The 236,451-nt window shown below is 41.3% G+C and overlaps 1 protein-coding gene across 3 annotated transcripts; it reads right to left on the bottom strand.

Moving 5' to 3' along the window:
- Positions 1–3,768: 3,768 nt before the first annotated feature.
- Positions 3,769–217,923, bottom strand: NR3C2 (nuclear receptor subfamily 3 group C member 2). 3 transcript variants are annotated; one of them, XM_037396421.1, is made up of 9 exons: positions 217,813–217,923; positions 211,186–212,947; positions 99,042–99,181; positions 63,353–63,469; positions 42,239–42,577; positions 41,680–41,824; positions 21,487–21,617; positions 17,788–17,945; positions 3,769–7,487 (listed from the first exon to the last, which is right to left on the bottom strand). In XM_037396421.1, exons 2-9 carry the CDS (start codon positions 212,943–212,945, stop codon positions 7,332–7,334), a joined length of 2,946 nt encoding a protein of 981 aa, XP_037252318.1. In that variant the 5' UTR covers positions 212,946–212,947; positions 217,813–217,923; the 3' UTR covers positions 3,769–7,331. The 3 variants fall into 3 exon arrangements, with proteins under 3 accessions (XP_037252318.1, XP_037252308.1, XP_037252327.1); XM_037396411.1 differs by lacking the exon at positions 217,813–217,923 and having other exon boundaries at positions 211,186–213,874; XM_037396430.1 differs by lacking the exon at positions 17,788–17,945 and having other exon boundaries at positions 7,375–7,487.
- Positions 217,924–236,451: the final 18,528 nt, after the last annotated feature.

The raw sequence follows: 236,451 nt of genomic DNA, 5'->3' as shown, positions 1-236,451 counted from the left end.
TTCATTAATCTTTGTATTTTTCTCTCCTTCAAGTACAACTGTCTGGGAGGCAGTGGAGAGGATGCAGGAAAATATGATGGGGTGACATGCTAATACAGGCTTACGTACTTGTTACACTGGACTGTATGGATTTTGAGGCATTTAGTGCAGATAGTTATACTTAGCTTGCAAGTTGTTCTAATGTGATTACTAAACCAGTTAATGGTTAATGCTGCCTTAAGGTTGGGATGGCTTTTTTCGCCCTTAAGATTTAACTCCGTACCATTATTTTGTTCTTTTGCCCAGACTGCATAGCCCATTGGAGTATGCACAAATGATTTCCAGATGGAGCAGTGGTGGGCCAAGTCAGCACAGCTCTCCAGCGCTAAACCTCATAGCTTGGAGGAGTTTCACTTGGTGTATTCTCATGGTACTTGAGCAGCGACTCTCTGCCATACAGCTTTCAGGCAATTCTTGTCTTGGCAGAGTGGCTATGGCTGTAAGTGGCTACAAGCACTAAAGATGACTTGGAATTCTGTGAAGGAGATCAAGTGTTTTAATTTGCTCCTTGACTCAGTATTAAGGAAATAGTTGCACTAGTATATACAGCAACAGATCGCAGGTTTCCTCGCTCAGATCTGTTCACATGGCACAGCGCTGTTCTGGCTGGGTATCATGTCACCTGGGCCCATAGCTCTATCAGCTCATTTTTTGTGGCCTTAAATAGTCATTCTGGAGGCAGGGTGGTGTTTGTGTGGCCAGACTTGGTTTTCATGGCTACCAGTTGGTGGTCAATGTTGAAAGATGAGGGAGAATGTAAATCTTTGCTATTAGCTTAGTAGGTGTGGCAGCTAGGTATGCTGGCTTGTCAGATAGTGAAGCTGTGATAACTTGAAGCTTACAAGCTTTGTAAGTCACTTACATTTGTTTTGTTGTTTTAAACGTGCGGTGCATGTTTGATCTTGTTCTGGCTGCTGTCTTGCAAAATTCTGGATGTATTTCTCAGCTCTAGCTCTGTGGCTTGGTTTGGGGTTTTTTCCTTTTAACACGGTTGTTTAAAAAGGTGGATATATAAAGAAGGAATAAAAAGACCTAGTGTCTCTTCCAATCCCGTCCTGTGACCCCATTTGCCTTTAGGTGAGATGTTTTGAGACTCCTGTTACTCCTGGAGCTACGCAGAACCCAAACAAGAAAAAAACTTTCCTACTGAGAAGTGATGCACTGAACAGAGGCAATACTAATCCAAACTTTCTCACGTCCTAGATGTTGTCTGAAGGCAGCGGTGTGAGCTGAGCCAGATCAGATTTGGCTTTCAGGCTAACCACGCTGCCTCTTAAAGAATTTAGTTGTGGTAACTGCTACCCACCACACGGGTTTCCACATCAGCCTGGTCACACTAATGCCGAGTACAGACTTGTACAGATGAGTAGCCATGGCACATCACATTCTGCATCCTCACTGCTGAGCAGCATTGTACACGATGCCCTCATACTGACTGTTTGGAAGTAAAGATTAAAGGATGCTAAAAATTAAAAATCATATAAAGTCAGGCCCCTTTCCCATCCTTTGAGATTGTTTTTTTTTCCTGAAGCTGGGTCTTAGGGCATTCCTCTTGTCAGTCTTCTGTGGCTTGGTAGATTTGGGAAGAGCAGAGTAACACAGTGTTAACTTGAGGCAGGGAGGACAGGGAATCGGTTGGGGAGAAAGCCTCAAAGAGGAGGGATCTTCTCTTTTGGTCTGGCAGCAGGAGTGGTCATTCTCCCTGGGTCTGGCCTGACTCCATCCTCTCGTCGGCGACTACTCTCGTGTCACGGCTGTGGGTACAGGTTCAGCTTAATGCTCAAGTTGGGTTTCTCCTCCCTTGCCGTGTGCTGGCTGCTGTGCACGGGGGAAGGTACTCGTCAGTTTTCAAAAGCTGAGACTCCTGGTAGTGAATGCATGACACAAGCTGAAAATTAAGAGGGGGTGAATCAGGAGAAAAACCTACCCATTTTGGTCTTTTTATGCAAAATGGTATTTGCCTTGCCATTGCTGGGGGGGCCAGAGATTGAATCTCTCCCCCTGGGGAATTAAGGTTGAATGTGTGTTTGCTGAATAATTAATGGAAAAGCTGAGACTCCTGACTAGCTGGGCTCAGTAGGACTTTACAGTCTGTGTTAGTCACTGGGTAGTGCGCAGCTCTGTGCCTTGGCTGGGCAGCGTTTTCACTCCGCTGGGGGTTTTCAGGCTGCTGAATGTTGTTAATCATTGTCCCAGCTGATCCTCATGACAGATGTCCTTCTGATGCCCAGTCTTTCATCGGGAGTGAAAGAAAAATCTCATTGCCTGATTTATGTGCCCTCTAATGAAAATAAGTTCCTGCCGCGTTGCTTACAGCTTTTGCTAGCTGAGCCTCTGGAATTGCATCACAGAAAAGACTCGGGGAGAAACTTGCTTTTCTCAGTGCTCTCTTCTTTGGTTTCTTTGTCTTAACACATTTCACAATTCTTACCTGGTTTGCTATTATGTAGGCTGTAAATGCACCGGTGCTAAACATGGTTTAATGGAAAGTCTTCACTTGGAGTTTCACCTTTTATGCTGAATGTGCCTTGGACATAGTTTTCTACATCAGAGTTCCACAGCGTGCCCTCATCTGTGCTTGCAGTAGCTACAGGTAAGCACCAAATTTCATCCTACTGACATCTACAATTGAAGTGTTGTCTTAAAAACCTTATGGTTTTTAAATATTTTTTAACATTTTACCTAGCAAAATCTTTGAAAGGGCATTTTTTTCACTCCTTTCTTAGTAAACTCCCAGTCTCTGTAGATACCTGAAAGCAAGCGGTGTCCCAGCTTGAGGTCAGATTACAAGTTTTGTTATGTTTTCAAGTAACAATCGCGTTTTCTTATTTCTAGAACAGCATATGACCGATACATCTGCTTGTAAACATATGGAAAATTCTTCTTAAACATTGCTGATCCCCTACTATTCTTTCCTTCTGACAACTCAGCAAACAGAAGGCAGGTGCAAGGATTTTTGGCAAGAAAAAGTTTGTGTAACTTGTTATTAAAAACCCACAATGCAATTAAATTGTCTTACAGCACAGACCTTAGCAGTGAATTTTTGAGACCGCACGGCAGAACAAACCAGGACAGCAAGAGTTTTATTTCCCCTTCTAACTCTCTTACTATAATTATAATTGGAAAAGACCTGACCCTGAGAAGGCAGTTTGATTTAGTCACTGGGGAAACTGTGTGTATATATAAAATAGTGAATCCCTGTTTCCATGAGAGAAATTCTAACTCTGGTCAATGGGTGCAGCAGCTCTAGGTTAAGGAGGAACTGGCAGCCAGCCGGCTCTGGCTGCTGGGTTTGTTTCTTTGAGCGGGATGGAGCTTGTGCGTGTAACGGTGTCAGCGCGTCATTTGGCAAGTGCCGTTATCCAGGTTAAGTGAACCAAATTCCTTAGGGTTGGGCATTCCTTATTCTCCAGCGTAAGTAGCTGCTCGCTGGCTGAAGGCATCATATGTGCTGCGTCATCCAGATTCATAGAGCTCGATGAAACCAAATTTCTAGATGTATGATGAAAGATGTTATATTACGTTGTTAGTTACTTTGTTACTGAATACCATTTCTAGATGAGCAGAAACTTGCCTTGAAGTGTATCACTACACCAGTACCTATCTGAGATTAAAATGCAAGAAATACTTGCAATCAAACCAGTTTAATTCATGTATATTTGTACAATTTGTATAAAAAAAGGAAAAAAAAAAAGGAAAAAGAAAAATAGGTACTTGCAGACATTAACATAAAGACCAAACAATATTTTCTATTTATTTAAAAAGCTTTAAACATACAGAAGCAAACCCCTAATTATAAATGCATAATTATGCATAGATTTTACTGTTTACACCATACTGCTGGCTGCTTTTATTTTTCATCCAGGAATCTATTTAAACTCCAAGAATTCTTAAACATTCCTCTGAGCTTCCTGGCCTCAGAACTGCTGTCTATCTTATCAAGTCATTGACCTCCAGCTGAAAACATTGCTCTAAAAAAAGAAAAAGTCAAATCTTTAATAAACAATTAAAAGTGCATTAACTGTAGAATTGTTTAATTTCATAAATGTTTAAACAAGTCAGTGAAAAACACCACCCTGTGAATTAGCTTTTTGCATTATTGATTGTAAAGTATCTTTTTAATAAGATTTTGATATTGCAAACTTTAGTCTTTCCTATTTTGTGCAACTGTTCAGTCACACGATGCGTAGTATTCCTGAAATACCCACTGCAGTACATTAACACTATTTTACATTTTTAACTGTGTATACAATGCTCTTGCTGTATATCCCTGTTCCTTCTTACAACAAAATAATTTAGCTCAATGAACAGAAGCCCACTTCTAAAAGGTGTTTTATAGTTTGTCTTGTATTTTGCAGGAGACAAATGCCTATTTCATTCTAAACAAATTCAAAAGAATGTAATGTCCCGGTAGCTAAAAACTAGGGTTGGTTTTTATTTTTGGTTGTTGGGTTGTGGGTTTTTTTTGTTTTGTTTTTTTTCTTTCCGTACACAGGTTTAGATAAAAAAAGTGATGGCTATTCTGCTTAAGTGTCCTTGATAAGAGAATACTGCCTCTTACAACATCTATATCCAATTCTATTACTTCAATGATCTCTAGCAAAAAATAATAATCAATGAATGGTTTCATAAACAACAGGTGATTAAAGTAAAGGATTTATTATAATCTGCTTACAGTTGTTTGCAAAGACAGACATACGTTTTTGCATAAAGATATAAATTGCTTTTTAAAACTAATTTAGTGTGTTTAATTATATGAAGTTTCTGTGAATTATGAATTGTACCAAACCAAGATTAAAAGTAATAAGGTACAAAAATAGGAGCAAACAGACAACAATTTGGACTGGGACAGGCATTTAACAGTGAAGTGTAGAATATGGCTTTGCTATTTTAATCAAGCAAAGTTACTCTGAGACAGAAAAGGAGGCAGTAACTTTGTTAATATAAAAAGCCGCTGCAGACTGTATTCACCCAGAACCTGGCTTTGAAATATTCTATTTTAGACTTTTTTTTTTTTTTTAAAAAAAAAGAGTAAATGAAAAGATGGATGTATGACTGTGTCTTTACTGTAAACAACCAGTCTGCATGCTGTGTATCTCGCGTTGGAAGTTTGGCTTTCATATTGCTGTGCAGGTCAGTATTTAAAGATCTGCCTATGAATTAGACTTCCAAAATGCAAATAATATATGTATGTATATATTTATATATAGAAAAACCTCTCTGAATACAGTCTTTACAGATTACCCATTGCATAAGGCAGGTGTCATTTAAAAAGACAAGTAGCACTGACTGTCTTTGGTGCACCAAAGTGCACCTCAAAATTTGGACTCGGAAAGGGTGTAGAATTCTCAATTCGACCACCATTTAAAAGAAATGCTACATTCTGACCGGCCAAGGGACAAACTAGAGCTCAAAAATACCAGTGGCACCCAGAGAGAACACTATAGATTAGGACTCTGAAAAACTATTCTATTTAAACATGAACATATGGTAGCAACAGTTGAGCCTTAGAAAAGTTCACCTGTCCTCTATTCTACCCCAAAATTTTGCATTTGCTTTATGAATTGTGAAATAGTGAAAGTCACCTCAAAAAATTTTTTCGTTGCAGTCTTACTCTAGAGAAATCGTTTTTGAGACAAAATCAGACCGAGTTGAACTTGTAGTGTGAGCATTTGTCTTCTCAGATCTATTTTGATTATTACAAAAATGCTTACAAAGTTACATACGGTTTTGGTTTATCACTAAAAATTCTACTCGGCTAATCTGCCCTTATCAGTACCTGACCATCCCTCTCACCAGTACGAATCTGTTCAATGTACTTACTATAATGATCTGCATGTTCCCTTCATCATAATCAGAAATCGCTCTCCCCCATCTGAAATAATAATCTGACCTTTTAAGTTGTTTTATGTGTCCAGTAGTCAAAGGAAAAACAAACAATCTGGGAACCCTTAATTAAAAAAAAAATAAAATCATTCAACATCTTACTCACCCCTGTTCCCCTGAGAGAGAAAAGGAATAGAGGGCAAGAACTCACTATATCATTAAGCTGGCAAAAGCTCTGGAGAGACCGTAATTTGTCTTGTTAAATGAAACCTATGTAAAGTGGCAAACACAACAGAGTGTAGTTTCCTACAGAAATATGAAGCAGGATTTCTAAGATGTGCTCAAGTCACATACACTTGCAAGCGAGACAAAAGGGAGAAAAATAGAGAGGAAAATAGAAAGGCTTAAATACAACTGAAAAGGTTAAGTGTGGTTATTTACAACAGATACTGTAGGATGGTAAATTAGATATGATGCTAAAAAAGGCACAGCTTTCCCTTTCTTAAATACACTGTAAACGGTTCATTATGCATGCAGAACATTTCACTTTACAAAAAAATTACCTTGTTTGTTTAGACAAAGATAGTACTTAAATAGTCTCCAGCAAAATAGAGTTCTTTCAAAAATACTTTCCCATTCATCCTATTAACCATTAAAGATTTTTTTTGTCTCATTTACAAAAGTTCCTTACACCTTATTTCAGGTCCTTCACAATTTATACATACAGCAATGTACAGTACAGCAAAAGACTGCAAAAAATTATTTGTAAAGCCAGCACAATAGATACTATAAATTGATACCAGGGCATTTGTTTTCACATCTTATCCTTCTTAATTAAATAGTAAATGGACACTTAACACAGTGTATAGCATCTGTGATGGGATAACATGGGATAACAAATGCCACAGGTGGGGATAACAGAGTATTCCACACCAAATGTTCTGTTATTACTTTACACGTTAGGGTTTGTGTGTGTGTGTGTGTGTGTGTATATGTGTGTATATATAGGTTTTGTTTGTTTTTTTACAAGAAAAGAATATTAATGCCCCATATTGACTTTACGTTTTATGTGCAAACCAAGGGTAAGCTTTAAAAAGTTCTCATTAGTTCTCGAACCCTTTTAAAACAAGCAAACAATACCAGAAACTACATGGCATATTTAAAACTCCATCTGTTAAAATATCAAAATCAAAGAGTTATTGACTAGATATGGCTTTTCATCCAGAGGAACAGGAACACTTTCTAAGTGTTTAGGGTTATGGGGTAATTTCCAAACATCTAGGTCTTGCCAAATCCAAGTCAACCGCTTTTCATTCCCCAAACCCTTCGTATGATTTTTAGACTATTCAGAGATTGCTGAACAAGTGTAAATAGCATGTTTAAAATATGGTTTCTTGGGTCCTTCATGGGTGTGGAATAACACAGGGAAACTTAAGGCAAAGTTCTTCCATTTAAGACATTTTCTATCACTTCCTGTGAAAGTACAGGGGCTTGGCATTCCCAGATTCCACCTTTGGTAGCTGGTCACTGATGATTTCCACCAGCATGGCTGGAAACTCTACTTTCAGTGCCTGAGACTCTCGGAAGGTGTAGAAGCAGAATTCCAATAAGTCACTAACAAGCTGAAATACAGAAAGAAGCACTTTTTAGGAAAAACACAAGAGAATTTTGCATGCAAATGACAGCTTATTGATAACGGATTATTACCAAGAAATTGCACCTTACTTTGACTCGGGAGCCCATTTGCAGGGGTGAGAAAGCAAACAAAAGAACTCAAATCCCAAAGTGCTACTTAGCTCGTTAAAAGCCAGTTAACTAGAAAACAAGAAGATACCACAGGTTTGATTTTTCAGCGCAACTGCACTTTTCATTTCACTAACAGGCAACTGGGCCACCATGAAAACTCATAGATACTCCACGTCTATGCAAATAAAGCCGCCTGCGCAGAGGGAAAAGATCAGCCATAAACTATCGTATCTCTACATTTCAGCTGGATGCGTGTTCATTAAATCAGATTATTTGGTTAACTTCCAGTCCACCCTCCAGGGGCCGCAACCTACAACTGCCAGAGCAGCTCATGTTTTTAGCTCAGCAACATGAATGCTGTGTCACACTGCAGCGTTTCAGGTTTTATAGCATCGCAGTCCATATGGAATTGTTCGTCTGGTAACGCATTTCTATATAAATTAATTTTTTAACACATACTTTTTTTCTGCTTACTACTCATTGAACTATAGAGACAACATTTAGGGTATTATTTCTTTTTGAAAAAAACCCCGACAAACACAAAACCAACAAAACCCCAAAACTTAAGTGCTCTGTTTTTGTAGTGGTGGCTAACAGCACGCTTTTGCTTTCTCTCACTGGATTAAGCGTAACGCTGAGAATTTTAAAGGTGAAATTTTCTAATTAGCTCTTAAATGACACAAAAGGAAGCCCTGCTCTGTAACACTGCAAGTACCGAGTTACCTGTTAGCGTGGGACCACCTCCACTAGCAGAACAAAGCTGCCCCTTACACTGCGCCGTGGCGCTCCTTTGGCTTCCTCTGGCTGCCAGAGGTTTTCACAGGTGAAACCATTAGCACCGTTCTCCCAAACGGCCCCTGACAGCCGTTGTGTCATCCTAGCAACGGTGGTCGCCGGCTGGAACGGGGACGCGAGCTGAAGTACTAAACGGCGTACAGGTACCACGAGCTTTTTGGTGTGTGGAAAAAACCCCCATGTGTCTTCAAAGCACCAATAAATGTAGTCTGACGCCTTCTACCTTGTCTCAAGTTGTGGTGTTCTCATTTGTCAGTTACAGAGCTTCATCCTGGTCTGCATGTTATAGGACTACAAGAATTCACATGAATTTTGGCTATTGAGCATTTTAATTTGTTTTGCCTCGTGTTCTGTGCTGTTTTCTCCACACAGAGTTGCAAACTGCAGCTTATCTTTGCTATAAAACAACACGCCATTAGAGCAAGAGAACTGTGGAAACAAAACAACCTCTTCCAGCATCACTGTTTGTTCAATTAATTCTATTTTAACAATAAAAAACACGGCAAAGCAATCTTTGGGTCTCAACCTACACGCATGCAGGCTTTTGCTGGGTTAGTTTTACACAGTACTTTGGTACCATCGAGCCATATTGTTCATGGCTTTTAGTCACAAGTGAATATTATTTCAAAACAAGGTTTTTTGGTTGCTGTGATCTAAATGCATCCCCCCTAACGCCTTTCTGTATGTTGGACCCTTTGCAATCTTTAAGGAAAAACACCAGTCAGTCAAGAGGCAAGTCAGCTTCTGAGGCACCCACGAGTGAAAGTGCATCTAGGTTTCAGTTAGTATATGAATCTCCATTGCAGTTTGCCAAATTACTGTATTGTACAACTGAAGAAAAACTAGAGCCTCTGCCATTTAAAAATTCAAGTTATGCACAGCTTAATTTTGGTGCCTTACGTCCTTGCAAAGGGCTTAAGCCATTTCTGCCTCTGTAGTTTATCAAACACAAGTTAGTCGTTTCAATTCTTGGTGTGTAGAGTTGCACTCTGCAGGAAAGCCCCTGTTTAGAGCAAATAAAAGTGGATTTCTGGAAGGCAGAAAAGGAAATAAAACAAAAAAATACAGGCACCAACAGACTACTGTCCTGTTGCGCTATGCCTTATTACTTATTTCCAGGACTTTCACAGCTGTTCTTGCAAACGTACAGCAAGTTATGAAGAACACAGAGAAGTGCTGAGATCACCTGAACGCATGACTTTCTGCTATTGAGCACTACGCGGGTCTGCTGCTGCTTAGTTCATTCCCGATGATCTGGCATGTCATGAAGCAATGCTAATTAAACAAACGGATGCATGCTAAATAAGTAGCATAGACATAATTTGGTTTTCAAGGGAAAAAACCGCTGCTGTTCAAAGGCTTACTCTACCCATTAGGAGGTTGTTTCTGCATATACCGTGTGCCAAAAACATTCCAGATGTAACACAAAACCAAACTGAGTGAAGGAAACCGTCTCTTGGTATAATGACCGCTACCTCCTCCCCGCCTGCGTCACCAAACGCCAGCACCTAAGCAAACCGAGCCCTGCACCCTGACACAACCTTGGTAACGACATGACGAATGTGCTGCTTTTCATAGGCTCCAACGTGAGTAGTTTCACATCACTGAGTGTAACTGAGGCAGCTGGGATCACCTCTGCTGCTGCCAGCCATCCACGCTGTGCCGATGGCTCACCGCCTGTGCGGTCCCAGCCAATCCCTGCCTCACCACACTCATGCAAAGCCTCTGAATGCAGTGAGATGGGCATCACAGAAAAGCCTATGTGGAAACTATTAGTTCTGCTTTTTTAGCAAGCTTTTAGTAGTGTCAGGTACTTATGTATGTCTGCTAAATAGGCGTACAAAAGGGGAAATGAAAAATGGTAACATTCATGGAGAAAGCATCGTCGATTCTATACAATAAATGACTTGACTGAGCGCTCCAGCGGGTGATCATGGATACTACCCTAACATGGCACACTATGAGTCTCACCACAGAGGACAACGGTTAAGTTTACACAGCAAGTTAAAATACCTAGAACCCACTATCAGGTGATACCTGGGTTCGCAGACTTAAGAATAATATATATTCCATACCTATTCAGTCTTTTGTTCCTCTCTTTTTTTCAGCTATCAACTTTAACATACTTGACAATAATCAACTGCTTTAAGAAAAAGGGAGCATTAGGAAGCATGTCACAAGGCGCGTGGGACTGCGGTCAGGATCTTTTTAATGGTGACCTTATATGCTGCCTGGCTTTTGGGGTTGGGGAAGTATTTCTAGCACAAATTTCAAACAGAGAGGAATGAATGTGGGAGAATCGAAGGCCAACTCAGAGGTACTAAAATGTAAACAATACGATAAGGTCAGCTAGAGAAGGCTGCAAGACCACGAACGGTGCTCTCATCTGCAGGCGCGTTCCCGTACATTTTGAAAGGTACCATTGCCCCTGGCCACCCAGCAGCCTCGGCATGAAGGTGCACTGAAGGGATGAAGAATTCACATTCCACACGCAATGTTCATTTTGAAATCTGAGTACCTGCCTCTGCATCCCAAGCACCACTCGTCTGATAGAGCTTTGATTTAGAACAGGTAAGTACTGAAGCCAGTCTTTTGCTTTAAAAGAGAAGATCCCTTCTTCAGTAAGGAAACGAAAAAGGTTGCTTTCTTTCGTAACACACAAGGGCTGCCATTGCAGCCACAGTGACCGGTACACCGGAGGTTACACGTGAGGTAATGCAAACTAGCCAGCACCTCCAAACTGGGCTTATGAATGCTCTAGATCAAACAGGCTTCTGATTGTTCTTCAAAGGCTTGTAAAATCCCTGTGCCCTAAGAACTCTCGACTACATTTTACCTGACTGCTTTTACCCTCTGCTTCTGGTGGAAGTGGAAATGCTGACACCTCCTCCAGTACAGCAGCGTGAAAGGCAACTCTAATTAAGCAGCGTTAATGAAAGCACCACTGTTTCCACAAGCGGTGCAACAGTGACTAGAAACGTATTTACTTTTACAGTCTCCGATTATTTCAGCTACTGAAGCTGGCTTCCGAAGAGTTACAGCTTAGCACCGCACCGACAGTAAAGGCCACAACTCAGCCCATTCCCATTTCCTCGGGATGCAACGAGGATATTGTTCTTACCCTTTTAGTAGGTGGTCGGTTCAAGTCTTTTTGGAGCTGGCAGTAAACCCCGGCTCGGTACCTTCGGCAGCGCTGCAGGCCTCCCTCTGCACGCAGGGCGATCGGGGCAGTGCCGGGGGCCGGAGCTCAGCTACCGCCCGCTCCCAGCCGGCAGCGCCGGGCTCGGCCCACCTGGCTGCCGGGGATCTCCCAGGATGGCGACTGCAGGTCAGGACTGCCACGTCCGTGTCACCCAGCCTGCTGTACGACATGACAGCTCTTCTGCCGGCAAGCGGATCAGCTGTTAGCTGTAACGCTTCACCACTTCAGTCATTAATTATGAAGCTTTCTCTCATCACTATCCTGCAGAGTCTGCTGCCTTTAAACATTTTCAAGGCTACACCGGTCTTTGTAATGCCGGGATTTTTACTTAATCAATCTTTGCATTTGTATGCTGCATTAAGCACCTCTGAGAAATAGGAGTATTAATTAAACATCATTTTCTGTTATTAGGGTGGGGGTTTCCATAAAATGGACTTTTTCACCCATATTGTTCTTCATAATTAAAAAAATGAAGCCTTTAATGAAGTCCCTGAAGTTAATACAGTAACAGTGACCTTCGAGCACTTGCAGAATTTTTAAAGCAAAAAGAATTTATTTTAGTTTGGCAATCTCATCGTGCCCTCGTATTTCCAGAAACCGTAAGAGCTGTCTGATTTGCAAGGGTGCACATCTCTGTGCTCAGTTAGTTTTCTGACTCCAGAAAGCCCACAGTCACTTCTCTATCAAGAGCATCTTTGTGATTAAGCCTACTGATACAGCAATTAAGACAGCAGGAGGGTAACAACACAATGCTGAGTAATTTCTTCCTATTATTAGCTACAGCTATTACTGTCAGAAACCTCAGTGTTCTCATACAAAAATGACACTCCAAAAACTTTTCTCTGTCCCTTTCAGGAATGGGCGTCTGCCTGTTCCCTACACAACACAGCGCAGGTGTCTGCTGGGAGGAGGCAACCTTGCAGCTCTACGCGATGCAACTGCGCGGCCTTGGTGACTACCTGCCCCGAGCCAGGCTCCCTGGAAAGACAAGCTGCTGCCCATCAGCTGAGCAGCGACGTTCTGCCTCTTGCTTTCAAAACCTGCATGTTTCAAACCACACAGGAGTCAGGAGCCTGCGGCTCTGCTCAGGTAAGAAGCAGCAGCTGAGGCCAGCCAGCCTCCTTGCCCGGGGCAGCAGAGTCCTGGGTGAGTCTGGGATTATTGCAGCCTCCTGCTTTTCCCCCTTCACGCAGTGCATACAAAGCTCCTGTTTCACAACTGGTAAGGTTAAGGAAAACCATTGCCAACCACGTCTTGATTATTCCCTAACCACTGTACTCCCCCTTTTGCTCCCGGTTCTACGAAAATTCCATGATGTAAATTATTTATTACTCTGAGGGCTCAGAATGTAGATTATTCCCCCCTAGGATGGCTCACAAGCTGATTCTCAGGGGTACAGATGTCACTTGGTGCCACAGTGTTTAATTCCTAGCTGCTTATGAAATCCTGAACTCTAACCAAAGAGTAAAACCTACCACAAACACAGGGGAAACAAGGTAAGACCAAGGGATGAAGCCTCTGATTACACCTATGCAGTGTTATTTACCTCATGCTAGCGACGAGTAAAATTCCTATGAAATACATATGGATTAGGCACTAACAGTATCTGACCACAGCGAACGTGGAACCTAGTTCTGCCCAGACAGGTGCATTTATCTGATGTCGGCACTGCACTCCTATCACCAGGTTTTCTTCATAAACATGCGCATATTGAAACCACAGCACTTGACACTTGGACATGACATGGAGGAACCTCAGTTGAACTCATTTTGCACGCCCGGAGGGTGCATGCAAATGCACAGTATCACGCATCACGAAGCATCCTCAGCCCTTGGCCAGGGTCAGTTTTGAGCCGAGACTCCCTTGCTCTTCTGTTGACTTCTAGCGGGCTTTGCCCTACTCCAACAGCTACTTATTAACGTGAAGGAGAAGAGATCCAACCACCACAGACCGAGCAAGACAACTCAGGGAGCTGCGAATCGATTTCTCACTCGACAGATGCACATTAGCTGCTGTGACACACACCCACGCACACGCTTACATCACTGCTGCTTCCGCAGGGGCCACGCCGGGAGCAGGGACTGGATCTAGCTGCTGAGTAAACAGAAAATGCCTACTCTGAGAATTCAGGCACTGGGCTCCAGACAGCTCCCGAGCTATGGGACACAACTTTGGCAGATCAGCAGCGGGAGTAAGTGCACCCAAAGGTGCTGGCAACAGCTGAGGGGCTCATCTGCAGCTTCGTATTTGCGGGATTAAGCACCTGCAGAGGCGCATCTGCATCCACCGCAGCGTGCCTTGCAAACCTGCCCCGCGAGGATCTGTGCCCTTCCTCCCACTGTCTGCTTTGTCAGTGAGTGCAATCCTGGCACTCTCAGCCTATGGAAAGATCCACCTCAGCTATAAAGTATTCCCTTCAGGAACCATAAAAAATTAATTATTCAGCAGCATGAGCCTTAAAGAATTTATTTTTGTTTGGCAGAAAATATCAACAAGCAAATGACAGTGCACTGCTCTGCCTTGCCAAGCCAAGGGGAAGGTTCACATTAGGGTTTAATGTCATGGCACCGAAACAAAAGCCCTCAACTCAAAATCTGTTTAGGATCAGCCAGATTGAAACCAAATTCAGCTTTTGTTCTGCAAACCGCCTAACCATACACCACACTCTCTGTATGAAATGAGGCTTGCCATGCAAGACACAACCCCTCCTGCCAAAGCCAACAGGAGATGCTGAGGAGGATCCAAATGAAGATTTTGATACCATGTGTGGTACATCTGTTTGCAATGTTCCGGCATGCCGTTTCTCTGATCACATAGTACACTTCACCTACGCCCAAGCGCTGCATGTGCATCTCTCCCTGAAATGCCCACGGCCATTCACGGGCACAAGCCCGGAAACCTGTGTGTCCTGGATAGCGTAGCAAGGACAACCCACCTCTCTATGGTTCTCAACGTGTAACACCGCTTCATGAACCGATGCGCGCAGGCCAGCCACAACAGTAGAAATACAATCCCTCCAAGGAGGGAATACATTGCTGCCCTCAGCGCTCCCAGAAGATACCCACACTGGCGTCCATCCACACAAGCAAGGCTGAGCCACAGCACAACAGCAAGTCAACAGCAACAACCTACTCCTCCCTGTCATCTTGTGCCGAGGGAGAGGACGGGTGCACAGTGCAACCAGACGGATGCTGCCAGCCAGCGCCTGCTGTAGCAGCAGCCGCTACTTCCATGCAGCATCACGCAAAGAAAGCATTTCGGTGCATGGCAGCACTCATGCGAACTGCTCAGCCGCCTGCAGGCATGCTCCTAAAGCTGAGCACAGGTGTGCGCATACACGTGCGTGAAACCATGTTTATCTTGTCTGCTTGGGATGGGTTTCGATCTCTTATTTTTCTGTTCTGCTTTTGGTGCTTTGAGGCTTTATGGATCGTTAAATAAAGCTGCTGATTTTTTCAAATATTTAAGTGCCTACCTGGCTGCCTTGAAAATTTCTTTTTTCCTCACCTCGGCACTTTTCTACCTGCACATATGTTCCGTGCGTGGATGAATGATTTAGTATACTGAGCACTGTAAAACCATCTTGTTTGGGGTTTTTTCTTCCTCACGTTATGTAAGCCAAGAAAACTGTAATTTGATATTCTCGTGCCCTTTATTTCGCATAGTCCTCAGAAAGACTACTTAGAAATGAGGTCGATGAAAACAAGTGTGAAGGTGCAAAGAAGCAGTATTTTTTTTATTGTTTATCGCTACACTCAGGTAAAACGAACTCCACAAATGATGAGATGCATTTGCTTTGCTCTGATGGAAAAGCTGGAGGCAGCAGAAGAGCTGAATAAGCACAAATTCTGCACCAGTCCCTCTGGGCTTGCGCTGCAAATGCCAATGCTGTGGCTACAGCAGCATGTAAACACGGGGCCTCAGCTCCAGCTAGACTGCTCAGCACCAAATGTATTCTGATCCTCTAAAATTGTAATGGAGTTAAATTCAAAATACATAGGTGACAGCTGAAAAAGTGCTCCTCCTATACTAAGGAATCAAGCAGAAAATTTGCATTTACATTGACAGAACGGAGAAATTCTGCACCAACAGGCAGTGGGGGAGAGAAGAGCAATTCTCACTTCTCATTAATAACATCACCACTCTAAATTTATTACAATGGATTTTGAAAACAAAAAAGCAAAAAATCAGTTTTAAAGAAAAAAAAAAATAAACAAGTGCCTTTGTTGAACAAGTTTCCAATACCATCTCTGAAAGGAAGCACTGTTGTGCAGACAACTGGCCTTTTTAACGGAGAATGCTGACAATGGGACTTTCTTTAAAAAGTCCTTTGTAAGAAAGTGCTCTATTAAAGCAAAAGTCATGTAAAAATAGCTTAATTAAAAATTAAATAAAATGCGAGAGCAGTCTGCTTCCTCTGGTTAGTTCAGCTCCCAATGGTTAACGCTGTGTTTCGGAAAATGTCTGTAGGACATGGTAGCATTCTCAGTAAGTGCGAGTCTGTCATCCAGTTACCTTAACCACACAAACACAGCCATTTAAATAACAAATCATAGGCACTGCCTATTCTGAAGAGGATTAGAGAACTCCATAAACGCAGGGGGTTTGTTATGCTGCCCCGAGGTTCAGATGTGAATAACTCGCAAATGATTTTACGACCCGCCCCCTTTCTTTCCACTAAAACACTACAACTTCCTTTGCTGGCACCGAGCAAGTGAAACCCGATCGCTGAAGAATGAGCTATTACTGCAGTACTAATAATACTCTCCCTGCCTCCCACTAAGACTTGCAATGTTTTAATGAACAACAGAACAATATTTGAAAAATAGTTCCATATGTACGTTCTGTAAACAGACCTCAGGCTCTTCTACAGATTTGACCTGAAGTGCACTGTACTGTACTGTCTCTACAGAACGGAAATTTAAGTTGAGCACAAAGAAGTACATTTATATGCAGGCTCCGAAAGCAAGCGCTGGAGGTTCTTCATGCAGTGAAGTTACTCCCCTGCCCACCCAGGATGGAGTATGACAGTTTTCTCCTTTGCTGCAGTTTTAGTGGGAGGTGATCAGCGTGTGCTGCTGGGCTTCAGCCTCTGCTCACGGGACCCCTCCTCTCCTGGGCCCAAATGTGACTAATGGGTGCTCTTGTCGGTCCCAAGCATCGCCCATCGCTTGCTGCACCGTGATGCAGCTTCAGAGAGGACAAGGGGCTGGTGCCCGGGGCACGGGGGAAAACCCCTCAGCTCGAGGAGATCGTTACAGCTCAGTCACTGGCTTCCTCTGTGAGGACTCCGGGCTCCGTTATGGAGAGTGTGGAGATCCACCCCCACTGCTGCTCAAAGCAGCTGGACAGGTCAGTCTCTGCACTTAACCATGTTACTGGCTAAAACCAGGTCGCTCCCATCTCAGCATCTCAACATTACGGATACCCCCTCTGAAAACACAAGCTCGTTGCGTGCACTAGGCACCTGCCACAAGCCTACAGAGTCACTCTGGGCTGAGCCACCAACAGCCTGGGTGTTTTGGGACTGAACTTTTGGTTTCCCATGTCATTCATCATGCATGTAAAACAAATACCTTGCACTGGAGTAAGACAGTGTGGTTCTAGAAAGAACCTAACAATACGGCAAATCTTGTATTTGAAAAGCTCAAGTAAACTTTCTGACACCCAAGATAGCTCCAAGGTCTTAATACATCTTTTAAAGTCATCATTACTACAACCCCAGCTGTAAAAGATCACCAAATTAATTCAACATTTAGTAACGCAACAGGCACGCTAGATGCCCAACACACGAATCCAGCACCTCTCACTGAGAAGCGACTCACGGGATGCTCTGCATGGTGCACTTGTGCTGTGCCTCACTTCAGGTCACAGCTAACACCACTTCTGAAGAGCCTCTGACCCCACCAATAGCTCTACTGACCTGAAGTGAAACACTGGAGGAACACAGTGCCATCTAACATAGGAGAAGGTAGCAGGACCCAGCCCTTAATAACATATTTTCTTATTTTACTTGGCAGTTGTCCTTAAATTCATCTAGCAACTTCTCTCAGATGTTCCTTTAAAAAGAATTTCATTTTTTTCCTCCCTGTTAGTTAACACAATTAAAGACTAGTAGTTTACCTTAATGGAGAGATTTTTGCTTAACTTGTCTGCACTCCCTGAGGAGTTATACTTACATCATGCATGGAGTCAAGAAGTTTAGTCAGTTGGTAGAATCTCTGCCAGCTTTGCCCAGAGTTACTTGGACATTTAGTTACCATCTTCTTTAGTTCTTTAATGTAATTTGCCCTCATTTCTTCAAATGCAGCTTGGCTTTTGAGACCATCCTTGGGAACTGTCATTGAAAAGACAGTCTTACATTAATATTAACTGTATTGCTTATTTTTTTGATGTGCATACTTAAAAAGTTACACTAGTTAATGGATGAAAGAATTAAACTTCTAGCAAAGTCCATAATTTTACAGACATTGGTAAGCAATCAACAACATCATACAGATTTTCAAGTGATTCAAGCATCCTCTCCAGATCTGTGATTGCAGAAGTTGTGGCAGAGGACAAGATAACATCTCAGAAATACGACACATGCTAACCTCATGCTGAAACTGTTTTTAATACAACTTAACAAAAAAAAAAAAAAAAAGGCAGATGGATCAAGGGAATTTTTTTTAGAAGTTGAAAAGATGATTTATCGTTCCTGAATGATTCTCCACACTTGCCAGAGAAGGGGAAGGTACAGAATTACAGCTGTTATGTGCAGAAATGCTAGACCAAGCGACACGTTTTTATGCCATCACATAACATCTAAAATGTCTTTGAACATTAGTAAGCATCTGCGTAACACCTAGAACAAACAGAGACATTATTCTGCATGAAACAGACTATTTTCCAAACAGGCATCCTGACCCAGTGTTTGACCACGACATACAGTTGCAATTATTTCTAGTGCCCTACCAAATCTCCCATCTGCCACAGGGATCGTTTCACGAATGGGCTGAAAGCGGAGTTTTCTGATAGTTTTTACTGGGACTGGTATCAGCAAGGCTAATTACAAAAGCAAATACCCTGTTCCTTTACACACTGCAAGTGCCCTTGCACTCCAGCAGGTTCTGCCCCAAATAGGAATGGCTTATAGGGTCAGATCTCTAGGAAAACCCCAAAGAGGTTATTAACAACATTACACAAAATGTTCCGGTGTTTCAATACCTGGATCAGTTGAATACTGCTTAACCACCAAATATTTTTCTGCTCTGCATCTTTAAAATGCTATTCCTCAGAAGGAAAATAAAATACTACACTGTACAGGAGTGAGTTTATTTTCTAAGCAAGCCAGAAAGCTATGCCAGAGTAAGCTAAATGGGAAGTTACTTATTAAAAAAGGAAAGAAAAAAACCAGGCAATCTTCCAATTTAGCTCACCCTGACTTAACATCTTCACAAAAATTGTTTTGTTCATCCATTCCCTTTCTCTTTGCCTGGGAACTACCTTCTATCCCACTGAAATCACATCATAAGCATGTAACAACCACCCAAATGGCTCCAGAGTAGAAGCTTTAAGAAAAAGCACCAGTATCTTCTCTGACCAGTATCTACTACAGCAATTTAGCAACGGAAGACAAGGAGGAGCTCTACTACTACATGCACAGCAAGGACTGTTATCAAGTGCTGGAAGGGGGCACAAGGAGAAATCTTTAGAAAAAGCCTAGGAAATGGCTCACCAACCTGCCTAACACTCAGTAAATATTATACAGTTATATTAGATAAATGCAATCTTTGATTTTTGAATTCTAGATGCCAAATCTCTCAGTCAGCTGACAGACAGAAGAAACTGTGTGGAACAGATGTACAAATTCAGTTCAAGCTGAATGAATATAGAGACACCAATCAAGATGAGCAAAGCCATCAGAGCATACTGTGGCCCTTGCACAAAAGACATGGGATTACAGTTCCTTTAATATTTACAGGCCTGTATTCCTACATGCTACTTAAAGGCTGTCAGAGCCACTCTTTCTTCATCTACTGCTAGGTATTTTACTGTTCTGTCTGAAAATTATTATACCATCACCCCAGCCAGATTTTTAAGAAAGAAAGAAAGACCACAAATAAAGAGAACTCAAGCAAAACATGAAATTTTGGAGGTTTGCCCAGTGTTTCTGATTTTACTTATTAAATGCTGCAATGCTTTTGGCAAACTCCCAAAATCTATGGTCTGTGGAAAGCAAGAAAACAATTGAGTTGTAATGTGTGGTTTCTTCCACATGTAAATGGAGTGAAACTTCCTTGATGTGGTCATCATGAAAGTTTCAGAATAACTTGTACTCTGCACATCACACGATTCAATAAAAAAATTTAAGTGGAAACAAACCTGAAGTTTTCTGTCATAAGGTTGTATCAAAGCGCAATCATTCAAAACCAGGGCTGCCACCCTTCTACATGACACTTTCTGGGTTTTATCACTACCTTCATTTCCATTTCTCTCTCCTCTCTCCCTCTCCCATAAATACCCTGATTCTCCCCAAACAAACTATTTTTAGTAGGCTTTCTAGTGACCGTTGTGTGTGTTTCAAAGGGACCCGGCTAGCTGAAGTTAATCGGCCAGGCTGATCTCGCCTAACAGATTCTCACAATAAGTCATTAGTTAACACTCTCAAGAGGGCACAATAATAAACACCCAGTTTAAAGAAATTCTGCTGTGTTTTTAGAATGCCCTTCGGCTCTTTTTCTAAAGATTCTCCTCTTTAGGGCTGATTAAAAAATAGCAGCGCCAGATCTCCAATCCAGACACTCTCTCGAGAACCTTTTGGGAGCTAGACCCCACCCCAAGCACATCCATGTTAAGCACTACTAGCTGCTTCTGGAAAGACCATGAGTGACCACTTTCAAAAAAATCCCATTTACCCCCTGCGGGGCTACCCCAGAGCATAGCAGCTCTCCACAGTCCCAGTTTCACCAGCAGACCATGTCCCCAAGCCCTTGGGTGAGTGGGACCTAGTGGTCAGACCCTGTGGGCTGGGATACAAAGCGCTCCCCAACCGGTGCTGTCTCTCCCCACGCCAGGGAACTGGAACAGCTTCAACGGGAGGGAAGGAGACCATCGAGGCCAAAAAACTTCCAGCCCCAGGAGTTTTCTGTTAACAGATGGGAGATGCTCTGTGCAGCACGAGCCCAGGCAGCCCCCGGCCCCAGCAGCCTCGGGTGTGCATCCTGCTGCCGACAGCTTGCAAGCGAAAGCCAGAATAAACGCAGCAGCAATTGTACTGGAATGGGAGTTTTGCAGTCTTTTCAGTAAGATAACATCAAGAGATCTACTAATTACTGCACAGTGCTCTAACAAACACCAAGATGTAATTTTGTATCTTAAGAAAAATCAAAGCATGACCCTCGAGAGAAAAATAAAGCATGCTAAACTTTCAGAGACCTGTGAAAGGGCTTACCATTCTCAATTCACTTGGCATTGGAAAACCGCACATTTAGCAGTACAGGCAACGTACATCTTTTGATCTTGAAGGTGACATCAAGTCACCCAAACCTGTGGCTTTGAGTGCTGAGTGGGGATTTCTCCCCAGTCCCCACAACTGTTGTGCTTCCTTGGCACGCCTGGCCAACTCGAGGGGTTCCCGTAGAGAGGGGGGGGGCAAAGCCCCTTGTCCAGCCACTCCTGTCCTTCCAATGCCCATGACACATTCAAACTGCAAAGACACTTCCCGTGCAAATGAGGAGTGAGATCTGCAGATAAAACCTAAGACATAAAACCAGCCTTATTCCTGTGGCCTTGCTGGAAACAGTTTGGCTCTTTTGTCACATCAGTTAAAATCACTGCACCTCTTTGTGAACTGGAATATTTTCAAGTATTCCCATATAACCGTGAATCTAACTTACCTGTGCTTAACAGCAGCAAAACTTTCATTATAGTGTACTCCTCAAAGCTAAGCTGCAAGCGAACAAACTGCAGACTGATCTGGTGCATCCCCTGGCACAGTTCAAACATAGCAGACTGGCGCATCCGTTCCCTGCGAAGAGAAAGAAACAAAATCCAGAGGATAAATTCAGGAGAGCACCAACATGCATGGGGCAGCCCACACACGAGAAAAGCAAGGTGTGACCTGGAAACAGAACACTGATCGTGCAGAGGTCGTAAGACACGCTGCAGCTGCAAAGTTCAGGTTCAGTAAGGAAGCTGGGGACTTCAGAGATGAAGCTGGAGCCCTGCCTGGTCCCTGTGCTCCTGGTCTGGCAGAAAAACTCACTGCCTGAGAGCTCTGGGGGACCTGGGCATCACCTTGCTCAACTCATACACCATCCTCAATGGATGGCTGAGTTCACTTCGCTATTGGCAGACCACAGGCAGCATTAACAACCACCCGCCCTAAAAGGAATAGAAACAAATGCAATCTGATTTTTATACACTGACAATGTTAATGAACTGGTAAAAATGTTTTAAATTGTGTTTGAATTGTCAGCATTTGTTCAGCTCTGCCCTGGACTGATGGCAATGAGCCTGCTGAAGGGGTCAGAACTGGTGCAATAGGGAACCTACACCCATTGCACGCATGTTTGAGATCATACGTCCCCCATCAGCTGATGTACAGGCAGAAACAAGTTTCAGAAGTGTCTGGTGCAAAGATGAGCTGGGGGAAAGGACAGCCAAGGAGGACTGAGAGCCTCACACCTGCAGCCTGCACCACGCTGCATGCCCTGGCCCCAGCCCAGCGGCCTCCAAGGCTGCCAGCAGCCATGGGCAACAGGAAAACCCATGGCAAAAAGCTCCGCTGCCCACTGCACACGGTCGAGTCCACAAGCCAGCAGGGCCCTGGGATCAGGGATTTCTGACATGCCAGCAGACATCTTGACTCTTCTCATCCTGAACAACACAGTCCCGAAAAAATACAGCTGGCAGGTTTGGAAAATGGGGAAGTGGGTTAACAAAAATAAAATAAAATAAAATGCATGACTTCATGTTACTGTGTTTATGTCTACAGAGGAGTCTGAAGTTAAGAAGCAATTGGGATGACCACTGCCTCAGCCAGCAGCACTCGGGCATCCTTCACAAGTAACCTCCATTTCAAAATCTCTGATCACTGCTTTTCCTGAAAATCCAACAGGTCTAGCTCCACAGATGAAAGTGTAGGAACAACAAAGAGAAATGATTTTCCAGTCACTGAAGTTCTTGTTAATATGCTACACTGGACTTCCCACAGGGAATTCTTAGTCTAACTGTTGCAATGCTGTCTTACTTATACACCAAAATATTCAGAAATTCTGTCTGTTTTTTCCAGAAATAATAATCTAATATTATGTGGGATAGAGGAGTATATAATAAAACTATCTCGTTCATTAATACAGATTTTTGCCTGTTACATCGTAAAATAATGATACATGACTTGTATCTAATTTACTCTTCTTTTTCTTTAAATATACTTTGAAATATTTAGCTTCAGATCCTATCTCTCTTCTTTGAGGCAATGCCAGGCTAAGCTATCCTGCACAAGTTTCAGGCAGCATTAGTTAGGATTTTGATATACTTCTAAAGCAGCTATCCCAAACCACGATAGCTACAGCATAGAGCCACTGAGAATTGCCCGTCTCGTTTTGAAACTATATGTGGGTATTTAGACAAGGCGCTATAATTGTTTCGCGACCGCTACTTTTTTTTTTAATTGCTCAACAATAATTGTCTATATTTCTTCAAACATTTTTTCACGTAATTGGGGAATTGGATGAAGTTCAGCTAATTATTTTAACCAAGCAACTGCCTTTTCAAATATACAAATTGGCTGGTGAAAGAGAAGAATCATACTGTGTGCAAACAAAGACTGACGTAATTTTCCTGGTGTTTTATTTCACTACCGCCAGAGCAGATTTTATTTTCCTCCTTAATACTAATAAAGCAGACTCCCCATTGTTATATGGGCTCTGCACTTTTCCCCCACTCCACCCTCTTCTCAAGACTAAGAACTTCCAGCTTTTTTTTTTTTTTTTTTAATTTAATAGTGGTAGTAATGCCATGTTTGTTTATTTTTATTATGCATAATGGACTGCAGGGAAGAAAAGAAATAGAAGAAAACAGTTCTTGAATGCTTTTGGACAGTGACTGAAATACCACTCAGCCCTCTGTTTGAGAAGAGCAGCCTCTGCTGCTGGATGCACACCGGCCCGGTCGTGTGCTTCAGAGGACTCACAGATGCCACTTGCACACTCAACGCTGGTCATGTACTATGAACACACACAAAGTAACCCTGAGTAACTGGGATCGGGTGAAACAGAAAAGGACGTTCAGAATTAGAAGACGTCAGATACACGCAAACAGGCATTTCTGAAGCTGCTGTGCCCTGGAGTCCCACTCCAGCCCCGGGTCTGCCCAAGGCTGGTGGCCACCGTCCAGGGCTTGGGGCCAACCCAGCACCTTGGACCTCTCCTGGTGTCCGGACGTGCCCTTAGCATGGACGACTGAGTGTGCCAGGGATGGGGACTCCTTCACATTTGGCCACTGCATGACTCACCTGACCCCCCTCTGGGGACATCACCCTAAACCAGCCCGAGCTCCTCCTGCCTGATGGGCTGCTATTGCCCAGAGGCTGAACAGCTGCAGGCACCTCTGAGCCGACCCAGAGCCAGCTGGGGAAAAAGACCCTGAAAGACTCCAGCGTGATCTCCCTCCCACTGCTCCTGCTCCCCTCCCTCTTCCCAAAATTACCAAATCCAGGTCTGGGACACAGATAACGGTGGTTCCTAACTGACCTTTGCCAGGAGGCTCAGAGGGATACGTACTGAAGTTGAAAGGCAAATGATTAATAAAGGACATTTGTATTTTTTAAAAAAACCCAACATTTTAAATATATCTCAGACTGCTAATGACTAGCAAGATTCAAAACAAAACCAGTCTATTATAATCAATTTTACTTTCGCAGGACACATCCTCAGAACACAAAGCAGCTGCCACCATCCCACCATCCCTGCCTGTGTCTGACCTCCACAGACGCGAGAAGTGGCAGACCTTTCATCCCATACCACAAGCCACACAGCAAATAAAACATTTTGAGGTTTTGTCTCAGGTTTCTTATGCTTTCACTAAACACTGTGGCAAAACACACTCTGTGACAGCTAACCTAGAAGCACCCTGACTCAAACCCCTTTTTTCTTTTTCTTTCACTTTTTGTGACATTTTCCTTTTCCTCTCTTATGTTTTTCTTTGATTTTTTTTGCTTTTATGTGATTGCCTAAATAGAAGAATATTAGTAAATGTCAAGGGTTTTTTTTGTTGGATTTTTTCCCTGTCTTTTAAATATTTAATCTTTTCTCTACTTACAAATATTGATCTCTAGTTTACGCTCAAGGAAAACCTGATGGCATTCTTTGTAGTGAGATAAAACTGTACACAGAACTAGTCACCATGTAGTTTATTTAACATACAGCAAACCTGTTATTTCAAATCGGTCTCCCTCCTAAAAAATCAGTTCAGTTGATTTTTTACTTATTTACAAATTATTACTATCTACAAATCATGTTAGTTAATTCATGGCCGTATTTAATGTAAGATAAGTATTTTGTGGGACTTTACAGTATTCAACTTTGCATTTGATTTTTAACCCACACAGTGTAAAATAAGAGCGTACAGAGCTTTTGGAAAATTCATATGCTGACATTGCAGCTATCCCAACACCATGAGAGTAACGCCAAAATAAAGCAACAGAAATGGCTCATGCATTAAAAAAGATGGGGCACACAGAAATTAGGGCGTATCAACGTAACATGAACAAAGTTATTTCTTCCTTACCAAATGTCTCATAAATAACATCAAGTCATCACAAATGCCATTACCACCATGGGGAAAAATTAAAACAAACTTCTATGTTGCCTTCCCTCCCTGCCTTTTGTTGGGTTTTTTTGTTGGTTCTTTTTTTAAGAGAAAGAAAAAAAACCAAAGGCAAAAACCAACCAACCCAAACCAGTTCTACTTTTGACACAGCATATAAACTTTTCAAGATGGAAAATAGAGCATGTGAAGATATGGAATGTATCTTTATGGGGACATTTAAGAATGTAAGTACATTTCAGTAATAAAAGGCGTGGAGCTAAAGCTCTGAATCCGCTGTGTGGATATGCATTCAAAAGTGGTGTCATTAGCTCAGTTTAGCTTAATCCTCCTTCATAATAATACGCTTTAAACTTTACACCTTAAGTTAATCCATCTTAAGTTCCCCGAGTGTCTCCTTACAGGCTTAATTTAATGCCCAGCTCACATTCTGCCTGACCTTTCCGCAGGCGCGACGCTGCGGGCAGGCAGGGCGGCCGCAGCAGCCCATTCCCCCAGCTCTACCCGGTTTCCATCTGCTCCTGCAAAACCTCTTTGGCCATGGGTACCTTGCGTTAACTGGTCACCGAGTTGCTCCCCACATCCCCAGTGCACCTGAACTGCTGCTCCTTTCCCCTCGTTTCCCCTGGGAGGAAGATGAGGTGGGTACCTCTGCTGGCAAAGCCCTCCAAGGCAGCTCACCTGCCTCGCTGGGAAGAGGAGTTTTGTTTCTGCTGTTGGGTTTCCTTCAATGAACCGCAGCAAACATGTTCCTAGTTGAGAGACTCCCTGCTGCTTTCCCTGAGTTCATCTTCTCTTTCTCCCCACTTGATCTGGGATCTCCCCCTAAGTCCATGCAATCTGTGTCCTCACCTCTCCCATCTCTGCTACCCTTATTCTCAAAGTGATTCCAGATCTCCTACCTTCCTTCCATGGGCACACTGCACAGAGACCAGCTCAGCCTGTTTCATCCTCCGCACCCACCCACGGAGAGCTGCATACACCGGTGGGAGAGTGGCAAACCAGCCCAGCTCCTCCTGCTCCCTGGAAGTAGTTGTTCTTTTATACAGGGACAAGCAACGAGGCAAATGGCTTGAGCACCCAGCCGAAACGGGACTGACATCCCAAATCACCGAGGGATGAGCCACCCAACTACAACAGAGATGCAGGATTTGAGCAGTCACATCTGTTTAAGACAAGGCATCCTAAATACTAAACCAGTCATATCTTTCATTAATACCCTTACATGACCTCCACAGAAACCAAACAGCCACAGCAAAAATTGTGAAACTACAGGCACGCTGTACAGAAACAACTTGTTATGAATAAGTAACTTATAATTTATGAAGTCATCATAAAGTCTAGTATCATACATCTCCTTCCCAAGGATGGAAACTGCAACTCAACTGACCGTAACAGAGGAGGAACCCATGCATCAAGGAATATTCACTCACAGGTGAAACTGGGCCCTAAACCAAGGCTGATATCGTGCTTTATTTACTTTCTCATGGATACTATTCAAATTCACAGCACAAGATGTCTTCCTAAACTAGACAGGGAAGCGAAGAAAGGGAAAGCTGTGGTGGGTGTTTTGAAGTTTTGTCAGTACCCAAGTGGCTTGCTGATAATCCCAGAAAAAACTGGGCAAAGGCATCCCCTTTCACAGCACCTCAGAGGAACAAACGTGCAGCTGACTTAGTCCCTTGGCCTCTACAGCTCAGAAAAGATTCCGGAGAAGATCAAGCAACACTTGTAGCAAAAGTCTGATGTCAAAGATAATTCTTTGTGTGTCTTGATTTTATAGTTTTTTCCTCTATATGAACTGTTTCCAATTTTATAACCAAGAGATTTTCCTTTGCTAGACTAAAACCTGTATCCATTTGAAGCCTCTCCATCACTTAGTTATTTCAGGGAAATTCAGAAAGCACATTACACTTTGATAAAACCAAAACATAAACAAACAAAAAAATGCAACCCAAAAAGAAAACCTGCCGAAGGCCTGAAGGTCAAAACCTATTTGGAAGCCTCAGAAAGCAAGGTATACTTCCCACCATGCCAGAAGGGGTCAGTTTGAACCTGACAGAGAGGAGTGAAACATCATCAGATGCCTTCAGGCAAGCTGAGGACAAAGGGGAGGGAAAAGACCAGGAACACGGGATCACAAAGACCCTTGCTCATCTGCTCAAACCATCTAATCAAAAAAGCCCTTGGCCTGAATTACCTTACCTGCCTTTAGGAGGGGTTCACTTGCCTGGAAAAAAGTTTTGAGGTTCTTGGGGAAAGAAAAAAAAACACCCCCACAATTACTGTAACAACACTTTTTCTTGAGGGAGTATTCTACTTCAACAGCTCCATCATGAAGGACAGTGGGAACAGAATGATGCCACCTAGCACAAAACCAGACCTCTTCTTCCATGCAAAGGGGCAATCGCTGCACTACTTTGTGTGCAGCAGCACTGGGAAACACTGTGCATCATCCTGCTCAGTGGACCATACCCAGACACCTGTTTCCCATCTTGAAGCCATTATAAACACAACCAAAGTCAGCAGTACTGGAGCAGCATCATTAAGTTATTGCACTGATCAAAATCCAAGCCAAAATACATGCAGAATTCAGGCAAAATTCAATTATGACTTTTCATTCAGCACTTACTTCTTATTCAGCACTTTCTAATCTCTGCTCACTCTGCAAGCCACAGCAGAAAGAGACAAGAACATACTCCCTTCAACACACTGCCTTCAACTTGTAAAGCTTTACAGCTATCTTCCAGGAAGGAAAAAAATACCTGTTGCCTTGTATCAGTGACAAATATGGGCACTCAATCTTGTTGAAATTAATGGCAGTTTTGTCACCAGTTTCTACTGGAGAGAAATATGGGTTGTGCCCATCTTCCCTTTAACTTGTCAGTAAGCCAGCAGAAATAAATACCCCATCTTTGGCTGCACCAGCGACGACCTCCTCCTGATAAGGCAGCAGATGCTCTCCATAAGCAGTAAGGGATAGAGAATTCAACTATTACCCTGCAGCTGGTTAAACTGCCATGGATAAACACAGGCTGGGAATCAGATGTTAGCCTAGATGAATTAGGGAAGTGTTAGCCTAGAGGTAGCATAAAGGTAGACGGCCACAGATGACCACCCTGCTGCATACACAAGCGATGGTAGATCCCAGCCAGGTTACAACATCACAGCCCCTGGCTGCCTGCTCTATCGAACTGCTGGAGAACACTGTCCTTGTACCAGGACCAGAAAAAAACCCAACCCAACCCAAAACCAAAGTGCCATTGCCTCAGCCCCCAGTGACTGTCTGACGACAGCGAGTCTTAAGCATACTCCTACATTCCCAGGCTGTTTGGGCTGATGCCACTGAAGTGCCTGATGCCCGTGTACAGGCTCCTTCACGCAGAAGCAGGCATGTCTCTTAAAGCAAAGCTTCAAGACCTGGCACCAAATGTCACCTCAGCTCCTGTTGCCCCCAAATCCCTCTGCCCTGTCCTACCTGACTTCAGCCACTACTGGCAGTCAGCACTTCTGCTCTACCTAGAAGGTGGAGAGTAAAAAACCCACCTGTGCCCTATTAATCGGACACAGCCGTAAGGTTTTGGCACTACTTTCTACTTTGAAAGTAAGGAGGTTTTATGGCAAGATCCTCCTGCAGCATCAGGGAATTGGCTTGAAGGTCCTGGAGATGCCTCCTGCCACTGTGTTCCTACAGGAATCTGACATGCAACAGGAGAAAGCTGCTCCCTCCAAGAAAGCAGAGTATGCAAAAAAGATTTCCTGCTCTAGAAGTTGCTGAAAGAGAAGTACTTCAGTAATTACTTCCCCCCACCAGCCTTGCTACAAGAACATGCAAACCTCCTGTTACCAAAGTAAAACATTTAACCCCACAAACTTCCCTCCAGGTGACTGGGATGCTGCAGACTGATGGGTGCACAGCTGGGAGCACTGGCACTACAGCAATAACCTTGATAGAAGAAGTTGCCAAGCCCAGGACAAAACAGCAGTTGGACTGAGAACTACCAATGCTGAACACTGATAATCAAACAAAGAAGATCATTTCAAATTCAAATACATTTACAGACATAGCTGATATTTTGTGGGCTTTTGCCACCCAGGCATATAAAATTGGTGATTTTTACACTGAACTTAAAGAAGTCAGTTCTGAAAATTAGTTTTACGCCAAGAAAGTCCTCCCTGGTGATCCCAGAGAATACAATCCCAGGTAACTGATAGTAAGAAATTTAGAGCTGCTTTAATGTTTCAGCTAAGGGTCCTCCTGTTACATGGCTATTGACAAAGGAACTAGCAACAGCTCGTGGATAATGATTGCAAAGGAGAGTTTCAGCTCTCCATCAGTAACAGCGAACTTGTGCTAAAATCCAACTTAATAATCACCCAGTTACGTAACTGTAAAATCCCAAGCACATCAATAGCAAAAAACCCCCAAGTATCTGCTGAAATTAACAGTTAATTATGCAGTTAGTAGAATGCTGATACCAAATACTCTCTTTTGGTTTGCATTGGCATTCCAAAAGAGACAAATCACAGTTTAAATGAGAAAATATGTAATCATGCCTTTACTGAAATGCTTTTTCAATACCACATTCAATAATAAGTGATGATAATGTACACATGACAATAAATACTCTTCTGAAGCTCATCAGAGAAAGGTATCAACCACCAGAAAAGGTGGCCATTAGGTATCATTTCATACATTCACTATGCCAGGGCTCATTGTCACTTGCAGTGGTTCATCAGCAAAATTACTGCTATATTCCACATGCAGCAGCAATTCTCCTCTTGTGCCAACAATGCCTCAGAAATCAAGACTTTGCTCACGCTGTCATGCAAAGCCTGGCATTTTCTGGATGTCAGCTGAGGTTTGCCTTCCTCTCATACCAGTTTAGAAAAACTACTTCCTAATTTTTAGTTATATTTAACTCTATAGGGGAAGTAGCGAAAGGAAGCACCATGCATGTGAAAGGCATTTGGAGATTCCACCAAACAGCAGATCAAAGCAGCACCACGTTCAGACAGACACTTGAAAGGAAAAAACCTCCTTCTCTATCCTAGCCCTTCCTGCCAAGGAACTTGGAGAAGTGAAAAGACACCCTCCCAAAATGCTTGTGGATGTCCCACAGACATGCTGAGCCAATACTAAGAGAGCATAATTGTGCCAAGTTAAATGTATAATCACTGGGCAAGTCTTCATGCTAAAGTCATAAAAACTAACAGTCAAACCCTTTCAAACACATCACAAACTGGAAACGTCCCAGACCATCCACTGGGCCAACAGATGATCAAGATGAAAAAGACGTGTTTGAGAAACATCAGGCCACAGCAGGAAAGTTATCTTTGCATCAGTGTTCTCCATAAAAGGAGTCCAGGAAGGCTCTGCATCGGTCTCCCTTTTCAGTAAGCAACTGTAAGAACTAGCTTCAGATTAAAGTGTGAGTGGAAGAGGGCTTAGAAAGACGGGGGGGGGGGGGGGGGGGGGGGGGCGGGGGGACGGGACGACGACGGATGGAGATGGACAATCCACGAAAAAACAGTAAAATGAATAGTAATAAATCACCAAGACCAGATGGCATTCATCCACGAGCTGTAAAGTAACTTAAATATGGAACTGCTGAACTACTAACTATACTGTTCAGCTTACTGGTTACATTGCCCTTATAAAAGGCATGGAAGGTGACAAACGTGACTGATTTCTCAAAGTGGGTCTGGGAATGGGGAGGGAGCACTCAAGAGACCAGAAGCTAGTAAGTCTCATTTCTGACCAAAACAATTGAAAGAGGAGCATTAACAGATAAATATACTATAAGGGAAGAAAGCCAGCGTAGCTTTTGCAGACAGAGGTCGTGTTTCATGAATCTGTAAGCGTTCTGACGAGAGCACAAGGATGTTCTGGTTGATAGAGGCAACGTCTGTACGATGGAAACACTTCGCACGTGCCCGGTCTACCTGCATCCCATGGCCATATGGGGTGAGACCGAAGCAAACACCAGCCCTCTCCTCCTCCTCCCCTCTGCCCTGGTTTCCCCACCAAGGAAACTGGGGCACTCAGCTTGGGTACGGGCTCTAATACTGTCTGTCGGTGTGCCAGCATGGGTAATTACTGGTCTAGGACCTCCTCCACACTGAGCTTTGCATCAGGAGGTATGTGGGGATGCAATCATGGCAAAGTTCGGTTTTCAAGCTATTAAAAAGATCTCCTGAAAGTTCTTAAAGAGAGCTTAGGGAGGAGGAGGGCTCTTCATGGATTATTAGCAGCTTAAAAATAGGAGACCAAGGGCAATAATAAATGGACATCTCTCAGAAGTAATGGAGGTTAGCAGGGAAGTCTCACAGAGCTCTGCACTTGGGCTTGGGCTGAAAACTGTACTCATACATCATCCAAAAAAAAAATCAGACCTATGGAAGTGACAGAGCTTGCTGATGACTCCAGACAATGAAATCCAGGGCTGCCTGTGAAGAGCTTCTGAAAAACCTCGCAGTACTGTGTGACTGGCTGACAAAACGGAAGGTGAAAATCACTAATTGCAAGACAATGCAGACAGTATAATCATCTTCAACCCTACATACAAAATAACTGACTCTAAATTAACAAATATCACACAACAAAGAGACTTAAGTGTAACTTGGAACACATTTTGGAGACTTCTGTCTTTCGAACATGCTCACTCATTGTCTGCTAATGGTCTAAAAAAGCAAAGAGTGAGACAAGATGAGTCAAGAGCAAACCAGAAATTGTTATTTTGCTACTGCATAAATCCACTGTGCTCTGAACATGGCGTGTCAGTCCAGTCTCCTCCCAGAATTTTTAGAAGAGGCTAACAAAAGCACTGAGGGAGGGCATGAGGATGGCCATGGGTGGCAAACAACTGATACACAAGGGGAGATTAAATCCACTAGCTGATTCTTCAGCTGATAGAAGAAACTTTGGGACTTGATAGAGATCTGTAAGTGATAAATGGCATCCACAGGATGAAAAAGAATATATCCACTATTACTACAAACACAAGAATGAAGTGGCACTCCATTAAATTATCAGCTATCTGCTTTAGAAACATCTCCAACAAACAAATATGCATAATTAAATTGCAGAAGCGACTGCCACAGAACATTTTAGATGTCAAGATTATAAATGTGTTGGAAAAGGTATTAGGCAAATTCACAGAAGAAAGATACAGAAGGGTTATTAAGCAGAACTGTCTGAATGCAATCTCCCGTTCAGAAAGCACCTAAATCACTGACTGCTGGAACAGGCAAATGAAAAAGTATCATTTTACCCTTGTCCTGATCTCTTGCTTTCTTTTCAACTGGCCAGTTTTAAAGGATGAAAAACTGTGCTAGACGGAGCTTTCTCCTGACAAGTGTTCACATTCTTACAGATCTCCTAAAAACTACTTTATCTCCTCTTTTCCTGTACAGTTTCAGTTTCAACTAAAACACCCTAGAAATTAAAGAAGTGTTTTCAAAGGCATTAAAAGGCAAAGCCTTTAGAAATTTATGCAAAGAAGTCAAATCTATTGCTTTGCCCGACCACTGACCTGTTTACAAAAATGCAAAGTAAGACTTGGAAAATCTAGTGGAAGCATATTATATTTATTACGTACAGGTATGACAGTAATTCTTCAAAATTTCCTTCTGTGCCTGCACTGTTTTAGGGTTGGTATCTAACAGAATCCTTCCATATACTTTTCTAGATGGGAACTGAGCTGCACTTTATGAAAAAGTAAATAACAGTAACAATGTATCTTAGAAATTTACTGATAAAGACATCCACTTCTCATTGCGCTGACAGTTTAGATTGTATGCATGCAGTACTCCCCTACAAAATAATATATGTAAGCTAAAATCAAGCAGGGAGGAATATCAAGGAGTGCCTGCTGACCTTTTAACAAGATCAGTGACCACACACTTGATTTATTAGCAAAGAACGAACCCCAACAACTCCTATCAACAATCATTGTGGCAATACCAAGATGAAAATGTACCTAAATTTAGACACTACAGGATTAACAGATTGAAAAAGAAACCAAACGGTTAACAGGCATCATCCTGAAAAATGTAAATGGGGAAAAAGTAATCTTGTGAACAATAAAAGAAGTTACTTACTGGCTTTACAGATGATCTAAGTAATCATCCTCCCGCCCCGAGGTATATAAGGTTAAAAAAAAATAAATCTGCTGTTCTTAAAGATTCAGCTTATTTTATCACGTTTATCTTCCTGCTGTTACCATAGAAATCAGAATACCAGGAAGACTTACAGGCTTCAGCACCAAAAGGGCACAGAGTCAGATGTATCCTTGCACTGGCTTATGCACCAAATCCTAATGGCCCCAGCTTCTACAAGTATGAGAGGATATTAGGAACGTAATGCAAAGACAACGAACATGGTATTTACTAATAAAATACACATAATCAATAAATGCAGATTTTAAATAAAATCTTAGCTATTCAACTGAGCTATGTCTTGATTAATTTTATTTTACAACTTTCCTCAATGTTACAAAATCCTTTGTCCATTCACATCCCATGACATTATTAGCACAGAAACATCACAGAAATCCCCATGTACTGAAGCTGTTTCCCCCGCCTCTCTCTACCTCGTTTGCTCTACATCAACTTTCTCATTTGAAAAATGCATTCTCTATTTTTCCTCTATTGCTAATATCAACCTCTGACTGCTTTTACATTTTGTAACTTCACGCTTGGGGCAACTGCCAATGACACAGCATGAAAGATCCTGTCAATACTACATTTTTATTTCACTGAAATTTGTCTTCCACTTTAAAGGAAGGATTTATATTACTTTGCAGTTATCTTTGTTAATTTGTTAAACTACATTACATACATAGTATTATTGGGTAACTTAAAAATATCTGCAGTTGATGATTGAATTTTATAATGAAAAAGCCATCCATACTGCACTACAAACTAGAAAAGTGGCCAGTAGTGTCATAATTGCCCCAAATGGCAATAATGAAAGGACAGCCACTTCTTAGTTCAAAATCCATAGCCTGAAGCTTTGCCTTATTAGTCAAAAGCATCAACCAATATGTCAATTGGTATATTCTGCTCTTAATGTTTTCTCCATAATATTCAGTAAACTGCAGCCTCCACTGAAATGTTTTTACCGTAAAGACTGAGCTGTATATGAAGTAATACAGTAACTTCAGAGATGGAAAAAAGACGTTGCCAATTGAAACACTTGAGAAAACTGGCCCTAGTTTTACATTAGATTTTTCAAGTTCACTTTAATAATTCTGGGTACCTCACACAATATATAGTGCTGTTTTTATCAGGCAAACTCTCAAGTCTTTGACTAGAGTAAAAATCTCTGTAAAAAGCCAATGACAGAAGAAAGTACAACGGCCAAGAAATTCAGAACCTGCACATTTATGTACCTATGATTTATTCTTTATGCTGCAGATGCTGCCAGGAGGATCTGGGGAACTACAGGCTGGTCAGTCTGACCTCAATGCCAGGGAAGGTTACAGAGCAGATCATCCCGAGCACCATCACACGGCAAGTACAGGACAACCAGGTGATCAGGCCCAGCCAGGTGTTTATGAAAGACAGGTTCTGCTTGACTAACCTGATCTCTTTCTATGACAAGGTGACCTGCTTAGTGGATGAGGGAAAGGCTGTGGATGCTGCCTACCTAGACTAAAGCCTTTGACACCATCTCCCACAGCATCTCCTGGGGAAACCGGCTGCTCGCGGCCTGTACGTGTGCGCTCTGGGCTGGGTAAAAGGCTGGCTGGCTGGCCGAGCCCAAAGGGGGGTGGGGAATGGAGCCACATCCAGCTGGCGGCCGGGCACACGTGGTGTTCCCCAGGGCTCAGCGCTGGGGCCGGTCCTGGTTCGTGTGATCTGGGTCTGTGATCTGGGCGAGGGGATCGAGTGCACCCCCAGCGAGTCTGCAGCCAACACCCGGCTGGGCAGGGGTGCTGATCTGCTGGAGGGCAGGAGGCTCTGCAGAGGGGTCTGGGCAGGCTGGATCCACGGGCCCAGGCCACTTGTATGAGGTTCCACAAGGCCGAGTGCCGGGTCCTGCCCTGGGGTCACACCGGCCCCACGCAGCGCTCCAGGCCGGGGCAGAGCGGCTGGGAAGTGCCTGGGGGGAAAGGGCCTGGGGGTGCTGGTGGGCAGCCGGCTGGGCATGAGCCAGCACCGTGCCCAGGTGGCCAGGAGGGCCAGCAGCATCCCGGCTTGTGTCAGCAACAGCGTGGCCAGCGGGACCAGGGCAGTGACCGTCCCCCTGCACTGGGCACGGGTGAGGCCGCCCCTGGAATCCTGTGTTCAGGTTTGGGCCCCTCGCTGCAGGAGGGACACTGAGGGGCTGGAGCGTGTCCAGAGACGGGCAGCGGGGCTGGGGAAGGGGCTGGGGCACAAGTGTTGTGAGGGGCGGCTGAGGGAGCCGGGGTGTTTAGCCTGGAGAAAAGGAGCCTGGGGGGGCTTATCGCTCTCTGCGACTGCCTGACAGGAGGCTGTAGGCGGGTGGGGGTCGGTCTCTTCTCCCAAGTAACAAGTGACAGGACAAGAAGAAACAGCCTCAAGCTTCACCAGAGGAGGTTGAGATTGGATATTGGACAAAATTTCTTCACCAAAAGGGTTGTCAAACATTGGAACAGGCTGCCCAGGGATGCAGTTGAGTCACCGCCCCTGGAGGTATTTAAAAGGCACTTAGGGACATGGTTTAGTGGTGGACTTGGCAGTGCTCGGTTAACAGTTGGACCTGATGATCTTAAAGGTCTTTTCCAGCCTAAATGATTCTATGGTTCTATGACAAACCAAGAAAAATCAACGAGGCAAGGAAATACACAGCATGTTAATCATTTGGTGCATCCACAAAATACTGTTGAAATACTGATGCTGTACTTTAATGTAATAAAGTTTCTCAACATGGTCTCTCAGCATTACTGAACGCTTTCAGTATCCCACATCATTGCTATTTTACAGCTAGGTAAGTCTGGAACGGTAAATAATTTGGATAATTTTCCTAAAAATAGTACACAATTTTGAAATTTGAGTCTCTTCATAAGTCCCCAAGGATTTAGAAGTCTACACAGGGACCATGTAAAACCTAAAATTGAAAGAAAAATTTAGATCTGCAGGGGAACCCCAGCATCAGGGTGTCCCTTTGGTTTCTTTACACCAGCAGAAACCAACATGTGCCAAAAAGGCTTGACTTAATATTTGCCAGCAATGCCATCAGCAGGGGGTTTGCCCTATGGAGAGATGAAAAACTACCATCCCTCATCCTTAAAGGAAGGGATGGATAAGTAGGACAGACTGTCGTGAGGGATGCAGTTTCTGGCCTCCAGCTGGGAGGAAGATATGTGCTGGGCGTACAAGCCATGGCCCTGAAAGACAGACCATGTCCCACCACTCCCACTGGTTTCCCATGTCAGGGGAGCAAGGATCCCTGTCTGCACCATGTCTTGGCTCCTGCCGGGTTTCTGTTGGCAATGCTGCACTCATAAATGCTTTCTATCCCTTCCTGAGTCTCTGAAAGGTTGCCAGCTGATGCCCTCAATTGTATGGGTGGAAGCAGATACCTGGGAAGTTGCCACCACTAGCCAGCAGGACAGCAACTGCCTGAGCCTGTTGCAGAAATGTGAGCAAGGAGCATTCCTTGCCTTCCTCTGGGACTTAGGCATCTGACTTCTGCACTGCAAACACAAACTCCCACTATTGAAAGATTCAGATTATCACATTTCTCCTAGGTCCTAAACTGCCACGTCACCTCTTATAAAAAATGGGGACTCTTCCTTCTAAAGGACACAGCCAGACAGAAAGTCATTTTGGCTATTAGTTCAATGATTCATTCACCTAGTAAAGGAGAGACCAAGGGGATTTGTAACTAACTTCCCTACCTTCCAGGACCACATCTTAAAAATCAAGTTTTAGGCTATTCCCTGTAGCAAACAGCTCATTTTGCACAGTTTCAGACAGAATCCCTGAAAATAAGCTGGCATTAGAGAACACTGTATTTTGCTACTTCCCTTGCTTTGTTCTTGCACCCATTCCAAGCAGCACCACTCAGTCTCCTGCTTTCAACTGTGTATAATTTTACCAATTTAATGCTCTGGACTTACATTGTCCATACATATGCCTGCCTCAGGTTGAATTAGATTAGAAAATTTCAGCTAAAGTCTTTGGTGAAGTCTTAAGAGAAATTTTCTCTCTTCCTCAAGTTAAATAACAGCCATTTTTTTTTCTGTGGGGTTTCTGTTACTTTGCAGTAGGAACCTGAAATGTCTCAGAGCCTGCGTCTTGAATCAGGGATAGTCTTTTGCCATGTTTTAAGAAAATCTTCCCTGTTAATATGTCTCTTGTTCTCCCAAATCCCTAGATCCATTCAAGGTAAGGCTTCCTTGCCAGCAACAAATGAAGCAAAAATCCAACAGTCTCTCACTACATAATCCTGTATCATCCCAACAATTCATCCAACCTGATCGATACAAAAAGGAAGGAATCACACTGGAAAAATATTATGGGATAACAATAACTTTAAGGTTTGGTTATGGATACAGTCTTCAAAGCACGTACCCAAACATCTCAAACTATGATTTCACAAACCACCTCAATTTTGGAGTTTTCCAACTTCTCGGATTTGAGCTTGCAGCCTTAAGAACATTATTGCAACATCTTTTCAGTGTTATTACATATGCAACAGTCATCCTTTAAAAGTGTTTACCTGCAACAGGAATTATGTGGTGTCACATACAAGACGGTCTTTTAAAAGATTTACTGTGGATTAAAACTAAAGCAATATATACAGAGTACTAGTTTTGATTACAACCACTACGCTACAGAAGAAATGGATTAAAAAAATCCACACATACAGTAACTTACACAAACACAATATAAAATACACTGGTCTATTTTATGTCTCTTTTCAGGCTGTTTTCAGGTATTTCTGTAACCGGCTGGGCAGCCATTTTCTTATCCACCAGTTCATATCTTCACATTTACTTAAGCCAAATTAAAGCAATGGAATATATGCATGATCCATAAAGACAAACAGTACACTTAATTAGATACGTAGCATGAATAAATGAAGGCGAACAAATATTTCCAGCCTTCCATAAGCCTAACAGGAAATCAAACCACGTATTAGTAGGGAGGCATTTCACACTGTATTTATACAATCAAAGGTACATTTAACAGCTATTAACAACAGAGACCCTCATTTGTTATTCACTTTGTTTACAGGCCTTCAGAATAAGAAAGAAAACAAGATCATGTATCATGGCCTTCCAGAAACATAACAACTTCCTTTTATTCACAGCAGTTAAGAGTAAACGGAAAATTCATTTAATGTAAAACAAAGCAAGAAAATTTTGCTAATGCCAACCTCTACTTTCACTATTTTAAAACTATTCGTTGAAGAAAATGCTGAACCCTCTGGGCACCAGGGTCCTTCCTCATTACTTCTTACAGAGAGATGGGAAATGACCTCTCCAGAAACAATATAAAGAAATATCAAGAAAATCTTGGACAGGTGGTAACAGGAACATAACTCTCTCAAGCCAGCAGAAGGAAAAGTCATTTTAAAGCACCTCCCTAAGACCTGCATGTCTTAGGACTCCATATTTAGGACTAATACATGTTCTAAAATGCCAAGGGTAGTAAAACACTCCAAAAGTTGCACCTAGTGAAGCTTAGGGAGGTCTGATAAACCGCATGGCACAGAAATGAAGGCCCATGTTTATAACTACACACCATATTTCCAAGTCCATGGTACTCAGAAAGTAAAGGTAAGACTAGCCTTCAGTAATTCCAGATCAATAATTCAAAGGAATGTATTTTCAAAAGCAGGGATATAAACTGTTTTGTGCTTATCTGAATGCTTTCTACACTGAACTGTACTGGCTGACTTGTAGAATTCCAGTAATTCACCTCTGACCTTACGTCAAAATTGGGAAAAGCACTGCATCTCTTGAACTTGGAATCACAAAATAATGTAGCTTTGGAGGGACCTCTGGAGGTCTTAAGTCACCCCCCCCTGCTCGCAGCAGGGGTGATGTCAAAGTTGAAGCAGGCTGCTCGGGCTTTGCCTAGTCAAGGCTTGGACACCTTCAGAGACTCCAGGGTCTCTCTGGGTACATGCTCTGCTATTTCACCATCTCCTCATGACATTTCTTCTCCTGATCCCCAGGAGGCAGTTTGTTGTTCCAGAATTGTGATTGCAGCCTCTCATCCTCCCACTGCGCATCTCCATTAAGAGTCTGACTCCACCTTTTCTGCAACTCATCAGGAAACTGAAGGCTGCAGTTAAATCCCCTCTGCACCCAGCACGGTATTCCCCTGCCTGCACAAGCCCAGCTCCCTTGCTGTCCCAGAGAGTCCCTGACCACCTTAGACAACCTCTACAGGGCTCTCTGCAGTTTCTCAAAAAATTTCCTGTGCTGAGGAGCCCAAAACTCAGACTTCAAATGTAGTCTCACAACTACCACCCTGGGCGGAAATGTGAGAAACTGGGAACAAATGTCTCCCACAATTCCAATCGAGTATGAAACACAAGCGAAGTGAGAAACCCCCTTTCATTCCAGAGATGTGTCCATCACTGTTCTGAAATAAGCACTGAACTCCTACCCATTTACCTCCAAGGAAATTGCTTGCTTTGATTAGCTACTTCAAAAGCCCCTGTTCCGCATCTCACAGCTCAACACAGCTTGTATTAATTCATTTTTCTTCTCTTTAGAAACACCTGCCTTCTGCTACCTTTGATAGCTCTACAATGAGTACATTGTTAAATATGTAGATGACCAGACCCCCATATTACTTACGTATTTGATTTTGTATGTTATTATTTCGTACTCCATGACACTGCACTCCTTTTCCCAACCAGATTCCAGCTCAACCTCAGTATAATTCTGCAGGCACCTACCTTCAAGGCTTGCAGCATAAAACTCACAAAATGATCTCAACTTCTGGAAGCTGCTTCTAGCTACTGTATCAAGAATGCTAGCAATGCACATACACTTTTATTTGCAAGTGGGATTGATTTCCCGGTCCAATAAATTTTGACCCCTCGACTGACTTTCTTCAGATGAGGGGAAGCTGCTTCTCTGTTTGAGCTTTTAGTCTGCATTTCCCCAGGAGAACTAAACTCTTCAAAGTTCACATTTTCACTTAGCTTTAGCTACAGATACCTTTTCTGTGATGATCCTCTGATGTCCAAGTCACAGTGGAGGTGCTTTTGACAAGAAAATGGCTGACACTACATTTTCAACCAGTGAATCACCAATTCCTCCTCTTAGGTAAAAAAAACCCACCCACCCCCCACCCCACCCCCCCTCCAAACCAAACAATTCTACTTTGATATTGCTCACTGCTTTGGAACCAATCTCATATGCATTAATTATTTAGGAATTCCTAAATCAAAGAAAGACTATTAAGATGGACAGTGAAAAAGCGTCTTCTCCAAGAAAAACATTTCAGAATGCTTCAGGAGACTAAGTGGTTATTTTTTGTTCATTCTTTTCCTGTTTTTGTTTTTCTTCAAGAGCATCCATATCCTATTGATTATGTCTCATTTTTTACCTCTAGAAAAAACACACTAAACCTTCTGGGACAAGCATATCATGTGACCCCAGCTTGACTACCTGTGTATTTGCTTAAATTTTGACTTTACTGTCTCAGAATAAACACTAGGCAAATGGAACAGAAATTAAATTACACTCATCAAAAGCAAAGCACTAAAACACAAACTTAAAATATGAAGGAACACACATATTCAGAAGAAATAGTTCCTTGGTTGATCCTTCTTTTCATCTGAATGCATCATAAAAGAAGTTATGTTTCATTACTGAAAAAACATTTTGGCTTCTTTCATGGTTGCAAAGAAGGGTAATTAAGACTGTCAAGAAAACACATTGAACAGCTGTATATTGTTCACAAAGGCACCATTATATGACTGCTCTGAAAAAAACTGGCAATTTAAACATTCACATTTCCTAGAAGTTGGGTATTTTTCCCAGCTCCAGTAGATACCAAAACATGTTTTTTTCTATAAGTCTTGGTCAAGTATTAGCCAAATTTCAAACCAGCAGAATGGTCCTAGTTTGAGAACACATCCACATACATAAGGAGAAGTGGATGGCACTACCAAAGCCTCGCCAATTGAAAACAAGAATTTAAGCTACTTTTTAAGCTGGAATTAGCTGAAATTTTCTTAGACTGCAGGTATGCCTAAAAACCAAAGACACAGTAATCCTTCCAGCCTGAACTGAAAAGGACCATTAAGGAATACTTACTCATCGAAGATCAGGTCTGGAGCAAAATAGAGGAACTGACTGTTTGTATGTTTGTATGATCTCCAACTCAAGGCAAACGATGACAGACACATCCATGAATACTGAATTAAAGTGATTTGGTCCTCGAGAGGCAAGTTTCTAAATCCTAGAGATCAAACCAGAAAATAATGATGAACTACACTGTGCTCTACAAGGGTTGGCCAAACCAGTGCTGAATATATTGCTCATTATTTTTCTAGTATTAATGAACAACGCTCCCACAAAGTATATTTCTGAAAACACAAAACCATAATTTTTCATTCCAGTGACAAAACATGTTTTCTTCTAAAGAGGCTATTATTCAGAATGAAAGCTTTTAAAATATTGATCACACACATACGAAACAAACATTACATAAATCAAAAAAGCCAATGATCTTCTCTCAGATGTTCATCTCACACTCCCCTGTGAAGGTTTTCAACACGGCCCACAGATTAAACATGCAATTTGTCAAGCAAATAGTTCATTAAGCTAAAATAAAGAGTGAGGAGAAATTTCACCAAATGCCTTGTGGTCGTACCTGGAAGTATCTTTGCCCACTTCACCACCTGAATCATCTGCTTGCCGGCCAAGCGGTTTAAGGTGGAAAGCAGGTACTCTGCTGTGTCTGGCTTCGAACTGTCATACCCTGCATACACAATCTCCGGTTCAATGCTTTCAAGGATCTTAACAGGAGAGGGTGTAAGTGCTGGTGAGATAGCAGACATGTGAGGGACAAGTGCTGTGTTTACAGAGGGCTCAGTCATGGGCGCGATGTACGTCGTCCCTTCCTCGGGGCTCTGGGGTGGTGGCTGCTGTCGCTGCTGTGGCTGCTCCTCGTGCATCCCTTTCAATTTCCCCAACTTTTTGGACTTCCGGGCTGTGAAGATGAGCAGCACAAGAACTGAGTTAGTACAGAAAGCCAGTGTAACCCTGGCTTTACAGAAAACGGAAGCAGAAATATCATCTCAAACTTCTCAAGTGAAATAGATGCAGGACCTTAAGAAATACCCCATTGCCTGCAGCGTCATTACTCTGCAAAGAGGACCAGAAGACACATATAAGCTTATACTTATTGCTCTACTGGCTATTTTTGTGAGTGACACAATGTCCAGTATCTGTCTCCATACAGACCTGCGTAAAACATCCTAGTTACTGTGGTTGGTGCCGATTAAACATTTTAGAATTTTGTAGTTTTGTAGCTTAAATGAATCATTTATCACCTACAAGCCTGCAATTCACATTCTCCATTTCATTTGGTGACCAAAAGAAATCTCCCTGGCAATGCCTAAATTAGCACACCCGGAGCCCTCCTAAGCTTTTGCATCCTACTACCCACCCTGGCTGCGACTCAGCTTGAAGAAATACAGTCAATCAATTTTGAACAGCCTAAGCTAGTCAAATCCCTTTGCTTTTGCCGCTTTGATACTTCCCATAAGAGTTGTGTCCCCTTCTCTTGAGTAGTTCTGAGAAGTAACACTAAAATATTTACCCAGTTAAAGAAAAAAATACCAAGTCTTGTGTAACACCTTTCTCACTACTATCAACATTTCTCTTATTATCTGCCTTCCCTTTTCTTTTTTTCTTCAGTGCTACCCTCCCTCCTTTTCTTTACTAAGTTACTTAGAGGACAGCAACGCTAGTGCGCCTCCACTCTGCAGAGATGCCAGCCATTCTCTGTGGGCTGTCTTCCCAACTTTGCCATGTGAAGCACAGATATGGAAGCAGGCACAAACCCCTGCTCACACCCCAGCAAAATGATCTCATACTGTGAGGAAAGAATGGGAAATAAAAAGCAAGATAATTAAATTACAAAAACACACATAAGAAAGCCAAACCAAAAGCCCGTCACCCCACTTTTAGTGACAGGAAAACCTAACTAAAATAATCTTTAAAATCAGTAAATAATGAACTAATTTATATGTTTGCAGCTCTTTCAGAGTAACTTCTCTCAGATATAGTCTTTCTTATCTAGCTGTACACAGCTAAAATCCTTGTCTTGAATTTTATTCTCCTGTTTCGTGATTATTGCAACATCCCTTTTACCGGCATCAGTAATTATGAGTCTGTCTCTCTCCTACTTAGAATACTACTGCAAACACCATTCTTAGTCCGTGTCCTGTCCCAAGTCTATCTCCTCAAGGTTTTTCCCCTGTCATCAATTACCCACCCCATGCCCCCCCCCCCCAACCTTTCCTTAAATATAGTGCCTTTTCTGCAGTTTCAGGATCCTTTCTGGCCCATCTCGATCTCAGCCCTCTTCTCTTCTCCATTATTGCAACATTCATTTCCACTGTAGCTCAGCACGCCATGCCACTGCCTCCTGGGAAGTTTTCAACACGTGCTCTATGTGCTGTTTCCCACTCCTCCTACCATGGGTGCAGAAAACTCCCCACAAAGATCCACAGAACTACCTCATTACTCTTCTAAAAACTCCTTAAACCACACGTTTTAAGAAAACCCTCCTCAACGGCAGAGCTGCTGCTGCCCTGAGACCGCTGCTGACGATAGCAGCCATTAGTGTTTTACTGCTTCCTTGAAAGTGGGGCTGCCTGCCCAGAGCCGGCGGCTGCGCCTGAGCTCAGTGCCTGTGAGGCAGGATACTGACACCCAGGGTCCAGGACAATGCACGCCCAAGCGCAACAATAGCCTGTTGTTTTCAACACTTCCTTGCTGGGACAGTACCTTGAACTCTGAGGAGCTGGCTCATCCCAAGATCCAAAAGAAAAGCTTATTTGTTAGGGTAAACATGGGACATTGCTATAGAAAACAGGGATGTTACCGTTCAGACGCAAGATCTTAAAGGCGCCAAGCCAAACAGCTGCACCTTGACTATCATCTTCCAAACCTGAATACAACTCATTACTACTGCCACACGGATCGCACCAAGCCATTAAGCGCAAAATCCAAACACCAGTTTGGTGGTGTTTCCATCACACAATGAAAGGAGGATCTTCCTGGCTGATTCTAGCATTAACGTCACTCAGGAGATCTACAAACAACTTCAGAGATCCTTCTGTAATTTGCACCACTTTTCTTTCGGAGAGCTGGAAAGCATTTCATTAATTCACCTGCAGCATGTATGTCTGCTTTCAACAATTACTTAATTTCTCTGTGCCTGCAAACATCAGAACAAGTCAGGTGGGTTGATTTTTTTAGTAAAAGGGTTAGATATTCAAATAAAAATGTGCCAGATCTAATAAAATTTAGTTTCAAGTTCTACTGTTCAACTATCCACATATACTTAAAAACTTCCTAATTACCTGAAGTATTAGCACAGATTACACAGGGAAACACCGGAATCGCTGTGATTTGAGGTTATAAGGAAAACACAAGACAAGTATCTGTCAGGAAAGGTTTCACCGCAGCTGATTCTGTCTCAAGAGACAGGACAGACTAGAAGACCCTTATAAAAGTCCCTTCCAACCCTATTTCTTACTTTTCTATTACAAAACTCTTAAAAAAGCTCATTCAAACAATGAAGAACAACTGAAGGTTTTTTCATTCTCCGGTGCATCAAGTTACACCGATGCAGACATCCATTCTTCCAGATGTAATTTCCGTTCCTAGTACCCAGAAAGCCATTTTACAAAGGAGCAGCTGATCAGACATTTTGTTAAACAAGCTTTTTCCTCACTCTGCAGAATAAAATGGAGGGAGTTACAGGCAAAGCAGACAACACCAATAAATTTAATTCTGAAAAGTAAGTGAAAATGCTGCTGTTACCCGTTTGGTGCAGTCACATCTACATGACGATGTCCTAGTGAAATCACCGTGAGCATTAAATATAGTTAGCATTTATCTTAGAAAGGCAAAGCTGAACTTACACATTTTTCAAGAAAATAAATCCCAAAAGCAAAGCAAGGATGGCCAAGTTCAGCAGAATAATTGATGATGAATTAACAGAGCTACTGGCCACTGAAGAGTTTAAAAATAAGCCTGAAAGACTGGATAAAGATTAGTGTTTGCTGTTATTATTCATTAAGTTTTATCAGGCACTATTTTTTTTCCTGTTATCAAAGTAGGAGTGAAAGTGAAGAACTTCACATCTTTCATGTCTGCAGAGGCAAAACCCCAAGCATTCACACCATAAGCACACCACAATAAGAAATGTATTGGTTTACCTACTCCATCAAGTAGCTAGCAACACAGATAACTGATTACATATTTATTAAGACATAATTTTGTATCTTCCCTTTTCTACGAGTTTTTCATTAAAAGAAAAAAGAATTATACATTCTTCCATGTATAATACTGGCATAAAAATGTGTTTTAGTTTCATTTTCTTCCATTATAATGCCTTTAAAATGAAGCTGAGAAAAACATTACTGCTTGACAGTCATGTTTACAGTGAAGAAAACTGTATTTTTCATTGGGCTTCATGCCAGTGCTGTAGCTCAACTGGTTTGGTAACTCCCACAGAAACCAACAACTAAAGATTAAACACAAACTCTGAGCAGTATGCACTCCGATCCGGTCTTTTGAAGCTGCGTTTCACATTTGCTCTCTAACTGCAATACCAACCATAAAACCAACAAAGCCACCTCTGAATCTGCGGGTAAAAGCCATGTTCATCAGGACGGCCGCACGGAAACAGCCAAGAAGCAGCAGGCTCTCCACGCAGACCAAGGGGTGGGGCGTGCACGGGGCGTTTCACGTCGCAAAGCTGAAGTCTGAAGCCTGTTTGGGGTTGGGACAAGACTTGTATCCAAATGGCTGCACGGCCAGTGACTGCATATTATCTCTAATTGCAGGACTTCTTGCCCCTCCCCTGTTAAGCGTTATTGCAGCCAGGTTATTGTATTATAATCCCTGTATTTTTAAATCACCTGAGATAGACTAAGAGTTGAAGAAAAAGAAACAATGGTGAAAGCCACACTGCAGATATACCTAAGGTTAACACCTCAAATATCTGACATGACTTTTGTTGAGTAAGTATTTTACAAGGTCTTGTTATGTTGCAATAAAAATAATTAAAAATAAGATGAAGCATCTGAAAAGGCATATAAAGTTGGACTTTAAAAAGGCACATCCAGCAGACCTCCTCTGTAGCTCTAACAATAAATTACAGTATAACAGAGGAATAAACAAGCTACAAGTCTGACCACAAAGAGCAGTCCCCATTCCTCTGGAAGCAACAGGCACAGTTTTACCCAGACTTAGTATGAGCAGGCCTGTGTCCAACATTTCAAAGAAAAACCTGCAAATTCTGCAAAACCACGCGTTATTCCACATGCTTGGAAGACCTAAACGAAAGGAGCCCATGGACACCAATGCCAGCCCCACCTGCCTAGAAAGGGATGGTGGCATTGCTGCAGAGACACTAAGGAAGGCTGAGATGCCATATTAAAAGCAGTTTAGCACAGCCTTGAGCACCATTAAGACTGTACTGTTAAGCACTGTAAAGCAAATCAGGACCTTTCCCCTGCTTACCACAGCCTCAGCCTTATGATCTAGCAGAAAGACGGGACTCAATCATTTGAAAACAGCTGTTGGCAGGAGACTGGAGTGAATTCAGATGTGGACAACTGGTTCTTTAGTACTGGCCCTTCATCTCTAAGACTCCCGTCACAAAGCTGAAATGGGGAGGCCTGTGATTTCAGGATTGGGAGTTTTTGTGCTACCTGGAAAACAGAATAAGCTTCTGGTCATCTGCAACACTGAATGCTACTTTAGGTCAAATATCAGGATATTAACTGGATGTGACCCTATCGTACATTGTCTTCTGAGTAAGGTGAAAATCAGCTACAAATCTATGGCATTCCCAGTTTTTAAAGGTTAACTTTGAAGTTTTAGGGTAGTTACCAGGCAGGTAAACTACTATACACCCTTTAAAAAAATACCATAGCAAACTTACACATTCTATACAAGGTGGGTCTAGAGGGAGCTAACCTATACTCCCTTTGTCCCCAGGGGATATACACAAATTAAGTTATAGACTCCACACAGCCACGCACCTAATAACTATTTTTCATAGGCTCAAAAATAATAATTTTCATCATCATCATTGTTAAAAAAATGGGATCCAAAAAATGTCAAAGTGCTATCAACAGTAGGTAAAAGAACACATAAATATTATGATTTCACTCAGGAGCGTTATAACAGGGTAATATCTTGTTTGCAGAATTGTATCCATGCTCAAATTTAGCAAATGAGCTATCTAAAATGCTCTGCAAATTCATGCTAGCATCCAGTGCTCTAAAGCGAAATCTGAAGTTTAGAAAATTATCTATAGTTCTAGACAGAGTGAATTACAAGACTTGCAATGGTAATCCCCTACAATCAGGTGGTTTTGGTTGTTTTTAAAAAAGATGATATTCACAGCTTGTTTTGCTACCTATCAAAAACCAATTATTATTTGCATAGCTAAAGACATGATACAGATGACTATGGGCTTTATTTATCTCCAAGGTAAAACTCTGCCAGAGCCAGCACCAAACTGATCCTGACCCAACTGATCTTTATTCTATCCATGTTGCAGAACAACTTTGAATCAGTAAGTGATTACCAAAAGCACATTATAGGAACATATGCTACCTGTAGCGTAAAGCAGAGAACATCAGCAGAAGGAAAAGGAAACCAAAACGGACCCAGCACAGAACACAGAAAGAGATGGAGGTTTAAAAAAAGAGGTAAAGGATAAGAGAAAGTGGCAATATGAGTAAGTACATGTAAAAGACAAAGGGAGAAAAAAAATCATAATATGCACATCTAACAGGGTATAATTTGGGATTATTTCAAAGTACGTACAGTACTACCAGTGATCTAGGCAGTCTGAGGGCAGACAATACGCTGCAAAACAAAAGCACTCCAACCACCTTTACCTGCGCTGGCTCTGTACACCATGCCAGTGTACACCTGCATTTCAAGCACGTGAGCTGGTCCATCCAGGTCCCAACCTCACTACTTGAGCTCTGCGCCAGAGCTACAAACACCACTTCCTTCCCAACCTCAGCAGCTGTCTGCTTTCTGCCCTCCGCCCCACGCCAAATGCTTGAGGGCTTTCCTGCACACCCCTCTGCTGCTGCCTGCCTCTCCTCTCCAAAAGCAACCTATGGCACCTTGCTGCACCAGAGTCACCAAAGGCTCAAGCTGTCCATGCTCTCCTCGATGCAGCCGTAACAGCCTTTGGGTAGACTCTCCTCTGAGCTCTTACCAAGCATACACACCTGGTTGCTTGATTCCACCTCGGTACAGATAAACGCTCCATCAAAATGCCACTTTTTCTTCCTCTGAATCTTTTCGTCACGTTTGCCTGGTGCCTTTGCCTCACTTACTTCAGTGAGCTGACATCTGTTCTCATTAGCTATTTTACTGCTACCACAAATAGTGTTTCCCTTCCCCAAATCTGTTGTATCTTGACATACATGAAAATTGTGAGCTTGGTACAGACATTTTTTCACGTAAGTGTCTAGCACAATGGGTATGAGATTTTGCTGAGAAATTTCTAGATAATAATACAGACATTATATATATATATAATATATATATACACACACACACATGCAAATGCATGGAATAAAGTGAAAAGCAGTAACGCAAACAAGATCTTATAGCATCATCCCATCCCCTCTACAAAGTGCATTCAGGCATGCACCCTCTATTCTTAAGGGAACAAAGAAGGGAATAACCAAGATGAGATGCTAAAGCTTCCATAAATCAACGACCCGCTTTGAGAAGTGAACTACTGCTTTTCAGGCAGAGTTGTGGTAGCTAAAGAACCTCTAAATGTGAGCCTGAGTGTTACCCCATGCATAAGAGGAAGGGCCAGGAACAGATCTGGGAGACACACAGACAAGCGGATGAGTCACTGGTTTGACAAGACAGACCAAGGGAAGGAAGCGAATGAAAAGCATGGGGACAGGTTGTACAGGGGATGTAAAAGGAGAGTGCAAGATTACTTTATCATGTAAGACACACCACCAGAAGGACTTTACTATTGCAAAGTAGTGGCCTTCCAAGGGTGAATTCTGCAGTGGCATTTGGTATATGCTGAAGGGACCAAGTAGTTTGTCTAAATATACACAGAAAGGAAGACTGCAGCTGGTGAGGAAGAAAGTAAAGGTCCTGCTTTCACACAGCAAAATAAATTTTAAAATCTGTTTCTGACAACTGTGACCTAGAGGAGATAGAAAGTGACAAAAAAATGGTATCACTTGCTGTGAGCCTGAGGAATCAGTACAGTTTAATTAACAAAGCAATGAAAAGCTCCTAATTTCTTATCCTCCACCAGCAGAAGCAAGCTTTTACTGGAGAATAAGCTCCAAGCCAGTGATTGAATTCAGTAGAATGAAACGGTAGGCATGACTGAAATAATGACAGTTTGGCACTGCCAAAATCATTCACAACTGCTTACTAATTAATAGGTAACACTTTAATCTGACAGGATTGGACAGCTTAAAGACAAGGAATAAACACGCATGAAGTCTGATCTATGGGTATGTCACATTTTATTTGCCTTTGGTCAGACCCTGCAAAGATCCCGGCACATCCATAAATGTAACTCTTGTTCTTGGTTCACATTCATTTTTTATATTTATACCAAAAAGGGAGACACAGCACACATGAAAGAAAGGGCTTCGAATGCACGTTTTACCTATATAATTGTACACTATTTTCATTGTGTTCATGTGAACATATTTTGGTTCTTTATTCTAGTTGGATTTAAGCTACTAATAACACTGACTGTAACAAGGTAAATATTCCCTGCTTATTACTTTGCTTACTTATACAACAATTTCTGAAGTGTTTGCATTTTGTTTTGTTTGGAACAGATTTTAATATACTATGCAGTGCAATGCTGCTCCAGCACGGCACTATAAAGGACAGAAACAATATATGTGAACGCAGTTTATCTTCTTGCTTTGAGCAGGATCAACTATACTTTGCCCAACCCAGTATGTTATTTATCTCCAATAAAGGAAATTCTGAAATATCCCCCATCTTCCTCCAACATCTAACCACTGAGTTTTTCCCCAATATCTCCAATGTCACATCATTTTTTCTTGCAGTAAAGTTGATTTCTCTTCATCATTCCCCCAGTGGCCATAAAGAAAAACTTATCATTCCCATCCCCTCTTTCACACTACTTTTTGTATTGAAAGGCTGGTATCGTGGCCGCCTTAATACATTTCTCTCTTCTACACTAAAATAAATTGAGTTTCTTCAGCTGTTCCTTACAGATTTATGTTTCTTTCTAAGCTTATTATCCTTGTTCTTCCTTGGGCAGTCTCTAGCCTGTATACACCTTTCTTCAGGCACACAATATGAAATTTCAGGAAGGAAGATTCAGTTTAGATGTTAAGGAAAGCTTTATAAATGTAAAGGTCTGTGAAAAACTAGAATAGGTAATCAAGGGACAGAGCAGAGACTTCCACACTGGAGATTGTCAAGAAGAGAGATGTATCTATCGGGAAGGACACAGACACCACTAATCCTACCAACCACCAAAGGAACATAGATGACAATTTCATAAGCTTGCCCCATCTCCACCACCCTGACCAGCAGTGTTGAAAACCAGACACAACCATCAGGCCCGCACTTGCCAGCTCTGACAAGAACATAATAATGCCCAAGTATCAAACCACTCTTTCCTAGTTTTGCAGCAATTTTACATCGCTGACTCTGTATTTAACATACAATCATCATGCAACCATGCTTCTTCACTGCAGCCTCTATAAACAGCTGCTCTCAGGTATTTTGCTCTCGTACACTTCAACTTGCACTTCTAACCCTCTGCACTTTACCGAAAATGCCATCGGGTTGGTTTAAGACACTAGAACTGAAGATGCTTTTGAATTCTGATTCAGGAGAATTTCTACATCTGTAGATTTACATATTTACTTTCTACTTTATTATGCAAGTAATTAGTAAAACTGCAGAGCCAGAACTGACCCTCAACAGGACCCTACTTCTGATGTCCTTCCAGTATGACAGCAAACTACTTATTTAAAGTAATTACGTGACCACTTAGTGAGAAATCTTATGATGTTTTAATGAGAATTCTGCATCTCCTTCTGATCATACTTATGGCTATACATACAGACTGCTGAAATACAAACACCTACAGGGAGGTGGCACCTCATGACAGCACTTGCACACATCTCATGGAACAAACACTGTTCCTCTGCAGTGCGCTGGCTTTTGCATGCAGGATTCAGGACTGTGCATCCATAGCCACGGAGATCTACTCACAGGGATGGCCTTTGTAGCAAAGATAAAAGAAGCAGCCTTGCAAAGACAGCACAGAAGCCATCACAGTTGCCTCAGAAAAACTAAGGTGAAAGCCCAGATCAGATCTTGCATATTTTGAGGTCTGACTCAATGATAAAGCTCAGGCTACCTACTTGTCTGATGAGTGGGACAATGACATCCACAGCAATCAAGAGGGGAAGACACTGGGGAGTGTTTGGGTAAGAAACAGAGGGCATTAATCCCTTTTTAACCCGTGCCGACCTTCAGGCTACACATTCGTGAAGAGATAGCGGACGAAAGTGACAAAAAAAAAGCTGAGTTCCAATGTGCGTTCTACAGGAATATTTAGGTTGTCAGGGAAAATGTCTAACACATTTGCTTGTTTCGCAGCAATCTTCAAAGTGATAATTAATTGAAAAATAACAGTTTCATAGGGGTACTCCTCCCCGTGTGGGAACAACTTTTACCAAATGCCAATTAGTAGTTTCCTGTTAAAATCAAATCAAGCTGGTTTTGATAAAGCTTTTTAATGAGAAATGGCTAAAGTATGAAAATTTCCCCCCCACATATTTCATATAAAATCCCAAACTGACATAATACAGTCTCACAGCTAACATTTTTGGTATATAAAACTCCCTCTTGTACTTCTGCATTAATTTCAAAAGAAATGTATTTACTAAATATTGAAATCATGCAATAAACAAAGCCTTAAAAAAACTGACAAAAGAAAATTATGATGTTGATGAAAGCCAATCTTAATCAGCCCCTTTCAGATGCTCCCAAAACTCATATTATACTGATTATTTATTCATTCTTCAAACGTATGGCAAATTCAATGATTCTGGAGCTAAGCATTGTCTACTAAATGCATCAGTAGTTCTGACTATTCATCAAATAGATTTAAAGATTAGCAGTAAAATACCAACAATGAATACGAAGAGTAGGTCACCTACAATTGCAGTATTTGTCATCTACAACTCTAAGACATCTGCAGCAATGAAACATCAGCAGCTTGAACTGCTAACATTGGTAATAATTTGGTTAAAAACAAAGTTGGGGAAACTTTGGAGAACAGATTTTGAAATCTTCCACTGTACCAGACTGAATGCTCTTGGCTATGAACACTGGTTTCTGTCTTGTGCCAAGCGACAACCTTCTTCCCAAGACATCCATTCTCATCCAACCTTCTGCAGGCATTCCTCATCCAAGTCTTTTCTCTTGCTTTTATTTGGGTTGATACCCAATGCTAAGTCTGTTCCATAATTTATGCGCCCTTCACCCTGTTCACAACACTAAGGCAACTCGATTGCCCCCCATACAGTCCTGCAGGCATTTACTGCATGTGAGATTTCCCCTTCGTATTTACACTGGAGACACAGGTACTCAACAAGCTTTTCAAATTTTTTTCAAAAGCACAAATAAGCAAACTGCTGCAGCACCTCTCATCCCCTATCTTGAGTGCTCACACTTCCACTCCATGCTAAAGTGTGTGCCATGCTTTAAATGCCTCAATTTTGCTCTTGTACTACTATTACTAGAACACAGCTTGCTGCACTACCCTCTGCAGTCTTTCTGGCTACGCTGTAACACACTGCATTCCCACTTGTATTTTTCCCCAAGTAACAAAAATTTTGAGATACCTTGTCTTCTCATCTGTACCATTTCCATAACCCCAGTTTTTATCAACTCACACTTCTCTCAAATGACCTTATTTCTAATATGTTCAGTGGTGCTGTCTGTCCTTCATCTTCTAGAAATCATCCACCCTGCTTCCCGGAACAGCAACACTATCTGTGAAATACAAGCTGGCTGTTTATCTTCTGCAGTCATCTCAGACATATTTTTCACCATCCAGTTCATGGTTAGTAATTAAAAGAGAAAAAGAGAAGACTATAACCATGTTAATCTCCTGCTTTACAAACCACCCTGAACATTAGTGAAACACCCTGTAGTGATATTAACCACTTTTCCACGGAAAATGCAACTCTGCAGTACTACCCATAGGTATAATCTGACTCATGAAGCGGAGCACCTCTTTGTGACTGATAGCATGGCAAGTTTCGAAATTGTCCTGAACTTGAAGTAGTTGTGCATGAAATGCTGGTAATGCCTAAGAGTGGCACATGTCTCTCTAAGGTGTCTAAATGACATGCCTAAGTGTGCTGGGTTCCTGTGCAGACAGAACCAAAAGCCACACACGAGCTTCTTCAGCTCTTTCTTTCCAGTACGGTAACTGCACGGTTTTGAGAGCAGGAGAGTTGCCCCACATCAGTATCTTCTCTACTTCCCTACTGACAAATCCCCTTACAGTCCAGTTGGGGTGGATGGGTCTTGTGAGCTCAGGTTCTACAGTCTTCCTCCCCTTGCACCTTCTGTGGGGATATTAAGCAGGGAAGATTATGTCCATTACTAAAACATTAGTGTTGGGGGAAAATGGGAAAACTGATGGCAGGGAACCACAAAAGCACACAAATGACCAGCAATTTGCAGGAAGATCTGTGGTACAGGGTGGCTCAGGGGTGCTCCAACTGGTGCCTTCACCTTGCCTTCCTCTTTGTTGAACACCATCTTCTTGCCTGTTGTGTACTTCTAAGGTTTAAACTTGCTCAATGTTTCCTTCATAACCTGCTGTGTGTTATTCTTTCCACTAACATCAAATTCAAAGCCCGCTTTCTGAGCTAGGTATCCCTTCCACTTCTCCAACTTAGTGTAGCAAAACACAGATACTAAAAATGGAAATGCATGCACTTGGGGATCGGTGGCGGAAAAAGCAGGAAACCAGATTAAGAACAAAATGCAAGTTACTAAAGTAATTCTGAAGCAAAGTACATATGAGAGGACAAGGGGAAAGAACAACCAACCGATTCACGTGCTAAGACACAATCTGTGATTGAATAAATTTTCCTAGTGACATTACTGGATTAAACCACAGCTCCAGAGTCAATTTAAAACCTGCGAAGTGGCAAAGTAGCAGACAATCAAAAAAGCAACACGATGTCAGAAGAACGAACACTACTTACATAGTCTTAGCATCACTGCTGCTTCAAAACATACTGTCACACAGAGGACAGAGATACAGAATAGCTCATTCAATGAAGGTCAGTGATGTCAAAATCTCAAAAGTCTTTCTGCACATGGAAATAACATTTTAACTTTTTTTTATTAATTTGCATACAAATTATCTAGTTTAACTCCACTTAATATGAATTATAGTCTCGAACAGACCTGGGACAGTCACATGATCCATCCTCTTGCTCAGACCAGAGGCAACTGTACCCTCATCACTTCTGACAAATGTTTGTCTTCAATGATCGTTAAGACACACAATGACAAGACTCCATATCTTCCCAAGACCATCTATTTGAGAGCTTTACTGGCCTTCCTGTAACAGATACTTTTCCATTTCCTCACTTGCATCTTCCTTGCTGCTCATTACTTCTCGTCCCACTTTTCACAGACGTGGAAAACAAATCACCTCCTTTTTCGCTTTACCAGTGCTTGCTGTTAAAGCAACACTTGCCTCTGTCTTCAACTTTCCCTCCAGCCTTTTTTGGGACTAAACTATACCAAGTAATTAAATGTCCCCACCAGTCAAGTTTTAAAGACATCTGATCACTCTCATTACTCTGCTCCAGACTCTTCTGAATTGGTCCACAACACACTTGCAGGCAACTAACCAGTGTTTTAACAAAAAACACTACTGAGCATAGTGAGCCCACACTACTTTGTCCAAGGCTGTGTCAGGCATGGCAAGTTAAATCTTCACACCCCCTTATGCAGGTGGAAACTTGGTGAAGCAACGGCCCAGTGGAAGCTAAAATTACAAGTTTCTCCTGCTCTTACAGCTTCTTGCAGTGATGGGGAAGTGAGTAATGGAAACGCACCACCACAGACCACAGCAGGGAGGTTTCAGCAGGTCTTTGGTAATAACCAGCAGCTCTGGAAAGAGGAATGGGAGACACAGGCATGCTTTCATAGCAGGGACTACTGCTTTACTGTGGGGAAGAGTAAAAAGGATTTGGACTTAGAGCACTATGAAAGGAGGTATCATAATTTGGTGATTTAGGAAAAAAACAAAAAGCACCAAGAGCTGTATGCAATGCATTTCAGAAATGCCAAAGCATACTGGTCTGCTCCAGCACGATGAGACAAAGCAATGAACAGAGGTGTCATGGGCTTGCTTGCTTTTATGCATCTGTCTGAGCAACAAAGATAAACACCAATTCATTTCAGGATCCTCAGGAAAACAGGTTGTTAAATCTACATGTCCTACATGACATAGAAGTAGTGTACCAGTGCACAGGGAAAAAAGGGGGGCTCAGCCTTGGTCCTGGGGACTTAGGAGGCCACAACTTTATCTACCCTGGGAGCATCCTGGAGGTGAAAGCTGGAGCCCTGACAAGACAGAAAAGCTTAAAAACTCACTGGGACTGCACAGGGGATCCATGCAAGCCAGCCAGTGAATGCCTGGCAGAAGGCATCCAAGCAAGAGCCACTGCTGTGTATCAGTCAGACTGCCTAAGAGCAGCAAAAGGACAGAGATTTTTTTGCACCTGTTCTAGGAGGACCTAAACCTTCCTCTCAGAAAGCTGTGATCGCCCCTGTCCATTTTGCGTATCGAACCAAAGCAAGACACCACATATAGAATATGAACTGCTCAGGAAAGAGCAACCTCTGAGCCTGTACAGCAAGCACTGCATACTGCTGAAATCAGACAAAAGCGCACAGAGCCTGCATGCACAGTGCTGCCACGTGACATGAGGCAGGCTGGGACACGTACTCCCAGCAGGAGCCCAGAAAAGTTGCAGCTCCTTTGCGAGGCTGGCAACCAAGGTTTTATGCTGTGAATGGTATGATGGAGAGTCCAGTAGATAACACAGGGAAGTCTGTAGTTCAGCAGACCCGTGCCAAAAGCCCGAAAGGCTGCTCCTGGAGGAAAGACAAACGTTGCTGGCAGCTGGGTGCTCATCAGAAGGCAGAGCTGAAACCAGCAAAACTTGAAAAAACAGAGGACTGAGAACATGAACCTGATTAGGAGTTTGATCAAGGATTGCTGGATGCGAGCTGTGTGCTTTTGGACTACTGCAGTGTCTTCTTGATCTGCCTTCACATATGAAATAAAATCATCAGCAAAATGCAAATTACAAGGACACACTTTCAATACTGCTTTTTAATTGATGTCCGAGAGATTACACTGACATTACCAGCCTTCTTCAAAATTCTGCATTTTTAATCATCATTCCCAAATAGTTTCTGAATAGTTGTGGCAAGTGACTGTTCTGGTAATTATCTACAATATTCTTGACGATGGTCCACGCTGAAAGGTTAGAGGGACACATCGAGAGCAGGGCAAGAGCAGTATCTCGTAGCATGGAGGAAGGAAGGCGCAAAAGTAGGAAAAGTTCATTGCTCGATTAACTGGCTCCTACAAGATCCAAAACAGCAGGACTGATTTTTATTTTTTTTTAATATATATATTCACAAGGCATGGCGTAGTGGTGCAGCAACAGCAGCGCCTTAAGAAAAACTGACCCTTACACAGGCAGAAGGATGTCCTCTTCTGAAGAGTCACTCACACGGACTCCATGCAGCAACAGGAATTTCCCTGCTGATCTCTCTTAGAAGTACACCCACAAGACCTAACAAAATCACAGCATAAGGTAGCATGGTTGCAGGCTACCTCTTAAGGTTACATTACTCATTTGGGCTCAATACACTGTACGTGCAAATGAAAGTAGGAAAATCAGTGCTTCACTGCTAAGAGAAAGCATGGATTTTAACATAATCTCTTAACTTGATGGATTTCTACCTAACACAAATGTTATCTCAAATCATCACACCTAGAAAAATACAAATGTTCTTTGAAACAATACTAATGATAACCTAGACACTGGCCGGTACCATAACTAAGCTGTCCAGCTAAAATGTGAGAAAAATTGACAATATGAGGTTTTGCTTCACAAAACCCACAAACAATTTTAATATACTGCTGTATAATGGTAAAAGTCTCTTGGAAGAGCTGACACAAACCTAGCTGAATGATCAAGTTAAAAAAAAAAAATGACCACATTCCCTCAGAAGAAAATGCTACATAATAAACGCAAATAAAAATGCAATTAAAGTTAATGGGCATTTCAAAATACTTTGCAGTTAAAGTTTAAATGAAAAATAAAAGTTAACCATATATGTACTTAAAATTGCTTCAATTTGTTACACTTAGGGTTGTTTTTTTTCCTTTCAAATTTATGAAACCTTGGTTAGTTAGAAAGTTGGTAGAATTTTTTGAAGAAAATAAAGAGGAAAATTTTTGCTGTATATAAGTTTTTCTTTGTTTTCAGTTTTCTAATACTCGTGGGTTTTTTCCTCTTCCTTTTCTCCTTACTGCTTTTTCTTAAAAAGATAGGAACAATAACGATATAAACCACATAAGCTTCAGTAACTGAAAATAATACCACATTTTTAAATCCCTAGTAGTATGAGTTATTAAACAGAAAATGGAAAGCTGGGCAAAAAGGTGAAGTACTGTATCTTATTACCGATTCTCTCATTTAATCTATTTTTCAGATTATTGAAATATTTTGATGTATAAAAAATAAGGATATCTGCAAGTGAAGACTACAAATTACACACAGCGTCTTGTGCATGAAGTGCCTTACATATGTAAATGTATGCAAACCCAAGACTCGCATTTCACAGGCAGTTTCTGCAGACAGAGTGACGAACTATGCAATTTGCAAGGTGAAATCTATTTTATTTCCCTTTGACACCTAAAGGGTACCTTCAGCAAGCTGTTTCTCACTATTGTGGGAGACCAGTACTGGTAAGTCTTGTCAGTATTTTACACGGGAGGAGACGCAGGAAAGGGCTGCAGTCCTACATGGTACAGACCCCTCAACACTTTTTTGTCCCCTAAGCATGTAGGGCACATCACATGGCAGAAGAGGGATCTTCTTCAATCACGCAGCAGAAGAGGGAGGGATGCCTGGTCACTAGGCCACATCAGAGTGGCAAGGACTCACCTGCCAATGAAAGGGGGGGTGTAGGTCCCCTCAAGTCACATCATATAAAACATTTCGCTTCTCCAGGCTTCAGCGCAGAGCATGGCAAACAGCAGGAGTGAAAACAGGGGGCTCTGTGCTCCCCTGGTTGCAACACAGCATCCCAGGCGCTGCTGTGCGAGCCACTGGATGCTGCTGCCTTGCTCATTCAGCTGGTGGTGGCATAAGAAACCATGCTGAGCACCAGTGTGGGACTGGGGGCTCTCACCACACACCCACACCCCCCCCGCCAGGTGCTGCCATGGGGACAGACATGATTAAGAAACAGCAGCATGAGGTGGGAGTCAAATGAAAATGTCTTCTGCAGAAGTGAGAGACTCAACAAATCTGATCACAGCGTATGCTGGAAGAAACTTCACAATTCATGGAGTCATTCTCGTCCATAATTAACTGAAAATTAATTACAGAATCTCAAAAAGAGCATAAACTAAAAATGGGCCAGCATACCTTCATAGTGCAGTTGCTCACTCTGAATCTCTTCCAATAATTAAGTCTCACATATGTCACTGGAGTTTAAAAAAACCCAACAAAACAACAAACAAACAATGATTCCCAAAAATGTTTGGGGAGTCCTACTTGTCGAAGGGATATGTCTGTCTGCAGTGTACACACATACTCTCTAGAAATGAGGAAGATCAATTAACATGGCGTTTGGCAACTTCAGCTTTGCAGAAATTACAGGTTGCAGGTGCTTTTTATAAAATCAAAACAAAAACTGAGACAAGAACATAATTAGGTAAATTATTTGCTGACTTGATGAATAATTTTCTAAAGATTATTAGAGGAGCTTGGAAAAGGCTTCAATTTTTCAACAAACAAAAGGAGAAGATAAACAATAAAACTGCCAAATTAATTTGGTTGAGCATTCATGAAAAGGTGTATTTTGTATCACTGAATTATACATATTACACAAAAAGCGCTTAAGGTTCTTAAAGCATGGCATGCTGCCATACATCAAAATATTTTTTTTTGAAAAAACATGTTAGCATACCGAGAAGTAGAAACTATGCCATCAAAACAAACCTGTAAAACTCTGACACAATAAACAAAAGAGAGAACATTTTAAAATTACTGAGAAAGAATATAATCAAAAGTAAAAAACCCAACAAAAACCAACACCAAAGAAAAAAGATCAGTAGAATAATTAGAGATTGTTCAAAAATGTGCTGCAGGAAACATGGAAGCTCTCTTTCTGATTTCCAGTTTTCCACTACAGAGATTAGTATCTTCAGTAACAGTAGGAAGGGAATCACAAACTTTCAAATTACAAAATTTGCTTTATAAACCACCTACTGCAGTAACTGGGAAGAGCTGGGTGGCAGCTTGGGACCTTTCATTCTCATCTACAGACAAGGAAAGCTGCAAAGGAGAGTCAAGTTCTTTTCCGACCCATGGAGACAGGACCTTGTTCCCTAAAGCAATACTTCTTCTAGATCAACTGGAGGGGTTTTTTTAAAATTCTTATTTTTAATTAAAAGATAAAACATAATTATGTACAAGTGGAAAGAAATGTCCATGACTTCAGCAACTTGCACACATTTCAGACCTTGAGCTATGCTTATGACCCTTTTGCCTATCATCTTACTCTATTTCTCATGAACCAAACACATAGGCATCTCTGACACAGTTTGGGTTTTGTGTTTACCTTTACTTCCATTTGGAGGGCAAGAGTTTAGATTAGATCTACTGCACAAAGAGCACAGCACTGTGCAGTGTGACTCAGCTATAGACAGTACTATGCTGCAAACAGGACTTAATTGCATTTATAAATCCATTTTCCTCCAGCTCTTTACTGATCACACTGCCTAAGAAAATACTTGCACATTTTGCCTGTAAGTCCAAATTAGAAACAGGTAAGAGTCCATTTTTATCAGAGTAATGTATATTCTTGGCAAAACTAGGCTCACCACATGAAACTGTAAGCTGTGATGTATCTTCATAATATGAACATACTCAAGCGTGTTCAAGCTAATTATGAAAAAATGTTATTTAATAACAAACCTTGGAAATTTAAATGAAGAGAAAATTACTGGTTTCAAATACGCATTAAGACCTCTTCTTTCCATTTCCACCTCCCTCTTTGTGATGATCTTCACTGTATCAGAAACCCCCTGCAACAGCACACGGAAGCTCCCAAAATTAAGTCTGAGATGCTGTGCTGCTCCACTGTAGACGCCCAATGGAAAGCTCTCCACTGGGGAAGAAAGTGGCCTAAGGAACAGAAGGCCATAAGCTACCAGTATTTCCTGCCAGACAGGGGCTCGCTCAAAGGCTGAAAGGTCCATCGGCATAAGGTGGCAGCCCTTGGGGCCCTTGAAACAGTAACACTGTCTCTGGGCTGCAGGCACTTTACATCTCTCTGGCAGTCCTCCCCTCTGCCTCCAACCAGGCCCTTCTCTCCAGGACCATGCAGAGGGCACCGCATCACACTGACATCCAGAGCCGTGCCCCTACTATACCTCATTCATGGCAGTGATGAAGGACCTGCTTGTGCTAATTTAGCTCCTTTATGTGGCATAAAGGGATCAAATCAGGAATGAGAATTTCACCTTAGTTTCTCTACATGAAGAAAATCACCAAAACAGTTAAACAGCAAAGCTCAACCGCACGCCAGCTGTACACTGCACAGGCAGACTTGGCCTTCTAGGTCATTAAATGCAGATCACTAATTATAATTTCCAGCAGAATACCAAGCTCCAGCACAAGGGAAGATTTTTCAATGCATTCCTCATTTACAGTGTTCCAGCTAGTAAAAAAAAAAAAAAAAAAAAAAAAAAAAAGCAAGCAACACCCTCAAGCAAAGCCTACCCCCTCCCTTGCTTTTTGCAGAGGACACTGTGTGATCACGTCCTTTGAAACACACCAGGAAATCACAGTGATGAACTCATGACACTGCAGACAAAGTGTCATGTGTTGCTGATTCAAAAGGTTATCAAGTCGGATGGCAGCCCTGTATTTTGTTAGAGCGCTAAGCACCCGCGCCTGCCCAGGAAGGCAGGCTTGCAGGAGCTCTGCTGGTACCACACAGGGCATGGCAACGGAGGATGCCCTGCACTGGCTGCTAGCAGGCTGCAGCAAAATTTACAGCACTCCACAGAGATGGGCTTCCTGCTCCACATATGTTTTCAGCATCATTTTTTGGGAAGAAGGAGCTACTACCATAGAGCTCTTGTTTCATCAAACAAAGGTGCTTTTCTGCTTTCCTTGGTAGATTCAACAGTGCAGGTCAAAATCAAGGGAAAGCCATCAGCCCATAGCATGCCACAATCTGGCCCCGTTTTCCTTTGGGAAGCAGAAACAATGGTCCCAGGGGGCAACGCAGCACCTCAAAATTAGGAAAGGGGTTGAAAGAGGCTTAACAGGGCTAGTCATCAAAAAAAAAGTAAGGAATGGCTTGCTTGAGTGTTTCTGCCAGGGGACAAGCCAGAAAAAGAGAGTCTGGGAGGTAGAAAAAGGTACTAGGCAGCAGGCAGAACCCAGGATTTTCCATACAACCTATGAAAGACAAGCAGCTAAATCTGTCTGTAGAACTAAACTAAGCTACTAGGAGAACAGGTCCAGGAGGATAAAAAGCAAATTGTAAGATAGGACACAATTTGAAGGAATTCATGTGACTGTGTCAAGTTTTCTGGAACTGTGGAAACACTCCATGGGAAGGGTCACTCTGCATCGAAGGGAAGGACCTGCAGCAGTATCCACACCCTCGTTCACAAACAACAAAATAAACCTAAGAGTGGTGAGAAAAAGTGGTTTGTAATACAATTTGCTCAGGTGATGACTTGAAACAAGATGCCCAACCGAGGCACAGCCAGAATTGTGTAGACATTGCAATGGAAGAATTAAAACAATGAAAAAACTATTATATGTTTTTCTGTCATACTGTTTTCAAAGTAACTTTGATAATTATTAAGGAAAGGTTTTGTCTTTTTGTGATTGGTACATGAACAATGGAGGAACAACATCAAAATTACTGCATATCCAACCAGTTGCAGAAATAAATCAATATAAACGTAGAATAAGCAACCAAAGAGTTGAGAGGTCTCACTATGTGTGAATTTGCTTTCATGATGGTGTAAAATGTTTTTTGCTATTTAAGAGAATGCTCATCACCAAAAAAAAAGCATGCAATACTTGAAACCCTAACACTTTCAGCTGTATGAAATTCCACTAAAATTACTGTCATCATAAAACACCCACTTTTCGTTTTTTGAGCCATAAAATACATATCTCTAAAACCTGATTTAGAATGACAATAGAGTTTATTAGCTATTAAGCACTTATTCAGTATAATTCCACCTTAAACTTTTGAGATTATGCAGCTGCCAGAACTATAAAAAGGGTGCACATTTCCAATGTTTTTGCCTAATCAAATTAAGAGACCAAACTATTAATATTCTGCTTACCTCCTAAATTCATTCCAGCTTGCAGACATTTCTGTAATCGACAGGCTGGGCAGTTCTTCCTCCGAATCTTATCAATTATGCAGTCATTCCTTCCCGCACACAGGTAATTGTGCTGTCCTGAATGAACCAAAACCAAAATGCATTATTAGAGGATGTATTTACATAATTCCAATTTGCTCTTCTCTGTCGTTTTGAAGTCGTTTTGAGCTTCTTATTAATGCAGACATTCCCAATCTCATTCTCTAGCCTTTCCAATAATCTTGTACTATGAGCATCTCTTCTGTTTAATTTGAGAAAGAGTTTCGGTGCATCACCCAAGAGAGAGAGCTCATTACTTCTTTTTAAGCAGGATTGGAATTTTTCTTTTTGCGACAAACAAACGATTGGTTTGAGCTTTTTCAAATCTACTTATACATGCCTCATCACAGAGCAGCCTGACAAGTCTTAGTTTTGGTAAGAAACAGAGGGCCACTCTCATGCTAAAGAAGTTCACAACCTAAAGCAGAAAAACAAAGTACAGGTTAACTTTCTCAATATACCCCACCCTCTGCGACCAGTTCAGAGTGCTCGATTTCCGATTTACTCAGTTACCTTCTATATAGCAGAAGGTTTCTGAAGGGTTTACCAACACAGGCTTGAATCACAACTGTATTATTTCAGTTCTATAAAGCCCCACAGAAGCACTCCCGAGGAGACAGCAGGTATTTAACACACAACATTCAGCAGAAGGGAAATACATGGCAACCAGGGAAATAGGCTGGCATTTAACAACTTGGAGACTCAAAAGGCATTTTGCTTTGTGGGAAGAACATAGGTTGAGCAAACACACACAGTGTATCAGACAAGGGCACTATCACGTGGACTTTTCAAAGCAAGGTACTTGAATCTGATGTAGAAAAATAAAGGAAGCCACGAGGGGGGTGGTGCAGCATGACAGAAGATTATTTTAGCTGCCTTGATCCAGAGGTGGCACATGGACATCTGGGATGAGCAGAACAAATGGTTTACAGCAGACGTGACAAAAAGCAATGCAGAGGGTTTCCAGAGGAAGGAAGAAAGGAGAGGACAAAGCACACAGTACAACAGACTGTAAGGCAAGCTGCAGGATTTGCGAGCACGCACAAGAAAACAGTCTTGTGTAAAACACAGCAGCGTGCTGTAGGCTTACGTAGTGGATGCTGTAAGAACTACTGAGCCTCAGGGACAGGCATTTTGGACATAAGGTAAGAAACTCGTAACTCCTAGTTCCTAACCAAGATGTCTGAAATGCAAGGTAGAGGGGTAAAAATTCAGATTGCCAACGCAGTACCACAAACCAGCAACTAAGCAGAGAGACTCCTAAACACATAACGAACGAAGCAGGCGAGATGTGCAGAAACCCAAGAGTTGTACAAATAACACTGACGCCAATGACTGAAGCAGGCACCAGCCACGGGTGGGGAGAGGAAGCCTGGGCAGGGCTCAGAAGTAGGGCTGCACTGAAATGCGCAGGAGGTTGACGTGTGCAGGGAGTGGGAGCAAAGATGCAGGCTTGATAAGGGGACAGAGCTGCTGTAGGACAAGAGGTATAAAATACGTTTGCCAAGATATTTTCCACAATAAACACATGCTTCCTAAGGGAAAGACAAACAGAATATTCACAGGACACTGGAGACCTGGCTTCTGGTTTGTTCTCTGTCAGGAATTTGCCTTAGAACTTCAGGTAAGCCATTTTCTATCTCTGCATCTGAAATCCCTTCACCCTTAACCAACGTTCAGACTGAACTGAAATTTGGGCTGTTTCCTGTATCTCTTCACCGAACATCTCACACAAAGAAAACCCATCTTCTTTGAGTAAGCAGTGTTACTCTAATATCACTCTCATTTAAGTAAGGTACTGTAATACCACAAAGGTATCATCATATAGATAATGCTTTAGATGTTTAAACAACAAGCAGATGGGCAAACAAGGGTTTTTATTAAGGGACCTTACCTAGCACTGCGACACAGATGAAAAATAGTAAAACTCAGGCAAAATAATTCATGAATATGAGCTCATGAAGTTACATCAGGCATAAAATCAAGTTGTATGACATAGTGACAGCACTAGTATCTATCAGCTGGTCTTTAAGTAGGCCTGCTAAACAACAAAAAGATAAAATTCTCAGCTAATCACAAAATGAAAACCTGCTTATCACACAATGTTTATTTTATGTCATATATATATAAACCAGATACACATGAGAAATATCAATTTAATCCCCATTTACATTTTTCCTCTGTACTGACTTGAGCACATCTCCTAAAGAAATATCATGCAGATAGCATGAAAATAAAATTAAAGTAGAAAACAAAAGTGTTTAAAATAATGATATAAAGATGGTTTATATGCCCTTACAAATACTGGTATACTATCTTTTTGTGGGGCAAGGGGAAAAATGGTTATTTTCTGCTAGGAATGCAAGTATGATTGCTCAGTGCTCACACAACGTCCTTTGTACATCACAGAGTACTGCAATACCATTTTTAGGCTTCCACAGGCGGGTGCAGGCTATTAATATGACAAGTCAGCTCTAACGCTGCAAAATGAACCCCGCTGCAGAACTACCCTAAAGGCGGTTTGTTCTACGAAATTTTACACCTGTTAAGTTAACATTTTTCACTACTGCTTTCAAAAGCTAATGGGTTTACTAGAAAGAGGTTAACGTTTATGTATTCCAGGATAATTACTTGGGTCACATTCTTAAATATTGTGGAAATGTTTATTTGATTCAATCACTATCACACTGTGACTTCCTAAGAAATATTCCCACAACAGCAGAAGACTTCCGCAAGTCACCCTTCAGATGGTTTAGATAGCCTGCAATTATTACTTTCTGAACTACCTACTCTAGACCATATAATTTCAGAAAACATAACAGCGAATATTCATCAATTTTTGAATCATGCATCTCTGAATACTAATGTACGGTACAAAATCTGTAAGCAGTTTTTCGAGTAAGCAAGGCAAAAGTCCTTCCAAAAAGCAAATGTCTTGTATTTTTTTTTTTTATTTTCTAAAAAAAATAAAATAATGACAGTTATCTTAAAGCTTACATTAATGGAAGCAACTTGAAAACCATTAAAACACAGACTGGATCAGCATTCAGGCAAAGCCTCTATGTAGAGTGCAGCTATGAAATAATAACAAACAGGGTTTCAGTTTAAAGTTTATCATCTATGGTAAAAGAAATGCCTTCAGAGTTCCATGCAATCAAATATGGTACCTTTCAAATAAAAGCAATTTTGTCAAATAAGTTAGTAAAGCAAAGACACTCATAATGAATCAGTATGTTCCATTTGTGTAGCATGAGCCTTGTTCATGCCCCTCAACTTCAGAATCAAAACAAAAATCTACACATCTGAAATTGTTGCAGCTTTCAAGACCTCCAGGGCTCTTCAGGATCTCAACAAGGTGAGGGAGACAGTCCTGCAAAGAGGCTGATGTTTTTGTGGTGCTAGCTCTCCAACTCCTTCAAGACCCCTATTGATCTGCTTGCGTAGTTTGTGTTTAGCTTAATCCAGCTGTTCCTTTTATCCGGTTTAATCACCCACAAGTGGGCTGGAAAGCAACAGAGTAGATATTGAATTCTCATCCCCCATGTGCTAAATGCGTTAAGATGAAAGTAATTTTTACATATGCCACCATTAAGTTCACTTATACGAGCTAATTTCTGCTCCATCTAAAATACAGAGTTACAAAAGATGCCAGGAAAACTTCCTGATCAAAATAAATAGTTAATAGGTACTACACAGTTACACACTAAGAAACAGAGATCTGTCCTATTCACAGCAGAGCCAGAGGAATATTTGAGTTTGCACTTTCCAGGTGCACTTTTCCAGCGACACAATTGTCGCTACTTACCACAGAGTGACACATCCAAATGTACGCACAAAAATACATCAATATTTCCAACTCTCTCACCTGCAAAAATTCTTTAATTCTCTGCTTTTATAGGCTTACAAAAGAAAATAAACCCAAAGTATTAATGAAATTCAATCTTCCCTCTTTCGACATTTTCTTGAACAAGCCAAATTCAGGAGTAAAGGAGGGGAGAAAACAAGCTGTTCTTATTTGGCCTATGATTTACTGCCAAAATGAGGCTGTAGCAGCAGTTGTGCCTTTCCCCATTTTAGAACTCCAGCACAATGATTGAGCCACTGGTCCCAAAAACTGCCTCGCTAAGATGAGCTCATGTGCAGAGCACTGCTACACTCTTCAAGGGGCCATGACACTTCCAGACATGTAAGGCTGCAATAGGAATGGGGTATAGATATTTGTCAGTAATATTTCTGTTACTGTCTAAGGCAAAATTAGAAGATTACAGAAATTTGTGAGATATTCCACGTTTTATCTTCCTTCTAAAAATTATTTTTTCTCCCCAGTTTTTGAAGTCTAAGTCAGGAACTGCAAATCATTAATGAGCCTTCTACATTTCTGCTGTCTTGTTAAAATAGCAACTACTATGATCAAATGTTAAATTTTGTAAGAAAAAAAAAAAAAAAGCAGCATAATGCTGGAAGAGGATCCAAAGACTGTTTAATTCAAGCCCACTCATGGAAGCATGACAAGACTAGCTTAACAGTTCAGGGAGGTTGTATATTATTTTTTCTTTCTCTAAATTTGTCTTAAAACCTTCTGAGGAAAGGTATTCTGCCACTTCCCTATAAGCCACGTGATTAGGCTAGTGATTAGCCAGCCTTGAAGCTGTGGTTTTCCCTTTGCATTTAATCCAAACAGGAGTATTTTGCAACTGAGATGAGATGTTAGCACTCCCCCTAAGACATACAGAGCAATAGATCACCACCTTCTTACAGCAATCTCATGGCTATCGAAAGATCTTTGTTTGCCATCTCTGCTAGACTAAACAAATCCAGTGCTCTCAATCTTTCCTCATAGGTCATGTTTTCTAAATCTGTTGTCATTCCTCTTACTCTCTTTCCAGCTTCTTTCATAAAAACAGAGTGCCTGAAAACAGGTGCATTTTTCTTGCTGAGTTTCACCATCACTAAGGCCACTAAAATGGTTACTTCCCACATCTTGCACACAACAGCTCTGCTAATGCAATGCTGCACCAGATCTGGCTTTTGGCAATGGCATTAGGTTGTTGATTCACGCTCGCTTGCATGCCACTAATGCCCAGCTCCTCTCCTGTGGCACTGTTGCTTTCCACATATTCTTTTCTGCTTTTACCTGGGCAGTCAACTCTCTTTTTTCCCTCTGCTAGAGCTCTACGCCCACTGCTACATACCCTGGGAAAGGTAAGGGAAAAGTCTAAAAGCCATTCTGGGTACAGTATCTGAAACTGGAGTGTGCTTTAGGTCCCAAGACAAAGACATGATTGAGGAAGCCTAGCAAAAGGACAGGAAAGTGAGAAAACAGGAGTGGCAGGTAAAGACCCAACAAAGCAGAAGTTTGAAAAAACCTCAACTTATAAAATAGCCTCTCACTGAAGCACATCAAAACACATGTAAAATGCTCAAAATTTCCTTCTTCCTCCATAATGAGAATTAATACTTTGACTCACAAAATCGCAGGCAAAGTTGTCTTCTCCCTGCAGGCTGCCAGAACAGCCAAGCCTTCTTCCAGGGTTTGAAAGGAGCTCTGCCTTGCAGGTCTGTACGTTGAAACCAGGATCCCTTTTGCAGCTTTCTGGGCTGGACTAAGGGCTTAGATTTCTCCATATTTCCCAAGCACGAAGATTACCTCCATGATGACAATGATACATGTAAAAAAGCCTTACAGCTTGGCACCTGCTTGAGCAAGCATGTGTAAGTGTTAAACACTATGACCTGGGCATCCTTAATGCAGGGGACTCCACTAAAGTTCCTCTTGCTGCTCCTATCAGCATTTATCAGCATAACCACCCATTTTACTGAAGTTGCTCCAGATAACAGTAGTGAACGAGGGGGAGAAAAAAAACCAAACATCTGGGTTGAATGGCTGTAATTCTACATTAAGTTTCCCTCAATTTCAGAAATGTTATTTACTGCTCAACTCTGTCCTTTTCCTTTACCCACCAGCCTGTCAGACTGCACAAAAGCCAGCCCCTGCAACTCCTCTGACCTGGGCTACAGACCTTCCCTGCTGTAGGAAAGAGAAAGAAAACATGCTGCAGAATATCATCACGATTTTCTAAGGGAAGCCTCTTACCTCAAGATTATCTGGTCAGCAAACAGAACCTCGTTTTTTCTGCTTTCTGGTATAGCCCTAATGAAGGGCTTTGCGTCCTACAGCAAGAAATCACATCATCTGCCCATCCTAACCTCTCATTTGTGCTCACTGAGCTATGTGGTATGTTCCTTTCATCCAGCACCAAAACCTTCACAGGTTTTGTGAAATTGATGTTATCTCTGTAATCTACATTGTTATCTCTGTAATCCACATAAGCTCTTTTAATTGATAAAAATAATAATAATAATAAAAATACTCCTTTTAATGGCCAGTGTATAAATAAAATTACTGCTAAGACTTGTCACAATGATTTTCCACATACAGAAAAGGATTTCTGTTTGACACGAGTTGTATCATACTATCAAGAAACAAACAGCATATACCCGAGGCTTTTATTTCACCATCTGCAGCTGATAGGTACTCTCAAATAAATCAGCACGGTAAGTACAACGATGAATCTCTTTCCAAATTTCAGTTTTCACAAAGCCTCTATTTCTTTCAGTTAAAAAAAAAAAGGAAAATGCCTGCTATTTAATGGAAATCAGAACAGCATTTTCATTTAAAAGGTCCATTTGCTACACAGTTGAGGGCGCTTTTTTTTTTTTTGGTAGCAGTTGACAACTGCCCAGCAACAGCAGCCTATGTTTGCAGTCACTATTTTAGGCTACGTCACATGTCAATTACATAACCTTGTTTTACTGCTCTTGAACTGATTCGAACAACCTGGGAAACAGATTAGGGCAGTCCCTCCCAGCTGGCCATCCGCATGCGACCGCAGGACCCGTTCCCCCTGCTGCAGCTCCCAGGGCTGCAGCCACAGCAAGTCCCGCTCTCCCCAACTAGTTACTTATTGCTAGACCCGAGACATGTGATAATTAACTTCCTCAGCTCTGTTTAAACCAGTCCAGTCTGACTATGGTAAACCTGGTTCCTCACACTGAGATTTATATGTAATGCAGAATAAGCTTATAAATGCCACAGACAAGGTACAGAACTTAGATATGAATATTGCCCCTTCACTTTATATACAAACCCCAAGCACTCTCTATTTTAGATACTGAATCTCCGGGTTTCCTAAAATTCAGTCTGACTTCAGTATCTAGCTCCCTTTTTATTCCACAGCTTCATTAATCTGCCTGCATCATTCCCAGACAACACGCTTTTCAGCTGCAAAGGCTGTATCTGACAACTGCTGAAGCCAACAATATTGATCTATTAACATTATTATAGCGCGTGCTTATAACATAGGTATAGTCCAAATCCTCTGAAGCGAGAATATAGAGCTTTTCCTCCTTCATGATAAATTAAGAGGGTTAATTAAAATTTGTTTTGATTTTGGCAAATTCTTCGCCACATCTGGGATATTTCCTGCTTGCTTCTCATTCTCAATTACCTTCTGCTACTTCTAGATCCAGGACATCTTTCAGTGTCTTTACCCTTTTATATTACTGGATTAATTTACCTACCATTTTTATGATATTTTGGTAAGCCTCCTTACTTTCTACTCCCCCCTCCTTTTTCTTCAATAAAATTTATTTTCTAACCTTCTCCTTTATCTGCTTTCATCTTCAGCCTTTCATTCCTCTCCTGTTCCACAAATGTTTCTTCAGTCTTTTCATTTACCTTCTAAATATACTATTTCCTCCATTCAGCCAGTAATAGGTGATTCATAGGGCACATTTACACTGCAGTCAAAGGTATAGCTACAGTTCGTTTTGCATACCCAAGCAAAGTATATTAAAACTACTTGGGACACAGAAAAAAAAACCAGTCTCCACAGCATCATTTTCTGCAGGGTCTAAAAAACCCAGTTAGGGCTCTTTTAAAAGCACGGGTGCATCGGTTGGTGCTCAGATAGCAAGTATAGTCTACGAACTTCTGCAACACAGTATTCTTCGAAATTTTCTATGTGCTTTGAACCTTGTGTTTAACTGTTATTTAATGTTATAATTAAACACTGTTGACAAAAATATTCTAAAATCCAGTGTGTTGGCCTGTGATCACCTGATCTTCTTCCTCTGTCTAATCTGAAATATGCTACTGATTCTTACTTGGCATCCCAAAGAAAGAGCTGCAGGTTATCCTTAGGTGGTGATTACGTCATGAACAATGACTTAATGCTCTGCACATTAACTACCGCACACGGTTTCTCCCAGAAAGCCAAAGTCTGAAAGCACAGATGAACTACCAGTGCTTCCTCCAACAGTGACTGCAGACACAAAGCTGATTCCCCTTTTTTCCTGGGGGAGGGAGCAGGGAGGGCTGTGTCCCCTGATGCTTTATATAAGTAAGTTTTCAAATTGCCACACTGTTACGCACTCCCTATGCGCATCTGAAAGCACAGACCCCAGAGCTGTGCCAATTTTGACATGGAGACTCTTTCCTGCTCCTTCACCTTCCCACAAAACTCGCTTTCACACTGGGCTGGGACCATGTTAACAAAAATAATTGGTATGGTCTGGTGATCCTGGCAAAGGAGACGAGAAGTTATAAAAATGGTTCTCACTCACTATTTTAAGCAGACTGAAAGGGCACCGATGAGAGGGATCAAGGAGAGAGAGGAAATTTGGCAAGGAAGCATGGGATGTTGCCCAAAAGAGGCTACTATTTTCTGCAGGAGAAACCATCCAGCAGGGATGAAACCTGTTAACAACAGCGAGACAAGTGAGCAAGAAAATACATGTAAATATCTCGTATTTGAGGTACATGTGTGCGTTTTCTTCTGCCATGCTTAAAACATGCTGCAGCATTTTGAAAGCCTCTCCAAGTGTGTGCCTGGTACTCCAGCTGTCCCATTATCCACAGGGGCTGAGCCACCAACACAAGATATGCCCCAAACTGGTACCAAAACCATGCCCAGTGCTCTCACCGTTATCTCCACAGAAGAGACAGAGTGCATACCAACCAACCACACCAACAGGTGGTCACGCAGAAGAGCTGAGGCCTCCTCAAATCCAGAGGAGCTAAGCAAGCTTTCAGTTCAGCATGTTGGAAGTCTAAACACGGCCACATGACTTATTATGCAGTAATTCCCTTTTATGTGGTCAAAGAAGTGCTGAATGATACTAGACAACACAGAAGAGGAATAAGAAAAGTATGTTATCTGCAAAGCATTTCTGATTCAGTGCAATCACACAGCATTGGAAATCTGCTTAGGAAGAAAGGCAAGGAAAAAATATCTGCAGACACCAAAATAATCCTATTATCGAGCTAAATAATTTTGTTTCTGTTTTGAAATTAGTTTTCAGTTCAACTGCTTTTAATTTTAGATTATAATGGATAGAGTAATACAAAGAGTGAGAATTGGAGCTTTAGAGGATGTTGTTTTGACAAAATCACACTTCCAATATTTTACAGTATTTCCTTTCAACTGCAAGTTTCCAAATTTTCATTTTGGTTTAAATTTTAACTGAAGACTGATTTTGAAGTCTCTAGACGCTATTATCTGCAAAGTAGTACATATGATAGGTTTATAAGAGATCATATTGCATGCATGATGTCTACTTCTGCTTTCCCATGCTAAAAATCTGATAAGGCATTCTTGACATACTACAAATTTCATTGCACTTTAATGGAAAATTTCAATGTACAAGAAATGGCCTAGAAAGACTGGAAAGCCTTTTTAAAAAGCATCATGCAAAAATCTTAAACTGGAACCAAAATGCCCTGCAATTTTTGCTAATAAAAGTGGTAAACTGCTCTGTTACCTTTACATACATGATGTAGTATCCTGCTTTACAATTAGCTCACTGTTGCAACTGGATTTCAGGAAGTACACAGTGTAAAATACAATTTGTGTGAAATACCAAGTTCATTTAAGGGAATGTTTAAGAGGGTGTGTGTTGGGGGTCTTCTGGAATGTGGAGAACTAATTGGTAATGTAAGGATTTCTAGCTGACTCTATGGGCTCCCTAAGCCTTGCTCCTTCACTGAATACTCTTCTGAAAATACTCACTTCCGTAAAAATATACGTAAGCATATATAGGGCTGAAGCCTGTTACACTCTAGTCACCATTTCAAACCACTTATTACTCTGCCCCACTATCCTACTGATACATTCAGGCATGTATCAAACTGTCATTGTAGTAATCATATGGAACAGGTGAACTACAAGCTAATTTCTATTCTCATAGGACAGAGAGAAAAATCAAGGTATATTGCATTAATTCTGTGTTTTGCAACTCCATTTTATAATTTGCAATTCTGGGCCAACTCCTTCAACGAGATGCATGCTATTTATATAAGTTATAACTAAAAAAATAGCCAGTTTGTTTCACAAACTTTTCCCAGCTCTTGATCTCAGTGAAAATGTTGTTCAACTTTTTTTTTTTTTAATTAAAAAAGTAGCTACCCTTTGGTTTTTGCAAACATTTGGAAGTTCAAGTCTTCTACGCTCTTGCATTTAGCATGCTCAGCAGATCATAAATTTTATTCTGTGTGAATGACACATTATCTTCAAAGCATATTTTTCTCTTGCAATTTTCATGTACAGTTTACTACAGCTCAGACTGGAAATATGCTAAATTCATAATAATGAATATTATTATGAATAATATCAACAATTTGTAATATTGGCAGCACATACGTTGACAAGTATTTTCCTCTGGAACCCTGGTCAGTAATAATTTTCTTTTAAAAGCTGCAAGCAATACCATCACAACAGAGACTTTTAGCAGAATCTCTTGAGATCCCAAACACAGAAATGTTGACCAAAGTAATATTAGATGCTCACCAAAGTGAACTTAAAGTTTTCTGCATGTTTGCTAGCTTCTTTAAAAGGAGTTTGTTTCACCCTTTGAAATATGTACATCTGCCTATTTATTTTCTGCATTTTTCTCTCCATTCTCTGTTATTCCAGGTGATTCTGAAGAACCAGTCAAAAGAAAGAGGATGAGGGGAATAGCAGAAGACTTTATGATTATAATGAAATTTCACAGTACGTTCACTGTTGAAATACTGTAACAATCTAAAACAAGAAGTGTAAATTAAGTAACAGAAAGGGTATTACACCAATGATGATAGCTATGTTCATCTTTAAAGGGATGAGAGGGTCTTTCCAAGCACCCCCTTGAAGCAGGTGCAGAATTTCCAGGCTGCAGAGCCACGGGTCTCAGCCTTCTCCACCTCTGGAATTCAGGTCAGCTCTGTCCACAGTCCTTCACAAACCCCTGAACATGACAGGGCAACCCTCCCGCACCCCTGAAAACAGCTACTTCACCCTTTGCTTACTTGTCCAGCCTCACAGAGCAGCAAAACCACTGAAGAATCAAAGCTCCATCTAAACATCCCAAATTTTATTGGAGATCATCTTGAAAGTGACACTTCTATGGCCTCCTTCATGCCAGGCTGCAGCACTGGCACCAGGATTACCTCAAAGCAAGAGCAAGGTTTGCCTTTCACTGACAGCTGTCACACTGGGCACCAGACCCACGCCTTCATTACTGCATCGTTTTATTAGAAACTGCAATTTGCTTTGCCACAGAACTAAAGTAGTGATTTTTTTACACTGGAATCTTCCTAGGTCTTGAACAACTAAAGCCGTGTATGACTCAGTCTGCACCCAGCATTTTCAACATCTAGGAAGTTAGCACTGGGAGTTAAAAATAAAAAGAAAAGGTAATCTTCTAAAGCACAGCATTTTTTTCAGACACATAACTCATATGCCAGAGTGAGATCTTGAAGGGATCAGGCCTTTCCTTCATTACAAAGGAATGGATATTTAGGTAAAAACTCATATGCCAAATTTCAGCCAAAATTGTGGTGGCCACTGAAAACAAAACTGAAAAAAAGAGACATAGGACAAGAGAAAAAAGTTATCTAGGGGCATAAATATATGACCAAGGCATAAATAGAATTATTCCATTCTACTTTCAAAGATCATTTTACCTAATCAATAGAATTGCTGTTTCAAAATTTGTTTTGCTCAGTGAAAACTAAGAGACAATTAGTATATAATTTATATTCAGAATTCACCCCTAGATTAGGGTAACTGCTCCTTCATGGTATGTTATCCTCACCACTTGCATTCAATACTTTTAAGAAAAGCAAAACAAAACCCTCAGTCTATTCATATGTAACTTCATAAGGCGCATGTTTGAACACAGATTTGTTTACAATTCTAATTCAATTTTCATAATTAAAATTCTGGTAGTATGAAGCAGATTGAATTAATTTTAGTTTCCTGCAAGTAGCTATTTAATATAAAGTCATGTGAACTGAAATGTCATTGCTTACAAGAACTGTATGAACGGTATGAAAATCCTTTGGGTTAACCTTCATAAAATACAGCAATTTTCTCATTAAAGTGACAGAAGGTAGCCATTGCCAATGCTCAGTCTTTTCAGCACCAGCTATCAGATCTAAAGCTTGCAGGAGAGGTCATTGAGGCAAATGGATGATTGAGGGTGATGGTCACTTAGTGTAAAGCCACTGTATGAGCTTAACCTCAGTTTCATGTGGCTGACAAAGTATTTTTGTATTCTGTAAATGGTGGGTTTCACTACTGGCATCAAAATCAATTGTTTTATCTTTGAAAAATGATAGTGACTGAAAGCAACAGTCCACTTGTCTGAAACGTGTTTTGTAAGTAAAAGTGATAAAATTTGAATCAAGAAAACTGAAATTTTATTAAGGTCACTAACATTAGAAACCTGATCTGCCTTCTACTTATGCCAGATTTCAGTGTGATGTCGTGCACCCCAATTTATAATTATAGTGGATAATCCAGTCCTATGCTTTTCCTAAGACATCCCAGATTCCTAGCTCTGTTTTGCCTTCTTCAGAAGTAACTTTGAAACTGCTAGGCACCAGCATGAAAAGCCTCCCTGAAAATGTACACTCATGTCTGAAAACGCACAAAGAAAAGATCAAAATGAAAATTAAAAGCAGATGCGCTTTATGTACTAAAAGGTTTTTCTACTTCGATAAGTGGATTATAATGAAGTGTGGCACCATGTTTCATACAATTTATTAATCCCATCCCACTTATTTACACTCTAAAGCAGCATAACGATTTCAAAGTTGGATCACAGCCAAAACTCACACAGAGAAATAATTAAGAAGTTATGTGGAAAGATTGGTCATTGTTGAGTTTCAGGGGTTTTCTAAAGAGACAGGTTGACTTTTAGTTAACCAGAAGACCAAAGATGAAGTACTTGTAACACAAGACCAAGTGCAGAAGTGAACTAATTTTTGAAAGGGAATAGATGCTATGAAAAGATAACCAGAGCTTGACTTGCCCTGCCATTACAACCCTTCTAAGCCTGGAGAAGCTGGCACAGAAAACTTCTCTAAGCTACTGCTGATGCAACCAGGGAAACTACATTTTTTCCAGACAGCACCTATCCCCTGGTCTTGAGGTTACCAATCAAGCTACATAACTCGGCAAAAAAATGATAAGAGAATAAAACAAAATATTGCTGAAGCTCGGAAGGCATGAGTTTCAGGAGGACAAAGAAAAGCTGGAAAGCAGAGCATGTAGGTCATGGTGGGGAGAGTGTTATGGCCAGGTAATGCCTCTGCAAAGCTTCTCCAGCCTCTGAAAGAGGGCATTCTGTCCCCACAGGCTTTCTTGAATGGCTTGAAGGTCCACACTTGCTCCTGCAGTAGTGTTTTTGGCAAGGCAAAGCTGAAACTAGTCCAAGGGTAAAAAGCCATTTATACCTGTACAAAGCAAGCAGAAGACTCTGCAGGGTTGGAATGACAATGCTTTACCTCTATTTTACCCAAGTTTAGATGTCTACACCAAATAAAATGGGAAATCAGACTGTAAGTGTAAAAAAGTGCTGGTTGGCAGTTTCCTCCTGGGTACAGCATACTCCTTCTGCCTCTAGGAGCACCCTCACCTCTTGTATTTCCAAGGTAATAGTCCCTGAAAATGTTGAGCCACTCAGCAGATCAGGAATACTTTAAATGGTGAAGTACAGAGATACGGAAATACTGTTGGAGATACACTCATGCAGGAAATGTATTTTATTTAGTCACTGATGCACAGCGCCCAGTTCATTTTATCCACTACATTTCTCATCCACTAACCTCTCTCTCCTTCTATTCCTCACCTGAAAAAATGGTTTATACAGTAAGCAAGAAGTCTAGAATGCTGTTCATTGTTATTATTTGGCAAGATTTACTTGATGAGAAGACCCTATACCAATTTTGCCATTAAGACTTTCTACAGTAAACTCCTACTGAGGATAAGCCACTGCCAAACACAGTCAGTTTATCACACTGGGAAGATCAGAGTATCAGAGGGACTACTGCTTATTTTCATCTTTTCATTGGAAGCAGGAAGAAAGAAGGAAGAGTTGTCAGTGTAAGTGTGGATAGAAAAATAATACAAAAGGCTGTACAGAAATTAGAAGCAAAGACAGGAAACAAGCAATAAAATTGCAGTTCGAAAAATGCTACTGCATGTACCAAGGGAGTAATCCAAAATAAAAGAGTTAACCACAGAGCAAAACCAAAGCAAAATTTGGGAAGCATCAATGTTGAAAGACACTTAGGAATAAGAGGATAATCTAGATGTAGGAAGCAATGCGGCAGAGGAGAACTAAGCACCAATAACACCTCTGGCTCCTTCTGCAGGAGCATTACACGGTGGAGCTGGCTGGCATGGCAGTGCTCTCTTTATGCATTTCTTCTGCAGCCACACCTGGAATATTGTATGCAGTTCAGGCACTTCATTACTGGAAGATATAAACAAACTGGAGGAAGTCCAGAGAAGTGGAACGGAAATGATTAGAAGCCGGAGGGAGTGATTTACCAAGAAAATTTAAAGTAGCCCTTTACCCGCCTGTAACTTCTCTGATAATTACAGACGGGAAATGATAACAGCCTAGTTCAAGTCTCCAGTCACGTGCCTTAAAAGCCCTTTTGCCTTGGGCACTTAAGCATGTGCCTAGTTTTAAGAAAAAAGAGCACATAAAGATTTTGACCTGATGAAGAGAATAAGATTAAGTAAGGAAAAAAATTTAGGCTACATACCAGTGAAATCCTCCCGGGAATGAATTGTGACTAACTGAGCTACCATAGAACATGGAGATTGTATTGCCTGAAATTTCACATTTTATTGCTGATAATGGAAAGAGTTATTCACATATGAAGTTTATTTTCCATGAGACAACTGGACTATTCAATATAAAAACCGCTACCCACGTACACAAGTCTTTGCCACAAACATATAGCACCAAGTTACCTTGCCCAGGTAAAGAGACCTGACAAGCAAACATTTTTACCCCGGACTGTGTAAGCCTGGTGGAACAGTTCTGAAAAACAACAAATGATATCCCAGCAGGGAAGTAACTGGATTCTCCTAGCTCCTCATGCACCAGCATTGCTGGGAGGTGATTTTTAGGAAAGTAGCATTTTATGTAACTGTTGAGCAGTCAGCAGAGCTCTACTGAAATACACTTTAAAAGTCATGTAGAGACAGCCAGAGTGTGATCTAGGGAATGGGTGACTACCACTCACATAGGTTTTGCATGCAGTCTAGAACCTACCCACCCCCCTCCATCCACCTCCCCCAACCCCACCCCCCACCCCCCTCCCAAAAAAAAGAAAAAGAAAAAAGTAGCAAAGTCCAGCTGCAGGCAGCCTGCAAAACAGCTTGCAGGGATATAGCTTGCTATATAATCACAAAACAACATTCCAAGCCAACAGCCATGTCTGAGCACATAGGATTCCCAAATCCCTCTACTGATAGACAAAGCCTCTGAGAAAAGTTATCTTAAAGGTAACCAAGTGCCCCCACCCCAACCCCGTTCACCTAGCTTGTGCTGAAAATCATTTCTTGGTGCTCCAAATAAGGAAAGCCCATAGTTCCACACTGGAGAAATACCCTGGTCAGATTTTTAGCTCACAAATGGGAAAAAAACCCAAAACATACAGAAGGGGGAGACCTGGAACAAGACAGAAGTCTGCAGCATTTACTGGAAAGTCAACATTTATCACTAAAATTACGTTGGATATGCATATCTTAATAGCATGCTAGCCTAGGCTTTTGTTTATATAAGTAATGCAAGCTTTATGTTGTAATTTCTGCAATATTTTTATAATTCAACATTTACCTGCAACCTACACTTAGATTTATGAGAATGAGATAAGAACTGGCACAAAGCCAACAAGTCTCAGCTTCAATGCATCAGTGCCTTGATTTTATATTACAATTTTTAATGAACTTTCCGCAGTACAGTTCTAAAGGTTTGGCAGAAGGTAAAATGACTGCATGGTTGATCACTGCTTTCACTGCTTACAAGGTGGTATCTATAGGCCTCAGAGTCCTACTCCAAGGACTTTTCCCCCCCCCTTTCTTTGTATAGTACATGCCAAATTGAATCTGAAAATTAGATGAAATCTGTCAAAAACCAGATTATCACCAGTAGATCTTGTAGGACTACATATAGTTAAGGTTGCCTGACACTTTTCATTTTAAGACCTCGTTTTCTGTTGCTGGTAACTTTACCACACATTAGCAGTTAGGGCAGTTAGGGCTGAAATTTTCCATGTTGGATGTCTGCCTCAGGCTGAATTTTATATTGCAAGTATAAGAATGTATCAGCTAGAAATACTAAGCGTAGTGCAAAGTAAGCTCGTGAATAAGGGTAGGGAGAAACATGTTGGTTTTCCCCTGTGTTACATTTTTCACAGACATATTTGAGAAGCTCAAGAGCCTTCACACTTTCAGACAGACCCTTTGAAGCATCACTGCTCTGATACCACAGATGTGCCTTTTGCCATCTCATACATTATCACTTAAAATTATAACGGATCACAGTATAAAACACTGAAAAGTTGCAGTTTGTACGTGATAAGATTTACAAAGGTTTTGGTGGAGGTTGCCTGCCAACCTCCAAAGTTCCCTTCTGCAAAGAGCATGGACCAGGGTGGAGGGTCTGAGCTGAGCTTGTACTCCACCCATCTCTTACACATGCTTTGGCATGGGGACTCCATGCAGAAAATCCCCATCACACTCTCAGGACACGGTAAGAGAAAAGCTTGGAGGGAAGAGGAACAAAGCACAGGTTGTGAGAGCAAACAGAACCACCAGGGGCTTAATGAGGAGTTCTGGGAAGGCAGCAGACTTGGAAGGAGAAAGGCTCCCAAAAAAAAGCAGTGGAAGGAGGAAGGAGATGTAGGCAGTGGGATACTGGAGAAGCTGGGGAAGAAGGCAGTGCAGAAGCTGATGACTAAAGCAGAGAAGAAAAGGTCCAGAGGTGAGTGCTGGCCAGAAGCAGAAGGGGCACGGGGTGCAAATGGGTGGTAACTGGCTAAATAGAAGCAGCTGAGAACAGAATTATTTAGGGGCAGGAAGTCAAGACAGAATCTATCTCTACACATTAGGGCTGAATGCAGGAAACGGAAGTCAATGCCCCTAGAAGATGGCACAACCACCTTTACAGGGGAAACTGAAACCAAAAGAGAGTAAGGCCAGAAATATTAAAAGTGTCTACTAATGCATTGAGCCTGACTGTCACTCCCCCAACTCGGTTCTTCTGAGCGTTCAGCATTTTTGAGACAGACTGCTTTCCAAGGAGGCTCACAACCCCCTGGTTGGGGTACTGGTCTCCAAGTGAGGCAGTGGCTGCCAGCGAGGCAGCTGGAGCCGCGTGCCAGTGCTCCCCTTTCTGCTGCACACAACTCCAGCTCTGCCCACAGAATTTCCCACCCCCTGGGGCCTCATTTGCTGAGCCTGTCTCAGGGGGTGAGCCCAAAGCAGGCCTGGTACCACCTCTGCTGCTCTCTGTAGGCATGGGGAAAACAGCTGGTAGCAGCCACAGAAAGTTACAGATGCAAGGAAGAGCCCAAGGAACACTGTTTGGCCCCCAGGTTACTTCTATCAGACAGCTACATGGCCTGACAGTGGTCCACCAGGTGCTGCACCAAGGGATGGATGACCCACATGCATCACTTCTCCCCCTTTAGCCTGCATGATCCTGAGAACAAGACATTAACAGCAGCTCCACAGCATCTGATGTGCTGAGCTGGTACACAAGAGACTGCAGAATCTCCCTCATAACCTGGAGTTCAGCTTCAGGAGTTCAAGTAAGTATTTACCTTAGAAAATTATGACAACATTGGCTTTTAATTTATGTTCTCTGCTTTTCTAAAACTGTGTAGGAAGAGGAAATAGAGCTTTAAAGTCCTAACCACTAAGCAGAGCAGCTCTGGAGGAGCAGGATCTATGCTCCCACGCCTCCTGTGCAGTCCAACCTCCCACCACAGCTCTGCCTAGCGGGCAGAAACAAGAACACCCTACAGCTGATGGGAGGTGGGGCATATGCTGTCTGTCCCCCCTCAGCGCACTCCGCCCAGCCCGTTCAGGCAGAGGAGTAACTCCTGCCCATCTTGCCACAGGTGCCCACTGGCCGGTGAGGCCACCCACCACGGCAGCAGCTAGCATGATGCCCCATGTACATGAAGCTTGCACAAACTAAAACCAGCAGTAAAACTACAAAGTTGAGGAAAAAAAAATAATTGAAAGTGTCCTTCAGCATCAGTTTGTGAACCAGTTTCATCAAAACCTGTAACTATGGCAAACTGTGGCGGTTTCTGTATCCGCACACAGAAATTCAACTATGACACTTGGAAGGGACATGGATTACTGAACCATCATATAAATGTTTGTGCTGGGGAGCTCCAGTGCTGCATCCACCTATTACATTATGGCTGTAACTACACACTCCTAAAACAGACAGACTGCTAAATCGAACAATGTTTTCCCGCACATACGATTACATCGACTTTAATTAGTTAACTGGTTCAGTGGTTTTGATTGTTTCGATTGGGTAAACACGTGACATGGATTGATCTATAATTAAGATGAACTTTAAAGATAAGTGTTCATGTTTAAGTGGTGGAGTGGACACATTTGTTGCTGCCCCAGGATGAAGGAGTAGAAGTACAAGTTGGAAAAGATCGTCTCTTTGCTCAGTCAGTGATTGCTGACCTCTGTTTTTCATTATTACAAGGAAGTGGTCAGTTAACCCTCATCATTAAGCAGTAAAGCGTGACAGAGAGTGCTGATTAATGTGCTGCTCACAAATACGGTCAGGCACGAGGAGAAACCCACGGCGGGTTTCTGGCAGTTTTAAATGGCCATTAGTTATAGTTGTGCAAAATGAAATTAACCCAACTAATCAAGCACTGAGAATCCATGGTTCTGCTGAGGGTCAAGGGTTCCCAGGAAACAAAAGGTACAGTATGCTTACATACCACACACACACACACAAAAAATAATCCTGACAGGCTGATTAATGAAAATTAATACATACAATAAATTTGACCAAATAGTGAATAAACATAATACCTGCACTGCACATATTAACTGAGAAGTAGTCCACAAAGAAATAAAGGGAAGCAACAGACTGATTTCAGCTGTCACCAAATTAACAAGCGGTCTTACTAAAACGTGCTACAGAATAGCTGTGCACTAGACCCCTGTCCCCAACGCCCTTTCTGACTGCCCTCCTCTGCAGGCTCGTTTGCTATTTTAGCCCTTTCTAGACTTAGCCACACGACCCCCATCCCTGTCCCTTAGGATGAATTCTGGCAGCGCCTGGATTGTCATACGTATTCCTCATGTTCTCAAATGGGTTTGCTGTTTGTAAACCCTTCTATCAGACCCAGAATGCTGAGGAAGCACAGAGAGCAAACAGTAAAAGCAGAGGAATACACAAGCTAAACATACACACAAGCACCAGCCAGCTCATTCCGTGACAGACAGGATGGGCCTGAGCACCAAGAGCTTTTCTGAGCAACTTTTTCTCTCACTTTAAATGTAATGTTCCTTTATTAGCCTTGGTAAGATGTCCCACTTAAGACATTACCCTCCATGGCTGGAACAGGAGGAATGTTTTTACCGTGGCTGGCTCTGTGATGCTTTCTGGATGCCAGAGGCCCTTCTCCCCTCTCTTTTCTAAACACTTGTTTCTGACTTCAGATGGAATCTTAATTTGTCCCACATCTGAACGGAAATAGTTTAATAATTTCCCTCACTTCTTCAGTTGAGAGTCTTCATTTTAAGTGAAGCCTCCAAGAAATTCACATGCATACTGATCTTGGTTTACATAATCCATACAACACACATGCATATGGATTTTGGAGTACCCTCACCTGCATTATATAGCAATACTTTAGATCTGTCTTTGCCTGCTGAACCTAAGTGGGCACCTTTGCTTGTAGAAGTGCACATAGCATTTCCTACTTTTTTTCCTTGGTGGCTTATTGTTCTTGCATTGTCAGCTTGTTATTGAAGACTTCAAGGACACAAAGAATGGTGACAGTAACAAGGCCTTTTTCCCACTCTTAGTGGAATGGTAATAGAAAATATAGTAAAATGTGAGAATGGCAATAGAAAGGGCTGAAATTGCCTGACTGCAACACAGGCAGTTCCATCTGACTGTGAGGAAGAATTTCTGTACTTTGATGGTGACAGAACACAGGAGTAGGCCGCCCAGAGAGGTCATGGAGTCTCCTTCTCTGGCGACATTTAAAACCCACCTGAATGCAGCTCTGTGCAACCTGCTCTAGAAGAACCTGCTTTAGCAAGGTGGTTGGACTAGATGGTCCCTTCCAACCCTGAACAGTCTGTGATTCTGTGAATTTAAAGTCAGAAAGATGATACTGTCCTTCAACTCTCTATTTCTGGAACATTTTCTAACTCTATGGAAAAAGGGATGCTCAAGTAAGCAAATTTACCCAAGTACTGTCCAAAAACCCTCTGCTGTTCAACCTTGTTCTGTATTATCATAGAACTCCTTGAACGTGTACTAATACATACAATTTTGCTTGTGCTTTTATGTCCTTCACTTTCTCATAAGCTTTCCATGAATTATCTTCCATTATTAAACAGTCAGTGAAAGATCTCATTCTTGTCATATTTCCTCTTCTTACTTTTAAATGAATAATTAACACGGAATAACTGGTAGCTATTCTTTCTAAACATCTTACATGGAAGTGGATTCCTTCACAAAATAGAAGTGAAACAAGAAAAGATGCAGCTCGGTGTGACCACTGTATCCAAATGCCAGCGTTATTTTCCAATACCCTAATTTATTTTATAAACCTGTACGCAGTGCTGCTGTACTAAAATATACACATATCTACTGTACTTGACAGACTGCCTGCTGCCCTACATTCAGCAGAGTACCTGCATGATGACACTGCAGAAGTATGAGAACATGAAATATCACTTTTAGTTCTCAAGGCTCTATAAACCACTTGAATATCTAGAGTTCAACTGCCTGGTTGTGTGCACCTTGCACATGAAGTCATTAACAGCCACCCTCCCCCCAAACAAATGAATGTACAAGCTGCTAAGTTTCATTCTACAATATGGTGCTGTCACTGTAGGAATACCATCTTCCCCTTATTACTAAAAAGAGTGCAAGTAAAAGACATAATTTTTAGATAGGTTAGTGCCTTTTCATTCCTTCTTTTTTTTTTAATTTTATGAATAGTTTAGTATGCCAGTGCACACAACCTAACTTATTGTTATTTTTTTTCCCAATAGTCCATCATTATCATTCTGTTGCACCAGAGAAAATTAGCACCTATCACTTACATAATTTCAAGCAGTATTGTTAAGAGCGGAATTTGCATGCATGGTATGGTGTATAGGCTAACACAAGTCCATTTGCTAAGTCCACGTGGTAAAATGGATGAATAATTGAATGCTTAGCTCTAAATATATAATTATTCTTAGAAAAAAAGTAAGAGCACAAGTCTGTGAAAATACATATAATACCCATCTACAGCTAAATACCCTAGACAAAAAATACCCTTTCAGAAGTGGAATAATACAGTTAGATTCCTAAAATGTTTATCGAAAACTTGCATAAATGCTCAAGTTTTGAAAGTACAGGACTACTGCACTTCTTCCCCACAGGCATTAGCTTTGAATCAAAAACATTGTCCCAGCCTAAGGAAGAAAAGGCTTAGCAGAATACTTGTGCAGAGCATGCAAAAGGTCTGTAAACTTTCAAACTTAAACCAGTTTAAATTGTTCCTGTTAAGAAAAAGTTACAGCTCAGTTGTTCTGATCTGTTCCCACACACAGTATCATACAGTCTCTCCCTAAGAAAGTAACATTACCTTTTTTAATATCATCCATCACCCTGCTCTGTAATAAGCATTGCTGTTCTGACGTTACAAGAACTGTTTGCCATATGTCTACTTCCAATACACAATCACATTAGTTACTTCTCTACACGTAACAAATGAGGGAGTGAGCTTTGCAACAGTAAGTACAAAACATCAAGTCCAGTCCTTTTCTGTATTGAGTGCAACATAAACCAATTTCCAGATGAAGTAAAATAAATAGGTGTGTACAAATGAGAAAACTATGCTCTATTTCTTAAGTCTGGTAGTAGCCTGAATGCAGATATGCCATGAACAGGAAATGAGTGGAGAAAATTCCACTGTTCTGGATACACTTTTCAGCAAGAATCAACAAGGATTAAAGACAATGAGACAAGAAGTATAAATCTGATACAGCTGCATTAAAGCTGATAGCAATGACACCATTTCTGGTAAAAGTGTGAAACATTAAATTACAAGAATTCAAAATACTCTATCAGAGTGGTCAGTAACACACAAACAACAACGCCTTTTGTTGGCATCTTGCATGAACAGTACAAAACTTTCAAAGAAACCAAACTATCTTCTAAACACCAATGTTACACTGTTTTTCTGTTTTATGAGTATCACATTGTGTTTTAAAAATCACGCATCTGTCTTTCTATTGCAGAGGCTATTTCCATTTTGGTATTTTTCTCACCCTGTGCCTTAGAAGTCAGCTTACATTCTAAATCTCTAGAATAAATTTCTGAAGTATAACCTTTCCACATTTATTTTGAAGCATTTATTTAGTCCTTCTTCAGGTCTTGTTTTCCAGGTGAGAGGCATTGAGTAGTTTCAATAAACTTAAAAACCTACTGTCTTGAACAGTAATTCCATTACTGCTCATCGTATGTACCACTAAAGAAAACCTGCGGATAGATCTTTTTAAATACTATTATTTATTAAATGAGGAAAAAAAAATACCTGTTGGGAAGCCTGGGAGTCAATCTTGAAAGGCAGAGTATCATTCAGACTTGACAGAGCTTTTAAGTCTGTCTTTCCCATTTGCAACCACATATTAACTAGCAGCGTGACTCAGCGGGAGATCTTCATTAGATCCAGGCAGAAGCCCAAGCTCCTCTAGCCTTAACCAGGCTCTCAGAGGGTAACTCTTGGCTGTTTTTCTCCTGCATTCATTCACTTCCTTTTGTCTGAGCTATTTACTTTTCAAGTAACAGATTGCAAAACCCATCAATGTAAAGCAAAGCAATTTGATGGAGCAAAAAATGTCAGGGATATTTTCTAGATGAGAATCAACTAAATCAAAAGCAGATCATTTTGCTTTGAAAAGCAACAGTAGAGGGACAAGTCTGGAGCAAAAAAGACAACCCTGGGAGGAGGATGATCAAGTTAGGAAGCATATAACAAATGGTATCATGGCTACACCCACAAGCACTGAGGTAGCTGACTCACATCACTGAGAGAAAGGTAATGGTAATGGAATGAGGCTCCTGAGGACTAAAAGGACGCAGGTGACACTTCTGTCTTCAAGAAAAGCAAGAATACTTTTTTTTTCCCCCATGGTGAGGATGGTCGAACAGGTTGCTCTATGAGTAGTCTTCTGAGATACTCAAACCCCACCTGGACACAATGACAATTCTCTGTGCAGGAGGGTTGAACTAGATAAATCTCCAAAGGTCTCTTCCAACTTCAGCAATTCTGTGATATATGATAATGCTTTCTCATTCGGACAAAGTTAATCCACACAAAATTGTGCTCTTTTCATAAACCTATGTACATTAGCAAAGCCTTTTATAGTCCTGAAGGCACAAAGTGATTAAGGCATACCTTCCATAGCAAAGAAACACTATACCCAGTATTAGATGAAGTTTTACACAAGGAAACTTGAAACAAAACAGGAACAAAAGTATAGCTTCTAAAAAGAAAAACTGTACTAAATATCTGCAGCGTATTTAGAAGAGACGGTAAATGAACCACATTGTAATAATACATTTCTGTCACATGTACAGAAAACTTATACAAGTGTATAGGTTCCAACTGAAATATTAAACATGTTGGGATGTACTGTGTGAACAAAGGTAAGGAAGGATGAACTTGAAGAACCGTAACGTAAACCCCCTCTAATGAAAGTATCAGTATGTACTAGAGAAGCTAGATTACAATCTCCCCAAATTTACTTCAGTCAAATGGTTTAGGCACAGCTCCGAAGACTTTGAGGCACCTTGTCACTATTTTGCTGCAAGTAGCTTTCCTAGGAAGCACCACCACCATCAGTATCTGGCATGTGAACCACCACCTAGGAACCTTGCTCTGTTTGCCATCACTGAACAGGTAAGAACCCTCAGACTCCCCTGCACCTCAAAACCTGAATAATTATCCTCACAACCAATATATAGAAGTCTTTACATTATGTTTTACTTCTACACCCTTGGTCCCACCTTGCCCAGACCTCTAGATTACCCTGGGGACAATGCTGATGATGATTTAGGATGAATCAGGACCACCAAGTCAAAAGGACTTGTCCTTGGAGTCCACATTTACATGCTACCAAAACCACAGTACATAAAGGATTATGGAGATTTAAAGAAAAAAGAAAAGAGGAGAGAGAAAGTCAATGCCTGAGGCAGATGAATGGTGCCCTGGAGAACTGGAGTGCATCTCTTTTGCCATGGACTTACTCTATAATAATAAGCAAGAAAAATCACTAATTATCCTCCTTGTTTCCTGAACATTCAACTTAAGATCCACAGTCTGATTTGCAGTGCTTTAAGTGATCATAGCTGCAAGTAAAATCAATGGGAACTGCACTTTGAACATATTAAGTGCTATAAAACGCCAAGTACTTCTGCCCTCTGAGGTCCTAAATATCATAAATCATGAACCCCAAATCAGTGGGTATGCCTGAGCCTAATCTGTGTCTTAACTCCCCAGCTGTAAAAGAGGGGTAATAACCACTCATCTTATCTTGTATTGCAGGATAATTTAAACAATATTAGTGAAGCACTTTGATATGATAGTGATGAGCACCACAGAAAAGCTCTGCAAGAAATGAGTAATTATGTATTCTGAGCAAGGGATGAACAGTAATCAGCAGTGAAGGCACAGAACTATACACTAAGCAATGAGAAGAATCCAAGATATTGAATAGCTGCTCATTAATTGAATGTTACCCAATCTGTTCAATGAACGAGGCAGAGGTCTAATGGAAAAAGTTGTAAGTGATTGTGTAATTAAGGCAGAATTAGAAATCATTACATGTGGTATAGATTAACAAAGTCCAAGCAGGCCACTAACATTCATTACTTTTATATTTAGTTGTGATTTTGCAAACTTCATTTTTTTTCTTCCCAACATATTTTTAACATATCAAACTGAAAAAACCCCAAGCAGCTCAACCCCCCTGACAACCACTGCTATACCTAATGTAAGAACCCATCAGGAGCAGAAAGGAGCAGGAAAGGACATCATAATCTCAAGCGGCCCTGACACTCCAAACTCTGAAACAGGAGAAGAAAGGGTCTGTCCTGCTGCGCGCGAACAAGATCGGGACATCAGCAAAATTTTGCTGTGCAGGAACCACAGCATACACGAATCCCAAGCACGTGCTCTCAGCTGCTGCGTGCAGAACCTAAAGACAGACTTTAGGCTTCAGCTACACCTACATCACACAGCTGCAGGTGATGCACACACTACAGAGAAAGCTCACATACTGGCCACTCCAACAGCTGCCCAAGCCTCTGCACCCATTCTGCAGCAAATACGGAGCTCCCTGTTACTACGTCAGCAGTTCCTGGCAGCCCTTCACCTGACACCACAGGAGACTGAGCAGAAACCTGCTTGTTTCTGCTTGCTCTTAGTGTAGACAAGGTGCATAAAAAAGCCCCACACCATCACTCTTGAAATAGGTGGGAACAGAATAACTGAACCACATTCCCATTCGTTGGGCAAATCAGACACGAGAGATGGCACCAAAAAATTTTATAGGTTAAACCCAGGTAATAGTTCTATCTTTACAGAATTTCCTCTCCTTAAATAATAAAGAACTGTGGGATTCACAGTTGACCACGAGCCATTATTGTTTCTAAGAAACCTGACAAATCCGCCTCAGTCTAAGTCTAGACTTCAAACCGAACACAGGCACTCACTCCCAACCTTCAACAACCTAAAACTGTGCTGCAAAAAAAGGCTGAAATCCTGGCTTCTTTTAAGGCAACGGGAGATTTGCCATTACCTTTTCCCACTCTATTTATATCTGAGATGCTAGCAGATGCCTTGTTCCCTCTGTCTATAACAGACAGATCTGTATGTACATTTTATCTCATTTTTTTTGTCTGGAGACTGTTTTCCCACCCTCTTATTTAAAATGGGATTAGGAAGTACAAAAAGATGATTTGTTTCTGGCTTTATGTATTTATATATTTATTTTGAGCTTTTATCTATTTAGGATTTCTTTCAGCCACGAGACTGCAAAATTCCCTATCTCTAACATCGTTTCACTGAAGGCACCTTGCAGGATTATCCCCTTCTGGCTCTTAAGTAGTTAACCTGAGACTGGAAGAGCCTTTTCAGGCTCTAAAAATTTTCTGAACCTTGAGCATTGTTGAAAAGAAGTGCTATTTGCTACTAAAAGTTAAAACTATAACATTGCTTCGATGGGCTTCCAAGGCTGGTAGATAACAGCATTTTATGAAGTGGTATCTCTTAAAAAGCAGTACCACAGCTGTGAGAAGCTAAAGCATCTGACTACGGATGTTTACGATACTTTATATGCTTTATGCTATATGATGTGGAAGGTCTTGTATATATATTTATGTCCAATTGCAAGCTCCAATTTGAATATGTTTATTCACGCTTTAGTTATCCATTTGCAGTTGTATTGTGTTAAGCATTAAAAAAACCCACACCCAGCAACACAGTGTCCAAGAAGCCAGACCAATTATACTCCAGTGACAGGAATTCTCAGTAGCTGGGCTCTCACCTGACGGGATTACTAGAAAACATAACCAAGCATGAGGTCACCTGATGGGGTCTGGGAGTACCTGCAAAGGCTTAGCTGGATAGGATGGAGGTATTTCAAAAGGACTTCACTCTTCTGAGCTTTTTTCTGAACTCAAAATGAGAAAAGTCATTGTAGGACACAGACATTCATCTGCTACCACAAATACAAAACAACTCTGCCTCATGCAAGAACTGAGCACTTTTCATTGATTTTTAAAAACTGAAGTCTTGTATCCCTGTGAAGATCTGGTCATGCACCATCGTTACAGGTGGAATATCCTAGAACTGTATTAGTTAGTTCATCCTCTCTTTTAGTACTGCTACTTCCTTCAGTTTTGGAGTCAGATGAACTCTCAATTCCTACCAGGATGCACTATTAACCAAAAGAGATCTCTTTGGCTTATCATTTACTATCACAGATAACCAAATTGTTTAATACATCCATTACTTCTCTTACACTCCATTTCAAAGCAGGTACTTAAGTCCTTCTGACTCCTTTCAGGAAAGTGCTCCTGAAAGTCCCTCTTTTTGGTGGTTTGCAGCCTTCTCAAAATATCAAACTAATATAACTTTTACCCATTTGCTCTTATTTCAGCACAGTTCTAAGTTCAAAATAAACTCTCCTCCGTCTCAGTTGTCTATTCCTCAACTGTGAAATATTTATAGACAGCAATCATGTCCCAACTCAGACTCTTCTTGGGTAAGCTAAAAAAAGCTAAAAGCATTTAGTCACCTGACATAAGATACATTTTTATTTCCCACATCATTTCAGGAGCTCTCCTCATGTGTTTACCTGAGTCCGAATCAAGTCTCAATCTGTCTTTAACATGCTGGTGACCAGAAGTATGCACAATACTCCACATAAGCATGCCCAACATCATTTGTACCATGATGGTATGAATGCTTCCCCTGTTTGCTTGAAATACCTGATGCTTCTGTACACACTGATTTTGCATAACTACGTTACACAAGTGGCTCAGCCATCTTGGATCTATTAACTAAAAGATGAATTTCACAGCAAGCGCCCTGTCTACCTTCCCTATGTGGCATACGGGAAAAAATCCATTCCTTTTTAAGAAAAGATAGTTGAAGTATTCAAGAAAACACTAGACTAATGGCTGTGACATTTGAACTTTCATTAGCCAGAATGTTTGTGGCTACCTTAAATCAGCATGCATTCACAGGGCCACCCCACCTCTATGAAGACTCTGATCTACTGGAAAGTTACCCTGTGATGTGTTAAAAAAGAAGACAACTGAAAAAAAAAAAAATACTGCAACTCAGTTCCCTGTCACATCATAGTAAGAATGCCAAAAATTTCCCTTACAAGGATGTAGAAGGTAAGCACGTGAAAGCCTGTGTTGATGCTGGAATTTGTGTCAATGGAAGGTTGTTACCCAAGATAAACTAACCTTACTACTGCATGTATGTTCCATTTACTGCATATTTTGCTTGTGCAGGCTGGCTATCACATAATGAATGTTATTATTTTATAGATGAAGCAGTCTAGAAATTAGTATTCAGAAAACAAAGAATGAAAGACAAACAGAAGAGTGGAGGAGAATAGTTGTACACAGACCTCCCAGCTTATACGGTAAATAACAGTTACAATCAAAAAAACTGTGAATGCTGGAAAGTCCTGGGGAGGTAAGAAATTATTAATGCTTCTGGAAAGGCATGGATGTGGATTTTTTTCAAATTATTTTCTTGGCCATTAACCAACGTTTGGTGCTTTGTGGCACTGCAGCTGTTAAACTCCCCTATTCTTTGCCTGTTTTAAAACGAAGACACTCTATCACCTAGATGGTTCCCAAACCTACCCCCTCCTTTCTGAAACACAAACACAATATGCTTGCTCTATTAGCATTGCCATCCACGTTTAACAGCATTTATTCTTGAGCATCAGTTGGAGTTTCTCATGCAGCCCACATATTCCAAGAAGCCATAAGGAAAGCTCTTAGTCCCATTCTACCTCTCCCCAGCTTTAAGATACTCAACTGCAATACATGCTTCATCCTTTATTAATCTTTTTTTTTTTTTTTTTTTGTGTCACTTCTTGTTGCTTATTTCTCTCCCCCTTTCCCCTTTTTAGGGTCCCAGTGCAAATCTTTCTAGCTCCTTCCTCCTACCAGCCTCCTGAACTCTAAGGTCCTAGTAACTAAAGCCAACCAGGAGCAGGAACAAAGACTTCATTTCACTAAGCAACACTGCCTGCCGGAGCAAAACCCAGGAAAAGTCCTTTTTATTTCTATGAAAGCATGGAAGGCTGGTGGCAGCTTCAAACCTACGATGACTTAATTATTTAAATTTTATTTTACACCTATTAACCATAGCATATCAAGTATGAGTAGCAGCTGCTACATGAATTTGACCATCTCACTTGCCCTCGGCAGATCACCCATCTGCTTGCTCTTCACCTAGTATTTCTGTTTGATAGGTTGTAAAACAGATTCTTGCAACAGGTCAGGAACAGAGTCAACTTCAAATCCCACATAGAAATTTCTATGAAAACATATGGACATCTATACTGAGTGATGTCGAATTTAGAGAGGCCACTGACCTTATGAAAGTGGATAAAAGGAAAATTGCAGCCTGTGATGGAAAAACACTGACTCCATTACAGTGAATGAACAGAAGAGTGGAGAGCAAAGAACTGTATGTATAATTAATTCTAGTAATACAGACCTACAAAATTCATGGCTGCACACACTGCAAAATGGTGTGGAAAAAGCCCTTCTATAATGTATCCATTTCAGCTTCTACAGCATTAAAAAAAATTGCTTCTTTAAATGATCAATAAGGTAAACTTTCCTGTTCACCAGCAGTGTTTTATAAAAATATAAGTTATGCTAATGAGACAAATTATTCAAGAGCTACGTACTCCAGCATTTAAATTCTCATACCTTGGTATTTTTTTCGCCTCAATTCAAATGAAAAAGTCTAGGAAGCACGCACAGAGGCTTTAGTTTTTCTTTATTTTCTAGTGGGGTCTAGAGCCTTGGGAAGTTCTTGCACTTGCACTCATAGGAAGATTACCTGTTTCTGAAAAAAACATGTTATGCATAATGTATCACCTTCCCTCTTGTGTGGCCTTCTAGAAGCAGAGCCTATAGAGTACTTTCACAAAACCAAAAAATTATCGCTGGGATATTATGCATCTGGCCCACTGCTAAAGAGATGCACAGTGCCTTGCAATCCCTCATGTAAAGATGAGTCTCTAGAAGGCTGTTGCCTCCCTTTGGTTATGGTAAAAATACTGGCCTTGGTGCTGGGCAAGGCGGACTGGGAGTTACGCCAGGTGACTGGTGGGTTGGACCCTCAATCTCGCAGCCCAGGTTGTTCTGTTCCTGTGTTTTCATTGCAGCCTGGCACAAACATGAAGAATGGTAGTTCTTTTCCATAACCCTGTATTTGAGGCAACCTTGGTTCCCACCGCTGTGCCAAGTCCCTGCAGATTGCTATACAAGAAGTTTCATGCCTTCCACTATTGAAGCGAAGTCTTGGACAGCCTGCTGTTCAACCACACAGCAGAGGCAGGATTCCTTTATTACTAGGCTGCTTGCTGAGGTGCACAGCACATTTACTATGTCCAGGAGGCCATCAGATTAGACTTTGAACAATTTCCTTCAGCCAAATTTCTCCCTACTTCAAATAGGCATACAGCAAATGTTCAGGTGAAAAAGAAACGCAACCCTAGAAATGTCTTTTACTGTGACTGTGTTTCTACATCAGAGGTGAAAAGAGATCTATGTTTCTGACTTAAAATAGCAGAACCAGCTTTAAGGCAAACCTCTTGGAGTGGAAATCAACAGCAAAATCTGAAATGTATTGAACATCACGTCTTTGTATTTAAAAAAAAAAGCAAGCTTCCCTATAATTAGTATGATATAATTTTTTAATTCTTCAAGTAGCCAAAAATCTCCCAGCAAAATAACTGGAAGACGATGGTCCTTTTTGCTGTAGTCTTTAGTACTATCTGGAGATGAAAAAATACCTTCCTTTTTTCTTACCTTCACGCCAAAGAAAGAATGAAAGATTAACTTTAGCAACTTAAGAAGTGGTAATAGATTTTGATTTAGGACAGATTACCTCATACTTGTCTGGAACTTAAACAAACGAAGACTAAAAACACAGAGCATACGCAAGAACAGCTGTGATTTCTGACTTCAAGCCTGTTACTCTCCTTAGAGAAAACTGGTTCAGTCGAAAAAGAGAAGACAAGACTGGCCAGGTGCTTTAGGTTCCCTCACAGTATAGTGTATTTTCAGCATATGACTCTATTAATGATCATAAATTAAAGTTTAAATAACTTCATGATTAGTCATATCCATAATTTAGAAAAGCATACGCTGTAGTTATCCTAGGTAAAAATGTATTATAAATACAAATGTCTTAGCTTTTGCCGTGACACCATTTATCGACACTTTTATGGTTAAAAGATTTTAGTGTTTGCAAGGCAGATCAAATTTATATTAATGACACAATCACATTTCTTCATACCAGACTCCTGTTCATCAAGTCAGTCAGCAAGAAGTTCATGCTTACTTGATATCAAAATTTTGCACTTCAATAATTTACATCCCTGTAATGAATTCCATCTGAAATTACTTTTGAAATTTCACCAATAAACCCATTTTAATACTTTTTTTGGTCTACAGTTCTCCCTCTCATAAATTCATTAGACATTTCCTGCAAGTCCCCGATCTAAGATTCACTGGGTATACAATTACCAGATATATAATTCAAAATACAAGCTTTAGTCTCTTTTATTGTTGTATACTTTTTAAATTTCAATGCAGTTTTTCTTTTCTGTTAAAATACCTCTGTTTTATGACATTTCAGAGGAGCACAAAAGAATTAGCACTCAAAAGCTGTTCAAGGCCGGCTGACAATGTTAGCAATTTAGGCAAGACCCAAAGAGCTGGATGGTGTGCAGTGGCCCCTCTCTCCAAATCCCCCTTCTCTCTGCTGCCATGCTTTTGGACACAATTTGTCTCCCCACTTCATAGAATGCTTTGGGTTGGTAGGGACCCTTAAAGGCCATCTAGCCCAACTTCCCCCTTCAACTAGATCACTCGCTCTTTTCCTTCCATTTGCACAGTTGCTCTCTCACATGATTGCCATCCCACCATATCTTTTGAAAGACTATCAGTATGTAACTTTTAAAATTAAATAAAACATTAATTTAATCAGTAGAAACTAATGACCAGAAGTGTCTTTCCCTTGAAGGAGAAGAGTTGCTCCATTCAAAGACAGCACAAACTGAAACACAGGAAGGTCTGCCTGAACACCGGGAAGCACTTTTTTACTCTGAGGATGACCAACCGCTGGCAGAGGTTGCCCAGAAAGGTTGTGAAGTCTCCATCCTTTGAGATATTCAAAAGCCATCTGGACATAGTCCTGGGCAACTGGATCTAAGTGGCTCTGCTTGAGCAGGGGGGGTTGGACCAGATGACCTCCAGAAGTTTCTTCCAACCTCAACCATTCTCATGGCTCTCTGAAAACAGCACCCACTGTAGCCACTGTATTTAATAACAATTGGAAGAGGAAGCTATTTTTGAAAGAACATAATTTCTCATACCACTTTCTACTGAAGAACATTTAGCGAATCAAGTAAGAAGTGTGTGTGTGTGTGTGTGTGTGTGTGAGATAAAGTGTGTAAAATACAACTGGAAAAATATTAATACATCTTTAAGAAGTCTATACTCATAATTTCAGAGAAATGGTGAATGAAACTTGAAGGACTTCTATTAATTTACTACAATCTTTTAGAGAGGGAACAATTAATTTTTACTCAAATACATTACCCACCATATTTATATATTCCCCAGAAAGTTGTTTTTATGTTCACAGAGAGTGTTTTACTATTTTCTTTCTAATAGAGACAAGACTGCAAATACTTAAGTGACGAACACAACTTTAGCTCAGAGCTGAGACAGGTTATGACCAGTATCTACATTTAAGGTAGTTCTTCCATTTTATTTTTTATTTATATCATGCACAGAACTACCATAGTTTTAAGAACATCCTCATGAACATATGATACAGATTAATTGCTACAAATACTTCATTTAAAATAGGAAACCTCAGAATGGGGTGTTTTATTGAGCATATACCCAACTGAAAAGTTTATGCCAACTCCAGAAAAACATTTAGTTATTACATGATTACCTACACAAACTTTTATTCAGATGGATAGTTTCAGCATGTTTGCAGCCAAAATGTATATTCTGGTTTTGCTATGTCCTTCTGTGGCTAATACTCTACAATGTATTTTTATGCATATATACACACACACAAATATATACATATATAAATACATAAAAACTGAAAAGCGCAAGCCAAATGTCAGTGTTTGCACGACAGCAATGCTACTGGTAGCATCAAGAGCTCAGTCACGTGCATACCAAGCAAAAGTCTATAGACAGTGTTCACATACCACTGGTAGGAACATGTATGTCAATGCAGTAATTCTAAAAAATATCTTTTAAGATAAAACTACTATCTTCAATTTTTAGGGATGACAGGGTGGTTTTGTCTTTCCTTTCTTGAGGGTTTTTTTGCTTAACTTATACACATTCAGTAATTACTAATAACTTCTAGCTACATTTTAAAAATGTATTTCTATGCCTGATTACAGAGTAATCAACTCCTAGTAATTTTGGCTTCTGAAGCTTGGAAACGTAGTCTTGATACTTTGTTAACTCCTCAAGGGAATCCCTGGTAATTTTTCAAAAAAATTCTGTAAAGCTGGATAAGGGTATCCATCAGATTATGTCAGAAAGCATATCAAAAGAGAGGGGCATGGTAAACGCAGATACACAGTACCTTGAAATTACAGTGATTGAAGACTGGGAAGGAAGCTTTCCTGGAAGGCAGGACAGTAGGGAGACAACAAAAGGTGCTGTTACTTCACACAGTATGTGCAGGTGTATGCAAAACCTCCCCATGACCACCACAACAAAAAAAATCCTTACGGTTCAGAGGCCAACTTAGACATGGATGTCTGAAGACCCATCCATGATGTGGCATGGATATACGTGGAGGACATAATTCAGTGAAAATAAGTAAGGTTTTCCAGTTCATGTACTACATTAAGTGACTAAAAACTCAAGGAAGAAGTTAGGGAATGAAGACATCAAGGTCAGCTATTGCACAACAGTAACAGAAAATGCTTTTAGAAGGGGGAAACCTCTTCCGTGTCCTTGTAACTTTGCAAAGTCCATTTCAATTAGATTAACACTTTTGATGATAGATAGATAAATAGATTGATAGATATTACATGAGGTCTTGACTTCAATGATGCATAAGCCCTCCGGGTCTATTTAACAGAGAGCTAAATCCTTATTGCCATCAGCAGCAGATTTAATAATCACAGAAGAAATTAATCACATCACACACTACCTCACTCTTCACAGTGCACATGCTGGACACCATATTAAGAGCCTACTTTCTTCCTTCTAGGTTTTTCTTCATGGAAATAAATAAGTAGGTATCGCCTGCTTCATCAGTGGTTGTAAGAACATCCACTCATCAGCGAAGGCTTCAAAAAACCTATACAGTAGTTATATCCTTTGATTGTCATTAACTTATTCTTTATCAGGTATTAAAAACTTATTTTTTATCACTCGAAAAAGTTGCTGACAAATACTGTAAAGGTCAAACGTTTTCTTTCACCCTAACAACCCAAGTCATGGAGAGGCAACGTTGACCTGAGGTCCTGTAGCACTCCGAGTGATCCTACCTTCTTTCTATTGAGATGCCCAGGAAAGACTAGCTATACCATAATTAACATAGAATACTGAGATGTCAGCAAAACACTCCTGTGATGATAAAGCTATCAAAATATAGTCATCATGAAAGTCCTAGACCTTAATGAAGAAAATTATCTCTAAGTAAAGCACCATGATCAATTCCTGCTTCCTCACCAACTTCTCTGTTGGTGAAAGACGAAGCAGAGTTGAAAGCCTTGGAGGTACCCACAGAGAGATAACTGACCTGAGTCAATTGTACTGTCATATAAGGCTGCCAAAACACAACAAGACAAACTTATTCATCCTCCAGTACAGGAGAAGCAGGAGTATGTTTACATCTAATGTATCTGTGTCCATTAAAAATTACAAAAAAATACTTGGAGTGTGGAGAAAAAATGTGACTGAGCAGTGGCATGAAGCAAAAGAAAGCATGCTTTAGAAGGTGTACAATGCAAAACACCTTGGCATATTCTACATAAATTATACCACACATAACTGAAGTTCATTCAAATTTTATTATTTTTTACCCAGAATAACGCCACAGAACAGAAAACACATAGGAAAACCTACATGTGCACCTGTGTGTATATATATATTTCTATTTAAAAAACCCCAAACGCACACGTATTTTGCCTTTTCTTTTTTAACGATTTTTGTGTTTTCTTACCTTCTACTGCTCTCTTGAAGAAAACTTTACAGCTGCCACATGTAACCACCCCGTAATGACATCCAGATGCCTCATCTCCGCACACCAAACACACTTTGGAAGGTCTTGAAGATCCAGTTGATACACTTCTCAATGAAGAGCTGGAGTTAAAAAAAAAAAAACAACAAAACAAAACAAAACAAAAAAAAAAACAAAACAACAAAAACAAACCAAACAAAATAGCTATGAATATTTCAAATCACACTGGCCATAATGCAAAATTCAATTAAGAATTTATAACAGGTATATTGCTCAAGGCACCTAACAATTAAGAAACCACAACCCTTTCTGGCAGTGCCTGGCTGAATACATGAATTGTTTTAATTAGTAAGTGCAATATTTTTATTGTTTGTTTTAAACCACCCATAATATATCAATGTTAATGTGAGAAGTTACCACAAGGGCAGTGGAATTTATTGGTAGCAGATGATTACAACTGAAAATAAACAACAAACAGACCACTCTGGACCGACCAGATAGCTATAAATTTTGTTTCTGTTTATTTGTTTGTTTCAAGCTTTTAAAGCTAAGTAATACCTCTAATAAAGCCACTAAGACCATTTTATGAAGTAGTGCAGAAAAGTGGCATGCACTCTCCTGTCCACATTCCTGCTTACCACTACAGTGGTCCTTAAGCTTATAGCTAATATTTCTGTAATTTAACAGCTTGCTTCTGAAGTAGTTTTGAAGCCTTTTTACATTCTGCCAGTGCAGAAGACCCTTCCATGTGACTGTAGGTGCCAGAGAAGCAGTACCAGAAGTTCAGAAACCATTCTGAAATTTTGCAGGCTGACGCACCTTGCAAACCCAGATTCAGACATCCACTGCCTTCTTAAAAGACAGGGCATTTCTGTTGCTGGGTCTTTTTAAACCATAGCTCTCAGAAAGTATCTTTAGGTAGTATTTTCCACTGGCAACTCTAAAAGAGCGCTCTTCAAAAACAAGTCACGTTTCATGATGCAGTGAGTCTCCTCCCTTCCTTCTTCCCTCGGGAACTGGAAATGCCACTCTAATGTAATCGGCACGCTCAGAGAAATGTGCCAGATACTGAAGGAGATGAAAGATTTGGATCCCTCCCACACCTCCGGCGGGCTGGGGAGAGTCTTTCCTTCCACACAGCCTCTCTTCTCCAGGTAAACGTGACCTCTTGCATTTCTTCACACCTTATCTCTCTGAATGCTGCCAAACAACTACAAAAACAACCCCCAAAGACTTTACACTTATGGTGAAATAATTTGATAGTTCAAATTGCAGGTCACAGGCTATTTTTCGGTCAGTCATTGGGAAACTAATTTCACAGGTAGTTTTAATTCAAACAAGAAAACCAGCCTGCTTCAGAAATTTCAAGTATGCACCCTTTGCCTTTTACCAATTTTCTGTCTTCCTTTAAAGAGGTATACAGAGGCTAAGTGATTTATCCAGGGGCACAGCACATTTGTCACTCCAGATCAAGGACTGCAACTCTCCTGGCCTGCAGCTTTGCTGTAACATCAAATCTAAATGTCTTTTTAAATGACAGCATTCAGATGCTAATCAAAATGTTCCAAATAGTATTCCTGCTCTTGTCTGCTCGTTAGTCTGTTAGATTTACTAGTTTTAGTCCTCGTGCTATTTATACTTTCATTACATAATATCACGCTACTTGATAATTGCTAGGTGATGGCATTAGCTCATCTGTTAGAGAGACAAAGAAAAGCCTCACCAAATCTATGTTAAAGTTCTGTGTCCTCAAGTGACAGTCCTACCTATGTACATTGCATTAATCTACCCCTAAGGAAAGGTACCTTCTCCAGGATGTGCCAAGACTGTGCTGGTATTTAGGTCTGCGTTTGGATTTGTTTAGGCAATGAATATGACTTCCCTCTAGCACATTTCGTACTGCATGAAAAACGTTAAGCCTTTCATTAAACAAAATTTTTTAAAAGGTGTCTGTTTTCTAGAGAAAATGTCAATAACCTGGAAAACTAACTCCTTGAAATTTTTTGTTCTTTTTTTTTTTTTTTCATGGCAAATGATGGTATTTTGTCTGAGAAGGGAAACGTTTCAATTCTGACATACCACCAAAATGTCTTGGGGCATTTGTAATTTTGATGCTGCATGTTCCTGATTCTTCATAAAACTGGCAAAAATTTTCCTAGTCTTTCTACCCTGAAAAATACAGTTTTTCTTTTCAATATCAAAAAAAGGTAGTTCTGTTAGAGAGCTCCTCCTGTTGAGAAATGGTGGTTTCCAGGGTACCACAGCAGTGTGCGTGTTTTATTATTTACATATTTACATATATATACACTCATATACATACACCTCCTATTTATACCTACTGTCATATATACAAGCATATATTATTATTAGTTGAAAATAAACTGTCATGTAGGATTTGCTGAATGTGGGAGAGCCTTTTTTTAGATACAAGTTTAGACAAGATATGAAATTCCACTTAAACACAATTATTGGGTAAAAAAGGCCAGTGAAGACACATTGAGACACCAGTTGATCGACGATTATTAAATGCCTACCTAAGACATAATCTATAGCATATTTTATACAGTGCTTCTCTAAAGAAAGGGCTTGAATATAGCTGAAAGGTGAAGGTACTGCTTGAACACAAAGCATGGATTCAACTACTCAGCCACAGCATCTCAGGTGGAAACCTGATGTTCTGGAAAAAAATCTAATTAGATCCCATACATTCTTTTAACCAGTTTAAAAGTGGAATAGGTTAAAACACAAATGAGGTATTTTCATTCTTAACAGCAGTATCCAACATGGAGCAGTGCTCAAATACTTCATTGCAAAGAAACATTGATATTAGCTGTTGGTACTTAAGTCTCCTCCAAGTTGCTCTATGATTGCCTTATAACGAACAATGTTTGGCTTGTTTCTAAAAATGTCTTATTTTCTCTTTTACCCACGCTACACCACAGTATTTGCCAATTCAAAATGCTGTTATATTGCCTTATACAAAGATAAAGTGGTGTTTGTACATACTTGCAAATAATAAAAGGCTGAGTCCAAAAAATATAGTCAAATCATATTCCTAAACCTCAGATTAAGTCATTCTCTCCATGGAAGATTTTCTTTCTCAACAAGGCATGCACGGATGGTTCCACCTTTTCCTTCTGAATCTCTCTTACGTTCAGCCTGTCATTCCTTTCTTAGCGACTTGTCAATGGTGAACAAGATCTGCATCAAGATCTGACTGCTGTGCAAACTACCTCTCTGCTCTCATTTCAAGGCCAAATATCCAGTGTTAATGACGGGGTTTTTTTGATTTTTTTATTGTTTTCACCCATTTAATTTATCAGATTATTGTTTTTATTAAACCAATTATTTATCAGTACAGCTCTATATCCTGTAATATGTATAGGGAGGAACACTGCACTAGAAAACCCCACCAGCCTCGCTGGAAGTGCTTTTCATGCATGCTCCAAGGTAAATATTTCCTTTTTCATTCATTTTCCACAGAAATACCCTATAAATTTATATTAAGTAATCCTAATGTAAACTGGTATGTGGGAAAAGTAACAGGCAGATAACGCTTAACAGGTAAAAATTAAATGTTAAATTCGGTTGATTATAATAGATATATACATTAATTTAATTTTGGTTCTTTTTTGGAGCTCAGTTTGATTTTTTTTTTGGCTCCAGATAAGAAGTTTTAATACAATAATCCAGATTACTTCGGTAATACCTCATCCCCTCTTCAGAAAAATACAAGACTCTGTCCAAGTAAGAATGAATACCATACAAAAGATCAGGAACTTCACAACTGACTCCCTGGACAGCAATTAGCCTACTGCCAAATATCTTATTTAAATGACACACTAAATCTAATGACATCTGTCGGCCACAGCATGACTGAGCCTTAAACTTTAGCCCAAGCAAAATCACTGTGTTTACACATTTGTCCAAAACCAAATTAGAGCTTAACAACTATTGCTCTGATATTTAACAGTGGTTGGTTTTTTTTTGTTTTGGTTTTTTTTATGTTTTTGTGTTTTTTTTTGTTTTTTTTTTTAAACTTTCACACAGTGCACTATTGTTGACCCGGAAATTTCCTTGTAGGTAGCAACCTACTCTCAATATAAACTTCTAACTGAAAACGCAAGAAAGATGAAATAATGCCACAGAGCTGGCGACTCTTCGCTGCTTTCAGAAGCCAGTGGTTTCCATAGGTTGATCAGGTGTTATTACTTTCACGTCTATTTCCAATACAAAGGAGAAAAAAAGGAAACACATGCCCCCATAGACACACGCACTCTGCAGGATTCAAATACAAGAGATCTAACAGAGCATATATATTTTATCACAATGCTTTTACAGCCAAGGGCAGCATGGAGCAGTTTAACAATGCCAAATGTATCCTCCAAATGATTTGTAAAATGGTTGCTTAGATGGCTCCACGAACATTTGTCACGTTGTAGGGTATGTGATTAGGAATAAGCCTGATTTATTATCCTCAACAGTGCAAACGCTGGCAGCTAAATGCTGACCTTGACTAGCCACTGCCATCAAGCTCATTTGTGTCTCTGCAAGTTGGCTTTAGTAATAGTTATATGGAGAATTAATTAGAAATAACAGATTTTGTAAAGAAGAGTCAATAAACCCACAGATAATCCAGCATTTTAAAAGCTGATTATATAGGTTATTATGCTTTTCAAACCAGATGTCATACAGGAGCACAGTTTAAACAAACGATGCCTCTCTGATGATAAAATGAAGCACAAGCCACAACATGAATCCCGAACTCATTTGTTCCAAGCACTTTTTTTTATTATGAGATCTAGATGAGTCCTTTTTAATTCCATGTCAGTGACTTTTCTTTTTCATACAGAATTTTTCTGGTAGTAAAATAAACAGAAGGAACCTGGGTACACTTCAATAAATAAAGTTATGTGAAAACAAAGGTAAAAAGAAGTGAGATCAGCATCATGTTTTCACCAAAAGAAAAAAACAACCCTTTAAGAGGAAGAATAATCAGGAGATTCAAGATGCAGAGACTGCCAGCATCTTTCTTCTACCCTCTCACCTCCTTTCTGAAGGGCTGTAACCTCCAGCAAGAGATGTCTTGTACTGGGGACGGGCACACAAAAACATGAGTTAGCTTTGCACATATAGATACTGAAACTAACCTTTCTGTGGCCCAAAACAAGAACTGTGTATTTCAATGGTATTCTACAACCATGACACGGACTGTCTGGCTGAGCATGGAGACCGGAGCTTCGCCCACTTTTCACACCCAGGGAAGCTCAGATGGTCAGGAGACGGCCAAGAGTTGATCAAGAGCCACCCAAGAGCACTCAGCACCACCGCGCCGGTCATGCCACTGCAGCAGCCCACCTACGCACTTGGCCCTCACCAACCTCAACGCAGCAGGCCAGGTGAGGCTGCTCAAGGGAGACAGGAAACTCCTACACTGAATGACAATACAGCTCCTCGCTACCCGGCACTAAAATCAAGAGACTGATTCCCAAGTTTATGCTACCCTGCAAATACACTCTCTTCCCCCTTCAAATAGTGCCCTGAATTCTTCCTGGTTTCCACAATTAATCTCACATATCTAAGTGTTTCCTTTGACTCATCATTTCTCTAGCAGCTCTCCTAGTATCTTCCTTAAACTCATCATTCACTCAGCCATCACACTAGATAGCATAACGACCTCCTCTTCACACTACCTGCATTATTTTGGTGCGTGTTCACATAGAAATAAAAATTTCACTATCCAAAATAACTCCAGTAGTTATTTAGAAAATGTTATACTGGTCAAAGTTTTCTAATAGATTATTTGACCACTATCCAATGATGCTGGTCATGCCCTCCACCACCCAGATTTTGCTCCACACTGTGAGTTTTAACTGTCAGTACTAAGGTTTGATCAGTATCAGTTTTGCCTTGTGTAGCCCAAAGTTTTTTAAAAAGTTTCACTGCAGGAAGACACCCTGGCTCTCTCTTACAACCACTTGTATGAAGCAGATTAGCAGACTGGAAAATGGTATTTCTTAAATGTCAGACTATATAAACCAATCTTCTTGTCAGCAGACCAAGAAAGCACAGAGAAGTGAAAAGGTGCAGAGATGAAACGATCAGATTTTCAGAGAAGGTGGCAGTCACATGGGACTTCATGAACGCTGAGCTAAGGAAAGACCGCTGAAACCAAACCAACCCGAGCCTCAGCAGCAACACTCCTGCATGCATGCAGAACACCGACCCTCTGATGTTTGGCAGAGGAATAGAAATTGCTAAAAAACTTAGCTGCAAACTCTGCTGGGTGAGTTTCTCAGGGCGTTACCTTGCTCCTATGGGGATGAAGACACACTACAGAAATGGTTATGCTCCCTTGGATAAAACAACGGGACTCACAGCCGCTACCAACCCTTATACCTGCAGCCTTAAGCAAAAAAGGCTGAGATTCTTTTTTTTTTAAGACTAAACCTTAAAAAAAACACCCACCAAAACTCCAAAAAACTTTTAAGACTCAGAAATCTTCAACATGATCTAGTATTTTAGGAAAGCTGTGTACTTCTGTGCATATTATGGATGACAGACACCAAGTGTAACATCCGAAGCAATGCATATTTACTCTGACATCTGGAGTATTTTATCAGTCCACAGGTAATATAAGTGGTTAGAGAAAGAATTAGGTTTTTTCTTAATGTCTTCTCTCTACTAGAATAATAAAAATTTTCAATGTGAAATATTCAGGAAACTCAATTAAGGAAGAAAAACAACCTAGAAAATAGTATTTTCTTTTGTTATAAATAAATTGTTTTTGCAACACCCCAAACTTCAGGACCCTGAAGCTCTTACATGCATTACCATTCACTTTTGTTTGCTTTGTTTTAGTTAATGATGAAGAACTCACACAGAGTCCACTATTATTTGCTGTAATTTAAAAAAATGGACCAGTGTCTCACCAAAATAAACTTATTTTGCCAGCTATGACTTTGAAGGTATATTTTTAAGACATTAACAACAACAACAAAAAAATAACCCAAAGAAAAACCAGCAAAGCCAGAAATTTCAGTAACTGTGATACTACATTTAAAGTAGTGTGCGGTTTTGGTTTTTTTAGTGTTGTTTGTTTGTTTGTTTTTTAAGCACAGAGGTATTCTGTTCCAAGACAGTCAATTCCTTGAACTTCAAACACTACAACCCTAATACAAATTTATAGCTTACAAAATTAATCCAGTATTTATACTTCCCCCCCCTTAAGAAATGCTTAGTATGATGAAACAAGGAGGAATCAGAGTGGAAAGGGAATTTAGTTAAGAGAAAGCAAACTGAGAAATCAAATTATTTCTTTCCTCAGCAGCTCCAGCCTTCACATCAAATTACTCTATTTAGCAATGCCTAAGGCTCACACATCACACTTTCATACCTGGATCTTAATTATGGTAACAAGCAAACTCTGACATGCACTGATAACAGGAAAAGCTCCACCCTTTCTCCTAAGCTCCCCCAAATCTAAAAAGATTCACTCAGAATTTTAAAAACGCATTTAGATTCCAGTGTTTATTCTACAAATAGAAGCTGATGGGTGCTCCTGTGCTGTAGTCACCAGCGAACAGGTTCCTGTATTTAGTTTAACCTTAAGGCATATGTTGATTTTACAAAACGAAGCAAGTGTACTAAGCTCCTTCAGTTTCCATTTACCTTAGTGGATGCTGACAGGACCCAGCATTTTCCTCAGTCCAGCTGTAAGCCTTGACTTTTCCTTGACCTTTTCAACTGAAATCTTTTGGTAACAACTACAGTTGGCTATCCAAATTTTAACTCAAAATATTCTGATGACTACAGAAAAATATAAACTTAAGCATAACCAAAAGTTGTTCTGGTGGACTGAAACGGAGGAGCTTTTACCTCCTAGGGAAATAGATCTACATTTTAGTCACTGATTTAGCGATCAGAGACATATAATGCCCTCCTAATATCCCTCTGCAATGCACTTTTCTCTAACTACTGTCACAACGTACCAAGATCCAGCCTCCCTAGGGAAATAAAATATAATTCTTCTGCGGGTTTTTTAGTACATAAATATAGTTATCTACTGAAATGGAATGGTTAACCTAGATGGGAAATTTCCTATCAGGAGCAAACCTCCAACTTTCGGAAGCCAGAGAACAACTGTAAGCCTCACAGTGCATCTGCTTTAACTTTTCATATTTGGTCCACTTATAGAATTAGTGCAGTTTAAATGCATGCAGTGTTGTTATTTGTGCTGCTGATTATAAATTGTGATGTATTGTATAGCAAGATAAGGCAGGAACAGGCTATCTGGAAAATGATCTAGTTAATTATTGAAAGGTGGGAGGGGGCAGGGCAGGGAGTTCATTTAACTCTTTCTTTTCCTGCACCTGCTCACCTGCCATGACTAAGGAGAGAGACACAGATTTGAAAATTTTATTTTTTATAGCACCATCTCATCTTCCACCACTGAAAAATATGTAAACTAATTATGCCTCCTGATCGTTCTTGTATGAGAGCACAGTAGTGTTTACTTGGTGAGGCTCTGCATGGTCAGCAGTATTTTAAAACTACATAAAATGCAGCAATTCAAGTGAGGTTCACCTGCTGATGGGAGCACCATTGGGAAATCATTACCATGAGGAAATGCAGGCAAGACAAGACTGTATGACCGTTTTGCTATTTTGAGGACTTCTAAAACAAAGAAAAATTGAACAAGCAAGGAAGAAGAAAAATATACACAGAAGCCAAATGCAGGGAGATGCTACCAGGAATAAGAGCATCTCTTTAAAAAGCCTCCTCTTGTCAAAATAAATCTCACTACTTTTTTCAAGTTCTTCCCTCAGAATCTAAACAAGCAACTCCTAAAACCACCTGCCTTTGCTTGAAAGCTTTATTTTATGAAACCCTTATTACAGCAACATGAAATGACATTGATGACCAGAGTATTGATCATTTTCAACCTTAAGAAATGTCGTTCTGTTGCAGAGACAAAAATCTATCTGGTATGTCTGGCAACGGTTTCATCCCATAAGTCCTAAAAGAATACCTATATCAAAAATAGTGGTTTATAACAGAAGCAGTATGGTCCAGTCCTACATACTTTCCTATTACAAAATGTTTGCTTTATCTTCTGACTGCATGATATGCTTATAGAGAAAGCCACCACACCATTAATGCCCTAACCACACAACAGAAAAAGTTTACAAGAGTTCTGTAATCAAATTAAAAAAAAAAGAGTTCTGTAATCAAATTAAAAAAAAAAATCATAATAGCAAAAAGTAAATGAACTGTCATCCCCAGTCTACTGGGGATTAAAATGCCACAATTGAAAAACCTCCAGAGCAACCACGAAACCATAGGGAAAAAATGCACCAAAGTACAAAAAAAAAAAAAAAAAAAAAAAGGTTACCATGGGAACAAAGGCTATTTTCCAACTTGTCACATAAAAGCCCCAGTATGGCAGACCTTTACTCATAAGAGCAATCCCACAGGCTTTGAAAGGCAACATGTATAATTATTGCTTGAGCTAAAAGAATCTAATGGAGGGATGAAGAGGGGAGGGTTGCCCTTTCAACTCCCTCATGCCCCCTCCCATCCAACAAGACAAAATTAGTACGGATGTTGAAAGTGTATCAGCATTACAGTGCCAGTGTATGCTATGTTATAATTCCACATAGAAACACAAAACAGAAGTAGGAAAGTCTGCACACTCATCTAAACTTCCTAAAGAAGGTGTAGGGAAAAACGGAAGGCAACAGACAGCTCACAATTTAGTATGAGTTACCAAAGCAGAACTGAGCAATAAGACTCAAGCCCGTAAGCGTATCAGAGAAATTCTTGACACAAAAAGACTTAAATGTCTTGCAACATGCAGCAAGTTCTGAATGCAACTGTAAAAGGAAGGCTGGAAAAAGAAATCATCTACTGAAGATGATCTTACTAAACAAAAGGTTCCTTAATAAGTTTAGGCACAGAGCTTTATGTTTTACTGGAAGTTTCCAGCTTGGCACTTGTTTCAGATGATACAGTAAAAGCCAAACTCCAACTTTACCACCATCTCCGATTAACAGGTATTTTAAAAGGCAAACAGTCACATTATTTTGAAATATCTTCTGTGACTTCTAAAAACACTATTTGAAATAACGAAGGCTTCATTTTAACTAACATTTTTCCATTTTAAGAAATTCAAGATGTTCACGGTGTTTTCATTCATACAATTATTACTTGATACAAGAAATAAGACGACTCTTGCAGGTCTAGGTTGGGGAATTACACAGACATTGGGGTAGTTTGCATATTTGTCTTTTCCACATTACTGGTTCCATCTTCCCAAAACTAGAAGGTGGAAAAGCAGAGTGATTTCAACTTCTATCTCCTTTACTGTTCCCTTCTTGTTGCCTTCAAGAGCTTTTGCTACTTTTTGACAGTGCAGTAAGAAACCCAGTTGTGATGTTTGAGGACCATGCAAGGGTCAGGGCAAGGAGAATATGCCTGTGTTGAGTAGGCAACACAGGGCAAATAGATGCAGAATTCACACCTATCAGCTTGTGGGAAAAGGAGAAAAAACAAAGAAGGAAAAATGGGATAGAAACAGGTATTTAGGCAGACCTTCACGTGACCAATGAGTGGTGAAGCTGTCCCCTGTGCAACAATTCCTCATTCTTCCAACTGTGGCTTCTTTGCCTGTGCCTATCTAGAAACATCATCTAGCCTAGGACTCAATTCCAAGTCTCTGACTCTCAGGATGCTTACCAATGGTTTGCAATTGGATTTCCTCCAATACCTTAGCAAAGTCTTTAGCCATCATTTCTTCAAATACTGTATCTAATATAAAGGTGCCACTCTAACGCTAGTGATAAAGAGTTGATGCTTTGGAAACAAAACAAAACCCAAACTCATCAGAAAACTAGCTTTAAGTTATACATGGGATTGCACACCTAGAACGTGGTTTTCAAATATAACCTGTATGTTATGTTTCTTCAGCAGCACACTCAGAAACTCCTCTGTTATTGCACCCTGCAGGCCAGCTTCCCACAGAGGATTCTCTCAAGTTTTCACAGAGTATTCATCAACCAGGGTGAAGTAAGAAAAACACTCCCATTTTTAGTTCAGTGCAAACAAGTAGCTATGCAATCCTCTTCCTACCTTACCTTCAGGAGGCAAACCCTGCACAGCTCTAGCAAGTATGTAACTCCTTGGTCCAATATGACTAGCTGCTGGTAAAGGGTTCTGCGGTACCGTCTCAGAAAATATACTGATAGAAAATCTAAGTTTTAAAAGTATTCTGATCACAGACCAACCTGTGAATTTTGGAACAGTCTTCTCAGGCTTCATATGTACTTGTAAAAATTGTGATTAGCACGGGACATGGCAAGTTGCAGTTCCAGTTCAGACAGGGACATTGCTTCCACTTGTCCCGCCTCTGCTACACAATGACAATTCACAGAGATACTTACTTCTACATTTATACCAAGGTACAGTATAATCACTCCTGTTGGTGGCAATTTGGTGGAAATGGCAATGCTGATTACCACATTCATTTGTACGCTTCAAGTCCCTCTGGTTTTCCTTGCCCTTAGTTTATGTGAAGGGTCAAGCAGTATGGGCCAAAAGAGAGATACATTAATGTGTATTCAACAGCCCTATTTCTCATCCTACTGTTGTAGAAGGAATGAAGATACTCTTTTCATCCTTCTTCCTAACTTAGAAAGCCAGGTAAGCTGAAGTACTGGGGGTTGGGGGTTGAAAAGAAAGATGTGAGCCACCCATCTTTGCAGAGCCTTCCTCTCTTCGTTTTCTCTCTTGCAAAAGAGCTGTTTTGAAATGGACACATAGAAAAAGATGTTTTGAACTAATTGTCACCATCCCCAGTCAGAAAGATGCTGCATAACTGCATCCACAAGAACAATTAGGGAACAGTATTACTAGAGCACCTGATTTCATACCTCAGCATACACATAATCTGCATGTGTGCAAATGCACCAACTGCACTCATGCTGTACAGTCTTGGAGTGATTGAAAATTTCTAGTTTTACATACCTCTTGGAGTTGGACAGAATTATACCTACTTTAGACACTGGGAGGTAATGACAAAGGAACAGTTAGGTCATAAACCAAAACAGCATCAGATCTTAAATACAGTTGTTCAGAGCTTACCACATAAGTCAAGACTTTAGAGCAGAAGTACTACTGAATCTTGGAAGACAGGGATTTTAGAAACTAGATGCACAATTAACATCCAAGAATCCTTTTTAAAATCAACAATAATTACCTAATAGGAAATCTTTGGTCTCATTAAATAAATAAAAATTCCATTGATAGTCTGTAGAAGGTAAAATCAATTGCATGCGTATTTTTAAAATATTCCAAACCCCAAATCCTTTCAACACCCCTTTTCCTATTTTTACAGCAAGTTAACCACTGACATGTAATACAGTTATACTGTATTAAATAACTATAGATTTTAACTTTTAAATTAATTAAAATACCCCTCCATTATATGTCAGAGTGACAAGTAATAGCCTGCTGAGTGCCATGGAAAATTTTGGTCAAATAGCAGATGAGGGCTGCAATCACTGACTGATACCTAGAGCAAAGGCTTTTGGTAATTCTCCCACAAGCAATCACGATTGCTGACAAAGTTCAAATTTGTCTTGACAGGATTGTCAAGGCAAACTAGGAACGTTCACAATTGCAAGTCAAAGAATTCATTTTTATTCAGCTGAAATTCACTCTACTGCTCACATACTAATGATACACAGTACTGTACCCACCACTCTCCTTGGTTCAATAGCTGAAACCCATATAGCAAAGACTAAAAGAAAATGGGAGTATTAAACAAAACAGACCAAGGAAGTTATGTGCTGCAACTAACACAGCCATGGTGCCCCTCCTAAATCCTTTGCTGCATACTGTCAAGACTCTCTTGCAATATACAGCAGGCCTTCATTTTGGAAGGCAGCTTGCATTTAACTTCAGCTGGAATAAAGAACTGGTACAACAATTAAAAATACCACCATCCTTCCCATTTCAGGAAAAGGATGTTTAACTGTTTACGCACAAAAGCATGTTAGAGGCAAACTGACAGTTGAGTGTGCATAATTATATGCTTATGCATAAATTTACACAATTTACATAGTAATCAAGGTGTATTGCAGAGTGAACAAACATTATTACTTGCTAGGCCATCACCCCCCAGATCTCATTTATGCAGCCTGTCTGTGTCACAGACTTTTCATTTTCTATAGCAAGGACCACGATATTTACATTCATTGTCAAGCCACAATATTACCCACGGACACAACAGGTCCCACACAGAGAACAAATAAAACCAAACAGAAAGAATCTGATGACACACATTCTTTACTCTGCTAAGCAATTTTATAGAATCACAGAATGGTTTGGGTTGGAAGGGACTTTAAAGATCATCTAGTTCCAACTTCCTGCATAAGCAGGGACATCTTCCACTAGACCAGGCTGCTCAAAGCCCCATCCAGCCTGGCCTTGAATTTCTGCCTATCTAAACCAATCTGCTTTCCCCTTCCCCGCACCCACCAAAATTATTTCTGCTATAAACAGGTGTGCAATATGCAGAGTAAGCACTTGGGGAAGAAAAAAGACAACTCAACAGAGAGCAAATTTTGAGGACCCAGTGTTTCAAATGTTGCAGCAATCACAGTGTAACTTAACCTTATTACGTGGGTGGAGGATCCAAGAAGCCCCTGTCATCCCCGCACCTTCAGGTTTCAGGCCACCTCACTCCCTGCAGCTCCTAGTGTGAGAGCCCACTGCAGCCACAAAGTGTTAAGAGACTACAACTTTTTTCTTACTTTCATTATTTGCTTTCTGTATCCCCAACCAAAATATACAAAATGAAGCAAGTGCTGAGCTCCAATGTATATGAAAACTGTTTTTACTGGTTTTTTTAATTGTAGTTATTCAAGAGCAGGCATAATGAAACTTCTTTTCCTGAAGGCTTCCTCCTTCCTGCTTGCAACGTTTAGTAGGAGAAAAATGCAAACTATCACCTCTCCTCAAGTGGGGGCACTAATTGGGTGCTCTCTCCCATGCAGTCACTTATTTTAATGGAACTGGTAAGAGATAACAGCTAAAATTGAAAGAGGTAATAGCTACCGACTGTCAAATTTAGTTGAGGTTGGCTGACATTCAAAACTTGTTAGGCGGGAACACACAGACAGCTCAGTTACATAAAACTTAATTTCCTCAGTCTCTGTCTAGGGTTCTGCTGGATTTGTGGCCATAACCAAGAACTTCATAGGAAAAAGTGCTCAAAAAGCTATCATCTCTTTAAAGCTCTGGACCCTCACACATACTCGTGTATGTGAAAAGTATCGTCTCCTTGCTTAAAGCATGCAACCCCCTCAGAAGGGCCTGCCCTTTGTCCCCCTGAGCACCTCCAAACACCCCGGGAGTCCCCACAAACCTTTCTGATCCTCCTCCTCCTCGTTCCTCCAGGTTGCCCCCTCTCTCCCTTTGGTGGCCCACAGCCTCCGGTGCCCGCCTGGGCCAGCACCCGGGGGTGAGGGGCTGGGAGAGTGGCTGGGCCACGCTGAGGGGAGCCCGCGGCCCTGCCGCACCCTCTGGGCCTCCTCCGGGAAAGGGGTGGGCAGACCCACCTCGTGACAGGAGTTCAGTATTTGATTTAGTTCATTCAAAACTGATTTACTGTCAGTGAAACCAGCAAATATGAATCTCATTTGCAGCCCTTGCCCCAGCTCACCTGAATTAAGCTCATGGGGAGCGGTGCCGCCATGCCGCAGCCCACGGCTCCCCCTTCGCGCCCCCACAGGGGAAGCCCCGCTCCTCAGTTTGAAGCCAGCTGAAGGCTTGGGCCCGAACAGGTCAGATACAAAAGGAGTATGAAGCAAAGCAGTAATTCAAAGCGACTGAAGCAAAGTATCCACTTCCTCTAAAAAGAGCAGACACAAGCGGGACTGTGGCGTCGCACATTAGACACGGTGCCGCCAACAACGCCTGTGCAACTCTGACATTCTTCTGCATGCCTCTGGAAGAACAGTCTCCATTACGGTGATGAATTAAATCCTGCTGTTCTGTGTAGGAAGACTTCACTTTTTTTTTTTTTTTACATAAGTTGGCAAGAAATTAACCCCATTTCTGCAGCACATTAACAGCTAGAGATACTAACCTGATTCACATATTTTTGTTTTGTTTTTCCTGAGTAATGTGTTCTAGTTTTGCATATACCTACAACAGTCTAGTTATTGAATCTGCAAAAGCTTGACCACAGTGGATAGTGGATAGTGTCATGGTCTTTTGTGTGGTTTTGGACTCCAAATGCAGATGTTCCTTGAACACATCCTTGCAGTATTGCCTGCACTTGCCTCAGAGCCATTCTGATTTTAATGAGTCCATAGAAAGCGGCTTCAGGCAGCACACAGTCCATGCTTCTCTCTGAAAGTTTGTATCTGTGCTCCTCTATCTACAAAAACAGTGTTTCAAAGCTAAGTATTTGAAAACACTTGTAAGAACTTGACACCTAAAAATCTTTTGTAGGCCTTTTACACCAGCAAGGACTCAAAGACCATCCAAGAGCAACTGGTTAATACTTGGAAGAAACAAGGCTGCTACCCAGATTTCACAGTCATACAGAGGAATGTTAATAAAAGTAAATGCATAGCAAGCACTTGTTTGAAGTTCAGTGCTTCTTTCATTCCAGAAACACTGCTTTAATCTTGCAAATGCGGCTCTGCCTTTTGCTATCCTCTTCCGTGACTGCGTTGTCAAGCACAGGGCTCAGTCAACATGCTGCAGAAGTAGCAGAAATTGCCTACAAATGTCAAGCCTGCACTGTTAATGCGCATGTTTTCTAGCAGAGCAAGGCTGAAGCAGGACCTCAGGTTTTCCTCATGAAAGTGCTCAGGCCAAGCTGTTTGGAGACTGAAGACTCAGTCCCTCCTGGCTCTCAAGCATTTGGGATCCAAACTACAGTTGCTGGCAGTGTGTGGGCTAGAGGTTATCAGCTGCACGACCTTGGATTTGATGCAAAAATTGCTGAAAGTTGAAAATTCCCCCAATCCAGTAACATGGCATGCAGTGTCCCCTACTGCAGTCTCCATAAATGTCAAGAAGCAGTTCTGCCTACAAGATAGAACGGCAGATCAGGGTGGAACAAAGCCTTGCTTCGTGGCCTTCCAGCTGCTCTTCCAAAAAGCTGCAATGTTCTGCCTTGACTGAAAACACTTGCCAGAGTTGCCTATTCAAGAGCTTGCCCAAACTGCTGAACTTTGCTGCAGCCTGAAGAAACCCTTGAGATTAACAGTATTACAGGCTTTGGTTTACTTGACGAAGACGATACACAGGCCTTTATTCTCAGCTTTTCTATTTCCTTGGCTGCAAAATTGCATTCACTATTCCTCAACCAAACCAAACCTTAGGATCTGCCGACCATTATTCCAGCAAAGGTAGAAGTTTCTTCTTCCTGAAAGAAGTGAATGATTACACCAGCTTCCAAAGTATGAGCTCTATTCATTTTGTAGAGTTGAATCTCTGCACCCTTGAACTTCTGAGGAATCTTGTCCTTGACGGCTGGAAGTGGCTGTGCCTTTGTGAGGCCAGGTGGTGCCCTCTGACCAACTACTCCAGCAGAAGTACCACAACGGCCTGCTGCCTTTCTCTGCAGTATTTACAGGATAGATGCAAGAGTGTGTACTATTTTGCTGCCAGCTGCCCTTGGGTGGGTAGGCTGGAGAACTTCATTTAATGCTTCGTCAGAGATGCCAGATGGACATTTTAATAAACTGGTGAGGTGTTCATGCCACCGATTTGGGATTTCCTTGTAGCTGGGCTCTCACCGTTTAGCCATCTTGACTATGGACTGATGCAACACCACTGAATTTACAGCACAGACTACTTGTAAAGCAGCCACAGCTGCTCACCTAAGTTCTCAGGCCTTTTCTGCCATTACAGTTACAGTTTAAACCAATGGCAACCCTCCAGGTTTTTGCAGGAACCACTCATGCAGCCACAGCAAATTCATGCTGGCCACAGCCAAAGCATAGCTGATAAGCTTTTACCAGGCAGCCACAAATGCAGGCTCCCAGGGGCTGCCTGTTGTCACTGTGACCTGTTGTCACTGTGATAACTCCTTAGAAACACTGGTCCCAACTGGAACCAGAAGGTATAACAACTAAATAAAAATGCAGGAAAATGACAGAATAAAAGTGGCTTTCACAAACACTGTAGATATTGGTTAAAGCCCCCCCCCCCCCCAGCAACGTAACTGGCTGTGCTCCTTAAGGCATTTACTAGATGCTTTAAAGTTACTATGGTTGCATGAACTAACCCAACAAACTATGATACAGAGGGAGACTAAGTCGTCTATGAATGAATATTGATAAACTGCTGATTGTTATGTGCCATAATTATTCTTAGAGCATGAGGTCACAATCCTAAATTATGAAACTGCTGAAATAATATTTTTTAAGTTTCATCTTTCCCTTATGCATAAAAATCTCTGCTAAGCCTGCAAAATCTTGACCTCAAATTTAAGGACATTATGCTACTTTAATAAATTATATAGAAGGCTTGACTTCTGATCAAGAAAATATTAAGGCTTGGGTTATTGTATTTTGCATTATTTCTTTACTCATTTAACCTGAAGAGCTTTCATTAAAAATCCAGTAATTCAATTCACTGATGTATTATTAACAAAACTTGATATACATATTTAAATTCCAATGCTGTGAAAGAGATGACAGGGATAAACTATATACTGAATAGCTGAAATTCAGACATTATAAAACACATACTTTTATATAAAGCAAGGGTTTCAAAATTTTAACTTAAGCCTAAATTTATTTTAATGGGTAACATGTCCTAAAAAAAAAAAAAAATGTTTACAGAAAAAAAATCTGGATTACTTTGGATGCTGTTGTCTTAAACAATTACACTTCAGCTTTATACTTAATTTGAATTAGATGGGAAAGTTTGTCAGTGTCTCCCATTCCTCTTCAAAATCTGACATATTGTTGCTGTTCCTGATAAGGCTGCAGTGCGTCCATTTGCATCATTGAGAAGTTATCCACCACAACTGTTACTCAAGTGCACAAGTATGGCTATTGCTGCAATTAACTATTTATGAGCTGTTCCACTGCTCTAGAAAAAGTGCACCGCTATTAGAAAAGAATTGCTCATTAGAAAGCAGCCTGTTAAGGTATTTTTAAATGTAACAATGCAATTTCAGTAGACATACATGCATTATTTTTTTTAAGGAGAAAAGGAACAGAAGCATTTTACTCTGGAGCTGAGTGGTTTAAAACTTTAATGAAGAAAGGATTTAAGATTGTATTATAGGAACCAATGTCTCATTGACAGAAATGTAGTTAAGTCAGTCCAGCTGATCTTTTCCATCTCTTATTTCTGTGCCCTTTTTACCCTAGACTTGCATATGATTCCACTCTCTCGCTGCACAGAACCAGGGTGGGTGCAGTCTGAAAACCGGCGGGGAAGCAGGGACTGGGTGCTGCTTCCAGGTGGTTCCTCCTGTAAGGGACAATCTCTCCCACAGCTTCCCTTTACATCCAAAAAGCTACTGGGAATAACCCTGCACTCCAAATCTGAAAATTCTCCTCTCTCAATTGAAGCAGAAAAAGAAATTCTGTAAGTGAAGAAGTGGCAAAATTATTCTCTTCTGAGTATGCTAAGCAGATGGGTGTGGCAAACCTGTCCTGGCATAACTTTATCAACCACTGAGTTGCTAAACTCTTGAGAGTAGTCTGAGGTACTCTGGTTATCACTGATAGTACAGAAAGATTACATGTATCACTTTTGTATTACTGCAGTCCTCAAGGGTTTCAAGAAACGCACACATATAAAACAGTCACTACGACTTGAAGCTGTGCCCTTCATTCTCAGTTTTCTGCAATTTCCTTATTAAAAGTACCCAAGAAGCCATCTCATCTGATACTCTACCAGGCAGAGATATTTTGCAGAAAGTGCAAAAATATTTCATAACTGAATTACGAGATTGATAAGTGACACTAAAGCACTACTTGTCAAATTGTTACTGAACTTCACCTTCTAAATTACCGTCTACCTAGCTGTTTTAAATACTTGTAGTTATGTCAGTCCAAATGAGCTTGTTGCTTAAAATACTACTGCATCCCACATATTTGTTCCTGGAAGATAACATGATGGAGCCCATCTGAAATACCGTCTGGAATGTTTACCTGTCTGAAGCCCTCACTTTACTTTGCAGCATCCTCCCCTGCCGCAAGTTTATCAGAACAACATTTTCACGCAACAAAGCATACAATTAATCACAATCTACATAAGGACACATTACCCAAAACCAGAACAAATGCAAAACCTTGTTATAAATTGCTAATACTCTGATGTTAACTTGTTGCTCACACTTGATCTTAACATTTACCCACCCACATGTCCAGATCTCTTAGGACGACTCCAGTGATCCAACTCTTCACCAGCTTACTTCTGTATATTAAGGTTGTTAGTCCAATAACCTTTCTTTCCCTCTCTGTCTCCCACTTCTCTTCTCTATGTCCTCATAAACAATGCCACCTAAAAATAAAATGATATGCAAGAATAACAAAGGGCAATATTGCGATTTAGCCTAGCAACAGAGCCAAGGCATGACATTTTCAGCTGCTGTACACTGCTAACTCCAGTCCTGTTAGGGACAATGTTGTTCACTTCAAAACCACCTCAGCATAGGCACAGAAATGCAATTCTGAGCTACTCCAGAGTTTTGTTATAGTTTGCTGTCAGCCTGCAGAGGGGAGCTAGCAGATTAGAGGACACCTGATGCACGTAAAGAATAATAAGCCTTCCCCCCCAACCTCCTTAATTCACTACAAGGAATGTATATAAAATACAGAATAGGTCATATAGGTACTCACTAAAAGAAAAATTGCGCTCTCCTGGTTTTTCCAGTAAGATAAAATTAGTGTTGAGATGTGTGATTAACTCCTTAACATACTACCATACCATTTATTTATATAGTTATTCTCTCCTTATATTTTCCAGTAACCTTCTAGCTTTTTGCCCTTCAGCTGAAGGCAATCTCTTCACATATTATGCATCACAGAGCCAGTGAGTATCAATGTTTAACAATGATTCCCTGCAATCTTTTGGGAGAAAGAAGGGAAAAGACAAGGAAAAATGGAATAAGGAGTATATTTACTATGTCTTGTCATTTTATGGTAACATGGAGGAACGGGGGAAAAGGAGAAAGTCTAATTTAGTGGTCTGAATGATATATTGGAAACTCTACATGCTTCCAAGGCTACTTCTAAAGAATGTTTTATGCATATGCAAGACTGTTCATGGAAAGGTACCATAGGCTTATAATCATTTATCCTTTATACAATGCATACTTCATTCAATTTGTATGATTGTCGTCTTTTCCTTTTTTCTCCCTACTCCCAGTGACATTCACAGATCTGAAAGGACGTTAAATACTAAATCTGCAGAAGTTCATGACAGTCTATGGTAAAACTCTATTTCAGTTTGGATTAAATATATTTGGTGACATTCCAAACAAGCTGGTCAGTATGTGCACAAACAGGACTGCTGGTTCCTGCGGAGAGGTATGACTTATTTGCTCTGTGTTTGCTCTATGAAGACCTTTGTGTACAAATCGACACGGATGCTATCTGCAAGCGCTGTAAGTCGAGTGTGCCTGCTCAACTCAGAAAGACCAAATGTCCCATACAAAAGTTACAAGCACTAACTGTAAGGCTGTACAACTTTTGCTGTAAATGTATGTATAAACTGAACACATAGGAAAGCCATTCTCTTCACTGGATTATTTGCTCCTTTTACAGCTATTTTCAAATTATTTGAGGGGAGTTCACAGACTGCAAACAATTCTTTGCTCTCTTTCCATTTCCCTATTATGGCTAGGGATGAATACACAAAATCTTTTAAATCTTTTCTCTCTGAAGTCTTTGGTCAATATTTGTTAATTACTTTATATTGAACTATCCCTTCTGTAATGTTATAGCATAATTCAAGCAGTAAGCATCAGTATGTTAAGGAAACTAGAAGAGTTACACATACACTTCTCACTTCTAAGCTTTCACTTCAAGAGTTTTTCCCTTGTGACCTCTTTAGTTTGCATTCCCTTCCTTATTTCCTCAAGCTTTTCTCGTAAGATTTGGATGTTTTCTTCTACTCTTCTGCATGCTAAACACATCTTTGGGTAGGATTTAAAGGACTCATATGTCAGGTATGTGAACTATTTTTCCTTTAAGAGCAGAACTGACGCACTAGGCTATTCCAAAGATAGGTGTATTTGAGGCAGAAATTTGCCTTTGAGTTTTATTGCGTAAGTGTATCATCATGAAGTTTGAATATATTGCACTACATGCTCACATCTTTTTCTATACAATACCCCAGGTTTCTTGTAGATTTCTTCATCAAAATATGTAAATTCGAGCTAGATTTTCCTCTTCCTGTATCAGTCAGAAATTGTATATGCAATGCCTGCACTAAAGTAAAAATACTGTCTTTGGCATTTGTGGTTATCCGCTGATGCTTACTTCAGCGCATACCTAAAGCATTTTATCTTAGACCTTTATCCAAACTAAAGTGACTGTGTAATCATCCATAATTCAGAAGCAGCACCTGTTGGGTTTGTATTAACAATGATATTTAAGTAAAGAAAACCCTTCGGAGCTGGAGCCGACAAAAATATCCTTACTAACAAATCCTATACTGACCAACTAGAGACTGCTTTCAGTGCCAGTGTTTTCCCTTCCACAAAAAGCCAATAAAAAATAGGACAACCTCCAAGCCAGATGTTCAAAGTTCTAAGAAATCAAATACTAAAAGATATAGTTAGAAAGATGCCAGTTTTATGAAAAAGAACAACTCCCACCCTGCCACCATTTTTTCCTCTTTGTAAATGTTCCCTCAATCCCCAACAGAGTCCATCTAAAACTAATCTGGTCACTGTGGTGGGCATCGCTTTTCAGGCAGCCACACAGAGAGCATCTATGTAATATTTCTATCAATATGCAACATTCAGCATAGTGTCAGTTCTTCACAATTCTTCAAATAATAAATACAGATATGCTACTTACACCAATGTATGTGTATCTCAAAAATCGAGCTTGGATAGTCAAACACATCCATTTTACTCTATAAATAATCATCAAACTGGGTGACTATGAAATATGGAGTCTGTTTCCTCTTTTTATTAAAAAAAACCCCACCACACAACCCTTTTCTCAACCTCCATTTTGAGACAGATCACCAAGACATCAAATACCTCTGTATTCGTAACAATGTATATGTAACAATGAAATGCCACAGGGAACTTCTACTACTGCCATGCAATCAACCACAACCAGAAGAATCCATCTTCCCAAGGCAGGTGATAGCTACCAGGCAACCTGACAGTGAGATGCTCCCACCTCACCAGAGATGAAGTAAATAATAAATCAACACTGAAATATACAGGAAAGTGTCCCACGCTGGCCATGTCAAGGAAGATGGCATAACAAGAAAAATCAACAAGAGAGAATGCTGCAGAGATTTCCTGTTCAGGAGGAGATACTGCAGTGTCAGTCCTCAACTCTCTGGATTGACAAAAAAACCCTAAAAAAATTTTTTGAAAACATACACTTATTCCTTCATCATTTATTATTGTCTCCACATACTTCTTGTGTAAAACAAAGGTCACATTCAATGATAAATACAGCCCAGATGCTACAGAAAGTCATCTCATTAACTACCCCCTACCGACATGTTCCTGGACAGACAGAAAGTAAGACCAGAAAGCCAAATAAGCTGTAGGTCAGGGAATGGTTCTCCCTTGTGAAGCACTTGGGAATTCCGAGGGAATGACACTCCTCCATGCCAAATGGACATGATATCTGCTATCAGCCCTTTGAGATGGGATAAACCATTGGTTTAGTTAAAGAACAGGAACAGAATCCCAAGTCACCAATTCTACAACCATGTTAGAAATTTTCTGCAGGGATTCTTATTTCTATTCAGCAGCTAAAGTAGGTGACAAGATAGGTCTCGAGCTCTTTTCATTAAAATCTCCAGGGACTTTTCCATTTCTGGTTTACAGTGATGTGAACTTGCACTATGTCTGCTTCGGGCACTCATTAGTTTTTAAGACTCAGAATTAAGAAAAAAAATATTGATCATAAACAAATTAAATATTCAATGCAAACACTGAAGATTTTACTTTTACCGGGACCGTTAGCACCAGCAAAGCCAGGGTTCTGCCTCTGCAGCCACCCTCAGCTGCGGGATCAACCACTGCTCCCAGTAAAGCACTCCTGCTATGGCATCAGAGAGGTGAGCAATATCACCGTATGTGCATAATCTAATATAATCCAACAGCTGGATGAGTAAGAAAAACTCTGAGCCCAGAGTGTGGCCCAAGTCCCTGTTATAGGTCGAATACCCAAACCCAGATGATGACAAGAGGAAAACCTCTTCAGCAGAGTCCCATTGCATCCAACTAGAATGTGAGACCACTTTAACTATCATCAAGGAACACAAAGCAGGGCAGGCTGAAAAATAGAACAAAACACACAAGCACTTAAATTCAGAGGCTTATGCAACAGTACTTATAGAGTGCTATATCCACCCAAATCCAAAGAGCGCACTTCTTAATCTATAACGAATCATAAAATATGAAGTTGAGAGTACGATGAACAAAAAAAAATTATACAAAATAACTTCTGATACAAGCAAAAACAATACCTAAATATGAAGAATCAATTCATAGAATTCAGCAAGCCGTGAGACTTGAATTTTAAGTCTTGGTTTCATAGCTTTAAGTAAGATCTGAGTCTCACTGAGATCTGATAAAATTTCTACCCAATTTAACGTGGGCCAGAAATTCACTTCATGACTGATGTAGTATGCCAGACCAGCTACTGAACTGCATTACAAAAAAGTCTTTCCCTTAAACCAACCCACAGAAAGTTTTAGCCACAAAGGTAGAGCAAGAACCTGAGCAACATTCAAGCAGTCAGCCAGGAGGCACGCATACTCCTGACAGAAATTTTATCTGCACAAACGAGCACTTTTTTGTCATTAAGGAGAGACCAGTAAAATTATGCTTAAAGTCTTAAGTGCTAGCAAACTACCCATACTTCCTCTCAAAAAACCCAAACCTTCAAGAGAGTAGAAGAAAAGATTAGTTGTTTTTTTCTTTAATGAAATTTCAGTTATATTCCCTCTTTCATACTGCAATCTTTTCCATTTTAGAGTTGAAGGGAAAAAAACCAAACAAACCCAAACCAAAAACCGAAACCTGAAATTGCTTCAGGATACAGGTTTCTTTAAAACACGCATTTCAGCGTGACCTGAAGCTAGGGAATAGTTACACAGTGATTATAATTTACAGTATGCAGAGAGGAACTGTAATAACTGTACATCTGGGCAGTGGGATGAAGTGGCAGAGAATAAATAAAGGCCAGGGGATATTTTGTTCTCTCTCTTCCACACTCCTCAAGGACATGGCAGCTTGCATTAGAGGACAGCAGCTAAGCAAGCACTCCCACTGTGACAAAGCTTGCATGTGAATTGCACCTAAACCTTTTTAAAAATTATATGGATGTGTTCGTATGTATGTATGTAGACACTTGCATATATAGACGTGTCACCAAATAAATCTGTCTGCAGAGTTCATTCCTCCATTGAAGGTGCAGGGTGTCATTGCTGGGAGCCAGCAGCTAAATGTCATTAGGGTGCAGACTGATTAACTCGCCAAGATGCAGGAGCTACATGGGGCCCCCGCTGCACCTGAACTGTGTAACGCTAGGACGTAACTCCGCGTAACGTTACTACATTACAGAGTTAGCCTTACTGAACTGGCAGTTCCCACGGTCACCCCTATGCAGTTGCCGGCCCTCCTGTGGTCAGCGTATGATTCACATTCTTTCAGCTGGCCCTAGTGTAAGAAAAACTAACACCACAAACCCTCCTGGAAACTAACACCTGGTACATGCTCAGGACGACTACAGGTTCTAAAGCTGCAACTGCAAAATACCATAAAATATTAAGGATAATGTATTAACTACTCCTGCTACCCGTCCTGCACTATTTTAGTTTTGCGGCAAAGTTAAGTAACACCAGTCAAACAGCAGCTACAACTAAAATTGCCAAACATTTCACTTTCTGTCAGCAAGTGGAGATAGGTTTTGTTCCTTTGTTTGTTTAAAACCAAGCATTAACATTTTCCAGCATGGGTGTGTTTCAAGCTGAAAGAATCTGTGTTTGAGAAAAAACGCTATAGCTGTTTCTTAAAAATCGAAGTGAGGGGAAAACGCTGTTTTGACTATTTTCAAGTTTCCTACAATTGACTCTTTGAAAAACCAGTATTTCCACATTTTAGTCTACCGACTTTGAATTGACCTTCAAGTCAGAGGTGGTGCTTTTTCCAGCTAGGGGGAAACGCACTCAAACCCACCCCCTAAAAGGAGGGTTTGCACGCAGTCAATAGTGGTTTGCAGTATTTGGCAGCAGTGTTCCCTCCACATCTTACCTACTTTGAGCAAGGTGTAAATGAGGCCTGAACAAAGTTAATTCTTCTCTCTTCCTCCCTCTGTACAGATGCTCATTCTTGCTGTTGTGAACTGAGATAAAGGACACCTAATCCCACCTCATCTCAGCAAATGCATTGCCACTACGCAGACTGGAAAGGAAGATCCCGATCTGAACACTAATGGACCAGGATGGGCTATGACGTTTACTTGAGGCTGCCAAAATGCAACGAGTGGATATAAACATAGTACTAGAAGGAGAAAGGCAAGGTGAGAATATGCCAGGCAAGACAGAATACAGGAGCAGAAGAAAGGAGGGAACGGACTGTTGGGAAGAGAGGCAAAAAACTCTGTAGCAACGTAGGTGAAAATACAGGGTTATTTAGAGCAAATTCTGGGATTAGGCAGAAAGGTGAAGACTCCAGGGTACCACAAACATATCCCTGTGCCTTACTGCTTATGGGCTCTTTCCTCAGCGAGTCTGTTAGCAAAAGCAGCAAGGTTACTTTTTAAGGTTCAACAAGCCACACGGACGCCAACACTATTCCACGAAATGAAATTTATTTCCATTGACTTCCTTGAGAGGTCCCAGAAGTACTTGTGACTGTATAGCTGTGTGACTGTATGCAACCTTATCTACTACAACTCTACTCTGTACGCATTATGAATGAACCATTATCTGGATGGCAACTTTGGAGAGGCAAATTCAAGTACATTCTATAACTAAAAAAATTATCATTAGGAAAAAGCCTGTGCCTCCTTCATTTCAGGAACATGAGCAAGTCTGGAAAGTTTCGACAGAAAAAGATCCATCTCTCTTAAGGAAGTACAATGCCACCATGACGAACCGAATTTATCGTAACTTTTCCACATGCTATATAATAAATAATTTTCATACAAAAGCATGCTTTTGCCAAAGATTTCACAGTTCAAAGAGAGAATTGAGAGAAAAGACTCCAAAAAGCTAAGCTAGCCAATAGCCCACATTTAAGGTAATGTTCAAATTGTGCACAGAGTCCATTAATACTGACAATTTAATGAGCAACATAGCCTTTGAGTAGCCACAATGATTACAATTTTCTGTTGTTAAACTCCATTTACATACTTTGACAATGCTTACAGAAAACAGTATTTACACCTTTATGTGTGTAGAGCAATTCTAAATACATGGAGTCCAGAAGAATTTATGGATTACTTACAGCAACCCAAACTGTTTGAATTATTTTGTACCGCATTTTCTCCGGCTCCTACACGTATGTAAAAGGAGAGGCTAAAAGAGAGCAGGCCAGAAAAAACAAGCCATCTACCGCGAAGGCGGCACTGGGAAGGGGAAACGCGTAGCTCCTGAACATCAGAGCGCACGAACAGTTCCCGCTGCGCAGCCACATGACCCACCATCAGATGGTAACAATTACGAGGTCCTCGCTTCATTTCCACAGATGTGGCAACACTCACAGGGAAGAAACGAAGGGGGAGGGCGATGGCAGTTGGAGGAGAAAGACCGCTGCCTCCTTCCAAAGAAAATTCATCATGCTCATTTCCCCCTCTCCTCTTGAAAGTTTGAAAAGACTGCCTTGTCCTTACAAGGCATAATCTGTTAAATCCATCAATAAAGATCTTGGAAAAAAAGATTCAAACCTGTTAATGCTCAGACTTATATGTAGAATTCTAGATATCTTTTAAACATTTAGTAATACAAGACTCTCCATTGGACTTCTGTGTCTGTACTTTAAGTATTATGAAATATAAAATTGAGTTCACAATCTAGTATTTTTGTCATGGGAATGGTTCTCAAGTTCCTAGGCTTAGCAGATGGTCGATAACAGATTTCACTATTTCCTGTTTTTCCCCCATTTTCTTGGATTTCAGCAACAGAATAGATCTTTTCCTGAGCAATCTGTTCAGTTTGATTGCGTGTCTTTTCTGAATTATATCCAGTACTTATTTTTCTTTTGTAGTCGTCGTGTCCCCCCCACGTACCTCCTCTGAACACTAAAAGTTTTCTCTTTGGTTTATAGTTGCTGGACAAGAATAAAAGCAAATCTCAGATGAAGCAGACAAAATGCATGTTAACTTCTATGCTGCTTTTCTCAAGTTGTTTTTATTATGCAAATTATTCCCAACAAGTCACACACACACACGTCCCAATTTTGTTTTTACAGAATCATAATCCCCTTCTCTCCCTATCAGCTTCACCACATTTTGCAACTTCCAGGATTCCTCCACAGAGTTGCTCTGGATTATCTCCATACGCACATTACAGCTAAGTGCACTGTTCCTATGCAGCTAATTTCAAAATTCTCTAAGTTGGAACATATCTACCTACTGCCTTGAATCCACCTTCACCCACAGAAAGAGAACCGAGATGCTTTCCCTTTCTTTCAAGATGCTCCCTCAACGTTGAGGTACGTCTCCACTCTGAGGTTCACTTTGATGCAGCGGCTGTTCCCTGCTATGCAATCTAGACATGATGGAGAGGAACATGTTCAGCAGATTTACAAAAAGTTTGAACTGCTCTTGAGAACAGAATCAGAAGCTGCCCCCCCGCTGCCATAAAGGAAAACGCTTACAGCAAAGTGACGAGAGGAAAATCCCAGGTTTGCTAGCTCTTTAAGCCAATGCAATAAATCAGAGTTATGTAACTTCTTTTTTTTCCCCTCCTAAAAATACATTCTTAGCTTGAAATATAATTATTGAGACTGAAAAATTAAAATTATGTTTCCATGGTTTTTACTAGCTCTCAGGCTGGAGCATGGGGGCCTTTGCAAGAAAGCTGCTCTTGGGAAGCAGGAAGGTAACACAGGTGGTAGCATGCCACCAGGACGGGGGAAGATCCACAATACCCAGAGCTGACAACCATGCAAACCAGTGCTCTGGCCTTTATACAAACTGCTGCGAGGGGAGAAGTGAAATTACTGTCCACCTACAGTCTTGTGGACCTGCCTCCCTCACTGTGACAGTACAGGGAACATGAAGAGCGTCTGCTTGATGGCCGTCTGGGTTTCAGAGAAGCTGATCCACTCTGGACCACACGCTCACCCTGGTCAGGGGCAGGAGCTGCAGCCCGAGGGAGGTGCAGGGTCCCCGATATGGGTGCCGCACCCACAGCAGACATGCCCCTGCTGGCCCTGCACACCTTGCAGCACTCCGAGGGGCCTCGTGGGTCTCCAGGAATACAGACACACAGCACACAAGGTCATCTCCAGCCCTCCTGCTCGCCGAGCGTAGATGGAGGCAGTCCAAAAGCAGAAGACTGTATCTGGCTGGCTGGTTTGAGCTGCTGTTGCCTATCCCAGCTGAGATGGGCCACGGCCCTTTGCTGCCAACCACTGGAACGGGTGCTGCTCCTGAGGAGAACCAGCATCAGCCCTCGCTGCTGGCACCGAGGGTCTTTGTGCCCTGCTACTCGCAAGGACAAACCTCAGCAGTGCAATGCTAGACCTCCTTCATCTAGGGAACATTGGAAACCTTGAGGGTCTGCTTCTTGGATCAGAGAAGCTGTAATCTTTTTATAACTAGTTAAATGATGTCATATGCTCATTAGCTTTCCAGACTCTATTTAGAAGGCAATTTTTTTTTTTATTCTCTTGTTCTTTTTTTTTTTTTTTCTCTTGACTGCTTAGTTTTTATTCAGCACGAGTGCTCTGCTCTGAAAATACTGCCAAAGGTTTTCCACATTCTCTGCACAGCCCTCTAACTGCATTGCAGAAAAATAAGACTCATATATACACATTCAACCTTGCTCCTCAAATGTCTTTAAAAGTTTCCTCTTTATAATTCAAGTTCCTACTGGAAAAAAATAAGTTGATAATCTACCCAGAAATACAATTCTGCATGTTCCTGCACTGAGCCAAAACCACAGAATTTACTGTCACAGAAAACACAGAAGGAAAATGAATGAAAAGAATGTATCATTTTTTCTCTCAAATCTCTGCTGGGTCATTGCAGTAATCCAGGAAAAGAAATCTTCTGAAATCAAAACTGAAGCACTAGATTTAGCTACACTGCTTCAATGCATAAGTAGTGCCTACTCAGACAGAGCCTTTGTAAAATTAAAAGCAATTATGAAATGATACAGAAAATACCTTGTTCAGTCTTGGATTAAAAGCACTAATCTTAGGTAGGATGTTAGAAAAAAGAATAGTAATAGAACAATCCCTAACCTATTCCGAAACTCTATTTAAATTCATTTGAGAGGGCTGTAGCGTTGTCCAGTATGACTGTCTAAACTGTTTCATTACATGGTTTGCAAGCTGTATTTAGACAAGTTAGAATACACACACCCTAACATTTTTGATCATAACTGAATTATCCACACTGTGCTACAGTAGCTTTTGTCTGAGGCATTTTCTAAATAAGTTAAACAGCTATTTCTCTTACTGAACTGTAATGAAAGACAAGTCTGATCTTCATCTTTTCCCTACTTATACCAGAAATGACAGAAACCACCAGACAGGTTATCTTAGTCTTATAGCACTGAAGTTCTTCCATGCTTAGCAGAACTGGTTATGAAACTGGATGAGACTCCACAGTTTGTGCAATCCTTCAACTTACAAAACTATCTTTTGTAAATTCACAAGCCCTATTTTAAAACTGATCAAATATTTTGACCTTATGACTCCTGTTCAGAGAGATGGTTTTGAATGTTGCCTCCCCTATGACTAGAAACCTTTTAATCTCCAGGTTAAATCCACACAACCCAAGCTATATGCGCTCCTCCTTGTCCCAGCATTATTTTTTTAGGGTGAAGAAGAATAATTAAAAAAACCAACAACAACCTTTTAGACAGTCCTTAGTCCCTCCAAAAGCCTTATTTCAAAACAAGACACCCACCCACCACGATACATTCTCTCAGCCTTCCTTTCCCTCAGATACCACCTGCTTTACTAGTCTCAAGTCATAAAAGGGCTGCTCTTCCCTTGAGTCTGCAAGTAGGATGGGCTCCCAGGAACACCGAATGTGGTTACTAAACATACAAACCCTACTGCATGGATCTCCTTATTTATTTTTAGAATGTTACTCGTATGTCTAATGGTGTCTCAAGTCTCTCTTCTTCACATTTTCGTAAAAATAGTACTGCTCTACTAAAATGTGCTCCCTTAGCACAATGTTGAGGATTATCATCACCACACAAAAGGATCAGGCACTGAATACCTAATTATAGAAGTGGGACAAGACTCGAACATAGGAAATGCAAGATCATGCATTTAGCTGTTCCTGACTCTTAGTTGTTGCCATAAGCTTGGGCAGAAGAAAATGACAGAATGAAAAGACCAGTTGTTACCTACTAATAAGCATTCTCTGGAACAACCGATTTGTGTCTCCCCATGAGGTTAATCACATCTCTTTTTTTATTCCTCTCTAGTTTGAAGTCATGTATTTTCAGTTTGCCATTCTACCAAAGGCTCCACTGAAAGGCTCCACTGAAATTTAACCTTAGTCTGGCACGATTACTTTTGGCAAACATTTTATTTCAATTACTTTGTATCTACCTACTTTTCTGACAAATGCTACTCTAGTGCTTTGCATACTACAGATCTCAGGTTTGTAAGCTTGCAGTTATGTGGATCAACGTATTCTGTTTCTCAAAGTTTAATATTTCACGGTAAAGGTCTCCCATATTCGCCAATGAAATTAAGCCTCTAGAGGAATCTGAAACCTCTGCCTCCAGTCCAGGGATGAATCCAAAAAGGGAGTGGGTCCACTGATTTTGGTGCAACATGAAGGTCTCTGCCAGCAAAGATCCCTAAAACTTCAGCAGGACACAAATGGAGAAGCAGCCCTAGGAATTACGACAACTGTATTTCATTAGTTCTTCAAAGACAGATTTCATCCCATGGAACTTTAGCTTCCAATGAAATTCAGTAATAAAGACCTTCTTTGGAGGTTACCTAAATGCATACACATGCAATAGTTTCACTTGGAACTGTTACTGACCTGAGCAAGAAACACCTTTTGCAGCAATATATGTTATGCTCAGAAATGATGCTGTAAAAGACTCTACCACTTGACTGACTGAATTGTCTGAGGTTTGTTTACCAGCACTCTTAAACACTACTAACAATGGAAGTACACGAGGTGCAGTATATGAATGGCGAAATGACCATTTTTAAAATTTCCCCTGCAGGACGGAAACCTGATCAGTGGAAACACCATTTTGCTTCAAACGAAAGTATTCTCACTTCCTCTTTGGCACAAGATCTTCTTCTTCATACAATAAAATGTTTACGTTAAAAATGTACCTGAAATTAGATAAAACCATTGCAAAAATTAAACAGGAACACAACATCTGACTAGGAAGAAAGATACTGTTGTAGCACTAATATGTTGCACAATTTGCTCAAATTCATTAATTTTTCTACCAAGACAACTCATAGATTCGGTGTGTATGAAAAGCTGCATTACTTCACTCAGAAGCAATGAAAGCTAGAATACATTGTGAGAGAAAGCAACTTTCTGCTTTATAGCAAACAGTGAACTTCAGCCTTGGACTTTCATCATTTGTTGCAAGGACAGAAACCAGCCAGGTCTGGCTGTGCAACACGCACTCCAAACAGTACAGGATATAGACTGCTCGGTCTTTACGGTTGGTTTTAAATAAGTGACATTAAGGAAGTTCCTTTCTTAGAAAAAAGGGAAAGGACAATGGCTCATGGGAAATTTCAAGGCAAACAAAAAACCCATACAGCAGAAACTGTATGCCCTCCATACCTTGAAAGCACCAGGGTTTTTATTACAGTCAGGCAAACAGGAAAATGTTATGCCCCACTTTCTACAAACCAGTAGCTAATTTCTGAACTATTAAAAGCAAATATTTATGTTTCCTTGGAAAAGTTTCTACAATATTCAGGAAAGAAAAAAGCAGCAAATCAAAACTGAATTCATGAATACAAAGCAATTCCTGGAGAGGTGTTTCCCCTCCCCCAACTATTTTTTTTTTTTACAACTGGATTTGTAATGGGGTCATTTGGTATTTTTTAGTATGAAGTATTATAATCAGCTCCTTCTCTCTGTCATATGCCACTGTCACAGTAATGTATTTTTCTCACAGAAGCATCACTTTTGGGACTACTCTATCATAAGAGCCACCACATTACATTTGACAATCTGTACTAGCTAAAATGAAGGGCATCCAAACAGGGACAAGGTCATTTAGACTTCTGTATCTTTATGGAGAGCATATAAATTGTGTGTTAAGTATAAAAAATGTACTGAAAAATCAAGATTGCATGAAAAGTGCTTTAAGTTGGTATGATTTGGGATAAAATTAGCACAGATAGTATCTCTGCCAAGTGCTAAAAAATGATGATGTAATAATTTTACCCTTTCAAGTCAGCACATGTATGGAAATGATTAAAATGTTTCCTTTTTAAAAATAAAAAAGAAAACTGCAACAGAGCGTATTAAAAAAAAACTTTTTGAAGTTCAAGCATGGAAAGGAGCAATACAAATGCAACCATTCATACTTCACAGACTAAGGGAAGGAGTAAGGTCTGTTTTTTCTTGACTGAAATCCATTGCCAACTGTTTTGCACCAAAATGAGTATGGCATGCATTTTCTGGTTGCTTCTCTAGTATCACTAAATTCTCCAGCTGAGGATTAAGTCGACTAGTCGGAAGGACACCATACTGAAGGTAACAGCTTTGGTACAAAAAACTACTGTTGTGACACAAAAAGCAACACTGCCAAAAATATTAACATTCTCCCCACTCTTACCCAATTGCTTATACACCAGTGCCAGGAGTTTGGCTAAAAAGGAAAACTAAATGAAAATTCTTGCTTTAGAGAAGAAGGTTTGATACAAACACAGCACAACTGAAAGAGAGCGAAATAATTCATGCCGTCCAAAAATTAAAGCTGTGGGCTTTATTCTTCCTGAACAGGTGATGAGACACAGAAGACACGAAACCTCATTTTCTGTTTTACATATGTGGATGACTCAGTTCCTTACTGGATTTTGCACTTGGACAGATCTGCAGGCTAACTCTTTGCAGCACAGCGGGCACCAAGAGGAGTCTGTGATCCTACTGTGTTAGAGAATGGATGTCATTGACTAAGCAGCTATCAAATAGATTAGAAGAATTATGCTATAGAAACAAAGTCTTCAGATTTTGACATGCTCTAGATCTCCCACAGCCTGTAACAAGTCATCTGAGTTTCTAAATGCACAGGTTGCTTTCCAATGCAAAAACTAAGTAGCTAAGCCACTGCATTAGTAACCACCAATTGTCTATAGAGACCCACCACCACCAGCTGGTCACACATGCATGAGACAACACACAAACTGCCACCTTTGTTTCTGCCCATCTTACATGGCTACTAAAGGGACAGTTAACAGGCTCTACAGGTGCTGGTAAGCCCACTGGTGATTATATCCTCCCTAGCACTCAGATTTCTGCAGCTATTCATGCCCAGACAATGCCAAGCTGCTCAGTCCTATCATCCAAATCCAACCGGGAATCCCAAGCACTTAATGCAGGGTCATGACCAACCTAGTAAGTATCTTCAGAACTGGCAAAACTTGCTCCAGCAAGCAGTGCCCATCTTTCCAGTGGTCAAGCAGGAAGAGATGGGGAACTGGCTCTGAATTAGCCAGACAGGGATGCTAATCCACAGCTCTACTTTGCAAAATAATGCCCCAGACCTTGGGTAAAAACCCATCCCAGTTTGGTAATAATGAGAGGCCACACAAAAAAATAAAGCATACTAATTAACAAGTGACAGAATAAAAAAAAAAAAAAAAACCACACACAACAGGAAATTCATTAGGAAAAATAAAGATGTCCAATTTTCCCCAGATAACACGGTTTATGAACAAAAGTGACAAGAAGTACAGAAAGCCCAGGACAACCCAGAAAGAACAGACCAATGCTAGGTAACTTTGTTAACAACGATGCACAGAGGACAGACATGCTGACAGAAAGCAGCAGATCACTCACATCAAGAAGGAGAGGCTTGCATCATGGGAGGGCAATTAATAATTTCCAGCCCATTGGTTGTTTAAGCATCCTCCTAATTTACGTCTATTAGGGATATGCATATTTAGATTAGCAAGCCCGAGTAGGCTGTAACAAGCTCGTATTCAGCTGTCTGACTGAATAAGAGATCTGCTCCAAAAGGTAGTTTTTAAAGATGTTTTGGGAAAAGCCAATAAAGAAATGCAATGAAAAACTTTCAGCCTGTTGGAAGACAAGCATCAAAACAGACGCACACAATCCATTACTGATGTAGGCCGAATTTAACTGACAAAAGTTCATGTGGAAATATGGACTCAAGATTTCTGCAAAATGTACTGTCTTATTCCTCAAGATTAACTTAGATTATCAGTGTACAAGCAAGAGACAGTATGTGTTAGAAAACATGACTAATAAGAGGCTGGCACCTCCACAAGCAGCTGCAGGTGAAGAAGCATCACCACATGCCACTACATCTGGCTCTGCAGGACTCGGATCTGCACTGCACGTACTCTCAAATCACTAGTATTTTTCTGGATATTTGATTAGCAATGAATTCAAAGACTGGCAGAGGATACAGCATTAATATGGCAGTGCTCTGGACTGGTAAGCCCATTCAACAAACTTCTTAAATTTTGCCTTTTGACACCTATCTAGAAAGGAGTGCTACCCATGGGACAACCTCTCTCTCCCTCTCCTCCCGCTTTTTTGCTGCTGGTTTTTTTCGGGGTGGCTAAAATAGGCCAGAGCAACCCAACAGGAGCTCACCATGAATTGCTAGAGTAAGCCAGACCATGATAATTTTGTTTGGAGTACTCAATTACACAATGAGTGAAAGCAAATGAACATGCAATACACAACACAAAAGTCCAGGAGTGAATATATTTGTGGGAGAGGTGCAGAAAAGAACGATTTGAGGACTGAAGATAACAGCAAATTTAAAAATAGGTCATTTCACTTTTCTTAAGAGAGTGTGCATGCTAAAAGGACTTTTAAAGAGCTTTTAAACAAGCGCCTATGACCGCAGCAGGAGAACAGCTTTTAACAGGCAGGGTAATAAAAGAGAGAAACAAGCTGGGAAGGGAAGCTGCAGATCGTCCATTTTTTATTATGCTTTAAAAAAGACATATGGTCTCATTGGGAAGATACCTCAGCTAAAGAAGTTGTGCTTTTGTTACGCACACAGTGTTCCCGTTCAGTGCTGCACAGTGGTGGGGTCAGCAGGGTGAAATTCAGTGGCAGGATGGGAAAACCTATCACCAGGCTCCCAAACGCCTTCTGCCAGCAGCTCGGGATTTAGGCTTACCATCTCCCTTCAGAAGGCTGACTTCTCCTAGGCTCACAGCCTTGTTTAAATGTTAGAATACCATCTCAGTTATTTCACCTTGATCTTCTAACATCGCGGAGGCAACAGCTCTTTCTGGCTTAAGCTGTATGCGTCGGCTAATTTTCTTTTACCAAAAAAATAAAAAAAAAAGACTCCTTACTTATTATTTGCTTCATTTCTATTCACAAGATTAATAAAGCCAAATGAATACTATTTCCACAGTCCTCACTCTTGAAGAAAGTATATTACAGGACTATATTTATTGTTAATTTAATATTCATAACACTGATCCTATGTAAGCTACAGAACATATTTATACAGAGATTTTTTTTTTTTTTTGCTCTACTTCCATTATTACTCAGTTTTTCGAAGAAAGCATTAAGAAACTTGCTAGAAAAGAACTTATTTCACAATGCTAGAAAGAAATGAAGTGTAAACCACATCCCTTTCCGAGTACAGTGGAGTCCCCGCTACTGGCAGTGTTGCGGTGAATCCTCCATTCAAAACATAGTTTTATATCACCACCAGCAGAAATGGTTCTCATAATCATTCATTTAAATGGACACTATTATTTTTCTATCCAGCTAAGTAGGAAATTATACCTGGCTATCTCGAGTATGGTTTACAACAGAAAGGTCCTATAAAGCTTCAAGTTATATTTCCTCAAGCCTTCTTGTTGGATTTGCAAACAACTTAACAAAAGCTCACTATGTTTCCCCTCTCTAATATCTAAAATACAATCTATACTAAATATCTGTATGCAAATACTTAAAAATTTACACTGTACTATCTATCTCTATCTCCTCCTAGTTTTACCCTGGTTCCTCAACACATCACAGTGATGTTTCGGAGAAGTAAGGCACTGTAACACAGAGAAAGTTGTTTCAATGAAAAATGTTTCATGTACATGATACAGCTCCTGATGCCGAACAACCAACATTTCATACAGCCTGAGAGGAATCATCAGCTTGAAGTCACTTCTATCACATCCACATGAAGATCCTCAGTTTGTAAACATCTTTTCGGTAAACATGATCAATATACAGATGTTAACCCATTAGTGACAGATCTCAAGTGAGAGTTCACAAGCTTTTCACAAAGACTGATGTCCCACCACCAACCAGTCAGCTTTTCTTCCTTAGCCTGCCAGCAACTCCTGCAAGCTACAGCAGGTTAAAATCTTCCACTGCATGGTTGACATCAAGCTGGTGTTAGAGCATCAGCAAGTAAAACTCTCAGCCAGTGTGCATTTGCCGCTGCAGGAGTGTTTAACTGCTAATCTTTAATTTAAAACTAACACTTCCTCAAAATAAAACACATCTATATGCATTAAATAAGCACATACACATCAGCTGTATTACAGTCTCAAGTCTTGTTAGGAAAAAAAACCCACCTAAACCCAAAATCTCGGTTTCCTGTGGGCACCACAAATAACATCACTCACCAGTACATTTAAAAAAAAAAAAAAAAAAACCAACAAAAAAACCCCAGAAACATCTTATCTTTTATTCTTGCAGGCCAATGCTACTCTGGGACAAAAAATAGTTTTTCACATCAAGAACCCTGCTATAATTTGGTCCCAGATAGCTGCTCAAAGCATTTATATTGAAGACAACAGGGTTGCACAGTGGGTCTTGGTCAGCATAATTTGAAGACAAGAGGGCTGCCCAGACGTGACTTTGGACAAGGCTCATCTAAAGAATTTGTATTCCTGATGAATAAATACCAGCTCCAGGAAGGAATCTTGACTTTCTGACCCCAGCATCAGACTGCTGCAAGATAAATATCTCCCAACTAGCTGAAGCAAGAGGAAGTCAGATGAAAGAAATAACCAGCATCATGTCAGATTTATGGACATTATTAAAACAGAATTGTGTTCAATTTGCACAGTAAAGTGAGAGTGAGTCTGACAAAAAACACTTATCATTAAGTATTAAAGGTAGCCTAGAACCTAAGAGGAAAGCATTTTGAGCAGAGTGTGATCTACAGCTTGAGCTTGTATCATCTACTTCAGAAGCATACCCACCACAGACAAGGACTTCATACCAAAATCTTCGTTGCCCCTCAGTTTTACAAAACCTCAATTCCACGTTGCAGAGGTGGAAATCAGGAAAGCGTTTTGTGAAATTAGGAAAGAAGAGGCATGTGTGCATGCCTGCCTCCTGCAACGTGCTCCTTCCCCTCAGCAGAAGAGAGCAGATACCCCTACGGCTCTGCCACCAGGGCAGGCAGCCAACGCCACCAAAAAGCACTTCACCATGGCATCATGGGCCGAGCGGGGACACAGCCTCACCTTTGGCTCTTTGTGGTGTAGGAAAAAATAGCCCCGTGAATTTAAAATGTAAAAGCTCTGGTTTGAAAGAGCAAGAATCCTTGCTCTTTGCTTTAAATTACATCTTCCCTCAAAAATCTGCGGGCTGCATCCCCATTTGATTTCTGAGCCATGATGATGACAGGTCACCTTAGGTGACGGCAGCAACTGAAAAAATGTCTGAATGTGGTTGGTTGGTGGGGTTTTTTTGTTTGTTTGTTTGGGGGTTTTTTTGGTAGTAAAATCTATAGCCTTTGCAAGATGGTTTAGTTTGGAGAATTCATTTGATGATGGTATTCCATATAGCAAGCATTCCAGTACTCAGCTTTTTATTTATTTAAAACAACCAACCAACCAACATTAAAGAAAAATGACAGATTGCATCTTTTTGTTTGCCTTCTTCGGCCTTTAAATTTGGGAATGGAGAGAAATATAGGTCACTTCCGTATACTTCAGTGGCTTAAGGAGAACTTGCTGTATAAAAAACCAGAATGATGAGAAAGAATCTCCAAAAAAACCTAAGAGCATTTAAGGAGATGAATCATTAAATGAGAGAGAATTATTGTTTTGGAATACACTGTAGATAACTTATGTCTAATCCTCCTGTTGTGGCCTGGACAAAAATTTCTACTGCCTCAACATAAACTATTCCCCACCGCACAATATGCACAGCCTTGAACATTTACTGTGGATATTCATTTACATATTTATGAGAAAAGCAATTGACAGATATTTTGCCTATTGACTGACATCAGTCACACACACAAAAAAATAAAAGGTGAGCAGAAGCCACGTGAGATATTTTGACAACTGTCATGGGAAGTCGAGAAGGCACAGGACAGAAGCGATGCTCTCTTCAGAGCTATAAAAAACTTGAAATAGCACAAGTTAAGTGTCACTGTGCCAGCAGAGATACTTGAGAGATGCAAGTTTAGCAGATGCAAGCATATCCCAAAACACCGCCCTGAAATTGCAGTGTAATAGCTGCCCACTATGTATTTTCTACACATATTCGGGCTTGGCAGGCTGGTTATATAGCTCCAATACCAGTCCATTACAGGAAACAAGTCCACGCTATCAACAATGTTAATTAAAGGATTCTCTACCCCTTCAATATACTTCAGATTAGAATAAATCAAAGTTGCAACAGACATTTCCAAGGTCTTACAGCACCACTCACTTAGCTTTCCTCAGGCCTCAAGCCCTATCCTCAAACCACCTGGTCCTTGCAAAGCCCTTCAGCTCCAGTGGTAAAGCACCAACTACTGTCTTAAGTCAAGCAGGTATTTTGTATGTAAAAACCTGTTTCAGATGTCAGAAGGGAGACCTTGCAAATAATGGATGAAGCAGGATGTTGGACAAATGTCAGCTTTTGCTTACAGCAACCTCTTAGGTTTTTGTTATAGTTTTAGTGACAGAATTGCAGCAGCTTGCAAGGGTTTGTCAAAACTCTGGACCACAGTCTCACTCTGCTAAGAGCAGTTCCCAACATGTACATGAAAAACGTTTCTATACCTCTGTGGAATTAACTCCTCCATTAGGTAAACCTCATCAAAAAATAAAACTAAAACAAAATAAGTCAATACATTTTTGGCCTATTTCCAAAATTTTGCTTTGCTTGCAATATAAAACTTTTAACGTGTTGAGTGCTATATGGATTGTTTTAAGTGTCTCTTTCCACACACAAACAAACAATAATCTCTGTAAAAATATTTTCCATGGATTTGCTACTCATTATAAAGAAAGAAAACTAAGTGTAAACTCATGAAGAAGATGAAAACACCAGAAATATTTTTTTCCATGGAAAGCATATCCAAATACAGTTTGTAGAAAAAAGCAAGACATAACAACAGAAAGTCCTTCCTGTCCAGGAGACCAAGTCAGCTCCCCTCATCCCTGGTTCGAATCCCGGTCTCTCCTTCAGCATCGTTTCCTTGCACTCAACCCGAAGCCCTCATTCTTAACATGGAAGAGGGCACGTGGAAAGCTGCTGGAAAAGTCTTTATATGTAGGTAAAGGATGGCACAACTGGAATGGCAAGGATGAAGAGCAGTAGATTGCTTAGGCGATGATGCACAGAAAAGCAACAGACAGTATGGGGCCTTTCTAAGATTTAATTGCTTAGCTCGATCTAAGCAATCGAGACAAACAGTTGTATTTGATAAATGTCACAAACACCCTCCGCCCCCATCAATCCCAAAATACACAGTAACAGTCCAGTATGACCATCTCCTTTAGATACAAGTTACTGTATGTTATAAAGACCAAGCCGCTGCTTTAACTTTTTACACAGTAACTTGTTAATTGGAGTTTAACTGCTATGAACAATAGCACTGCTCAACATTCCTGTGTATCTGGGCACTCATTTTCTAACTCAAGAAATATAACACTCAATATGCAGAAAATTTATTGCACACCCCACCCTGGTTAAGATACCAGTTCTCACATTGTAATAATTAGTGGTCACGTATGAGCAAGCAAAATCAAGTCCAAACCTGTAGCCCATACACAGCGCTTTACCAGATGTAGTTCTGTAAAGCTCAGAACAGTTTTGAGACAAAACTACTGGACATAATTAGAGATGCAAATGATAACTTGGAACTTTTAAGAACACTATAAATTGCATCAAAAAATTAGCAAGAAAAACAATTTATTTAAGAGTGGCAAGAAAAGCAGCTCCCAACCACACCTCTCGCCCTACTATATATGTGAAAAAATTGGAAGCCAACAGAAAGTTTTATTAATTAGAAGTGTTAAAAGATAGAAAGGCAAAGTACAAACAATCATTACCATGAGTAAAACAAGGCAACTTGTTTAATTTTATGGGAACTCACAAAAAGAGATACCAATAGCCATACAAAAATTGTGGAACTGCTGCTAATAGCAGGGGTGGGGGTGGGGGGGTGGGAAGAAAAAGGCAAAAAAAAAGCAGAGACCTACAACAGATAATTTTGTTCTGTATCCAAATAGTAAACCAATGTTAGACTATGGCTATCCAACTTTTTGACATCACTAGGGCCCAACAAAAAACACCCAGGAGATTTATCTGACCTGTTAACACTCCTTTTCAGAAAGTCTTGGTGTACCAGGGAAGTTCCAAAAAGCCTGGGAGAAAACTAGGGTTGCTGCAGTACTTTAAATCAGTAATTGGGGAGATTAACTTTACGATAGCTTGTCATCTGGATCCTGGGCCCATCTAAAATAATGATAAGTTTGATTTAGGATTTTATTAATAAAGACTTTAATTAATAAGCATCAAGTAATTAAAGCAATTAATATCAAACAAGCTCATGGAAAGTAAGTCTTGTCAAACTAATTAATTTTTTTGGACAGAACTTCAGTTTTTTTCTTGCTTTTAGCTGCATATACAAGCATTGATGAGATATGCTACTGCTGCACAGAACTTGACTCAGTTCTGCCCAAAATCTTGATTAAGAAACTGGTGTGTGTGTGTGTAAGAAATAAAAAGCATTACCAAGCACTAAAGCAGACTGGGAGGTCGATTGAGAGATGACAGCAAGCCTGAAAATGCAGCTGTAACAGAGACCCGCTCCAAGGCGGTCTGCTTCAACGGGGTCCCTATAGAGCTGGTTACTGACACCACGGTGGGGGGGGCACATGGAGCTATCTGATTCAGCCCAGAGCTGCTGCACCAGCCTCTAAGCGCCCACGTAAGGAGCAAAAATTTGATTACAGAAATGTCTTCTTCTACAAGCATAGTAAGAATCCAGTGTCTAGCAGGTATGAAAGAAAAAAAAAAATCAGAGTAAAATTAAAGCACATTTTGCTTTCCTTCAGCAAGCTTACAAGAAGTTGCTTCTCATGCACTGACATAGTTTGTAAGCCACTGGAGCCATCCTCCAGCAGCCTTCTCTTTCCTTTTGTGAGTTTTCTGTATATATCCCTAGTATTTCGAGGCACTGAGCAGTAGTTAAACATTTGTCTTCAAAGCTCAATTTACCAAAAAAAAGCTGAAAATGAAAGATGAGAACAATTCTCTTTCGCTTCTGCAACCGTATGTAATTGCCATTCTCATTTTCTCAATATCCTCTAAACATAACTCAAAAGAATATACTGACTGAATTAAACATTAAATACCCAATCAACTAATTGGAATTAAAACAAAAGAAAAACCCAGCAACTTCCATTCCTCTGCATCTTGTCTTGCATTGTTTCCACATCTACCTAACTGAGAAGCTAAGTAACTCTCCTGAAAGATAAAGGTTGCTTTCAGTTACAGAAAGAGGTACTTACATCTGTACAGTGATGGGCACCATCCTGAGGTCTTGCTTTTGCAATGACTTGGAAGACCTCTCTCCCTTCCCTACTTTAGGAGCACAGACCCAGTTTCTTCACTTAGCTGTAAACCCTTCCTCCTCTCCTCAATTAAAAAATCTCAAACCTCACACCTTGGAAGAGAGGGTTTGGAGACTAAACAAACCCCCAAATGGACCTCTGGATTCCAACTAACTTGTGATTTTCAAGTGGCAGAATGGCGACTTTTAAGCAAGATGATTAAACACTCAAAACCAAAACTGACAGGAAAGAAGCCAAGACAAACTGAAAAAATGAACACTCAGAAATAAGGCACAAATCACACTGCAAAATTCAGAAGAATTAGCACACGGGGATTAAGACAAAGTAAATGAGACCTTCTGCAACTGCTTGAATATTCTGGTTTTCCAACTCCATGCCTGTTACCTGGTGGGTAAGTATATGTCTGTCTTTCTCCTGCATTTTTTGAGTTCCAAAAGTGTGACTAAATACCAACATAAATAGCAGCAAATTATACATTGTCAGAGTGTCTAAGCTGTATAATAGAACCCCCGCTAAAATGCAACCTCCTCAGACTTTTATTTTATTATGCTTCCTCATTACACATATTTTTGAAGTTAAACATCTCTGGAAATAACAGAATTACTCTTAATACATATAAAACATGCATTCTAGGTATTCCAGTTAACAGTTAAAGCAACACAGTCTGTAACATTTTTTCCAACACTAAAACATACCTCTGAGAAGGAGTTCTAAATACTCTAAGTCATCCTGAAAACTACTGCCAGAGGTAAGAGGTATCATAGAATGATTTGGGTTGGAAGGGACCTTAAAGATGATCTAGTTCCAGCCCCCTGCCATGGGCAGGGACACCCCCCACCAGCCCAGGCTGCTCCCAGCCCCATCCAGCCTGGCCATGAGCCCTGCCAGGGATGGGGCACCCACAGCTGCTCTGGGCAGCCTGGGCCAGTGTCTCAGCACCTGCACTGTAAAGAATTTCTTGCCAATATCTCATCTAAATCTACCCTCTTTCAGTTTAAAGCCATTCCCCCTTGTCCTGTCCCTACATGCCCTTGTAAAAAGCCCCTCTCCAGCTTTCTTGTAGGCCCCTTTAGGCACTGGCAGGCTGCTATAACGTCTCCCCAGAGCCTGCTCTTCTCCAGACTGAACAACCCCAACTGTCTCAGCCAGTCTTCACAAGAGAGGTGCTCCAGGCCTCTGATCATCTTTGTGGCCTCCTCTGGACTTGCTGCAACAGGTCCATATCCTTATGCTGGAGGGCCCAGAGCTGAACACAGCACTCCAGGTCAGGTCTCATGAGAGCAGAGGGGCAGAATCCCCTCCCTCAACCTGCTGGCCGTGTTTCTTTTGATGCAGCCCAGGATACAGCTGCTTTCTGGGCCGCAAGTGCACACTGCCAGGTCACGTTCAACTTTTTGTCCACCAGCACCCACAAGTCTTTCTCCTCAGAGCTGCTCTGAATCCATTCTCAGCCCAACTTGTATTTATGCTTGGGATTGCCTCAAATCACATGCACGCCCTTGCACTTGGCCTTCTTGAACTTCATGAGGTTTGCACGGCCCCACCTCTCCAGCCATTCAAGGTCCCTCTAGACAGCAGCCCTTCCCTCCAGCGTGTCGACCACACCACACAGCTTGGTGTTGGCTTGGTATCAGCTTAATTATTTTTTTCCTACACATGTGAACAGTATGCAGTGAAGCCTACTCAACCTTTTCACAGTTTTATTTCAAGGTGGAAGTGAAACTAAATTAGAATGCCAAAAATAATTGCGATTTCACAGACTTTCGCCAAACATGCAGGTGCTATAGAAACCTATTGACACTACTATTTCAACAAAACACTTTTCTGATATACTCTTAGAATATAACTAAAACACTAAGGACGCACATGGGAAATTCCACATACTGGACATGAAGAAGGGATTTTGGACCTACTCTGATTTCAGACTATACCAGTTGCTCTATCAAATAAGAAATTACCAACTCCTGCAGACCTTATGTATATAAAAAAAAACCCCTTTCTGTTTCCCCAAGTCTCAAAGCAACCACAGAAAAAGAGTTCTGCAGTCAGACTGCTAGATGCCGATGATGTTGATCCAAATTAGCAGAGTTGAAAAATGTTCATTTAGGCATAGGTTTCAACAGCAGCAAAAAAATCCACTTTATTGGAATTCTAGAAAGGGGAAAAAAACCCCAAATGATGGGACACTGTTGAACAGAGTTATCAAAGGGATGCCATTCTACTTGCAAAGTTAAATCCATAGCAACAGTGGCCGAATCTACAAGGACATCCATGCAAGAGTATTGCACAGAAACATCACAAAACCAGAATAGATAAGAACAAAATTCTTTAAATATGCAACTCCAGCTACTCTGGACATACAAATCCTATTAGAAACTGTATTCATTAAAAAACAAAAAGAAAAAGAGAACTACAACTCAAGTATGACCCAAATTCACTGTACTCAGGCCTTACAACATTCTCTGTAAACATCCTTTAGCGAGAGGTTTACTGCAAACTAGCCCTTACAAATTAGTACACAGCCAGAAGGACACATTGTGCTACCAAAATATTATTTTACTAACACAAAATGAACAGACGCCTTATTTAGACTGAGAAAGGAGACAAGAAAACATAATTAAATTCAAGCAATTGCAGCAACAGAATCCCTCCTTTTCACTAGATAACAGCTTCTAATGTGGAATATCCCTTAAGAAACAAAAAACCCAAACAAGCCAATAGCATCCAAAGCCGGGTGTTTCCACATCCCTCTTTTTATCATCATAACCCTGCTGGTCATGCTGCCAGATGCAGTTTCTTGACTTGGTCCTTCCTGATGAGCTGTTTCTATCATGCAGATGAAGTATTTCCATTGTATATATACACAATGGAAACATCAACGCTTTAAAGGTATTTTTATAACATTTGTACTGTCTATACCATGTACTGCCACACAATTTTCCAGATTCACTTGGATTGGGGATTCAGTTCTTTGTGACAGTCATTTGGGAACTAAAGTGCTGGTTTCTGAACTTTTTTCCTTGCCTCACATTTTGCCCAGGTAATTATTTTTTGAACGAGAATAAGTCAAAAAATTAATGGTGACCTCATGAAGACCACTTCTTACTACTTAGTAAAGGATCTTACAAACTCTGCTCTTCCATGGGCTGCTCAGCCTTTTAAGATCCCTTTATCTGTGCCTTCCATTAATTTGCAAAGTGAAATTGCCAAATGGACTGGGATATGCAAAGGCAAGACCTCAGAAACAGAATCAAGCTAATTGAAATACGTAACTAGAACATGGGCATCAGTAACTGAAAGAATAAATACAGAGGTAACAAGTTTAAAAAGTAAAGATTCTTTAAAGATGCAAAAATTAACAGCAATTAATTAATGACCCAGCACAGATCCGAGATAAACATTTGTTTGTAAAGATGATCTTTTCTTCCCGTTATTAATTTGGGATTAATAAGAAACTGTCCTCTCAGACCAAGAAAGTCCAAATCAAGCAACAAAACAAAAAAAACCCCAAAAAACAAGTAACTGCTCAACAAAAAATGGAAACCAAACCACCACTCCCACACACCCAGCTGCCCCTTCAAAAGCACAAACCTTCCAGGTTTTCCATCAGCACAAGGAATGAAAAACCAAGGTCACAGTCACCCCTTTCCCTAATTTTTTGCTGATGGGGCAATGCTTTTCACAAGGTTTTGTCTTCTGTAGAGGTGAGCACTAACTAGTCAAGCGCACCCGAGCATGCAAAGGGTTGGAGGGCTGCTTGGTAGGAGTCCTTCCTGGCTGAGAAGCCACAGAGCGAGTTCACTGTTTTGGTGACGAGCTGTCAGACCCAGTGGTAGCCACATGGATACCAAGTATTTTCACATATTCTATTATTATTTATTGTTAAATTTCAAGAAGCTCACTTAGATCACTTATGGAGTTAGTCATGTTCATCATATAGGCAACAAATACTGGTCTGAATAAAACCCACTTTTAGCATGGTATCACTATAGCATTCTTAATAAACCAATCTATTCTTCTAGCAAATCCTGTTTTATAGCTTTCTATCAAACCAGACAAAGCTGGTATAAAATACCAATGCTTTCAGAGATGTCACAACAAAACAACTTTCAACAGAGAAAGAAATGCAATTACATAATATTTTCTTGTCTTTTTAATCCTCCTCTTTGTTTTAGCTTTGATGAAGACTGCTGATGGCCTGTCAAAAAAAGAGCTGAATTTTCAATTAAGTGTGTCAGTTTATGGGTTCTTAACTCCCTTGGTGATACTGACTAAATACAGAAGTTCTCCCTCTCCAGCTGACACTGGGTGCTAACCCCCACCAGCACATGACCACCTTTCCACCTGTGGAGCGCAGCTCCAGCAGTGAGGAAGCCACGCTCAGGCTCATCGTCCTTAGCGGCATCCCTTCTACACAGCCCAAAAGCATACTGCAATGCCTGGCTCTCGACCCGAGCACTATATAAACATCCCTACGCAACATGTTTCTGCACCCTGTATGTGCAATAAGGCATTCTTATTATACAACTGTAGTTAACGTACCTTCATCCCTCCTCATGCCAGATTTCCTGCCCACACTTTCACTGAAGTGCCCTTAAGGATGGTAGGCTCAGACCAGCATGTTATTCAGGCTCTCATGTAGCTTTTTTGAAATTAATGAATCAGGAACAGAATTAACTACCTTCAATAGAAAGACAGGGTCTTTTAGAGATTGCAGCTACTCCATGCCAAGGGAACTGTGATGCAGGAAAGCTGGAGAAACAAAAAGGGTAACGCTGCTTGCCTGTGACCCCTGCAAAAGTTTCCCTCCGGGAAGCAGAACAGTGAAGCAGTGCAGAGTGGCTGCTCAGGGGACCCTGAGAGCTCTCAGCTGAAGTACAGACCAGGTGAGGCAGTTGAGACACGGGAGATGCTGGGTTCAGCATCTCCAAACAGAGACATCCCTGCACGGCTTTGCACAGGGATAGCCATGGACCAGTCCCCACCTCCACTCCAGCCTCTCTGCAGCAGCCTAAAGTCCCTACACTGAACCAGGTCCAGTGGCAGACCTGGATCTCCCTGCAGCCCTGCACCAGCCCCGCTGAGCACCACCACCACTAAGCCCTCAGGGCCTGTCTTTGACACTGTAATATTCACTTAAAGCAATGACCCAAATCCAAACTGAAAAAACAACAACAACAAAAAAAAAACCAAACAAAAAAAGCCTTAGTACTGCAAATAAAGTTTAGCTTACTTGCACCATAGCTGCTTTTCCCACTGCTTTTGAAGTTGTGTTTAAAACACCACATACAAACCAGAAAGCAACCCAGATGCTCCAAATTAGATATCCTGAACAGTTCAGAGATATTTCTTCAGACACAAACATGAAAGGCTCCTCTATTTTCCAAGAGAAAATGATAAAGGAGGCTTTTAATCCAGAAACACTCACATGCAAGAAAGCTGAGTGCCATTTCCATTAGTCCAAAAATAGACACAGTAATCAAACCTGGTTTAGCTTAAGTTTTCGCTTTGTTTGCAGTTTTACGGACTTCTCTGCAAGAAATAATTTTGGTGGGACCAAGGTAGTGCCTGGAAAGCAGGACACAGCGGCAGCTCTCAGCCCAGCAGGCTGCCTAGCCCCACAAAGGGGAAGCCACTCAGTGTAGCACTTACTTTGGGCCAGGTTTTAAAAGGCTTACAGGTGTCTACAGTTGCAAAGCCTGTAATTTTAAAATACCGCTGCCTCTCCTGAAAGCTGGGAAAGACCAAAAAACCCCAATAAAATACTGTGTGATAACAAGTTACTGTGAATCAACTGACAAACAACAGTAATTGCACATGCACACTCTTTAACTCACGTGACCCCGCTTTTGCCAGGGGCTAATAACGCACATACAATTGCCATAAATAGCTGATGAACTGTAACTTGTTTGTGCAAATTAAATGGTGTTTCTGAAAATCCTATCATATGCGGAATTACATACTCTGCCACCTTAATTACTTTTTCAACCCTGTCTAGTAATACCTGCTTGTTTTTTCCCCCACTTCTGAGCAGCAGCAGTAAGGTCCTGTGACCTGTATTAATTCCACACGCTTCATCGCTCAGAAAAGCCCAAAAGCACTACCAAGGAGCTGCAGCAGATGTGGCTTGTTCTCGTCATGCCGCACAAGCCAAGTAGCCCAAAACTCCACTTGCCTCAGAGAAGCTGCTTGAACAAGGGATGTACTTCTGGAAATAGAGGCTGAAGCAGTAAGATACTACAGGTTATACGTGCCAATAGTCGCCAAAGTACTCCTGTGCATTTACACATGATTTTTCCACTACCAATTCTAAAAATACTGCAGCGATATAAAATTATTTTTTCTGTTTTAAGAACTGACCTCCAGCCAGGAAGCCAGGACTAAACGCTCACCCAGACATAAGGCATACCATGTGCAATAACAGCAGCTCTAGCCAACTTGCCTTTAGAAGTATTTGCAGTGATTCTGAACTCTGAATAGGTGTCACGCAAATTTAAGCCCATTACAATAAACTATGTCAAGAGGCAAATGTTACTTCATGATTCCAGCTCAAGACTGTCTACAGCAACAATCAGCAGTAACCACGATGGCACATCAGTCTTTGCAAGATGGACATACAGAGGGCACTTTGATGGGCTGACTCACCCGCTCTGCTGTCGGTTATGAGCCAGCCGGAATTTATTGGATAGATCAGAAGTTGTAGGGAAACAAACAGATCATGAATTTACACCCACGAGAAACAGTACCATTCTTCAGACAACAAAAAAGCACCCACTAATTAACTTCCAACGTTGAGGTCTTTCACACTTTTACACTAGCTGTAGAGCAAGTTTACTGGCATTTCATACACGTGAAACCATTAACACATAATATTCCAAAGTGTAAGTATTATTAAGTGCAGTGATGAGCCAAAAAACTGCAGATGCCAACAGTTTGTTCATTTTTGGCTTAGGGAGGACTTTTCAGATCCTTTGCAATAGAATATAAATCATATTTACAAACTGAAAGACACAAGTAGTCTCATATGTCAAGCCACAGTGATTTACAGGCACTTACATATTCTCACTTTTCAAAGCATGCCATCAGGTGCCTCAGCACAGAGTCAGAAATACAAAGAGAGGCAGATAACACTCCGAAGGGCTTATTTCTATTTGCTTCCATTTGAAGTGCTGGACATACAGAGCAGACATTCTCATTCATCTCCACTTCAGCAGCTTCTTCTGTGTTTTCCATCGCCCTTCTTTCAACATATTAGGGTACAGAGAAATAATTAACAGATATAAGTTGCAGCTGCCTTGGTGACAGAAGAAGGGGTACTGTAAAAGAGATGCTAAACAGAGATGGTACAAGCAGACTGAGCAATGGGAGCAATGTATTGAGATGCATTTTCACATGTTTTTTGATTCACATTTTCTTTGCATGAGGATGTGTGTGAAGAGCCCATGAATCAAAAAAGACAAGATGCAATCAAACAGCATCTCCAAACTGGCATCACCGAGAGAAGCGATGCTTTCTGAAAGAAGGAAAGAGAAGTAAAGGTTGTTTTGCAAACCAGCAACACACAACAGCGGCTTCAGTAAAAACTGTGACTTGAAAAAGAATTTGCAGTCACTAGAGGTATTGCCCTGAGGCGGCCTACACTCCCCAGGCAGCTCAGTTTGCATCGACCTACTCTAAATGAAACCAGGCTCAGACTCTTTCTGCTTTAGCACCAGAGCCCTGCAGTGGTTTCAGCCATGGCACAGGCTCTTGGCAGCAAGGCATGCACAATAATCAAGCTGAATGCCATGAGCACATGAAGTAGCCTAAGCTAAGAAATTCAGAAGGAAAAAGCGAGGCCCAGTTGATGAGTAGCGATCAGTATTTTGACACCAATGGGTGTAGTTAATCAAAATGCAAAAGGAGTTACCATCACAGGTGTGGCAAAGGAGGGCAGCAGCTTGTTGGTGGCTGCACATAGGTGCAGCAAATAGAAAGAAAAGGGAGGCAGAACCACAGAGATAAGCAAGGAGAGTGGTCACATCATCGTGAGGAAAAAAGAGTGGTAGAAGCTTATCCTGGTTTTGAAGGAGCCAGACCAACACTTGCAGCATGTCTACACAGTGGAGCGAGAGCCGAAGCTACCCTGCAGAACTGCCATCAGTGGTGAGAATGCAGCCACCAGGACACATACCCCAGCATCCTCGGGCACTTGCATCCTAGGTGCCAGCCTCATACTCCCTCCCATGCCCCTGCATATTTGCTACTTCTGCTATCCGCAGCAGCTAAACCAAGCTAGTACAGGGATGCACTCATGCTGTAAACCATACCGTCCTTTTGCTACTTGAATATATACCTTAAGGCAGCAGAAATAAAATGAGAGATCAGACAGCAACATTGGCACATCAGCTTAAATAAAAATTGTAAATAACCTAGTACTAACCAAGTCACTCACAGGAAAAAAAAAAAGGCAACAAACCAGCAGTGGGGCGCAGGGCTGCCCAGCACCGCAGAGACACAGCAGCAGGCAAGGGCACCCCACTACTGGGCAGTAACATGGAGAACTGAACACACTGAGCTGCAGATACCCAGGGGTGGGGGAAAAAGCATTTCCACGGACATTCAGCAAAGACCCCAGCATACCAGCTAAAAAAAACAAACCAAAACCCCACAACCAACAAACCAACCCACTTCTTCTGTAAGGTCAATAACAATGAACGTATTGTAGCCCTCTGACAGGACACGGTCCCTCAACTGACTTCCCTCCATTTTGACTCTGCCCTCACGCAGCTGGGAGCTGAAGCAGCGGTGGGATTAAAACAGAATGGGGTAAATAAGGTAAAAAATAACAACCTCCCCCATCAAAGACAAGATGTAACTTCCATAGTTGTACCAGTTATTTAAGTCAGTCCAAAAAACCTAAAACAATTTGGGAAAGTTTTAAATAGACAGACAAAAGTACCTTTGTCAGATGACGAGCAGCCCCAGTGCAAATAATTGAGTGTGCTTATCTCTTACCAGTTTAAGTTTCAGCAGGTTAATGGAAATACTCTAAACCAAAACTACAAGCTAAAAATTCTGTCAGAGGAAAGGCTGATACAGAATAATCAGGTTTTTTTGTCAGGTTACCAGAATACACCAGCTTTCAACTATTATTTGTAATAGAGTAGAGCCTGAGGCCCCCAGTGAGCCCAGTGCTATATTATGTCACATACAATTTTGTTTTTCTAACTAGGAGCTTATACAAAAAAAAAAAAAAAAAAAAAAAAAAAAAAAAGAGAAAAAATCCCACACATTCTCTATCTTAAACTTCCAAGTAAAATATAATGTTCACATAAAAGAGAGTAGACAATTCCAACACGGCTCGGCATGGTTGCACAGCAAGACCAAGAACAAGAACAATCCTATCATGATCCAGTGCTGCAGTCCCAGGTGTAATTTCTTATCACCTTTTGTTTAGGTTCCCGGCAGCATTCTCTGAGTCAATCAATGTATCAATACTTTCATTTTTAACTGCTCAAAAAACCTGGCAATATAGGGCTGAAGCTTCATTCTGATCCTGCCTGCACAGGATCCGCTGCGTCACGGGAAGGGGAGCCAACCACCACAGCAGCCCAGCAACACCAGCAAAGATACTGCCCCTAGGCTCTCCCCCAGCTCAGGCTGCTCCCCCCCCCCCCCCCCCCCATACAGAGACATGGCACTGCAGTTATCAAATGTGCTGCCAGCTGATGAAAATCCCCACCATCTTCCTGACTTTCTGCATTACTTGCCTGACTGAGAGGAGAGGTGGGGGGGAACAGACCACTGGAGGCTGGAAGCTCACAGGTAGCAACACACTGACCACCCACGAGAGATGCAAATATGTCTACAGCCTCAGGTCAAAGAAAAACGTTAATTCCCAAGCCCCGAAAATCTGGGGCGCTGGTTTTACCAGGTGGTTGCCCGAGCAAATCTAGCCCTGCACCATGGCACACGCACTGCCTCATCAAACGAGCACTCCGCAGGCACCTGCTGCGGCCCACACAGACCCACGACACTGCCCAAAACTACTTCCAAGTCTTCCCACAGGGAGCAGATTACTAACCTGACCTCCACAGCTCGGGAGCACCACCGGCACTGCCTCCTGCTCTCGATCCCACAGCCGACCTCCCTTCGCCCTCAGCTGCGGTCTGTGTCCCACAGCTGCCGTAACTGATCCTGATCACCCCCTCGCAACCCCCTGCCTCCCAAAAGGTGCGGGTCACCCAGCAGAGCCAGCCCACCGCTCGAGAGGGCACTTCGCTCCCGTACAAAGCAGCCCTGCAGCTGCTGAAGATTTAGAAAATTGTCTGCAGTACCACCAGTTAAAAGGAAAAGTTCTTTAAAAAAAAAATCATGCCAGCTGCAGAAAGCAAGCAGAGAAGTGTAAGACACCTGTGAATTTGGTCCAGAAAAAAAAAAAAGTGATTTGAAGGAGAATGAGAAGAATGCAGGCTATAATTACAAAATATTAGAGATAAGTGATTTCATTACTCGCACAATTTTCTGTGTGGATGAAGAAGTCAGTAACCTGGTAAGAGTCTAAACTAGGTTTACATTCAATTATGAGTACATTTTTACTACCTGAAAATTAGATTGGTACATTTTTCAACCAGCAGTAATCTGCTATTTCAACACTTTTTTTTTTTTCTCTCCAGCAAATAAATACAAGACAATGGCTGTCCAAGATTTGAAATGCAATTTTCCTAATAAACTTATCTAGAGATTTAAAACACATTCACATCACAGAACCTGAATGATAGTTTTTTAAAATGAATTAATCGACTTTGAGATAATGCATTGAAGTTAGCATGTATGTTGAAAAGACATTAGTGAACATGAAGACCTAAAAAAAACCTACCAACAAAAAAACAATGTCTTCGCTTTATCTATAAAAAGAGCTTGAAAATTTATTTTGGAAGTTTTCCAAATTACTCTAAATTTAAAACTAACTAAATATGTAGAGCTGGATTTATTTACTTAATTCATTAGCAGCCTGCTCCACCTGTATCTCCACTCATGGCTTTGTCATTTCCTGCCTCCATTCATACTATTTATTTCTTTTAACTTTGTCTTTCAGTCCCCGTAACCTAAAACCTTAAGGACGGAGGTTGCGTCCTTCCAGACTAACACAATATAACGGCTGTAATTATATCACTGTGACACAGTTAATGTTGAATCCTATATATATTTAGCATCCTGTTTTTTTCAAAAGCTCTTCTTGGCCCCCCTCCACCCTGACTCTCCAATCTTGTGTCCATCATCCCATTACTGCCCACTCATGCATTCCTCCCTGTCCCATCCTCATGACCATGCAGCTGGGGTTGCCCTTCAGTGCGTGCTACCTCATCCATCTGGAATTCCCTTTCTCCAGCCAGATTACTCTTCTCAGATCTCACCTTTATGTGTGTACGTATGCATTCGTTTACAGTCACTACTAAATCCCATGGACATTTTCTACCTCCATGATGGCATTTTTTACCCTGCCCTCACTGAGACCGTCACAGATAACAAAAATACTTTGGCCATTTAATTTCTAATTTATTTTATACCATTCAAAATTGATTTAATCCCCTTTTTGCCTGCAAGTAGCCATTACACACCTCTTTGTAGCTTTAGTTACATTCTACCTACATCCACACTTTACCAGGATACATAAATGTATGCCTACATCTTGCAAGGATGTATACTACACCAAATACAGCAATTTCAACCACATTCCCTTAACACTGAGTCATACGCTGACACTGTATCACACTACCAAGACAGGACAGTAATATCCTTAATAGTGCCACTGCATTGCTCCCATCTTCCCCTCATTCTTCTGCAGCTAAGCTGAAATCAGGCACATACCGAACATTGCCAAGTTTCTCCTTGCTACTTAAACAGCTCTCTGCTTTTACAGAAAATATCACGGATTTGTAGAAATCACCTTCACACTTATTTTTTTCACAAGCAGAATTACTTTCTGTAAAGTACTGAGATGCCATGCTGAGCAGAAGGGGGCAGTTAGACAAGAAGACAAACAAAGAAACCTCGTCGTCAGTCCCAGTGGCACAGATGACAAGTTTTGAACTTGGGCAGAAAGGAAGAGGTTATTTTTGTTAAACCTTTCTTCTTCACGCTAAACTTGCTTAATGTAATGTTTACAGTTTTTCCAGAGTGCTTTTGCTAAGAGGTAAATTTCCCTTACCAACTTTTACACTTATTATGAATTCTTTTTACATATAGCTTGTTGGACAGCACATACAAAAGAAGGATGAACTCTGGGAAGCTATGCATTTCAGCTGTTTTGCCTTCTGTTTCACAAAACCAAGTCTGATGCACATTTAGTGTCCTCTAATACTGGTAGAATATAAGTTGAATTTGGTATTTTGCTTTTGAAGTCAAGTAGCTTTTCATCAGCATATACTTAACTGGCAATTTAGAGTATAAAATTTTAAGAATTCTCACTTATTTCTTCTATTCATACATACCTCCTAAATCTTCAGCACACAAAGATGGCTATATGCTTTTTTGGTCACTTTTCTCTCTTTTTATTCTAGGTGACTCATGTAGCTGTGAGCTTAATTGGCATCACTTAAAGTAGTCTGGGAAATTTCATACTGCTGAATGTGAATGTGTTACTACTGTATCTGACTGAGATCTAAATAAATTCCACATCTGGCCCAATAAAGTAAAACATGCAAGATTTCAACCTTCTTTTGGAGAGTAAGAAAAACAACATTCTAGGTTTTAGTGAAGCAAGAAGAGACTCCCTTCCCTCTGACCCCTCACTGTATCTCAAATAATACTGACACAACAGTAATTTTTGCCTAATTAGCTATCAGATAACTAAAGCCTGCTTCTCCACAGAATATTCTATTCATTAACAAGATGTATAAAAAACCAGAATTATGTGGCATGCCAATATTAAAGTAGAAAAGCATGGCCGTGAATTAAAATCAGCAATATGTCTTTATACTTTTTTCATTAGCGTTTTCCATCAGGGCAGCATTTGCCTTTGGCAGGAGCTCACAATGTAAAGAAAACAGAAGAAAAACATTCATTAATGGCCTTTCTCAAGTGAAAACACTGCTACAAGGATACATGGAAAGTGTCTTCCTGACTTCAGACAATGTTCTTCCCAATATGCACTCTTACAGTCTGGGACATGATCCTGGGAGTCTGTTGGGTGCTTCTTCATGTGCTGTGCACTGCTTTGTCTGTACTAAAGTCATGATGAGAGAAAGCATTCAGATCCTTCAAAATCCACGACACAATTTGGGGCAAACATGCAAAGCCATCAGCTTAGAAGACACACTTGAGACTAGAAGGGTGGGACGTTCAGATATGGATGGCACACTTTGCAAGCCAGCATTTCCTCAGCTGAAGGACTGTAAACTTGACAAGGCAAGCACAGAAAATAAACAACCAGCATCCATCTCTAAGGTGTAATCATTGTATTTTAATCAAACCAGTAACATTAACCTTTCAAGCACTGCATATCATTTTCATTACTGCATTATTACCAATGGCAAGGAAGCCACAAAATTAGAGAATGAGTATCATGAATTTGAAACACTAAATAACTGCACTGTTAGTTAAGACATCAAAAGTGTGCTTTAAACACAAATATACTGTTTCCAGCAACAGATACATCTTAATACTAAAATCAAACATGTTTCACCCATCTAAAATGTCCTTAACTTTGTATTTCTTCCTTTTATGATGAGAAATAGCACTTACATACAGAAACCCCAGCACATAGTATTTATCAAAGTTCCCCAAGAGTTCAAGCCAATCTCCATTTGTATTCATGATTTTTAACCTGTAATATGGAAGCACATTTGAAGATACCTAAGAAAAAACGGATCCACATAATTTGTATGGGTAGTCTCTTTTGCCAATGGAAAATTGTACAAAAGACCTTGGATCACTCTCATTTGCATTCAAGTAACTGTCCCAAGTTTTGAAAACATGTTTCTGTATATTTAAAGCTCTTGTATATACACTGAGCTTGTTGCAGGAAGAACATAAACCATAATGGGCAAGAGGAAAAAAAATATGACCTAACACCTTGTGAAACAGTTTACATGGCTTGAATTCCTCTATGGTATAATAGCTAAACGACTTAGCAGGAATGTTATTTTTCATTATGCTGTACTACTTACTGCATGCACTCTTTCTCCCTCTCTCAGCCACACATTCAGAATTATATTGAACACAGTGCCCCCAAGAGTGACCGACTGGTCCAGTACTGAGGGAAGGATGACATGCTCTAGAAGAACAGGCAGGAGCTGGGAACACAACTCACACCTCCTGAACTCCAGCCCTCCCTGCACCTTTGAGTGCATCACTTCTCCCTTCCCACTGCCTCACTTTCTCCAAAGATAGAATTCCTTTATAATACAGTGTAAAATATTCTCTATTTTGATATTAATTGTTGTACTACTAGACCACTTAAGTCATGATTACTTTTACTAAGTTACTTCCTTTACAAATGCATTCAACCGCTGGAGGTATCCGCTTCAGTTTTGCATACATGTACCTGCAGTGCGTTAACAGCAGTTTACAGGATCTAGTAAGGCTGCATGGGTGCATATAAGGACAGAACTGGTCCAAAATGTTTAAACTGGCTCTTATTAGGTATCACAAAAATTTGCATTTACTTTTCTCCAGTATGGAACTTAAACTGGGCTGCAAGGTTGTAGAAGTATGAGTTAGACAGTCCTCCTTAAATAATTTTTTTCATTAGCTCTGATGTTTGCCATTCTTTATATGTACTTGATCTCCAACAATTAGATGAGAAATGTTAGATTAGGGACACTACTAAGGAAAAGCCATTAGACAGGCCTTTGTTTTAAGACAGAGAAGGTAAAAGCATTCCTAAAAGTGAGTATTTACATACTATGCCCTAATTCAGATTTTTTTTCCTGCAATTCTACTGGCTGTCCTAGAAGAGCCATAAACATTTAGTAAAATAATCTCAATTTACACTGCTTTGTTCTGTGCCTTCAAGTACCGTACATGGCTGTACTCCAGATCAAGTAGTTGTCCTCAAATGCCTTCCAATGAGCCCTGCCAGATTCTGTGGTTCAGAAGTAATTTAAAGGCAGAAAGCTGCAGCAAATGAGACCTAATGGAAAACAGAAAATGCTTTAGTTCATCCTAACTGTTCGCAAAGAGGAATGGAAAACCACAAAGAAAGAAAGGAAAAAGAAAAGAAAGTGCCAAAATGTTGTATTTCTCCCTGTAGATGAGGCTAATGATTCACCAGCATCATGACATAGCATGTGCAAGTGCCTTTTAACAATTTGAGAAATTTATGATAAAAAAATTTGAAAAATACTGTCCTTGTGGAACCGTAACTTTGTTTTTAAACAGCTTTTTCCCACTTTTCTTTTTTCCCTTCCTTAATTCTGGTGTGTTATTCTTCACCTTCAATCACCTGCATTGGATAAACTAAATCCTCCTGGTTACAGCAGAGACCATCAACCACTGGCTGTTAAATGCAGCCAACTGTTCTTAACTCCAGCAGATGGTTCTCTTCTGCTGGCCAACAGAAACTTTATGGTCCTTTTCCTAATTTCTCTCAAGAGAAACAGAAATTCTTTATTTAGAAAGCAATCACTCCTGCAATATAGTGTTTCCCCTATGCAATCTATTTGCAGTTAGCTGTGCTTCTTCCCGCCCCCGCCCCACCTTCAAAGTACACTGAAAGCACCGAATAGAAATAAGACTGAGAGCAGACCTGATCTAAAGCCATCAAGTGTCACAAGAAATCCTTCCACCTGCATATTTGTCATGGGCTTTTTTGCTTCAGCCTAGTTAACACCACAGCCAAAGCATGCTGTGTATTCCTACACTGCCTGGTACTCATGGCATCAATGGTGTGCAGCGGTGCCCCTGGGTGCTGTGAAGGATGTCAGCTTTCACAGGAACCTTCTTCAGGTGCAAGGTCCATGAATCACACGGAAATTAACATCGCTCTTCCTCACTGCAGAGGGTCTCAAAAGACGGCCCTTAAAGTATGTCCCAAACCCAATGAAAACAAGAAAAAAAACCCACCAAAAAGACACCCAAAGGTGGTCCATAGCTACAGATTCAACTGATTCATGTCCACTGAACTACTACATTCTCCTTGGATTCCTGAAGGTTTTTCCTACATCCTTGTACAGTAGCATACACATCGAGAAATCTCTGTGGTAAGGCGGTCTCTCCTCACAACTCTGGGCTCAAAAGAAGGTGGGATATATTCATTTTAATGCTAAGCAAAATGATATTCCCTGATAATCCTGACCTGTTCTGAGGACTGGAAATCATGATTGCTGTGGTGAGGGACTCTGCTACGACAACGTCCAGACAGTTTCCCATAGCTGTACCAAAGCTCTGCCACATGCAGAGCTGTGCTTCAGCCCGTGTCCTCCCATCCCAGGAGGGCCAGAGACTTTGTTCTTTTTTTTTTTTTCTTCCCTTGAAACTTTCAATTACAACCATTAAGAACTGAAATTGATTATTTTTTTTCACAGAATGCTTAAACACATTTTTCTCAACCTTCCCAAAATACTTCCTTTCTTGGGATGAATGCAAGCATAACAGTTTTCAACTGAAAAGAATTCATCTGGCAAAGCACAGAGAAAAACAGTTACGTGGCTATTAAAAATACAGTTGAACTACAGCATATGCTACAAACACACAGGCATACACATACATTTTAGGAACAACTTAGAAAAAAATTTTAATGTAGCTGAGCTATTTCTGCTTGCCAAATGAAACTTTTGTAGGATACTTTTTTATGACTTCTTATGACACAAGTTTTGAGGATAGCAGTGAATTACAGCTTAGTCAAAGTTCTGGTGTAACGTGCCCCATTTGGAAGAATGTGCTGTTTTTAACAGAGAACAGTTTTACATATTGCAATTTAAATTTACAGACATAAACTCTTCACAACAGTAACTTTATGCTCAAATAAAACAGGTGCACCAAAGTGTAATGTTTCCAGTTATTTATTTTGCTGTTGAATTTTCGGTAGTTTATTAAACCTTCTGTAAGCTTTTAGGCAACTAAGTATCTGTTATGTTATTTGTATCTGCTCAATCATGGAAAAAGCATGCAATCTCTAGGAAGACAACAATCAAATGCTTATGGAATAACTGTCTGCAGTGCAACAAAGATGTTGGATTCTTGGGACTAATGACTTAAAAGATAGCAGTAGGCAAGACCAGTAGGCTGACGAACTCCTACAGCTAAAAATTCTAGGACACAAACTAATTTTCAAAGTTGGTACTGGCTATTTCAGTAATTCTCAATACTGAACTCAAGAGCGGGATTTAATTACACTGCTCCTTCACACACATGAAGCGTTCTGTCCAGAAGCAAGGTATACCCTACTTTAAAGATCCTCAGCCTTTAAAGATCAGTCAGCACAGTTCTAAGATAAGTCAAGAGATTACAATAATAAATATGTATTTTTAAGAAAGCAAGGAAAAAAGAACTCAGATTACCAAGCTTATTCTCACCCTTGTTGTGAGCCCAGCTCTCAGATCTGCTGTGGCTAAGGAAGAAAAGGCCAGACTCCCTGTGTTTCTCTAGGAATTGGGGTTCTTCTGTCCCAGCTTCTGCCTGAAAGACTTTATTACAGAGTATGGGAAGCAAGAACATTTGTACAACTGTCAATTATTCAGCAATCTGAAATAAAAGGGTATATGGAAGGAGAAAGGAGCTAAAGTGCTATCGGATTGAAATGGAGGGTGTGAGAGCAGTAAGTTATCAAGATGTTCAACAGTGCGGAAAAGGAGAAAAACTAAAATACCTCAAACTTCCAAAAAGTAAGTATTTCCAAAAGTAAGTGCCAAAGAAGCATTTTATTTCACTATTACTCTTCTCCGTATCACCATACGAAGACAATTGGTACTTCTAAATGGCATGACAGAGATCATAATCTAACAGAAGACCACAGGAAATACAGCGTAGGCAGCACACACAGTTACTCTGTAGATACTCTCACCAAGACCAAATGCCACTGTTAAGACATTTCTGTACTCCAATGTGATGCTGACAGCCCTCTCACAATGCCACAGTGAAAGCTTCTGAGAAAAGACACGCGCATGTGCTCATCCTTATATAAAAATACACACAAATGCATTCATTTCTCTATTAAAAAATAAAATGAAATGAAATCAAACCCCACAACATTTCTTGGCTGATAGCTCTTGTTAGAATACATCTGCCAAAGGGAAGAGTCAGCTGAAATCAGAAGGCTGAGCTTGTATCACAGTACAAGTCTTTTAATCTTGCCATGGTCATTTTTTCTTTAAAGAGCTTATTTTGTAAGTACGTATCAATCACTAGGCTTCTAGTAATAGAAAACAAAAAAAATGCTGAAACACCCCTGTAACTCTTAAAACTGTTTATGAAATCTACATAGTTTTTGGCTCACTTGCTGTGTCTTACAGGCAATTCTTTCTGGCCAGCCACAGCTTTATTGGGAGGGAGACTGATGGGGGGGGGGGTGGGGGGGGTGGTGCAGGTGCCCTTGACTTAGCACTGCCTGATGTGGTGGTGTGTTCCCAGACACACCGCTGGTAACAGCTGCACAGCACCCTCCTGGGGTCCCCTCACCCTGGCCAGCAATACAAACAAATCTCGAGGTCTTCAGGATTTTGGTAAACATAACCTTTTGAAAGAGACACCATTTTCTATATAAAGCACAAGTAGCATAAATTAGTGTTTGCTCCACAAGCTGGATACTTCTGCTTTATTTAAAAATGTCAGTAATGTACATCTTTGAGGCAATCAGAAGTGGTGGGGAAAGGCAGGAAAATACTTGGTCTCAGTGGAAAGAACAGTTCTGACAGCTTTTACAATTGATTTTATTCAGTTAAGCACTTTTTTTAATGCACTGCAATGTTGTGAACCCAATGCCGTATCTGCAAAACAATAGTGTTGAAATTCTGCATTCTACCCACACTGTGTGATTTTCAGTACTGTGTAATTTCTGAAGAGACTTGAGTACTGCATGCACCACATACACACACACACTCTTGAATTGTTTAGAAAGTTAGTGACTCAAGCCTAACTTATTTGATCAGGTAACACTGCTAACAAGAAGCATCACAATGACATATAAACAACCTCTATTAAGTGTGACAGTAGAGTTACATTTGCATGCTACAAATACACACAGACAACGGTCATCTTATTCATCAGCTAGTGCGAACACAAAAATACCAACCCCAAAACAACAACAGCATCAACAAAAAAATGCTGCTTCTTTATACTGTGGCTGATCAAACAAAAAGCAAATAAAGCAAGTATTGTTTCTGCATAGTGAGATCTTGCACACTGCCACCATGTGTAGGGAACTTCCACTGAAAGTTTGCCACAGGCTCTCTGATAGACCAGGAAAACTGTATCAGCAACAAAGATACAGCCTTTATAGATGTCAATAGCAAATTCATGCAGATGGTTTAAAAGAAGAAAGGTCATGATCAGCTAATTAATTTATAATGTACTCCTTGCTTTTTATAAATACAATTATAATTTAATAAATGCAGAAGCTCTAGCTAAACAACATGGTGATGTTTATCTGGAATAGAATAATAATAATAATAATAATAAGCTCTAATACAATCCTCCCACATTTAGTATTATTTTACTTTTATTAATAGCTTAACTGCCCGATTCCCTACATTCTAAAATGTACTTATCAAAACCATTTACACAAATGTTAACAATACTTGTCTCAAGGGCCTTTAATGCAGTAAGTCTTCCAATCACTCGGTACAGATGTTAACAATAAAATTTGAATGGATTAGCACATCAGTACAAAACTTTGTAAGTTTTTTTTGCAAATGCTGCTTCTACTTTTATTTTCATTATCTGATTGATAAAACTTTGCTATCTGTAAGGCACATCTCCTTTGAAATCCAACAAAAATAACTACAGGATTTTTAAGCTACTTTTGAAGTTCACTCAGATTAATAATATTAAAAGTTAACACCGCATGTTTATTTATATTTCTATGCTGCCAGGGAAGTACATTTAAATATTGCCTCAGAAAAAGTTTACAATGCGCAGCATCTACTGTAAACCAAATTCATTTGGAGAACATTGATGTGGCAGACTCGAAACCACAAAATCACATTCGTTATTACTCATCAGTGCTGTTTTCCTAACCCTTTTTATAAATAAACAGGTAGAAGTCTTCAGAAAAGCTGCAACAAACTGGCATTTATCTTTTTCTGTACCAGGAGTATTTATTGATTCTAAGATGTTACCGTAGGCTAGCATTTCTAATGAGAACAGGGATGGACTCTGGCATTCTGTGAAGCAAAATCTTTAAATTAAGGTCCTAATCCTATAGTTCGTTTCAGGCACGCAAAAATCACACAATTGCATTGAGACCTATTACTTTAATTGGAACTATTCATATACTTAAAGTTATAAATCTGTTTAATTACATGCTGAATTAAGTAAACCCAGGCTGGGGTAAACTGTGCCTCAAATTCAACAGCAACTTGTGCTTTCCCAACTAAATTCATGTTGATTTTGAAACATCCATTTCATATGGAGAGAGATTAACCTAGCCCATCTCCCAAAGCAAGGCCAAATAGTTTGTGAAGTACAAAGACTGATGTTGATCCTTAGGGGAAAGTGAAACATGTAACAAATAACGGTTGGAAAGTTTAATGCGCTTCTTTATGGGGCCTCCAGGGGTGGATTTTCAAATTTTTTCAATACATCCAAATCCATATAAAGGAAATGAAGTCTAATTCGGCTCAATGCCTAACCACTAGTAAGCCCCTCTACTCTGCTTATATACTTTAAAAAAATTTAACCACGAGCCTATTGTCATCTGCAGCTGTCTGGCTACACTGAACATTAGATCCTACAAATTCACCCTTGGATACAACGGTGACAAAGACTGTTGCTGAATCAACACAAAGGTGAAGACATTCCCCTGCCTGAGGTGGATGAATACAGAACAACATAATCCTAAAAATGCTAACCAACAACTTGGGATAGTGTTAAGTTCATTTTTCTTTTATTATCAATTCTTATAGAGACTTACGTGAAGAATGATGTGTTTAATCATGTGCTAATAGAAATAATGTTAGCACAGGCCCATGAACACTTATTTTCTAACTGATAATGTTAAAAGTATCTAATTGATACGTTCTAATGCCTGGTACAGAAGAGGAAACTGTCCTACCCAAGATGAACACATCAGACAAGCCCAGTAAAATGAATCTGTGAACATCACGAATCATCCACTTTCTCCAAGAACATTGGGCTCCTGTTGCATCCTGGGCCCTTGGCACAGGAACATGCTAGGCAAAAAGACCCTTCTTGTTTGTAGGTAGGGCACCTCTGGTTCTGGTCTGTAGGATTAGGAATGGAGTAGCTACTAACTGCCTCTTCCTGGTACCAAGGAGCTGGTCCGTTCATGACTAGTCAATGTGTGCAACCAATATATACTAGGGGATTATTTAAGTTCTTGCTTTTGTACCGCTCTCTGTATTTTGTTAAGTACATATTATCTTTGCCGGCCCCAGAAAAAGCCAGGGAAGAATTCTGACTCTTAGGTGAGTCAGATCACATCATCTTTGGGAGCTCCTCCTCCGGTACAGCACCTTCCCAACGGCTGCTGCCAGACCCAAACTCCCGACCTTCATTTTGAAGTCAGGGGGCTCCTACTGAATGCAGCACAGCAGCTGCTTACACATTAAATGCAGGAAAACTCCTCTTTTCGGTGGCTTCCCATTTTAAGTTCCCTACGGCTGCTATGCTACAGACACAAAATGTAATGGATTACAATGTCCAGAATTTAAATACAAAGAAATAAAGAAAAAAATAATCCTTGTTTTAATATATAGTATTAATATCAGGGCTTGAAGAATACCGCTCTGAACACACATATTCTGGTATTTGTAATGATGCTACTTTTTTGTCTAAATAGAACTAAACTGAAAGTCAACAAGTTGACCTACTGTAAGAAGTCCTCCTTCTCATTATTATTGATCTAATATATTACTTTGTAATTCAGAATTAAGATATTTCAAACAATCGTTCATAGAATTACTTTATTAATCAACCATTTGTTCTATTATCTCCCTTAAGCATTGAAAATAAATTTAGGAACGTGATTTTCATATTCAAAACCAGGTCTTTATCCCCAAGGTCTGTGCTTTACAAACAGGCTTACTAGAAACTTTTTTTCTGCATTCTCCCATATCTGCTATTAAAGGCAGTGGTATTATGTTCTGCCACTAAACCACAAATGTAATTATGAGGTGGAATTTCTTGGCCCAGTTTCATCATTTAAACACATAGTTAACAATGCCTAAGGAAATGCAACAAACCCCCACCTACCCCCCCAAGCCTACAAAAACAAACAAACTCTACTAGTGGTTCTACATCATATCCCATGGGATTAGACAGAGGAAACAGCATGAAAAATGAAAATACTCCAGGAGTATTTAAATTACATTTTGAAAACCAAATTAGAAATATTAGCCAGAAAACCAGCGGTATCTGTATGCCTAACATACATATGGGGACCAAATGACATGAAAACGTTACACTGGGTGGTATTTTATCTCCATGATTTTTTCTGCAAGTTAAGTATTTTATACAGCCATAAAACAAAACGTGCTAATTGTCATTCTACATCTTTCTACTGCTGAGTAAGTTTTAAGAGCAGATCCTAAGAAGCCAATGGTTCAAAAAATGCGTGCCTACTTCAAAAGATTAAAAGACGAGTAATGAACAAGCTAACATATGGGTTCTTCGTATTTTGATGACTGACCTCTGGTTTTTTTCCTCCAATGAGTTTAAATATGACTTAACAGCTATTATTTTGCCAGCAAGTTCTCATGTGGAAGTATACTGAACTTTTATGGCTTTCATCACAGCTAGTAAGTAAGAGTGAACGTGATTTAGAAGAGACAAGACTTGACTACGCAGAAAAACTGAACTACAAATAAACCGATGTACCCTGAAATAACTCAAACGTAACCCAAGAATGGTGGTTAGTCCTTTATTTTTCAAAACATTTATTTCAACTTCAGCTTTTGCCACAAAAAATGAATCAGTCTCCAAGCATATTCTAAGCTCCCTCAGCTATGTGAAGAAAAAAAAAAAGTTAGATTCTGTTAAAAAGCTTTTACTGAAGTGATAAGGAGCAAAGCTGTATTTTTACTCAGCTGAAGTTCAGGATTGGCTTTTAGTTATTTTTTTCTCATATCAGAGGATATCTGAGATCATATTATATAAAAAGCACTATGAACTAACATTTTATCTATAACCTCATTAACCATTATGCGATGTTCCTTTTCTTGGTAATAACTTCAAAAGTTCTCACCTTTACTGATCTGTATTTTTCTTTTAATTGAAAATGTTAAATTTTTGACTCAGATAATATGTTTTTGTCTTTTTTGGTAAAAGGGTGATAGTTAGCAACTGGGAAACACAAATATTTTCTTAATTTACCCAGAACAGCAATATTTCCTACCATTTTGATAGTGCACTGTATTTATGCATTTGTATTTTATACTTTTAAATATCTAATATTAAGTGGGATAAAGAATGGGTATTACAAACTACACAAATGCATTTAATCATTAAGATCAACATTTTGGTAAATACTACGCACTTTTTGTCGTAAAACAGATTTGACCTTCCACTGAAATCACAGTGAAAAATAAATAAGATAGAAAAATATATTTTAAAAGCCCCAAACTCCTTATTATTTAAAGTAGGGTTTCTACTGGCTGTTAATTGGTTCAGGCTTCTTTTAGCACTTTAGTGCTCCTTCTCTGCATTGGCAAGTCTTCCTTAACCGGGTATTTACCGAAACTGTCAGTTACAAATTAATACAGGCAGAACATTTGGATAGTTGACCTTTCTATGTATTTGGAAAACCCATTTTTCCCCATCAAATCATGAAAATTATTTTACTTCTATCAAGTGTACACTAATGTAGAACAGACAGGGAATTGTGGAAAAACTTCCATGTTTCTCCCTGCCAAAAGCCTTCCTATCACGGGTTCTCCCCAATTATATGACTGTTGACAATACCAACCTCCTTCACACAGACAGGTCACCCTCTAGCCAGAAACATAAAACGTAAGACTGGGTGGGACCTTTAGGTAATCAAGCCCAGCTCTCTCCTACTAGAGGTAACTGTCCTGTCACGCCTTTTTTAAAACCTGATGAAACTCCCGTCTTCGAAATTATGAAGTCTTCTGCACCTCTGCCTAACAAAGAGCTACATTAAAACTTCATCAGTCACAGGCCAACAGGAAAAATCTTTGTGCATATGCACAGAATGATTATGCAATAATCATTCCCACCCCTGGCACTGAGATGTAGGAAGCCGCCTGAGAAACCACAGTCCTCCATCCAACAGCTGAATAATTTGCCTTCTGGCAAGTTCCTTTGCCCACTGGACTGACTACATTACTTGAGACTAGCCGTTTCTTACTGTTTCATTTTTGTACAATTATAAATAATTACAGAATCTTAGCTGGACAGAAACCTGAGTGTCAAGGTGGTTTGCTATCATAAATAGCACAGGCAGCATAAAGAGAGCATTACTCTACACTTCCATTTCTCAATTATGTATGTCTAGGTGGTGGGTGACCACAAAGGATAGACTAAATTCACCTGCCAATTTAGCTAAACTAAACACAGATAGTATATGTGTAAGGAGCAAAAAGGAGGCAATCCGCTATATCCAAAAAGATCAGCATTAAGTTTCCAATGCAGCACTGAAGCAGCATTGATGATGCAGCCCTGAAATGGATCTTCAACTGCCCGACTCCCAAAAACCTTCCTATGCTCTGCAGCCCAACTCTTCTAACAAAACTCATCCAAAATGCTGACCTTAAACCACATCGTTCCCTCTACAGCTAGTTCTAAAAGCACCACAGACTGCCAGTGGACTTATCACTTGATAACACCATGGCTATTTGCAGACTCCTTTAATGTGTTTTCAGTGTTCATCCTTAGAAAGAGCAGCAAAACTGCGTAAGTCCAGTCACATTACAAATGTCATATGGCCAGGTTAGCAAAGCACACTGCAAACAGAGCAATACATAACACAAAATTAGCAGAGATATGGCTCTGAAAATTACTATTTCTGAACTAACGTAAGTGCACAACTATTGGGGAGTGAAGATCCCTCTTTATACTGGCATCTTTCTGAACTTCGTATTTCAGTACAGTTTCCAAGTGCCGTATGCTACTGACAGCATTTACTGGTAATAAAAGAGCCACCCTATTGCTCTTATGAACCTCTGTACAGAGGAAGACTGCGTAGCCAGAAAGTGGCTTGCAATCAAATCTTTCCATCAGTAGCCAGAAAGCAGCGAAAGACAAACTTTACAAAGTGTATATGCTAGCACATCTGAATCTACTTCACATCTTGAGTGAAGGAGCTTTGTGTGGAAACAAATTTGGCACTTAGTTTTCAAGGAGCAACAGCAGAATTCAAGACTCAGTTCATTAGTACATGACAGGGCTGCAAAAATGAAACTCTGCTGGTTGTAGATACAAAACAGAGCGAGATGCCAACCTGACAGTTGCACTATCAAAGCTCTTACAAGAAAAAACAACAGTATGAGAACAGCATCCTACACAGACTAGGCTGTGACTGAGCAAACCTCTCCGGAGGTAGGATGCCAAACCCTACTGCTGAAAAGATGACAGTACTTCAGAATTAAAAGAAGGGAAGAGATTTGCTCTCTTCTTCATTATCTGCACATTGAAAACAGAAACAAAGGCACCTGCAAATTACCCTCTGGCAGTACCTCTCTGCTTCTATGGATTACAGATAGAGACTACAGCAGCTGCAATGCTAACTTGGGATGCCTCAGTTTAGTCCAAAAATCAACCCACGGGATGAATGCAGATCTTTAATATTCCTACCAAACCACTATGTTTATATGCAGAATTAAATCAATTCACTTCAGTCAACTCTGGAAAAATAAACAAGAACAAATAAATAAAATCCACAAGTACCTGAAAACTCTATGTTTATAAACATTAATTCTACAAATCTGTGTGCTGTGGCTCAGACCCAAAGAGAAACATCACTGCTTCTCAACAATGATGAAAAGCAATGTCAAAAAAAAATCCTCCTTTACTAAAATATTACTTTTATGAAACATGCCATACAACAGTTTTAGTGCACTGAGAGGCTCTGCATAATCAGATGTAAACTCTGCTTATAAACAAACTTTTTTTTTTCCCCTCTACATCAAACGCTATGTCTGATCTTAACTGCTCAAAAAATCTCTGAACTTACAAAGTGAACACGGGAGGCATCAATACTGTGAAAATTAGAGAACTCCTTCATCTTAGAAAGGTACAAGCAAAATCTTGCAAATAATAGAAAGCCCCATTTGATTCATTATTAAATTCACCCCACGTTTGATGTGAAAAATTTTGAAGTACCAACAAATGTTCTAGGTAAGCGAGTATTCGTGTATGAGCAGTGATTAGCTAAAAATTTCAGACAGGCTGGTGGGCTGAAGGATGAGATCATCAGCTTGAGTCCTTCACCTCATTACCTGAGCCGCTATTCAAACCATTAGACCACAACTGGAAATACATACCATTCGTATTATAAAGGAATCACACTTGAGATTATTTGAAAATGACAGAAGACAGAAAAAGAATAGCTCTAATGGACCGTTTACTCACTGATGAGTTACCAATATGGGACAACTTATAAAAATACATATATATACACATACCATGGAGAACTGAATATCCCAGCCACAACAGAACCACATACAGTATTAACAAAACATTAAGATGGAAGAGGGCAAAGGTAGCATGGAATTGGTCAGAATCATTCAAAGCCCAGGACTCTCACAGGCTTTGGCTTCATTTAATGTCTGATTTTTTTCATGAGCAATACTGACTTCGGCACAACATGATAGCCAACACCAACCAGATCACACCAAGGACCTTACAGGAGCAGTCTCATTTTGCTTTCCTAATGAAATGTACAAGTAATTAACCAACAACATTGACACAGCACAGAAATTACAAATACCTATTAACTAAACAAAAATTAAAAAGTTCAGTTAATCTCTGAGACTGCAAATAGCTGTGTGGATCTGCAAGCATCTCCTGAAGGACCAGCACTTCTCTTGTCAAAGCTGGTGAGTACATTCATGCCCACTGTGCAAATACTCTCCTTGCAAGTATCTGCCAGACCCCCAGCCTGTGACCTGTGACTTCAGTTTCTTAAACTGCTGCCTATTGTGTCCAGTGCTGACAAACTCTAGAGGTTTTGCTGAAGTTAACGCTAGTCCTTGCACAGTCGCTGACTGTCAAGATTTCAGCCTCAAAGCCAGTCTTCAATAGATCCTCTGCCACACTCTTCAGCCCTAGGTTTGCCACAAATCTCCCCATTTTCACATTCTTGTGCCCCATCACCTGTGTCAGGGGACAGCAATACAACTAAAAGTTCCATCCTGAGGATTCTCAGTAAGCCTCCTCTACCTGAGCTAACTGAAACCAAAACCAAAACCATTTCTTTTTCCTCCCTTTTTGTTCACGCCTATTGCTTTAACATACAGGGCACATTAAAGGGTTTCATATGCTGCTTTCCTGTAGTATATGACCTCTAACTTACTAGCGTAGTTTAAAATTACCGTGTGCATAACATGGCTACTCATTTTGCCTGGTCCTCTTGATAAATAAAGCTCCACATATGTATCTGTAAGTCCTGTGCTGTCTCTCTGCAGATAGCTTCAGCCTCTCTCAGGACATGCCCACGTCTTTGGCTGCCAGGGAGTTCACAGTATCCCCCCTACTTTCTCCAATCTTTAGGTCTCCTCCTTGGGGAGATGTTCATGATCCAAACACCTTCATTCTCCTCTTTACACTGCTTACAGGGAGGTCTCTCCCCCAAAATCTTACCAAAGTTACTAACCTTACGGGAAATAAAAACAAGTATGTTAACCTTGGGATGGGACTCCAAAAGCCTGCATTTATTTCCAAGCTCTGTGAGCTTCATACACAGAATAGAGTAAATCACTTAAACTGAATTCTTTGCCTAAAAATTGATTTTACACACACACACTTCCCAGAAACACCGTTAGGATAAAGATCATGATGTTTTGCAAGTTGCTCAGCTATTAATGTAGGTCACAAGGAATGTAAATACGAATTGATTATGAAAAGCAGGAAGTGAAGACAGTCCATATGTAGCTAATATTGCTACCGAAACCTAAACTTCTGCATTTCCTGCCATTGTGACTTTAATTATGAAATCCTAATGCTGCACTAAGATAACTGCATGTTTAGTTCCCTAACTGTCTTTAAAGGAAATATTAAAGAGAATTAAAACAAAAAAAACACCAACACCCACACCAAACTCCCCCCCCCCAAACACACCAGAACCCCAGCCAAACACAACCACCCCAAAACCCCCACTCAAAACAAACAACAATGAACAACCACCAAAAAAAAGCCCACACAACTCAGAAGTTCAAGTTCCTCCAACTCATCAGTGCATTCTCAAAGGAGGTTCACTTCACTTGCAGACTTCACTTTGAGCTCTGCTCTGGTCCCTTCTTGCTGCCTGGGGTTAAAGGGAACAGAAAGCTGATGGGACTGTCCCAAAGGAACAAAGGCTATCCATTCTGTTTCTGGATAATCTAATCTATCTGTGTCTGACAAGAAACCCTGGCATGGATCTGTCTATGAATTTGTACAGATCAGAAAAGGCTGAAGTAGAAACAGAACTAAATCAAACCAAAAAACCTCGAACAACAACAAAACTAAACAATTTTATTGCTGCTGTGCTCACTATGGAAGCGGTTAGGCAGATGATACTCTGACTGAAATCTTTTTTTTTTTTTTTTCCTGGGTTGAGAATCAGTCTGAAAATTAAGCATCAGTGATTAAGATCAGAAGATAAATACTGGCAAAACAAATGGTAACAGATCACAAGCGTAAGATGGCATTCCCTCAACTTCTTCAGGAACTTAAGATACACATAGCTATTACTGCTCATGTTAATCTTACTTAAACCCAGCTCTGTACCAGAAAAAGGTGCGATAGCAAACACAGTGCCAATCTCCTAATAGGGCTTTCAGGGTGATCCAGAAAACTACAAAACAATTAATTTGACATACACATTGAGCAAACTGATAGGAACTCTCACAAAGAACAGAAGTCTCTGAACACAGAGCTAGACACAGCATGCTGGAGAAAAGTCAACATGGCATTCGCACAACTGCCTCATAAATCTATTAGCATTGCTAGAGAATCAATGTAGGTGAGGACAATCACGATCAGATCAATCAGCTAGTTTGACCTCCACAGAAATAAATAACTTGTTGGAAGATGAGAAATAAAAGATGGTGTTAAACATTCAGTTTCTCTATGAAAACAGATGAGTATCAGAGTTCCACAGGAGTTTTGTAGGACACAGATGAATAAATGTGTTGGAAAAGGGGAAAAACAGTATGCAGAAAACAGTACCTTACTGATACTAAGTCACTCCTAGCGATACAAAGGCTAGCTGAGAGAACTGCAAATGATCTCACATAGCAAAGGACTAGATCATAAAATGGAAGACAAAACTCAATACTGACAGGTATAAAGAATTGTAGGGACTGGTGCTGAGGATGGGTGGGGAGGAAAACCACCTCAACCCTATGTATACAATACAGGCTCTGCCTGAGCTCTCACCACTATAGAGAAAGATCTGCGCTCATTAGGGACATACTTAAGAAAATCCTGGTCTAGTTTCAGCAGCAGCAGTTGAAAAAAACCAAACACTGTTAACAATTATCAGGAATGTAGACCACCAAACACATCATTAAGCCCCACATTTAAACAACAGATGCTACAGGGAGTATGTTATCTAGCTTGCATGCAGTCCTCCAGTCTCAAAAAAGACGTAACAGAACTAAGAAAGGCAGAGAAGAACAGGGATGATCAAAGGTATGAAATGGGTTCTGTTCAAGGAACTAAATAGACATGGATTTTTCAGCCTGGAAGACAAATGATCAAGGTGGTATCAAAGAGATCTGTGATAAATGGAGCAGCATAAAGGCAGTGGATAAGGAATCATTTGTCTCTTACAAGGTAAGAACAAAGGAGCATCAAATGAAATTATCAGGTAGCAAATTCAAAACAAACAAAAGAAGGTACTTGTTAACACATACATTGTTCTGCCATAGAACTCACTGCACAGGATATTGTCGATGATAAAAATGCACATGGTTTTAAAAACAATCAGACAAACTAATGGAAGAAAAATCTATCAAGGGCTATTAAACCAAAGATACCATCTCTGTTTCAGGAAGTTTGTGAGATGCAGATTGCTGAAAGCTGGGAAAATATATTGGGAAAGCACTACTACGTGCTTGCCTTTTACCTTCTTCCCTAGGCATCTGCTATCAGTCACTGCCTGAGACAGGACAGGCCATGACAACAGCCAGTGGCGCAAATCCATAGGAGTCAATCTAGAGGGCAAAACATAGGATACGGAGGACCCAGTGTCCATGCTTTGTTCAGACGGTTTCACTTTCACCTACACCCAGTCTGGTCCAGCTCACTGAATGGGTATTAACAAAGTTGAAAAAATCTTTTGGTTTAGCGCCGCCCAAAAAGAAACCCATCTGCACACCCTGAGCCCGTTCAGCAACATGTGCACGTCTGCAGGAAGCAGGGACAATGAGCGGACTTGCTTCAGAAGTGTACTCCGGACCCACACCAAAACGTTCACACAGATACACCTGTGCCCAACGAAACAATTGCTTGCCCGGAGAGTTTGACTGCTCTCCTGAACTGGTAAACCCTCTTGAATCCAACAGATGCCCTCCACAATACGCCTTGCCCCAAAGGTTGACCGAGGCTGAACCACGTCTTGCTACAGGATCAGTCCTGAAGCATCTTCCCAATCACATCCCACTCTGCTTAATGCTCTCTAAGTAAGACTACAGAATTAGGTCTTTAAGCATAAAGCTATAGACATGAGGAAACTTTCTACTGCACATTTTTCTAAAGCACTTTTTACACTTTAATTACTTTAATGCAGAAAACAGCTACTTTTTTCACCTCACAAATATACTTACTGGTTGATCTGTAATGGCTAATATACTGATACCAGCTTTTAAACATCTATACGCTGAAAAATACAACCGGTACCTTTCTCATTACAAGAAATTTGTAATTCTATTCATACTTTGAAAAACACTGAAAACATCCATGCCTCCTTCCAAGAAGACAACCAATATATAAATCCAAGTGTACACGTTGAAGAAGGTTACAGACTTGCAAAATGTATTTTTATATTAGAAATGTCATTGAAATTTTCTCATCACAAGAGCTTGACTCTTACAAAGCAGTTAAATATAGCATTACATTGCATTTCTCTTCATGGCAAACAGTATTTTAATGACATTATATTGCCTTTAACATGAAGGCACCTTTTAAGTAAGATGTCAAGCTGATTTTGCAGTTTACAGCTAGACCTGGTATTTACCCAAAGAATATTCTCCTAGAAAGAACAGTACACTTTAAGAACAAGCAAGAAACCCTCAAAATGCATCTGATCCTGACTTCTGTTATTTAATTTTGTATTTGTCTAATCATGCAATGTGGAAAACCTCAGCTGAGTAGTAAATGGAACTTCTTCACATGTATTAAAAAGCCTTCTGATTTAACTTGCATTTCTGATTCTACCCATTTAATTTTTTGTATAGGTCTCTTTCAAAGCAGACTACTACTTCCTTAAACAAAAGGTTATGTGTTCACTTTTGAAGAAAGTGATACTTTTGACCTTGACAGAGAATATAGACTTGATGGGGAAACTCACTGCAGAAACTTCCAACAGATTAACATGGTAGAGCTGAGCCTTTACTTTATCTACAACCTAATTAAATATAAATTTTCCCACCTCAAAAAACCTTGTGCAAGATGCTTGTCATGGCATATTATGAAGTTCTGCATAAAGGGGCCGAAGGGCACTCAAAATTATTGCAAAACCTACGTTAGTTACTGCAGGAGTAACTAACAATACAGGACAATAATCTTCTCTTCAGAAAGCCAAATAAAAACTCTTAAGGTATTTTAAAGATCTGTAAGTACGTATCAGTCTTCTTTCATTTACACTGGATCTGGGAAAGAGAGAGAGAGAAAAATATGTATTTTTTTTTCTTATCTTGGTCTGTCTTGTAGAGGCTAAAATAAAATCAATTGCCCTGTGGAAAAGCCTTTAAAGAAAACTCACAAATCCTATTTATTTATCTATTTTTTCATCATGCTAGAACAACACAAAGGGTATTTTTTTCATGGTGCCAGACGGTAAAAGAACTGTTAACAATCACTGTTCCTCAACTCCAGGGACCATATTCACTGTACTAAAAATGAAACAATACCTAACAATTCATGAAATTACTTGACCCTTTGATTATCTTAATTAAACAACATTAAATTCCAACAATGCTTATCCATAGCCAAAAGTTATCTTCTTATTCTTCCTAAGTAACACACAAGGATAATGAAAGCTTCAGAGTAAGATCCCCCAAAATTATCATGTTAAATGGAAAGCTTTTTACATTTCCTAGCAGAAAAAAATGCTGAGAATGGGTCTTAAATCCTTCCTGTATCTAGCAATGAAAGTTCATCTTAGCAGTAACCTTCCACTTAGGGGTCCACATTTTATCCAATAGCTAACACATGCCAAGTTTATGAAAGGTCTTTGGAATAGGAGCTGGAATGTGTGCGCCACCTTCCTCATTGCACAGCCGCAGTGAGTCTCTGTCTCTGCCCAAGATAAATGAAAATTTATGGGGTCAAAAGAAAATATTTTCAGTCAGGTGGAGTGAACGTGCACTTGCTCTGCAATTTATTCTAGCCCCCTGACACTCACCTGTGATAAAGTGTTTGAACACCCGAAAGTAAAGGCAGTAACTGGACCTCAGACCCCAAATACTGGGCAGCAGATCTTGCCGTGGTGTGTCCATCTAACAGAAACACCAATATCCCTCCTTCCGATGAATTTTTCCAAAGAATCTAGAAACTGCTCCTGTATATTTGTGTGGAATCCAATCCCCTGGGCATGATGACTGAGCAATTCCCAGAAAAAAAAGGCAATGCAGTCATAGAGGAAACAGGCATTTACACACCAGAAGACCCACACCAAGTCAATTCTAGTCATTGTGTCACTGGAATTCTGCAGGAGACTAACCTGCTGGTTTAGATCTCATTTTTGTACTTGCACAGTCAAATCCCACCTGCATCTCACCTAAAAATCCTATTTTGTTTACTTTTTTGCCAAGCTAGGCTCAGGCTCCTCAATCTTTTCCAATGACATTTCAGCAGAGCTCTGTTCAGGATCTGAAGGACGGTAGAACATTTTCTGTTCTTCATTATGATCTGAAGGCTGCTCACGTACAACAGAATGTGCTCAAGCAGCATCAGCGTGCCACAAACAAGATACTTTTGCAGATATTTAAACAAGGCAACGCCCCTAATAAAGATAATAATTAACTAACAACCCTGTCACCAAGGTGTCACAAAGTGAAATTCTCATCAAAGAAAAGAGCCTTTAAGTTATTTAAAGATTTCAAGGTGTTGTAACGAGATGCTGCTCTTTCACGTAGGGAAAGAACTTGTTAACTGGTTTGCACTATAGACAAACATCAAGAAACTTTGACAGATTTCTTTTGTCTATGTATGTGGCAACATTATTTATTTTTTTTAATAGATTTTGTGGTTGTCCTCCAAATGTTGAAACGTTACTTTGCTCTAAGTACACCAAAACATCTTTTATGAACATTATTACCACAAACATAAAACTTCTGTTCCTGTATAAAAGTTTGTTACAAAAGATTTCATCACCACATGATCTAAGAAAACTCAATTAATTGTATTTTCAAGTTTCCCATTGCCAGGTGGGATGTTACTCAAGACTGGTGTAATGATTCTACCACCAGCAGCAGGTCCAGCGACCCAGTATTAAGAAGATGGCACCGTGGGTAGAGAAAACAGTTTCCTCCAAGATGGCTCTAATACTTCAAGGAGAATTTGCTCAAACCAAAACAAATTCCTCACAGCCACAACAGGATTTGCTGAGACACGGGGTCACAGGAGGCTAATGGCACTGCGACACACCTACTAAATCTTCTCTCACAAGCTTAATGCAATAAAGAAAATCCCTTTGTGACTGATACCGCCACAGGTGCTGTGGCGGAGAGGAGGCGGCCAGGGAGGTGAGGGAGGTCCTGAGGCCACAAGTGTCACACTGCCTGGCAGCCCCCAGCTCTGGGAAGGGAGTAAGAAGCTGGCCAGGACTGTAGTTGGTCTAAGCCCTGTTAGAGAGGAGAAAATCGGACATGACCTGGCAAAGGAAGGGAAGGAGTGAAAGCAGTGAGTGGTATATGGCCTCAGCAGGGGGGATAAAACACAGAACAGCTAAGGTTGTGACCTGCTGAGAGGGACAATCAGTGGGACATCCCTCCTCTGGTTTAAGGAGCTGGGGAACAAAAGCGGAAGACCTACTTGTGAGGACAAACGTGAACTTACTGAAGGGAAGGAGGAAGACATGCTTTTTCCTCCTCCTCCAACTTATCTTCTTGGTCTTACTTGGACACATCAGAAATGACCCTTGTCAGGATGAGAGAAAGAACGAGATGCAACCAGCTCATTTTTGTCCAGGAGGGGCAGACATTTAAATTACCGGTCTTGCTACCAATTTTGGACCCTAGCCACGTCTGGGGATTTTACCCGTAATTCTCACTGACGTTAATTTACAGACTGGCTCCCTGACCAGAAAAGGTCTTGCTCTGGCCTGACCCATAACAAGAAACCTGGGGTGGAGGGTTTATCTGACTCATGATAATTGCCTTACAGGCGTATCGGATAAAAGACGGTTTCTGAGGTATCAGGTCTATGTACAGACACAGAATCTGCAATCTCCTAGCACATGCTGCAACAGCCAAGGAAAATTGTTACTGTAAGAACGGAGGATGTCAGTAGGAAGCAAGTGATAAAACCATTTTCTCTTTCTTCCAAATATATAGCTGAAGCACCACAAAAAACCTAGCTTTTGGAGATCCACAGGAGAAATACCTGAATGTGGTTAAGAGTCATCCTGAAATACTACTGCAATACACTCTTCCTTGTTAAATAAAGTCACTGTAATATTTTTATCAACTACTTTTTCCTGCATTTTAAAAATATATACTGAAATCCGTTAGCTATTCAAGATAATCTGCTCACAGTATCAAAGGAGAAACACGTATCAGCAGACCCCTATCAAGTCACATGGCCACATTATAACTCAAACTCTGTGCAGGTATTTATTTTCCTCTAATGTGGGTGATAAAATAGGGATGAAATGAAAGTCACTTACACTTCAAATAAACAACCACATTACCAAAAATAAAGACTGTAAAACACCGGTGAAAACAGAGTTGCTACCTACTTATTTCTCCCTTTAACATCAGGAATCATTGAAGAAAGAATCTGAGTTTTCCCTGCAGTGTGCTACACTGAGAAGGCAGCAAAAACGAAACTGTATTCAAGATAATTATGCATCGTATCCAACACCCTTAAAATGGTAACAAGTTTGTGATAGTTCTACCTGTCATTTTTCAAGAAATCATTCCTACGTATCTTGAATGAGCTTGAAATACAGTTTCAGGATAAAAGAAAAGGGAGAACGAGGGGAAGATTTCTGATGGCTATCATTGAGATTTGGGATGTTTTCTGATCTGAGCTTTTGCAGGAGAAGGCTTTTTTAAATTATTGGTTAGAAAAGTTGCTCTCAATTCATTGGATCATCTCTTGAATTTGATCATCTTGAAATAGTTTGTTTACGCATTAATTTTTGTTCCAATACACCTACACAAATGTCCACAAAAATGTGCCTATTCCTTTTATATTTGAAAATAATTTACTTCAGAAAATTCAGGCTCGTCCAGCAGAGTATGAAAAAAAATTTTCTTTCTAACTAAAAGGAAGGAAGGAACCAAAGGAAGGAAACTTGTAAACTACTAAATTTCCTGCATAAACATTTCTTGTGTCCCTCGTTCGGGCATTGCAGATTGGAAACTATGCCTCAGACCTTCTCTGCTTCTGGAAGAAAATACTCCCAACTTTGAGTTAATACAGTTTTCTCAATAATTCTTTACCAGGAATCACTAATGTGAATATTTATGCTGAACCCACTAAGTACTACTGCACTGTCCCACAAAGAGTTATGAATTTATCTATATCATAGTGCCATTTGGTAAGGGAACAGGATTATCTCCATTTTACAGATGAAGAACTCTGAGAGCAAGGAAAGAGGAGGGGGGGGGGGGGGGGAATAAAAAAAGGAAAAGGCAACCGATGACTTGACTGAGTTATTTCAAGAAATCTGGCAGACCAAGTCCAGATTTCTTCAGTCACAGTCCACTGCTTTAAGAACAAAAATATTCCTTATCATTTCCAGAAACCTTAACCTCTAATTTGCCAAGAAGTATAAAAGAAACAAAACATGAATCCATTTTTTTTCAACAATGCCTTTAATACAGCTGTACATACATGACCTGTATGGTAGGTTAGGCTCATCAAGTCAGCAACAGATACACATTGATATTACTAAATGTTTAATATGTTTTAAGTACAATAGACCTTTGAATGAACCACAATACGCTCTGGGATGTAAAACAATCTGTTGTGGGCTAATTTTTCACATTAAGCCTGTCTTTAACAGCAACAGTAATTTTTAAATTTAAATTTGTCCTCCCCTATCATTCATGCAGAAATCTATTTCTCTCCAGATACATCATTACAATGTGCACAATATCAGTATCAACTTAATTATTTTCCTTGGGGATAATTCTGCCAATGATTTAGTGATACAATTGTCAGAAAAGCAGTAACACCGATTTCCTTTCTAGCATGAAAGCAAAGTAGCTTGCAAGGCATGCCTTGGATTTGAGAAGCAGCAGAAGGAACTCCACACCCCTCTACCACTTTTATATATAACAGCAAAACAAAATCTCAGCAGCTATTTCAGGAAGCTTAGTTGTACAAATAAGAAAATACTTACAAGCAGAGGCTGGGGGTACACTTTACAGAAAAGTCTTTTCTAGAGACAGAGTACTCATTATTAACACAAGTTTGGAAGAAAATCAGGAGGAAGTACATCTAAGGATCAAATCAGAAGCAGTCTTGCAGATTGTTTTAAACTATGCATGATGGATGCATTCTGCTCTGTCCTCATTTCAAACTCTGCACAGACTTTTCCCTGCGATGATCTATTCCAGATGAAGCAACTGATATTTCCACTTTCAACCAAAAAGAAACAGAAAAAAGGGGGAAAAAAAAACCCAAAACAGTAATTCTCTGCTATTCAATGATCAATCAGTACGAAACCTCCACTCAACATTTAACTTTCTCTTATTTACTGAGCTCTTTAATACAGAAGGGAAAGTAAATAAAAGGAAGAACGGCAATTCTTGATTTCTTGCCAGTTTACAGTATTAAAAAAAGAATCTGCGCCACGGGTTGGCAGCCAGCCACACTTACAGTAAGCTATCTACTGTTTCACCCCGCAGGAAGGACAAAGGATTCAGTGTGGGGCTGCTGCGTTTCTCTCTGTTAAATGTACCCTTCAAAACAGATCCCACGAATATTAAAAACTGCATGCAATTAAGAGCGTGTTTTTCGTGATCTTTCCTTCTTTTGGTGGATGTTTTTAAAAACCCTGGAATACTGTCATAAAGAAAGCAGGGAAAGGAAATGGAAGTGTGGAGTCACAGCACTGACATTTTAACTTATTAAATCAGGTTACTCCAGCAGAAATATAAGGTGCGGGGTTAAGTAGTTTGGTTTGTATTTCTATTTCTCCATGACACAAGTGCGCATACTCTGCTGCTTCGTGCCCTCTCAAGCTGTAGAGATGTCAGCATCCACTTCCACAGGAGGGCTTCAACAGCACTGTGCCACAGGGAACTCTGCCTTCCGAGGGCTTATTAGTAAGGCTTCCTAGTCTATAAAGGTAGCTGTTTGTCAGGAATGAGGAAATCTGAAATTAGTACTGACTTTTGAGGGTAAGTTTCCCAGTGCACTGCTCTATTCCACATGCGTCACACAAATTTCCCACATCTTGGTTGCTCAAAACTATCTGACCCAGTGGTAGAAGGCAGGAAGGAAGGAGGAACAGAAAGATGGAAGGAATTAAGGGCTAGGGAGAAAAGGAAAGGCAGGGTAAAAAGCAGCAACAAGAGGGAATTAGTAGAGTTAGTAGAAAGAGCCAAAAGGAAGTGAATGAAAGCATGACTGAAGAGGAAACAAGTCGTTAAAGGACAAAGAAAATAGCTATGCTGCACCATGAGAGAGAACGCATGTCTAAATAGAGAGAATATGGATGAAAGTTAAGGATCAGCGGTTATAAATAAGTACAGCCTGGGTGCTCCTTCCACTATTAAAACTAAAATAAAAGGAACACTGATCCCACCTACATGAAGTGAACATCCATGTGATGTGCCTTTTGTTTTATTATGCAGCCTTGAAACTTCCTGTGAATTCCTGACTATTCCACTCCTACCCAGCCCATTTTATGTCTGGAGACATTCTAAATGTCCCCAGAAGCTTCACGACATTTTCCCAAAAAATCCTACTTTCAGAAAAGGGTTGTTTTCTTTTATCCAAAATGCAGCATCTTTACCTGATTCTTTGACTTCCACACCCAATTGCCAAAAATTAAATGTGTTTGGTTTTTCTTAAAACTCCGCATTTAGTAGTCAATCTTTAAATGCTGATATCCTGCAGTCTCTTTAGCCCCAACACAAATTTTCAGCTTACACAGAAGAGACTGAGAGAATGGAAGGATCCCTAGCTTTCCAGCAAACAGACAGCTTTTGCTTCGAGTCCTGGAAGGGCTGGAAACACTGATTTTCAAGCTCTTGACAGTCTCCCTCCCCTCCCTCTGACCTTCCCCCTGCTAAGGAAGTAAAATTGCCCAGAGTAACTACTGCAAGTCAGCAACAACAGTGTTTAAATGACCTTTGCATCCTACTAAATGTCTCATGTTAGATCCCAATTTCGAAAGATACCAGTAAAGGTTGTAAAGATACAAAAATTACTGTTTGACATGCAGCCTGCTTTACCAAGTGTTTGATTTTGGCAAGTCTAACGTAGAGGACAAGTACGCTTTCTTTTCACACCAAAACCCTAAGACACTAGCATTAAAACTGCTTTGATACAGAACATAAATTCTGCACATCGCAGGGCCAATTCCCTCCCAGACCGCACAGGCGGACAAGAAAATACAGAAATACTCCAGAACAAACAGTCCCTAACAGGGATAAAGAAGTCTGAGCACCACCTTCCCCCAAACAGGATCTCTGAACAGATAGCCAAACTTATCTGGTCCCTGGAGGGCTGGCTGCTATACACCCTCCTGCGACGGGCATGGGTCAGAGCAGGACACAACAGCACCTTTCCCATCCCCTGGGCAGGTGGGATGGGATCAGCTAGCAGGTACCCACGGGTCACGGGGAGCAGCACTGCTGACAGGTGCAGCACGGGGCCAGGCATTAGCATACGCAGGCTGATAATTCAGTTTCTGCCCCTAACCTGTAGGTCACTCCGGGATGGTTTTAGGAAAACCACTTCTCCACATCTCTGTTTCTGCGTTCACAGAACTGGGAAGACTTCATTTTATTCAAGAACTCACAGGGACTTTTAAAGCAGACTTTGTGGGACTTGGGCATTACTGTTTTGTTTCTATGGCAGGCATTGCTTCAGCAGACACAGCATCTACTAGGTGTACATTATAACTGGGTGCAGCTACTCAGTAGCAAGGGTACAGCCCAGCACCAGCTACAGTGTCAAGCGAAGCGCACATTTGGTTAGCGTGAAAACAAAACTAAACCAGCTTTCACAGGAGCAAATATATTTGTTCTTGTAACAAATCCGGAGAAACAATTTTTACTGGAAGTAGCATGCAAACAAAGTATTTTGGGCATGTTTTTAAGAAGTTCCAAAATGGTTGTGAAGCACAACTTCCACAGAAGGTCACTTTTTGCCTTTCTAATCTTCATCTATGCCCTAACCTACAGCACAAGATTTCATGTGTTTACACACTCTTTTTATCTTTGGATAGAAAAGTTTGTTACGGGCACTGACGAATGATTTATTCTTCCTAATACAGTTATTGACATCAAAACAGTAACTTTATGTATACAAAATTTTAGTTAAAAGGTAATAATTGGTAAAAGTATAATTTTCACTAAAACCACCTGATGCTTGACTAATGTCCCACACATATACTTTTAACTTCAGGTACAAAATGCAGCAAGTCCTGCTGAGTCTCACAACACCACACTTGAGTAATAAAAAAAAAAATATATTTTTAAAAGTATGTTTTCAATGTATGCATGAAAAACAGTCACTGCTTTACTGATTTTTAAGCTTCATGGAAGTGTTCCTGTATTTTATTTTCAAGTAAGATAATGAAGAGTAGGAGAGAAAGAGAAGACAAGAAAAAAAAAATTATACCTTCAAGATTAACACTTCCTACTTCAAAAAATATTCTAATCAAAACTTTTAATCAAAGCTTTAATTTATTCCTTAAACAAAACAAAACAAAAAACCCAACCAAAAAACCAACCAAAAAAACCCCCAAACTTGCTTACATAAAGCTGAAAATTTGCAAATACTAGCTCCAATTCTGCAAAACCTCCGAACTCCCACTGACTTCATGGAATGCAGACTTACAGTCACTATTCATAAAAGTGTATTAACTTCACCATTGGAAATATTCATCCTCCCTAATCTGATTCCCCTCCCCAACAATTATAAAGCAATTACATGAGATAAGAACCCATTTCTAGGCACCATTTTTACATATTTTGATAACCATGTTCACTTACAAATTTCCCTCACTGCTTAAGTGAAAAATAAAATAAACCTTGCAAAGACTTTTATTTTTTTAAATTATTCTGACATGGTGCTGAAGTTATCTCCCTACAAGGAAGAAAGGAATTCACTGGAGCTCTGTTCCAAAATGTATTAGAAGTTAACAGCCCACTTCCAGTTAACTTCAACACGCCTTCCATCAGGCTGCCAGCGAACTGACCTGGGGAGCTTCGAGAAAGGAACTGTGCGTTAATCCATGGAAATGCAAGAAATCAAGGGGTTTTTTTACTCTTCTTGGTCTTTTCAAGGTTTAAGATTCTTCATAATGCCATCACCTATAACACTGCATTCTTGCTCATACAAAAAAATGACCTACAAAATACACACTTAATCTTGCCAGCGTGCAATTTTCATTATCCTGCACGAAGTTAAGCACCTCTCTTTCACCTGAGCCTTTTGTCAGTTACATAAAAGTGAAACATTATTTTAAACTACAAAACACCAAAATGTTTTTGTTCTGTCAAATTTCAAGTATTCAGTGTCCCCTGTGAAAGCAGGCTTTTACTTCTTAAAAAAATTCCACTCATACTGTGTCTGGAACATGAAATATTTTATTTGTGCCCATTTGTATTTGCAAAACTTTATGGGGGGGGGGGGGGGGGGGGAAGTTGCTCCAATCTGGTAATCTTTGTTTGCGGAATTCCATAAAGGTAGAGACACTAGAGTTAATTTTAAAAAACAGGAGCCGGAAAAATGATGTGGCTTTCACATTATCGTATTATACAATTATACTATTATATGATACATACTATACAATTATATGTATTTTTCTTATACAACAGTTGTAACAGTCATACACTACTAATTATTTCAGTTCATTAGATATTTTATGATATTGCCATTGACTGCACACTAGGCAATGAACTGCTATGAGTAAAAATGCCCACATTTTTAATTGAAGGTACTCACTAGGTTCTCTACCTCATTTGTTCTATTATGTGCATGACTACGTTTCACAGTACCTGCAGCAACTCTTCTGAAGTATTTAACAAATCATTTAAGATCAGTAAGTCATCAACATTTTAATGCAATAGCTGATTAATACCCTGATTGACCTGTATCTTTTTGCCATTAAAACCATAAATCAAATTTTCTGTCCTGTTACAACTGAAAGGTGAAACTCATGTAGTAATTAAGGGCTGAGTGACCATTCCCCTGCCAGCAAGCAGTGAGTACAGAAGCAGGCAGCTCAAGAACCTCTGGATTTGCTGCAGACCAGGACCCTACTGCATTCCCTACTGCAGGTCCCCACCCTGCTGCAGCCCTTCCTTCTAGGAAAGATGGCTCAATGAGCAATCTTTCTGCAACACCTTTCTGCTCTCACCAAAAGCTCACTCACTGCTGGCATTCATACGCAGAACTGGAAAACGGAAAAAAAAGGAAAGCAGCAATGGAAGCATCAACTTCCAGCAAGATTTGCACAGCTTGGAGAGGAAGGGTGCCAAGCATACAGGCCAGGGGGGGGAACAAAAAAAACCCACCCCACCCCCCAAAAAAACCCCAAAAACCAAAAACCTCCAAAACCCAAAAACCCCAAACAAACAAACAAAAAAATGTTTGCAGACACTTACTGAAACTGATTCTTGCTTCTCCCTTCTGCCTTATCAGAATTTTCAGAGAAGCATCTTCCTGGGGCTGACACGGCGCCCCTCAGCTGCACAGCTCACAGGGGCCGCACAGCTCCCCAGGGCCAGCAGCCGTATGTTGCATTCCTCTGGAAAGGCCCCTAAGAAAATACTGACCCCAACCATATTCCTCACTGATTGTCTCTGGCACAGAAAGCAAATGTGTTATAAATGCAATCCCGACTGAGCAGAGCGAACACTCGTCCTAAGGAGGAGTGAGACACTCCAACAGCTGCTGCCTGTCACTGACACCAAAACGCTTGAGCCAGCTGGGCACAGGGCTCGGTGGTGCCTGATGGAGGACGCAGGCAAGAGAGACAGCACGGTGGCATGGGGGGGACATCTCCTTCAGCATACCAACCAGGGCAGGCACCACAAATCCAGCGGGCACCATTTCCAGTCAGCAGGCCAACAAAGGTGTGGAGCAATGACAGGTTGCTCCGTCCTTTGCTGGCATGCAGCTTCCCCAGGCCATGTGTTGACTAGCTTCTCCCGGGGGATACGGGCAATCTCCTAACAGAACGACAGACATAACATCACCCTAAGAGCATCATTCACTTTGCGCACCTCCTCTTCTCCTGGCCCTCACACCAGGAAGGACACGTGAGACCCCAGTGGTTGAGCACGGATCTGCCCACTGCCCAACAAAGGAGGTCAGCCGAGGTAGGGACGAGCCTAACCGATTAAAAAAAATAAGCTATCCAGTATCACAGGGCTGTCTCAAGCAACCCTGCTGCCAAGAAAGATGTATTTCATCTTGGCCTTAAGCCAGCCTTAAGACATCCCGTTTCAGTTCCTGATACTTTGGGCATTTGCTCTCCCTACACCCACTTTACAGATATAAACACAGGCAGGGGAAAAAAAAGCATTCATCTTGTGCAAACACCCAAGGCTCAAAGTAAGAGGAACGCAAGAAATCACTTCAGCTGGGAACACTGTGAAGATTTTGCTGTATGGGCCACTCAGATGCTGAAGGAATTCAAGCACATACACTACGCACTCCAAAGAGGCTGCAGTTCCCTCCCTTGTCACGCAGCATTTTGTCTGTGATTTATTAGAAGAAAGAACTATTGGATTACACAAACGGGAAACAAACACATGTAATCCTAGCTATTGAAAAATAATTCTAAATGCTACAGTACATATGTATATATACACACAGAGAAACTGGATAGGTATGTATAGATATGTATGTATGTAAGCAAACACTAGGGTAGTTAATTTCACTTTATAAGCACCAATAATAATAATTTTGCAAAAATTGGTCAACGGGCATCCCTGTTACACCCTCTAACACATTTCTAGTCTCTCATTAGACTGCAGCTACAAATTAAGTCGGTCCATCATTAAGAGAACATGGGGGAGAGGGTTGCACCAAGGTCACAAGACAAATACAAGTGATACCTCTTCCACAAAGCCACAGGCAGACAAAATTGTATTTTGTAAACCAGACACCGTTTAACAGCCCCAGTAAATACACAATTGGCAAATTTCTTCCATTTATATGAATACCATAATGCAAATTAATTACAGAGCGCTAAATCACAGTTCTGATTTAGCAACATTCTTTGCGATGTTTGAGAAATAAATGTGAAAAAAGCAGGGAATGTCAATGGATAACTGAACAATTCCGCAAGTAAATGGGACATTTTACATGTCAATGGGTCACTTCTACAACTGCTCACTATTTTCTGAAGGTGTCTTGGATTCTCATGTGCCATTTACGGTATTTTGGGTTTGATTTTTTTAAAAGTATTTTTTATTCTCACCTCTGAATAAATTCAGCAACAACATGGAATTTCATCGCTATGAAGTGTGCTTCAAGTTAAGCAACAAATAAGAGGCATCTAAATTCTCTACCACATCAGAATCTATAATAAATCACTGTCAATGTTTCTGGATTTTTGCAGTACTGTATCACCTGCAAGTAATAAAACAAAATACCCGCCAGTGTTTTTGAATTCCCTGTTCTAGTACAAGTTGATTAACAGGGCTTCTGCTTAAGGAGTTAAAACTATTTTTAATCCAATGATAGCTCTGATAATAATTATCATTACTTCTAATCTACTGTTTTGCTGGGTGTGTAACAGATGATGCTTAATTTTGCTCGTGCTCTGATAGCTCCTTTGGTTCATCGCCATTATGCATGCTGCACTGTGCAGTACCTTTTCCAGTTGACTTAGGAAAGTATGTTTCCAGAATATGTTATTCAAATACTTGATTAATTTGGGTTCAAAATCACAAGTTTCTTCAAAGTCAGCATTTGGCTTCTTTTGAGGTGAATGTTCCAAAAAGAACATTTTCTGATGGACTCAAGACATCCTTGTTTGAATTTAACAACACACATCACATTTAGATCATGTTGCTGCTGAAGACAAACAACAGCAACAAAACCCCTGGATGGTATGACAAGTAATGTACACAGACAAACAGCAACGTAAGCCTTCAGAGGGAGCTTGTTACTTCCCAGTTCTTACTCTTGCCCTCTGCTGTAGCCACTTGCTAAGTCAAACATGCAGGAGAGCAGATGGATGGTCTGCTGCACTCCCTGCAGCCCCAAGCCAAAGCCCCTATTAACACTATGTCATCACCGCTTTGCATCTCTGCTTTTTCACTGATTCTACCATACTAATGGCATTGGAAAACGTCCAGTGGGACAGGACCAGCCAGTACACTCCAGCATAACCCTTTGGGTTGGTTTCCTCTCCAACCAACTTGAAGGGAGGAGGTCTGGACTCCAGAGGCAGCTTGCTCATCTAGCTTGTCCCAGCTCCAGCCCCTGGTGGGACACCGTTAGAGGACCAGAGAGACTGTACGGCCTCCACTACACACAATGTATTTCTGTGACCAGACAGCCCCCCTTTCTCAACAGATACAACATATTGATATTGTTGCAAGTGTAAAACCCTCCTTCACCAAAGGGCTCTGTAATTAACCCGGCTCATTCTGATCAGTGTGACTTCCTTTTCTAATGCTGTCAGTAACTTTGATGATCCTATAGATTCCAGTCTTCCTTCTGATCATAAAGAAGTCAGATAAGTATCTATTTAACCTGAGATATTTGTGAGCGGGAAAATCACCGAAAGTTGCACGTAACTAAACAACACAAATTCCATGTTCAAATCAACTTACTTCACCACTGAGCGCTGGAAAACTCCACCTTCATTTCACGTGCTTCATATCCTCTACAGCCACCAGCACACCCTTCGGTCGAGGACATGGGAAAAAGGGCAGGACCAGGAGTTGCTACTTCCAAACAGGTGGGTGACAAGTTTCCCCGCTGCTGGGGAAACCACCGGCCAGTTTGGATGCTTCACATCTCCGTGGTCAGGATGCTCCATGCAAGTTACACATTATCTGTGCATGTCACTGCTGCACCGACCACTGCTCCAGGTCACCCCAGAGCCCATCACAGCTCCACCGCTTCTTTAGCGACCTCAGATACTTTAGTTACCTCATTATCTTTGGAATAATAACGCTAAAACGTAATTTGATGGTTACCATCAAAAGGCTTCCATTTCCGCTTACATTAATTGGAAAATTCTCCTCAATTAGTACTGGGGGAAAAACATTCCAACCTTATTGATTGGGGAACGGGGAGCTCCCCACAGAGCGTGGGGCTTACTCACAAGCGTGAGTGACAGATCTGATTCTGGTATCCCTTCACAAGAAGAAAGAAAATGACACACTGGATTTTCAACCGTAAAAGAGCAGAGGGAAAATATTTTTATGTGAAAATTATCAGGTCTGCATATTAGCAAGGGACAAACGAATATAATTCACAGCAATGACTTTTTTTTTTTTTTTAAATCTGCAGGATGTGGCAGATTTAAAAAACTCAAATCATTTCCACAAAACAGCTGTGCATGCAGCTCAGTAAGGGGGCACACCAGAGAAAACAGAAACTGGGATGAGCTGGGCCTCCCCGACATACATCGGCCCAAACCCGGTAACGCAGGCTCAGGAGGAGAAGGCCCATTAACCCCCACCAGTTCAAAATGCAGCGGTGCATTTTCTGCTGGAAAACCCCAGGACATTCTGCCCAAGGCTGGAATAACGTGGGGCTGCAACTGCCCGACGCTCACCTTCCCCCCAGCACCCACGCGGCACCCCTCTTCCCCCCGTTTCTGGTGGGGAGGACAGCGGAGCCACCGCACCGCACTCCTCCCAGGGAGCGCCTGGCACAGGGAGGGACTGGGACGGGGCTGGGGCGGAGCGGGCTCTGCCTCTGCCACCTGCCCCTCTCTCTGCCCTGGCCAGCCCCCCCCCCCGGACAGGGACCCCTCTGCTCAGCCAGGCCGGCCGACAGCAGCCCCTCCCGCTGTCCCTTGCATGCCTGCGGCCTGCTCCTGCTCTCCCGCCATTGGCACTACCTGCCGGCGTTGGTCACCCCCACCAGCCCACCAGAGCCCAACTCTGCCGGCAGCCCTTCCTCCTCTCCTTCCACCCCTTCCTTAGGAACAGCCAGGCCGGGCCAGAGTGCCATTTCTGCAGCCTGCTGGCAGCAGGGCGAGCCGAAGCCCTCTGCCCCAACCCCATGCACCGGCAGGCTTTTCCCTTTACATTACAAGCACGGTAAACTTCACCCTGAGAATGATCTACAGCCTTCCTGCAGGTGACTGCCCGTAGCACTGATGAACAGAAGACAACAGCTCTGTTCATCTTCCCTCAGTGACCACACGAGCAATAAACGTTCCTATCAACAAACACGGGAGCGAACGACCGATTCAGTCTGTTCCGAGCATCCTGGACCAGAAAAATAGTAATTTCAAGTAAACTTAAAGAACAGAGATTATACGCTGGCTTGCTCCTCCCCACCACGTTTCTCCCAAAGTAGGCATCTCCCCTCTCTGACAAAAGAAGTTGAATACTAAAACATTTACTCGTAGAGAATTTAAACTAAGATTTGTAAACATCAGTCCTGACAGCATTTGGTGTTTACTCAATATGTATTTTTAGTGTCTACCTATGCAGAAACACTGATGTAGTAAACCCAGTGTTACAGTATAAAAGTAGCAAAATTTAATAACACTTAATTCCTCGTGTAGGGGTCCCAGAGCCTCAGATACTGCAGAGGCTCGCTTCAGCATGGGGAAAACCTGCAGGCTCCTATGGAGATGCTTTCATGAACTGAGCAAAGGAGAAAAGTCGTTATTTGTTCTTGGTATATACAAATATTATGAGGAGCCAAAAAATCACGCCGAGACTTTGACAGCAATACCTTTTCATTACAATCCAAAACCTGTCACAAAGAACTCACAGCACAAACTGCTGACGTTTGCTACTGTACTACCTACAAACACTGTCCTGCAGGATTATAGTAGAATTGCTCTTTTAAGATGCAATCCAAAAAATCACTAAATATGGAGAACAATTTCCTAAGAAAACAAACCCTTACCACATCAGCATTCTATAATATTAGGAAACTATTTGCATCATGCGGCTTGTGCTAAAATACTTAATGATCTCATCCTTACCATAACAAATTATCTGCCAGAAAAAGACCTTGAAGGTCAACACTGGCAACAATTAAAAAGTAATGAAAAACATTCATCCCTTAGGCAGAGTTACAATTTCTAAGTTTGAAGCAATGTGCTGTATATTTTATTAGCTATCACTTGTTTAATTATTCATTGGAGCTCCTCTTATGCTCTATAGAGCAACCTCACATTGCTAAGATTTCCATTTGAATGCTATTACCAATTCAAGGACAAATCTCATTTAAACTTTAGCTTTTGTTTTTATTTTCCAAAACATAAATTATGTTCACAAACTAATGGGTCTGTCATACTTGGTATTTTTAATTCTGTTCACACTGGCTTCAACTTGGGACCCTATACACCATCTCTCCAATGACGGTATTTTGAGTGTCCTCATTCATCTGCTCCAGTATTCCTACAAAACCACACAAGTTTTCAACCAACTGCATCCCTTCCTTGGCCAGCCAGAGTAATTTTTATTCCTGTCTCATTTGCAGTAGCAGCCCACTCGAGCACAGTATTTTCTTAAAGAAACTTACTGAGTTCAAACAAGGCGATAGCACCGTGAAATAACTTCTATGCTTTAATTGCCATTTAATTACACTTCCTGAATTTCCTACCAAGTAAATAAAATCTTTCTCAAGGTTTACTGGAGAAATAAGGAGCTGTAAGAACAGGGCAGGCTTAGATTAGTATTATCTGCAGTTCCTAATTTATCCTTCAATGCAGTCATACACATTTATGCCGTGCTGGGGATTCACAACAAACACAAGGGGAATCAGCTAAAATAGTTTTCTGAGGTAAGAGAGGGAAAGGCCATTTACCGTTTTGTGGTCGACAACTTGAGATAGGTTCCACATTTAAAATTTCATTAGTGGAAATATGTATGGGTATTGTACTGAAACGGTGAAAGAGAAAAGGAATAAAATTGAACAGAACAACCGATCTCAAATGGCTTAATATGTGCTTTGTATAAAATCATTTTGGTACAATAAAATAATGGGAAAACATCATGAAAATTGGTATTAACCCTTTTTTTGCACTTCTTGCAAAAATATACCCACTTGCTGAACTTCACTCACAAATGAAAACATGTCACCCATGATACCAAGGTTTCTAAAACTTGAAAAAGGGCTGCCTTCATGGGGAAGAAAGAGCAGTAAGACAATAAAGAAAGGCTATGTATTAAAAATACATATTAATTTTAAGGTACTTTGAACTTAATGATATATATACAGTAACCTGAAGAAAAATGGAAATGAGCACGTATTTCCATATAATGAATAGCCAAACTCTACCTAATGCTCTTAAAACATAATGATTTAGTTTAATTAAACCCAGCAGCTCCTAAAAGAAAAAGACACCTTGGTAAGGGTGAAAATATACTTTGACCAGCAAGAAGATTTGAAATTTATCATACAAGAGAAACCTTCTCCTACCACTCAGGTTTGGTTTTGTGATCCTGCCAGTATCACCAGGAAAGTGAATTGTTTACATAGTATGGGGAAAATTAGCTACAAGCATTACTCCATTCATTTTATATAAATAAATGTGGCAGCAAAACCAGCCTTAACCTATTCCAAATTAAAACTAATTCCCAAGATAGGGAAAATTTTGATTTTATGATATTACAAAATTTGTTTTAGGTAGAAATCAGAAGTTGTATAGCCGCTGCCATAAAACCTCATTTGTCGAGCTCAGGAAAGCTTATGCGGTAGAACAGGGGTGCACTGCCCAGGAGCTCATGTGCAGAATGAGGCACGGAGGGGCTAACCCCCATCCCACCCCTGCCAGGAAGACAGATAGGATTATCTTTTAAATACATACACACACCTCAACGTAGAATCCCTCTGTGAATAATCACATTTTTTGTATTCAAAATTTCCTGTTGACTACAAAGGCAGAGAAACTTCAGACCCAAGACCAGCAGGAGACCTCTGTGTGCGTATTTTGCTATACCAGTGTAGAACACAGCTCTGCAGTGTGTTTTAGACCCAGCACACGTGGAAATTACCGATAGTTAGATCATGTCAAAACTATTTCATCACTTCTCACCCTCCTTTCTGAAGGCTGACAGTAGACAGGACCCCTTGAAAGTCCAGAGGAGACTGAAAACCCAGCGAATGACCAGAGAAGACTATACAGATGTATCGGTGCGTTCTGCTTTTACTGCTGCTAATGCGAGTAAATGCACATATGCTTGCTTTTGATGCAGATAGTGACTTTTAAAGACTTCCTGATGAGACCAGAAAATCTGGACAGACCTCTTCCTAGTTGGTCTAATTAAAAGGCAATCAGGACGCTGATCCAGTAGTGAAACCTGAAGGAACACATGTGGCAACATACAGAGTCTTAACTGAAGACAACGATAAAGAGACACCATTCACAAACATCTTATCTGGCCAAGAGTCCCCTTATGCTCCTCCTTCATGTGGTAGACCATACAGGCTCCTGCTGAGGGCAAGCCTCAGCCACCATTGAATTGGGGGAGGGAGAAAGAGTGAAATCTGTACACACAGACAGGAACAAAAAGTACATTTCTGGGATACAGATCGCAGAATAAATACAGACTCCATTTCGGCAGCCTTTACCCTGAGTTACTTGCAGTCATTACCAACCTCCTGTATCCGATTTGCCTGCTTCAGTCAAAACATGTTCAAATCCATCATCTAAACGAAACATGGGGGGTTTGCCTAGATGTAAACAACATCTTGCAGGCCAAAACTGTGTCCCACCTCTCAGACATACTCTTTGTCTCCGAAACTTCTGCTTCTCCAGGAAGAGAGCATGAAGAACACCTCTACCCTTTCCAGAAGTTTCTAAGTGGCTCTGAAGGATGGAGTGGACCCCTTCTCACAAATTTCCAGAAGTCAGTAGCACCAAACAGTAAAATCTGTTCCGCTAACCCAAGCCTGACGTCAGGATTCAAGTCCCCATGGATGCTGAGGATGAGAAGGGCTGGTCACGATTGCTGCACAGATACCTTCAGCACTTCACTGGGAATGCCCAGCATGAACTTACTAGTAAGGAAAAACTTTCCTTCTAGATTTTCCTGCAATGGTGTTAAGCAGTAACCAGATGAAAATGGAGGCAGAAAACTGCCATCCATTATGCTACATCTTTAAGATGTCTGCGTACTTTCTCCAGACCCATTTGACTGCTTTGAAGTAGAACTTAATCCTTTCCACCAATGGTTAGTCAACACTGTCTCCTAACTCCCCTTCTGCAATCCATTTTGTCCCAAACCGTGTGTAAGCAGTACGTTAGCTCTTTGGGACACATGCTAAGGATGCTACGCCAAGCTCCTGGGATAATCCATCACCTGACAGCAACACAAACTTCCTTTGTTAACCCCATCTGCCAAACTCTTCTAACAGGTTGGTGTGAGCCATTTGTCACTCCAACACTGGTTATCAAACCCAGGAAAATACTTACCAACTTAGGTACACAGGAACACTAATGCCAAGAAAGCTACTGACAGTAAATGTACTTCTGTTATTAAACACCTACAACCAATACACTTTTAACTTCTTGTCAGGCTTAGCTGCTGAAGACTTAAGATACCTGAGACCACTTCCTTCAACATCTGCATCCCAGGCAACAGGATTTTTTGAGAAACAGCCATGTTCTGCATATCTGTACATTAATTAAATTATACAGTTTTACATGAATAAACTCTGGAAAATGGCAGACTAAATATGCAAACTATGTTCAGCTTAAAACTACATTAAAACTTACCATGAGGATTTCACAAAACTGTAAATACAGACAAAACCCACTGTTACCTACATAAGCCAGTAGTAAGAGCTTTTCATAACATGACTTTCACGAATGAAGTGAGGAGTTGATTTTATCTGGTACACCACAGTAATTTGCTGTGCAGCTTCATGAAACTGCTACAAATAGCATTACAGACAAAACCCAATTGTTGCTGAAAAGCATTCAGTAAAATGGAAAATACAGAGAAATAAAACACAGTAATTGTCTCTCAACCCCCATTATATATTGTGTTTCTAAATTATACACTATTATATTTTCTAGTTTTTACTATAGTTTCCCATTGAGGAATTGATAACACCGAAGACATTCTTTGACCTTTTCCCTCTGAATATCTAAATAATACACCACACAGGCTTATAAACCAAATAACTCTCTAGCCTTTTATTACGTCTCAAGGGATAAAATCTGTTTTAAAAAAACACCCCATGTAGTAATGCATAAAAGAGCTAATGCAAAGCGCTTTCCTTGCCCTGCTATTTGTCACCTGCATCACAATTTTCTCCTATATAGCTACAATTGTAGCTTCTGAGTTTACAGGTATCTGAAAGACGAGAATTGGACTTTCTAACACTTGAAAATCTGCACTAAAATCCTAATACAATAACTGACAATACAAACCATGATCCTGCACACCCACCGATTCCTGCTTAATGGATTCAACACAACGCTGCCGTCTCTTGAAAGGCTTGACCCAAGCAATGGACGAAATAACTTATCAAGCTTTTCTATTCCCCAGATATTGCAGGAAGTATTTCATGGACCTGTTCCAAATTTAGCAGGATGTTAAAAACCACACAGCCACCAGATAAGTAATTTGTGGGGCAGCTAAATCAAAAAGCTAGGCAGATACTTTAAAAGAGGCCTTTCGGGGATTTTGATTTGATAATGTTTGTATCTCTACAATTAATCACAAAATAATGAAGGATTCAAGCCATCACAGTCAGGGATTGAGAGTGTGAAAAGATGCATGCTGTGCATGACAAGAATCAAAGGGCCAGAACAACTCTGGAAAAAAGCATAATATAAAACAGTTGATGTAAGTCAGAAACATCGGAAACTTTCAACCTGCAGCAGCTTAAGCAAAGCCTTTGTATACGGCCAGTCCCACTGATTTTAATGGGGCCACAAGTGCAAATAAAAAGCTCCACGCAGGAGCCTCGCTGCCAGACCATGCATCAAGCAACGTGTCAGGAGAAGCCGTCGGGACTCTCAACTAATGTGAGATCAAATCCTCCATCTAAAGACAGAATACGGTCTGCTTCTAAAACTTCAGGCAGATGGTATTTCAGAAAATAGGGATTATAAGCCACCATTAAATCCAGAGATGATTTGAACTTTTGGGGGAGTTCAGGGTAAGTGACATGTATCTTAAATGTACCGCTCTGGAAAAAAGTAAAACATCCACTGTCATCAGACCTATTTACCGGCATCATTTTAGAACTCTATTCCAATCTCATTCTAGATCAGTTGATCACATTCGTTTGCACAATCTACATTAACAAGTGGCACAATGAATAGTTAACATGAATTTTGAGCTGCTTCCTCAAACAAGACCAGTATTTCAGTTAAGTTTCCAAATACATGACAGAAAATTATCTGAAACAGAAATAAAATATTAATAAGTTGTTTACCTTCTGTTTCCAATTTCTCAGTTTCTGACAAATGGAATTGCAAGCTGAAATATTCCTGGAGCCTTTCCAACACAGACAGCCAATATCGGTAAGTTTTTTCAAACTTAGTGCATTATTACAAGTTAAATCTACCTTGGCCATACACAGTTTGATTTTCTCCCTCCTCCCTCCACCAATGAGCTGTTCCTCTGCATTTCTTCAAGGCAATACAGACAGCCACAATGAATTAAGAATTTTAATTCCCACAGCCACCCTCTGCTGAAATGCTGAGTGAAATACTAGCCCTATGGAAAGCAAGTGGGAATGGTCATCAATTCTCATGAGGGCAGATTTCAACCACCTGACAGATTTTCCTCCTTGTTAATTCAAAAGGTAACAAGTTTTTTTTCTTTAAGGAGCTGTTTCCCCACAACTTAATGAGACAAAATATTAGTCCTTTACCACTTTACCCCATTCTCTTCAAGTACTGTCAATAGCAAAGTATTCATTGACAACTTTCCTCAAAAAAAAAATGCTTGCCTTTTGCTGAGCATCTGAAGAAAATTTTACCTATGCTTGCCCAATTTAAAATCAGTCAAGAATATCTAAAATGGTTCTACTGTTATTAATATTTAAATAATCAAAAAAAGCTTAATAAGACAGCCAAGGAAATCGGCCAGTGCAAGATTTTATTGCAACTAATGCACAGAAGTACCTACTGACGCCACAGAGTTAAAAATGCCTTATGAATTTCATGGTTTCTTACAAACACAAAGGTGAACGAAGTTATTAACTTTATTTTTAAAAAAGGAAAAAAATCCCAACCCTGAAACAAAGTTAAACACTGGTATGACCTTTTTATCTAATGTTTATGGAAATCTAGAAGCAGCAAGTAAGCATCTTACTGGTACATGACACTGATGGACATCAAAAGGCAGCATGCACCTCTGAGAAGCACTGACACTGCTCTATCCTTCCTTCTCCTGCCATAAACATTCAATATAACGTCTTTTCCCAGTATCTGAAAGATGACAAGCAAAAAAATGAGTTGCCAGCAAAGCCTGAGCAGCAAAACAGTTGTCATGAGCACTTTTATTTTCAAAGTGAGCAGATTTTTCTAGGAGAAGTTCTGGGCTAAAAAAGCCCATTTACTGCTCAGATAATTTCAGCTTCTATGAACTCTGACATGCAAATAAATGCTCATCTGAGCAGTCTTGTTCAGCTTACCTGCGTAAAGCTATTCGTTTTGACCAAAGCTACTTTTTCCACTTAGAGTATGAAGGATCACCCTTCTGCGGTTACGTGGAGGGGAGGGAGTTTTGCTGAAAGGTTATCTTTTACCATTACTATAAGAACCTTCTAAAAACACTGAAATTTTTAAACTTACCAGCTATTTATACTCTAGTTGGACATTGTGTTTAAGTCTCAAATCAGACTATTTTTCAAGTATATAGTTTATATTTCCTAGAAAGCATTCTGACTGTTTGCAAAGCTCGTCATGACTCCCTTAAATGTCTATTTCTGGTATAATATCCTTCAACTAGCTTGCACATTAAATTATCCCTAAGACCTTTCTCCTTTTATTTAAAGAAGTCACAGCTTACAGGATAACTAAACTTTATTAACTCAGAATTCAGCTTTTGTTTTCACTTTTCTGTTTTCCTTCATACAATACATCTAACCCACAGAGAGGGCTGGCTGTCCAGGCTAGCCACTGCCGCATGAAATGAGGATAATATGGCACTTGCTTCTGCTTCCATACTCATTCTTGGTATCAGGCTTTAATCTTGGCTTCTGAACTATGAACCCTGCCGGGTGCTGCATGTGGACCCACCTCCTGCGCCTGGTTAACTTGGAAGGTCGTACTAGGCTACGGAGAGAGTCGCTCTGCAGAATATCCAGCACTGACACAGACTGCAGAAAAACAGACTGAAGCCCAAATACGTATCTTCCAATTTCTTGATTTCACTGGTGTCGGTTGGTAGATTTTCAATAGGCCTCCTATCATACTTTTTTTTTTTTTTTTTTCCTTTCCCCTCCTCATTCTGGGAGCACAGCCAATCCCCAGCACAGCAGCTGACTTTCCCCAGAACTAACTAGAAATATTCTGATAGACTCTATTTATAGACTCAAAAACTTAGGACTGGAAGCAGCCAACCAAATTTTTCCATTCCTTGCTCCCCTCCCCTATCTATCTATCTGTCCTGGGCTAACCCAAATTCCAGCCGTCTTGTGTTTCTCAAGAGGAAACTGTCCTACCCAGGGCAGGTGTACCATGGCCATGCACACCTCTTACACATCCGAAGCACCTGTGGAGACCTTTGCATGCATTTTACTGAACAGCCTAATAGAACAAGAATCCTCTGCTTTCATGTCACTGCAGAAAGTATTCACGCTGATCTGCTCTCCTGTCACTGCAAATCAAAGTTGAAGAGAAATCAAGATTCCTGTAAGAGATTCTACCACCTGTATCTCAGACCTCTGCTAACTGAAAAGCCCAGCTTGGCCGTGCACTTAATTTCTTTGTTTACTTTGACAATACCAATAATAAATAATTACCTTTTTGTAGCAGGCTTTAGCAGTGGACAATACCTACTGGCTTTATTTTTGTTGTATTTTTTAAATATACATATACACACCCATATATATAAATAGCTAATACTTGCAGAAGTCAAGTAAGGTTAGTCCCCGTCAGTTTAGGCACAGTACAAACATACGGCAAAAGAAAAAACTGTGTCCCAGAGTAAGAATAATATTTCAGCCAACTTGTCCTTGGACATATGACTTTCTAAAATTATTTATTTACAATACTATCAGATTCTGTTGAGCATTTCATACTGCAGATAACGTATCAGAAGTATAAATTTTGAAACAGAAAGATTAGCATGCTCTGGAAGCAATACCTGGCAAATCTGGTTTTGCTTAACCTTACAAATGTTGCTAGGAAACCCTACTCAATATTTACTTCAGGCCTTTAAAGAAACAGACTAATTCATACTAAGCTACTGGTGGGAGCATTGAGGACTTGGCGAAGAAGCCCCAACCTAAATTTACTCTTGACATCTCACTTTCCTAATCCACAGACCTGACGTAATATAGAAATATAATTAAGAGTTGAATATGTAGTTACTTTACGTTTGTGGGACCTGTAACAGCACAGGTATTTTGGACGTTGCAGGCAGCACAGATGACGTTAACAGACACAAACAAAAAGTTCTGCTCTTTTGCTGGGTTTTGTGTACATGTAATTAAAAAAAAAAAAAAAAAGCCACAACATTAACACAAAGTCTTCTACAAATGGCAGATGTTTTTTACATTTCTATCCTCTGAACAGTAGATAATTTAACAAATTCCATCATCGGCTCTCACGCCTAGTACAGTGGTAAGCAGTATCTTAATCTGCCCATGTAAAACATCAGACAAAGGCTAGATTGTTCCAAAAACAGTAAATGGGAAACATTTGTGTATTTATTTCTGTCTTTTAAATGGATTCCATGAAGTATCTCCATAAAAAGCAGTTAAAGCTATTTCCTGTAAACCTAACTGATGAAATGTTGAATATTCTCAGTTTTCAGTTGAAAATGCACTACATAAAGCTTGCATCCTCTTGTGCCAGTACCTGCTAGTTTCCTTACTCCTATAAACCTTCTTCTCTTTTTCATTAAATCATAATTCTTATTCTTCTGTATTTCTAATGTCAAGCTCATTCCTATTTGGTCCTCAATATTTTTTCTACTCAACATGAAAACTGCACTGATTTCTATGGGCTTACTGATTTAAGTCATGCCAACATCAGTATCACCTTGGAATGTGGGGTACACAACAAGAGGGAAAAATGCTGATGTATTTCCCAATCAGCAGTAACTCATCCTATGGAGTTAGATGCAGCCCAAGCTCAAAGCCTCAGGTACCTTGAGCAGAATTTGGAAAGAACTGTGAACGTGCACGCTGCTGGCACTGGTGTAGAGAAGACCCCAGGAACACCTACTGACCCCCACCACTGCCATCACCCAAAAGCACGGCTGGGGCTGCCGTCTCCTCACACTTTGAAGCATCCCAGCTTTGAACATGAGCTTGGCAAATGGAAGACCCGGCTTCTGTGCTGCACCTGAGTTGGCTTCGTGGACCTTGCTATAACCTTAGTAAGAACTTCCTTTTAATAAGCACAGTATCAGGTGTTTGTGCTGAAGTACGCAGAACCGTAAGCATCTTGAGATCATGGAAAGGGCTAACACAGGTGGAAGGACATGGAACAATGGCGGAGGACATGAGAGTATCTTGTTCATCGCAGTATGGAAGGTATGAAAATAAGGCAAATGTAAGGCTCCTCTTAAGAAGTCAACGAATGAGCTCAAACTCATCTTGATCCTGGTATTACAGTGCTAATTCGTTAGAAATTAAGACAGGTTTATAACTCTTTTTTCCTTTATCTATCTTAGAAACAGACTTAATGGCTGTAAGTCATTTACAAGCCACTAATACATCACCTATTCAACTCAGCCTCATATTAAAATTAACTTATCCAACATCCACAATACATAATTAGCTAAAAATCATAAGTTTACTTTAAAAAAAATTACTGATCCAAAGTATGCTTTTTCCTGAAATGACAATTCTAAGTTGTTAATTACTTTGCCTATGTTATAGCTGCTTGTAAATATTTAACACAGCTGCCTATAATCAAAACAGTTCTGTTTTCCTTTATTTTAGTAGTTAGCATTATAATAAACATGAGTATCTGCAAACCATATCTAGACCTTTCAATTAGTTGAAAAGAAGTTAAATTCACTAATGAAAAAACAGGATACAGCCTGTTTGTCACTTTAATTTCACCTCCTACTTCCAGTACTTAATTCGGTTGTTTTTAAGAGTTCTAGAGTGCTGTGAAGGAAGAGTAAGTGAGTACTCTGCTCATTCTGGATGCAACATACAAACACACACATCTGCTGAGAACAGTGCCCCCCGACTTTTCTGTGGAATAATGTCCTCTGTCTGTAACCCTGAATCTTTTTTCAATTACAGATGCTTAACAGGTGAAAATGCAATGATCACACAGGCAGTATATACATTACAGGCAGTATATACATTACAGGCAGTATATACATTACAGGCAGTGAGGTGCAACAGATTACCAAGAGGTACAGCTGGTCCCAAGGATCCACTGTCTACTTCATAGGTGTCACAAGGGTTATGCTTCAGGCCAGCTCCAGCAGGGTCCCTTGGACAGAAGCCATCAGGGGCTGGAGTGCCCTAGGTGGCTCCTGGAGCACTTTTTTCATTCGCTGCTGGCTAAGAAGTATCTGCTTTTTCACACCTCAGCTGCCCCGTGACATGAACCACAGCACAGAAGATGGTGGCAACTGGAAGATTCACTTCAAAAGCACACTTCAGATCCAAATAAAAATGCTAAACACAAACCTACTGAGTTTGGTACTCACCTTCTGCACACAATTTACTCTTGTTTATGTTGGGAAAGAAATGCAGGACAATCTGCAGACCCACAATGGCTGCAGTTGCGGTCCCAGGAAATAATAATTAAAAGGTCAGTCAGCAACTCACTCTTTACACTTATATTTCTAAATAAATTAGCTCCTCTGATTATTTTTTTTTAAAAATAACGTGTCCATCCAAAACACTCGTCCTCCTTGCTTCTTCCACCAAATGGGTTTAATATGAAGTCAGTAACAGTCCTTTATCTCATTATCTGCATGTGCAGTTTGAAGTTGTCATTACTGCATATTTAGTCAGTCAAAATTTTCAATGCCTAATCCCCTTTTTACTGTCAAATCTTCAAAAACATAAATTCCAAGCAGTCTCAAGAATCAGAAAGGTTAGTTGGGAAACAAGCACAAATCAAGTGCATTGTTTCATTGCAACATTATCTTATGTCATTAGTTGGCAGCAGCCATAAAGCTCTGGACCACTTCCAACATTTACTTCCATACACTGAGTAGAAGCTGACACATCTAACCCCCCCCCCTCCCACTTTGTTCATCTTCCAGCTAGTTTACATGGATTCAGATTAAAATAAGGACTTAAAAATCCTAATAGAACCAATTGGAATTATTCTGTTTTGCCACCGTGTATCTGAAGGAAAAGTACGGTAAAGCAGTGCAGGGTTTGTAGAGCTAACCCTGCAGCAATGTGGTTTTACTTGATGTATTTTACAGTGGGGCAGTCTGCGACAAAGGTTCAGTGCAGAATTTTGACAAGCCAGTCACATTTAGTAACTTCTAATCCTTCAGGAATATTTATTGCCCAATATTTGTTTTTATTATTAACTTAAGAAAGCCTTAGTGCTCAAAACCAAACAAACTCAAAACGAAAACAAACCAAAAACACGGTGCACCCTGAACACAAGGGAACAGGCTACCAGCCGGGGGGCAATCCCTAAGAAAGAGGGTAAGAGGACCTCCACCAAAGCATCCCATCCTCTCCCTGCCGGGTTCAGGGTGCCCAGGGAGCTGCTGGAGAACCCTGCCACAAACAGCTTCAATGAGCAGGTTTACTTCCCAAATGTACAGACACAGACATGCATGTAACAAAGGATTGTGTCCAACTCTGGGACAAGATCTCTTACCAGTTATGGAAAACAACACCTGCAATGGTCCAGAAGCCTGCAACCCTTGACCAATGTGCTAGAACTTATGACGTGTTTTTATTTTCTATTAAACAATATTAAAAAAAAAATGGACCTTGATGCTCAGACATAGCAAACATTATAATATATTGTCTTCAAACGAGACACACTAATTTTTCCAGAAAGTCTTCACATATCCCAGGATCAACACCTGTGCAAGATTGTTGTTGTTTTGGGTTTTTTTAAAATAAGTTTGAAAGTTAACAAAGTTAGATCCAGAGAAGTAGATCTGAAGCTACCATTAGAGGAAGAACTCCCTAACTGCTCTAACATACTGCACTCTCTAGCACAAATTTAATTTAGTTTAAAATAATGAAGCTGACAGCTCAGATAGTCTGCCTGGAAACCGTGCAAATTTCCCACCCACCTTCATTTGCAAGGTCCCTGGCACTCCAGTCTTCAAAAATGCTGAAGAGCATGACAGGTTTCTAGAGACAAGCCTTCCACAATGCTAAAAGTGAGATCTCCAACCTTTTGGAGCAGCTCATATTTGAACTCAAACCTCCTGAGGGAAAAGTGTCTCGGTGCCCTGACCTTAAGGCGTGCTTCCAGAAGCAATCCCCTTCCTGCTCCTAGTCCGAGGGCAGCAACATGAAACTGGACCAGGAGACCAGGTCTCACCTCCAGCCTTGCTTCAGACAGACAAAGGCCATGTTTGAATATGGAACATCGTGAACCACCAGGAGAAAAAAAAAAAAAAAAAAAAAAAAAGCAAGCCCCTTCCCCACTCTCTTACCTGCAGCACTACTGACAAAGAGCTAAAGATACAAACAAGATTGATTTCTCAAGGTGAGATGTTGCCAGAGTAAACCGGGGCTCGCCAGTTGTGAAACCCTGTTTCCAAAGGGCTCAGAGAGCACAGGTCCTGGCGAGGACACGCCAGGTGACGCATTCACACGGGGACACGGACACGGCTGCCTTGCGCAAGCCTGCATGGATGCACCGGCGCAGGCAGCTGCCTGCCACGGCACGGCAACACGCCTCCGATGGCACAGGAGCTTCAGCCTGCTCCCACACCAGCCAAACTCAGCGGTCGCCCCTTTTCCTGTACAGCCTGAATCTGCCACCAAGAAGCCAAGCATGATTTAAAAATTAATTGAGCAGAGAACCGTTTTGCCGAGAGGACTGCTCCAGTCTCCCTGGGCGACTCCCAAGCCAAGACTGGGACAGTTTCCGTGCACCCTCCATCCCAACCCTTCGAGGCAGGTACAGAAGAAAAGCTGGGAAATAAAAGAAATAATGTACCGTGGCAACGGGTTCTGCAGGACTGAGGTATCATGTCAGCACAACACGGTATTCAGAAAACCACTGCCAAAAATGCTAGCAAGACCCTACAGTTTGGCAGCTGGCACAGCCAAAAACCTAGTCAGGACAAACGCAGCTGCTTACTTCCCAATTCTGACCTGTGATTAAAAACTCTCAGACCACTGACATGTAACACTGCCCAAAATGAACCTCCAAAATACATGTTTATTTTGCAGACTTAAGACCGAATACAAACCTGAAATGCTCACACATACACACACACAAATGGAAGGCAGATATTCTCCCAAATCCAAAACATTCAGAAAACGTTATTAAAGATGGCAAGGTTTTTTTAATCTCTTTTTTTCAGAAACCTAATTGCTAGTGAACTAGTTTATAAAGCCACCACTTTTAGAAACCTGGGATAGCACCTCTGGAAAGCAGACAAGGAAAGAAAGGCAAAACAGAAAAGATTTGCACTTGCAGTCCAAATTTCAGATGAAAAGCCCATTCAAAATGTTACTTCACCTCCAGACACAAGTACAAAGTATTGTTTAGGAAAGAGAATGGAAATGAGCAAAGCGGTATAAAAATTGTCAGAAACATTCAGCAATTAGTCTGAAATTTGCTTTTTAACCTCAGGGCTGTAACTCTTTGATCTATTATTAATTATCACTAACCACAATCAGCAGCATACCCATGCATCTTAGGAAAGCGTACAAATTCCTATAAGCCATTTTATGTATTATCCACAAATACTGGATTCTGTTTCTGCTCAGATGTTTCAACCAAAGTTTACTTTTTTCTTATTAAAGAAATATCTTTCTCTATTAACCCCAAGTTACCCCACCTCCAAATATGAAATTTAAGCTATCAGTTTGTTCATGAAGCAAATACACAGTTTACAGATTGCAGATTTATAGAAATTTAATTTAGCTACCACATTCTAATGTAATTGCAGGAGCTTAATTCAGTGGTTGAGATAAAGAAGTAACATTCACATTCAAGTTATTTTCTTGTGACCTACCACCAGCGTGGGAAATCCTGCTATAATACAACTCAGTAAAGAAACGGTGTCTTGCAAAAATACTTGCTCACATACCAAATAGATACAACCACTGTTACTTAGCCTTTTAAGAATCCAGAATAGTCAACAGCATGCTTTTGGTTCTCTGCAGCTTTTGTTTTGTTTTGAGGGGGATTTCTGGGGGATGGAAGGGGTGAGGTAGGTGGTGTTTGTGCTTTAAATCCTTCAGCATTGATTTCAGTAAAGAAGAGACAGACAACGACCCAGATCACATCCTTCCAGAAAACACACTGTTAAGCTCTTGTAAACCACGTCAATAAACCTCAACTGCAAAAAAAAACCCAAAACCACAAAACAACAACAAAAACAAAAAAAAACCCAACAGACAAACAAGGTCAAAGCTTCCCATTTAAAGAGACGAGACGAGACGGTTTATTTTAAAACTTTGTCCAGAAAGTAAATCAACTCTCAAGGCTTTGTAAATCTCTGAGGTTCCTGAACAGAAAGATGAGTATTACTGAGGACGAGGATGTCCCCCGCTTCCCAGCGGGAGAAGGGAGCACTGCCCTGCACGTACACGCCCAGCCCAGCGCAGCACGGAGAGCTGCTGCCACTGCTCCGGCCAGTAGTGGTGCTGGGACAGGCTACGTTGGGAACTGCTGGCATGGATAAACAGGGCCTTCCTGACCTACGATCCCTCTCCCTGTAGCATAAATCATGAAATACGCCTTCCGCCAAGGTCTGCCCGTTGCCTCCTCCAGCAGCAAAACCTACGTGGCTCCAGCAGCAGAGGGCTTTTGTGGGGACCCGACAGTGACCTTCCAACTGCCGTTTGCACTAGCAGGGCAGCAAGCAGTCAAATTATGCCATGGTCTGTTTAGGGTGCAGTCAAACGTGCCCGACAATGCTGCAAGGACTTGGGCAATTGCACACAATGGCAATACTCCTCGTTTTTTCTCCACGGATCTCACGCTCAGAGGAGACTGCAGCTGAGGCAATTCATATGCTGAGCACCAAGTACTGTGTAGCAACCAGCTGCATGTGAAAACTGATAAAAGTACTAAACTTAGACATATTTAATACCTGTTTTTCACATGCTTTTTAGTTTCTTCGTCGGACCATTTTTATCACTCTTACATAGCCATATTCTAAGACACATTTGCCAGAGAACAAGTTATGGTTTGATATTCACCCTAAACTGTGGTATTTTCTGACGTCTGAGAGTTTAAATCTGAAATCACAGCACTCCACTGTTCTCCAAGAAATTCTGGCTGAAATCAGTCCATTATTAATTCCAGCTCCTACAATTTTGTTCAAAAATTCAACACAAACAGTTAAAAAACAGAAACTGCCTTGTAAAAAACATACTCTGAAAATACAAGTGCCGAGATTATGGCTTGGCAATGCATTATCTTTTAGCAGAAATATGCGCTTAGAATATTTCATCGGCTCGTTTCCCTTATGGTCCCTTCATTTGTTCTTGTGCCCATGTCACCCCACACTGCTCACCAAGTTCCACTGACCTGATGGACTTTAGAGCTTCAGACTGAACCGGACCAGGAACCCAATGTGGCTCTCACACACAATGTGCCCAAACAAAGGGCAAAGCCACAGTCAGACCAGGCAAAGGCATGGCCCAACAGTGTATTTCGCCACTGCAAATAATATATTATTCAGCTAGAAACAACGTCCGGCAGCAACCGCTACTCAATACTGCGTTCAGCAAAGAGCCAGTAGGTAGCTAGAAATGGGATTCAGCTGGGCAGAGCAGGTTTAAGTTCCGTTAATGCTAACTGTTGGTTGAGTAAGGCCAGGTTACTGAAACACAACAGTTTACTCCCTCTGCAGACAATATGAGTACTGCACGAGTACCGATGCCGCTGCGGTAATCCCTATGCATGCTTACCTACGTAATTGCCATGCACATCCCATAAAATAGGACGGGGACATTTCTGTACGGTACATATTTCAGACATCAGTGTCTTCCAGCCCTCATGAAAATGGACTGATCCATACTGTCACAGAACATGGGTAATCAAAATTTCTTCTGCTTGCTAAAATCTGTGCACGAAGGTGATCCCACCTTCCCCCTTTTCAGAAAACTGTCAAAAGAAGATATCATCATGAGATTCTGTGTCACCAATAGTGATAGAAAAGCTAGGAAACAATTATTAACTCTCATCAGAATAAATTATGGCAAGCTGATTTCCAACAGCCAAGTTTTGCAAAGTTCAGCAGTACCAGCTGGCAACAGGAATGTTTTAGTAATACACAACACTACTTACCACCCCCCCACCCCCCCCAAAGAAACAAACGTCCCCTAGATAGTGCAATATGGATTGACAACGGAGCTCTTTTTCCCCAGTTTTGGAAGATCCACCCATTTACAGAACACAATTTTCCAGCAACACTGGAAATTTTTCCCTGACACAGCACAGGAGTCAACTGACGTGTATAATTTTAAGGGAAAATAAGGCATCATTAGCAGTCACGTTGTCATCCTTTATATAGATTTTGAACTCCTCAATAAAAAGAGCAAAACAAGAAAAGAGCACCCTCCACAAAGTAACAATAAAAACTGCTGTAGAAAGTACAAGGCTATTAAATGCATGCTGGTACACTGAAGGAGAACCTTTAGACCTCCTGGCCTGACATACTAATACAGACTCCTAACGTCTTTAGTGAGAAATAAAGACATACATATGTAGACTCCCTGTTGTATCAAGATTATACCCAGAGCTGTTGAAAATTACACAAAATTATACAAGAACCTACAAAACCAAGTGTAACTTTTCAAACTGAAAAAAAACCCAAACCCCAAAAGGACAGATTTAAGGCTGCAGTCTATGATATGAAAGAATCATCGGCAAAAAACAACTGCACAGTAAATTTGTGAGAAGCTAAAAGGGAGAACAGTCCTGTGAAGCACGGAGAATATTTTAACAGCACAGCCTTTTTCCCATAAAGTCCATCAGCAAACAAACAGAGGTCAAGGCCATTCATAAATTCTAAAAATAATATTTACCAGACCTTTATCTCTCTGGCAGGTATAATTCTGATAACTGACTATTCTAGATAATATTTAACATAAAAGTTTATTTACAAAAATACCTGCAATAGCCTGAACCCAGATCTTAACCAGAACCACTGACTCAAGTCAGTGAAGGTACACGTAAATGAAGATCATGTTGTTGTTTTGGGTTGGATTGGGTTGGGTTGGGTGAGGTTGGGTGGGTTTTTTCAGGGGCTGTTACAAGTCGGGTCTATGGAAAAAATACTGATCCATGTGAATGGCTCAACAACAGATAGGTATAAGAAGTCTCTAAAATACTGTCAATGTTTGATCAAAGATTTGACCATAAACCCTAAGAAGTCAATGACAGTCTTTCAACTCCTTTTAAGAGACATAAATTAAGACTCTAAAATATCATGAAACACTGCTTTGAAGAGAATTCTCCTTGTCTAAATGACAACAACTGAAACATAACTATTGATACATGTATGCAATCTATGTTAAAATTGTGAACTTTTTTAATAATAACACATCAAGCTGAATTCATCACACACTGGATTACACCAGTGGAACTGCCAGGAAGAAAGTACATTAAGAGTATCAGCCCTTTGCTTCCACCATAACTGCTCAGAAAAGCAAGTACATATCTGTACATATATGAGTTAATATGGAAATTAGAGGAAGAGGGCACATTTTCAGAGTAAGCTTTAGGTAAGAACTGATGCAGCAGAAAGGTCATCCTCCTCGATTTTTAGTGTTGTTTCAAGTAACCGTGACATTTTCCTAGGCTGTTTTGAAAATTCTAGGATTGGCACGATCATAAGGCTTAGGCTGGTACCCTGATTCAGAGGAGCAATCACCTATAAGTGGAATGTTTTCTGGATTTTTAGTGTAGGTTTTCCTCAATGACATCACACACACCTTCTTTTTCAAGCCCGCTTTGCTATTGTTTAGTTTAGAAAGCAGTATTTCTTAGAAATGCCATTCAAGGAGGGGGGGGTTTAGACACACAGACAGACAGGTATGACTCACCCTGTATTAAAAATTAGACATGTAAAAATCTTTCAAAAATAAAGACATGCTCTGCATGCATATTAGGAGAAGAAAAGCATTTAAAAGAGAATAAAGAAATCTGGGTTTGCCTAACAGGCTCTCGCTCCCCAAACACCACAAGATGCAATGTTATTAAGCTACTACCAGCCATCTAAAAAGGAACCATAACCCTGGGCATCTAATAAAAGTAACTGAAGGAGAAAGAGACCTGTTCTAGATGACAGTGGTTACTTGGCACAGTCAACAAGGCAGCAAGGCATTTTAAATGCCCAAACTATCTTTATTAGACACTATCAGCAAGTATAACCAACTCAAGAAAGGTAATATTTCAATAGGAAAAAAAAAATTGTACAGTAATATTCTAATGATTCATTTTCATTGTGAAAAGACATCTTCGTTCCTGGTCACCCACTCCTTTACACCACATAAGCTGCAATCAAAAGCAGCCTAAAAAAGACCTTGAAGTTGAGGTTCAGAAAATAATGTTGCCAAAACAAGGTATATTCAATGCTCGTCATCTACTGGCTTTGGGAGCCACGTAGCCCATTTTTTCCCTTTACCTTAGTCTTTGCTTATGGCGATTTATATTACAGGGCAAGTGTATGTGAAAATAGGTGAAGACTTAGAATAGCAGAAACTTTAAAATATTGCAGATTTTGAAGGGTTAATCACATCCCGTCAAAGTCTGCAAAATGTATGATGCTGAATACAGGTGATGCATCTGGAAAAAAACCTGACTGGAACAAGGATCTGGTCTGGATGTGGAGTGCAGAGGTGTGATGCTGCTGTTCTGACACGAAGGAAGAGAGACTTTGCAATCCCCATACCATACTGACATGGGACAGCTGAAACCCACCTTGGGCTGCTGGGTCTGACACAGTTTTAAATGATGAGTGTTTTATTACAACACTTTGGAGAATGAACAAACTTGCACGATTTCCTCTGGTTTAGCTGGAATGCAGCACCAAAATAGGAGAAAAGTAAAGATCACTTTGAGGTTTGTTAGCAAGAGTGAGCTTTTACATCTGTGACATCCTGTTGAGTCTTTAGGACTTGTCAGCCAACAAACACCTGAGCAGGCATCTATGTGCTCAAATCTGTACTGCTAAAACGACCTCTACCTGAATTTACCTTGAAACTTGTAAGGGCTTTGCACAGGTCCCCAGCTGCACCTGTTAGCATAAAGCCATTGCCAAGCAGATTAAGAGCAACATTTAGTTAAATAATGGGGCTGAGTTAAGAGATTTGAAATGATGACACATGTTCTAATCTGAACTACAGATCAGGATGCCTGAAGTGTCGCAACCCTGCAGATTTCCATCACTTGAACAGAATTCCACACCTGCAATAATAGCTCTGAGCACTAAAAATTTCAGGATTTCAATCCTGCAAAGTAACAGCTACACTCACTTGCATATTTTACTCAGGTATCAGTTCAGAGAACAAAGAAAAGTGTATCACACCCGTGCCATTGTGAAGCCTGATGACACAGATTATCCATTTATTGGTCTAAAGGTAGATAGAAGAGAAAAGGCACTATGGAGCAACGTTAGATCAGAAGGCTCCTCCAAAAGCCTTACAAGAAACTGTCATTCAGAATGCACATATTGATGACAACCACACTACTACCCGCATTTCCCTGTTTATTGTCCCAGTCCTTGCAACACATGGCAACCCTGACTCAGTGCGAACAGCACTTACTCGTGCAAGGGCTCTCACAGCTGGAAGGAGCTGCTTGCTCAAGTAACAGCACCCAACCACAAAGGCACTGAAATACTGGGTCTTTACTGTCACGCATCCCATCCGTCTTCTAGTGAACTTTTCTCACTACATAAATAATGCAACGTATGAAAATTTCATCAGGTAAAATAACTAGAAAACAGGAACTTCATCTTCCTTGATCCAAGAAAAGCATATTTAAGCCAAGCCTGGGTGATAACAAATATCCAGCTACGTCCAAAGTTCAGCACAGAGGTGGGATACAGCCCTTTCAAGTTGAGAGAGTTACATTAAAAAGTGCATTCATTAGAGACCATCTCTGAAATAACCACAGAAAAAGTGAAGTATGGCTTGCAAAATGATAAGGAGATTGTAGAGGTCTTAGACAGATCTGAGAATAAAATGGAAATACTTAGTCTTTTTTTTCTCCTTGCGGGTAGGTAGGCTGTTTTCCCTCCTCAAAAGCACCATTATTTTAGGTATTATGCTTTTCACTGCAACACCATTTTTTCAGAAATATTTAGCATCACACAAATATGGAAAACACTACGCATTCTCTTCACTCCAAGAATAAGGCAGACGTTTCATTCACTGAGGGCAGCTGTGTATCCCACGATGGAAAAAAAGACTTGAGAAAGGTAAATGCAGATTCTGTTACCCGCTATTTCACTGAGCTGGAGCACAAACCTTTGGTGAGCCTGTCGGACACATGAAGAGGCTATTTAACTATCCTAACCCAGTCATGCTGTCAGATGGGCTGAATAACTTGTAATACTATCAAACTAGATAGTTTATGAAAGTAAGCGTCCTCTGTGAGATACATGAACATCTGTTTGCTGAAGATGTGTTTCCACGAATTAGCCAAGAAACAAATTCAAACGACACTTGCATACTTCTCTCCCACCAAAAGTGAGGAGATCAGTTTATCCATTTATCCCTCTCAAATGCGTCAAGTTTTAACAGCCCTCCTCCTTCTGGAGGCATTTTTCTATATATACAAACCAAATGTTCCTACAGTTAAAATACAGAAATAATATGTTGCCACAGGCTTGTAAGGTTTAGTTTTTAAAGTTAACCAGTTAAGGACTAGTGCAAACTTGTAACCATGCATCTTTACAAAAACAGGTTCCTGACACTATCGTTTTCTTATCCTCATCTCAACATTTCATCTGAAGTACAACACATTCAAGCACCAGCTAAGAAAGAATAACCATTATAGGACACACGAGAGCAATTTTACTAAGCTCTCATTATGGGAAAAACAACATTTATAGTAGTAAGAGCTCATAAACATACTAAAGCTACACTTTCCAATCTAATAAGAATAGAATATAGTATGTTCTTTTTAAATATTAAAGCCAACACTTTCTATTAAAGGCAGAGTAAAATACAGCAAGAAAACAGCCAATCTAATGATAAGAACTGAAATGCAAACAAAGAATTATGCATCAGTTTGAAAAATACCACCCTGGTCCCCATTTTAATTCACGCCTCATTCATTTAATGCAGGGGGAGAAATAAAAAAAAAATAAAAAAAACCCCAACAAACAAACCAAACAAAATGGAAAAAGAAGTAATTTGTCTGCTCACCTGGACACGTTTTCTGGAATGTACTCTAGAACTGGATACCCATCACTTCTTCTGGATGCCAACTCTGAATGCGACTTCCAGGTCTCCACTAGCGTGCTGACGGGAGGGAACGAGCTCAAGTGCTGGAACGCCTGCTCTCGAGCAACAGGCCGTGACAAAGATATCGTGCCTTGGGCACCGATCCTGTAGTGAAATGACTGTCCACCTGAATTTACACCCACAATGGCAGAGGATGGTATACTGTTTTCTTGGTAATAGCTGCCATCGTCAGGCTCCTGCTTAATTCCCACACGTAGGCCTGGATTTGGAAAACCGCTACCTTCACAGCTTCCATCAAATGAAGAAACAGGTGGTCCTAAAATCCCAGAAAGAGAGTAATAGTCTTTGTCATCCATAAAAGAAAAATACGAGCCATCTGTAAATGGGAAAGGATTTACTGTTTGATTCCCTTTAAAAGAGGCACCAGAACATGGATGCTTGGCTGACTCTTGCTTCACTGGTACTGAAAAGGGGGAATCGGAGTTTATTTTGCTGCTGTCGCCAATGCATGCACTGCCGAACGAACCATCTGGCTCGGGTTTTATGAACTGAACAAGGTTCATCTGACTGTTGTTGGAGATGGCATTCTCCATTTCCTCCATCTTAGGAAACGCAAGCTCTTGAGCACCCTTGTCTTTTGTTTCTGGACTGGGAACAGTATCTTGGCTTCTGCTAGGTCCCGCCGGTGTGCCGGACGCTGGGAATCCCAGGGAGTTGTTTACGGGGCTACAGATGGACGATCCCACAGTGCTAACCGCTGGACTAGAACGAGTAGACCTATTATTGGCATTGGAAGGGCTGGCGATGGAGCTCCTCGAGTTCAGGTTCGCAGGACTGGACACAGAAGATCGCATAGTGATATTATTGGGACTCGAGACAGGAGATTTCACGCTGCAGTGGCTGGGAGGACTAGAAATCGGTGATTTCATGCTACTTATAGGGCTAGAAAGCGGAGACCCGACGTTGCTAACGTGCGCGGGACTGTGCAACATAGACCCCCTGTTTTCAATGTTCGGCGAGCGTGACAAGGGGGTTCCCTGGCCGATGGGGCTGTGCACGGCAAAGTTCCCAAAGTTAGCAGTAGTTGAGGACACAGAGTTAACTCCTGCAGGACTACACACTGAGGAAACCATGTTCTGAGGACTGCAGCCCGAAGGGCTTTTCTCTTGACACATGATAGGGCTTTTCACAATAGCATGCATGGCACCACCGTTCACAGCGTTCCCGGAGTCCGACATCAAAGACCTCAAGGGCCTGCTGGCGCTGTGGAGGGGAGAAGAGCAATGGCCGTTCTCCTTATAGAGCTTCACCAGCTGCTCCACGTTCTGGTAGATCTTTCCTGGGCTCCCCTGGTTCTGCTGATCGTAGGGGTAATCAGCATCTCGTATTGAATCCATATATAGACCCATGGATTCCGCCACTGTTGCCGACAGCTCCTTTGACTCCGTTTCGGTTTTGATGTCAGAGGGCAACAGACCAGGCTGACTGCTGTCTTGCTGCAGGCAGGCGAGCAGCTCGGGCTTTTCTTTGCTGTTTCCTTGACTGCTGCTGTTTGCAAAAGCACCGGCAGCGCAGCTTACATTCACAATCTCCATATAGTTACTGTCATCAGTCTGCTCTCCAGCACCTATAGAAGAATACTCCACAGACTGAGAAACTTGACCCCACCGTCTCTCCATATCTAAGCCTTCTGGGTAGCTGTGGTATCCTTTTGTCTCCATAACTAGCAAAGACATACACAAAAAAGTAAAATTAATAAGTGACAGGACAGCGTGACTTCCTAAGGAAATTTCCTAATTTCCTAAGGAAACAAGGCGTATCCGCTCACTCTGTCCATCCTCCTGCCTGCCTGCCTGCCAGTCCCGTTTCCCTGCGCCATCCATCACCTCTCAACCATTTGTCCAATTTCAATCAAACAGAGGGAAAAGGTCTCATGGATATGACAGCCCTACAGGTTCCAAGAGAAAACCACTCAGCACTTAGAGAAGACCCAAATTATCGCTCCCCTGCCCCGCCCCTGGAGCGGCTCGGCAATGTCAGCACAACCACCGCCTACCCTTGCCAGCCACAGCCCCGGGGCCAGTGCCAGCAGCACTCCGCACCACCCCTCACCCAGGGACCCGGGAGGGAAAAAGGGAAGAGGGTAGCAAGGAAGGAGAGGAACCAGAGAGGTCCTGAAAGGAGGACACGGCTGTGGCAGGCAGGACATCAACCCCATGGAAACTGCTCATCGCAGCCAAGGGCTGCTCTAGTCCTCCAAAAACCTTCCACTGCCGCGCTACAGGGACAGCAAAACAAGTGAGGCTGGTAGGCTACGGGGGGTTCTCTTCACCATCCAGCGTTAACACCGGGTGCTTTAGAAGGAAGCAGCAGTTCTGAGGGGCTGCGAGGCGACCTGCCTCTTCACAGCTATACAAACTGCTCGTACAGCCACTTGAGGAGACACAAAGGATAGGCTGAGTGGGAGGAGTAATGCAAAAGTTGAATGGGAAACGCTTCTGCCACAGAAGAACGGGATCAGATTAGGCAGGGAATGCCTGGCTATTAAATGGATCTGTAATTCTGCAAACCTCCATGGCAGCCAGCAAGAGGAAATCTAAAGAAAACCAAACATTGTTCTAAAGTAGACCCTAAGAAAACCTTCCCATCCCTGTCTTGAGGCAGGGAGCAAAATGCATGACCTAGCCTCCATTATTCTGAAAATCACATATAAGTAACAACAATATTTTTTTTCTTTAAAGGAACTGGCTCATTAGAACTGCAGAAACTCAAGTGCCAATAGTTACAAGTATTACGAAGATATTTTTTCCTTTCAGAATATATTAGTTTTCCAGTATTTAATTTGGTGTTTAATCCCTTAACACTACTTAAAAACGCTATTTTAAGCAAAATTATAAAAACAAAGCAAAACAAAACCCTTAAAATGAATGACTCCAATACTTCTTTGCCCTTACTTACTATAACTATGGCCCTACGCCTACATTCCCCTCAAGCACAAATTTTATTAGAACATCATCATGTGTAGCAAATCACATTCCTATAGTCGAAAATTTTCAGACAGAAGTGCCCACTTTCACATAAAGTCACTCCCAGATAATCACCTACCCCTGATTTAAGTGCAGAGCAAGCCTAATTCCTAGAGAAATCAATTGCAGCTGTGAGTGACCAGCATTTCTAAACCCAGGAAACTTAGTTAAGGCTTAAAATTAGCACGTAAGTGAATTTTAACCCTCAGAACCAGCAGCAGAGCCATTGCATACCAGGAAATCTCAGTTATAGGCCTAATGTTACACCGGTGCATAAGCTTTGTAGTGACTTCTCCCACAGCAGCAAGTTTCAAACTTCACACATAATCAATAGGTGAGCACACTTTAAAACTCCAGAAAATAAAAATCTGGGTCACGCAAAGGAAAAAAGATACATGAAAATGCCCTGGTCCTGCACGTCTAGAGAGGCGCTGTCTAATAAATATATCCAAGAGGCTCAAAAACCAGCAGAGAGATTATTTGTGGCCTGATATAAGTTTGGTTTAAAATGACATTATAAATTTGTAAGAATGCAACAGCAAAAAGATTTTTGGAGAGTGCTGGTTTCTGACACCTCTTAGCGCCTCGGTGGATACTAGAACTGAATAATCATCTCATGGGCTGCTGATAGCATACGGGTTTGCTTTCCTTCTTCTTCTTTTACACAGAACTTATAACAACTTGACGAGCATGTTTATCCGCGGTACCCACACTTCACCTACTGCACAGACATGCCTTTTCACTAACTTTCACTATGCAAATCCGACTGTGGGCTAAACCATCCACCGACCACAGAAGCCGAGTCCTGTTCCATACCAGAACCGAGACCATCACCATACGATATTTTGCAGAATAAAGCTCGTATTGTAAGCACAGCAGTTTTTCCAGACACCCCCACCCCACAAGAAGCACTCGAGTCACATATTTCACCCCCAAACATATCAACAAATACAGCCCTCTGCAGTACACATCTCCAATCAATCAGGCATGAAACCAGTTTCGCAGCAACAGACAAATAAAAAATCAAATGGTACCTGGTATCCCTGCAACCAAAAGGTCACCTAGCTACAGGAAAACCCGAAGGAAAGCCAGGTTCATAAATACGAAAACGATGGCTCAAGCAACCACACGATTCTTATTTCTGGGTGTTTGCAAACAAAATTTTCTTGAAGTTTCACCGCCTGCCAGCCGCTTCACCGACACAAAACTGCCCACGGGACCCGAGTTGCATCCTCAGAGATGGGCTGGGGCTTCCCCGCGATGTGCAAGGCGGGCAGCCGGGGGGGTGGCCCGGGCGCTCCGTCCCCGCACACACACACACGCGTGTGCGCAGCCCCGCAGGCGGCGCGGACGCTTATCGCCCTGCCTGCCCTGGGCTCGGCGGGGCATCACCGCGGCGCCCGGGCACAGGGCACCGCTTTGCCCACCTAACCGCCCCCCCCCCCCCCCCCCGCTTTCCTGCAGGTACAGTCCGGATTGTCACGCGTGGGGGAAGCGAGCAGCGGGCGGGAGCGAGCTATCTCGCAGGCGTCCGCCGGGGGTCGGCCTGAGGCGGGGGGGTGTGTGGAATCCTGAGAGCCCCAAACCGCCCCGCCCGCCGCCCGGACCCCCAAGCGATGCGGAACAGCGCTTTTTTCCGCGCAAACGCCGTTCCCCACCCCCCACAGCGGAGAGGCTCTGGGTGACATCGTGACACCCCCCCCTCCCCGCACACGGAGGACACGGAGGGGGGGGGGGGGCCCGGTGCCGAGCCACGAAGTGCCCCGCCCCCCTGCCCCCCCCCCCAGTGCGGGTCAGGGTCAGGAGCGGCGCCCCCCTCCCCGCCGCCCCGGCCCCGGGGTACCTGTTGCGGCGGGGCGCGTCTCCGAGCCCCCGCCAGCGCGGAGGGCGGCGCGGAGCGGAGGGCGGCGCGCAGCGGAGCGGAGCGGCGGGGCGGGCGGCGCTCACCCCCCTCCCCCGCCTGTCCGCCCTCCCTCCCGAGGCGCGTTGCGCCGCGCCGCCCGGTGACACGGAGCGGCACCCGGGAGGGGACGGGAAAAGGTGCCAAGTCCTTTAAAAACATGTCACATGCCCAGATAAAGTTCAAGTTTACGTCCCGCCCGCCGCCCGCCCTCATTGGCGGGCAGGACGCGGAGCGCCGCGCGGCTGGGGCTAGGCCGCCGCCCCATTGGCTGGCTCGCGCCGTCAGTCACCCGCCGGGCGACATGACTGATACAAAGTTGCTGCGACACAGGCTGGAAAACGCATCTCCTTAAAGCCGCAGGGGCCGCCGAGGCCGCGCAACCCCGGCCCTGCCGGGGGGGGCCGGGCGCCCCCCGCTGTGCTGCCCGCCCGCCCGGAGGAGCCCCCGGGGGAGGCCGGCGCGGCGGCTGGCCGGGGCCCCCCGCGGGCAGGTGAGGTGCGCGGGGCGCGGCCGCCCCCGCCCGGTGCCCGCGCCGGCGGCAGGGCCGGGCATCGCCTCTCCGCCGGCCCGGGATTTCCGCCTTTCAGCGGCGCATGAATTTGCACGGTACCGATGCAGCGGTGATTTAACTCAAAAATAATAAAAAGAAAAATAATTAAAAAAAAAAAAAGAGGGAGCGCGCGAGCGGAACGGCGGCGGTGCGCGGGAGGGTTCAAGGACTCGTCCTCCGCGCTCCGCCGGGCTGGCTCCGCTCCGCGGCAGCCGCGCATCCCGCCGGGCGCCCTCGCCCGCTGCCCCCCCCACACCCAGCGGCAGCGACCCAGACGGCCCCCGGCTCCGGGGTGCTGCCGACCCCCCCGGCGCCCGCGTCCCGGCTCCAGGAATACCCTTTTCCCAGGGAAAGGAAAAAAAAAAAAAAAAAAAAAGACAAGACGCCGAGCAAACTTTCAGGCGCTGCGGTCCCAACTCGCTCTGTAAATAACGCCCCCAGCCCCCGGCGAGCGGCCGGCAGTCGCTGACGCACGCTCCCGAACGGCCCCCCGCCCCGCCGAGCCCCGCTGCCAGCCCCGGCCCCGACTCGACAGCCCCCTCCCGGTGCGCCCCCGGCCCGGCGGGGACAGCTCCGCGGCCCGGCGGGGTGCCAGAGGTGCCCCCGGGAGCGGGGCGGGGGGCTGAGCCCGCCGGGGGAACGGCAGCGCCGCGCACCGCGCCGGGGCAGCGCGCACCTTCGCCCCAAGCCGCCCCCTGCGCGGCCGCCCGCCCGCAAACGCGCGGGTCCGCGTACGCGCCGCCCAGCGCGGTTTGTATTCGGGAGCCACCGCGAAAGCGCAAACATGCCCAGGATTCGGGCTGTCACGTGCCCCTCTCATTTTCATAAGCTGCCAAATATCGACCCGCACTCGCGGCCCCGGCGGGTACGGGCCGAGGCGGCGGCTCCCAGCGCCGGCAGCGCGACCCGCGGAGCGGCAGCGGCCGCCGCCGCGCTTCCCCCCCGGCGCTGGCGCTGCCGAGCAATGGACGTGTCCTTCCCGCGAAGTTTTCACTGATGGGGACGGGACTGGCCGTGACCTGGATAAGCCGGCTGGTGTGGCGGCCACCCGCCCGGCCCCCGCCGCCCGCCCCCTCGGCCCCCCGCGCAAGGGTCCGCGCTGCACTCACCTCCCCTACGACATGGTGGCGCGGCGGGAGGAGGCACGGCCCCCAGCTACTGCCAGCAAACCATCCGAGAGCCCGCACCGCCACAACAGGGAAAGGAAAAAAAAAAAAAAAAAAAAAAAAAAAAAGTACGCGGAGGAAACGCCGGGAGCGGGGCCGGGCAGCGGGAAGGGCGCTGCTGGCGGGGCCGGCGGGAGGGGGCTGCGGCGGCGGCGGCGGCAGGCGGCGGCGGGGTGCCCGCGGCTCGGCGCGGCGCGGCTGGGCGGACAGCTCCCACCATGGACGCCTAGGTGGGTGGGTGTTCCCGCGGGTCACACCCTCGCCCGCCGGCGGAGGGGAGCGGGGGGTGGATCCAGCACCGGCGAGGAGGGGGGGGGGGGATTTGGGGAGGCGGGGGGAGAAAGAGGGGCGGGGGAGGGAGGGAGAGAGACACCCTCCGAAAAAGAAAAACCAAACCCGAAAAAAAAAAAAAACTTATGTCATTCCAGGTAAAACTCCCATCTGCGCCACCAAGGAAGAGGAGGGAGGAGAGTGGCGAGGGTGTAAACTTTTTCCTCCCCCCCGCCCCCCCGGTGCCGCCCGGCCCCTCGCAGCGCCCGGCGGCCGCGCCGCCCCCGCCGCCCCCTCCCGCGCCGCCCGCCCCGGCGGCTCCCGGCGGCTCCCGGCGGCGCGGCGCCGCGGGGTTTCTCACGCACGGAGCCCGCCGCCGCGGTTCCTGGTTCGCGGAGCCGCCGGAGGAAGGGAAGGAGGGCGGGCGGCAGGGAGGCAGGGCGGGCGGCGGGGGAGGAGTGTCTCCCCGCGCCCTTCCCCAGGCGGAGCGTCTCTCCCGGCGGCGGCGGCGGCGGCAGCAGCGGCAGACCCCCCCACCCCCCCGGCCCCATCCGACCGCCCCGCTCGGCCCCGGGGCAGGATTGCGGGAGGAGGCTGCGCCCCGCGCGCTGGGCCTGCGCCCCCCTCCGCGCCCCGCCGGCCGGGGGGAGCCGTGCCCCCCCCGCCCCCCCCCCCGGGCCCCCCCCCGCCCCCCCCGCTGTGCCCTTGTCACCCCGGGGTGCCGCCGGGGGGGGGGCGCGTCCCCGCGGCGCTGCTGCGGTGGGTCAAACCCAGCCGGGGGGGGGGAACGAAGTCGACACCCCGGCGCTAACGGCGGTACTGCTTTTAAATTAGTATTTCACTTGTGGCTGAGGTCTTTTAAAACGGTTGCAAGTTCAGGGCATTGGATGTTGCTTCATTTAACCGTCTTAAGGTGAAAAATGAGGCGTCGGCGGGAGGAAAAAGTTGACCCTATTTTAATACCCTCGGTGGAGTCTTTTAAACATGGAAAAGGACGGCTTGCAGGGAATGATACCTGTGCCGGAGCCGCGGCTGGATCAGGGCCTTGGAAAAGGCGAGAATTTTGTCAGCTGTCCCTTGCATCCATCAAAGTTTGTGGGTAACTTGATAAATGCTAAACAGGGAAGCGTAAAGTGCTGGTAAGGCCAGACTTGGAGATAACGGCGCATTCAATAGCTTAATTTCACAATTAGTTTACTGTATTATTGGAAGCAAATCATAGTGCACTGTGCCTACACCAGGGCTCTATTTTTAGCCATAATGTAGCTAAACCAGAGGAACCTACTGAGATGTATTATAATATAGAATGTGAACAATTCTGTTCTCTCGCTTTTTTTACTCATTTTGTGTCATAAATCTGGTTTGGAATACAGTTGATCTATTAATTGAGCAGAGCTGCCGTGGATGGGTTGGAGGCTGCAGTTCCCAGGCAGAGGAAAGTTGCACGCAACTGTGCAAGTAACCCAGCAAATCAGTCGTGCAAAAAGCACCCAAGCACTTTGGCTGGTCTATCAATAACTGCCATACCGAGCACAACGATTTTTATGTTAATTTATAGTAACGGGGTATTTGGCTGATTGGTTGCACTTCTCTTGTCTTACTCTTCCTGCTATTCTTTTTTTTTTTTTTTTTTTCTTCTCCAGGGCAAAGGTGTACATGAAAAAGGCATCTGAAATGCCTGGAGGTAGCCTCAGTCTTTGTGTTGCATCATCTTTTTTTGGTTGTTATTTTGTTGTTTTTTTTTTTTTACTTTAAGAACAAAAAGGAGAGTGAAAAGAAAATTGAGGGAATATATCTCTCCTCTGTCTTAATACCAAATGTTTGATTTGTCTTTTTCCCCCATTGTGTTATATATACAGAGATGGCTGCTGAAAGAATAAAGCACCTTTCCCAGTACTTGCAAGATGCTCACAGATTTGCCACAAATTCAGTAGAAACCATTTGTTTTCTGCTTGTGGTTCACAGGAGCACTTAGCTTTTTAGTGGTTGACACTATATCTATTTTTAGCAGCATTTTAACAGCTGTCACTAACAACTACGATCTCATCTTGAACGGGGAAGGGAGATTATCTGTTTTATTTAAAAAACCAAACTACATAATTTTCAGATTATGAAACGCAATTTGGATCTTTATCTGTGAAGAGAAAAGGCTATCTTTTCTCATTATGCCGATTCCATGAAAAAAAAAAAAAAAAAAAAAAAAAGACCTGTATTTGGCTTGATAAAATAAGGAATGGGCTTTGCAAGGTTTGGAAATAATGCTGTTCAAAGGCATACAAACATATATGTATAGAGAGCACGTTTCAAATTCTGTTAAAAGCAGTCCCGTTGCTCCCTTCTGCAGCTGTGTTGCGACTGGGGAAACTGCAAAGAGTCAAGTCGTAGTTTTCCAAGTAGGTCAAGAGGAGCAGCACGGACACCTCGGATGAGCAATTCTCTTCCCTCACGTTAGATTTTATAAGAGGTTAACTCATGTCAGACACATGGCACTGAAAGCAGCAGACAGACAAGTGTAAGCCACCCTGTAGCAGATGTCATCTCTGTTCCTAAAGATAGTGGTAAATTTGCTATGGATAATGAATTACAAAACGAGATAATGCTGAAACTCGGCAAGTGTCAGATTTTACCTTCTCCTATGCCCAGGAAAGTGAGTGAATTGGTATGAGGGGCTGCAGGAGCAGCAGTGTAGTGTAAAAGCAGCCTACTGTACTGTCTTACTTAGAGGTCATGTGCCCTATTTTGAGAACTGAACCAAAGCGGATGAAGTTTTGAGTTGGTTCCAACTAAGGCAGCTGGGCATTTCCCACTTCTCTCCAGCTCCAGCCCAGGAAAGCTGGCGATCACATGGTCACATATATTATTCCTTTACCCCATGTTATTCACCTTAGATTTCCTTCTTTTTTTTTTTTTTTTTTTTTTTATGCCTTTTGGCTCATGTGGTTTTGATTATTTGAGATTTATAGCCGATTGGGAGGAGCTGCATTTCAGGAAGATGCTGGAAAAACATTGGGGATGACAGGTGGGAATTTACTTTCCCTGTCCAACAGGTGTGAGTCTTCCAAGAGAGGAGTCCGCAGCCTTCTCCAACTCACCCGTTGTGTTAAAGCTGGCTTCCTGAGCTATGCTGAAAGTCTTTAGAATTCTGTACGAGCTCTGGGAAAACATAAGTAAGCATGTTTTCTACATGGTAGGTTTAATGTTCTCCGAGATATCAATATTTTATATATTTAGTCTAATTCTGAACAATTACGTTTCATAATAATAGATAAATCTTTTAGCTGAGCAACAGAACATGTTCCCTTTTAACCTGGATTCTTTCTTTTCCATCTTTTTTCCTTTTTTTTTTTCTTCTTTTTTTAATGCTCCTTAATGGCCCATGTTATAACTGTGGTTGAACCACATCTAAGTATAGTACAATCGCATTTCTAATGCACATTGGCATTAGCAAACTCTTGCTTGTGTAAAGGGCCAAGACATGCATTTCAAAACACAGTTTTCCAATACATTTAAAATCGCAGTTTTTATTGATGGTTAGCACCAATAGTTTCATCCGATTCAAAATGAAAACGTCTCACAAAGAATTACTTGTTGTGAGTAATAGGTCTGGTTGACAATGGTAGGGCAAACAAAGCATGAGGAATAACACATAGGCAGTACTTCATATTTTTTGTAGTTTTAGTATTGTCATACCTACTTACATTGTTTATCATCAACCTCTCTCTTGTTTACTATTTGCACTATTGGAAGAAAATGCTATTTGTAAAAAATCCAGAACACAGAAAAAAATACCGTCCATCACAGAATGCAGGCTTATCTCAATATACTGAATTCCAAACTATAAAAGTAGTGGCATATAATTGTATCTTAATGTTCATATATACCTACTGGCATTTTTAACAATATCAGATGGTAACTCATACCGTAATCTGATTAAATTTTGTAGTAATCATAATGGTGCTGCACCTATGCCAAAAATTCAGACATAGCGTTTAACAGCAGTAAAAATAAGGAGAGCAAATAACACCCTCCAGCACTTAATAAACATATCAAATGCAAATTGGAGGAAATTATTTAATCACTCTATAGGCTAGTAATTTTGATGATTATTCACAGTTCTAGTAGCAATATTTAGCGTGGAACAAGTTAGTAACCAAAATCATCATGACACTAAGGTTGTAAGTAGAATTTGAAACTTGCTGTGTAGAGGAAAATTACCTTCCTGATTGAATGAAGGTGCAGCTTTACAGTTCTTTCAGCAAAAGGAAAATTCTGAAGTAATTTTCCAGATCTTCTATAATCCTGAAATTACCTGCTCTCAGATATTATGCAGTGAGAGATGGTGTGGTATTAACCCTGCATGATCACATTCATTTAGAGACTTGAAAGACCTTTGTTTTCTAAATTTTTAAAAAACTTTATTTCCTGGAAAGAGAGATTTCAATGAGCTTTCCCCAAAGCATACAGCAAAGAAGGGACTGAAGAGATCAGTGCTATGAAACTGAGTTAGACTGCTCAAGAAAGTGTTAATTTAACATGTGCCAAGACAGAAAAGGAAAAAAAAAATATATCTATTGGTTGGAACTTGCACTGCTTTTCCTAAATAGATGTCCTCTGTTGATTTTTTTCATGTATTAAATACCCAATTGTGCGTAGGCTATGGTCCAGCTGAAGGAGTCATTCGTTTAACGTGCCAACTTGGGCCCAGACGGGCAGTTGATCTTGCATGATATGGAGGGTTGGCCCTTGCTGGATGCATGTTGATTTACACAGATTTGGTTAAGAAAGGAATGTATTTGCCACAAGGAACCATAACTTGGTGTTCTGAGGAAGCGTCCTGGCTTTGAATATGGCTCTCACACCAGAATTTGTCTGGCCTAGACTAAATATCGGTAATGAAAGGTCGTGCATTCCAAGATTTTCCCGCTGTCCTCACCAGTACTGGGCCCACAAGGCCCAGTGACAGAAATTTTGACACATTGGATGGGTTTGTCTTAATGGCTCCAAACACACGCAAATAAACAGAGTGATTTGCAGGTCAGAGTAGATACCCTCACCACACCAGCTGCCTGGCCATGGTTTATTCTCTTTTGGTGTGAAATTAAGTGACAGCCACACAGCTTGGTTTCCAAAAACGATGCTGTCTGTGTCAGTGCTTGTACAATCCTGGTGCCTGCAGCATCCAAGTACTGCGCAGACATATTTCTTCTGAGCTCTGGAAAGAAGAGGAGCATTATCGCCATTTTATAGACAGGGAGTGGAGGAGCAAAGAGGTGGCAGGGTTTATCTGAGGTCCCCTAAGAAGCCTGTGACAAAGCTCGGTACTTCCCAAATCACAGCTCACTGCCTTTCATCACAAAACCAGATTTCCTTCTCAGCTGTTGCCTTCCCAAGATTGCTGCGTGAGCACGAATGACGTACAGTTAAAACACATTTGATTGTTGTCTGGGGAAGGCAAGCGCACCGTGGTCTGTTTGAATGTATTCATTACCAAATATATTTAGAAACCCCATATTGTTGGGGCTTTTTACCGTATGGATTAGCAGCAGCTGCTGAAGACTGACGTTACCTTGCCTGCTCGAGCCTGGTCAGAAGAGTCACATTCCATGAACGTGCAAGAATTTCTGGCATGAATTCTTGGACATGCACATTTACATTTTGGCTTCTGTGCATGCTGTTCACAGCACTCACCACCTTTGAACTCTGCTTTTCATGAGTAATTCCGACAACGAGATTCATTTCTTCATATATACATGGAAAGCAAACACAAAAGAGGCAGGAACGTGGCCAAATTAAAGTAATTTCAAATGTTTCTTCTTTATTTATTTATTTTGCATTCCATTCTCAGCTCTGACTAGACAGTCACAGAGTAGAAATTACATCCCCCTCTCAAGATTTCTAAAGGAAGATCAACTAGGACTCAAAGGAAATCTTGCCTGTTTGAGAAGCAAAATTGGGCCAGGGCAGGAATGATCGAAGGTTTAGGAAACAAGAATTTCTCCCAGCGTGGTTCAGTTATGTCCCCTATGCATGACTTAAAAGTGAAAAAAAGGAGCCTATCAGAAATCTTGTGTACAACAGCTGCACGTAAGACGTGACTACTCCTAAATGTAAGGTGAGGTACTGGCCTTTTGAATCTGGTTCCTTTGGTTCTGTTCTAGGGAAGAGACCCCTGTCACCTCAGTGCTAATCTTGCAGGTGAGCTTCGCTTTCCAAGGCCTGAGCATTGTTCTTTTCTGCAAGAGGAATGCATAACAGCGAAAGGAAGCAGAGGGCTGTTTAAGGAACCAGAGATGCTGAGTTGGATTTGCAGTATTTATACTACTTTTGTGTCATTGTAGCAATAGCAATTGTGACGTGATTTACACTGTCAGGAGAGAAAGTATTAGAGCTTTTTTGACTGGGAATCATAAACAGACAGAGAGATAAACTAAGCAGTATGCTCCGTGTGTGCGTGGTTATTTCAGAGCTTGTACTGAAGGGTGTCTAGTTCTACATGGGTGCTTCCTTGTAAACCCATTGTGGAGAACAAATGAGTCCCAGGGACTGTCGTTCCTTGTTGATCATCAGTGGGCGTAGATGCAGTAGATGTAAAGGTCTATGACTCACTGAACTTGCTAAGGTGAAACCAGAAGAGAGTAGATAATTGCACCATTATGAAAAGAATTATCACAGTTTGATTACAGAAAAAAAATATCTTCTGATGGTGCCGTGACTCTTGGAACTAAAATAGGGGATGGGACCAAAAGTGAGGAGTTTATATCAAGGAATGACAAAGTGTCCCCTTTAATTGATCCATTTTAATTGGACGTGCCAAAAAGATGATTTCTAGGACTGAAGGTATAACGGGTCAAAACAGCCTAAGGTAATTCCCTATGCCAATTCTGATTAAAATAAAAAAGAAGACTAATCAAAGAGACAAATTGACATGGACAAGAATTTTTTTAATCCAGAGATTGCTGGAATACTTCATAAAAGAGATAATGCGACCTCCTGCCTTATGTACAAAAAAGATACTGAGTTCAAAATTGCCCCATCTAGTTTAATAATCTGTAGATCGAAGGGAGGGATTGCAAGTAATCCAGATGGGTATGAGAACTCCAAATACTCAGGGTGGTATGAAGGCATTTCCATTTGACACAGTGAAGAATAATTTGGTGTCACGTAACCCAGAAAACATGTATCTAAAATGTGGAAAGTATTTGGGCAATTAAGAACAAGAAGCGAATAGGGTATAAATTAATGGGTATCTATGACCTTTATAGAGTACATAAAACCTGGAAGGATGGTTTTCATACCAGTTAATGACATCATAAGATGACTAAAGTTTTGGCTGCAAAGGCCAAATGAAAACAACGATGCATGTGAGCATGGAAAGCAGTGGTATCTCCCCATTAATGGTGGTGTGGCACAGAAGGATACCCACCCACCCACCCATCCATCCATCATCCATCCATCCATCCCAGCTATATCAAAGACTTGAAGCACACCAATAAAAGCTTGTCATTTTCTCTTTCCATGTGGGTCTTTGTGGAAGTTTTAGTAGTGGTATCTGCTGAAGTGGGTACTTGGGGATGTACCACAAATCTTCGGGAAATAAGACCGACGAAACAGGGGCCTTGGTGGAGCACTCCTTCAGGAGGGGAGAGGCTCCATTTTTATGGGGCACAGAACTAAAAGAGGGCCAATGTCAGCACTGATATGGGGGGGCTCAGCATCCTGGCTAAGAGAGCAGGGGGATCCCCACAGTCTCGAACTGGTCCCCTCTTCCTGTGAAACCCCTTCGCCTGCAGCAGGTGGAGTGTCCATGGTGAGACAGAACTCTAAATACAGGGTGGGTTCTGTAGTGTGTGGCCCAGGATCACTGCCCTAGGGAGATGGAGAATTGAGAACAGTAGTGGTCAAAACAGGATAGAAGTGGAACTGGAGAAAGGAGGCAGCAGAAATGTCCTTCATTTGAAGCATCCCTTTGATAATTCCCTGTTTGCTCAGGCTGGGACCAGGGCTTCAGGGATATGGTTTGGTGGGAAGAGACTGAATTATCATCTTAGGGATTGTAACAGAGGGGCGATCGTTCACAAGTCTCATACTGAAAGTTTATTTCCATAAGGGTGGGAAAGGATTGGTGAAGATATATCGATCCTCAGGTGGAAAGGTAATGTTATATGGTTCACATGAAGTGAGGAAGGTGTTTCTCTAAGAAAAGTTGCCTTCACAGCCAACATTTGAGGCTCTCCAACACTATGTTCCAGTAACCTTGGTACAGAATAAGATAAGACACTGTACTCCTGTGACAGACCGGTAGGAGGAACAGTTCAAAGAAACCTTGGTGGTGGCAGAGAAGGGAGTCTGTCAAAACCAGAGAAATGCCTCTCCCTCATCCTCCTTTGCCTCTGTCCCCAGCTCCATGCATCTCTGTAACAGCTGAAGGGAAGAGGGAGGCTGCAGACTTACATGTTGCAAATCTTACCCGAAGATCATCTGTAGCTGACAGCATATGCCTTCAAGTGTGTTCAGTGGTTATTCCTTGTTTGATGCAGCAGTGGCCACATAATTATGTCGCTTCAGGGCTTGCTAGAATGGAATATTAAATATGATGCCAGTTACTGGTGTGCATCCCTGCCATTTTTGCTTGTTGGATTTTAAGTAAATAATACTCTGACATAGCCCTGGTTCAGGTGAATGGATATCTTCTTTTCAAGGACAATGGGTTTTCCATAAGAAAAACCAGGAGATATGTCCCACAGCTAATGCTTACAGATTGAAATGAGCACTGTTCAAAATGTTGCTCATCACAGGAAAAGCTTGATAAAACAAAGGCATGAAGGCAGTCAAAGGCACGGCAGAAGTTAATGTAAGGCAACAACACATCCCCACAGAGCAACAACGCTGGTGCATTAATCCAGTTAGGGTGCCTTCTGCTTTCAGGGCAGCAGACACATCTGGAAACAAGAAGCTTCACTTTATTAAGATGATAAAAAAACAAAGGAACATTTTGGGAAGGTGATACTGCACAGACTGATAGGGTTTCAGTTAGACTGGAGGTTTTTAAGGTAAATCCCACCACTCTGGTGGAATAGATTTTGGGGTACATTATGAGGATGGGCAGTGACCAGACAAATGGGTGGCTCAGGGAAGTAGGAGACACCACTTCTCTGGATTTCCCCCTTGGGATCAGTGTAAGTTAGTTGGCACCATCTCCAGTGAGCACTCATTTCTGAGTGGTGTACAGGTAGTGGTTTCGTTGATACTCAGCCTTGATTTGGGGATGATGTTTTTCAGGTCTCTCACTCTTTACCTGCAGAGACCAATAATTGGTTTACTCCTCGGTAGCATGACTGATAAGTCCCGTCAGCTGGAGTGGTCTGGCCAAAATCTGTACCCCCAGTAAGGGGGTTACAGCACTTTAGCTTTTCCCCAAGTGCCATGGGGGGAAGATAGCATCTCTGGCACAGAGTGCAGGTTTTTAGCTCACTCCTTCATGTTGCCAATGGCTCTGAGTGTTTTGTTTCATACTGGCAGGATTTCCTGAGCAGCGTCGGGGATTTCTGGTTAGGAAAATCTTTGACTGATGGTGTGTTTGCCTCTTCTTTGTGAATGTTGCCTCGTGTGAGCTTCTCAAGCCCGAGAGGCCACAACTCTTACCCTGTCTCAGTGCTTGGCAGGCTTGCTTTGTGGTTTTCTGCCTTGTCTCTAACAATACGGTCAACTGAAATGGCCATGTGCAAATATATATGTTCTTTGTGCACAGCTGGACGATAGCCACTACAAAAGCAAGTAAAACAAGTTAGAGTACATACATTACAGAAATGCATATCAGTTTATTTTACAGGGTATGTTAACTCAGAAGGTACCATACTTTTGGTCCCTCACCTGGTTTCTGGAGACAGGTTAGCTCTCTCTGCGCTGTGGTTTATCATGCAATGCGCACATGCAAAGTTTGTTATCTTTCTTGTAAAGATGTTCTGTTAAGAGCAAGAAGAGAAACAAAAATTGAGAAGGCTGCTGTCAACTGCAGTGTAGGGAAGGGAATGTTTTTCAGCTAGCGAGTAACATACATGGAATAGCTGACCTGAGGCTGGGTAGTGCACACTCTTTTTAAAATAAAACCCAAAGCTCCCCAAAAGAAGCTGAAAAACTATGCAGAAATCACCTGGGTTTCTCCACAGCTCTAAGTCTTGAAGCTGAGATAGGTGAATACAAGAAATCAGTTGGTTTAGGAGATAAGTAATGACTTGTTAAGAACTTCAGATTGCAAGAAAGAGGAATCTCACAAAATTCAAACCCCAAGATCCTGCAGATATATACTGACTGAAAGATATGGACCCTCATTTTTCTATCGGTTGTATGTCTGATCAGTAAGCACACAACCACACTTATATAGCTAACCAGAAGATAGACATGCAAATGTGGCTAGATGCTTACTTTACTGTATATATGTATGAATTCATGATATGTGTACATAATACCATGCAGATATGGCACCGAACTTGGAGATAAATGTGGGGACAGAAAATCAGACCCAGTGTATGTGGTTTAGATAAAGAAAAGTTTTTACTTTGGGTTCAGTATGCCATCAGTCTTGGTAGTGCTCTGGCATGTCATAGCATAGACTAGCAATAGAAAAAGATAGTTATTTTGATTATTATTAGATTTTTGGTTTTCTGTTATTGACTTTAGCTTTTGTTTTGTTGCATGTCATTCCATGTTTGGTAAAGGATTAGTATATCTATATAAATGCTAAATAGTATTTTTAGTACTTTGAGCAACACATTTCCTCAATGTACCCTCTTTAAAAGAAGTATTTGTTTCTTTGAGAGACAGTTTCAATAGCATGTGGCAGATTATTTTAATAAAACAAAGTGAGATTGATATAGTGAAAGCAGGATTAAATATCTTCAAGAAGATACTTGCATGCATACCCTTTGTATGTAATTTTATATTTTGAAGTGGAGAGATAAATAAATGAGAATCACAGAATATGATTCCCTGCTTCACTTGTGTTCAGGAAGGTAAAGATTGCTTGAAATATGTATGATGATGCTGGATTCTTCATAAGATAAGGTAGAAGAGATTATTCGAGAAAGCAGTTCTTTCTGAAGGAGACGACCAAGAGGCTGCAGGTGATGTAAACAGATTCTATTTCTTGGAGATTAAAGTGAGCTTTTTGACATTTGAGAGACCCTATTAAAAATTGGACCATGCTCACTATCATCTGTAGACAATATTGATTGCTGAGCTGTTTACTTGTAAAAGGAATTCTTCCTAGTCAAATGATGCAGTTTTAGGAAAGGGAATGACCTCGGCAGGAGGAGGGGGCATACAATTATAAATCATACCAAATGTGATTGAAACTCTCCCACAGGCAAGAAAGAAAATCAAATTAAAGCAAGTATTGTATTAAAGGAGTTTCAGTGGATGCCTTGGAGAGCTCTGATTTTCATGTAAATGTTCATTTAGACTGAGGTTTACTGCCTTCTCAGAATAATGGAGAAGAAAAGAAAAGCATATTTAATTGGAAAGGGAGGGAATGCCAAGGAACTAGATGAATTGCAATTCACTTTCTAGATTTTTGCCTCCAGATCTAGGAGCTATGATAGCTCACGGTCTTAAACTGTACAAAGGGAAACAGTAATTGAACTTCAGTCTCTATAATTTGGGAAATCTTGCTTTTTTTTCTTTATCATGTCTTCTGGATTATTGCAGCTTTAGATAATTCCCCCGTCGGGTCCTTTTGCATGTCCTTGTGGGAATTGCCTGGTGATTGACAGCTTTGATCTGGAAATTGTTGTCGCTAAACTGCTACAATTCATATGGAGAGAACTGCCAAATAATTTGACAGATAGATGCCAAGAAATGACGTATGTGGATCTGTCAGACAAACTTTTTTAGAGGAACCATCCTTTGATTTTTTCTGCATGGGTATGGTGAATACTGGGCACAGCTTGTTTCATGAGCAGGCTTCTAGTGGGCTACAAATAGCTGACAGCACCCGTGCTCTGCAAAAGCAGGATGCTGGGATGGGCAATGGCCGCTGTCAGTAAATCTCAACAAAATGATCACCAGAAATAAGAAATTAAGGATTTTGCGCTCATGGCACCAACTCACAGGCAAATAGTTTCGTGCCTGAAAGAGTGTGAAATTGATGTAAAATGTTCCCTGAAACAAGATTATTAACAAGAAACCCAAGAGTAATTAAGATCATTCTAACTGAGCTCAGGATGAACCTAGAAGAACTCCAACAAATTGTACTTTTTGATCTTTTTTTTTTTTTTCTTTTTTCTTTTTTCCATTTGCATTTGCATTTGCACACAAAGTCATAGTATTAAGATTTAACCCGACAGTAAGAATCAACACAATTATAAATGTCATGGTATCATGTAGGCTATCAGGCAACTGAGGCAACACATGTTCAAATCTTACTGAGTAAACATATTTTATTTGCCTTCAAGCTAATGCCTCGAAACTGGAGTTAACCTCCCAGTGCTGAAATCAGGGCAGGTGCAAGGTCGTTTACCTAATCTAATAAATTGAGATGCCGACTGTGTAGCCTGAACTGTTTCGTTCTTAAACCTCTTGTTGCATTTGTCTATGTATGTGGAGATTTAAAACAGCGGGGTATTGAAAATCTCATCAAGTTCAACAGAATAAACCTTAAAAAGAGCTTTCATCATTAAATGTTTTCATACTCCATAATGTGCAGATTACGTGACTGTATTTTAAGGAGGCTGTAAATAGGAGAAAAAGCGTCCTGAGACCTAAAGCTGCCAACGTGCTAATGAAGACACACAGAAGAAGAGTTGAGCTGGTAACTTTAAGAAGGGAGGGAAGGAAGGATGCCATCCCATGCAGAAATACATGATGCTTCAGCCACTAAGCCCCATCACTGGGGAGGAGGAATGCATAAACAGGAAGAGGCAGTAAAGAAGAAGTCATTTAATTGCAGGCTAGAGGAGAAAAATACCTCCCAGGAGAGTTAATTCTGGACAGCTGGATCTCTGTGCTTATGGGAGCAAGGAAGATGTCACTAAGAGCTTTCTGGGTCTTGCCTGTTCTGGAGTAAGTTGGAGGCACCAGTCAGCCCAAATGGTGAAATGATGTAGCAGTGGGGGAAACCAAGCATCTTCATCAAAGTTTTAATAATATTTCCTGCCATTTTATCCTTCTCTTAACTTTTAAAATTATCATTCCTTCTGACAAATTCCTTCTTCTAAACCAGCCCATGATAGACTTTTCTAGGATGTCCAACTGAAAGTGAAGGTGTACTAGAAAGTCTGGAGCACAGAGAGCCTCAGCTGAGCATCGCACTGTAGGAGCTGGTTCTCATTCTGGCTCTGCAAAAGAGTCCCATTAGGACGTCGGGTTAAACCGACTGCTTAAAACTGCTTAAACCAGTTTTTTCACAGGTTATTCTTAATGCAGTGTTCCTTATTTTGCAGACACTTGACCCTGGCTTCTGGTTTTCAGGCATATAAGCAGATACAGCTCTAATGAAGGCTGAATGCCTGAAATGTTTTGTAGTGGTAAATGCTCTAAGAAAAAACAATACATGACTCAGAAAATACACCAAGAACTGCAGAAACTTTGGGCCTACATCTCCCCAGGTTTCAGACTGTCATTTTAAAGTGTTGTTAATAGTATCACCTCAGTTCACAGCATGCTGTGAAAATGAAATCATTGATGTTTTTAAAGCACTCAGGACTGGTAGTGATGAGCACCATTGTAGGTGCTTATGAGCAAATTACTTTGCTTTCCTTGTCTTTTCTAACTTGTTCCTGTCTTTGGGCTCCCTCTCTCAATGTTGGCTGCTCATGCTCTCCCTCGCTTGGTTGGTGCAAGGCTTGATACCAAGTTCCTGGCCCCTGGCATGGGCTCCTTGCTCAGTACCTCCTATCTCCCCGCTCCAGCCTTCCCATCCATGCCTTGCTCATTCTGGTTCCCCCAGCAGTGGTCCCTGGGCTCCTGTCCCAGACTTCATCCTTCCTGTGCCATAGCCACATCCCATCCCTGGCACATGGCGTCATCCTCCACTTGGTGTCTGTGTCCGGGAGCACACATGGTGCATGTGACAGCAACCGCCTGGCTGCTCCTTGTGGCCAGAGTTTCATCCCCTTGGCAGGCACTGGTGTGCAGGTCGGCATGTGCCTTGCTTGTGCCTGAGTCCCACCCTGGCACACAGCTGGAGTTTGCTCTCCAAAAAGTAGAGAGAGGTTCAGCATGGGGCTGGCATCCTTGCAGATGGGATCTGTTAAAGACTAGCAAGTCCATGCTGAGCGCATTCTGTCACATTTTTTATAAGGCTCATCCTTTAACCAGATGTGGGTGAACCCGCACAGAACCTGCATGGAGAAGCTGCTCTTTGACACAGCTTCTTGCCCGTGCTCCAAAGGAAGGCACTAGGTTTTTCAGCAGAAAAGTCGTTCCTCAATCTGCTCCTTAGAAACACCTGAGCTAATTCAGCTGAAATTTGTATTTTAAAATGAAAGCAAAGAAAAGGATTCACTCAGTCTGGACATGTTTTGTAATGTTTGGAAATGTTATGCACAATTGGAAGTGGGCTCTTCAAGGAGGCTGGCAGCCTTACTGATAGGTAAAACTGCTGCCTGCGCTCATCCTGGCAGTTCAGGCAGGAGTCACAAATCTAAATGCACTCAGACTGGGGTGTTCTGGGTGTAAGCTGAACAAAGAGCTGCATCTTGTCGTTTGGAGCTTTGGAAAGTTTGGGAAGTAAGTAGATTTTGCTTATGTGAGATCCTGAGGTGCCTGACAAAACTGTCACGCCTTGAGAAAGAGGTTGGGCTAGATCAGCTTCAAACCTCCCTTCCAACCAAAATTTTTCTATCATGCATATTTTCATCATATAAACTTCCAAGTGTTTCATATTCTTGTTTCTAGGATGGTTATATTTCCTAATAATGGACCACTACTGTCTATTTAGAAAGTTGCTCTTGAAGACCAGCTATGACAGACATTTTTAGTCAATTGACCTTGGCTAAGAAGGTTGAGAAGCTTAAGGAAAGAAAAACATTCTCCTGTCATCTGTAAAACCATACTACACATAAGTTGCGGTTATTTGTGGACTACGTTTGCCATGAAATTGTTTTAACTGTGCTGTGCATTCTTCCCATGATTTACACTGCTCTGCATGAAGAGTGAATACCATCATGATTCTAGCAAGAAGAGCAATCACAATAGTTAATATTCTGCCATTCTAAGAACTACAGAGTGAACCCTAATAAATAACAGGCTCGGTCTCAAAGCAATAAACATGCCAGGGTATGAAAATCATCTTTTTTTCATAGGTATAAAAGTAAAGTGTGATTTAGGGTTTCATACCTTCATTGTATCAGTAACATCCTACCAGCAATCATCCACAATAAACTATTACATTATTTCAAACTGCATGTAATATTTAGTGTTGAGGAAGCAATGTATTTGAGAACAGCCAGGCTGAAAATTTGTTCAGGAAAAAGATTTTTTAAGTATCTCCAATCCTCATATATATATATATATATATATATATTTGTGTCATATTTAGAATCATTTAGCTGCTAAAGAAGTCAAGTACTAATGTGCCCTCAGCTCTGCCGGCAAAATAATACGAACAAAATGGAGGCTATAGGTATGCGGTGACTCCCGTATAAGGAGTATGTGGTAAAAGTAAGAGAATGCAGACTGTGACTGCCCGCTGCAAATCTCTGAATACACCCTGAAAAACAAAAGCACGCAAGAAATGTCTGGTTGCTAGTACAACTGGTTGCACAACATTGACTCCCCTTTGGTCTAGCAGACCTCAGATCTGTTGACCCGGACAATCTCTTTTAGTCTGAGTGGAGAAGTTACGAAAAGTACTTTCCAGTAAAAGCCTGAGAATAAGGAGAGGTTTGCTTAGCACACTCCTTTTGATTTTATAAACGTGTCTGTGCCATCAGAAAATCCTGCAAAATATTACACTGAATAGTCTCTCGGGAATGTACGACTCCCTGAGCAAAGTGTCTTGTCCATAGCATTCAAAGCTAGTCCCAAGCATCTGAACCCAAGCCAGCCAGATGTTACAAGCTTTTCTGATTTGCCCAGTGACAACCATATTCCCTTTCTTCCCCCTTCCTTCTGCACATTTCAGGCAGGGGGATGTGGTGCAATAGACTTCGTAGTGCAGAATTAGCATTTCCAGAGCAGAATCAGGGACAACAAAATGTACGTGGTATTTCCTAACTACCTTCCCAGTCAACCTTAATGAGGCTTCTTAGTGAGCAACAATTAGGTCTGATTGGGTTGGGAATCAGAGCAGATAAGTTATTAGCAAAACAGTTATATTAGAAGAATCAAATGATCTTTTTTTAATCACAATATTCTGTTTTCCTGGGCAGGATTTTTGCTTTCTTTTCATAGGCAGTGGATAAACAAGCAACATGGTTTCCTGCGAGCTCATCAAGATATACTGTGGGGTAATAAACCTGAATAATATTCATTTCCATTTGTTATAATGATTGTAATAAATCTACAAGGCATAGATGAAAGCAGTTGTACTACTCTTACATCTCGCAGAAGATAAAAAAGCTTCTAAAAAGGACAGAATGGAGTGTTTATTATGCCTTCTTAATTTTAAGTACATTTAAAAGAATTGCCATTTCCTTCTGTTGCCTCATTTACAAGCACCATGTTAGGTGGTAATTATAAGATAATTCAGTAACACTCTAAAATAATGATTCAGCTAATTAATGCTGAATTACAGAGGCAGTCCTACACAGATACTTATAATACCCCCATTAACACTGACAGAGTTCATCATGATTATTCCAGCGAGTACCGAAGGAACTGAATGTAATTAGACCATTTCTTGAAAATATTTACTGGTGTGAGTTTTTTTCTTTTTTTTTTTTTTGGGGGGGGGGGGGGGGTATAAAACTGTGGCCTTTTATAGAGCTCTCTGTGGTGCAGATGTCCTAGGGGGAAAATGGGGCATGGAAACCTTCCTCCTACATGCAGCAGTCACCATGCGTGGCTTTCACGAGGTCTCTAGAGCCTAAATTGAGATACTGCACTGGCCACCGAGCTCATGACCACACTAGGGTGTATGTAACCTTTTGGTTATGAGCTGTGGACTAGGGACATGTTGTCACCTGTGATACCTTTTAATTTGGCTGATGCTGATGTAGGGCAAAGGACAGGGAGGACTTCTTGCTCAAGGTCAGTGGAGAGGTTTTGTTGCCTCAGCATCCCCGGGCCCAGCATCCTTCTTTATTTCTCCCATTTGCTCTGGAGAGTCAAAGTTATTCTGGATTACAGTCTTGTGTTTGCTGCAGCTTTGTATTTGTAAATGCTGCCACGTTTGTACATGCTGCATTTGTGCCTCATTGTGGAAAATGGAAAGGGGGATATATGAAGGCTCTTAAAATAGACTCAAATATGTTTTTATATTTAAATGGACAAGAAGATTATTTTAAAAGTCGGTTTGGTTGTTTTATTTACATGGAGAGAGACACAGGTCAGTGTAATGCAACGTATCATAAGGATTTCAAGACAGCACGTTCAGATGTCCCAAGCAAACTTTGTCATCTTCACTACCTGCGAGCTGACATCACCATTTTGAATTAAGTATAACGCATTGCTGACAGGGCTGACTCTGGCAATGACATGAATCTACCCATTTATGCCAGCTGCCTGGACATCACCACCCTGTGTGCTCTCATGCACAGGCAATGTTTACAAGGCTTTTATTAAAGTCACAGCACCTTTCTTCCATATGGATCTGCACACCCAAATGTTAAATGTGTGCCTGAGAGGAAAAAAGTTAGAAATTGCTTATAAATATACTACTCAGCCACTAGGAAATTGGATACAAACTCATCCAATTAAGGGGTCTTGGCAAATACTTTTTGCCCCAAACTGGCAATTTTTATTTCCAAGTGGGAGTTCTGCAGAGGCTAATGTGTGAAAATTCCCATGGCGAAGCACACGGGGCCCCATGCATCACTGCCGCGCTCAGCCCTGGCTTCCGTTCCTGGTGGTGGAGAGCAGGCTCTCGACAGAGGCAGGCCAGAAGAAGCACAGCGTGAGACGGCAGGAGAGCTGCTTCAGCCTCATGGTTCTGGCTGCAAGATGGGAATAGTCTGGCGATGGTCCTTGCATCCCCGCGGGGGGCAATGGGTGATGGATCTGCGTGCTGGCACTGCATCCGCAGCCCAACGATCTCCAGCTGTCAGAGATGGCAGCCGGCTGCGTTATAGCCAGTTCAGAGCTGGGCTTTATGGTTTCTTTGGGTTACCAAAACCCTTTTCATTCTGGCCAGAAGAACGTAAAAAATGCAATGCT

This window comes from Falco rusticolus, chromosome 1 (genome assembly GCF_015220075.1).
Source record: "Falco rusticolus isolate bFalRus1 chromosome 1, bFalRus1.pri, whole genome shotgun sequence".
NCBI lineage: Eukaryota > Metazoa > Chordata > Aves > Falconiformes > Falconidae > Falco > Falco rusticolus.
This window is presented reverse-complemented; position numbering and strand designations above follow the sequence as displayed.

Coding starts and splice junctions, on each gene's coding strand:
- NR3C2 (XM_037396411.1), bottom strand. CDS start 212,960: ATGTCTTTGCTAGTTATGGAGACAAAAGGATACCACAGCTACCCAGAA. Junction 99,182..211,185: donor ATTCCAGAAAACGTGTCCAG/GTGAGCAGACAA, acceptor TTTTAACTCCAG/CTCTTCATTGAGAAGTGTAT. Junction 42,578..63,352: donor AGCTGGAATGAATTTAGGAG/GTAAGCAGAATA, acceptor TCATCTTCACAG/CCCGGAAGTCCAAAAAGTTG.